This window comes from Aethina tumida, chromosome 1, assembly GCF_024364675.1.
Source record: "Aethina tumida isolate Nest 87 chromosome 1, icAetTumi1.1, whole genome shotgun sequence".
Classification (NCBI taxonomy): domain Eukaryota; kingdom Metazoa; phylum Arthropoda; class Insecta; order Coleoptera; family Nitidulidae; genus Aethina; species Aethina tumida.
Window position 1 is genome coordinate 13389217 of NC_065435.1, and position 273681 is coordinate 13662897.

At 28.1% G+C, this 273681-nt stretch overlaps 22 protein-coding genes and 1 long non-coding RNA gene across 36 annotated transcripts; 9 read left to right on the forward strand and 14 right to left on the reverse strand.

Annotated features, from left to right (window-relative positions):
• Positions 1 to 5096: 5096 nt before the first annotated feature.
• On the reverse strand, positions 5097 to 11666 carry LOC109599721 (arrestin domain-containing protein 1). 2 transcript variants are annotated; one of them, XR_007548634.1, is made up of 8 exons: positions 11394 to 11666; positions 11006 to 11331; positions 10355 to 10540; positions 10111 to 10302; positions 9818 to 10058; positions 8501 to 9766; positions 7616 to 7715; positions 6648 to 6733 (listed from the first exon to the last, which is right to left on the reverse strand). XR_007548634.1 is itself a non-coding variant. In XM_020015741.2 (7 exons), exons 2-7 carry the CDS (start codon positions 7713 to 7715, stop codon positions 5311 to 5313), a joined length of 1314 nt encoding a protein of 437 aa, XP_019871300.2. In that variant the 5' UTR covers positions 8501 to 9721; the 3' UTR covers positions 5097 to 5310. The 2 variants fall into 2 exon arrangements, 1 of the variants encoding a protein (XP_019871300.2); XM_020015741.2 differs by lacking the exons at positions 9818 to 10058; positions 10111 to 10302; positions 10355 to 10540; positions 11006 to 11331; positions 11394 to 11666 and adding exons at positions 5097 to 5354; positions 5410 to 5845; positions 5895 to 6086; positions 6139 to 6321 and having other exon boundaries at positions 6375 to 6733; positions 8501 to 9721.
• Positions 11667 to 11788: 122 nt separating this feature from the next.
• LOC109599706 (arrestin domain-containing protein 3) lies at positions 11789 to 13313 on the reverse strand. The gene is made up of 5 exons (XM_049969332.1): positions 13159 to 13313; positions 12747 to 13105; positions 12320 to 12694; positions 11960 to 12269; positions 11789 to 11907 (listed from the first exon to the last, which is right to left on the reverse strand). Exons 1-5 carry the CDS (start codon positions 13262 to 13264, stop codon positions 11873 to 11875), a joined length of 1185 nt encoding a protein of 394 aa, XP_049825289.1. The 5' UTR covers positions 13265 to 13313; the 3' UTR covers positions 11789 to 11872.
• A 284-nt stretch (positions 13314 to 13597) lies between these two features.
• On the reverse strand, positions 13598 to 15209 carry LOC109599707 (arrestin domain-containing protein 5). Its single transcript, XM_049969335.1, has 5 exons — positions 14916 to 15209; positions 14504 to 14862; positions 14079 to 14453; positions 13738 to 14019; positions 13598 to 13687 (listed from the first exon to the last, which is right to left on the reverse strand). The coding sequence occupies exons 1-5, from the start codon at positions 15019 to 15021 to the stop codon at positions 13664 to 13666; spliced, it is 1146 nt and encodes a 381-aa protein (XP_049825292.1). The 5' UTR covers positions 15022 to 15209; the 3' UTR covers positions 13598 to 13663.
• Positions 15210 to 16495: 1286 nt separating this feature from the next.
• Positions 16496 to 61647, reverse strand: LOC109599727 (guanine nucleotide exchange factor DBS-like). Of its 5 annotated transcripts, none has more exons than XM_020015748.2 (12): positions 61213 to 61647; positions 35512 to 35743; positions 35367 to 35457; positions 34376 to 35317; positions 32014 to 32223; positions 31770 to 31958; positions 20879 to 21031; positions 20624 to 20809; positions 19846 to 20570; positions 19591 to 19789; positions 18405 to 18531; positions 16496 to 17821 (listed from the first exon to the last, which is right to left on the reverse strand). In XM_020015748.2, the coding sequence occupies exons 1-12, from the start codon at positions 61343 to 61345 to the stop codon at positions 17721 to 17723; spliced, it is 3288 nt and encodes a 1095-aa protein (XP_019871307.1). In that variant the 5' UTR covers positions 61346 to 61647; the 3' UTR covers positions 16496 to 17720. The 5 variants fall into 5 exon arrangements, with proteins under 5 accessions (XP_019871307.1, XP_049825276.1, XP_049825275.1 ...); XM_049969319.1 differs by lacking the exon at positions 61213 to 61647 and adding an exon at positions 48612 to 48699; XM_049969318.1 differs by lacking the exon at positions 61213 to 61647 and adding an exon at positions 35951 to 36062.
• On the reverse strand, positions 36309 to 42428 carry LOC109599728 (uncharacterized). The gene is made up of 3 exons (XM_049969323.1): positions 42222 to 42428; positions 38381 to 38650; positions 36309 to 38276 (listed from the first exon to the last, which is right to left on the reverse strand). Exons 2-3 carry the CDS (start codon positions 38648 to 38650, stop codon positions 36966 to 36968), a joined length of 1581 nt encoding a protein of 526 aa, XP_049825280.1. The 5' UTR covers positions 42222 to 42428; the 3' UTR covers positions 36309 to 36965.
• A 15861-nt stretch (positions 61648 to 77508) lies between the features above and the next one.
• On the forward strand, positions 77509 to 92367 carry LOC109599730 (glycogenin-1). Of its 5 annotated transcripts, none has more exons than XM_049969321.1 (10): positions 77509 to 77897; positions 84746 to 84881; positions 87241 to 87415; positions 87547 to 87709; positions 88122 to 88248; positions 88303 to 88483; positions 88971 to 89627; positions 89821 to 90076; positions 90494 to 90550; positions 91872 to 92367. In XM_049969321.1, exons 1-10 carry the CDS (start codon positions 77891 to 77893, stop codon positions 92213 to 92215), a joined length of 2103 nt encoding a protein of 700 aa, XP_049825278.1. In that variant the 5' UTR covers positions 77509 to 77890; the 3' UTR covers positions 92216 to 92367. The 5 variants fall into 5 exon arrangements, with proteins under 5 accessions (XP_049825278.1, XP_049825279.1, XP_019871311.2 ...); XM_049969322.1 differs by having other exon boundaries at positions 91890 to 92367; XM_020015750.2 differs by having other exon boundaries at positions 77521 to 77897; positions 91194 to 92367.
• A 153-nt stretch (positions 92368 to 92520) lies between these two features.
• Positions 92521 to 97247, reverse strand: LOC109599731 (U2 snRNP-associated SURP motif-containing protein). The gene is made up of 12 exons (XM_020015755.2): positions 97096 to 97247; positions 96927 to 97043; positions 96773 to 96869; positions 96524 to 96719; positions 95285 to 96187; positions 94989 to 95231; positions 94748 to 94931; positions 94519 to 94687; positions 94256 to 94463; positions 93919 to 94197; positions 93584 to 93646; positions 92521 to 93454 (listed from the first exon to the last, which is right to left on the reverse strand). The coding sequence occupies exons 1-12, from the start codon at positions 97111 to 97113 to the stop codon at positions 93136 to 93138; spliced, it is 2796 nt and encodes a 931-aa protein (XP_019871314.2). The 5' UTR covers positions 97114 to 97247; the 3' UTR covers positions 92521 to 93135.
• A 610-nt stretch (positions 97248 to 97857) lies between these two features.
• On the reverse strand, positions 97858 to 102571 carry LOC109599715 (succinate--CoA ligase [ADP/GDP-forming] subunit alpha, mitochondrial). The gene is made up of 5 exons (XM_020015734.2): positions 102279 to 102571; positions 101832 to 102064; positions 98590 to 98851; positions 98295 to 98539; positions 97858 to 98239 (listed from the first exon to the last, which is right to left on the reverse strand). The coding sequence occupies exons 1-5, from the start codon at positions 102313 to 102315 to the stop codon at positions 98024 to 98026; spliced, it is 993 nt and encodes a 330-aa protein (XP_019871293.1). The 5' UTR covers positions 102316 to 102571; the 3' UTR covers positions 97858 to 98023.
• A 368-nt stretch (positions 102572 to 102939) lies between these two features.
• On the forward strand, positions 102940 to 104572 carry LOC109599719 (mannose-1-phosphate guanyltransferase beta). The gene is made up of 2 exons (XM_020015739.2): positions 102940 to 103978; positions 104191 to 104572. Exons 1-2 carry the CDS (start codon positions 103135 to 103137, stop codon positions 104424 to 104426), a joined length of 1080 nt encoding a protein of 359 aa, XP_019871298.1. The 5' UTR covers positions 102940 to 103134; the 3' UTR covers positions 104427 to 104572.
• A 44-nt stretch (positions 104573 to 104616) lies between these two features.
• On the reverse strand, positions 104617 to 105682 carry LOC109599724 (uncharacterized). The gene is made up of 3 exons (XM_020015745.2): positions 105338 to 105682; positions 104928 to 105282; positions 104617 to 104872 (listed from the first exon to the last, which is right to left on the reverse strand). The coding sequence occupies exons 1-3, from the start codon at positions 105433 to 105435 to the stop codon at positions 104741 to 104743; spliced, it is 585 nt and encodes a 194-aa protein (XP_019871304.1). The 5' UTR covers positions 105436 to 105682; the 3' UTR covers positions 104617 to 104740.
• Positions 105683 to 110134: 4452 nt separating this feature from the next.
• Positions 110135 to 128158, reverse strand: LOC109599716 (IDLSRF-like peptide). Its single transcript, XM_020015735.2, has 4 exons — positions 128050 to 128158; positions 127829 to 127979; positions 116926 to 117210; positions 110135 to 111458 (listed from the first exon to the last, which is right to left on the reverse strand). The coding sequence occupies exons 1-4, from the start codon at positions 128077 to 128079 to the stop codon at positions 111265 to 111267; spliced, it is 660 nt and encodes a 219-aa protein (XP_019871294.2). The 5' UTR covers positions 128080 to 128158; the 3' UTR covers positions 110135 to 111264.
• Positions 128159 to 131325: 3167 nt separating this feature from the next.
• LOC109599722 (putative SERF-like protein) lies at positions 131326 to 132181 on the forward strand. The gene is made up of 3 exons (XM_020015743.2): positions 131326 to 131484; positions 131537 to 131642; positions 131822 to 132181. The coding sequence occupies exons 1-3, from the start codon at positions 131478 to 131480 to the stop codon at positions 131886 to 131888; spliced, it is 180 nt and encodes a 59-aa protein (XP_019871302.1). The 5' UTR covers positions 131326 to 131477; the 3' UTR covers positions 131889 to 132181.
• An 867-nt stretch (positions 132182 to 133048) lies between these two features.
• Positions 133049 to 139144, reverse strand: LOC109599717 (polyadenylate-binding protein-interacting protein 2B). Of its 3 annotated transcripts, none has more exons than XM_020015736.2 (4): positions 139003 to 139144; positions 136454 to 136621; positions 136295 to 136398; positions 133049 to 134316 (listed from the first exon to the last, which is right to left on the reverse strand). In XM_020015736.2, the coding sequence occupies exons 1-4, from the start codon at positions 139069 to 139071 to the stop codon at positions 134157 to 134159; spliced, it is 501 nt and encodes a 166-aa protein (XP_019871295.2). In that variant the 5' UTR covers positions 139072 to 139144; the 3' UTR covers positions 133049 to 134156. The 3 variants fall into 3 exon arrangements, with proteins under 3 accessions (XP_019871295.2, XP_019871297.1, XP_019871296.1); XM_020015738.2 differs by lacking the exon at positions 139003 to 139144 and adding an exon at positions 136843 to 136949; XM_020015737.2 differs by lacking the exon at positions 139003 to 139144 and adding an exon at positions 136685 to 136835.
• Positions 139145 to 143308: 4164 nt separating this feature from the next.
• On the forward strand, positions 143309 to 152201 carry LOC109599720 (proclotting enzyme-like). Its single transcript, XM_020015740.2, has 7 exons — positions 143309 to 143432; positions 146541 to 146854; positions 147435 to 147952; positions 148011 to 148146; positions 148205 to 148343; positions 151515 to 151660; positions 151924 to 152201. Exons 1-7 carry the CDS (start codon positions 143327 to 143329, stop codon positions 152074 to 152076), a joined length of 1512 nt encoding a protein of 503 aa, XP_019871299.1. The 5' UTR covers positions 143309 to 143326; the 3' UTR covers positions 152077 to 152201.
• Positions 152202 to 156336: 4135 nt separating this feature from the next.
• Positions 156337 to 164658, reverse strand: LOC109599723 (heart- and neural crest derivatives-expressed protein 2-like). The gene is made up of 5 exons (XM_020015744.2): positions 164432 to 164658; positions 160714 to 160878; positions 160465 to 160649; positions 160222 to 160401; positions 156337 to 156960 (listed from the first exon to the last, which is right to left on the reverse strand). Exons 1-5 carry the CDS (start codon positions 164505 to 164507, stop codon positions 156868 to 156870), a joined length of 699 nt encoding a protein of 232 aa, XP_019871303.1. The 5' UTR covers positions 164508 to 164658; the 3' UTR covers positions 156337 to 156867.
• Positions 164659 to 172108: 7450 nt separating this feature from the next.
• On the forward strand, positions 172109 to 172715 carry LOC109599709 (PBAN-type neuropeptides-like). Its single transcript, XM_020015727.2, has 3 exons — positions 172109 to 172184; positions 172240 to 172435; positions 172491 to 172715. Exons 1-3 carry the CDS (start codon positions 172143 to 172145, stop codon positions 172661 to 172663), a joined length of 411 nt encoding a protein of 136 aa, XP_019871286.2. The 5' UTR covers positions 172109 to 172142; the 3' UTR covers positions 172664 to 172715.
• Positions 172716 to 173740: 1025 nt separating this feature from the next.
• Positions 173741 to 174338, forward strand: LOC109599725 (PBAN-type neuropeptides-like). Its single transcript, XM_020015746.2, has 3 exons — positions 173741 to 173821; positions 173874 to 174063; positions 174122 to 174338. Exons 1-3 carry the CDS (start codon positions 173741 to 173743, stop codon positions 174277 to 174279), a joined length of 429 nt encoding a protein of 142 aa, XP_019871305.2. The 3' UTR covers positions 174280 to 174338.
• A 1425-nt stretch (positions 174339 to 175763) lies between these two features.
• Positions 175764 to 177212, forward strand: LOC109599710 (PBAN-type neuropeptides). The gene is made up of 3 exons (XM_020015728.2): positions 175764 to 176602; positions 176716 to 176911; positions 176963 to 177212. The coding sequence occupies exons 1-3, from the start codon at positions 176519 to 176521 to the stop codon at positions 177148 to 177150; spliced, it is 468 nt and encodes a 155-aa protein (XP_019871287.1). The 5' UTR covers positions 175764 to 176518; the 3' UTR covers positions 177151 to 177212.
• An 857-nt stretch (positions 177213 to 178069) lies between these two features.
• Positions 178070 to 183727, reverse strand: LOC109599711 (inosine-5'-monophosphate dehydrogenase). Of its 2 annotated transcripts, none has more exons than XM_020015729.2 (7): positions 183509 to 183727; positions 182873 to 182971; positions 180030 to 180180; positions 179689 to 179973; positions 179026 to 179626; positions 178800 to 178968; positions 178070 to 178744 (listed from the first exon to the last, which is right to left on the reverse strand). In XM_020015729.2, the coding sequence occupies exons 2-7, from the start codon at positions 182965 to 182967 to the stop codon at positions 178495 to 178497; spliced, it is 1551 nt and encodes a 516-aa protein (XP_019871288.2). In that variant the 5' UTR covers positions 182968 to 182971; positions 183509 to 183727; the 3' UTR covers positions 178070 to 178494. The 2 variants fall into 2 exon arrangements, with proteins under 2 accessions (XP_019871288.2, XP_049817734.1); XM_049961777.1 differs by lacking the exon at positions 183509 to 183727 and adding an exon at positions 183234 to 183252.
• Positions 183728 to 187954: 4227 nt separating this feature from the next.
• On the reverse strand, positions 187955 to 194360 carry LOC109599713 (rho GTPase-activating protein 39). The gene is made up of 3 exons (XM_020015732.2): positions 193996 to 194360; positions 192719 to 193940; positions 187955 to 188849 (listed from the first exon to the last, which is right to left on the reverse strand). The coding sequence occupies exons 1-3, from the start codon at positions 194013 to 194015 to the stop codon at positions 188133 to 188135; spliced, it is 1959 nt and encodes a 652-aa protein (XP_019871291.1). The 5' UTR covers positions 194016 to 194360; the 3' UTR covers positions 187955 to 188132.
• A 1409-nt stretch (positions 194361 to 195769) lies between these two features.
• LOC109599714 (5'-nucleotidase domain-containing protein 3) lies at positions 195770 to 198657 on the reverse strand. 2 transcript variants are annotated; one of them, XM_020015733.2, is made up of 9 exons: positions 198462 to 198657; positions 198218 to 198393; positions 197936 to 198163; positions 197509 to 197646; positions 197297 to 197454; positions 197055 to 197241; positions 196550 to 196690; positions 196345 to 196496; positions 195770 to 196289 (listed from the first exon to the last, which is right to left on the reverse strand). In XM_020015733.2, the coding sequence occupies exons 1-9, from the start codon at positions 198616 to 198618 to the stop codon at positions 196085 to 196087; spliced, it is 1542 nt and encodes a 513-aa protein (XP_019871292.2). In that variant the 5' UTR covers positions 198619 to 198657; the 3' UTR covers positions 195770 to 196084. The 2 variants fall into 2 exon arrangements, with proteins under 2 accessions (XP_019871292.2, XP_049817733.1); XM_049961776.1 differs by having other exon boundaries at positions 197509 to 197658.
• Positions 198658 to 202463: 3806 nt separating this feature from the next.
• On the forward strand, positions 202464 to 203184 carry LOC109599726 (uncharacterized). The gene is made up of 3 exons (XR_002191572.2): positions 202464 to 202492; positions 202779 to 202821; positions 202883 to 203184. It is a non-coding gene; the product is annotated as an uncharacterized LOC109599726 (long non-coding RNA).
• A 46126-nt stretch (positions 203185 to 249310) lies between these two features.
• LOC109599712 (uncharacterized) lies at positions 249311 to 254860 on the forward strand. Its single transcript, XM_020015731.2, has 3 exons — positions 249311 to 249443; positions 251908 to 251996; positions 252295 to 254860. The coding sequence occupies exons 2-3, from the start codon at positions 251940 to 251942 to the stop codon at positions 254095 to 254097; spliced, it is 1860 nt and encodes a 619-aa protein (XP_019871290.1). The 5' UTR covers positions 249311 to 249443; positions 251908 to 251939; the 3' UTR covers positions 254098 to 254860.
• The last annotated feature ends 18821 nt before the right edge of the window (positions 254861 to 273681 follow it).

Here is a 273681-nt window from a genome sequence, read left to right on the forward strand (position 1 = left end):
ATAAAAATATTTTAGGTTAAGTTAGGTATAACTATATTTGAACAATTTAAAAGTATGTTAGGTTAGGTGGAACTATATTAGGACTAATTGAGTTTAATTATATAGGTTAAAGTTATATAAAGATTATACCAGAGATGCTTTCATTAGGATAAATTAATCTTAATTGTTTAATTAATTTATCCAAAACGTAAAGGTAGTTATGCAAACATACATCTTTATTTATAAAAATAGGAAACTTAAATAAAATTATACTATTCTAAAAACTTACTAAATAATTTACACATACAATAATAAAAACTAAAGAAACTGAGACAATTGTATGCTTAATGAAAAACGTGAAGCTATATAAAAATATTTTAGGTTGGGTTAGGTATAACCATATTTGGACAATATAAAAATATGTTAGATTAGGTTATGTGTAACTATATAGGAACAAATTGATTTTAATTAAAATAAGTTAGGTTAGGTTAGGTTATAAGATAAATATTATACCAGAGATGCTTTCAATAGGATAAATTAATCTTAATTGTTTAATTAATTTATCCAAAATATAACCTAACTTACTCTAACCTAACTTAAGTAAGTAATTAAATTACATTGAGGAAGAGAATTTGAGATAGGAGGTAGTTATTTCATAAATATTTATTTTTTTATTATATAGTATTATATAAAGTTAATTGTATTTTGTTGTATGCAAACATACATATATATTTATAAAAATAGAAAAATAAAATTATTCTAAAAATAATAATAAAAACTAAAGAAACTGAGACAATTGTGTGATTTATTGCATGAATTTGCTTGTAGAAAAAATTCAAGCAAATCATTTTTGTAAGTAAAAAATATTATAAAAACAAACTTAATTACATTAAGCACTACATTATCATCCATCTCAAATCTTATTTGTTTCTCTAAAGATAATAATGGTGAAGTTTTTAATAATGCCCCCTTTAAAAATATAAGCACTCTCGTGAATAAATTGAACAGGGCAGGTAACCAGTTGTAATACAGAAATGATGAAATATTTCCAGCAATAATATTCCTGAAGTGTTTTAGTTTCAACTCGATTTGAAATGTTTCAGTAAGGTAGGGTGGAACATGTTTAAAATTGAGCACTTGTAATGATGTATAGGGATTATTATTGAAGTTTCAATTCAAACATTTCTAGCTTATCAATTACCATGTGCATGTTACAATAATATACATGTTGAAATACATTTCACCTCCATTAGATTATTACTGTAGTGCACGTTAGTTTATCTGTTAATATTATTCGACATAGAGACACAGCAAAGTAACTAATTATGTTAAGAGGGTTAATTATTAAAATTGAAACCGTATCAATTTTAAAGATCTCAAAAGTATATATAAATCCGGGCTCTATTTTATCCTACAAATAAATTCCCTTAACCAAGTCCTTTCAGCGTGGTATACTTTAGTCCTTTCAGTTTGTGTTTAATCAAAGTTTCACTCCTATCACGCACTCCGAAACAGATTGATTCAGCGCGTCGAAGCGTCAAAAAAGGGGAAAATTGTCTCGTTGCACGACATACATTAACATATGGGAAACTATTGTACATCACTCTCGGCCTTTTCATTTAAAATGGGGTTGGCATGTAAATAAGCGTTCGAAACTAATTTACCAAATACACATGCCCCAAGGATATGTCTCAATTAGTTTGATATATAATCCTATCACGTTTCGAGGGTCGCATTATCTTCAAGTACAATTTTAATTTTCCTGGATTTTAATAAACTTCATGGCAGGTGATTTAATTCACTTATTTTTTAAAATATTCCTTGTCTTTAATAGTACACACAGAAATGTAATTATATTTTATTTTTTACACACCAGTAGGTTAAAATATTTTTTGGATTTACCTGATAATATCACAATTATATTTATGTAAAACAAAATTTATTTCACTATTTCATGATCAATTTTTGTGATCTTTTTGTAAATTTTTCTATTTATAAAATAATTAATAATAATAAAAACTTTTTCTTTTAATTAAAATGAAATAAACTTTGAATCTTAAATACAAAACAATATTAAGTAATTTTGAAAGTCCTATATAAGATTATTTGAAAGACTGCTATAATGCTTAATTAATTAATTAAACAAATTAATTTTAATTAATTTGTTTATCCAATTAAATGGAAAATAAATTTGTAAACTAATTTTTCTATTATTATCGATTTTAATTCTTTTTTTTAAATTTTTTAAAATACAGTGTCGTAACAACGGATTGATAATGTTACGCCACTGGAAAAAATAAATATAATTATTTTTTGTGTCCCGTTAATGAAAAAACATTAATATTTATTTAACAGTAATCACAAAAAATAAGAGAATTACTACATATATATATATGCTATTTTGAATCAAATTTGTTTTTTTTTTTTAATGGAAATAATATTAAATTTTAGATTATAAAACACAACAATATTAATCAAATTTGAAGAACGTCGTATATAAAATTTTCTAAGACTGCTAGAATGCTTTATTAGTTAAACAAAATTTTTTTTTAATTAAATGGGAGATAAATTTGTAAAATATTTCTTCTATTCATATTATTTAATTTTTAAAATACAGTGTCGTAACAATCGATTGGTATTTAATGAAAAATATATAAATTTTTGAACAAAAACACAATAATATTAAGCAAATCTGAAGAACGTTTTATATAAGATTTTTTTAAAACTGCTAGAATGCTTAATTAATTAAACTAATTATTTTTTTTTTGTTTTTCTAATTAAATGGGAGTTAAATTTATAAAATATTTTTCTAGTATTATTTTAATTCACTTTATTTAATTTTTTAAAAGACAGTGACGTAAAACATTAATATTTATTTACTAATTAGTCACAAATTAAAAATTAAGGGTGTTACTACATATTTTTTGTTATTTTGAATATAATTTGTTTTTTTTTAATGAAAAAATAAAAATAAATAAAAGAATTTTAGAACATAAAACATAATAATATTAAGCAAATTTGAAGAAAGTCGTATTTAAGACTTTTTTAAGTCTGTTAGAATGCTTAATTAATTAATTAAACAAATTATTTTTGATTATTTTTTTAATATTTTGTTTTTCTAATTAAATGGGAGATACATTTATAAAATATTTTTTCTAGTTTTATCGATTTTAATTAACATTATTTATTTTTTTAAACAATAGATTAGTAATGTTACACCATTGGAAAAATTAAAATAAATAAACTCTTTCTTTTAATTAAAATAAAATGAACTTTGAATCTTAAAAAGAAAACAATATTAAGTAATTTTGTCCTATATAAGATTTTTTGAAAGATGCTGCCACTGGAAAAACTGAATATAATTAATTTTTGTGTCCTGGCAATGAAAAAACATTAATATTTATTTACCAGTTAATCACAAATTAAAAATTAAGGGAATTACTACATATATATATATATATATATATATATATATATATATATATATATATATATATATATATATATATATATCTATTTTGAACCAATTTTTTTTAATAATATTAAATTTTAGATTATAACTCAACAATATTAAACAAATTTGAAGAACGTCGTATATAAAATTTTTTAAGACTGCTAGAATACTTAATTAGTTAAACAAATTATTTTTAATTATTCTTTTTTAAATATTTTTTCTAGTATTATCGATTTTAATTAATTTTATTCAATTTTTTTAAAAGACAGTGACGTAACAATGGATAGGTACTGTTACGCTACTGGAAAAACTAAATATAATTATTTTTTGTATCCCGGTGATACATCAATGACAAAACATTAATATTTATTTACCAGTGAGTCACAAATTGAAAATTAAGGTTAATACATATTTTTTTGTTATTTTCAATCAAATTTGATTTTTTTTAATGAAAAAAAAAAAATAATAATAAATTGTATAACATAAAATACAACAATATAAAACAAATTTGAAGAACGTCGTATATAAGATTTTTTTTAAAACACTAAAATTCTTAATTGATTAACTAAACAAATTATTTTTGATTATTTTGCTTTTCTAATTAAATGGGAGATAAATTTATAAAATATTTTTTTTTTTTTAGTATTACCGATTTTAATTCACTTTATTTATTTATTTTTTAAATACAGTGACGTAACAATGGATTGGCAATGTTGCGCCACTGAAAAAACTGAATATAATTAAATTAAATTAAAAATTAAGGGAGTTACTACATATTTTACAATTCAAGAAAAATCATTTGGCCTTTCCTATTTCAGACATGTTTAAACAATATCTTTGTATTTTTTCAAGTAGAACTTTGAATATTTTAAGTAAATAATTTAAAATAAAATAAAATTTAAAGAATACTGATATATAAAAATTTGTTAAATAATTAAAAATTCGATCTTTTTAAGTGTAAGGAATAAGTAATATTTTTAAGTATTTTCCTGTAGTATATACAATTATAATTAAAACTTTATTTCATAAAGACTTCACAAAAACTATAAATCAAATGCTCGAATGATATTCGTAAATCAGATTTCACAAAAATTGTGTAATTTTATAATGACCACCCTGTATATACGAATATTCTATATATGAATGAAAAGTACATAAATTATTTTAGAAAGACAAATTGATTAAATGAAGTAATATAATATGTACTTGAATGTTTAACGGTGCACAAAAAATACCAACCAATTTTCATCAAATCATTTTCATTCAATGATTAAAAACACAACGGCAACAAATAATGCGATGCAAAGGTTTCAATTGAATAAAAAAAAGCGTACAGTGAAGTAGGGCATGTTTTGATTTCACGGTCCGTGGATGAGTGTCGGGGCGGACGTTCCGATTCTACTTTTCAGCATTAAGATAACGACGCCGCGGCGTCTATCCACTGTGCAGGGCGTCAGCATCAAAAGTTCCGACTTCTAAGTGCTATCCACTTCATACGGCACACAAAGGTAAGACATTCAAAGTTTCCCCAGCGAAATCCAAAGCTTAATTCATATACCCCCTGCATAAATTCACCGGATTATTAAAGACCATGGTCTGCCGTCAACCAATCTTGTATAAACGACGGGAGTATTCTATTTTTTACTGTAGGAAGACGCAAATGTATTTTGTAAAATATTTATTATATGTAAGTTTATTATACATAAAAGCAATAAGCGTTTCAACACACGTACAAGAATATATTTTTAATCTCGAGTTGTGGCGTAATATCACATCAAAGGTGTCATTGTAGGTTTAAAAAGCTTACAGGAAACACAAGCAATTGACAAGCTTTTTTGCTTTTTGCTGCTACTGTAAGCGCCTAAAGCAGCCTTCAACTATTGAGACTTGTTTCCACTTATTTCTTCGTACGAAGGAGGAGCTGAAAACATGAATTACCATTTAGGGTGTACAAAAAGTTGTTACTAGTTACTTACGTAGTTCTGGAGCACTGGGCCTTGATGGATCATCAGGAGGTGCAGAAGGAGGCCCTCCTCCAAAGACACCTTTCTCCGGATTCAGTGGCTCAGGCTCGGACACAGGTGCAGACGGTCCGGGCATGGGCATGGCTACAAATCCAGCCGTGGGTAGTTGTGGAACCGTGTTCCCATTTGACGACGGATCTGGTGCGGAAGGAATGTTGAAACCTATGTGAGATTGGTAGGGTGGCGGTTGTTCGTCGCCTATCTCAGTGGTTTCACCGATGTCTTCCCATTCGTCGTTGTTTCCTCTTGGCACACCTAGTTGTTGGGTCATGGTTGTCGATTCATCTGGTGGCACCACCGTCGGGCTTCTTTCGTGTTGAATGTGACCCAGGACAAGGTGAAGATTCAGCTCTAAATCGGTATGGCAATCAGGTAGGTTGCAGCAGCCCTAAGGATAACTGTTAATTTTTATTCCCAATTACTATTTTAATTTTTACCTCAAGTCTAAAAGAGCTGCTGAATAAGCTGCTACCTTTAAAATTGTATATTTGGAGATACGTAGGAATGTCTAGGGTCATGTAAAAGTTGTGGCAACCATTTGCACCAACACCAGTGTGATCTACTGATACAACTACGTCTGTTTCGTACTTTTCTTTGGTACTTGGTGAATGTGTCGTTGATTCTGTGGTCTTAAAATGGCCGAATAATTAGAAATGAAGTCGCAGTCACATTAAATATTACCTGTATGATTCTCATGTTAACGTTATCAACGTTAACGTTGGACAAGTTGGTAATATCCACATGAACAAGTATGCTTTCCCCTATTACATACGCCCTTTTAGGTATTGTCATTTTAAAAGTTATTTCTCCTTGTGAGCAACAGAAGCAACAAACAGTTTTATCGTCTTCTGCATAAACTGCTTGCTGTAATAATGATGAATAATTCAAATTATCTATTTGATTAATGTAGACCTTACTTGTAAATCCCAAGACATGTTATTGAAATTAATTGGTGAGTTTATGTTTAAGTAAACTTTATCTACATAATCGAATTGATAGGCCAGATCCACCTTTCCTTTAATACTGTATTCTATATACCCATAAGTTCCTTTATAACTAGAGGGTATGTCCCTGTCCAAATGGAATTCGAAAGGGAAAGTATACTGACCAGGTTCCAATTTACCAGAACCACGTAGTTGTGTTTCATGCTCACATACAGTATGATCTCCGGTGTATCTTTGATAAACTACCTCTTCTTTCTCCGTCGTTGTGTTATAATGACTCTCTCGCTCTTCCCATTCCGTGTGTTCCTCACCTTTTAAACGGACTGTCACACCTACAGTAACATTCGGATATTTTATGGGTACTTCAACTAATTGTAAACCCATCTCATAGCAACCTTATTTACCTTTACAATTTTCAAGATATTTGGAATTACTGGGGTGGGGTTCAGTAATAAGATTGTATAAAAGAATTGTGACAGTGAGTGTTTTGCCAAAAGGGCTACAACAATGATATTCATAAATTATCAGACGTTAAAATTTAAAAGCCTGTTTTCTAATATATCACTTTAGGAGTAAGGTAACAGTCTTGTCCTCAAAGTATTTTCTTGCACTGTATACAATTATCGTTAGAAAATTTCATAATTAAAGCCATTTTCAAGAAATTTATGGATATTATAGACCAGGTTACCTAAAAATGTATATTTTCGGTTGAAATTTTATAATTTTTAAAACAGTATATAGTGCTCAAACTTAATGAAAATTTTGTCATTTTATAGTGACCACACTGTATACAAGAATTTACTGTATATGAAGGAAAATACATAAGTAGTTGTATAATAATAATGAAGGGTAGATGACGAAAGTGAAAAAAAAAGGTTACTAATCAACTTTCATTTTCCATTCATTGTTCAAGTATTTAAAGTATTAAAATGTTGCTGTGATACTCTTCAATGGCATTTACAATGGTGCTTTGGAATTTTATCATATTGATAAAATAATTTTGAGCTATCAATTAAAAACTAATTATTAGAATATTTTGGAACAATTCGTGCGTATTTTGTATAATATAATTAAATGGCTCTTGTGTAGTTCTGATTAAATTAACCGGTGGGAGAATTTATATACAATGTTCTAAATATGGTTTAAGCCTTTGTCGTCACAGATACAAAAGAAAATAGTAATAAATAAAGTCAATCAATAATTATAAAACTTACCTCTGATATTTTTTTCGTTGTTCATGTTTACTAATACTTTTCCAGTTATCAGAGATCCGGGTTGAAAGTTTGTGCTATCGATTATTACTTTGCAACTCATCTATAAATGTAAATATATAACTTATAGACTTAAATTAACATTCAAAGTGTGGCTTCATATCTTATATGTACTATATTAGAATTTGATATATATACAGTGTGGTCTATTTGAAAGCAGAACACCCTCATAAAATTTGAATTTTCTGTCCAAAATTTGTACTAAATTTCATAAAAATGCACATTCATAATCTTAGGAAAAATTAAAAATCATAGAAATAAAGAATGTATTTTTTAATTTTTTGAACCAAAAAAGTGACAATTTTGTCTATAAGTACGTATTTTCATTTTACAATTGAAAAAAAAGTTTGTCAAGATTGGTCAAAATTGTATAAGGGTGTCCCTTTTTTAAATGGGCCACACTGTATATATGTATATTTGTTGGCAGTTATTTTATTTTTTATATTTAGGCAGCGCTTACAAAATATATTTATTCACACACTACCAAATTCAAAAACAATTTAAAATTTTTTCTAATTTTAGACTTAAACTACTGCAATGAACATGTGTCTGACGACTACAATGTAGGCAACTCAGTTTACAACAACGCATCTAATTCCACTTTTTACATTTACTGTTTATATTTACTTTTTTTGTTTTAAAATTTAGCACACAATTTAGTTAAAATATTTTAAAATTGTTATTAATCAAAAAATAGTCACAGTTTATGTTGCGCGTAGTTTACGTAAACAACTCTTCGACATAAAACCTATAATAACCTTGAAATAGGCTTCTTTTTGCACAACAGATCATTATCATTAAAATCAATATATAAAAAGGTAAACTCACCTTAATGATGTAATATTGCCTTACTTATCTGTTTTGTTCTAATTTTGGCGAGCTAAGAGATACAGAGGATAGTCCGTTGAACCCGGTAAGTACTGAATGAACACGATGTAAATATAAATCAATCGCTATGGCCTTGTTATAACCAACTAATGAGTTGAGTTAAATAAGACATATTATATTACACAGAATTCGTACAATTATTATCTATATAATTTGTTGTATTGCTGTATGTGTTAACATGAGAGACGTTGTTTCCTTTGAAACAAGCAGGAAATTCAAGTTGTATGTTTAACCCATGTTTTAAAAAAATTATATTGATTTAGGTATAAAATGAAAATTTAGGAAAGAATATGGTGTTGTATGTGTATTGTTTTAAATAAAACACAAAATATTTTGATAACATTTAATAAGAGATGTATATTTCATAATTAACTATAAATAGTAATGTGTGTTCTTAGAAACAGACAGCAAATTCATGTTGTATGTTTAACAGTCAATAAAAGTATAACAACAGTAAAAGTTTATTGACAATTGTGATTTCATTGTTGATTATTTAGAATCTTGTGTGATTTTATTTACAATGTTAAGCTCATTTTAAATTAAACTATTAATACTACATGTTAAGTGATATTTAAGTAATGTTTATTTAAACTGTAAATAAGCAAATTGTTAATCAAGATTATTAAAGAATTACAGTTATGTTAAGAAATAGATCATAATTTAAATAATATTAAATATGTCTTTGTTTTACCACTGTTTTGTTACATATACACAGTTATTACTAAATAGGAGTAAGTCCATAGAGTCATTTGAAAGGGGGACACCCTCATAAAATGCCAAAAAAAATTATCCTTTTGGTTTTGGGCCAAGAAACGTGAGTTTTTGACTATAAGCACATGTTTTCCTGCTTTAAAATTGAAAAAAAAATTGGACAAAAAATGCAAATTTTAAGAGGGTGTCCTGCTTTCAAATGGGCCACACTGTAACATATATTATGGTTTATTAATGCTTGAGTACTTTCAAATGCATTGTTGAAATTCTTTCCACTATTTGAACAAAATCACTCCCAAAAATGACCTGTACAAAACCAAAATAAAAATACTCTGAGCCTATGAGGATAGAACTCAATTAACCTTAATTTTCCTAAATGCTTGATATCATTTTTTTAATAATCACAGACATTTTGTGCCCTATGAATTGTGTAACCTTAATTTTCTTGGCCCAAGGCACACAATCAATGAGACAATTCTGAAATTTGACTATTCTCTAAAATTAAAAAAATCGTAAAATTGTTATGAAATTAACCCATATTTTTACCTAGGTTAGATTCCAAAATAACGTCTTCATAAGTAGGCAACCTTTCATCTACAATATCCAGTGCTGGATTGTCGTAGCTGTGAAGTGGTGGCACAGGCAATCGATCTTCAACTAGAACATTATTGTCAACTGGGGAGTAAGGAGGAGGAATTTCCTCTTCAAGTTGCCTACTTATGTGTCCTATAATTGGTTTCATACTTATACACAAATTTGAATCGAGGCTTGCGAATACACAAGACACCTAAAACACCTATTATTAATATAAATTAAAACGAAAATGCCACACAAATTACGTGAAAAGTATGCCTGACTGTAAATAAATTGCACGATTCAAAATTTGGAAACGAGGCATCATCAGGCACCAAAAATTGTAAAATGCCATTGTGTGTGGTTTTGGCCGACACTCCTGGGTACTTTTGTGTTTTAATAAGGATGTTTGTTTCACGTGATTTTTCTTTTGGCTCCGTACACGTGTATGTTATTTCCTAAAGTCCCAAAATTACTAAAAATTAAAAACACGAGATAGGCAGCATCTACCTGTAATAGCTCCATTTTGATGTATAGAATATTGATAGTGGATAAATTCTCCACTATCACTCTTACGTTTATACTTTCCCCAACAATAAAGGCGTACTTTTCGAGACGTACTTCAAGCGAGACGTGGCCATAATTTTTGCACCAACATGAATTAAGGTTTAATTCTTTAAAAGCTTGTCGAGGTGCCTAAAACATAAACCAATATAACTTCAGATACATTCAAATACAACAATAGATCCAGTGGAGTAAAAGAGTAATAAATGATCAATTCAGATTAGAATTAAACTAACAATGACTTGGACAACACGATGATTCAGGCACTCATTGAGAGCCTTGGCAGTGATCTACTGAAGTGGCTAGCTTTGTCCTGTGGGAACTTATTTCATGCCACCTCTACTTGACGCTGTCTGTAGAGGAAGGGCTAAACTTTGAAGTCTTCTATGACTTCAACATGTTGGAATAATTGGGCTTGGGCATTATCCTCATGGAAAGGGTTTTAAGCTAAGGAAAGTCCGGCAAAGTGACAAACCCTTCACACTAATTTCAAGATCTAATAAATTTTTGTCTTCATATGGACAAATGTGAATCTATATGTTAAATGTTGTTTAAAATAAAAGTGACAAAATATGTTAAAAGTTTTAAAAAACTTACTTGATAGATGATGCTATAATTGTTCAAGTTTATTGGAGAAAATACGTTAATATCCAACTTATATGAACGCAGTGTAGATAAAATTTCAGCCTTTAGATAATACTTTATACCTCCATTTTTGATTTGAAATGTAGGAGGTAAGTAACTTGGCAGATAGAATCTAAATGGAAACTTCAACAATCCTGGTCCCATATGACCTTCTTCATGTAGCATTTCTTCTTTGATTATGTATGTTTCTTTACCAGTATATATAGTGGATTTACGGTTAGCGGTACTTGACTGGTAAAACCATACATGACCTCTTCCTTTTAATGTAATTTTAATACCTTTAATAATTTATTAGAAATGTTGTAAGATTTGCAATATAAATATACATTAATTAACTAACCTTTAATTCTTCTAACTTTGCGAAAGTTGGCCTCAACTTCACCAATAATGTATTGCCCTGTTGTACAACATCCATTGTTGTCATCTTGTAGTTTTATTTTCAAACTCATTTTTCATCACAATTTTTGTTTAATATTACACAAAGGTTTACATTTTTAGTTGTGTTTGTGATTATCATGATACTGATAATAGATTAAATGCATGTTACCTTGATCACTAAATACGAGATTAAATATTAAGATAATGCTTTATCTAGACCTTTTTTTCCATTTCACCAGATTGTTTAACATCCATGTGTGAAATTAATTGCCATAAACATTATTTTATGTTCATTAATTAATTCTGCCTAATAATATTAGTGACCTAGGTAAGGATTAGTAAATAAGGGAGAAATAATACAAAACCATTTATTAAAAAATACCTTCAGTGCGTTTATTTTTTTATGTTCACAACACCCTCATCCGACACCCCTTTTATAACTTACAAATCGATTAATTCCTTGTAGGAAGGCGGGTCTAAAACCATTAGTTACAATTAAAAAGGCTAACAAACTACCTAAATACCTACTCAAATTAGGGGTACTCGGACCAGCTAAACCAACAGAATCATCTTGCGGCGCCGTGGGCATTGCAGGTGGATGTTGAGGCAACACAGTCTTGGTTTCCCCAAAACCAATTGGCGGAGGTTGCTGTGGGTCACCTCCTACGTTCACAACCGAGGAGACCCAACCTTGGGTCGTGCTTCCTTGAGAGTAGTGACACGGTGGAATCTCGTATGGTTGAGGCATATCGGTTGGCTGCCTGTGTTTGATGTGACCAATCAAGGGGAACATTTCCAGATTTAAGTCCTGGTGGAAACCGTCAATTTCGCAGCTCCCCTACGTGTGTAATGTTTATTTATTTTAATGTACGCATGTATGATGGTTACCTTAAGGGAATATGACGCCTTAAACAAGTTGCACAACAGGAAATTTGGTATTATTACGTGAGTGGGTACGGGGAGTTGTACGTTGAATTCATTTTGTCCATGAGCTCCGACACCCGGACGTGTAACTTTAGCTAGAACCATTTTGTTGTGCCTGCATTTTGTTGATGGGTGAGTCACCTTTGACTCGATTATCTGGCTGAGTTTGAAATTCAGATTGGTTATGTTGGAGGAGGAAAGGTTCGTAACAAGGACCCTTAAATTGATGTGTTCACCAATCACGAAGCCGTATTTCTCCAAATACATTTCGAAACTGATGTGGCCACTTTTGCAGCAGAAGCAACAAAGCGTCTTTTCTGTACCTGTTTGCCGAGGTTCCTAATAAAGATAACAACGATTAATGTGTAGGTGGTACCATAAAACTACTTACTCTAAAACTTGGTGATAGAACATTGAAATCGATTGGAGAAAATACCATTATAGTGGCTTTGAATTCATAATCTGATTTATATGGTCTGTCTACTTTAGCCTTTAACGTGTACTCTACACCACCATATTCTCCTTTAAAAGATGAAGGTACGTTCATTGGTAAGTTGAAAGTGAAGGGCCACTTAAAGGTGCCAGGTCCAATGTGGCATTCACCATGTAACCATATTTCATTTCGTATGATTTCATTGTGTCCAGTGTACGTTACACTATGTCTTTCGGTTCTTCTTCTTCTATTATTGTGGTGAGTTCGATGTTCAACCCATCTTGTCGATTCCACACATTTAAAAATTATTTTAACACCTATAATTTAAGAACTTTTAATTGGCATCTATTTTTTACAAAATAATTCATACCTCTTATGTCTTTGACACCGTTGAAATGTGCTTGCACTACTCCAGTTATTGAGTCACCACCTTTATAACATCCATTGTAGTTGAATAAACTTATTTGGCAAGACATTATTTAGTACTACTACTACTTATTACTGTATGTGGTTACTGTCAATCTGAATGATTGAATAATAGTTTATTAGATCTATAATAACTGTTCTAAAATCTGTTACAATTGCTTGTTATCAATATGATGCTTTATCTTATCTCATATCTATTATGCAGAAACCGTTTAACTAACCAGAATTACTGTTTTTTATATGCTTATAAATTGAATTTGTTGAAAATTGTTTTTAAATAACAAATACGTCAGATTATAATCTACTTAGGTTACTTACATTCTTCAACAGGTTTTATCAAATTAGGAAGATTAAATAATACAATTGTTAATATTAAATCCTTATTAATTTATTTAAAAAATACTAAAATAACTAAATACAATTATGGCATATATAAAAAAAATCTTCATTTAATACTTGATAGAGAGATGAACCTGAAATGATTTAATTTATTTTAGGTCCACGTTGATCACAAAGTACATACCGATGGCATATCTGACTCGTAAGGGGCTGATGGTACTGTAACACCTTCATGAAAACCTATTTTATTCGAGCTTTGAGTAAAGGGGTCCGGTTCATAGGGCGGTGGTAGGTCTCCCACCGTTTCCGTCTTAGTAATCCAAGTTTGATTGGTGTTTGTTTGTTGTAAATGGCACGGAGGGATGTAGGACTGAGATGCATTCTCTTGTGGGTATTTTTGATGTCCTATAAAAGGAACTATTTCCAATTTTAGGTTCGTATGAAAACCGTCGAAGACACATGAGCCCTAAAAATGCATCAAATGACTGAGTTAGATTTAAATTAGCAACGTCAAATCTTTCCTACCTCAATAGTGTAAGACGATTCAAAGAGGCCGGCGTATAAAAAGTTTGGTATTATCTTGTCGGTGGGAACCAATAGTTGAACAATAAAATCGTGTTCTCCATGTGCTCCAATACCTTTATCCGTGTGTTTGGCCAGAGTCACCCTGTTGCATTTATATTCAGTCCTTGGATGGGTTGCCTTTGATTTATTAGTTTGGACGAGTTTGAATTTTAAATTTTTTATGTTAACTTTGGAGAGATTTGTGACCACAACTCTGATACAGATATTTTCACCGACCACAAATCCACGTTTTGGCAGGTGCATTTCGAACTTTACAATACCTTTTTTGCAACAGAAAAAGCCTAGAGTCTTCTCCGCAGCAGTCTGATGTGGTTCCTGCCAAAACCAGTTATTACAAATATAAATAAGAATTAACTTTGGCTTACATCAAAATATGGTGACAGGGCGTGTAAATACACTGGGGAAAACACCACTATATTTGCTTTAGACTCATACAGAAATCTATAGTTTCTGTCCACTGTTGCCTTCAACAAGTACTCTATTTTGCCATAAATTCCTTTATAACTGGACGGTAGGTTTTGTGGTAAGTTGAAGCTGAAAGGCCATTTAAACGAACCTGGTCCAATATGACTGTCTCTATACAGCCATATTTCATTTCGCAATAATTCATTATGGCCACTGTAGTTGGTAGTGGTAGTTTCATCAGTTTTTGTAGTAGAATTGTAAGTACTACTTGATTCCTCCCACGACGTTGACTCCACACACTTCAGACGAATTTTTACCCCTGAAGTAAATAAATCTTTTAGAATTTAATATTAATATGAACTGTATTTATACCTTTTATGGTCTTTTGTACGTTGAAATGTGCTTCTACTACACCTGTAATAGTTTCTCCAGTTCTGTAACAACCACTATAGTTAAACAAAGATATTTGGCAAGACATTGTATGTCAACTAGTTACATCAAATGAAATACGTTCTAATTTCATTATTACTTATAGGAAGTATGACGTTTGTTGTATTTTTTTTATTTATCTGGGAATTTTGTTGTTCGTGAAATAGATAAGTTTAATAATCAGAGAATCAATAGATTCGTTTACATAATAAACCAATTGTCATACACTTATCAGTTTTAATTACTTACTTTTTTAGTATGATTAGTTAGATAAATATTGCCTAAATTATTTGACAGGCCATAGTTTGAAATATCATAAACTGGTTATTGAGCACTTATTTGAAATTTATAACTATATGAAAAGGTTTATTAACAGTTTTTAAACGTCTGTACCAATGGAGCAATTGAGTAATATCTCGTGCAACATTTGTCATTAAATCATGATCAATCAACCATCAAAAAGTTGGATAAATGGATTTCATTTAAATTGTAAGGACAAAATTAGGTGTCATGAAAAATCTCATCAATCTGAACAGTGAGTTGCAGCTCGTAAACCTGGTGAAATTGCACTTAATAAAAGTCTTAACACAAGGAAGATTTTGATCACCATATGGAGATACTTTTACATGTTGACTGTACACTAAGAAATCAACGATCAATAAAATAGTCTACATCACACAAATTGATGAAGTTCATGAGACACTTACTGAAAAATGAACTGTTTGCTAAATATAAGAGGGATTTTGCTTCTTCCTGACAACTCAAGACCAAATAACACACTGGAAACTCAAGGGAGGCCTCAAAATGTTCTACATTATTCACCATGTAGTCCAGATATTTCTCCGTTTGATTATTATTAATTTTTGTCAGTGCTCAATTTTTTAATTACTGAAAAATGAACACCGTTTGGTAAATATAAGAGGGATCCTGCTTCTTCATGACAACTCAAGACCACAACACACTGGCGAGTCAAGGAAAGCCTCAAAATGTTCCACATTTTTCATCATGTAGTCCAGATATTTCTCCATATGATTATTATTAATTTTTGACATTGCCCAATTTTTTAATTATGAAGATGTCAAAACAATACGTATTATCAATTAATTTTTATCTGATTTAATGTCCATTACGTAGAAACTATCTACGTAACCATATTTACTACTTGTTTTGAAATAAAAAATACATCAGATTAAACTCTCCTTAGGTATCTCATGTATAAATAAAAATTATCTAATATCGACTCCTCTTCAATTACAACTTATTTTAAGCGTAATCTCTATAATATAATTATAAAGAAGAGGTCAAATCTGAAGTTGACTTCAATTCAAAGAGTTTAGAATTTCTTTCTGCTCTGTAGAACGTTGGAAAAAATTGTTAATTATTTTGTCGAATAAAATTGATTTGTGTCTTAAAGTTATATGTAAATGATGTTTCCAAGTATCTTACATAATTGTGTCATATTTTTTAATTTCCTGTATGTTGGTGTCATAAAAAAGGAAAATTTGGAAAATTAATAACACACATTTTATAATAAATAATATATTGACAATTCTATCTTATTATGATTAAATATAATTATTACAGTACCAGATATTTGAGCTTATAAAACGGTTAATATCTAAAAACATAAATTCCCATATTCAATACCGTATGATTAACAATATGATTGGAGTATGCAATAATGGTAAAGTAATAATTACTATGAAAAATGGATGTGACAAATACACCATAAATCTAATAATTTAATAAACTACTTGGCATATTGTCATTTAATAAACAATACAAGTCGGTACTTAATCACTATTTTATTTAAAAAACAAACAAAAATACCATCTGGAAGAGAGGTGGAGAACCATCGATATTTGTAGAAGCTAAGAAAGAGTAAAGGAACTTTGAGGTTCCCTTTTAAACTGTGTCTGCATTAAAAATAACGCAGTCTATATTATCAATAGTTCTCCACCTCTAATTTGGAATACAGTAAGCATCAAAAATAAAGTTTGTACTAAATTAACGCGCTTACAAAGGCACAAATAATTTTATTTGTTTATATTTTCAAAATATAATTTCAACTGAACAACCAACACGACGAACAAATCTTTGAAAAACAAGATCAGAAGCAGATTTTATAATGTCAGTTCTTGGTTTGTTGGGTCAAGTCGCATAAAATTATTTTTATGTTCTGAGTTCTGAGCAAACACACGATTAACTTAAAAACTATCTAAACTAATTTGCAGCTACGGATAAATAAAACAGTTATTTATAAATAAATAAATTAGTAGTTGAATGCGATGTTTCATCAGAACTCGAAGACACTGCTTAAATATTTATTGTATTGCTTTGAAACTGAATTGCACCACCCTGTTCACAAAACGAAATTACATAGAAAACAGTATGAATGAACGGAACTTAATTGTAACTTTGGTCAATGTATCTTTTAAATAAAGAATATAGGATATGTAATTTTTTTGTCCTAAAATTTAATACGAAATCACAAAAACAGAGTTATACATATAGCTAAAACAAAAACATTGATAAACTCTGCACGAAATAAATAAATAATTAAATAACGAGTCCCAAAATAAATAAGAAAATCACTTATTATTTTTTCCAATAAAACTGTCGATTTCTTATTAATTTTGCCTTAAATAGTATGTAGAGGAATAAATTACATAGCACTTTAGTCGCACCCTAAACTTCGAAACATCATAGGAAATAGCTAACAATAAGTCTGATTGGCCAGATAGTTATTTAATCGTTCAGACGATCTTGACTTCTACTACTACTACGAGAACTCTTACGATGCAAGTTGTCTAGGTATGCCGCGGGGGCCCATCCTTCGACCGAACTTCCTAAAATCACAAACAAATCAAATTAGTAACTGGACTCCTTCAAAGACATGATGAAGCACTTCCTGTCGATTTGTGCGAACTACCTGTAAATTATCAAGGTGATACTCCTAAAGGAAATGAAATGATGCCACAAAGCACACTTAGATAAACAAATAAAGGTGTGATTGTTGATTTTTTTATAGTTTGGACGTGAATTTAACTATTAAGGGTAGTTATACAGCGGTGTTCGTAAGTATGGATCATTTGTAAGTAAGTTATTAAACACAAAAACAAAGTAATTTGCCTTTTTTTGTTTATGATTTATTTGAATAATATTCATTAAGTCAATATAAACATAAAAGACGTTCTGCTGCTTCAAAGTGTTGAACGGTAGGTTTTATCTCATCCACCACCGGAGGTTAAAACCAAGGTTGACTTTTTCTTCACTACCAACCTAGAGCTTTTTCCTCGATGATGATGAAAATAAGATATTTTAAAGAAAGTTATATAAAAAAAATGACTTCCATCAACAAAAATAATCCGTACTTCTTATTTTCCATCGTGTATAACAATAATCATGCATATACCATTGAAAATTACTGACCTATAACTTTAACAAACCACCAACCAGCACAGCCAACTTTCAGCAGTTCAACAATTTCACCTTCACGCATATTCACCTCACTGTTTCCGACTGCACAATAATCAGCTAAAGCTACATAACGTCCACTCTGAAAACACATAAAAATCATGTTAAGATAGTGCTGGTGGTTCAAGCAGTTAAGACACAAGTGTTAGTAGTAGTTAAGCAATTCACTACGAGGATTGTTTTGTACAGTAACTACAATTTACAGATTCAACGTATAGGTGGCGGATGCGCCGGTTTACTGAAACTTAGCTGAGTCTGTAAATTGTTAAGATGTCCTAATATACAAGTTGACAGTTTCAACAACTAGAACTTGATTGTAAGTTGACTGAAAGTTCCCAAAACATGCTACTTTTAACTTTCAGAAAGTTTCAAGTCAAGCTACACATCAAAAATGCAAAGAGACAAGTAACGTGCGAGAAATGGAGATGTGCAAATTTAGTTCTTGTAAGTGAGAACATCTGTCACACTGTAGTGCTTTTGGATGGATAAATGTATACTGTAGAACAGAAGTAACACAACATGTTGTTAGTAGTCTTCTAGTAGATGATTTACAAGCATTAATCACTGTGTGGAGACGCTAGTATAAGTTTGTATTCTCAACAGACTGTAAATTAAAACACTGTTTTATTGACTAGTTAGTTAATGTGTTAAAAATAAAATAGTGCCTTCATTTACGTGTTATCAAATACAGACGTCTCACTGAAAAATATTTAGTTTAGTTACACTTAGTGAGACACCCTGTACAGAAACAAACACAAATGTAGCTCAGACTTTTTGTATGTATTATAGTATGCGCTAAACATGTCTATATGTAAAACAAAAACCTTTTTTAAAAAAATTCAACTTACTATAACTAAATAAATAATGGAACGGAGGTTTAGAAATTGTTAACATAAAATGTTGATGTATTATTATGACCTTGAGCACCAATGATTAATTGTACAACTCGTTGTACTTTACTCTGACCCTTCACCATACGAGGCAACTGTAAATAAATTTATGTACTAAAGAGGTAACCAACACCAGACCTTGTACAACTGAGCTTCAATCCTCCAATGAACTAAAACTTGCAAAAACAAAAGGGAACATCGTAGCTCAGTTATACGCCAAGCTAATAAATCCAGTCCCGAAGAACACTTACGGGTATTGCCGTATTAGTATGATCATCGTCATCGCTATTCGTGCAGTCGGATGACCAGTTGTTCTCCTCGATCTCCTCATCCTCCAACGTGTGATGGGACTCAGAATCACAACTCATTGCCCTTTGATTATTATCTATTATTGACGGGTTAGAGCCGATGCTCTTTTGCTTTTCCCAAGACGTCGTCTGTCTTAGTGGTCTAACGGATCACATGTTTATTATTTGATTTTGCTCAGTGTGGGATGAGGTACTTACGTGTGAGTTTGGGAATATTGTCTGGTCTTTTCGTCCTTGAGCTCCTCCAACTGATTGAAAAGCACGCCCTTAATCTCGTTAACCCAGGCCTGTTTTTGTTCAACTGTGGCCGCCGTTATTGTGTAAACCACCAACCTACCCTTCAACCAGATCTCGAACTTCTTGGTGTCGTTCTTGACCGACTCAGTGAGGCCAATTTCCGACATTCTCAAGTAAGACTTGTATTCGTAGGTGGTTTTGTTGTGAACAGTCTTGGCGACCGGTTTGCAGAACAGTAATACTTTTTCGTATAGGAACAAATGTCTGTTGAGGGTTTTGGAGAGGCGTATCTTGAGGTCTGTTTTATTGTCGACCATAACTTGAAAAGAACCTTGCAACAACAAATCACCCTGATCACCAAGACCTATTGGGAAGCCGGTTATCGAAATTTGGTGCATGCTGTCGTTGAGGCACTTGAGCACGATCAACATGCAGTCCAAGGCCTGTTGTAGCTGCTTACAGCACTTAGTTTCGTCCGAATATCGCAGCAAGTCTTTCAACAACAACTGATACTTGGTTATTCGCTGAACTGGTTTGAGCAAGTACGCTGCTAAAGGCAATTTGTGACCTAGTTTTTGTTGGCACGCCTGAAAATAAGCATGCAGCTCCAAGGCGTTCTCGCGCAGTTGTTCCGATCTTGAAATGTTTTGACAGTAGTAACTATATAATCTAAAAAACTTATCACGCTGCAAACAACGACCAGTTAGTGCTGTTACTTTAAGTTAAACGTTCACCTTACCTTCTGCACAAAACACAAAGCAACAAGATCTGTTGAGGTAATGCAATTTTCTAAATCTTTTAGGAACACTTCGGAGTGGAAACTGTAAATTTCTTCCAAATTTCCAAATATAATGTTGAATTTGTCTTGGGAGTTGGCTGGCAACAGTCGCTGCATGTCTTCAGTTTGTGACTCCAACTTATAACCCTGGAGGAGCACAAATTAAATATTTTACACCCTCAAAATTTTCTAAAATTATTTAGTACTGGTACTTACTGTAATAATAGATAATAACTCAGATACATATAATCTTTCAGTCTCTAATAACTCAGTCAGTACATGTCCAGTTTTGATTCTGTTAACCTCATCAGTTTCTGGAGATAAATTGGATATTTGTGAGCTGTGGTCATGGTTTATTGACGAATCCATCTGTAAAAAATAGTAAAAATAAGCCTTCCATGGTATAAATATTCCATTAACACGAAGCATTCATAACTGTGTTAGTACCCGAAGGTACCACGACAGAAATATTTACGTGCACGTTCCATTTTAACGCGATTAAGCGTGAATAATATCGAAGACCGTAACACGGTGTTACGTAATTTACGTAACAGGTATTTAAAGTACGTTTTGGGATATCGTTTACATAATTAAACCGAACAGTACTTTATTCAAATCAACCGGCAAACCGAATGTTTACTTGAAATGGCATTTTAAGTGTTGATTATTTGGTTTTTGGCCTAAATTTTGGTAATGCGAACGTCGTTAAGCGTCGATATCTGGAAACAGTTACACGAATGCCGGTTTCCCAGAAGTTCGGAACATAAGATGAGGCATAAAAAGTAATTAATCTTGCCCGCAACCGAAATATGTGGAATACGTATAATTAGATGGGTAAAACGTGAACGGTTTTAGAGATACAGCTATTTTCTGAAGTTAAGTAAACAAGACGTATAATTCTAATCAAAATTATAAATAATAAAAAATTAAACAGTTATTATTTATGTGCGTTGCTTTAAATCTTCGTTCTTAGCTAATTAGTTAATTAATTAATTATGTTGTTGCTCAAGATGTGCTCTAGTAGAACTAATATATTTGAAACTGGTTCCAAATTGCAGCAATTTATTAAAGTTATGTAAACAAGAGCAGTTTTAATTTGAATATTCATAATTAAAAATTAAACAGTTAATTAAAAATCATTCAATTATGTAAATAAATAGTTGCACATGTTAAAAAAACTAAATTAGTATAATATATTCACATATTTTTTATAAAAAATGTGTAAATTAAATAAAAAAAAATCTACCTTTTATTAAAAACATAAAAGTATACAATTTTTTATTCAACTGTCAGTTTAAATAAATAAAACACAAGAAGTAAAAATGTTAATTAGGTTGTTTTTTTTTCATTATAGTTGAAATTAATATATTTAGTAGTAGTTTATTTAATAAATAAAATGTTAGAACTACTATATTTAAAAACAGTTTTAATGCATTGTTTAAATATTTAATATTATTAATATTTTGGCATTTTCCAGAAGTGGATTAATAATTTAGATAATAAATAAATTATTTATTATATTTTACGGTAATATTATGCCATATTGTAATATTTTGTCAATTTTAATTATTATAAAAAATTTTTAATTATGGAACATATAACACTGTTTCGTCATAAAATACAAGTTTTATGTCAAAAATTGTTATAAGAAACTGATTAACATACAACGGTATACCTATAACGATGTTATGACCATATTTGTTTAAAATACATAAATTCCTATGGTAATTTTACAATGAATTATTTAAAAAAATATAAACTAACAACTACAGCACATATTTAGTATTGAGACAGCTGAAAGCTTTTGATAATAACTGATAATATTAATTATTATTTATTACAAATTAAAGTTCTTTGAAATTTATTGATACTTTCTTTTAACTATTAGCATTTATTTTATTATTATTAGTATTATGTATTCACTAAATTATTAAAATACCTGTTAAAATTATAAATTAGAAGCATATGTAAAATTTGTGAGTGAGAAAAGATCTATTAAAGTATAATTTAATTTTAATTGTGTTAAATTAATTAATTTCATATCAATATAAAATGAAAAATTTTAACTTTATAAAGAACTTTAAAAGTACTGTAAAAGTTTTCCTGTAATTCAGTATTATGACATATAATTACTTGTATATTTTGTCAATTTTAATTTCATCATATTTGCTAAGTTTAAGATTTTATCTAAGTTAAATATTAATTATCTATGAAATAAAACTTTTAACATTGTTGAGAACTTTAAAAACACTAAAAAAGTTAATTTTTAAACTGAGAAATCTTTGTTTTGATAATAACTGGCTACAATAATCGATACCATTATAAAAAATAATATTAGTTATTATTCATACTGATTAAATGTTTTGAACTGATTGCTAGTCTCTTTAAAGTCCTGATATTCAATTTAAATGTCTATTAAAGGATGATGAAAACTAATTAAATTAAATGGATATAAAATAAAAATGTTTTAATCATATTTGTTGATTTTATGAAGCAAAAGCTTCAACTTTGTATAGAAGCTAAAATAATTTATAATTAGCAGCATATATTAAATGTAAAGATTTATTCAAAATATTCGTATATTTAAAGCAAAACAGTAAATAACTGTAAAAGCACTGTAAAAGTTAAGTTTTTAAACTGAAAAATTTTTGTCCTGATAATAACAGGTTACAGTAATTGATACCAATTAAAATATAATTATAATTTCAATTATTATTCAGTGATGACTGCAGTTCTTTGTAATTTGTTGATGGCTACATTTTAGTACTGATATTTAATATAAATTTCAATTAAAAGATAATGTAAAATTTAATTGAGTTCAGAAAATTCGTTCAAAGTGGATTACTTCATGAGTAAAACTTTTAACATTATAAAAGTACTGTATAACTTTTTCTGCATATAAATTTTATAAGGTACAATAACTGTCATTTTGTATCTTTTAATTATATAAGCGTAATTAACAGAATATATAAATTTTGAATAAAAGGTTATTAAAATTTTAATGACGAAATATACCCATGCATAAGTTTTATGACAAAATATGTTATAAAGAAATTCTCATACAACGGTACATGTTTTATATTATTGTTGCTTTAGTGATACATGTTTAAAATACTAAAATCTTATGAAAATCCCATTATCAGTTATTTAAAAAATTATTACTGGTTGATGTGTCTTTTAAGTACTGAATTATAATTTAAATATCTATTAAGGGATAATTATAAAATTTAGTTAAGTTTAGTTTATAAAATAAAAAGTGTATTTGTAAATTTCTTACTGAGATTTTATCAGAATTAAATATGGTTTTCTTTAAAGCAAAAGCTTTAACATCGTAAAGAGCTTTAAAAGCACTGCAAAAGCTTTTTTATAAGTGGATATTATGGCATACAATAACTTTGTTAATTAAATTACTAGAATATTTAATTAAATTTATGAATTAATAAGTTTATCAATTTTTTATGATAAAAACAACAACAAATACAAAAATAAACAAGTTTTATAACAAAAGTTATACATACATATATACATTATCGTTGTTATGGCCATATTTGTTTAAAATGCTAAAAATTCCTATAAAAATCTTATTATGTTATACGTTATAAACTGAGAAATGGTTGTTTCAATAATAGTTGGCTACAATAATTTATAACAATTAAAAATATAACTTGATTATTTTTCAGTACTTATTGTATTTCTTTCTTTTCTTTTATTTTTAATTTCATCAAAACAAATAATTGAATTCACACAATTGGTTAAATTATATAAGTTTATTAAAATTAAACATTGGTATTTTTAAAGAGACTTTTGACACTGATAACAATTAAGTACTGTAAAAGCTCTCCTGTAAATAGTTATTATGGCATACAATAACTCATATTTTGTCAATATTAATTAGATAAAAAATTACTGGATATTTAATTTAATTTATGAATTAATAAATTTATTAAAATTTTGATGAGAAAAACATTGATTCACGAGTTTTATGACAAAAAAAAAAATTATATAAAGTTATCGTTATCGTTGTTAAGGCCATATTTGCTAATATGCTCAAGTTTCTATAAAAAGTTTACAAGTTATTTAAATATTTATAAATTAGCAGCTCATACTAAATTTTCAAACTGAGAAACGGTTGAGAACAATTAAAAATGTAATTTAATTATTTTCAGTAATTACTTCATTTCTTTGCAATTTATTGCTAATTTCTTTTAAGTATTGTTATGCAACAATTAATTGAAATCAGACAATTAGTTTAAAATGTTCTGCATTATAAATTAAACATTGGTATCTTAAAGTAAAACTTTTAACACTGATAAGCTCTTCTGTAAATAGTTATGACATAAATTATCTGTCGTATTTTGTCAACTTTAATTATAAAAAAATGATTACTAGAATATTTAATTTGATTTATGGATTAAAGTTTATTACAATTTTAATGAGAAATCATATTCACAAGTTTAATGACAAAAATTGTCATAAACAAGTCATTACCATACAACGGTATATATTATCGTTGTATGGCCATATTTCCTTAAAATACTAAAATTCCTGAGTTTAATGTGTTATATGTAATAAACATGCATAAAATTGTGGATTACTGTTACCAAAATTTACTTTAAAACAAAGCTTTTAGCACTATGAAGAACTTATAAAAGTTCCGTGAAAGTTTTGAAATTAATTCTCAAAAATTAGTGCCCTTATTCTTACGTGAAAACAACAAGTACAACCAAGAACCACACAAAAACTCATCCCACTAAAAAAAAAAACGGTACCACCAAAATGAAATACATACACAGAAAGAATAATACAGTCCCTTTCCGTAGCCATAAAGCTCGTCGTATGCGGATATGATGCTCGACAAATACTCCAGTCTGCACGGGCACAAGTCACACATCGCCGACGGAGACGCGTCCATATCTGAACGCGGAAACGATTGCACTGCGCCGCACCGCAAGATTCATCTCGCTCACGGAACAAGTTTTTTTTATTTTATCGTGTATATATAAATCGCGAAGAACCGTACGGGCCTGACCCGCGGCGTCCGACGGTGCGGCCGAAAAATTCAATTAACATGGCAATGCGCCGAAGGTGGATTGTTTTTAATTGACCGCTGTCCGCGTCCGTTTCGTTTAGCCGGGTTGATTTGTTGCATCGCTTCCGGTATTTGCATACGGGATTTTCTCGTTTAAGGTGCGCTGCATCCTTATTAAGGCGACAGCGAAAGTACTCTTGGTGCTGTTGTGAAAACTCTTCGTTCGGTTTTAGCAGATAAGTAATTGATAAAAACGAGGATGGTTAATTAGGTACCGGGAAAAGTAATTCACTTTAAAATGATTGGACTTTCTTTAAAATGGTTTTTTTGCCGACGTTCTACAAGCCAGGAAAAAAAAATTCGGTGTTCGTGGTACCGAAGGAAAGATTGATCCCAATTTTAACCTTCTCATGATATTAAAACATGTTTTAAAATTTTACGTGCTGGTAAAAGTTTTTGATTGATGATTTGTTTGAATGAAATTTTATATTTTATTCTAACTTTTTTGTATTAAAATTTATATATTGTTTGAAAGCCTTCTTTCTTAAGAAATAAATCAATATCTTTCGTAAAATCCATGTCCTTACTTTACCAATGAATGGAATTAGGCAAATTATACCAATTCACAAGTCCAACAACATTGACAAGTCTTCAGCTGTCGTCCAAATGGTCTCCCCTTCCATGGGTGGGAAAAAATATACTAGATAAAATAATGGGGAAACTTCTTCTATAATAAATGTCAATAACCCAAACCCATTATGGCTACATTCTTCAATTTGAAAGTGGCAATGGATACATTGATGATGAACAACGTCATGGTCATCTTGGAACCTGAAGAAATTAATCAATGTCTCTCTCAAAATCCCTGTGCAACACCTTTGGACATAGTTTAGTCATTTAAATGCACTAAATCAATCATTAGAAAAAGACTTCATACAACAAGTTTTCAGCTATCGTCCAAATGGCCTCCCCTTCCATGAGTGGAAAGCAATATTTCTAGATAAAATAATGGAGAAACTTCTATAATAAATTTCAATAACCCAAACCCAATATGGCCACATTCTTCAATTTGAAAGAGGCAATGGAAGCATTAAAGATGAACAACGTCAAGGTCGTCTTGAAACCTGAAGAAATTAATCAATATCTCTCTCAAAATTCTTGTGCAACACCTTTGGAGATAGTTTAGTCATTTAAATGCAGTAAATCATCTTCATACACGAATATACCATCAAAATTTCAAATCAATGACTATTACTTTCCCAATGAATGGAATAAGATAAATTATACCAATCCACAAGTCTTCAGCTATCATCCAAATAATCTTCTTTCGTATCTGGGAAGGAATATTATTAGAGAAAATAATAGGAAAGCCTCTTCTTCATAACCCAATCCAATTTGGTCTGAATTTACAATGTTGAAGATGAACAACCAAATAGGTCAGTTAAATCAATCTTTAGAAAGTGACTTCGTGCAATAGATTCTATCTCATCTTATAGAAATATATATAGAAATATATGGACCATGAGGTAGAACTTCCTATTTATCATTTTGAAGCTTCCTTTGAGTGTCTGATCTGACATATGGTCTTCCATTGGCATAAACAAACTGATTGTCTTTTTTATTGACTAATGAAGCTTGTTTTTTTAAATTTTTCATGAAATTGATTATTGTGTGAGCTGCAGACAGTGACATTGGTGATTCATAGAGTCATCCAAATCTTTCTTAACTCAAGACTTTTTTAACTTCAGTTCCACCAGGTTTACTAGCTTCATTTATGTGGAATACATTTGTCTAATATTTTGATTAAATCTATTGCACGAATCTCTTTCTAGTGATTGATTTATTACAGTTTAATAATTGGTCTATTTACACGAAGATTTTGCTTCATTTCTTCGTTGCTACAGCTTTCAGGATGACCTTGACGTTGTTCATCTTCAACATTAAATTGTTAATTCTGACCAAATTGGATTGGGTTATTGAAATTTAGTAGAGAAAAAGTTTTCTGTAGTAATAATCCTTCCCATACATAGAAGGGGACTTGTGAATTGTTATAATTTACCATATTCCATTAATTGAGAAAGTAACAGTCATTGAATTGAAAATTTAATAGTATATACGTGTATAAATCCTTTTTCTAATGTTGGATTTACTGCATTTAAATGACTAACTCCAAAGGTGTTGAACAAGGATTTTGAGAGAGATACTGATTTATTTCTTCAGGTTTCAAGATAATCTTAATGTTGTTCATCTTCAATGCATCTATTTCAAATTGAAGACCATATTATGAATTGTGAATTGATACAGTCCATTGGGAAATTAACAGTTATTAAAATGAATATTTTGATAGTTTCTTTCTAATAGTTCTTAATTTCTATTATGGTACAAGTTTCAGGACAACCTTAACTTTGTCCATTTTCAGCATTTGAATACACCATTCTTAATACAAAAAAGTTACCAGCATAGTACAGTTAGAAAAAGTTTAAAAAAGCTTTCGAGTTAAACATTAACCAAAAATATAAATTACTTTTTCTTGTACCTAATATTGCTGTTTTTCTTTTGTTCTCATAATATTTTTTAACCAAACTGAATTCCGTGATAAAGAAGTAATTTACAAAATACATTAATAAACAGTATTGCTTAATTTCTTCGTTGTTACAGATTTCAGGAATTACAGCACTTGGACACACCAGAAAGAAGGTTTTGAAACAATATAAAGAAGTTAAAATATAAAAATTCATTCAAACAAATCAATCAAATAAATAAATAACTTTTTCGTGTAGCCAATATTTTAAAAAATGTTTTAATGAGCCCGGCACATTCTTAACTGTTTTCGGATGGCACTCATCTTAGACCATCAACATTATTTTTATGCACAGAACGTGATGGAACCTTGTAAACTGAAAAACTGGAAGGAATTTGTAGAGGTAAAATACAAACTTTCATTGAATTATTCCTTAATTCCTTTTAGACTAAAGTATTACATAAAGATTAGCGATAGTGAATAGCGGGAAAGTGGTTTTTTGTAAACGTTCCGAACGAATCCCAGAAAAAAATGCCGTTAGTAGTAATTTGTAAAACGTTGTGTTACTAAAATGATACAGAACGAAATTGCTTAATGATCCCTCCTACTATTATTATAATTATAAAAATTAAAAACGCCCATCCAATTTATTATTAATATATAATTAACATTTTATATTCGTCACTTGATTTTGTAGCATCTATATTTATTATGTTCAACCATTTAAGTTTAAGTAAGTGAAGACATTTTTGGTGAATTAACGTTGGCAGTTTGTTTACACAGTTATATACTTAATAGAAATAATTGACCAAGTGATAAATTACCTAAAACCATTTTAATAATTAATAATTTTAATAGTTTGTGTAATTACAGGATGTCTGAAGATATAAAGTGGTACTACTTGTGAATATGGGATTCATTTTTATTTTTGAATATTTTTTTAAAAAGGAAGGAAAAACTCATCATCATTAGAAATGATAACATAAAATGTTCAATTATTTTTATACAGGGTGATTTGATTAATAGGTTTAATGAGAACTAAAAGATGTTGCCTATTTTTGACTTATACGTAGTATTTTAGGCCCATTTTGTTTTTGACCTATCTAAATAAAATATCAGTACTACCAAATATGGTAATGCTAAAAAGTTCATTCAACAACAATGTATCCCATCAGGACCCATTAACAGTATTCTAAAATATTACACATCCTGTCTGGTACTTCCGATAAAGATGACAGTGAAAGTACTCTTACTGTCTACATTTGTTGAAGTTCCTTAATTGGACTTTACCAAATTGATAAAAAACATGGGTAATTAATTGTTTTCAGGTGGTACCCGTTTTACTTCTTTATCTTACTTAACTTTCATTGAATTATGATGTTCTTTTGGACTGCAGTATTACATGAAGATTATCGATAGTGAATAGCGGAAAAATGTTTTTTTGTAAACGTTCGGAATGAATTTCTGAAAAAATGCCGTTAATAGTAATTTATAAAAAATTGAAGTACTAAAATGATACAGACTGAAATTGCTTAATGATCCCTCCTGCTATTATTATAATTATAAAAATTGAATACACCCATCAAATTTATTATTAATATATAATTAACATTTTAAATTCGTCACTTAATTTTGTGGCATCTACATTTATTATATTCAGCCATTTAATTTTGAGTAAATCAAGGAAATATTATACACAATTAACATTCATAATCTGTTACATATTTTAAATATAATTGACCAAGTGATAAATTATGCAGTTTAATATTCTTAACCTTGTTCATTTTTAACATTTACGAGCTTTTAATTTCAGGATGTATGAAAGATATGGTACTATTTGTAAATGGGAGATTTCTTATTTATTTTTGAATATTTTTAAAAAGGAAAGTAAAAACTATGTGATTAGAAATGATAATAGAAAAAATGGGCTATTTTTATACAGGGTCTCTAATGAATCAGTGTATCACTAGTAATTTAATTAAAAAAAAATAAAATAGATATCAATATCATACAATTCGGTGGTGATAGTGATAAATTAATGGTTTTTGTTAGGCTATAATGTAGATGAGGTAACTGAAATAAATGTAAAGTAAAAGAAAAATATGTTATCTCTGCCTTCAATGTCCTCTAACATCCGGTTCAACCGGAAATAATACTAATATTGGCTTTTCAAATCACTTTTTTTAATTCTACTAAATATTCTCAGGCTTCTATTTGTTCTATTTTACACTTGGAGTGCTTAACTAAAATGTCTGTATTACTAATAATTATAATGTTGAAACCTCCATTCTTGGTACACACGTCCACAAAAAATTACTCAGTAAGTATTAATAGTATTCCAAAATATTACACAGGGTGTTTAGTAACTTCTTATTACAATTAGGGTCATCAAATGAACATTGACAGTCATAAAGAATGTTATCGTTTCAAATAACTTTCTTATTTCAAATACCATAAAATTTTCATTTTCTATTCAAGTAACAAATTAAAAAATAATATGTGTTTTGTCCAGCTTAAATGGCGAAAAGGGTAAAACGACATTAACCAGCAAAAGGTTTGTGGGTGGTAAATAAATTACCTCTATTGGTTTTTAGTGCCTTATACACTGATACTTTCTTTGACTGTTTAAAACAATCATTTTGAATACAATTAATAGTAGAGCAAATTTACCAACAACATTCATAATTTATATATATAAAATTGAATGTTTTTAATTAAATTGTGTTTTCCTTTATCAATTCATATTGAAAAAAATATTTATTTATTTCACTTTGAATTGATAACACGTTCTATTATTCCATACAATAAATAATAAATTAATAGAATCATAAAAAAAGTGATTTATAGCACGCTGAAGAATTCAAAGCACCAGAAATGTATTAAACATCAGATAAAATGCCTAAGGTGAATTCCTTGCAACAAAAAGCCGATAATGTTTTAATTAATAGTGAGTAATTAATCATAAATTAATTTTCAATCGTGTCTAAGACCATAAAATGATGTTTAAAACCAATTGATACACACATACATAAATAACACAAGTTGTGTACTTACATTGTTTCTCCACGTGACATAATTTTACTGAACACCGACATTTTTGTTCCTTTAAGTTGTTAGTAACTAGCTGCTAGGACGCAGCTGTACAATGAAATAGTGAAACTTTGAATTAATAACAACAAACGGGGGAGGGAACTAATCTGAGCTGATTTTATGGTACTTACGTTGTTAATTATTTTACAATAGAATGCTTCCATAGAGACGTTAAATAATTTAGTTCTGGGCACATGGCTGTCTCTAAACATAAAATGTGGTATAAAATACCAATGATATAACGCCATATTAACACTAAAATTTTCATGCCGACCCAAATAATAACAACACAATTCGAAGTATTTAAAGACAATGGAAAAGATTGCATTCAACTCATTCGTATTTTTTAAATGATTAATTCCATTAAAGACGATAAAATTATAACAGCCATTCGGCGACTGCATCAAATTTAACACTAACGTGACAAAAATAGTTCTTCCTTGAATCACCACATTCACTGATCTTACCTTTGGTATGGTGTAGGCCCGCCGCAGTTCGGCCCTGTTTGGCTGCGGAGCACCACCCTGAGGTTGCCTGGGTACGCCCGGCTCCGAGCTCACCGAATGGATCGGTCGCAGCGGCTTCGTCAATATTTTGTTCAGACAAGCGATCCGGTTCTCGCACATCAAAGACACATCGTCGATCCTTTGAATCACCTGTAAAAATCACCGCTTAATACTTTGTCCGTTGAACAACGGTGGTGTTGCTCACCTGTGTCACCAGGGCCTTCGTCTCCGCCGTAATCGAGTCCTGGAATATGTGCTTCAGGTCTCTGGGATTATTGGTGGTGAATTCCTTGGCTGTCGCGATGAAGTCCTGGATCTCCTGCAAGTATGACTCGGCCAGTTCCGTGGACGTTGAACATTTCTCGATTTTCTGGGAGGCGAGCACATCAATGCCGACGCTGCACCACTTATTAGCCTGCAAATAAAACATAAACAAAACCGACATCCTAATTGGCCTGGCCGTCGAGATAGGTACGCTTTGTTTTGGATGCGTGTGACGGTGGACGTACGACATAAACAAAAGACTGATCCCCCAGTGTCCTAGGTTAATTTCGCATCGTTTATGCTGGATACATTAACACCGTTTAATTTTGTACATGCAGACGGCACGATATAGTGTGCGACGCAGTCATATTTCTCGATAAAGAACATCCTTTGCTAGCATCACTGAAAAGTTCGTACGGGGGACGGACAAAACGTTTTGCTGGGGAAATTTTTAAACTAAAATAATGCAGACAATTATTTATTAATTTAATTTTACTTTGTGCTCCGGTGAAAAGTGACGAATGAACAAAAGACTACATCATCCTATTATTAAGTATCTGAATCACTCACTCCATACATGAATATACTATCAAAATTTCAATTCAATGACTATTACTTTCCCAATGAATGGAATGAGGCAAATTATACAAATTCACAAGTCTTCAGCTATCGTCCAAATGATCTCCTTCCATGGGTGGGAAGGAATATTACTAGATAAAATAATGGGGAAACTTCTTCTATAATAAATGTCAATAATCCAAACCCAATATGGCTACATTCTTCAATTTGAAAGTGGCAATGGATGCATTGAAGATGAACAATGTCATGGTCAGCTTGAAACCTGATAAAATTAATGAATATCTCTCTCAAAATCCTTGTTGTACACCTTTGGAGATAGTTTAGTCATTTAAATGCACTAAATCAATCATTAGAAAAAGACTTCATACAACAAGTTTCAGCTATCGTCCAAATGGCCTCCCCTTCCATGAGTGGAAAGGAATATTACTAGATAAAATAATGGGGAAACTTCTTCTGTAGTAAATTTCAATAACCCAAACCCAATATGGGTACATTCTTCAATTTGAAAGAAGCAATGGAAGCATTAAAGATGAACAACGTCAAGGTCGTCTTGAAACCTGAAGAAATTAATCAATATCTCTCTCAAAATTCTTGTGCAACACTTTTGGAGATAGTTTAGTCATTTAAATACAGTAAATCAATCATTAGAAAAAGGCTTCACACACGAATATACTATCAAAATTTCAATTCAATGACTATTACTTTCCCAATGAATGGAAAGAGGCAAATTATACCAATTCACAAGTCCAATAACATTCACAAGTCTTCAGCTATCGTACAAATGGTCCCTTCCATGGGTAGGAAGGAATATTATTAGATAAAATAATGGGGAAACTTCTTCTGTAGTAAATTTCAATAACCCAAACCCAATATGGCTACATTCTTCAATTTGAAAGAGGCAATGGAAGCAATAAAGATGAACAACGTCAAGGTCGTCTTGAAACCTGAAGAAATTAATCAATATCTCTCTCAAACTTCTTGTGCAACACCTTTGGAGATAGTTTAGTAATTTAAATGCAGTAAATCAATCATTGTTACTTTCCCAATGAATAGAAAGAGGGGCATATTATTACCAATTGACAAATCTAACACCACAAGTCCTCAACTATCGTCCAAAAGGTCTTCTTCTATGGGAAAGAATTTTACTAGAAGAAATAATGGGATAACTTCTTGTCTAATACATTTCAATAACCCAATTCCAATTTGGTTTCATTCTTTAATTTAAAAGTGGTAATAGATGCATTGAGGATGAACAAGATTAGGGTCGTCCTGAAACCCTCACCACCGCAGAAATTAAACAATATATTCAGAATTTAGAAGAGATTTCTAGTAATGAAAATCAGTCAATCGGTGGGAGTAATGGTTTAATAGAAGAGGAAAAAACTTAATTTCATGGAATCCTAGATCTTAAGTTTCAACGATAAAATCTAATGTGACAGAGAGAAAATCAGCACTAGGACACCAATCATTATATACAAAAACTCATTCTAGAATAAAGACACATCCTATTGTCAGTGCATCATGACAATACTGAAACTGAGCACATAAACAATCCTTTGTTCAATCCACCAAACAGCATCCAATATATAATTCTAGTAAATAGGGTAACTTGGAATTCATGCAGATTTCTGATGTTTATATAATTTTTATAAATAATATTTCTCCTTAACCTATTTTATCATTGAAAGACGAAAAACAAGAAAATGATTATAGAAAACACTTACCTTTTCCATTCTCTCCATCAACTCCCTGCACTTATTCAGATCCTCCATCCTCTTGGTCAGTTTCTCGATTAAAATATCCTTCATCCTTTTCAGCTCGGCGCATTTCGGCTGTACACACTCCAACGGGCAGGAGTTCTTGATAGTAATCAGATGCTGGCCCGACGAAATGACCTCCTCCGCCCTTTCAATATCCACCAAGCACAACTTCTCGAAGGCCACAGTTTCTTTAATCAAAGTGTCGACACGACTCGCTGTTTCCCCTATTTCCGTCATTTCCGACACCGTTTTGAAATGTCCGTCGAAGTTGCTTTGCAACTCCCTGAAGTCCTGTTCGAACCTCCGAAGTTCCAGACAATGTCTCAAATTCGTCGAGTGCTGCTGCCAGAACTCGTCGAACGTCTTCTCCGTTTCCTCCAGCTGTACCAGAAGCCTTTCAACGGCGAACACGTTGCCGACCATATCGGTGTGGGGAATCTCATTGTCAGCGTATTCCGAATAAGTTTTTTGCTTGATGCTGCACAGCAAGTTCTCGCCGTGTTTGGCGGCCGCCAGTATCTCGTCCTTTAAATCGGAATAGCATTGGGTTTGTCGGTTGAGCAGTTGCTGCGTCGAATCGACGTTGTTGGGCAGTTCCGTTTCTTCTATGGTCTTAGTGAAATTGTCCAGAGCATTCGACACGTCGTGAGTAACGGTGGAGAACTTCTCCAGTTCGATCCTCTGCTGTATCCAGTCGTCGTGGTTGTAGGGTAACGTGCCCCCCAGATCGGAGGTGAGTTGAGTTATGTTCACGTACTCGTGAAGTTCTTCGGCGCTGCTCAGCACCACCATGCGAAATTTGAACTCGTCTTTGGACAACTTATTGCTGACTTCTGAGAGGGTTTTGTGAAAGAAGCTGGTCGGTCTGATCACGTAAACAACATGGATTAAACCAGGGAAATATACCTGCAACAAATTGTGAGCCTCAAAGTCAAAAGTTAGCTTGGTGACTTACAGATATCTTAAGTAATACGGTTTTGACCGAGTTCCACCTGTCCTTTCTCCGGTCTATGATTAAATGGAAGCCCAGGTCTGCCTCCTGCAACCTGTAACGGAAACCGATTAAACACCAACTCTGGCACATACACGCTGGTACTTACGAAGGAACAGACGTTAAATACAACATTAGTTTTTGATATTCTTGATCAGACAACATTTGGAAATTGTTGTTGTCGGGGAAAGTGATGATTGGACAGCCATCTTTTGATTTTCCTCCGGAAATGACTGCGTATTGGTGTTGTAACAGGTCGGTCACATCGTTCACCCCTAAAGGTTCCAAGGTGACAGTATTCTGCATTTCTATTTCTTCACATGTAGTCGAAATAGGTTCCTCTGGAAAAAATTATTCTTATCAGTACAAGGTTCATATTTAAAACAACTGATTATTTAAAAAATAACGGCATTAGAATGTAAAGATTTTTATTTGTCTCCTCAGATTGATTTGTAGTTTTATAAATAATGTTTTTGTTGGAATTGAAAGGTCATAGTATTGGTTCCAGCAATATAATGAGGAAACATATTTAAAAATTCTTTACTTACAAGTAAAAACAATGTTGAAAAACTCACCGACGTGACTTTATTAAAATATGATTTAACAAAACCTTCAATGACATGAAAATAAGTTGGAAAGACAAATTTAGAAGCTAAAAATAATCGTCACGACCAATTCTGACATAAACATATGATTTTCAATGATACTATTGGGTTAAGTACCGACTCATGTCACATTTTGCTGAATATGACAATTCCATTATTCTCATATCAACTGTTATTTTAATACATGCACATTAAACTATTGTAAATTGTTTATTATTAAGTACATTGGTGTAGTTCTAAGATTTCTAACAAGCCTAGTAAAAATTAATTATAAATAAGGGTAACACATACAAACACAAAGTATTTTAAAAGTAACTTTATTAAAAAAGTAGTACCTATAAATTCTTAGGGGCTAAGACATTTTTTTCTGTATGTATATAAAATGAAATTATATATAAATAAATATAAATAATATAATAAACTATGAGACTTATTTACAAATTCCATTTTCAAAAAAATTTATCCGCGTCATTTTATACAATTGAGATCAAAATAATAATGGGATTTGAGAAAAATACAATATCTTAGTTTCCAGTTAATCTCAGATACATCCTTACAATTTTGTGCGTCTGTTAGTTATTTAATTGTCTCAGGATATATTTTTGACGTACACTCCTGGATGTCAACACATAATTGAAAGGAGGTGAATTAAAGCTGCAAAACTGTTGTCAATTATCTGTGGAGGTTGGATGCAGGTTAGTACTTTAGTACGCTTTATGGCACAAATTTAAAGAAATTAACCTTTTAAGTTATTTCGTAATGTAAAAAATTAAAGCTTTTGGCAATCAATTAATCCTAAGTGTTCCATTTCGCGAACATAATCCTCAATTTGATTCGTATCAATCCACAAATAACGTTTTTACAATATAAATTAAAAATTAATACTATGATATATAAAATATGTACAATAAAAAATTAATAATAATCTTTTTCCATTTACAAAAATAACAGAAAACCCTTAAATTCGGCTGAATGTGTACGGGGCGTGATGTTGAGCATTGGCCATCGTCGTTACAATATTCCCCTGTTCGTTTATAACGTACCCTGTGTTCGCCAACTGGTATGAAAAATTGGTCGAGTTGTGATTATTCGTGTTCTGCGGCGTCACTATGTTTCCGTTTTGCAGTAGTTGAGTCACTGGAGTTACCAAGAAGGTTTGCTGGTGGTGTTGGTTGGTGTTGTCGCTTGGTGGCGCCACAACAAGGGGAATAACTTGCTGTACGTCATTGACGATACACTTTTGTACTTGCTGTTCCCTTCTGTCTTGCGTTTGAATTGGCTGGGCTTGGTGTTGGATTTGCTGGGGGGCTTGTTGGACCTGCTGAGTCTGTTGTTGCTGTTGTTGCTGCTGCTGCTGTTGGTTCTGTTGTTGTTGCTGCTGATTGTGGTTGTTGGACAACACGTTTTTGGGCTCAATCTTTGAGAATTTGACATGAGGAAATTGCTCCTTCATGAAATGCCTAAAGGTTGAGTAGCCCATGAGTTTTAAGCCCGGCTCTAGTATCTGCCCATACTCTTTGTAAGCATCATGTAGGTTTTTCCTCGTCACATCCCAAGGTAATTGTATGGGGGACTTGGTGTTAACGATGTCTCGTTCACCTGTGTGTTGCTCTAAGTATTGCTTCAAAAATTCCGTGGCGTGTCTATAGATATCCAAAGAAAAGGTGTTGTGGGGCTTCTTCCCATGGTTGCCGTGCACTCTAGGGGCCACACCATGAGTCATAACGTGCTTCCTGATCCTCTTCAGTTGATAGTGGGTGCAATTCTCCAGATACAAAAAGGCGTCAAGACACACCCGCCTCCCCTGGTACACGTATTGTGCCCTCAGTCTTCTACGTTCCTTGTGCCTAACGGTGGTGTCAGGGTTCGCCAGACAAGCCATAGTAACCCCCATCAAGTACATGTCGTGTTCCCCTTTAGTCAGCTCAGCTATGTTCAGTCTATGTTTATACACACTCTCCGGATTCAAGCCCTTGAAGCAGCTCTCGTCCTGACATTCACATCCACGCTTAAATCGCTCTTTGACCTGGCTGGCGCTTTCCTCAAGTTTGGAAGGCTCGTTACTCGTCGTTGCCTCCACGTCAGATTTCTTCTTTTTCTTCGTGGGCGTCTTCTTTTTGCCCGCCTTGGGTGTCGCTTTCGTTTTCCCGTTCACTTGCGGCTTCGGAGACTCCCGTTCCGTCTCCTCGACCTCCACGGAGTCCGTGTAAATCGACTCCATGTTGTGGTCTTCATCGTCCACTATCGGATGACCTTCCCAGATCACCTGCTGAAAATGTACTGCACAATTAGTCTGCTTTTTAACTCATCCACTGAGCAAACTCATTGATCAAACCAAAGCACTGGGTGTAAATAAACTGTAAAAAATACAACTACCTGCTGATCATCGATGGTCTGGGGGAAGTGTCCGTTCGCATCCATGCTGGAAAACAAGGAATGCGCAATCGACACTGGCCCGTGCCATGCTATTTGAGCTTCGCTCTCCTGAACCTCGGCGTTGGCCGGATTCGAATGGAACGAGTTGGTGGGCGACTGATTTTCGGTCGTGTCCACAATCGCCTCCTGTTTCTCTATTCGTTCCACCGAAAGGAGCGAGTGAAGCACTTCGCTGGCCTCCTTTTCGGCAGCATCAACCTGTGCCATCTAAAATACAACCAACGGATTAAGTGCGATGCGTTTGTGAAACAGGTTCAATGAGCTGCAAACTGATGTAAAAATATCAACAAACAAACGTAAAAAATTGTTTTATCGACGCGACTGTAGTTTATCAACGGATGTTCAATGCCTTAAAATGATACCCATTGTAAGTTCAAGTTACAATTTTAATATATAACTGCGAACTTGTTTCATAAATTTGATAAGTATTTTTTTCTAATAACAAAGATGAACCTTCATAATGATTAAAGGTTAAAAATGTGGTTTTTATTTAAGATTTAAGAACACATTCATTAGTTTTTTGCATTGTATGGTTACAAAACGAAAATCTTTGATTAGAATTTAGAAGAATTCCTTTGAGGATTTATCATGATATTTATTGAAGTTAGCTGAGCATTTTAATACAAAATTAAGAATAAATTTCATAAAATAAAAAAGTTAAAGCTATGAATCATTGTCTTTAAATTTAAGCTTAGCTTTGTGATGATATTTATGATTAAGAAATTACTCAAAATCAATAAATTTCCATAAGTAATAAATGACAGAAAAGTGGAATATAAAAACCTTTAACAGTTTTAAAGATTTACTATGATATTTATGAAAGTTAGCTGAACACTTTAATACAAAATTACGAAAAAATTTCATAAATTAACAGTTTTGAATCATTGTTTTCAAATCTAAGCTTTGTGATGATATTTATCATTAAGAAATCACTCAAAATTAATAAATTTCCATAAGTGATAAGTGACAGAAAAGTAATTAGAAATCATTTACAATTTGCAGCTATAAAAAGAAAAAGATATTTGACTGATTGCTTAGAATATTAAAACCTTTAAGTATTTTAAGTATTTTCCTTGATATTTATAGAAATTAGCTGAACATTTTAATACAAAATTATGAACCAATTTCATAAATTAAAAAAGTTTTTGATAACAATAAAGGTGTAGTTTAACAGTTTTGAATTATTGTCTTCAAATTTAAGCTTTGTGGTGATATTTATCATTAAGAAATCACTCAACATTAATAAATTTGCATAAGTGATAAGTGAGAGAAAAGTAAATAGAAATCATTTACATTTTACAGTTATAAAAAAAAAGATATTTGAGTGATTTCTTAGAATATTAAAACCTTTAAGTATTTTAAGGATTTACCATGATATTTATATAAGTAGCTGAACATTTTAATACAAAATTATGAACCAATTTCATAAATTAAAAAAGTTTTTGATAACAATAAAGGTGTAGTTTAACAGTTTTGAATTATTGTCTTCAAATTTAAGCTTTGTGGTGATATTTATCATTAAGAAATCACTCAACATTAATAAATTTGCATAAGTGATAAGTGAGAGAAAAGTAAATAGAAATCATTTACATTTTACAGTTATAAAAATAAAAGATATTTGACTGATTGCTTAGAATATTAAAACCTTTAAGTATTTTAAGGATTTACCATGATATTTATATAAGTAGCTGAACATTTTAATACAAAATTATGAACAAATTTCATAAATTAAAAAAGTTTTTGATAAGAATAAAGGTATAGCGTAACAGTTTCGAATCATTGTCTTCAAATTTAAGCTTTGTGATGATATTTATCATTAAGAAATCATTCAAAATTAATAAATTTGCATAACTGATAAGTGAGAGAAAAGTAAATAGAAATCATTTACATTTTACAGTTATAAAAATTAAAGATATTTGACGATTGCTTAGAATATTAAAACTTTAAAGTATTTTAAGGATTTTCCATGATATTTATACAAGTTAGCTGAACATTTTAATACAAAATTGCGAACAAATTTTATAAATTAAAAAGTAATTTTTGATAACAATAAAGTTGTAGTTTAACAATGTTTGTTTTGAATCATTTTTTTAAAATCTATGCTTTGTGATGATATTTGTCAATAAGAAATAACTCAAAATAAAAAAGTGACAAGTAACAGAACAGTAATTAGAAATCATTTACAAGTTACAATTATAAAAAGAAAAGATATTTGATTAACTGTTAACTGTTTTAAGGATTTACCAAGATATAGAAGGTAGCTGAACATTATAATAGAGAGATTCATAATTAATAAATTCTCATCAGTGAGTAAAAGAAAAGTAATTAGAATATATTTTATTGATTGTTTAGAATGTTAGAAACTTTCAGTCTTGATGGTTTACAGTGAAATTTGTGTATAACATTTTAATTTTAAAATTATTAACAAATAAAACTTTATTAGTGAAAAATAAAAGGAAAAAACACTTACAATTTACATTTAGAAAGTGAAAAGATCTTTGATGACCTGTTGTAGTAAAATGACTGATTAGGATCTGTGTGACCCACCTCTTTTAATAAGGCTGCATGTAGATTAAATAACATTTTTCCGGATTCCTTTGTACATATATAACACCTCTGGTATTTGATCTTTTTAAAATTAATTAAAACACATACTTTTGTGACGTTGATATCTGTAAGATTATACATTTATTGAATTACTGTGCTCAACATGAAATCAATTATATGCTGTTTTATTGTTAATCAGTCACAGGGAACAGTTATTTTATTTGCTGAAGAATTTGCTTGTAATCTGCAAGATCAGAATCGAGAATAACTGCTTCAAATAAAAGTGGAACTATGGCAATGACCCCCACGATCTATGTGTTAAGTTAAAAATATAAAATAAAAATGTGTATGTACATATGAAAATTTATCCTTGTGAATAGTAAACATGTACTTGCATCATATTTTATTTAAAAATATCAAGTAATAGTCTAAATAAAGAGTACAAAGTATAAAAAAAATGTTGTGATCTTGTATTAAAAAACTTCGTGTCGTGTTATTGTCAAATTAGAATTTTCGTTTGAATAATAAATACCTCCTTGGAGCCAGCATCTAATAAACAATAATCTTGCATCATTATTGTTAGGTCAGCTCCTTAAACTTAATTTGATGTCCACTTTTATAATCATAAAACTAAATTAAAGTCTTCTTTGATCACACATGAATAATGATGAAATAATCAACAAAAGGACACTTGCAATGATTTAGCGGTATCAGATTTGAACACGGCTTTAACTTTGTTTGTTGTTGTGTTTTACCCCAGTTTGCGGTAATTGTTGAAAGTCTATTGGACCAGACGTGCATAAAAATGATCCCCATTTCTTGTGGCACTGATGTAATAATTGCATCGTTTAGATAAGTGGTTCTGGTTAATAGAAGTGTGCAAAGACATTAGCAGCAGTTTTAAGATAAACGTAAATAAACGTTTTTCACGTGAAACGTACTTAATTGGAAAGTTTTGTTGTATATTAATGGTGCAAGAAGCCATTTCGAAGGTGTTTCGCCTTTCATCACGCAAAAGCGTCTCAATTTCGGGCAATAAAGGCAAAAATCCACATTCTAAAATCACCAAAACCATCGTCTTGCATGTGTCAACAATATTTTGAAAACAAAAATCCAAGAGGTTAGCGTACAAGCGAAAAGCGTCTTTATGTAGAACGCAGGAGATCATTTTCGCACGCGACCACACAAATCTAGACCATATTGGTATCCATTACAGCGCCACAATACGTACCTTTTTCCCAGTTATTTCGACATAAAACCGGCGAAACACGCCTCAACGCCAACGACAAATTAAATTTGTCATCGATTCACATAGCTTCGCGCACCACACGACCACTAACAGATGATATTTTCGTCGAAATTATCGTGCAAACTTGAATCGTATTCGGATATACGAACGCCATATCTTTTCCTAATAGCTTCATACAGCCACCGTTGGCGAAACGATGCGCGAGGCATGCGCGACGCGCGACTCGCGCACGACATCTCTGGCGGGAATCGTTCAAATAAGCTTTGGGAAGCAACGCGACGACTGAACGCCGGATGGAACGCTTCGTTCGGCTCAAATGCCTGTAATAATCTCAAAACAAATTATTGTAGTTGGCCAAAAAGGCTTTAGTTATCACACCAAACCATATATTTAATAAAACAAATTAAAATGAACATAAAAGATAAGGATTCATGTACTAGGACGACCACCTTAAAATCATTCATTTATAATCTAAAAATGTAGCACTACATAGTTTGAGCTAAATTAATTTAATTCAATTCAAAAAGTAATCATTTTTATTGAAAATTTTATGACAAATAAGTTATTAAATGGAGAGGTCAGTTTGTACCTATAAATTGAAAAGTGTTGCTACAACAATTTTTAAATATTAATCTATAAGTAGTTACCGAAATAAAACAAATTAAAATGATCAAAAGAGATAAAGATTAATATCCCACCAGCACCACCTTGTAGTCAAATTATTGAAAAACTTGTCAAAATCATCAATTTACAAAATGAATATGTAGCACTACGATAAAACAAATTAAAATAAACAAAAAAGATAAGGATTAATATTCCACGACGACCACCTTGTAGTCCAATTATTGAAAAACATATCCAAATCAGCAATTTACAAACTGAATATGTAGCACTACAATAAATATAAATTGTAGTTTGAGCAAACTTAATTTAAAATGTAGCTAATTCAATAGGTAACCATTTTTGTTGAAAATTTTATAATAAATAAGTTCAATACGTCAATTTGTCTCAATAAATTGTAAATCGAGTATTGCTACAACCATTTTTTAAATATTAATCCACAAATAGTTACTGAAATTTAAAAATTAAAAAACAGAAATAATTAATATCCCACCAGCACCACCTTGTAGTCAAATTATTGAAAAACATGTTAAAATCATTAATTTATAAAGTAAAAATGTAGTACTACAATAAATATAAATTGTAGCTTGAGCAAAATTAATTTAAAATGAAGCCAATTCAATGTGTAACCTTTTTTATTAAAAATTTTATAATAAATAAGTTAGGTTAATTGGAGACGTCAATTTGTATCTATAAATTGAAAATCTAGAGTTGCTACAACCAATTTTTAATTATTAATCTAGGAATAGTTACCGAAATAAAACAAATTAAACTGAACAAATGAGATAAGGATTAATATTCCACCAGCACTTAAACTTAAACTTAAAATGTAGTACTACAATAAATATAAATTGTAATTTGAGCAAAATTAATTTAAAATGTAGCCAATTCAATGAGTAACTATTTTTATTAAAAATTTTATAATAAATAAGTTATGTTAATTGGAGACGCCATTTTGTATCTATCAATTGAAAGTCTAGTGTTACTACAACCAATTTTTACTTATTAATCTAGTTACCGAAATAAAACAAATTAAACTGAACAAATGAGATAAGGATTAATATCCCACCAGCACCACCTTGTAGTCAAATTATTGAAAAACATGTTAAAATCATTAATTTATAAACTTAAAATGTAGTACTACAATAAATATAAATTGTAATTTGAGCAAAATTAATTTAAAATGTAGCCAATTCAATGAGTAACTATTTTTATTAAAAATTTTATAATAAATAAGTTAGATTAATTGGAGACGTCAATTTGTATCTATAAATTGAAAATCTAGAGTTGCTACAACCAATTTTTAATTATTAATCTAGGAAGAGTTATCGAAGTAAAACAAATTAAACTGAACAAAAGAGTTAAGGATTAATATCCCACCAGCACCACCTTGTAGTCAAATTATTGAAAAACATGTTAAAATCATTAATTTATAAAGTAAAAATGTAGTACTACAATAAATATAAATTGTAGCTTGAGCAAAATTAATTTAAAATGAAGCCAATTCAATGTGTAACCTTTTTTATTAAAAATTTTATAATAAATAAGTTAGGTTAATTGGAGACGTCAATTTGTATCTATAAATTGAAAATCTAGAGTTGCTGCAACCAATTTTTACTTATTAATCTAGGAATAGTTACCGAAATAAAACAAATTAAACTGAACAAATGAGATAAGGATTAATATCCCACCAGCACCATCTTGTAGTCAAATTATTGTAAAACATGTTAAAATCATTAATTTATAAAGTAAAAATGTAGCACTACAATAAATATAAATTGTAGTTTGAGCAAAATTAATTTAAAATGAAGCCAATTCAATGTATAATAAAATGAACAAAAGAGATGAGTATCAATATCCCACCAGCGCCACCATATAATCAAATAAAAGAAAAAGCAAACTAATTTCACAAACTAGTAATTTCATAGAAAAATAAATTATTTTCTGATATCGTAACGCTCTACATTTTTTTGAATTTACACAAGAAAGCAAGTTGAAAATGAGTGTAGTATAAGTTAACGCTGCAGAATCTGATAACCGTTATTATAAGTCTGAAACCGTTACTGCTAAAAGTTTGTTGCGCATCATTTTCGTATATTTATGGTCAATAAAACATCTACATTTCTTATAATATATATTATCTAATCGTTCTTAAACTATTACATTCAGCTGAAAGAGTTGCTAAATGATTTAAGTAAATTTCATTCCTTACTTCTTACACATATGGTTTGTGGTGATTATCATCAAGTATTTATTATATTAAATTGATTTTATTCAATGTTAAAAAACAATTAATTATTATTTTGATATTAAAAATATTGATATTAATATTACTTAAAAAATGTTGTTGGACTAGATGAAAGTAAAATGAATTTACTTTTAATTTCTGAAAACGTCAAAGAGGTCTTTATGGAGATACTGTTACAAGGCAAAGTTGTGCAAACTCTATTTATAACTCGTAATTCTACTTCCTTTTCGTGTCTCAATTTTCTAATTGTATACAGCTCAAACCTGATGCTGTCTATAATATTAAACAGTAAACAAATTATTGGAATATTGGAACGTCACTAATCATTATAATTACAAGTTTGCATCTCATTTCGCATCGGATTGTCGTGATCGCAATTTGACGGTTATAAAAGATTCATAATGTAACTATAAATAAGCATTTAATTATTCAAATATTTTTCCAGATCAAGGCGTGCTTAATCCACCATACAATTAACTGTTTTTAAAACTAGTATGGCCACATGTTAAGTGTACAAATTTATTTTTTTTTTTAATTTTAATGGTTGTTAAAATGTAGGTGAATGTTCAACGTTGATGAACAATTAACATAATTTTTGCGAATTAAAGTGTTATATATATTTTTTTGACCAACTTAATCAAACTTAATGTGTTGAACGCCAAAAAACGGTGATGGAGATGTTAAACAATAATGTTAATGTAAAATAGGTCTTCTCTAGAATAAATTTGATATACTTTAAAACATTTTTGACGTATATTACTCTTTTATCAATAAATTATTCAAAATGGAAGGAATAGTGATAGTTTTTATTAATCAGTGACCTATAAAAGAATATGCTTTTTTATGGAAATATTTGGAACAACCAGTTCAAAGCCACTGTCAAAAATTCATATGCAAATCACTTTTTTAATATTTGTATTAATTTAGAGTGATGTTTACACATTTATATGCTGTTCTTGGTAAATTATTTTTTTATCATGGAATTCAATCTGATTTAAATAATATGAGAACAAAAGGAAAACAGCAATACTAGTATTAGGTACAGAAAAAAGTAATTTACTAGTTAAAGTAGATTCTAGTTAGTTAGAAAGCTTTCTTAAGCTCTTTCTAACTATGCTATACTTGCAACTTTTTTGGATTAATAATGGGGTGTTCAAATGCTGAAAATGGACAAAGCCAAGGTCGTCCTGAAACTTGTACCGATGAAGAAATTAAGCAATATCTTGAACAAAATCTTCGTGCAACAAAACTGTGATGAGTCAACTATCCCAATGGTTTATATTAATTAACAAGTGTAACACCACATGTCTTCAACTATCGTCCAAATAGTCTTCAGTTATGGTTGGGAGGGAATATTAATAGAAAAAATACTGGAAAAACTTCTTCTCTAGTAAATTTAAGTAGCCCAATCCAATTTGTTCTCAATTTACAATTTAATGTTGAAGATGAACAACTTCAAGGTCATCCTGAAACCTGTACCAACGAAGAAATTAAGCAAAATTCTCATGGAGACTTCATCAAAAAGTTAGACGAATGGATTCCATATAAATGGAGTAAATCTGGTGGAAATGAAGTTAAAAAGTCTTAAGATGTTAATGTCTACATCTTACAAAATAATTATGATAAATGGGAAGTTCTACCTCATCCACCATGTAGTCCAGATATTTGTCCATATTACTATTATTTATTTTAGTCATTGTCCAATTTTTTACTTAATAAACTGTTTAATTTAGAACCGGAGGTCAAAATAGAGGTAGAAAAAATTTTAATTATAATGGTAAATATATTAAATAAAAGTTATTTTAAAGAATCTTATGTTATTTTAAAGTTAAACATTAAAAACTCAAATTACTAAGCCTGGAAAAAGTTGTACCTTACACATTATCTCAAAATTTTGATTTTTTTAAAGAAAGTTCACAAAAGTTAATAAAAAACTTATCAGACTCTTTTGAAATATTACCAAATTTAATTTAATCTAAATTTAGAACAAGTAATTAAATATAATTGTTATTATTGATTAAAAATTATTAATAGTTTAATAAATTTACAGTTCTATGAATAGTTAATCAATAAATAGTTAATAGCAGAGGGTAAATCTGGTGGAATTAAGTAAAATAAAAGTCTTAAGCCAAGAAGGATTTGGATGACTGTATGAATCATCGATGTTACTGTCTACATCTCATAAAATAATCAATTTCATGAAAAAGTTACTCAAAAACAAGCTTCATTAGTCAATAGAAAAGGCATTTAGCTTCTTCATGACAATACAAGAGTAGTTGTCACATTAAAGACTCGAAGGAAGCTTCAAAATGACAAATGGGAAGTTCTACCTCATCCACCATATAGTCCAGATGTCTAGATTATTTATTTTAGTCATTGTTCATTTTGTATACATAATAAACTGTTTAATTTTGAACAGGAGGTCGAAACAGAGGTTGCTTGTAGAATGTTGTGAAAAAAAAACATTAATTTTAATGGTAAATATGTTGAATAAAAGTTGTTTTAAAGAATGTTATGTTATTTTAAAGTTAAACATTAAAAATCTAAATTACTAAGCTTGAAAAAAGCTTAAAATTTTGATTTTTTTAAAGAAAGCTAACAAAAGCTTATTAGACTCTTTTGAAATATTACCAAATTTAAGAGTAAATGTAGGTTTTCTTACACCGAACATATTTTAAACGATTTTATTTCTAAATTTAGAACAAGTAATTAAATATAATTATTATTATTATTGATTGAAAATTATTAATAGTTTAATAAATTCACAGTTCTATAAATAGTTAATCAATAAAAAGTTAACGTCATTAGATTTGATTATTAATCTCTGTTTATATTTTAAGAACATCAATAATAAAGTACATTTTAATAATAACTTTCTAATGAAAAATGTATGAAAGTACATCTCCCTCAAATATTTAGGTTAAGAACTCCGCTCAGTTAAAAAGCACACGCACAAAACAAAACATTGTGCGCCAAGAACTCGGTTCCATAACGGAGGCAGTTTTAATTAAAATTTCTTTTCGGTGAAATAATTAAGGAAATAGCTGGGACGCATTTCCGAAACTTAAACAAAACCGTATACGGCCAACGTTAATGAATGGGCCAAGCCACCACACAAAAGTCGCATTGTGCAACATTCGCATTGTTTTAAAACCATAATAATGGGCTGGCAGATTAAAAAATAATAATAATAATAATAATAATAATGAATAAAATGGGCCAGCAACTTTAGAAATGTGTCGGCTGTGTAAGTCACATTGAGGCCTTTGATGTTCAAGGGGTCAGTATATACAAACGTTATGTAATGTTTGACCTTGGTGTAAGAATTATTTTATCAAACCACTTTGTTATCGGACGTTGAAATTGAAATAGTAAAATATACTACTTTTCGTAACCGACAGGGCTTCACCCAAAGAAAGGTGGTGCAAGACACAAACAAAAAAAGCTTTGCACACTAAAGGAGTCCCTTAGAAAAAATCGTTGTTAAAACTTTTACTACTCACATCGACAAAAGGCCCAAAAACTGTCGTCATAAAACCACTTTATGCACACACCACATACCAAACACTTCTTTTTTCTAAAACCGACTGTCGTGCCATTGTTAAAATTATTAGCACCATTGTGTCGATGGGGAATATTAAAATTATATATTGCACCAGCTTGATTGTTCCTTTCAACTGGTGATGTGAACCACCGATTTACATATAAATACACTTGACTCTTTTTTATTATTATTATTTCCCAGCCGGAATTTTTCCACGTTCACAAAATGGAAACACGACTCGTTTAATTATTGAACAAAAGCATTATGGCGAAAAAGACGGGGTACTTACATGTGCGAAAACGAAATGTTTTCCGTACTGTGCGCAAGAAGTCCGCAGATAACGTATCGGAGACTCCATGATAAATGTGTAAGTAATCAATTGTTTTTTGTTACGTTTATTTACAGAAAATATAATATTTCATGTGCATTACTATTTTATGCGAAATATTTGTTTACTTTTTTCCATAACGATAAGATTATTCATTAGTAATGGTTTTTATGGGCGTAGCTGGGTACCGTTCAGTTGCTGGTATCGATGGTGATCAATACTTAAACAATATTTTGTATAATAATAGTTAAAGTTATCACAATCTTTGTTTATTTAAAAGGACTTAAGTCACAAGTTAAGTGAATGCAACGAACAAACTTGTAAAATAGACTATATTAATTCTATTTAAGATAATCAAAGGGACAGGCAAGAAAATTGATGCACATTACTTGACATCATTATGCTTTAAGAGTAACGACGTAATGAAAGATGATCATGATTTGTTAAGAACATCCCCAGATCATATTGTTCGTTTTCAGTGTTCTTGTGAACTAATTATGGTGATGTATTTGATGAACGATGTAATTTTCTTAATTAATTCAACACAGAATTAAATCAATCGAATGTTCAATCAAATTGTCATCATAATTCAATTAATTTATGTGTTTAACGCTTAAATTAACTAAACATTCTTTTAAATCATCAAAATAATCATCAATATATTCAAGAATTTTTCAAATTTATGCCAAAAAAATGCTGACTTTTTGTAACTGAAGAATGTTGGAGATCAATTTCGACCTCTTCTAAAGATACTTGGAGAAATATCTGGACATGGTGGATGAGATATTTAACATTTTTTGAAGCTTTCTTTGTACTCATGAAGAAGCAGAACCTCTTTTCTATTGATTAAAAAAGCACATCCAAGTAATCTTTTTATGAATTTGGTCAATTTAGAAGTCAACATGTAAAATATTGAGTCATCAAAATCTGAAGAGCCAAAACCCATTGTCCAGATCGAAGAGAATTGTCTTAATTAACCCATTTTTCATGGCATGTAACAAATTGTTCAATAAGAGGCTGATTTGCGTTGCATGCAAAGAGAGAATTGTCAACTGTCAAATATATAACCTCACTTAATTTATGTGGAACCCATTTGTCCAACTTTCTCATGAATTTGTTTGAGTTTTCTTCCTAGTGGTTTATTCGTCACAGTTTAATGACTGACTTATTTCCAAATATGTGGCACGAGGATTTTAGATGGAATATTGCTTAATTTCTTCGTTTGGTACATGATTCAGGATGTCCTTGAGGATGTTAATATTTAAATCCAAAACTGTCAAATATTTAACCTCATTTAATTTATGTGGAACCCATTTGTCCAACTTTCTCATGAATTTGTTTGAGTTTTCTTCCTAGTGGTTTATTCGTCACAGTTTAATGACTGACTTATTTCCAAATATGTGGCACGAGGATTTTAGATGGAATATTGCTTAATTTCTTCGTTTGGTACATGATTCAGGATGTCCTTGAGGATGTTAATATTTAAATCCAAAATTGTCAAATATTTAACCTCACTTAATTTATGTGGAATCCATTTGTCCAACTTTTTGATGAATTTCTTTGAGTTTTCTTCCTAATGGTTTATTCGTCACAGTTTAATGACTGACTTATTTCCAAACATATGGACGAGAATTTTGGATGAAATATTGCTTAATTTCTTCGTTTGTTACATGATTCAGGATGTCCTTGAAGATGTTAATATTTAAATCCAAAACTGTCAAATATTTAACCTCACTTAATTTATGTGGAACCCATTTGTCCAACTTTCTCATGAATTTGTTTGAGTTTTCTTCCTAGTGGTTTATTCGTCACAGTTTAATGACTGACTTATTTCCAAATATGTGGCACGAGGATTTTAGATGGAATATTGCTTAATTTCTTCGTTTGGTACATGATTCAGGATGTCCTTGAGGATGTTAATATTTAAATCCAAAACTGTCAAATATTTAACCTCACTTAATTTATGTGGAATCCATTTGTCCAACTTTTTGATGAATTTCTTTGAGTTTTCTTCCTAATGGTTTATTCGTCACAGTTTAATGACTGACTTATTTCCAAACATATGGACGAGAATTTTGGATGAAATATTGCTTAATTTCTTCGTTTGTTACATGTTTCAGGATGTCCTTGAGGATTAAATCCAAAACTGTCAAATATCTAACCTCACTTAATTTATGTGGAATCCATTTGTCCAACTTTTTGATGAATTTCTTTGAATCTTCTTCCTAATGGTTTTTTATCACAGTTTAATGACTGACTTATTTCCAAACATGTTCCACGAGAATTTTGGACAAAATATGCCTTAATTTCTTCGTTTGTTAGAAGTTGCAGGAAGATCTTGAGGATGTTCATATTTAAACCAAAAAAAATTAAGTATTAAATCAATGTAAAAGAAAAATAACCAACACAGTTATAGAAAGAGTTAAAGTTAAAGTTGACTTTTGCTAATTTCACCATTTTCCTAATTATGCAAACTTTGGAAACCAATATCCAGAAGATATTTCCCAACATGTGGCGTTTGTTTCAGGAAGACCTTGAGGAAGTTCATATTTAAACCAAAAAAAGTGTTAAATCAATGTAAAAAAATGACCAACATAGTTATAGAAAAAGATCAAAAAGCTTTAAAAAATCAAATAGATTAGAAATAGAATTCTGCATACTGAAATAAATGTATTAAACCTGAAGACAAGGTTTTTTATTTTCCTACAATTACAGTATTAGTATATTATTTAACAATAGCATAATGGTGTTTATTATCCATTAAGTGGATTGCAGACATCGTGTGTTAGTTATTTTACGTTGGTGGTATACAAGAATATTTATATTTTTTTTTGTCACGGTTTTGAACTTGACACTCCGATTGAGTAATGAACGTCATTAACCATTAACAAATAACTTTTATTTAAACGTTTAATTTTATCGTTTTGTTTTAAAGTTTTATGTTAAAAACATTTTATTGTACAGAAATAAACGAATCAGGTCTCAAGATAATTTTGTGTAGTGGACATTTACGATACACAGATGTGCTATAAAATTCAAAAACTATTTCATGTTTTTACAATTGCACTATTAGTGTATTATTTAACAATCGCATAATGATGTTTATTACCCAAGAATATGACAGTTGTGTGGGTTGGAACTATCATGCTCGAGTTAAGTATTATTTTATGTTGGCAATTTACAGGAATATTTAAGAGGCAAAATAAACATTAAACATTCTTAGCCAATACATTATATTACTGTGCAAAATATTTTTTTACAATTTCATATTAATGTTTCACACAATGATGTGAAGTCTGTATTAAAAATTGACAGGTCGATTGAGTAATATTATTCAATCATTAATTTTGTTTTCTCTATCTATTATGACAGAAAACATTTGATACCAATTATAGGTACAGAAATAAATTAATCAAGCCCCAAGTTAATTTTCTGTCGTAGACATTTACGATACTTAGATATGCTATAATATTCAAAGTCTCTTTAATTTACTCACATTTGTACTATTGCTATCTTATTTAACAATCGCATAATGATGGTTATTACCCAAGAATATGACATCTGAGTAGGTTGGAGCTATCGTGCACCAGTTAAATATTATTTTATGTTGGTAGTATACAAGAATATCTAAGAGATAAAATTGCTATTACATATTCTTGCTTAACATATTTTATTAACGTCTAACGTTTGTAAACAAATTACGTTTTATACTGTATTTTATATATTGTTTTATTCATTCTCTAAAAGTCTCAAGTTAATTTTATGTTGGGAAGAAATTTGTACTACAAAAAATTAACAGTTTTTTATTTTCTTCCCTTTGTGCCATTATTTAACAATGATGGTTATGACATTTGAGTGGATTAGAACCATCGAAGGTTTGTTAATGTTATAAATCGCAAATCAGTATTATAAGATAACAATTAACAACATCATAATAAAATTCTTGAGTAATACATTATATTACTGTGTAATATTACTCCACTGTAACCAAATTACGTTTCATTTTGTTTCTACAACTGGTTTTTTAATGATTTAAACAAAACAATGTGACAGCTTTTGTAATTTACACAGTTGTTTTAACTCCCAAACAACATTATAATAGTGTGGTGTTTACATTTTGAAATGACAGACATGTTGAGTAATATTATTCAATAATTCAGTCAGAAACTGCATTCTCAATGTACCACTTTATTATAATATATTGTTTCAAGTTTACTAAATCTATGAATTACAACAGAAAATATACGATCCAAATGTATCTCCGAGTAATTTTATGTCGTGGACATTTATGACAATCAGATATGCCAGAATATAGAAAGACTTTATTGTATCCTTGCGTTTGTACCATATGTATGTCATAATAAATCCATATCTTGTTCGACTAACAGATCCTCCTCAAGATACGTATATCAATGTCTTTGATAACAATTTTGTAATGGTATCATTTTACTGAAGTAGCTCTATAATCGAATACAACGTTCGAACCAAATGAAATATTTAAAGCCCTAATGAACTCCTCCATTACCACTGCCAACAAAATCAATATTCATGTTAAATTTATAGAATAATAAAAGGACTTGTGCAGCTAAATTAATTGAGGGCGGAAAAGTATCGTAATTAAATTCCATAATTGGTTGGTTCTTAGCACTTTTGTTCGTTTTAATTTGGAATTATGCGATTTAAAAATTTCCTTTTTAGTTAAAGTGGCAATTTAAGCAAATTACTTAAGTATTAATGACTTTCTAAATCAATATCCAGAAGTGTATTAGACATAAATTTATCTTTAACTACCTTCTACATTCTATTTTTATGTAGAAAAGCTTTGGCTAATTTTACCATTTTCCTAATTATTCAAATATTAATGACTTTGGAAATCAATATCCAGAAGAGTATTAGACAAAAATTTTCCTTAAGTTCAATAACTATGTTTCTGTCTATTTTTATTTATAATAAGCACAATTAAATTCATTAAATATTGAAGTTAAAGTTAGGTTTAAGCTAAGTTTAATTGAGAATTATTATGTAATTTAAAATAAATGAATATTTAATTCATAAATACTGGAATTAAAATAATATTTTATTTAATAATAATATTCAATTTAAAAATCTTAAGAAACTGCAAATTAAAAATATCTAATGTATAACAAAAATGTCCTTAAAAGTATAAATTCATTTGCATAGCATTTCTCCAATCATTCAAATATTAATGACTTTGGAAATCAATATCCAGAAGAGTATCAGCCCCAATTTTTTTATTAAGTTTAACAACTATATTCTATATTTGTTTTGTGATTTTTATTTAATATAAACAGAATTAAATTCAATAATAATTGAAGTTAAATTTAACTTTTGCTAATTTTAATTGACATTTATTGTGTAGTTGAAGATAAATGAATATTTAACAAATAAATACTGGATTTAAATTAAAATTGTTTAAAAAAATTCCAATTTATAAACCTCACCTAAGAAACTGTCAATTAAAAATATCTAATTTACAATAAAAATATGTCAGAAAGTACAAATTAACTAGTACAATTTTTTTCTTGTAATATTCTAAAATTTTAGTTTATAAAAGGACCATTTTTTCCTTTTTAGATAAAGTAACAATGTTAACCATTCTCCCAATTATTCAAATATTAGTGACTGTGAAAATCAATATCTGGTCTATAAATGAACAACTATGTTCTGCATTTGTTTTGTGTCTATTTTCATTTATAATAAGGCCAATTAAAATTGTTAAAATTGTAGTTACAGTTAAGTTTTGCTAATTTTAATTGATAATTATTATGTAGTTTAAAATAAATGAACATTTAATAAATAAATACTAGATTTAAAATAAAATGTTTAAAAAAATTTCAATTTAAAAATCTGAGTTTAGAAACTGCCAATTAAAAATATATCTAATGTACAGTAAAAATGTCCCTACAAATTAACCAGTACAATTTTTTTTAATAAGAAGATTATTATTATAAAATTTTAGTTTTTATAAGGACAATTTTTTTCTTTTTACATAAAGTAGCAGTGTTAACCATTTACCCAATTATTCAAATATTAATGACTTTAATGCAAATCAATATCCAGAAAAGAATTATACCCAAATTTTTCATTATATTTGTTTTGTGACTATTTTTATTCAATAAAAAATGTTAAATTTAACTTTTGCTAATTTTATTTGACAATTATCGTGTAGATGAAAAATAAATAAATATTTAACAAATAAATACTGGATTTAAATTAAATTTGTTTAAAAAAATACAATTTATAAATCTCAGCTATGAAACTGTCAACTAAAAATATCTAATTTGCAATAAAAACATGTCAGAAAGAACAAATTAACTATTATAATTTTTTCTTGTAAAATCCCATATTTTTAGTTTATAAAAGGGCCATGTTTTCCATTTTAGATAAAGTAACATTGATAACCAATTTCCCAATTATTCAAATATTAGTGACTTTGAAAATCAATATCTAGAAATGTACTAGAAACAAATTATTCATTAAGTTTAACAAGTATGTTCTATATTTGTTTTGTGCCCATTTTTATTTAAAATAAGCACAATTATATTCATTAAAAATTGAAGTTAAAGTTAATTTTTGATAATTTTAATTGAGAATTATTATGTAGTTTAAAATAAATGAATATTTAATAAATAAATATTGGATTTAAATTAAAAATGTTTAAAAAAATTCAAATTAAAAATATCTAATGTGCAATAAAAATGCCCCAGAAAGTACAAATTAACTAGTACATTTTTTTTATAATAAAAAGATTATTTTTATAAAATTTTAGTTTTTAAAAGGACAATTTTTTCCTTTTTACATAAAGTAACAATGTTAACCATTTCCCATATTATTCAAATATTAATGACTTTCGAAATCAATATCCAGAAGAGTATTAGACCCAAATTTTTCATTAAGTTTAACAATTATGTCCTATATTTGTTTTGTGACTATTTTTATTTAAAATTAGCAGACTTAAATTCAATATAAATTGAAGTTAAATTTAACTTTTGCTAATTTTAATTGACAATTATTGATTAAAAAATTCAATTTTTTCTTATAATATTTTCGTTACTAAAAGGACCATTTTTTCCATTTTAGATAAAGTAGCAATGTTAACCATCCAATTATTCAAATATTAGTGACATTGAAAATAAATATCTAGAAGTGTACTAGACACAAAGTTCAACAACTATGTTCTGCATTTATTTTGTGTCGTCTTTTATTTAAAATAAGCACAATTAAATGCAATAAAAGTAAAGTTAACTTTAGTTAATTTTAATTGAGAATTATTGTGTAGTTTAAAATAAATGAATACTTAACAAAATAAATTTGTTGTGTGGCTAATTTTATGTGAAATAAAGCAGCAAAGTTTGTTTTTATAAAAACTTAAATCCAACGTCTCATTTTTACTTTCCATCGAATGTAGGTGACTTTTCACTTTCGTTGCAGTACATTCTCAGGCACATACATATGTTACTAACAAACAATGATTACAATATCAACAATGCTGTTTAAAATAAGGCACACAATACGCTTAAAACAACAATGAGTTACCTGTCAAAACCGATATGTATATTATTGTACAGTTAAATCCGTTGGGCATTCACAAGAACAACAGATACCCACTGAACTATTTCATCAAACAAACCAAACTGGGGCTTATTGATTTTAAGATAGTGTATGTGTTTTTGTTGCTTTGAATTGCTATCACTGTTTAGTAATTTATATCCTCATTATAATGCACAATAGTTTAGTAAAAACCCACTAATTAAAAGCCACGAACGAAAACTGCTCACAGCCTAAACTCACATTGTGGTTTTAATTAATTTACATCGAAAGCTTAATTAACTAATTTAGGTGCAAAAAAACCATGCCCAAAACATCCGTAATATCATGGTTGCCCTACTATTATTATAAATTGTTTACAGAAAGACGAAGTTATATAGTTTCTACCAAATTTTGCTTATTTTTAAATACCAAATTGTCAGTGTTTACTTTGGGTTCTTAAAATAGGGAAATTAGGCGCATATATATGAAAATAAACATTTCAAATTGGTTTCGATTATTTACGTATACGCACCGGAAAAAGTGATTTACTTTATTAGCGTCCAAGTTTAAAATAACTTTCATTCAATCGACAATTTTTTTGCTGGGAAAGCTTTCAAAAAAACAGCTTAATAAAAATGCTTCAAATCAAATAAATCGTGCACCGAAAACTTACATACTACATTTTCAGGTGGGTAATAAAAAGCTCACGTAGTTCTGACACGGCAGCTTTTACGGCATGAATTTTTTAAAAAGCTCGCCAAATGAAAGTTCGTCTAGACGGGCCACTTTCTGTGCGTGCGGGATGCGGCAGCGTCATTAAAATAATCACGATTATTTAGCCGTACAAGGAAAAAATTAAGTTCCGGATAAACTTTTTGCGGGCATCAGCTTCGGCTCCGTTTACAGTTAATCCGCGAGAACTGTTCGCTTACAATTTCATTGATATCCGCTTATTGCGACTGGAAAAAACGAAGAAAATGATTCACACACGCGAAAATTACATATTTTGGCTTATTTGCGGAAGTGTTCCGGGTATCATTGTTTCGTACGATTACGGTGAACGATGGTGGGACTTTTTAATTAACGTTTTGGAAAGTTTTTTTAGTTAGTTAGTATTATTATGACTAACTATTTAAATGGATACGTTTGGAAAGGTAAATGATGAAAAAATATCCGATAAATAAACAATCTTATTATAGTGATACAGCTATGAATTTTACCGTTTAAAAACATATTTCATTAAAACCTGTAATGCTTATTGACAACGGCATTTTAGAATTAGAGACAGATGTTTTAGTGAAAAAATCCGGTTTTGTGTAGCCAAATGATTTTCAATTAAAATGCTGCATCTGAATCACGATACGAAAGTTAATCAATTATTTGTGAAAGAGGTGACTGTTCCCCATTTTTCATCGATGTTATTTCGATGTTAATAAGACAGATTGAATTAATTTTAATTGGAGATGTTTAAAATTTTATTCATAAAATGACCACTGATGAATGGTTTGTTTTTATACAGATTTATGGACATATTTTCAACTCAACTACTTTTTAAATGTTGGTTTAGTGTATATTTTAATTTATTCAGTACAAATTTACGGCCATTTTTTCTAATGATTCAATTAAAAATTTCCAAATGGTTGAAGTTTTATGGATGGACTTATTAATCAGAATTAATAATCCAAGTAATGAAAGTTTGTATCCACTTATTCAACTCAACAACGATATATATAATATTAATATTCTATTAAATACGTATTTTAATTGACTTAATCAAATATTTTAATTTTAATCCAGATTTGTGAACACTTTTTCAACTCAGAAATGTACAGTATATATTAAATGATTCAATCAAAAATTTAAACATGGTTGAATTATGTATTATATACGTATTAAATACGTATTTTAATTGAATTAATTGATAATTTCAATACAATTTCAAGTTTTAATTTTAATACAGATTTGTGACCATTTTTTCAATTTCAAAATTTAGATTATGTATTAATTGATTCAATCAGAAATTTAAAAATGGTTGAATATTCAAACTTTTTAGATCAAAATGTCATTTGAAAACATAAATCATTCAACAGTTGAAGTGTACAAATTTATTAAATAAAATTGGGTAAATACAAAAATTAATTTCTAGTATATAATAATCAGAAATTTAAAAATGGTTGAATATTCAAACTTTTTAGATCTGAATGTGATCTGAAAACAGACTAATTTTAAAATCATTCAACAGTTGAAATGTTCTAATTTATTAAATAAAATTCTGTTAAATACGTATTTTAATTGAATTAATTGAAAATTTCAATATAATCAAATATTTTTAATTTTAATACAGATTTATAACCTTTTTTCAACTCAAAAATTTAAAGTATATATTAATTGATTCAACCAAAAATTTAAACATGATTGAATATTTAAAAATTTTAGCTCAAAATGTCATCTGAAAACAGGCTAAAGTTATTCAACAGTTGAAGTGTTCAAATTTATTAAATAAAATTTGACAAATACAAAAATTAATTTCTACAAAGCTTAAAGTTTTATGGATGAACTTATGATTCAGAATTAATAATCCAAGTAATGTTTCTGATGAAAGTTTGTATCCACTTATTAAACTCAACAAAGAATGGATAAATATTTTATTAAATACGTATTTTAATTGAATAATTGATAATTTCAATCCAAACATTTTTAATTTTAATCCAAATTTGTGATCATTTTTTCAACTCAAAAATTTATAGTATAATTATTAATTAATTCAATCAGAAATTTAAAAATGGTTGAATATTCAAACTTTTTATATCTAAATGTGATCTGAAAACAGGCTAATTGATAAATATTCTATTAAATACGTATTTTAATTGAATTAATTGATAATTTCAATATAATCAAGCATTTTTAATTTTAAAACAGATTTGTAACCATTTTTTCTACTCAAAAATTAGAGTATATATTCATTGATTCAATCAGAAATTTAAAAATGGTTGAATATTCAAACTTTTTAGATCAAAATAATTATTCAACTCAACAACAAATTGATAAACATTCTATTAAATATGTATTTTAATTTAATTAATTTATAATTTCAATATAATTTAAAATTTTTAATTTTAATACAAATTTCTGGCCATTTTTTCAACTCAACAGTTTATAGTCTATAATAAAATGATTCAATCAATAATTTAAACATGTTTGAATATTCAATTTTTTTAGATACAAATGTCATATGAAAGCAGGTTAGTTTTAAAATTATTCAACAACTGAAATATGGAATTATTTTTAAAAAAATTGATAAATACAAAAGATAATTTGTATTAATTATGTTGATGAAACTATTAAACGGAATTCATAATACAAATAATGTTTCTAGTTAAAATGTGTATTCTTTTATTCAACTCAATAAAAAATTGTTAAAAATTCTATTAAATACATATTTAAATGAATTAATTAATAATTTTAATATACTTAATTACTTTTATTTTAATACAGATTTGTGGCCATTTTTTTAACTCAAAAGTTTATAGTTCATATTAATTGATTCAATTAATTTAAACATAGCTGAATAGAATATTCATCAATTAAATCAAAATGTCAAAATTAATAGTAAAAAATAATTTCAAAATTATAATTTTTATACAGATTTATGATTCAACTTCAACTCAAAAAAATTTATATTTTAATTAATTCAATTAAATATTACAAAAATAATTCAGTAGTAGTTTTTATATGAAAAAATAGTCTCGAAAACAAATGAAACGTCTAAAACCATTCAGATGTTGACATAGTCAAATTAATAATTACTTATAAAATTAAATTATGGAAACAATTCAACAGTAACTGTTTTCAGATAAAAATCCCACTTGGAAAGAATGTCAAACTTCTAAAAGCATTCAGATGTTGAAATGTCCAAATTTATTAAATTATAGAAATATGAAAATAAAACATTTCCATCACCCAACTAACTCAGAAAGCTTTTTTAATAAACGATAACTAATTAATCATTATCGTATTCAGTTATAGAATTAAATCAATATGTAGATGTGTATAAAAAAATGAATAGTTTAGTTGTGATATGGAACAAATACGGAAACGACTAGATAACTTATATTAGAACTAGCCCCAATCAGAAACCCTTTGTTGTATGATATGTAAATAATGTTTTAAATTAATAAATTATTATGAAGATTGATAACAATATGTTTAAATTTATTGGTTAGTAAATTTAATCATGTATAATGTATACGTGGGCTGAAGATATGTAAAATAAAATTTGTTGTTGCTGCATTTAAGTATCTTACAAGTGATAGACATTACAAACAGATAAATCAAAGTCCTACACGTATTACTTACTGTATTTATCAACGTATTCGTAATACAATATTTAGTAATAATAATACAGTTGGTGTATCGTGATAAAACAGTAAATTTGATCAAAATACTTCGACGGATGAGCCAAGATTGATGATGGATTTAATGGTAGAGTGAGTATAGTAATGTAAACCCATGAGGAGCGATCAGTTGTTTGATAGGTGCATTGAACTATCTTGAACGTACCAGTCACTGTATTTAAGGCCTGAAAGAAATGCACGGGGTGCCCGAATAACAATAGGCCAGTCCACGTGAACGTGTACGTGAACGCACCGAACGGTCATTGTTAAACTTGAACCTGGCATACCTGGCGAATCATTTTCCAAATATGAGCTCCTCGATCGGCAAACGTTCTGCCTCTCCTCCATCGCCTTGGAGGCGCTACGCTTAAACTGTTCCAAAAAACAATCGATCTGGGTTTCCAAACTGGAATCGGCCATGGCGTTCTAATTAAGCGGCATGTACAAATCGACACTGTGCCACCGCCGACGATAACGGTCATCGCGTCCGTGGAACCACCCGGATCTGATCAGGTCGGCGCCCCTCGCATCCCGTTCCCTGAGGCCGGACCCGACGTCGGTTACGCACGACACAAAAGCTCCCCCGGCCGGAGACGCGACGCTTTATTTGTTTTTGTTTACAATTTGATTTTTTCTTGTCCGGTCTTGCCGTTCACGGGGTACGCACACGTTGCGATCGAGGTTCCCCCTTTTGGTCGTCGGTACGTCCGTGTGGCCGGTGCAGCCGGTCGCCCGATGCCGATTACTTCGATTCTTCTCGCGTGCACGGCTGCGATCCACCATGGGACACCGCACTGACTATGCGCCCGAAGACGCTCTTTTCCACGGTTTAGTCGATAACCAGCGCCATAGCCGATCCCCCAATAGGACGCCGATCGCTCAGCAACCGAACGAACGGCCGGACGGGCCCGCCACCACCGCTACCCCTGAATTTGGGGATAAATAACCGGAGTATCGCGTGCCCAAGACGGGGACAGGTTTTTGATAAGTGTACTGACGATTTAGGGCTTTGGTTTTGGATATGTACGTTTGTGCATGCGTTAATTACGTATGCGACCGTTTGTGAGTGCCGATTATTGATTGGACGCATCCGTCCCTCCGTAGATCTCGCAGTGACCTAGGTCGTATGGCACTGTCGGATTAACTGATACAATGGGGGACGTTACAGTTTCGTTGCAATGAGGGTCGGTTGTAATTAGGACATATCGTTATGGCAAACTTTAAAAATTGAGAAAAAAATATTTTTTTGAATTATTATTAATATTTATTTATTAACCAATTATCATTTATTTATTAAAAAGTTTAAAGTATTTTTAGAAAAAGTTTAGTCAAAGTACTGTTAGTTGAAGTGTTTTTACAAGATTGACTTGTTTCAGAAATTGTAAAAAACATTTTAGACTGTTACTAACGTAATAATTAACCAATTATCCTTTAATTATTTATATATAATGTAGTATATTGGAAGTTGGGATATATAAAAGTTATGCTAACTTATTTTGAGAATATAATTTAATGTGGAAATTTGAAATTCAAATTTTGATCAAAATACTGAAATTTGTAGTGTTTTTGCAATGCTGACTTGTTACAGAAATTAGAAACAAATATTTTAGAATGTTACTAACATAATAATTAACCAATTTTTCCTTAATTAATTATTTATATATAATGTAGTATACTGGAAGTTGGGATACATAAAAGTTATATCAACTTTTATTTTGAGAATATAATTCAATGTGGAAATTTGAAACTCAAATTTTGATCACAATACTGAAAGTTGAAGTGTTTTTACTATATTGATTTGTTTCAGAAATAGTAATATATATTTTAGAATATTATTAATACAATAATTAACCATTTATTACTTAATTATTTATATATAATATAATATATTGGAAGTTGGAATACATAGAAGTTATACCAACTTATATTTTGAGAACATAATTCAATGTGGAAATTTAAAATTCAAATTTTGGTCACAATATTGAAATTTGAAGACTGACTTATTTCAGAAATTGGAAACAAATATTTTAGAATGTTATTGATATAATAATAAACCAATTATCCACTTAATTATTTGTATATAATAAAGTATATTGGACGTTGAGATACATAGAAGTTATACCAACTTTTATTTTGACTGAAGACTGAAATTAGAAATGTTTTTGAAAGACTGACTTGTTTCATAAATTGGAAAGAAATATTTTAGAATGTTATTGATATAAAAATTAATTAATTATCCCTTAATTAATTATATATGATATAGTATATTGGAAGTTGGGATACATAGAAGTTATACCAACTTTTATTTTGACTGAAGACTGAAATTAGAAGTGTTTTTGAAAGATTGACTTGTTTCAGAAATTGAAAAGAAATATTTTAAAATGTTATTGACATAAAAATTAATCAATTATCCCTTAATTAATTATATATGATATAGTATATTGGAAGTTGGGATACATAGAAGTTATACCAACTTTTATTTTGACTGAAGAGTTAAATTTAAAGTGTTTTTGAAGGACTGACTTCTTTCAGGAATTGGAAACAAATATTTTAGAATGTTATTGATATAATAATTAACCAATTATCTCTTAATTATTTATATATAATATAGTATATTGGAAGTTGGGATACATAGAAGTTATACCAACTTTTATTTTGAGTGAAGACTGAAATTAGAAGTGTTTTTGAAAGACTGACTTGTTTCAGAAATTGGTAAACAAATATTTTGGAATATTATTAATATAAAAATTAATCAATTATCCCTTAATTAATTATATATGATATAGTATATTGGAAGTTGGGATACATAGAAGTTATACCAACTTTTATTTTGACTGAAGACTTTAATTTAAAGTGTTTTTGAAGGACTGACTTCTTTCAGAAATTGGAAACAAATATTTTAGAATGTTATTGATATAATAATTAACCAATTATCTCTTAATTAATTATATATGATATAGTATATTGGAAGTTGGGATACATAGAAGTTATACCAACTTTTATTTTGACTGAAGACTGAAATTAGAAATGTTTTTGAAAGACTGACTTGTTTCATAAATTGGAAAAAAATATTTTAGAATGTTATTGATATAAAAATTAATTAATTATCCCTTAATTAATTATATATGATATAGTATATTGGAAATTGGGATACATAGAAGTTATACCAACTTTTATTTTGACTGAAGACTGAAATTAGAAGTGTTTTTGAAAGACTGACTTGTTTCAGAAATTGGTAAACAAATATTTTGGAATGTTATTGACATAAAAATTAATCAATTATCCCTTAATTAATTATATATGATATAGTATATTGGAAGTTGGGATACATAGAAATTATACCAACTTTTATTTTGACTGAAGACTGAAATTAGAAGTGTTTTTGAAAGACTGACTTATTTCAGAAATTGGAAACAAATATTTTAAAATTTTATTGGTATAATATTAACCAATTATCTGTTAATTATTTATATATAATATAGTATATTGGATTTTGGGATACATAGAAGTTATACCAACTTTTATTTTGACTGAAGACTTAAATTTGAAGTGTTTTTGAAGGGCTGATTTGTTTCAGAAATTGGAAACAAATATTTTAGAATGTTATTGATATAAAAATTAATCAATTATCTCTTAATTAATTATATATGATATAGCATATTGGAAGTTGGGATACATAGAAGTTATACCAACTTTTATTTTGAATGAAGTCTGAAATTTGAATAAATATTTTAGAATGTCATTGATATAATAATTAACCAATTATGCCTTAATTATTTATATATAATATAGTATTTTAAAAGTTGGGATACATAGAAGTTAGAAACAAATACTTTAGAATGTTATTGATATAATAATTAACCAATTATCCCTTAATTGTTTATATATAATATGGTATATTGAAAGTTGGGATATATAGAAATTAAACCGACTTTTATTTTAGGAATACACTTTAATGTGAAATGTAAAAAATCCCTCTCTTATGAATGATTTTTTCTTCAATATTCAGAACCCAGAATTTTTTCTTGAGAAATAAATATACTTGTAGAACGTTCAATGTTATTTTGGAGAAAATAAATATCTTAATTAACAACAACTCTCCATTTTGACACCAAAAGTTAGCCCCACTTTCAGAGTTTTAAATATATTTGCATAATTGAATATTAATTAATTAATCTAATAATTAATTTAATAAAAGACCAACCAGATTGTTGTTTTCACATGGCTTCTATTTTAGTGAAAATCTTGAATAATAAGCAAACTTACAGAAAGGAAAATAAATAGTTCTGTTTTGAAACATTGTTCATAAATAGTATAAATGTTTAGACGATTGTTGAATTATCTCTGATTGTTTGAAAAATATGCTATAACAATAAGAAACTTATTCCAATGCAATAATTCATGTTTCAACATAATTCACATCTCCACATAATAGATACTAAAAATCTGAGTCACAATATTTCAAACATTTTTATTTTAATTAAATTAAACTTTAGATAATTAATAAATATTTAAATAATGATGGATTTGTAAAGGATAATTAATAATTTCTTATTTATAATATCCAACTGTTAACTAAAAAGTTGAGAATTAATTAACTTGAACCAAAAACTTTATTTATATTTTACACTTTAAAGATTTATCTGTGAATAACAGTTTTCAAATTTAAAAACATGATCTATCCCACACACACCTGTACAAATAAAATATGACGTGGCTTTTTTTATAAATACAGAGAAAATTAAATTTCGATTTCGATTAAAAAAGGCTTAGTGCATTTTACTGAAATTTAATTAAAAATTTATGGACAAAATTCAATTGGTGGTGGTGAGCTGATTGATTAATTTATATTATTTATCAAGCTCTTAAATCTACTTGTAAATATTTATTTCAATTGTCACGCTTATAGTATAATAAATTTAAAAACTGTTTATAAAATTTGAACTGCATTTAAATAAAATTAAGCTAGCATTAACAGTTAGGTAACAAACGAGGTAATTTTTAAGATTGAGGGTTTTATAATGAGATAACTTAACAGTTTTGAAATATATCATTCAAATAATTTAAACAATTTAATTTTTATTAACAAAAAAAGAAAAAGACTTAAACTAATTTATAGTTTACATACCATACATATTAAACAAGACAATTCAAACACATTGTTACATGTTTTTCTAGAATGACGTTGCAGCTAGGGTGTTACTTGTGGACATTTATTCATTCATTAAACAATTATTGTTCGCATCGGTAGTTATTGATTGAGGAAATCCGCCTTCCTGCGTATTTATATTTTACATTGATGAAATCATAACTCGAGTTCGTTGCTATAAAAATAATAACATTACCAATAATTTTAATGTCCTAAAATTATATAAACTTTCCGATTCTTAAATTACAGTAATCTATTTATTTTAAATTATATATTGACATTTTAAATTACATGCGGCAATCTTAAAAAAAAGGATTGAATAATTTAGTAAATATAAACTACTCAACTAAATGACACTAATGACAACGATAATTCAATATTATTTCCTTAAAATTCTATGTAGGTTTATTGTAAAAAAAATATTTCTTAGTAAAAAATAAAAAAAAACTGAATTTTAAATATATAATCAAAATTAGAAGAAGAGAAGAAGAATTTTTAACTTTTTTCATAAAAAATATTAATATAGATACTATTTTTTATGAAATTCATTTACATCAATTAAAAAAGTAGTGAGTCCAGAATTTATATAAAATTCAAAATTATTTTTGTGTTTTATTGGAAGAAAACATCAGGTTGACATCTCGTTCAGTTCTCTATAATTTTTTAATGAATCAATTGGGTGAATCACCCTGTATAATAAAATTATTTAATTCAATTCATACATTCAGTCACAAAAAAGGATGTACCATTTGTTTCGTACCAGTTTTATTCCCTTAAAGTGATTCCAACTGGACAAGACGCTCACACTACTTCCCTTTCTCATAATTATTGAGCAATCAGTGGCGTAGCCTCCGAAATGGTTTTCAGTTTTAAGGAACAGTGTTCCCAGATTGTCATGAAACGTCGATTTATTGCCTTGAGACTTTTTTTTGTACAATAGCGATGAATTGCATTGTACAAGTCAATTTTCTATCTTGTGAAAATATTAACAATCACTAATTTGTATGGGCATCTTCTAAAACAATTTGTGTTTCATAACTGTTTCGCTCGAAATACGCAACAGATGGAAAATCTCAGTTTTAAAATTATGCAAATTATACAAATAATTACTAAATGACCGTGTATTACATAAATATATTGTATTTTTTATTTCTTTCATATCCGATGGGAAAGTGTATGCAGGAATGAGAAATAGCATCTAATGTGTTGATCAAGATTCCATCCGCAAGATATGGCAGTGGTTTTATTACAATAAGTATTGTTGGGGATTTTTGAAGGAGTTTTATTTACCAACATGTTTGAACACATGCATGTGTTTCCTCAATATTGTTTACTTACTTATTGCATGACAATACTTATTTATAAACGTTCAGACAATCATTTTAAAATAATTATCCTGCTACTGCAAGAATGTAGAAATAGAGTTTTTAAAATTATTTTTAAACCTTTGTTTGATGACAATGTTGTAGTTTGGATTTGAAAACATTCAACATGCGAGAATGATATTTAAAAATATACATTTCTATTTCCTGAAACTATTTAATTTTGATGGTCCATATGAAAATGTCTTCCTGAATGCATAAACTTTAAAATATTTTAGTAAAATAAAAATACACATCATTTTAGTTAATTTGTAAAGTATTTATTAAAACAATATTTACCAAAAGAACTGTGTTATTAAAATTAAGTTATATTTTAAATTCAGATTTATTTATTTTAGGTTATGGGGATTCCATATGAAAATGTTTTGCTAAAAATGTTTTTAAAAAAGACTAGATTGCTCAAACTTTTATATATTTGAGTAATGGCTTAAAAGGTTTAAAATAATTAATATTTTGAAGGAAAGTGTTTTATGAAAGTATTTAATTATCAGAACATTTTAGGAACATTTCAAGTTTTGAATATTCTATACAAAAATAGATGATTTAAAAAAAGATTTAAAAAAAGATTTTAATACGACTAAAATGATTAAAATAATAAATATTTTACAGGTAACTTTTAAACACCACTTTAGTTATCTGTAAAATGTTTATTAAAATAATATTTAACAAAGAAACTGTGTTATTAAACTTACTTATATTTTAAACTGAGTTTTATTTATTTTAGGAAGTGCTTCAAGAAAATATTTAATTTTCAGAGCAATAATATTTTCCAGGAAAGTGTCTCATGAAAGTATCCAATTATCAAAACTTTTTAGAAACATTTCAAGTTTTGAATATTCTATACGAAAATGTTTTTCTAAAATGATTTAAAAAAATATATATAATATATGAATTTTAATATATTTTAGTAACGACTAAAGTGATTAAAATAATAAATAATTTTGCAGGTAAATTTTAAAAACACCACTTTAGTTAATTTGTAAAATGTTTATTAAAATAATATTTAACAAAGTAACTGTGTTATTAAACTTACTTATATTTTAAATTGAGTTTTATTTATTTTAGGACGTGCTTCAAGAAAATATTTAATTTTCACAGGAATAATATTTTGCAGGAAAGTGTTTCATGAAAGTATCTAATTATCAGAACTTTTTAGGAAAATTTCAAGTTTTGAATATTCTATACGAAAATGTCTTCCTAAAATGATTTTTAAAAAAATATATAATATATGAATTTTAATATATTTTAGTAACGACTAAAGTGATTAAAATAATAAATAATTTTGCAGGTAAATTTTAAAAACACCACTTTAGTTAATCTGTAAAATGTTTATTAAAATAATATTTAACAAAGTAACTGTGTTATTAAACTTACTTATATTTTAAATTGAGTTTTATTTATTTTAGGAAATGCTTCAAGAAAATGTTTAATTTTCACAGCAATAATATTTTGCAGGAAAGTGTTTCATGAAAGTATCTAATTATCAGAACTTTTTAGAAACATTTCAAGTTTTGAATATTCTATACGAAAACGTTTTCCTAAAATAATTTTAAAAAAATTAGAATATATGAATTTTAATATATTTTAGTAACGACTAAAATGATTAAAATAATAAATAATTTTGCAGGTAAATTTTAAAAACACCACTTTAGTGAATCTGTAAAATGTTTATTAAAATAATATTTAACAAAGAAACTGTGTTATTAAACTTATATTTTAAATTGAGTTTTATTTATTTTAGGAAGTGCTCCAAGAAAATATTTAATTTTCAGAGCAATAATATTTTGCAGGAAAGTGTTTCATGAAAGTATCTAATTATCAGAACTTTTTAGGAACATTTCAAGTTTTTAATATTCTATACTTACTTATATTTTAAATTGAGTTTTATTTATTTTAGGAAGTGCTTCAAGAAAATATTTAATTATTAGAGCAATTTAGAAATATCTTCAAGTTTTGATGATTCCATATGAAAATGTTTTGCTTTTATATATTTGAGTAATGGGTTAAAAAGTTTAAAATAAAAAAATAAAATATTTTGCAGGAAAGTGTTTCATAAACGTATCTAATTATCAGAACATATTACAAACATTTCAAGTTTTGATGATTCTATACGAAAATGTTTTTTAAAAGGTTTAGAATGCATTAACTTTAATATATTTTAGTAACTGTTCAAAAAGATTAAAATAATAAATATTTTACAGGTAAATTTTAAAAACTTTATTAAGATTCATTTATTTATTTTATTTATTTATATATGATTATATAGACAAGATAATTAATGAAATAAATAAGTTACAAAATATATTACGACTCTAAAATATTGTATTCTCTAGTTAAAACAAAATTAATAATATTCTAATGTTCCACAATTAATCCGCCCACCATAAAAATGAATAAACAAATGCATAATCATGAAGGAAACGTTTGATATATTTGGAAAACGCCTACAAAATATGCAACACCTTAGCCAAATCTAAATGCGCATCGCTCCGTAAATTTGGCAGAATTAATATTTGTGTATAGTACAATAATAATTATATTAAAATACACCCATTAGGTATTTAGTTCAGGCCACGAACGATTAAATTAAGAGACGTTATTTAAATGAAGCAATTATTTGGCAACAATCGATACTAGGACAGTATTGAACCCATTAACATTGTTGTATTTTGCAGATTGATTTTAATTTTCTCTGCAAACGGATCGCTTAAAAACCGTCGTGCGGAAATGGAATTCCAGACTAACTGTACCGTACGTTTATCTATTCGCAACAGCTAATAGAACTATTGATCAAAATCAAGATTGTAAATAATAAAGATATCATCGGAGGAACGATTTCAATAAATATTGCGCACTCTTATAATTCTTTAGGCTGCGGCCAGGCGTCGCAGTGCAAGTGTTGCAGTTTCAGAGGCGGTACCGGAGATGTACTGATCACCACAAAATTTAATCCAACTACATTTATCTGTTAATATTCATACTATATATAAGCAATGCTTATACCAATCGAGAGGTTTTTTAATATTCAACTTAATTATGCTAAAACATACAGGGTGTTCCATAGAAAATAACTAAGTTATTGAAGTTTCAAGATGCACAAAATTAAACGTAAATAATGAACACCCTGTATAATATTTGTAAGCATTAAAATGGTCCTTGGTAATAAATTTTCCAGCTTCAAAATTGATGACTTTACAGACATTTTAGTTAGACCATCATCAATATGACAAAATTTTTGGAAAAACGTTAATAACTCAAAAACTATTGGATTTAGATATAGGACATGGCATAGCCATTTTATTTACAATCACATGTAAAATTTAAAAATCAAAAAATATACAGGGTGTTCCGTTGAAAATAACAACCTTATTAGTGTTTTAAGATGAGTGTACTAATAATGACTTCTTATAGGATGGTACTTAGTTAACGTGTATGTCAAAAATTAACTTTCCAGCATCAAAACTGGTCCCTTTACAGACATTTTGGAAAATTTTTGGAAAGAGAATTAATAAACAAAAAACTATTGGGTTTAAATATAAAAATGGTATAGCCATTTTATTTGCAATTACATGTAGAATTTATAAATCCAAAAATATACAGGGTGTCTTATTGAAAATAACAAAGTTATTAATGTTTTAAGATGCACAAAATTAGACATAAATAATGAACTCCCTATATAACATTTGAGTGTACTAATAATGACTTCTTATAGGATGGTACTTAGTTAACGTGTATGTCACAAATTAACTTTCCAGCATCAAAATTGGTCCCTTTACAGACATTTTGGAAAATTTTTGGAAAGAGAATTAATAAACAAAAAACTATTGGGTTTAAATATAAAAATGGTATAGCCATTTTATTTGCAATTACATGTAGAATTTATAAATCCAAAAACATTCAGGGTGTTTCATTGAAAATAACAAAGTTATGAATGTTTTAAAATGCACAAAATTAGACATAAACAATGAACTCCCTATATAACATTTGAGTGTACTAATAATGACTTCTTATAGGATGGTACTTAGTTAACGTGTATGTCACAAATTAACTTTCCAGCATCAAAATTGGTCCCTTTACAGACATTTTGGAAAATTTTTGGAAAGAGAATTAATAAACAAAAAACTATTGGGTTTAAATATAAAAATGGTATAGCCATTTTATTTGCAATTACATGTAGAATTTATAAATCCAAAAACATTCAGGGTGTTTCATTGAAAATAACAAAGTTATGAATGTTTTAAAATGCACAAAATTAGACATAAACAATGAACTCCCTATATAACATTTGAGTGTACTAATAATGACTTCTTATAGGATGGTACTTAGTTAACGTGTATGTCACAAATTAACTTTCCAGCATCAAAATTGGTCCCTTTACAGACATTTTGGAAAATTTTTGGAAAGAGAATTAATAAACAAAAAACTATTGGGTTTAAATATAAAAATGGTATAGCCATTTTATTTGCAATTACATGTAGAATTTATAAATCCAAAAATATACAGGGTGTTTCATTGAAAATAACAAAGTTATTAATGTTTTAAGATGCACAAAATTAGACATAAATAATGAACTCCCTATATAACATTTGAGTGTACTAATAATGACTTCTTATAGGATGGTACTTAGTTAACGTGTATGTCACAAATTAACTTTCCAGCATCAAAATTGGTCCCTTTACAGACATTTTGGAAAATTTTTGGAAAGAGAATTAATAAACAAAAAACTATTGGGTTTAAATATAAAAATGGTATAGCCATTTTATTTGCAATTACATGTAGAATTTATAAATCCAAAAACATTCAGGGTGTTTCATTGAAAATAACAAAGTTATGAATGTTTTAAAATGCACAAAATTAGACATAAACAATGAACTCCCTATATAACATTTGAGTGTACTAATAATGACTTCTTATAGGATGGTACTTAGTTAACGTGTATGTCAAAAATTAACTTTCCAGCATCAAAACTGGTCCCTTTACAGACATTTTGGAAAATTTTTGGAAAGAGAATTAATAAACAAAAAACTATTGGGTTTAAATATAAAAATGGTATAGCCATTTTATTTGCAATTACATGTAGAATTTATAAATCCAAAAATATACAGGGTGTTTCATTGAAAATAACAAAGTTATTAATGTTTTAAGATGCACAAAATTAGACATAAATAATGAACTCCCTATATAACATTTGAGTGTACTAATAATGACTTCTTATAGGATGGTACTTAGTTAACGTGTATGTCAAAAATTAACTTTCCAACATCAAAATTGGTTCCTTTACAGACATTTTGAAAAATTTTTGGAAAAAGAATTAATAATAAAAAACTATTGGGTTTAAATATAAAAATGGTATAGCCATTTTATTTGCAATTACACGAAGAATTTATAAATCCAAAAATATACAGTGTGTTTCATTGAAAATAATAAAGTTATTGATGTTTTAAGATGCACAAAATTAAACATAAAGAATGAACTCCCTATATAACATTTGAGTGTACTAATAATGACTTCTTATAGGATGGTACTTAGTTAACGTGTATGTCAAAAATTAACTTACAGACATTTTGGAAAATTTTTGGAAAGAGAATTAATAAACAAAAAACTATTGGGTTTAAATATAAAAATGGTATGGCCATTTTATTTGCAATTACATGTAGAATTTATAAATCCAAAAATATACAGGGTGTTTCATTGAAAATAATAAAGTTATTGATGTTTTAAGATACACAAAATTAAACATAAAGAATGAACTCCCTGTATAAAATTCGGGAGCACAAATAATGGCTCCTTATAGAATGATCCACGGTTAACGTGTATGCCAAAAATGAACTTCCCAATGTCAAAATTGGTGACTTTAAAGACACTTTAGTTAGACCATCAATCTGTCAAATTTTTTGGAAAAAAATTAATAATTCAAAAACTATTGGGTTTAAGTATAGGACATAGAATAGCCATTTTATTTGCAATTACATGTAGAATTTAAAAATCTAAAAATATACAGGGTGTGCCATTGAAAATAACAAAGTTGAAATCACTTCTGGTAAAACCGGAAATGAAATTCTGTTCTAAATAAATCAGAAAAGGAGATCAAGTCATGTTATAATTGGTGTAAAAATTTCAAATAAATAACTTTTACCGTTCTCCTTAAACTAATGAGGAGTTAGGTGAATCTCCCTGTATATACAAACATATTAAAATATAACAAAAATATATTCAAATAAATCATGATCCAAAAACGTAAATGACTTGTTCCGGTGCCTAATTTATTTATATCACGCATTTGGAGCGTAAAAAGATGCACGTTACACCACTGGGTGCTAAGTTAAGACCGGTTGGTTCCCACTTATGTCCATATGCACAGCTGACTTTTGCACGTTATAGTTTACTCCGATTCAACACCAGATTAAAATAGACATTGTTATTTTAAAACCAGAACAATTTTTTTTTAGAATGACGCCGACGATTCGAAAATACATAAACAATAACGACGTGCGTAACAGAATTGTACCAATCGTATTAAAAATATGCATGTTTTCGAAGTAAACAGAACAAAGTACAGCGTTACGACGACACATAAAATGCATCCAGATAAAAATGTAACTGACGGCATCGCGCCGCCACCTCAAAGAGTCCTTATTCGAAACACTCCAGTCGATGGGGGCTAAAATTAACTTTAAACTCAGATAAATCTGGCCCCATTGTTTTAATTTACGGGAGCGCTCTTGAGCTGTTCTTTTTAATTATTCATCCAAAACACGGTGTGGCTTTCTTTAAATTGGATTTATTCGCTGTTAATGGCGGAATGGGGTCAATTAGGAGGAATGACCAATTCAGGATTTTTTATGTACCATAGATGTGGTCTTGATATGTGCATTGACATTTGGCTTGTTTTCTAATAAGGTGGACACTGCAAATTTTCTGCATTCTTGTTGATTTGATGGTTAATTATAATTAAATATTTCAAAATAATATGTAATTACATAAATTAATGTTTCCATTTAACAATAAGAAAAGGAAACAATGTTCAGAAGACCTCTAATTAAATGCAACCAAAATATTTTATATTTTGGCTGCTCACAGAAATAGCACACATTTAAAAAATATCTATTTATAAAACAAATACATAATTTTAATACAATTGTTAAGATTTTGTTGAGTACCCTTTGTTCGTTCCAACCACCTGTAAATGGTAAGGCATAGATTCAATGAGATATCGTCAATATTCAATGATGGTTTTTGATTTTTCAATTGAGGCTTCATGTCGTTCCATAAGTTTTCAATTAGATTTAGATCCGGACTTTGTGATGGCCAATCGAGAACCTCAACATGGTTGAGGTTATCGATTGAACACATGCTTTGGTCATTACCATGCATAACTGGTAAATTATCATTGGCAAATGGTTCCATTACATCTCTATACATGAAAACGTCTATTTTACCAATAATTTTGTGTAATAGTTCTCTACTATGTCAAGAAAATTAACAGCAACCATTATGTTTCCTCCTCAGTTTTTGTAGTACATCTAGAGTCCAAACTTTTATTTGGAGGACGAGGAAAGTATTATTAAGAGTATTGTATATAGTGACACATAATGAAAATACATTTGAGTGTGGAATTTCTTTGGCCGGCCAAACCAACATTTGCTTTTAAAGTAATATCTCCAATGTTTTTAATATGTATGTAGTAAAAAAAACGTAAGGAATATTGAAATAATTTTTTTATACTAACTGAACAAAATTTAAATTAAATCCTTTTATAAAATATTTAGCTCTAAATCATCTACATTATTCAGTATAAACAGATTCATGGTACATGATTCCATTTGATATAAGAAAATTAGGAAACAAGTAAGTGGAAATATCACACATCCTGTGTAATATTTTGGAATACTACTAAGAGGTCCTGATGGGTCACAGTTTTGTTCATGTTTAAACTAATAATGAACTTTTTAGCTCCTCAAGTATTAGAAATACAAACATTTTAGTTAATCACTTCAAGTGTAAAAAATTTAGCTCAAAAACTGTATAATTTTCTATACAGTTCCATGCAACAATATTTTCAGATTAGTTGTCCCCAATCTGTATATTAAATTAATTATATAAATCATTCTGTATATTAAAAAATGTAGGAAACTTTCGAAGTTCATAATATGCCATAAATTAGTTTAATCATTACATAATTTAAGTTTTTTTTAGGAAATAATATAGAAAATCCAAAAGAAAAACAATTTTTTTCTTCTTGATAAATGTAATTAAATCAAAATTGTAAATATCAATTTTCTATATTAGATAAATGTAATTAAAATTTAATATTGTAAGGTAAGGTTGGATTAGGTAAGAATTTTTATTGTAGGGTCACAATAAAAATTCTTATATACTGTAGAAATTATAAATTGAAATTTCAATAAAAAAGTTACAAGTATCTTAGACATTTTAGTATATATATCTTAAATTGTCAATTTTTTACATACACTTGTATATACACTACTTTCAACCAAAATATTTCTATAAATATTCGTGGAATTTGCATAAAACTTATTTATTATTATTTCACTATTTCTATTTAATAGAGATTAGATATTTAATGTTTATAAAATATGTTCTTTCATTTAATAATAAATAAAATATGAAATAGAAATCTGCTGCAGCAAAATTCTTTGATAAATATATATACAAATTTAAATCAACTTATATTATAACTTTAGACGAAATTATAAATTAAATTTTCAATAAAAATGTTACCTAATATCGTAGACATTCTAGAATGTATATCTTAAATTGTGAAATCTTTATATACACTTGTCTATACACTATATTCAACCAAAATACTTCTATAAATATTCTTGGAATTTGCATAAAACTTTGTTATTCACCACTATTTCTGTCTAACAAAGATTTTAATTAAATATTTAATGTTTTTAAAATATGTATTTTCATTTAATAATATGTAAAATATGAAGAATCTGCTGCAGCAAAATTCTTTGAAAAATACTTATACAAATTTGAATCAACTTATATAATAACTTTAGTTAAAATTATAAATTAAATTTTTAATAAAATTGTTACCAGTATCCTAGAAATTTTAGAATGTATATCTTAAATTGAAAATCTTTACATACACTTGTACATATACTATTTTCAACCTAAATACTTCTATAAATATTCGTGGAATTTTCATAAAACTTTGTTACTAACATTTCACCACTATTTCTGTCTAATAAAAATTGTAATTAAATACTTAACGTTTGTAAAATATGTACTTCCATTTAATAATAAGTAAAATATGAAAAATCTGTTGTTGCAAAATTCTTTGAAAAATACTTATACAAATTTGAATCAACTTATATAATAACTTTAAACGAAATTATAAATTAAATTTTCAATAAAAATGTTACTGGTATCTTAGACATTTTAGAATGTATATCTTAAACTGTAAAATCTTTACATATACTTGTATATATACTATTTTCAACCTAAATACTTCTATAAATATTCGTGGAATTTGCATAAAACTTTGTTGCTAACATTTCACCACTATTTCTATCTAATAAAGATTGTAATTAAATACTTAACTTTTGTAAAATATGTACTTCCATTTAATAATAAGTAAAATATGAAATAAAATCTGCTGCAGCAAAATTCTTTGAAAAATACTTTTAGAAAATAATACAGAAAATCCAAAAGATAAACAATTTTTTGCTTAATATGATAAATGATAAATTATAACTAAATTGAAAATAACAATTATCTATAATAGATAAACGTCATTAAAATTTAATATCGTAAGGTAAGATTAGGTTAGGTAAGAAGTTTTATTATGGGACCACTGCGTACGTATTTTTGCGAAAAGCAGCATAGCACAGATTTCAGTGTGAATAAATCGATGACGATATAAATAAACTTGAACTGTTATAACGCCATAACTGATAAAACATCTATTTATTGATCTCGTCGAACATTGTTTATCAAAATTTGCATACAAGGCAGAGACGAGTCGAGCCCCGTATCGCGTACCAGCGTTTTCAGAACCGGCGCTTGACCTGAAACGGGCCCACCATAACTTGCTATCGATTTTCACGTCTCATTTTCCCAAGTTTGCGTTCGCAACAACGGCAAAGATTACATGCCGCACAAGAGAAACAAATTCGTTGTCGTGCGGCGTATTGTGCGTCGGTGAGCGGGTGCAGCAGTCAATTTATTTTAATTTCCAATTAAACTGAACGGCCATCGCATCGGCGTGGAAGTTTCAGGACGAACCGGACAATCGTGCGCGTTCGTGCTTCTACGCGTTTGTCTTTTCAGTGTTTTGATTTTTTGGGACACAGTCAAGAAACTTGGGTTCTGTGTTCAATCCCGGCTTTAGTTGGTGATAAGTGTGGAATCTACGTGATTCGTTGTAGTTAAAATTTTTGTTGCACACAACAAACCGGCATCATGGGCGGTAAGTACGGTTGGATCGGCCGATTGCATTTGTCCTAACCCAGTAACCCAGCGACCTTGAGGCGATTTTAACTAAACGTCGGCAAAAAAATTGCTTGCATTTTTTCCAATTTCGTATTTGGGACATGCCGATGGTCGTCTTGGTTGAGTCAATTTGCCTATGTAATTAGAGCCTCCTAAATAACGTTAATTTAAGTGACTTAGACGCAAAAAAAAATATTCATTTTTTTAATTCCTCGTGTATTATTTTTAACCTTTTAAACTAGTAATTGTTTAAAATTAATGTAAATTACTTAATAACAGAATACTTCAACAATTACGAATATATTTATTGTTATCATTTATCATTAATGAATGAATAGTTTGCTTATTACAAATCTGAACACAATTTATATAATTTGATTAACTGACATTCTTCAATCAAATTTTAATACGTCTTTGATTAGATATACTGAATAATAATAATAGTGCAGCAAAATTCATCCTGAAATATATATTTGAACCAACTTCTAAATTTAGACGAAATTTTAAATAGAATTCTTAATAAAATTTTACCGGTGTCTTAGAAAATTTGATATGTATATCTAAAATTGTGAAATTTTTACATGCCCTTATATATACACTATTTTTAACCAAAATACTTCTATAAATATTCGTGGAATTTGCATAAAACTTTGTTATTAACACTACCATTTCTGCCTAATAAAGATTTTAATTGAATATTTAATGTTTGTAAAATATGTACTTTCATTTAATAACAAGTAAAATACGAAATAAAAATCAGCAAAATTCTTATACAAATTTGAATCAACTTGTATTTTAACTTTAGACGAAATTATAAATAAAATTTTCAATAAAAATGTTACTAGTATCCTAGACATTTTAGTATGTATATCTTAAATTGTCAAATATTCACATATACTTGTGTATATACTATTTTCAACCTAAATACTTCTATAAATATTCGTGAAATTTGCATAAAACTTTGTTATTAACACTTCACCACTATTTCTGTCTAATAAAGAATTTAATTAAATATTTAATGTTTGTAAAATATATACTTCCATTGAATAATAAGTAAAATATGAAATAAAAATCAGCAAAATTCTTTGAAAAATACTTATACAAATTTGAATCAATTCACGACGAAATTATAAATTAAATTTTCAATAAAAATGTTATTAATATCCTAGACATCTTAGTATGTATATCTTAAATTGTGAAATCTTTACATACACTTGTATATACACTATTTTCAACCAAACTACTTCTATAAATATTCTTGGAATTTGCATAAAACTTTGTTATTAACACTTCACCACCATTTCTGTCTAATAAAGGATTTAATTAAATATTAAATGTTTTTAAAATATGTACTTCCATTTAATAATAAATAAAATATGAAGTAAAAATCTACTGCAGCAAAATTCTTTGAAAAATACTTATACAAATTTGAATCAACTTATTTTATAACTTTAGACGAAATTATAAATTAAATTTTCAATAAAAATGTTACTAGTATCTTAGACATTTTATTATGTATATCTTAAATTGTGAAATCTTTACATACACTTGTATATATACTATTTTCAACCTAAATACTTCTATAATTATTCGTGGAATTTGCATAAAACTTTGTTATTAACACTTCACCACTATTTCTGTCTAATAAAGAATTTAATTAAATATTTAATGTTTGTAAAATATATACTTCCCTTGAATAATAAGTAAAATATGAAATAAAAATCAGCAAAATTCTTTGAAAAATACTTATACAAATTTGAATCAATTCACGACGAAATTATAAATTAAATTTTCAATAAAAATGTTACTAGTATCTTAGACATTTTAGTATGTATATCTTAAATTGTCAAATCCTTACTTACATTTGTATATACACATTTTCAACAAACATTCTTCTATAAATATTTGTGAAATTTGCATAAAACAGTTTTTTAATCTTCACTGCTATTTCTATACAATAAAAAAGCTTTTAATTACTAATAATATATAATAATAATAATTAAAATATGAAATCTAATGCAGCAAAATTTGTCAGGAAATACATATACAGAGTTGAATCAACTTGTATTATAAATTTAGACGATGTAAATAGAAATCTCAATAAAAATTTTATTAGTATCTTAAAATTTACTGTGCATATCTTAGAGATAGAATATAATATATAAAAAAAGTTTCAAAACATGAACTTTTAAAGTTTCCAGTTTTATTTGCGTCATCATTACATACAATGTCATTACTGATGATCTTGAAAAATTATTCCGATGAAATAAAATTTAAATAAATAGTGCCTGACACGTTGGAATTGATAAAAAACAACAGTTTACACATCCTTATCTGTAAGTTGTAGTGTACACTGTTTTTATTAAAAAGTAGTATAATAATAAATTCGAGTTAATGAATAAAGGGGGTGGGTATCTAAAACCATTTACTGCGCTCAAATACCATAATAATGTTATTTTTAGCAACTCCGTGTTTCCTTTTACCTATTTTTAGTAGCCGTTGGCGTTATATATCAAAACTATTTCGAATTTAAAATGTCTAAATGGATGCCTCCTACATTAGATCAGAAAAATCCTGGCTCGAAGATCTTACATTGTGGGCCTATAAAGATATATTTAGATATTGTGCGATATTTTAACATAACATTATTGGCGTTAATTTTGCGTTTATGCGTTTGAATCTATTAGATCAATAAAAACGGACGGCTATTTAATGAATGCTATTTTTGAATGAATTATGACCGAAGTCAATTCGTTAATCGGGGGAAATTTTCAAATTTATATGGTCGTCGAGTAATCGGAAAAAGTGTAACCTATTTAAAAGCAAATACTACATGTTCATGCTTTGATCTATGAGCCAGGGGATATATTTAAATAATTAACCTAAAATCTATTTGGGATATTTTTAGTTGGTAATTGATGTGGGTTACAATTGTGTCGACCTGAAAGTACCCGCATTATTTCTAATCGACACATATTCCAAATCTATTAAATGCTGTTAAAACATCCCTCATTTTATAATTATTTCATTGATATTGATTTAATGTAACATTAGTGAAGTGTTTGTTTAATTTTTTTCTGGATTATTTGTTTGTTTATAATGTCAAAATTATTTTTTAAATAAACTAGATGAAAGAATTAATGACTTCGTTTAATTTATTTTATTTAAGTTAATAATAATTTTAACTAAAATAGTGTGGTTCAATATTGACATCATCCAAAGAGAAGTAGACCAAAAAAATTAATTGACAAAAGACATTTTTCAAAGTTAAAGTATGGACCACTACCCCATTGTATCTCTCAATTAACAACCAAATTACAAATTTAAATATTAATATTAAATAATTTAAATTTGTTATTCTGATAAAATATTTACCTGATACACTGGATAAAATAATTAATTACTACTTTTTAGTGAAATTATTTATTGAATTTTATTAGATATGAAAATTAATTTTAAACATTAATAAACATTTACCCATTAAATAAAATTGATAAAATATGAATTATTAATGAAAAACTATATTTATAAATTAATAAAACCTTTTTGACTGATTTTAACTGAAATATTATGATTTAAAAATTGAGAGGCCAAAACAGGTGTGGACGAAGTCCAAAAATGTAACCTTGTGACTGTATAAGTTTGCTGCAATCATATGTTTTTCAGTACTTCAATTAGCCAACTTTCAGGCAAAATTAGCAATTTCTCAACCATAAAATGAACACACTTAAATTTATTATTTTGATTATATAACTCTATATATAGATAATTATAATTTAAATATAATTTAAAATTTTCTGGACGAAATAATTCCTAATTTTTTTAATAACTAATTTAGTTAATTTAATATCCATAAAAATTAGAATATAATCAAAATTTAAAAAACCGATTTAGTTATTTTCAGACAACTTTTAACTGAACTATTTTGGTTCAGAAATTGTCAATATGATCAAAATTTAATAAACCGATTTGGTTATTTTCAGGCAACTTTTAACTGAACTATTTTGGTTCAGAAATTGTCAAAAATTGGCAGAAATTGATCAAGTCCAAAAATGTTTTCCTGATTTTGCTTAACTCTGTTTTATTCACATATTTTACAGTATTGTAATTTAATAACAATTTAATTTTATTACTGTGTTTAAATAACTCTTCTCTAAACTCTTCAAATATGAGCTTAAGAACAAGATAATTTCAAAATTGTCTGGAGGAAAGAATTCCTAATTTTTAATATATTTTTTTCAGAGGACTAATTTAGTTAATTTAATATCCATAAAAATTAAAATATGATCAAAATTATATTTTATTAGTTATTTTCAGGCAACTTTTAACTGAACTATTTTGGTTCAGAAATTGTCAAAAATTGGCAGAAATTGATCAAGTCCAAAAATGTTTTCCTGATTTTGCTTAACTCTGTTTTATTCACATATTTTACAGTATTGTAATTTAATAACAATTTAATTTTATTACTGTGTTTAAATAACTCTTCTCTAAACTCTTCAAATATGAGCTTAAGAACAAGATAATTTCAAAATTGTCTGGAGGAAAGAATTCCTAATTTTTAATATATTTTTTTCAGAGGACTAATTTAGTTAATTTAATATCCATAAAAATTAAAATATGATCAAAATTATATTTTATTAGTTATTTTCAGGCAACTTTTAACTGAACTATTTTGGTTCAGAAATTGTCAAAAATTGGCAGAAATTGATCAAGTCCAAAAATGTTTTCCTGATTTTGCTTAACTCTGTTTTATTCACATATTTTACAGTATTGTAATTTAATAACAATTTAATTTTATTACTGTGTTTAAATAACTCTTCTCTAAACTCTTCAAATATGAGCTTAAGAACAAGATAATTTCAAAATTGTCTGGAGGAAAGAATTCCTAATTTTTAATATATTTTTTTCAGAGGACTAATTTAGTTAATTTAATATCCATAAAAATTAAAATATGATCAAAATTATATTTTATTAGTTATTTTCAGGCAACTTTTAACTGAACTATTTTGGTTCAGAAATTGTCAAAAATTGGCAGAAATTGATCAAGTCCAAAAATGTTTTCCTGATTTTGCTTAACTCTGTTTTATTCACATATTTTACAGTATTGTAATTTAATAACAATTTAATTTTATTACTGTGTTTAAATAACTCTTCTCTAAACTCTTCAAATATGAGCTTAAGAACAAGATAATTTCAAAATTGTCTGGAGGAAAGAATTCCTAATTTTTAATATATTTTTTTCAGAAGATTAATTTACTTAATTTAATATCCATAAAAATTAAAATATGATCAAAATTTAATAAACCGATTTAGTTATTTTAGGCAAATTTAACTGAACTATTTTGTTTCAAAAATTGGCAGAAATTGATCAAGTCCAAAAATGTTTTCCTGCTTTTGGTTAAGTCTGTTTTATTTACCTATTTTCCAGTACTATAATTAGACAATTTTAACAAAATTAACAATATTTCATCCATTAAAATAAATACAATTTAATTTTATTATTGTGTTTAAATAACTCTTCTCTAAACTCTTCAAATATGAGCTTAAGAACAAGATAATTTCAAAATTGTCTGGAGGAAAGAATTCCTAATTTTTAATATATTTTTTTCAGAAGATTAATTTACTTAATTTAATATCCATAAAAATTAAAATATGATCAAAATTTAATAAACCGATTTAGTTATTTTAGGCAAATTTAACTGAACTATTTTGTTTCAAAAATTGGCAAAAATTGATCAAGTCCAAAAATGTTTTCCTGCTTTTGGTTAAGTCTGTTTTATTTACCTATTTTCCAGTACTATAATTAGACAATTTTAACAAAATTAACAATATTTCATCCATTAAAATAAATACAATTTAATTTTATTATTGTGTTTAAATAACTCTTCTCTAAACTCTTCAAATATAAGTTTGAGAATAAGATAATTTCAAAATTGTCTGGAGGAAAGAATTCCTAATTTTTAATATTTTTTTTTAGAATTTACTTAATTTAATATCCATAAAAATTAAAATATGATTAAAATTTAATAAACCAATTTAGTTATTTTTAGGCAAATTTTAACTGAACTATTTTGTTTAAAAAATTGGCAGAAATTGACCAAGTCCAAAAATGTTTTCCTGGTTTTTGTTAAGTTTGTTTTATTTACATATTTTCAAATTCAATAATTAGCCAATTTTAAGACAAAATGAACAATATTTCATTCATTAAAATATTACTTGGATTATTAATTAATAAAGTCGTGTCACTAGAGCAAATCAAAATACATAAGAGGAAAAAGTTGATTGTCACGTTATAATAAAATGATGATAAACAGGATAAATAAATCGGCTGTTTTAAACCGGTCAGTCGTAAACTTAAAAATTTATTAATTAAATTAAATGATAAATAAGAGTAATTAAGAAATTAATTTTACCTTCAACAAAATGGTGCAGTGCCTTCTCAAACCATGACTTTTGAGAATTGCCCCACATCCCCTAAATAAAAAATACAAGAGATTAGTAATTATTTGAAAATATTCATTTTATAATTTGAATTAATTATTCTCGAATTTCTCTAATACAAATACGTGAATGAATATAATTATAAACATAATTATTATCACGAAAATCGTACGCAATCACTGGATCAATTTGAATATTTTAATGATGATACTAATACTGTTATCATTAAATAAATGAACAGTGTATCATTAATTAAGTTCACCAACTAAAGACCTTGATGAAAACATTTACAACGCTCTCAATGCTCCCATCGACAATACAAAATAGTGAACAAACCGTTTCATTTAAAACCGAAAATTATTCAATCCTCCATATTTGTTTCAGGTTTTGCCTGGGTGACTTTGGCCACAAATGACTCCTATTCACTGGGTGCCTTGATATTGGCGCACTCCCTCAAACAAGTAGGAACCAGCCAACAGTTGGCCGTTCTAGTAACACCCGGCGTTACAAACGCCATGAGGTAAGTGAACACGTTTCGCCCGTTTTTGGACATTTTCGGAAAACTTTCAAACTGGCCCGAAAACTTCGTCGAATGACTAACTAACTTTTTGGCGCAAACCGTAACCGATGTAAGCCCGCGTTAATTGCTGTTTATGTTTCCAATGCCAAAAACCTGAATGTGTGCGTGCAACCTTGCCGAATTATATGTGCAAAAAATTTTTACAAGAATAAATAAACCGTATTGAATAACAGGCAGATTTCACTTACCACTATGTATGGTCAACCTGTTGACCCCGTATGTTAACAAACAAACAAAATAGTGATTATGCGCGAATAACCAATTTTAAAACCTTGTAGGACGTCACGCAATTAACTTAGGTTAGCTGTTAAATTCGCGGACGAAACGTTCTGACATTTGATTTTTTGGTTGCACGCCAGTCAACGTGAAATCAACAAGCATTTAACTTTATCAATTGATTTTCGCACAGACACTGGGCACGCCTCATTTTTCATGGATTTTATCTAACTATCGTTGTTATTCATATGTGGGGGAATAGATTATATTATATAAGCGTTTCTGTTGTATATCAATTTTCCACGATAATAGATTCAAATTAAACATACCGGGAGCAATAAAAAATATCACTTTTGTTTTTAATGGAATTTTACATATATAATACTTCATTATTATAAATATTTATGCCGTTTCTCCCTTAAAAATTTTGAATTTACTATTTAAAAAATATAATTCTAATATTATTCCCCTAAATAAATATTTACAGGCTTATTAAAATATTATTTTTATAGGTTTACTTGCTTTAAAAACATAATTATGCTATTTTCACTTAAATAAAATCTATTATAATACTACTCTTCTTTTAAAAATATAATTATTTCACCTAAATTAATTATATGAATACATTTATAGGTTTACTTCAATAGTATTCCTCTTTTAAAAACATAATTATACTATTTTCCCCTAAACAAAATATACAATTACATTTATACGTCGATTACATTAATATTCTTCTTTTGAAAATATAATTATTTCACATAAATTAATTGTACAAATACATTTATAGGTTTACTTAAATAGTATTCCCCTTTTTAAAACATAATTGTACTATTTTCCCCTAAACAAAAAGTACAATTACATTTATAAGTCTATTACAATAATATTCTTCATTTGAAAATATAATTATTTCACATAAATAATTGTACGAATACATTTATAGGTTTACTTCAATAGTATTCCTCCTTTAAAAACATAATTGTACTATTTTTCCCTAAACAAAATGTACAATTACAATTATAACTCTATTACAATAATATTCTTCTTTTGAACATATAATTATTTCACATAAATTAATTGTACGAATATATTTATAGGTTTACTTCAATAGTATTCCTCCTTTAAAAACATAATTGTACTATTTTCCCCTAAACCAAATGTACAATTACATTTATAAGTCTATTACAATAATATTCTTCTTTTGAAAATATAATTATTTCACATAAATTAATTGTACGAATACAGTTATAGGTTTACTTCAATAGTATTCCTCCTTTAAAAACATAATTATACTATTTTCCACTAAACAAAATGTACAGTTACATTTATAAGTCTGTTACAATAATATTCCTCTTTTGAAAATATAATTGTTTCGCATAAATTAATTGTACGAATACATTTATAGGTTTACTTCAATAGTATTCATCCTTTAAAAACATAATTATACTATTTTCTCCTAAACAAAATGTACAATTACATTTATATGTCTATTACAATACTATTCTTCTTTTGAAAATATAATTATTTCACATAAATTAATTGTACGAATACATGTATAGGTTTACTTCAATAGTATTCCTCCTTTAAAAACATAATTATACTATTTTCCCCTAAATAAAATATACAATTACATTTATATGTCTATTACAATAATATTCTTCTTTTGAAAATATAATTATTTCACATAAATTAATTGTACGAATACATTTATAGGTTTATTTCATTTGTATTCCTCCTTTAAAAACATAATTGTACTATTTTCCCCTAAACAAAATGTACAATTACATTTATAAGTCTATTACAACAATATTTTTCATTTGAAAATATAATTATTTCTCATAAATTAATTGTACGAATACATTTATAGGTTTACGTCAATAGTATTCCTCCTTTAAAAACATAATTATACTATTTTCCCCTAAACCAAATGGACAATTACATTTATTAGAATATTACAATACCTTTTTCCTTTTAAAAATATAATTATACCTATATTTATAGGTTAGGATAGGTTGGGTTTTCAAATAATTGCAAAAACGATTAAAATAAGTCAAGAATATATTCTGATGTATATTTTTTGTTACAGAGATAAACTTAGGTCCGTATTCGACTTGGTACAAGAAGTGAACATTTTGGATTCGAAGGATGAGGCGAACTTAAGACTGTTGAAAAGGCCGGAATTAGGTGTAACCTTCACCAAACTACATTGCTGGCGTCTCACGCAGTTCGATAAATGTGTATTTTTGGATGCAGACACATTGGTATGTTGCTGAAACTGTTTTAAATTTAATTCACACGCGACTCTATTATGTGTTGTCTTGTCGTTTGATTTTTTTTTTACGTGTCGAATTCGCAATTTATAGGTTGCAATTTCACTTGTTTACTATTCAAGGTCCTGCAAAATTGCGATGAACTCTTCGAAAGGGAGGAGCTGTCTGCGGCTCCCGATGTCGGATGGCCGGATTGTTTCAACTCCGGCGTCTTTGTGTATCGTCCATCCAACGAAACGTACGAGAAACTCGTGCAGTTTGCGTTAGAAAAAGGAAGTTTCGATGGTAAGTTCAGAATGCAGGACTAAGTTGTTTATGGAGGGTTTACTGAGGCGTCCACGCCGTGAAATTAATATTTTCAATGTCAGTGTAACATAAATAGTACGGAGCTCACTACACTATTTATAACCTGCTGCATTACGTTATTTATAATCCAAAAGTAAGTTTATAATTAGATTTACTTCCATCAAGAGGTACAAAGAGATAAAGGTTTTTGAACCGAAATTATGCCAAAAATAATCTCAGTGTGACGTCGTCCATTCTAGACACATTGTTTTTTAAGTCTTATCTTTCACATAAACGTCATGTAAGAAATAATATCAACAGTGCAGCCAGTGTTGTCTCACACACATTAATTAGCATCAAAGCTGACTCTTAAAATAATAAAGTATGACATAAACTTTGATTAATATTTTAGGTGGCGACCAAGGTCTTTTAAATTTGTACTTCTCTGACTGGGCCCATAAAGATATTAGCAAACATTTACCCTTCATCTATAATATGTGCTCCACAGCATGTTATTCCTATTTACCTGCCTTTAAACAGTAAGTGTACGCACAACAATTTGGAAAAAGACATTAACTCAAGTAATATTATAGATTTGGAGGCAATGCAAAAATTATTCACTTCATTGGCCCTGCTAAACCTTGGTTGCAATACTTCGACTCCGAAACAAGAACTGTGTCGCCTTCTGGAGGTTTGCAACATTTACAACACGTATTACAAAGATGGTGGGACATTTTCTGCGAAAAGATCCATCCGACCTTATCACGAGAAATGGTAAGAAACACACTTGCTTCTTAGTCATTTTTTGAAATGATTTAGTGTGAATTTTGAAACAGTCAAGTTCTATTTAATGGAAAAATTGTTTAAAACATTTTGCAAGCCTAAAGAGGAAATAGTTTATGTTAGTAAGGTGAGTCGAGTTTGCAAATACCATGCACATGAATCGACTTAAATGCACCTTGATGATTTTAATACGTTTGCACAATTTGACTAATAATTTTGTAAATTGATGAAGTTTCCCAATCACCATTACAAAAAAGTACTCTTTGGGAATCTTCAGATTTTTACAAGTCTGGATGTACATAATTACACTGTTTGTGAAAGCATGATAAAACAATGTTCTGCCTTTGTATTTTGAGTTCTGATTTGCTTCTTCTATTTAAAATCTATAAACGAATAGATGATATATAATACTTGCACTCATGTTTGTTTATTTTTATTTTTTTCTATTTCTTTTGCATGCTTATATGTTTTTGCTCAGGCTCCAAGACAAAGAAAGCAAAGTAGTTCGATTATTCCGAATTCCCCCTCTCCCAAGAATCCCGAAATCCATGACTTCTCTTCACCAGACGATTACCAAAACGTCTGGGATCCATGGGATGAATACGATAATCGACAAGCCGGAAATGTTTCAGTTGATTTTCATAATCAACAATTAGTAATGGAACATATCAGTCAATCAATATTAGAAAGCAATTCTAAATCAAAAATTAATACGGAACAGTCTGTAAACATTAAAGAATCTGAGGAAACTAATTTTCCTAAACAGTACCATCAAGAGCATAATGCACATCAACCCGAAATCATTCCATCATATCAAAATCCGGAGCCTTCAGCACCATATCATCTAGAAACAGTATCAGAAAGTCATAATCAGTCTCGTCAAGAATCATTTTCAGAATCTCATAATACAAGCGCCGATCATTCTTTCCATGTAGACAATTCAAATGTAAAAGTCGATGTACAAATTGAGTCAATAGATATTCATCCCAGTCCTCCTGTAATCGAAAAAACAGATCCTGTATCACCAGATATTACCATTCCCCCTTCACCCCTTCCTTCCAATGAATTCGACACTACTACGCCAGTAGGCAATGAGACCAATTTGCACACTGAACTAACCGAGGAAAAGACTGACGTAAGTACAAATGTAAATTTTTAACTTGTTACATTAATTTAGTAGATTGTTGCTGTCCCAGATTTCCTTCCCACAATTGGAAGAAATTATGAGGAACGTAATTTGTGTTGATAAACTTTAGTGTTAGCTTGCTTCCATCCAATATAAATGTCATCAAATCCACCACGAAACTCATGTTCTTTCTTTAATTTAGGCTGGCTTAGCTGGTGCCTTTGCCCAACTGACCCTGGGCGTTCCGAGAACTGCAGAACAAATGGCACTTGAAGACCATTTAAGAAGACAGGGCTGGGAAGTGGGAAACATCGACTATTTGGGTCGCGACTCGTTTGACAATATCTGGAGCAAGATCTGCGAAACGTTGGGCAGCGCTCCGGAACCAAAGAGAGATGAGCCGAAAGAAGCTTCGGAATTACCAAAATCAAAGGCTGATGAAACGACTAAATCGAAAGGTGCGCTGAAAAAGAAATAATAGCAGCCGCTGCAGAGAATTACTTTTATTTAAGCTTCCATAACCCTCCCAATATGGATAGTCAACCCGAAGCCAAAAATAGCTTAGCATGCAAAGGTTTTATATTATTTTAGTAGTAGTTTGATTTATATTTTGTATGCAGCCACCTTCATGAACCGTCAGGTTTTACGCGCACTACCCCTTTTTAAAGACTTGTATAGATTTTATGATTTTTTTTGCATTACAGTTTTTGGTTGTATTGTGCATGAGCAAAAATGTCATAATTTCACATTTTTTTATTATATTATTACGTATGCCATCTAGAAAACTGTCATGCTTTTTATTCCCTTTATATTCTGTAGATCATTTTTTATTTATATATCTTAAATCCATATTACAACATATTTTTTGGATGTAGAGCCGACTTCACCTACATCAAGTGAAGTTCAGTCTCCACAGACTCCAAGTGAAGAAGGTCAGTTGTGAAAATGTCAGACGAATAGTAAATGAACGTTTTCCATCTAAACAATCATACAGTGGTAATAAATAAATAAAACTACTGAAGGCTTTTGGTTAGTTGTAGATGGGAAAAAGTCCATTGGCTTTTTGTGTGTTATTGTTGCATCGAAAACATGGACTCTCTACTAACTAAAATCCATCTTGTTAAATTATGTACATTGGCACTGTTTAATTGGAAACTTAATAAAATATTTTTCATTATGTCTTTTTATCCTTATAAAGAATAACATGACCCTTATAGGTATAATATTTATCCAAGATGAAAACTGTCTATTAATCAGTATTGATATTTTTTAGTAAGGTCTTGTAAAATCTAATTAATATACATAGTTTTTTTCTTGGACATCAATTCCTCCCTCATCGTAAGTATAACCGATACAAAATCCAAAATTATTGGTAAGAATTTACTGAAACAAAATTATATAGTTAATAGTATACAAAAGAAATAACTTTCCCTTAACCAGCCAAGTGTGTAACTAGTATAGCAGCTATATTAATATTTAATAAAAACAACAAAATATGCATGCTGAGCAAATCGCTTTCTAAATGGGATAAAATAAGTTAAAGATCTTTGAGTCTGATACAGTTTAATGTTACAGTTGTAACTGAAAAATCTGAACCAGCATCTGAAACAAAGCTAATCGAACAAACAGCAGTACTACCAACTACACAGGTTGTACCAGCTACTCCTACAACTCCAACAGAACCTGAAATTTGTCCTATAAAAGCTCCCGAAGTCGATACAGTTCCTGCACCTTTACCCGCGTCAGTAGAAACTCCTCCTCCACCTCAACCTGAAGTTTGTCCACTAATTCCTAAATCTGAAGTAATAACTACACCTTCTGAAGAACCACCTCTTCCCAAAGTTCCAGAAACCGAAGCTCCAGTGTGTCCCTTGGCTCCTAAGCCATCTGAAGAACAACCTGTTCCCAAATCTCCAGAAACAGAAACTCCAGCGTGCCCCTTGGCTCCCAAGCCATCTGAGCCGACAGATCAAGCATGCCCCTTAACTCCAAAACTCGAAGAACCCAGTAAAACCGAGCCCCCAAAAGCTGCTGATAGTGCTCCTCTTCCCGAGACTTTGCCTAGCCCAAAAATCCCAGAAAGTCCCGTACTTCCAAAAAGTGAAGCTTCAGAAGAGCCTAAGCTGCCACCAGCGGAATGTAGCTTGCCTGAAACAGCGACTGCTCCGGGTGAACCGTCTGAAACTTTAACCGAGTGTCCACTAACTCCAGATCCTTCTGGGCAAAAAGAGCTCATCCTACAGTCTCCTGTAGAAACTCCCGTTGTTCCAGAAACCCCAAAGACACCAACCGAAGCTCCCAAGGCGGCAGCCCCAGAACCAAAACCCGAACCGCCGAAGACCGCGGCCCCCGAACCACCAAAGGCGGCCGCACCAGAACCCAAACCAGAATCTCCCAAGGCGGCGGAACCTAAACCTGAACCACCCAAGGCGGCGGAACCTAAACCCGAACCACCCAAGGCGGCGGAACCAAAAGCCGAGCCACCCAAGGCGGCTCCGAAGGAAGAAGCGAGCTCGACCACTGAAACAACTCCCACCCCTACTCCACCTCCACGTAAGGGCAGTGGTCCAAAGAAAGTCACCAAGCCAAAGAAGTAAACTTTGGATGACTTCAACCTTTTTCATTTATATTGTATTATCCGAGTGATTTCTACACGACATTAAAACCCGTTTCTTTTTTAATAAATTGTTTAATTTATATTACTAATTTAAAGTGTCGAGTTTGTTTGTTTAATAAAATTATAATTTTATATGGTGGTTTTATTTACTAAAATAAAAATGTTAGGTAAGATTAGGAAGACAGAAAGATGAAAGTGGAAAAGGTAAGGAGAGGAGACATACAGATTTGATTTACCATCTGAGGCATAATTTTTGATCTTTCTATCTTCAAGAAAACCCCACTCTTAATTTAAATACTCTTTATTAACAAAATAAAATTAAAAGTGTAGTACATGGTAGTCTTAGAAAAAAAAAACAGGAATATTATGTACAAAATAAACTTTCAAATTACAATTATTAAGAAAGAGAAAGATACGTTCCCTCTTATCTGCAACAGACAGCCAGAACAAAGAAGTCTACGCTTCTAAAGGTGCGTATAGACCTGTCACAGAACATCATAACGTAACACTTTAGCATAGAAGTCTTAATGTGCCCATAAATATACCACAACTTGGTACAAAGTAAGTTATGCCATATATTTATAAGCACTTGATACGGGACGCTGACGTTGCTGACCTTCCCTGTAATAAAGCGCCTTCTACACTTCTTATGCTTGGATGTCACATTAAGACATTCTGTTGCAAGTCCATTTCGTATGAAAAAACACTAACAAAAAAAAATACAATCTTATTTACAAATTATTCAGCATTTATAAAATTTAGACACAGTATACCCCACATTGAAGTTGTACCCACAATTGAAATAAATTATATCTAGAAATACTAAAAAATAGTTTGAAGGGCACACCACAAGGTAGAAGTAAAATGAACGAAACGATGGAGAAAACGAGTCACATTAAATTAATACTTGTGCTTATGTCGATGTTTTCTGGAAGAGTCTGGGGAATGATACCTAGAACGTGAGGGAGAGGAACTGGGGTGTCTACCTCTTCCGGGTGAGGTCGATTTGTGATGCTTCGACCTCGTGGGAGAGGCTGGGGAATGACGGGAGTGCCTCGAATTTCTCGGCGAGGCATACTTTCCGTTGGAACTGGATGGGGATACGTCTTTCATTTTACGGGATCGGGAGGATGGGGGAGAGTGCCTCCTTATCCTAGGAGGACTTGGTGGACTCAATGCTCGATTACTCCTCTTTCTCGGTGGCGAACGACTTTTTGACCTAGAATTCAAGTTAACAAACAGTGTTAAATTTAATCTATCACAGACATGACAAATATTACCATGTTATTTAGATGATTAATTTGCTAAAAATAGTAATACTAATTATACTATAACTTAATTTTGTTACCTGTGTTTGGACGTTGAACCAATCGATGAGCTGCGTGCATGTTTTTTACTTTTTCTAGAGGTACTACAAAATCAGTAGACATGAGGTTATGTTAATTCAGAATCCAAACAAATGTTTACATTTTACTTCAACAGTCTTAACCTAACATTTGCTTGGAACAATGTTTTGAGTTTTTCAACTTCAACAGACCACACAACTTTTTCTCAACATAAATCATTAACTTTAACATGTAAAATAACAATAAAATAACCGCCAAGAAAAAGCGTTGAAGTTGTTCATATACAGAAGTACATTTAAGTGCTGTCATAATCGAAATAGTTACCAAATCTACTTACAGTTCCTTGTAATAATGATCGTCGTCGGAACTGTCATCTTGTGTCCTTCTTTCACTCTTTTCGTAGTCTCGCTTGTGTCTTTCACTCCTTGGCTCCTTGTCCTTGTCCTTTTTCTCTTTCTCAGATTTACGAAGGAGTTTTCGCCTGTAATGTTCGACCTGTTCAGGTACAGTCCAGCCGCTTTTGAGATTTCTTTGACCCGACTCGAGTTCGTCTTGGTATTGCATGGCTTTCACCTCGATTTCCCTCAGTTTAATTCGTCTCTCTTCAGTCATGTTCCTACAAAATAATAACCATCAAGTTTACCAGGTAGCTAATTACAAGTTTGTATTATTACCTAGTGTCTGTATAATCAAAAGTCTCTTGACTTTCATTCTGACTACTACTTTGGCTAACGTCTGCACTGCTCTCAAGAAGATCCCACTTGCTGGTTGTCATTGCTTGTGCCTCTATTTGATCCGGGTCTACCGTCTCCCACTTGGATGTGATGAATCCGCTTAAATTTGTGTCCTTCTTCTCCGTTGGATCATCCTTTATCTCCTCGCCTGAGGTTCCAATAAGATCAAATATTTAATCAAATTGTTAAGCTGGGTTACATACCATCAATGTCAGTATCTTCCTCCTCTCCAGGACTACCATACTCCTTAAAAGCATTTTTCAGCAAAGCAGCCCCATCAATCGACGCGTATCCCTCTTGAGCATCCTGATTGTCCAGTGGGTCACCATCAATGTCAAAGGACTCTTCTAGCTGTGGACTAGATTCTTCTGTCTGTAATTATAAAGTAGTACCTTGCTTAACTGGGGGATTAATGGGTTATTGAACACTCACCTCCTCCACTCCTAAAAAGGTATTATGTATTTTAATCATAAAATCCTTTGGGTAGATGGAGTCTTCCCATGCTTTAAGAGTTCTTAAGACCCTTACTTTAAATCCTTCAGCCTTTAATCTACCATCCAGGTTATCAAACGTCTTCTTAAGTTCCTTTATTATTTCTATTAACTTCGCCTCAAACCTACAACACAAATTGTTAAGAAAGCAGCAACAACAAGATTTTATTAATGGGTCTTACGCCTTTCTATAATGCGAGGCGTTATTGACCTTAACTCCGCAATTATGCAGAATATCGTTCACTAAATACAGTCTTGCTATCTTTTTGGTAATTGCAGTTCCTTCATTACACAATGCCTCTGTAATGCATTCAACCACTTCATCAGCCGCATCGCTGTGCTCAATACAGAACACCATCACCTCCCCTATTTTCTTTTTCTCCGGTGTTAAACCCCGTATTAAATCTTCTAACCTATCTCTTTGCCTGCAACATCAATTTATACAACAGGCACAACATAAAATTAATTAAATACGTACGTAACGGAAAGAGTTCCTTTGGTAGCGTCTTTGCCATCATCCTGGAGCACCAGCTCCTCAGGCATTCCAGCCGTGTACGAATTCATCAGGGGCGGCTTCCAAATGGAGCCGTTCTTGAACATCCTGAACTCCTTGGTGCTCCATTCCTTCTGAGAATCACCGTGGGTCAAAGAGTACAACTTCCATCTGTAGTAGATGTGGGCAGGACTTTGATTCTCAAACAGGAATCGATATTGGGGATTATTGATTTCCCTATTCATAATCATGGCCTCGAACATCGGTCCTTCACGAACGACGAACTCACACGTCCTGTGTATCAACATCAGAAGGTTTCGATCTGTGGGTATCACGACTTTAACTGTGGCCCTATACAGGATTTCGTTCAGTTCTTCAGTGGTTTTGGGTAGGACATCTCTGTCCCTCGGTGCGGGTTGAGCATTAAAAGGCAAGCCGGAAGGTGGCGGTGGCATTGAGATTTCTAAGAGGGCAGGAGGTATGTAGATGGGATGTGGCGGAAGAATTAGGGACTTCCCCCAACCAAGCTTCATTTCGTAGCCCAGAATATCTTTGCCGTTTAAATTTCTGAGCGCCCGTTCGCCGTCTTTCCTGCTCATGTAAGCCACAAAGCCACAGTTCCTTCCTCTGGCCTTTTCCTCGTCGGACCTGGGCCACATGATTTTGATGCTGGCCAAGGGACCGTACCGACCGAATATTTCCATCAGTTGCTGCTCCGTTATTTTCGGATTCAAGTTGCCCAGGTACAAGTTGGTGGTTGTGGGATCGCCGTTGTCGAACGAACCGACGTCGCCGCTTCTCATGAACAGGTCTAGTTCTGATTCTATAGGATTTGCATTTCGTAAAGCTCCTTTGTGTTTGTGTCGTTCCTCACGTTCTTCTTGTATCCTGAAATTAAATGGGAATATGTTAAGAACTTGCCAGCAGAACTTTGACTTCTATTTATGGTTTAAAGAATCAAAACAAATATTCTCAAGAAAATATTCCTAACCTAACAAATTGGTAACAGACAAAAGTAGTATTTCAAATAACATTATATAAAACCAATAAAATAATTATTTTTTATGCTTTTTAAATCTTATTTTGCAGGTTTGTTTATAACTCACTCATTTGTAACTGATTGGGGAATAAACATGTAAACAAATAAAATCTGATACATTAGAATTTCCACTGCTAATATGTAATTGCAATATTATTAATTAAATAAAAACTTGAAACACTCACTGTCTTAACTCCTCCATAAACGTTTCCAAGTTACTTTTAGGTTGGGATTTCTTTTTCCCCAGTCGTTCAGGTTTCTTATCAGAAGACAAAATACTGGCATAGGCTTGAGCTCTTTCAGCTGATGTGATGAGTTCCTGTGACATAGAAATCCTCGACTGTGGTTTGTACAATTTGCCCTTATCCCTTGTGTCTTCCTCTGAAAGACAGTTTATAGGTTATGAAAGTAAATGAAATTTTAATAACACTTACTCCTTGATCCTGCATCATAAGTTCCTGCCTTGACCCAAACTTTATTACTGCCATTTAACGGAGCTTGTTGGAACGTCTCCACAAATTCTTGAAACACCTAAAGACCAATCGGATGTGAGATTATTGACAATTGAATGGAGGTTTGTAAACTTACATGGGCCGCTGCCTTTTCCTCCTCTTTTTTACGGAGTTCTTCTAATTCTTTCTTAGACATATTCCTTTTCCCCATGGTTCCAATGGAAAAAGCTTTTAACTTTTGTTCAGGTATGTTCTGCCAAAGAAAACATTTATGACAAACATTATTTACTGGTTACGGTATTTACCTTTATTTTATCCGTCATTTTGTACTATTAGTTGTAAAAAGTCAAATCATAACTTAAATTCAACGGGATATGATGTTTATGTGGTAAAATTGTTGTACAAAACACTGTAACACATTCTCTGCCATCCGTATTTTCGGGTAAACGTCAAGGTGGCTAAACTGCAAGCAATGATATTCCCCTGCAAGTTAGTTCTAACCTAGTAATAATTTTAGGGATTTTTATTTTTAAGAGGTGGTTACACTGAACTGTTATCTTCTGGTCCAAACATTTTATAATAATTACTATTTAAACAATTATAATTATTTATTTAAATTTCTTGTAAGTAAAATTACTATTCAAAAACAGATAATTGCAGTTATTCAAAAAAGCTTTATTACTTTACGGTGTTCAGTTTGATAATTTGATAAATGTAAATATATATATTTTTAAATAATGTTCAACTTATATCTAAAGAAAGATTTCAATTAAGAAGGAAGGAATGCGATATACTACATAATTATTGATTACTGGACACTATATGAGAAATTGGCAGACTAATTTTTCTCAGTGCACATTGAAAACATAACTGTTACTATTTTGTACTACTAATATTTTATATTGAAAATAAAAACTACTAGAAACGTGAGTTTGTTTAATTTTTATTTAATTTAATTTTAGATATACCATAATATCTACAAAAAAAAATATTTTTTGAATATTTATTTTTTTTATTTTAAAAGAATATACACATCCAACGCAACACAGGATAAAAAAGAACAAAAATAAATAATAACATTTATTAACAATGGAATTAGAATATACATATAGGTAAAATTGTGTATAATAGCAATTACAATGGAGGTGAATGTATATTTGGCTATATTACAACTATATTACACGGTTAGTTTGAAATAGCCTGTATCATTAAAATTACGCATGTCTTTTATATTTATGCCAAGTTCAAACGACGCATTTCTTTAACTAATTCAGTGCCCATCTGAGCTGGCGACTTGGTGACAATGACACCAGCTTTTTCCAAAGCATTAATCTTGTCTTGGGCTCCGCCTTTGCCTCCAGAGATAATGGCTCCGGCGTGACCCATACGACGGCCAGGAGGAGCGGAGATGCCGGCGATGAATGATACCACAGGCTTGGCATTACTTCCCTATAATAAATCATCAATAAGTACAAGTACGTAACTATTCACTGGGATATCTTACAGAATTATGCTGGGTCAAATATTCGGCAGCTTGTTCTTCGGCCACACCACCGATTTCACCTATGAGTATAATTCCCTTGGTTTCAGGATCTTTCAAGAACACTTCCAAACAGTCGATGAAATCCGTTCCGTTAAATGGATCACCACCAATACCAACGCAGAGAGTCTGTCCTAAGCCTACTTGAGTTGTCTGGTGCACGGCTTCGTAAGTCAAAGTACCAGATCTGGATACTACTCCAATAACACCTAAAAGGAAACATTAATACCCATTCTGGAATAAACAGCGAGAAACTTACCCTTTTGATGGATGTGTCCAGGCATGATTCCAATTTTGCATTGATCGGGGGCGATGATTCCGGGGCAGTTGGGACCAATCAACCGGGATTTGGACTGCCTGAGGAGCCTGTGCTTAACTCTGACCATATCATGTTGGGGAATACCTTCGGTGATACAAACGATGAGTGGAACTTCGGCTTCGATGGCTTCTAGGATGGCGGCCGCTGCGCCTGGCGGGGGTACGTAGATGACGGTGGCATCGGCTCCGGTCGCTTGGCGAGCCTAAAATATACTTGGTTGTAGCGGGATTTGTGTGTTTGCACAATTTATTAGAACTGGAATGTATTTGTTTGACCTGAACTTGTACAATAACGAAAACATCTTTATTCAAGAATACTGCGACCTTCTTTAATAAACTCACAGATTACTTATGGGGGATAATTAATTAATATTTTTTTCCTAATATAAATAACTTATCTGCCTCGTCAGTAATCTACGTTACTTAACATTTCAGAAAACAATTTATTTTTCCTAACTTACTAAGTTAGATGTAATTAATATAAAGTAATGGTCATAATTATAACACATTTATTAAAATATATTAAAAAAATTAACAGCATTTCTTGAATTGTTGGAGATATTAGATATTCAATGACAAAAAACTGATGTTTTTATTCATGGTTCATAGGTGAGAGCAAAACATAGTGTTATTAAACTAGGCTTAATTTGTATCGTAAACGATGTAATATAGTATTCATTAAATATAGTTAGTGGATTTGGTTACACCAATTTATATAACGTCTCTTATAAGTAACACAAATAAATTTTACTATTTATAAATTCCAGTTATTCAATATTTACCATATAATATATAACTCATGATTTATCTCCGATTATATAATCAAAATTAAAAAATACCTGTAAAGTAAATTTAACAAATTTTATCTAGGATATTAAAGGAGTATAATAAATACATGTAAATCGTATCTATCAAATTCTTTATTTATATGTCACATTCAACTGCCAATACGTGTTATTTAAAATTGCGTACAATTAGTTCTATTATTGTGTATTGTATTGGGTAAACAAATAGCGAAAATTAGTAATATCGCAGTCGTTGAAAAAAATAAGCTTTTTTAATCGTTTAAAATATGTATTATGTTTTGTAATGCGTAATTACTTCAAAAAATAATTTAGTTTTGTGCTTTAAAATGTAGCTAAACATAACTGCATTATTTGCAATATTTTCTATAATCATTTTCTTAATTATAATAAAGAATACAGCTAAATTTACATAAAATGAATAATTTATCAGGTTTATTAGAAAATTCTTTGCTAATATTCATTGTATGTATAGGGAATGCTTATACCAATTGAAAGATTTTATAATATTTGATTTAATTATGCTAAAACATACATGGTGATATCTTGATAATAGCAAAGTTATTGATGTTTTAAGATGAACAAAATTAGTCAAATAATGAAGACCCTGAGTGTACTAACAGTGGTTCCTTATAAGATGGGCCTTGATAAAGGTGTACGTCAAAAATGAACATTCCAATATCAAAATTAGTGACTTTAAAGACATTTTAGTTAAACTATCAATGTAAAAATTTTTGATAAAAAATTAATAACTTAAAAACTATTGAGTTTAGATATAGTACATACATATACATTTGCATTCACATCCAGAATTTAAAAATCCAAAAGTATACAGCGTCTTCCATTGTAAATATAAAAAAGTTAAACAGGAAATGAAATTTTACTCAAAATGAATTAGAAAAGTAGTCCAATTTATACGACTTCCCTTACTAATTTAAAAAAATTTTAATATTTTCTATAATTATATTATATTATTTTCTTAATATACAGATATTAGAATACAGATTTTCATAATATCAAGAATAAATAAATTGATATTATTATAATATATTTACATGATACACTGATTTCTATAGTATATAGAGATTATGATACTGAGTTTTAGTGGTTTATTAATTTAAATGTCTTAAATTTACTTTTCTTCGCCTTTTAGAACTTCATATTGTCCAGTTGTCTTAATTTACTTCCTGAACGTTAATACGCAGTCATATTTCTAAAATATATTTATGTATTTAAATGTGTTTATGTGATCTGAATCTGGGCACAAGCCAAAATGTACAACAGCAAAAAATTTTAACGAAATATTTTGACAATATTATTTAACATGTAGTATAATAACGAATAATTTTAATTTATTCTGGTATATTGTAAAAACTAAAAATTAGATCAAGATATTTTTCTAAATATAAAAATAATTAAAATAAATATTTAACTTGTCCATAAGTGAAAAAGTGTATATTTATTATTCTATAATTCTCATTAATAAGTAGTTATCGCATCTGTTTCTAAATTGTTTTAAAATAGATATAATAATTATTACTGTTTATTATTATGAATTACTCTTTGATATGTACGTAAAACAATTTTGTTATTAATTATACAGACATTTTATTTATAAAAACTAAATTTATTATTATCACAATTTCGTAATAATATTTTGTATTCTTTGTACAAAACAATTAAAACCGTATCATTAACAAATATAAATATATAAGTCACTAAAGTCAACGTTATTATTTTTCATTTATGTTACATTGACCAGTGCTATCAAATATTATCATATTCAAATATACATCATTTAGTCTAAGTATTCAAATTTTGCTAATTACTTCTCTGTTTTAGAAATGCTAGATTAATATTACATTTTTTATGTATTGATTCAGTACTCATATTTATCTATTTCTAATAAAATAAAGATATAACTCTTATCAATGTACCATGCACATGTGTACTCAAGTCACACATTAACATTTCCTGAAGTCACTTCATAATAATATGTAACATATCAGTTATCAGTTAATTTGATAGTATATTGGAATCTTATTGGAAAAATTTTTACTATGTCCTTGTCAATTTAGCAAGGGCATTTATGAATGATAAAAAAAGGTGTCATTATAAACTTTTAGATTCTTAAATAATTGGCACAAGCCAAATAGTAAAATTAAAGCAAGACATATTAAATATCCTTTGATTTAACACGACGTTTTCCTTCATTTTATTAGATATTTAAGAAGCAAAATATGTACTAAATGTATGAAACTGACCTTAAAAAATTTTGTAAATATGTAGAGACCAAAGGTTAACCAAAGCACTGATCAATAATGTAAGAAAGTGATAAGTAAACATTTGAAAAATAAGGCCTATTGGAAAACTGACTTACCTCAGCTACAGTATTGAATACAGGCAAGTCAAGATGTGTTTTTCCTCCCTTTCCTGGTGATACACCACCAACTACTTTGGTACCATATTCAATAGCCTGTTTACTGTGAAATGTTCCCTGTTTGCCAGTAAATCCTTGGCAGATGACTTTAGAGTTTGCATTTAATTTAAGATTCCATCTAGTCGCCTCATAACTGTTAAATCTAACTTGGTGACCAACTTTTATTCCATCAGCTGTAACAGTGTTTATACATTAAATCATATTCAATAGACAATTTGAACTTTGTTCTTGGATTGCATAGGTTAGATAATTTTTATGAACATTGTTAATTTACACAATTCGGCTTTTCCACAATAAAAACAATAATAGAATTTACTGAATTTTCCTCAAGGATACAATATTCTATTTTTGAACACTTTTTTTTTAATTATATAAGTTCATACTCACCAACTAACCTGCTGAGTATTCTTGTAGGGGCAGCCATAACTAGAATATTTTTGTTTTATTTAATTTAGTTCGATGAAACTATCTAATTCTTATTTAATACATTAATCGGATTCGAACTTTTATTTCGGCAAACACTCTCTCACTTGACCCCGTCTACTTGAAAATAGAGCACATACGGTTGGGCAGGGACAATTGGATTGATATGTTGTACAGAAGTCTGTAATTTTTATCGATTCACTAATCACCGCGAAGATTTACTACAACATCCGCAAATTCAAAGCGGATTGTTTTTACACCCTAACGGTTCACTGCAAAGTACATTAAATATTTTTTGGACTTTGTTAATTAGAGTAAGATAATTTCAATTGATATATTAGAGCGCCATCTATCATCCGAGATGTTATATAATGTGAAATATTCCATGGCATACAGAACACCTGTGGCCTCTACCGGCTCTACTTTTATAGTACCATCTAGTGACCGTTGGCAGAACTACACAAGTTGAATTTCAAAGTTTAAAATTAAATATTTTGTTTATTTGGTTTAAATTTTAATGGACAATTCTTTAATTTATAACATATTTTATATATAACCATCGCAAAAGGTACTATTAATAAAAATAAAATGCATCTAACATTTTTCGTAGGCTCAGGTATTTGTTTGCTGAGCTGTCAATAATTTAACCTCTACATGATTTTGACGTTTGTTATCTACATAGACAAATCTACAAAAACATTACTGATGTGTTAATGTGTAGTTATGACGTGTAATGCCAACAAGATAATTTTCACATTTCACTGAGTTAAATTTTTCCGGCCGGCGGTGCTTTTAGATTTGTTTTCAGTTGAACAGAAAGATGAGGGCCTTAATTTTAGTTGGGGGCTACGGCACGAGACTGAGGCCTTTAACGTTGAGCAGACCGAAGCCTCTGGTCGAATTCGCAAACAAACCAATTCTGCTACACCAAATAGAAGCCTTAGTGGAAGCCGGAGTGACTGAAGTTATTCTGGCTGTGTCCTATCGTGCTGAGCAAATGGAGAAAGAACTGACTGTTGAAGCCACCAAATTAGGTATAACTTTAGTATTTTCACATGAGACTGAGCCATTGGGTACTGCTGGACCAATTGCCTTAGCTAGGGACATTCTAGAGAAGAGTTCCAAGCCATTCTTTGTGCTCAATTCGGATATTATTTGTGACTTTCCGTTCAAAGAGTTGGCCAAATTTCACGCCAACCATGGCAAGGAAGGCACCATTGTGGTAACCAAAGTAGAAGAACCCTCCAAATATGGTGTAGTTGTTTATGATGAAAATAACTGCATAGAGAGCTTCGTTGAAAAGCCTCAAGAATTCATATCAAACAAAATCAATGCTGGTTTGTATATACTGAATCCAAGCATTTTAAGTAGAATTAAACTTCAACCTACATCAATTGAAAAGGAAGTGTTTCCTGGAATGGCTGCTGACAGTGAACTGTATGCATTTGAATTGCAAGGTTTCTGGATGGATGTGGGACAACCAAAAGACTTCCTCACTGGCATGTGCCTATATTTAAAGCATTTGCGTTCAAAAGATTCCCAAGAATTGTACAAAGGACCTGGTGTTGTTGGAAATGTGCTGGTGGATCCCACAGCTAAAATCGGGAATAATTGCCAGATAGGCCCCAATGTCACCATTGGACCTGGGGTTGTCATAGAAGATGGTAAGATATTGATAAGAAAATAATCAATATTATTTGATGTAATAACATATTAAATGATTCATATTATTATGAATAATATATTCACTTTTAATTACAAAAGGAAGTAATTAAATTCAAATTACAATCATTTGTTAAGTTTAATCATAAATGTTAAATGTCCCTACAGAAATGTATTTATATAAACAATAACAAAATAATTTTTTGGTTTACAGGTGTTTGTATTAAACGGTGTACCATATTGAGGGACGCAACTATCCGTTCAAATTCCTGGTTGGAAAGTTGTATTGTTGGCTGGAGGTGTTCTGTCGGTCGATGGGTGAGGATGGAAGGAATCACCGTTTTGGGAGAAGATGTCATTGTGAAAGATGAGACTTACATAAATGGAGGACAAGTCTTGCCACACAAGAACATTGCCACTTCAGTTCCAGAACCCCAAATTATTATGTAAAATTATTTTTCAGAGTTCTATGTTTTTTAACTGTACTGTTGTTTTAAATTTTTTATGTATTTAATACATATGAACTAACCATTCCTCTAATATTATTTAAAAATTAGATTGTAATGAATTTTCTAAATATATTTTGTTTTAGTACATGGGTCATTTTGATTTTTCCCTGTCCGTAAATTGTTACATAGTTAAATACAACGATATTTTTTAAAAAACCTTTAATGTTTCATTTATACATATGATGAAATGAAAATAAGTTAGAATTATCACAGATAAAATGGTTTATAAATTAATTAAACAATCAAAATCAAACGTTATGGTTTGTCGTCATCTGGAGTACTGTCACTATCAGATTCATTGGAACTATTGGATGCACTTTCATCATCTTTTCCTAACTCCTCTAATTGCTCCATCTCTTTTGCAGTTTTATTTCGAATTTGTTCCTCCTACAAATACACAATTATTTAAATGGACAAAAAATAGTTTGATTCAACTATTTACCTTAGTCCTTTCATCTTGTTTTTTCAAAATACCAACTGATTCTGGAAGTGACAAACGTTGTGTCTGCTTGTTAAAATACTTGGCATCTTCTATGAACTTTGACGAATCATGTCCAGCTTTCGGATGATATTCCTTTTGAAGCGTCAACCCGGGTATAAACCTTTTCTTTTCGGGTTTTTCCATCACAAATATTTTCTCAGTGTGCTTATCAACAGGTAGGTCAACATTAACTGACAGTGTGGCAAATGAAGCTTCAAGTGCCTCAACACTCTCCCTATGTTTAATTTCCGCTTCAACCTTGTCACGAAACTTTATTATGGACTCGCCTTTGTCTGGCAGTTTCCTCAACAAAGACCTACAAGTAGATATATTATGAAACATGACTTAATCTATGGTTTTTAAATTATTACTTGTTTTTTGCGAGTCCATTCTCTCTCTCCAATATTTCCTTCAGTTCTATAAGCGTTAATTTTTGTAAATTCACCTTACGTTCATTACTTTTATCCATTTTAATGGTTCACGAAGAAAAAACGAAACTTAATACAAACACATAACCTAAAAAAATGCTAACCTATACACATAGCCTAAAAGTGTTTATTTGATTCTGTGATTGGTTTGTTTATAAGTTAATGATGTGCGAATCCCATAGGTTTTAGTTGATTGATTGATTATTCTCGATGATTTTTAGTCGTAGATGAATCAGCTGTCCTGGTTGAGTGAGTCTGATTGACCGTGCCGGTTAGACACTGTCGAGGTACCGTTGGTGTCTGACTGGTGAATCACCAGTGGAGTACTTTGACACGAAATGATCTAGAAAACATCTCGATTTTTATCAATACTCTAATTTGTACTTAAATTATTGAAAACATTATTTAGAATAATGAAAATTATTAGGGAGAAGTTTTAAAATATTAGACAATATATTTTCTGGTTTATTTTTTTAGTTTATATCTTTTTGTAACTCATTGATAGCAAAGAGAACACACAGATCATAGTCACAGTCATTATTTTTTTTTGTGTACATTTTGGATTAACTGAATGAATGAATGGATTCAGACAAAAGTATTGAATATTCTGCTCAATATCAATTTGATTCTAAAGTACCAAATCAGAAAACACCCAATGTGGCACAGATGTCAAAATTTTGGACACGGCTCAGGCAACTGCAATAACCCGCCAAGATGCGTAAAATGCCCGAAAAACCATCTAACAAAGGACTGCAACAAGCCATATGGAATAAAACCAATATGCTGCAATTGCAACGGGGTCCACGCAGCATCTTACATGGAATGCCCGACCTAGAAAGAATACTGAACCAAACAGGAAAGGAAATTCCAAAAAACCTCATCAACAATGAACTACGCCCAAGCAGCAAAAAAAAACACACAAGTGACCAAGAAATCTCAGGAAACACCAAAGCAAGCAGAGAAACCGGCAACGGCAGCAACAGCCTTCCAAGAACTTAAAAAGGTATGTAATGACCTAAACATAAGCCAAATTATTCACGACTTAAAAGCCTTAAAGGCAAAAAACGCCACTAAATTAGAAATAATCGAACACTTCCTAAATGACAATGAATAATACAAGAAACAACATTTTCACAAAAAAATCATCATGGAACTCAAACGGCATTAAAGAAAAATCTTAAGAACTTCGATACTTTCTCAAAGAACATAGAATTGATATTAGAGCCATTCAAGAACCCGGACTAAACGATAAAAACTCCCCTAAAATTCCAAATTATAAACCATTAAACAATAAAGACCTGCTATTCTACATAAAAAATCAAATAGACTACGTAACACAACAATCAAAACGCAAACCATAAAAGTAGCAAACTACATAATCATTAACATATATAATAACCCAAACAACAAAATCAAGGAACAAGACCTACAGGATATAACAAAACATCTAAACTCTATCCTAATGAGCGATTTCAACGCAAAACATACAAACTGGAACAATTATAAAAACAACGCCAACGGCAACACATTAAACAAATTCCTAAACAGGACACCACACAAAATTCACTATCCATAAAACTCACACACCAGATATCTAACAGCAGGTCAGCGACTCTCCACAATAGACTTCATCATAACCAAGCAAAGCACAGATCTAGAACAGCCCAAAGCAATAAACGACCTTTGTTCAGACCATCTACCCATCATAACAAAACTAGCAACCTTTAAAATTCACAAAAACGGACAAACAATAAAAAACACCAACTGGGCAATATTTAAAGAAGATATAAGAAAAAACTGGAAGCTACACGAAACAAACTCTATGGAAGAAGCAAACAAAACTCACAAAGGTAATACAATATACAATAAACAAAAACAACCTACAGTACAAAAAAAGAGAACAATCAAGAAGTTCCACCCGAAATAACAAATATGATAAAACAAAGGAACCAAATAAGAAACCCAGGACAAATAGCTTACAAAATCCTGAGGGATATGAATAAAGAAATCAGAAACAACATCAAAAATTACAACAACAACAGATGGAACGAATTCCTAAACAACACGCGGAACGACATCAACACACACTGGAAAATCAGAAGAAAGCTAACAAGCACAACCACACAATAAACGGAATTAAATACAGTAACGAGGAAAAAGCAGAGGAATACGCCAGACACTTCGCAGCCCAAAACAACATTACAAATCACCTAAGTGACAACATCACCAAAAGAGAAGTACACAATGCAATAAACAATATACAAAACGCAGAAACCCCTCTAACCGAGCTGACAGACCTATCAGAGGTGAAGTCCATCATAAAAACACTGAAAAGAAAGCTGCAGGTCACGACAAAATCAATAATGAAACTATAAAAAACCTACCCCTCAATATCATCAAACAACTTGTCGACATCTTCAACACTGCCCTAATCCATCAAAAATTTCCAGATCCATGGAAAACCGCCATAATCATCCCAATCCCTAAACCAAACAAAAATCAACTATTCCCCAAAAACACCGACCAATTAGCCTCCTCCCATTCTTAAGCAAAATCATCGAATAAATTATCCAGAGCCGTATAAACATATACACTTCCAAGAACAAAATCATCCCCCTCACCAATTCGGTTTCAGGAGAAAACACTCAACAATTATGCAACTGGCCAGAATATACAATACAACGAAATAACAATAAATTTAAAACTAAATAAACAAGTATCCCTAACTTCCTTAGACATTGAAAAAGCTTTCGACACAATATGGCACGAAGGACTACTCCACAAGATGACGATTTTAAAATACCTCCCATACATCATACAGACAATAAACTCCTACCTAAAAAACAGAAATAAAATGAAACCTCAGACTCAAACAAGATAAATGCAGGCCTTCCCCAAGGGAGCGTACTAAGCCCAACACTTTTTAACATGTATACCTCAGACCTCCCAAACCACGAAAAAACGGTTACAGCGCAATTCGCGGACGATACGGCAATCATAACAGCTGTGCGAAACTCAAAAATAACGAACAAAATAGCACAAGAGCACCCTACGCGCAAATCTCAAATTATTTCCACAAGTAAAAACTAAAACTAAACCCAGAAATAACAATCATCACATTCTTCGGCAAGGCCGGGAAAAGAAGAAACCATAACGGGACACCAAAACTGCAAGGCGAGAACATCCAAGAAAAATACAGTAACACATCACCCAAAATTGAAAAACATACTGGAAACCCACCCTTTGGAAAGCTACTTCAAGCCTTCCTACAAACTTCTGAAGGAAAGGTACAAATAGATGCCAGTTCTATTAGGTTAAGATAGTATGTAAGAAACCGCAGGAATTAATGTGTTTTATTCAAATACCCTATAAATAGAACCACTGCGATAAACTAAGGAAAAACGAAAATATTAAACATTGTAACCAAAATAACTCGCCCCCAACACATAAATCCTATTAGGTTGAAAGTAACATTGTTACAAAACACAGACATATGTCCAAATTGTTGACATTGGAGTAGAATAGAAATTAGGCCAATAAATGTATTAAAAAAAAAATGTGTTTTATTCAAATACCCCCTCACACTCTCAGTCAGTCGGTCAGTCTCAATCACTGCCCAATCATCTTATTCTCTCACTCACCAGTCGTTCACACTCTCATCCGTACTCCTGGATCTGAATCAGCTTCCCTTTCATCAAATCACAGTGATCAACAGACCTAAACAAAACTCAAGTGCATTTGTGTTGTGTATCGTCCTAATTCGTACACCTATTATTTACTCCAGCAGATATTATAACTAGATATTCAATCCACTATAGAACCCCAAAATATAATAACTCTTATAATATGACGTCCAGTTCTATCTTAGGCCCCGAAAATTCCTCTAATGTTTATAAAAATTGTGATGTCGACTTTTCTAAATATCTTAATTGATAAAAGTAAAACACCTCTCGTTTCAGGAAAATCAAAAATATCCTAAATTCTATATAAATATATATATTCTAAAATAAACAAATATCTATCCCCATCAAAGAACGTGTCTTCAGCTCAATAATCAACTCAACTAGACAATTCACATTGCCCTTTCCTATCAAATCAAACTGCTGCAGGGAACGTAACGCCAACTGAAATGCTTTGTCAGTTTTAGAAGGGCTCCACTTGCAATGTCACCCTTTATATCAAGTGCTCGTTAGGACTTCGTATATCCCAAATACAGCACTTTTATTTACGACAGATCTGACTCCAGAACGCCGGAATCTGATACTCATAAAACTTGATTCAAATATTCTCTAGTTTATCTTACCTCATCTTAATTCGGAACTTGCTAGATTGTCTGAGTTTGTTCCATGGAATTCAAAACCACTCTTCAATCTTAAACCCTTATTAAACTTTTGGAAATCCCAGATTTGTTTAGAGAGATTTTTAGGTGGTAATATACTGCTTAATTTCATAGGAATCTTTTTGAAGACTTTCGACGATCCAAATAGCTTCGGAGGCTTTCTGGCCATACACCATTGTTTGGTGGTTCTCTCTATCAGCTTCCAATTTTCAGAGCAAATGGCGGGGGAACTTATTGTTTTATTAGTTCAAAAACAAATTTAAAACAAGAGATGTTACAAATTTGTATTAAATTTCTCACTTAAATGTTTCATTGAATTATGGCTAAGTAATGTAATTTTTGTTTATTTCAAAGGATGGGGAGTTGGGAAAGTGAGTAAAAAAATATTCAAATCTATAAAATATTCTTTGATAATATATTTATTTAATTAGAAATTCCACTTGACAAATAAATTATGCAAAGACCTTATAATAAAAAACATTTGATATGTATACATAAGAAACCAGCCTTTTATTAAAATATTTAATTGATTGAGGTAACATTGATAAATAATTTTTATCGCACACCAAACACAAACATTTCCACTACAAGTCGAAAAAATATATTATATTTGTATAATCTATATATAATATGTATATATATCTTATTGACTATATTCGCATGCGGATATGATTGTGTCTATGTCTAAGATGGCGAAATTCATGTCGAACTGCTGTTTCCGATAGTGTCAGGTCGTTATCATCGCAGTTGACTTGAGTTTCTGCATCATCATGATATGTACAAAAATCACAAGAGCGTTTACAACGCCGGTCAACAGTCGAAACCTCTTAAAATGCCCGCAAGGCCCTCAAGCGCGCAGCTTTACAAGAAATTTCAGCTATCACGTCAGTTGTGCTGTCTTCATTTTGTTTTGCTTTGTCCAGCCGATTGGGACCGTGCTTTGGACTGTCCACTTGATTGGTTGCACCTTTTGCCAAAAAAGTGTTGAGACCACCGCAAACTCCTGACGGACATGGACAGGGTCCGGACCTGCCGGTAATCTAAATCTACGATTAGTGCCACAATAAATATTTGGGAGTCATATCTGAACAGTGATCACAAATATGACGGTTTGTATGTTGTTTCGTTAAAAACATCGAGAGAATAGAAATACTAAAAATATTCAAGTGTTTACTTAAATGTGATCACATTGTCTTACTTACTAATGATATGTGATTTTTAATCCAAAGTATATCTTGGTGCTCGATATATATCATAAGTCTGGTTGCTTGGCCGTTTTATAATTACTTTAAGATACCACCCATTGAGACAGGTTTGAGTGAATCTTGAATTTTTACACATTATTTTTGGGATTTGATGAAAAGGAATTAAAAGGGGGGACGGATTATAACGGACTCTGCTGCTGAATAAAGGGTACACAGACAGACAGACACACAGATTAATGTGGAAGGTAAGAATTATAATAGTACTTGCTTAAAGGCAAGTCAGGATCAGGTTGATCAAAATAATCTGCAGCAGGGTCAAATATAATTCAGTCTAAAAATCCTGTATTCACTAATTTCTCCAGGAAGAATTTTACATCTCCTAGTTCCGAATCTTTAATACCTAAAGATTTCAACATTCCTAAATCACCATTCTCCACTGCCATGAAAACGGCACGTAAATGTTCTAAGTCTGCCCGCATTAAATGCAATGCCGCTCCAAAGTCTTCAATCGTTTGAGACTCTGCAACAAAAAAATTACATCAATATATAACACACTCAAACTAGTTATAGTTATTTAATGAGCTTTCAAGCTCAAACCAACATTGTCTGCTCATTTAAATCGATACTCATTTCAGCTAATTCATTTTTATATCCATGTTTTCAAACAAGGTTGTTATGTTATCAAGACATCAGATCTAGTGTGACATTTTCAAGTATTTATATGCGTCGTCTAAACAAACAAAGCAACCACAACATAAAAATATAATTCTATGCTGATATATCCTCATTATTTATTAAAAATAAATTATAATTATTGATTTATTTAAATGTCAGCCTACTCCGCAGGAAAATAAACGTCGTAGGTTTTTTTAATCTTTAAATATCAATCAATTGAATCATTAGTGAAACAAATTCAGGCAGCTTAATTTCTTAATGAATTTAATAAGGTCGTTACTGGATCACCAATAACAGTGAAGTTATTTAGCAACAGGTTATTTGAGTCTTGAGTAATTAGACGATGTCGTTATCCTAATTGGATTAAAAGGATTCGGAATTTGACAAGCCTTCGATCTGAGATAGCCAGCTTTGTATAAGTCATTATGTAAATTTTAACTGACTATTTATGACATCAAAATCAACATACTTCTGCGAACTTCATTGTTAACCAAACAAATTTAATGGTGAATAATTTCGACTGCATGTTCAAATATTGGTTGGTGGAAGAGAAAATGTTTGTTTTAGGTAACATTAAATCGAACTGTTGTTTGGAAAGGGCCATTCAGAAATGTTGATTTAAAATCAACGATTTTATGGGAGAACAAATTGGAACCAAGCCCGTATGTTATTTCTTTTGCCCTTGTGGTCGTGTCAAACAACCGAGTCAAATATTAATGAATTCAGTAAATTTCATAATTTAAAATAAATAAATGTGGCACATCAAAAGCTTCGTCTATCGATTTGCTGCTCTTGCAATGAGGGAACTCAATAAAGCAGCTATTTTTAGTTTGACGAGCTGTGCCATAATACGAAATGGATTCGAGCTTGAAATTTAAATGGTATAATATGCAAATTTATGCCGATTAAATAATCTGTATAAGCTGATTTTCAGTACGGATTCTTGTGCTGAAACGTTGAAAGCAAAATTAGGAACTCAGTCACAATTTGTTAAAGCAAAGTTTTAATCTGTTCAAATAATGTACGTGCTACATGATAATATTATTTTAACACCCTCCACCTTCTAATGCTGTTATAGAACAAATTGACCTATAAAATCTGGTACATATTGTAAAGAGAACACGTTTAAGGACTTAAAATAGTTTGCCTAGATAAATGCTGGCGGAAATAACTGTCAGGACTAATTTGAAGTTACTACAAAAATTACTTCGCCTAAACAATTTAAGGTGCAGTAGATTGGTAATGGCTTTTAATATTAAAACTTTAGTGTGGTACAAATTTCCAACATAAATAAAGAGTTACACGTTTAACCAATATATTAAAGTTTGTTGCCAGTAAGTTTGGCACATATTTTTGAGGAAAGAACCAATTAATATAGAAGGAAAACGTACATTGTCTAAAAGAATAAAAGAAAATTAGATCTGCCACAAGATAACATACAATGTAATGTGTAATTATTTCGAATTGACGATGTCTTGGATATGTGAGATGAACGGAAGGAGGATAGAAATTGGAGAATGTAATTAATTAAAACAGCATTAACAAAGGAAAACCAATTAGATGGAGCAGGCATCACGTGAACGTCACGTACGTGATGATCCTTTTAATCCCCCGGGAAGATTAAGGGGCACATTGTTGAAATTGTGCAATGTATGACTCAAAGTGTCAGAATCAGCATGAACACATAAGCAGAATACAGAACATGAAAGGATGTAACTAATTAAAACACATTAAAAAAATCAATTAGCTGGACCAGACATTATGTATACATCACGTACGTGATGTGCCTTTTAATTTCTCTGGAATAGTCTAATGTAGACTGTTATATTTTATGGAACTATCAGAATCAGGAAGATTATAAAAACATCACAAAATGTGGAAATATAAGTTATATCCAACATTCAAAGACATGACAAGACAAGGAATTCCATCAGGAGGATCATCCATCAGAAGTGGAAGTGATTAAAATAACATTAACAAAGATGGGTGAATTAGATGGGCCAGGCATTAAGTGTACATCATTTACTTAATAAGCCCTTTAATTCCTCAGGATAATTAATGAAGTGAATTGTATAAATTGTACAATGTCTGAATATAATATTTTATTAAAGTATCAAGATTAAGAAGATTATGAACACAACATAAAATATTAAAGTAGAGAACAAATTGACATGTATAATGAACTAAATGTAATTCAACTGTTTCTGAAGTTTAGTCGAAATGTTGAATATAAAATAAAACGTAGCATATCAAAAAATATAAAATGAAATTGGATTCTGTCATAAGAATCAATGTGTGTCACTTTCTCATGAAATTTTGGATGCATGAGAGGGATGTAAGGAAAGGGAGATACAAATTAATGGATATGACTAATTAAAATAGCATTAACAAAGGAAACTCAATTAGTTGATCCAGGCATTACTATACATCATGTATGTGATGAGCCTTTTAATTCCCCTGGAAGATTAATGGAGCATATTGACTTAATTACAATTACAATGTAAGAACATGATTATTTATGAAAGTGTCACAATAAGGAAGATTATTTTAGTATCAACACAGCACAAAATATTGGAATGGGGAATAAACTGACATTAATAAAGAAAGCATAGGAATAAAAAAGATTGTATCCTGCCATAAGAATCAATATGAATCAATTGAAACTCATATGGATACAAAAAATGGGCGGAAGCAAAGGAAGGTAGAAATGAAGGGATATAACTAATTAAATCAGTATCAACAAAGGAAAATGGAGTAAGTCTTTGACTTCTCCTGGAAGATTAATGGAGTACATCATATGAACAATCAATGTAAGAATGAGAGTATTACAATCAGGATGATTAGTTTAGCATCAATACAACACAAAATATCGGAATAGAGAATGAACTAACATTAATCAGGAATATTAAAGAAAACGTAGAACTTCCAAAGATATAAAGGGAAATTGGATCCTGCCATGGGAATCAATATGAGTCAGGTCCTTATGAAAATTATTTCGAATTGCCTATATATTGAAGCCCATTTCGATACAGGAGATGGACGGAAGGAAAGGAAAAGAGAAATGAAGGGATATAACTAATTAAATCAGCATTAACAAAGGAAAATCAATTAGTTGGACCGGGAATTACGGGTACATCACGTATGGGATGAACCTTCTGATTCCCCTGGAAGATTAATTGTACAATGTATAAATGAATGGATTACAATCAGGAGATTTATTTTAGCATCAATACAAAAAATTGAAATAGGATCTTTAATATCAAATAAACACATAGGATGTCCAAGGGCATAAAAGGACATATTATTTTGTCGAAGAATCAATGTGTCAGTTTCTCATGAAAATTATATCGAATTGTCTGTCTATCTCTGGAAATAACACATGAAATCAAATTCAGCACCAACACAACATAAAATATTAAAGTAGAGAACAAATTGACATGTATAATGAACTAAATGTAATTCAACTGTTTCTGAAGTTTAGTCGAAATGTTGAAAATAAAATAAAACGTAGCATATCAAAAAATATAAAATGAAATTACATTCTGTCATAAGAATCAATGTGTGTCAGTTTCTCATGAAATTTTGGATGCATGAGAGGGATGTAAGGAAAGGGAGATACAAATTAATGGATATGACTAATTAAAATAGCATCAACAAAGGAAACTCAATTAGTTGGTCCAGGCATTACTATACATCATGTATGTGATGAGCCTTTTAATTCCCCTGGAAGATTAATGGAGCATATTGACTTAATTACAATTACAATGTGAGAACATGATTATTTATGAAAGTGTCACAATAAGGCAAATATTGGAGTGGGGAATGAACTGACATTAATAAGGAATATCAAAAAAAGCACAGGAATAAAAAAGATTGGATCCTCCCATAAGAATCAGTATGAATCAATTGAAACCCATTTGGATACAAAAAATGAACGTAAGCAAAGGAAGGTAGAAATGAAGGGATATAACTAATTACATCAGTATCAACAAAGGAAAATGGATTCTTTGAGTTCCCCTGGAAGATTAATGGAGTACATTCTATGAACAATACAATGTAAGAATGAAAGTATCAGAATCAGGATGATCAGTTTAGCATCAATACAACACAAAATATCGGAATAGAGAATGAACTAACATTAATCAGGAATATTAAAGAAAACGTAGAACTTCCAAAGCTATAAAAGGAAATTGGATCCTGCCATGGGAATCAATATGAGTCAGGTCCTGATGAAAATTATTTCGAATTGCCTATCTATTGAAACCCATTTGGATACACGAGATGGACGGAAAGAAAGGAAGAGAGAAATGAAGGGATATAACTAATTAAATCAGCATTAACAAAGGAAAATCAATTAGTTGGACCGGGAATTACGGGTACATCACGTATGGGATGAACCTTCTTATTCCCCTGGAAGATTAATTGTACAATGTATAAATGAATGGATTACAATCAGGAGATTTATTTTAGCATCAATACAAAAAATTGAAATAGGATCTTTAATATCAAATAAACACGTAGGATGTCCAAGGGCATAAAAGGAAATATGATTTTGTCAGAAGAATCATTATGTGTCAGTTTCTCATGAAGATTATATAGAATTGTCTGTCTATCTCTACAAATATCACTTGAAATGGAAGGATAAAACAGGATTAACAAAGGAATATTAATTAACTGGGTCAGGCATTAAATTTAGTGACACACTTGATAAGCCTTTTAATTCTCCTGAAAGATTAATGAAGCATATTGTCTAAATTGTACAAAGTCTGACTATTATAATTTATGAAACCATCAGAATCAGGAAGATTATTTTTAGCATCAACATCAATTAATTAAACATTAATAAACAATATTAAACAAGCAAAAAACGAGATTATATTGTACCAGAAGAATCAATGTGTCTCAGTTTTTTATGAAGAAACCACAGACAGAACTTAAAGGTGATAACTAATTAAAACACCATCAACAAAGGAAAATCAATTAAATAGAACATTATGTGTTGTACATCACGTACTTGATAAGCCTTTAATTCCCCCACAAAATTAATGGAGCACCTTCTATAAATTGTACAATGTGGGAGTATCACAATTTATGGAAGATTATTTTAAGCATCAACGCAAGTGAAATATTGAAATAGACAACATTTTGATATTAGTGGTGACTTATTACACACTCTACTTAAATGTACTTGTACTCTTTCTGAAATTCTGTCAAAATGCTCCACATAAATTCACCAAGACAAGGTTTTATGTGAAGCGCACACAACTTAAAAGCATCTCTCGTAAGAGCGCAATAAAAAAGGAGGCACTCACCTGAAAGCGCTATGGCTACTTTATCCACCCCGCCGAGAGGTTTGAGCGCGTCCCTTGCCTTGCTGCCGAATAGTTTCTCCAAATAATTGGGACCGTGGCTGGCGAGCAGCGATTTCAAGAAGCTGCCCGTCTCCTCGACCGGCGGTCTCTTGGCCGCCGTGCATAGCCTCGAGTCTTCGTCGTAACCGTCTGGACAATCGGGGGCACCGTCGCACAAATATTGTATCGATATGCAGTTACCATCCCCTGGACATTTGAACGGTTCGTACGGGTGACAAGCATCGCCTGCAACAATAACATTATGGCGTAAGGATACGTGGGAAGATCCCCGGAAAGGTTGGACGCGTAATTGGGTAAGGTAACGGTTTTGCTCCTCCATTCCGCGTTTTACGGACCGGGATATAATGAGGACATAACGATTCACCTTCGCACGCAAAGGCGATTTAATAAACTTTGTTGACCGTTATGTTTTTAAGTGCTTTTGATGATAGCAAAAGTTCATGCACGTGGCAACTTGGGTAGGTGCTTCAAGATTAAGTATTTTTGTGTTTCATGTCCCGTGCAAAGCTGTGCCAGTTTCTGTATTGTTTTTACACAACCAAAAGGAACAGATAAATATCCCCCAAATCCCATTTTTATGCTAAATCAATGGTTAATAAAAGATGAAATAGGTAATTTGATATTCACTCATAACTCAATGTTGGGGGAATGTGGTGTGATCTGAATTGGGAAATGGATTTCCTTTTCGTTTTATGGATGCAATGTGATTTTCTCGTTTTTCCTTTGATAAGAATAACACGCTCAGTGAATTTTGATGAAATGATATCCTATTTCCACTTTCTTTATGCTTTCCTGTTTAAATTTATGATGCACATTTTTCTCATGAATTAATTCATGAATGAAAGTTATTCACCTAACTTATTCATTAAAAGTTTATGGAACAGAAGAAGTTACTGATTTGAAATTTCTATAGCAATTATTACTTGACTTGAAGTACTTTTCTAATTTATTTCGAACCAAATTTCATTTCCGGTTTCTCCGGAAGTGACATCAACTATGTTATTTTCAATAGAACACACTATATATTATTAGATTTTTAGAATCTATATATAATTGCAAATAAAATGGCTGTGCCATGTTATATACATAACCTTAATAGTTTTTGAGTTATTAATTTTTTTTCACAAAAATTTTGACAAATTGTTAGTTTATTTAAAAAGTCTGTAACTCCCCCAATTTTAATACTGGAAAGTTCATTTTTGGCATACACGTTATCCTATAAGGTGTCATTATTAGTACTCTCAAATATTATATAGGATCTCCTTTCTGTTTAATTTTGTGGATCTTAAAACATCTTTGTTATTTTCAATGGGCCACGTAAATAAGGAACACCCTCTCTAAAATATGGAAGTACTAATAATGAGACCTTATAGGATGGTTCCTGCTTAACGTGTATGTCAAAAAATGAACTTTGCAGCGTTAAAATTGAGGGCGTTACAGGCTTATAAATAAAGCACTAATCTGTCAAAATTTTTGGAAAAAAATTAACTCAAAAACTATTGGGTTTAGGTATAAGATATGATGTAGACATTTTATTTGCAAATACATGTAGAATTTAAAAATCCAAAAATATACAGGGTGTTAAAAATAACAAAGTTAATGTCACTTCCGGCGAAACCGGAAATGGAATTTAGTTCAAAATAAATTAGAAAAGTAGTTCAAGACAAGTTACAATTGCTATACAAATTTTAAAAGTAGTACCTATTTCTGTTCTTCATAAACTTCTAATGAATAAGTTAAATGAATCACCCTGTATATATTTTTATATGCCATTTTATCATAATTATAAAATAATAAGTAAAAATAATGATGTAGGTAAATATTGTTATTTCTGGGATTTACTTGATCTCCAATTACGAAAGAAAATCCTTGTTAAGGAAACGTAGAGAACCTAAAAGTCAAATAAGCAAATTTAAACTAACAAGCTGTCTGTATTTGAAAGGTTTGAAATTAAATGTAAAGTACAGTACTTAACCATTAAAACATTTATTAAATAATTTGTATATATTTCTAATAAACTATGAGAGTTTATCAAGAATATCTTTTGACAGTGATACATGGTTTCCACATTTAAAGATACAATCTGGATATTTATGAGAATGTCAGGCAAAAAACTGTGACAGTCTAAATTCGTGGATCTGTTTGAAAGTAAATTTATGGTCAAAATAAATGAACTCCATTTAGATTTAAATTACATACTCCCAGTTAAGACAAAATGGTACTTGAAACTTTTATCAGCTAAAACGAATCAGAGAAAAGAGCTCCAAGAAGAATAATGAATAAAAAAGTGATCAGCATTAGTTGAACTTAAGTAGAATTGTTTTGTTAATTATGAATATTCAAAATCTTACATTACATTTCTAATAACTGAGTTTTTAATATTTTCATCTTATTCTATTATATTTTGTGTGTAAAGAAATATTTAGCAAATAAATTTCTCACTAAAAGTCTTAATGTGTCAAGATGAATTCATTTCAGCAATATTTAAGCAGTCGAATGTCACCTCACCAATACATAATCTAGATTAGACTTTGATCATAAAACTCCAGTACCGAAAATGTGTAGGTGTGTATTTCTACAATCTAACTAAGACATTGAGGAAAAACTCTTCCTAAGAGAACAATGAAAACTGGAGCCAATAAACGAAATTGTTTCCCAAGTTTTCGTTCCTATAAATGTGTTTAATCCTGAAGTTAAATGGACACTTGGGGATAAAAAATTACGAAATAACAGACACCTTCCAATATAAATTTGGCAATAAAAAGCAAATTGAGGGTGAAGTTACCTGTGTAGTATACAAAACAGTAAATTTTTATTGGTTGATATATTTGTATATTTCAACTTCCAAAGAAGAAGAGAATTTTCTGAACATCGTTAACCCCAATATTAATTTCAAGTGGCCGTTTGTGGTGTGCCCAATTTCGAATATTGTGCAAATGAATAATCTCATCTGAATATCTAATTACAATGTTTTTAATTGGATCAACTTTCCAAAAACAGACACATTTCATTTACATTTTAATTTCCGGGTTAACATGTAATGCACGTTTAAAAAATTCATAAGCCGAAGCTCAGACAAATTTCATTAGAGCCAAACCAGCCACCACCCCTTGTAAATTGGGATCCATTGTTTAAAGTTGCTTATGAATAATTAATAGCTTCCATGAAAACCTTCCATTAAAACATTAAATCTGTTCAGTTTCATCAACTTTTTTTCTGTATGGAGAGTAGCAAATTAATGTTTGCAAACGGATTGCGAAACTTGAGCCATTAATAATTTATTTAAAGCCCAAAATCGGGCTTAAGTTTGTATGTTTTAGCGTAATTAAACGGCAGGAGTCAGACCTTGCAACTTTTAAGATCGATAAACCCACTTGGAGGTGTAGTTTGAGTTATGACAGCACACTGCCATCAAATAACTTGAGGATTCAATTACAAGGCAATTTTTTAAAAGCTATTACCTACGTCAACTTGATCGATTTCCCTCAGGGAAATAAAACTCCACTATGCTTTGGCCTTCGCCAAAACTGTAATCGATGTGCACACGGTTGATCTGACGTGTTAACAACCAGATGTCATTTCACAAACCCCTTATCTTGTTTAAGTTAGTGTAAAAATTTATACTGACAAAAGTTTGCGTGCCCGACACGTATTATTATACGAAGTGTTTGGGGGCAAAGCGACCGTTTAATTAAATCCACCGAACAACTCAATGTCTGGGACGTCGAATTTCATTAAGGTAGACGACCCAAAACGGTTAGACAAACATTCGCACTAAAAATAGAGACATGGACGAATTAGCCAACAAGAAAATCGCCTTCAAGGGAATTCCCGTCCCAAGTAATATGTTTCAACTAAGTTGGTAGCTTGAGAAAACACTCCTGCACATCTAGGACATTTTCCCTCCAAGATGGCTCTCTCCCTCGTAATAAATTTGTCTATAAAGCTCACCCCACATTTTAAAACAAGATTGCACCGAGTCGTGGAGGAAAATGTATGGTGCTCAGTGGGGGTGCGAACAACATAACTTTCATCAGGTTCACAATTTTTCAGACATCTACTTTACATGTTGAAATGTCAGACGGTGTACTCCTGAAACACCCAGTGAATTTAAAGCAATTTATGATTTATTCTGCCGCATTGAAGGTTTTTCATGTGGGTGGGGTGGGGTTTACACTGCTGATGCTGTGTTTATTTCCTGCTGTAAAGGTGCAAATCTGTTTTCTAGAAATTTATGGCGTTTTGAGTACAGAACTTGGAAATACAGGGTGGTCCAACTCACATAAAAATGTAATTATGTTATGTAGAGAGTTAAAAACTTTTCTAGTTATGTCTCCCCCATTCCACAGACAATTTTTATTTATTGGGAATTTACTGCAAGAGGGTTGAAGAAAGATGATAAAATTAGCCACAGAATATTATTTTTTGAAAATAAAAATTGACGTTTTTAGGATTTTATTCAGAATTCCTAAATAACTAAATAATAATATTTTAGATAAAATTTGGTAAAATCATTAAACTTTTTAATTATTTTTTTTCTGTTACTTAATTTGTTGATACTTTTTTAAATTTTATAAATTCAAGGGAGAGTTTAATTTTAAAATTTAAATATAAAATTGAAACAATTTGTTTTGCTGAAATGTCATATGTCCAGAATCATGAAATATAGAGTGACCTAACCTCACTTTAAGTAATTTAAAAAGTAATTATGGTGTATAGAGAATTAAAGATATTTCAGGTTCCAGAATCATGAAATATAGAGTGACCTAACCTCACTTTAAGTAATTTTAAAAGTAATTATGGTGTATAAAGAATTAAAAACATTTCATGTGACGTAATTTTTAAAATTTTCAATTTTAAGCTATTGAATTTTTAACTATTTTTTATTGTTCCTTAATTTGTCCAAATTTTTAAGGCACCATATCCAAAGTATTCTAATACAGTAAACTATACCACTGTTAGTTTATTCTTAGTCAGATTTTTTAAATAAATACTGAAAAAATGGTATATTTTTTTAAATTTTATGATGATGATGATGATTATGAAAATAAACTAACTAATTAAACATGAAAAATTAATAATGCACATTTTAGACACAAAATATAAAAACACCCAAGGGGACTCTATTTTTAAATTTTAAATATAAAAACAATTCAAATCTGTTATCCTGAAATGTCATATGTACTGAATCATGAAATACAAAGAGATCTAACCTCACTTTAACTAAAACAATTTTAAATAAAGTTTGTTAAAACTTTTAATTGATTTTTTGTTGTTCCTTAATTTGTCAAAATATTTGTGGCACTGTATCCAAAGTATTCTACCAGGTTATTTTATTTTTAGCCAGATTCTTTAAATAAATACCGGAAAATTATATTTTTTTAAATGTCAGTAAGAATTTCTTTTTAAATAGCATTTTTACTGTGACCTAGCGACCTTTTTGAATCTAATTAAACATGAAAAATTACTTAACATTACACACTTTAGATAAAAATAAATTTTATAACGACACCAAAAGGGGACACAATTTAATAATTTAAATTTAAAGTGGTATGGATGTCTGGACGGCGTCCAAATTTTATTTTACAAGGATGAGTCAAACATATAAATTTAGAATAATTAAAAATCAATCTGTCGTCTGTCCTGCATCCAACACAATTTGTCAATTATCACTAATTCAATTTAGAATTATTATTCTAAATATAAAATATATATGTCATGTTCATAAATCTGACATTGTAACAATTTTTCATGATGTTAATCTCTAACTTTTATTTTAAGTTCAACAGGTTTTTGCATGCACACGTTATGGCTTTTTTTATTTATATTATGTTAGAAAGATTTTATAACTGTACGTGTGTGTAGATATTAATTTAATTATATGTTGTTGTTGGTTGTTTATTGAAAAATTTACATTTTGAACAAAGAAAGCACAAAGTTACACATAAAAAAATATATACATAACTTGGTTGTTTAGTGAAAAATATACATTTTGCACAAAGAGATATTTTTAATTAGGAAGTTGTAATTCAGAAATTATTTTTTTTTTTAGCCAAAACTACAATAATGAATAATATAATTTTATAATTAATCATATGTATATAATTTTTAAAAAATTACTGGTCCTAGTTTATATGAATAAATAATTTACATGGTCATAAATACAAACAAATTCAACCAGTAAATGTAAAGTAAATTGTGATAACATTGTGATTTGAAAGATAATTTTTTATATTTATTCATTTTAAAAATGAATCCATTAATTTTGTATGACTCAGGTGTCTAAAATATTCTAAAAAGTTCTCTTTATTCACCTAATGTTAATGTTATAGTCATAAAAGTGCATGAAAAATAATTGAATTAAAATATTATATAAAAGTTTTGCCATTATATTTTTATGAATAAATCATAAACTAATAATTTATGCTCAACAGGTATTAGCATGCAAGTGAGACTGTAAAAAAAGTTTTCAGCATTCTACTTTAAGCCTTTTGTGGTTTAGTATTCATATTGGAAGAAAACTTTTGTATTATTCATCAGGCCATAAGAAGTTTAACTTTAAATTCACTGAAATAATTAAAACCCAAGAAATTCCAACGGTATTGATCTGAAACTCTTAGTGGCTCAACTTTTTCCATCTTCCAGCATAAATAACAGAGTTTTCAAATTGGTAACTGGAACAGAAATTCCAATGAAAGTGTTTCGTAGAGTGCATCCAAAAACTCGAAAGAGGCCACCCACGTGTCACGAAAGCCTACGAAAAGGGCCGTCCAAACTGAAAGATTCGTGTTAGTTGTGTGAATTCAATTTTGAACTAATCTGGCACGTTCTCGGAACGAACGGCACGTAGACAGCTTGCATCATCTTCCCAAAAGAAAAAGTTACCGATTAAACGAGAGGCAACCGTAAAACTTGGGAGTTTAATACACAAAGGGTAAACTCCGTCCGTCGCTTCGTGCCGTAAATTTTGAGCGGATAAAATCGCTGCTCCAATTAAATGTGAAAGTGTACCCCGTTAGATGTAACGATTGTTCCCTTGAAAAGGTTATGGGCGTTTTGCATATTTTACGAGCTCGAAGGCACGACACGTCGCTCAATCAAAATGGACTCCGCATATTGTTTCGGGTTGACATGAAACAGGGAAAAAAATCAACAAGTTGAATAAATACAATCGTTTCGAGTTGCGTTTCTGACAGTGTTCATCAAGATGCAAATCTTGAACGCGATTACCAATGCAGTCGCCCTACTTTTCAATATTTCAACACATGCCATAACTTCCTATTTTTTATACTTTGTGTATGGCAGAAAAGGCTTTACATATTTAGGGATGTCGTGATGTACAAAGCAAAATGGTGAAAGTACGTGACTAGACGTTGAATAAAAATTTACAGGGCTTGATATGACAAAACGAAGGAAATAAAACGTATCGATTCCAATGTTATGCATGTACAAGTGTGATGCATCAACAAGTTGTTGAAAGAATAATGGACGCTATAGTTTGTAGGATCAGCATTATGCAAATAAATATTTGAAACATACAAGAGGCAGGTAATAACAAAAGGAAAATGATCACAGTGTGTTCTAAAAAAAGGTATAAAAACTCATTTGGGATAAAGAAATTTAACACTTATTCACCATAGGTGAACTGTTCTGAAGGCCCCGACAGTAAAAGATTGACATTAATTGTAGTTTTTGAGGTAAGCAGCCAATGCAACTTTGTTCCTGTGTATTTTAAATAACCCTTTATCTACTACAGCTCTGCAGGAACCTTTTAAGAACACCCCTTGGGTTAGAGTTGAGTATACAATGAATTTAGCTTGAAAAATGTTAAAAATAAATTATGAGTAATAACAGTGTGACATTAAACCTATTATTTTGTTGTCTGAGCTATATAAATTTTTATAAATTGCTCTTGGAGCAAAAAAGAAATAAGAACGTCAGTCAGGAAAGAGGAATAATAAATCTTACTGAAAGAAACTTAATCACATAAAAATAAGGAGGTAAATTTGAAAAAAACCTAATTACAGGTTTGTGGACATCGTAATAAATGAAGTAAATGAGTAATTTGGGGAAATTGCCTGTTTTAATTTATGTTTTTTGTGGAAAAAAAAGTGGTTTTATTTATTTCCACGTTCCCTTAGGTTTGTTCCAATCTTTCTGTTGATTTACACAGAAATATAAATGAGTGATTGATTGCCTTCATTTTGCATCCAACACATTAAATTCCAATTAAATTTGTTTTTTCAAGTTTTATCGGAGTTTAAAAACTTTTTTGACAGTTTTTAAATTTTACATAATTTTTTTATAACGTTTTTAAAAAAGTCACTGAAAAAATGTTGTACTGAATAAGTTTTTACACATTTTTCAGATGTTTTTACACATTTTTCAGATGTTTTTAACTTTTTTCAATGTCATAGTAATTATTGTAACTAAAATAAAATAATTGAAGTTTTATAAAATTGGTGATGATTGTAACCTATCGAATAATTACTGAATACACCCAATCATTAATTGAATTAATTCTAATATTTCTTCTAAAAGTTTATGAAAATTATTGAAAAAAAATAAAGGGCTGAAGAATTTTGTAAGTTTTTGAACGTTTTTTAAATGTTTATAAATTCTTTATGTCAAAGTAATTATTATAATAAAAATAAAAAAAAATAAACTTTTCGTTGTTCTCTCATGATTTTTTCAGTTTCTATCTTTGGGGAAGTTTCTTAGAATTGGTGACGATTACCTATTGAATAATTACATTCCATTATGGAATGAAATAATTCAAATATTTCGTTCAATATTTTTCAATATCAAGAGAATAACATATAAAAAAAACTGAAAAAAATGGTGAACTGAAGAATTTTCTCAGTTTTCGAACATTTTTTAAGTGTTTATAACTTCTTTATGTCAAAGTAATTATTGTAATAAAAATAAAATAATAGGAAATAAATTTTTGGTTGTTTTTTCATGATTTTTTCAGTTTCAATCTTTGGGGAAGTTTATTAAAATTGGTGACGATTTTAAACTATTGAATAATTGCAAAAGACATCCAATTATGGAATGAAATAATTCAAATATTTTCTTCAATATTTTTTGAAATCAAGAAAATAATATATAAAAATTACTGAAAAAAATGGTGAACTGAAGAATTTTCTCAATTTTCGAACATTTTTTAAGTGTTTATAATTTCTTTATGTCAAAGTAATTATTGTAATAAAAATAAAATAATTAGAAATAAATTTTTCGCTGTTTTTTATGATTTTTTCAGTTCCTATCTTTGGGGAAGTTTATTAAAATTGGTGACGATTTTAACCTATTGAATAATTACAAAAGACATCCAATGATGGAATGAAATAATTCAAATATTTCCTTCAATATTTTTTGAAATCAAGAGAATAATATATATAAAAATTAATGAAAAAAATGGTGAATTGAAGAATTTTCTCAGTTTTAAAACATTTTTTAAGTGTTTATAACTTTTTTATATCAAAGTAATTATTGTCATAAAAATAAAATAATAGGAAATAAATTTTTTGTTGTTTTCTCATTTTTTCAGTTTCTATTTTTGGATAAATTTCTTAAAATTGGTGACGATTTTATCCTATTGAATAATTACAAAAGACATGGAATGAATAAAAAATCATTTTTTCATTCTGTTCTTATTTAATAATTACTAAATACATCCAATATCGAATGAATTCATACTAATAGTCCCTCTAATTGTTTGTCGATATAACTTATATAATGGGGATGTTACTGAAATAATCATATAATCAATCACTAATCGATTAAATACTTGTTTATTTAACTGAATTATTTATCTTTCAAAAAAAATATACGTAAATGAATTTTTTTTATATACATATTTAAAGGAAAAAGAAATTCAGAAAACGCATTAATAAACAATTTACGTTAATACAAAAAATTATATAAAAAATTTCTAAAAATTCCAGTCTTTTAATTTTTCTCATTTCATTTTAATATCATCGGGTTCCTGTGAATTCACCATATTATTTTATTTATTTTAACAAGTGATAATATATAAATTATTTGTAATTTTTTAAAATGTTTAATTACTAGTTGTAATATATTTATGTACAGTTCAAATTAAGTGTCAAGAATTTTCTTTGTAACCCTGACAAAGGAAGGAAACGTAATTTTTTTTGTATAATTTTTCAATTTAAACTTTTGTTATCAAATTGGGGGAAGTACATTCGAGCAAATAACTTCCAGCAACAAAAAATACTGTTTGAATTGAAGTAAATTTTAATGAAGTACTCGAGTGAAAATTAAACTAATAAAGAAAAGCTTAATTCTTGAGCTTTAATTTAATATTTCAATAAAGTTGGTGAACTTTCTTTGTGGAAGGGCGACAAAGAAAAGTTTCGTGAGACACCAGTGCGAATAAAATAAATCCCTTTTGTAATACAAAGAAGCGTTGCCTCCAATAAATTATGAACACGTCAGTAAACATAAATAATTTTCAACGTTGAACACGTTATGGCGTCGCAATTAATTAATTAATTTTAGGTAAACACAGTTAAAAGCTGAAAAGTGTGATAACATAATCAACTGAAACGGACGTTTTCATTCATGTCGTGCTGGGAAGTCATGTGGGTAAATTGGGCTTTGTTGTCATGTAAATGGAACATGTGAGGAAGGTGTTGCATGCATCGCAAGGTGTTGGGACAAAGTGGCCGAAGGCGTGACTGTTGACAAAAGGAAAAACAAATAAATTTAACCAAAAAGCCAGTGCATTTAATGGAAATATCGATCCGAGTACTGCGACAACAACTGTTGCGGTCACCAACAAGTTGATGGGCGGGGAAAAATATCGAATTGGACTTACCCCGTTTCGAGCTAATGTGTCCATACAATTTGGCAAGGTCAATTGCCATGACAGCATGTGGAAGAGCCGCCGCAATAGTAACCACCACCATTACGAGCAGCAACGGGTGAGGCGATACCGCCACCCGAATCATGGTGGTGCTTGTCACTGACTGGTAGAAGACAGGCCACAATAGAACAATTTCCTTTACCTAGTATTACTTTATACCAGGAATACTGTACCTGCGTAACAGCAACCTCCAATCCGGTCATTCCTGTTGCGCACACACCCACAGCTGTTCTCACAATCAATATGACATATTCACCCCCACGTCCATGCAGGACCGTACGTTTCGCCTTATCACACTGCCTCATCACATACACCCCCGACAATCTACATCATTTATCTACGCATCCACGCATATCCCCGTCATTTTTTTGCGGGTCAACATGGTATTAATTTAGTCCTGCAAACACTGCTGCATGTTACTGCAGATGTTATCAATTTTGTCTGTGTTTGCACCGCACACACTGAACAGCCACTTGATGTTGAATATAACTTTCCATTTTTATGTAGTACACACATTACTTTTCTTAATGGAGACCCCTCGCAGTCGTAAGGAGTTACAATCAAACTTTATAACACACTTTTTACAGATAGTAATCTCAATCCATTAATATAATGTCACCCTGGAGGAATTGAAGGGTTGTAAAATTTTGTGTTACTACTTTTTTGTGTTTTCTGTTTCCATTGTGATATCCCAAAATATGTTTCTGCTTTGTTTACGAAATTTAAATATGAGACTACACGTTTTAATAAATTTATTTATGTTAAAATATATGTAACATGTTTATTTGATGATTTTTGAAAGGTAAATTTTGGGCTACCTTAATAATTAACCAGAGTTAATTCAAACAAGGTCGAAAAATAAATAATTTTTAGTAAATTTAAGAGTTCAACAAATATTAAATTTATATACAGTGTGATCCATTATAATGACTATTATAAGGACAATCAACAACTCAGAACTAAACCAGATACTATAACTGTCTTCTGTAGTTTAAATATTGACCTGTAATACTTGTTTTTTGTAGGAATATAGAATTTTTACTGAATTACTGAAAAAGAAAATGATAGTCTGAAGAAATTTGTAAGTTTTCGAACGTTTTTAAGTGTTTATAATTTCTTTAAGTCAAAGTAATTAATGTATGATTTTTTCACTTTCCATCTTTGGTGAAGTTTCTTAAAATTGGTGATTTTAAACTAACTGAATAATTACAAAATATAATATAATATAATAGATACTATAAAAGTTTTCTGTTGTTTAAATATTGACCTATAATACTTTACTAGACAGCAAAATAGCATTGAATAAATAATAAAAATACCATTTAAATGAGGCTAAGTTATCAAGAGGGAGATTTTTTATGATCTCACTATATAATTAATAGTATTAGTTTAGTACTCTAATATTACGAATACATATAATTACAGTTTTCTGTTTAGTTTATGTAATATTTTATGATTAGTAAATGTTAATTAACGAAGATATTTTAGATTAAGTTTATTCTCCAGTTAACATCTTAATTATAATTGTATTATTTGTATGAGAAATAAATAAATATACCAATAAAATTTACATTATTTACATACATATATTATTTTATAATTTATTCCATGAAATCAATTGCTGTATAAATATTTATTATGTTAATTCTAAACCAGACCATAAATCGAAGTACCTGTTCTATGGATATTTTATAAAACTATTATTTATGTATTACAATCAAAATACTCCTAAAACATTTTAATATAATATGATTATTTTGTACAATTTTATAAACAAATACAACCGAATATTTAATTAATATGAGAATATTATATTTTTAAATTAGCTCTAACTTAATTTTTTAAGTAAAATACATTAGTAATAAAACAAAATGTAATAACTGTCGCTTGACATACGTAGACAAATAAAAGAAACCGATTTTTTATTTGTTTCCCGAAGTCGTTCACTGTAAATTAATGAACAGTCTGAAGGATCAATACGTAATTATCAAGGAGCGCAAATTGTAAATATGATGAAGGCCAGTACAACTCTGCGTCCTTATTTGTTAACATGATTCCTGCATGTATCGCTGCCTCTGGTTAACCCTTCCACCCTTTTAACCCACACCTCAATTTTAACTTTTGACTTTTTGATTAAGGGATTAAATTAAATATAAACCCGTGTCCCTTTAGCCGCATAATGCTGTTGTGTTGTTTTTTGCTGACAATGTGATACTTATTCTTCCTTTGACGTTGTCGTGTTCTAAATAAAAAATCCATTACTCAACATGTCCTCAGGGATTTGGGACTTGTCATTTTGATTGATACGTTGCTAAGCATTTTCTAATTCAATTTGCTTTGTGATTTAAATTAACTTCAAATATTACATTTAAAATTACGTATTAAAATTGTAGAAAAATTTAATTATGGCAAATACAAGATGAGTTTTAAAGTGTTCATTTTCTAATTTATAAGTAAATAAGCTTTTATCACAATTTCCAATGAAATGGTCGTAAAGGACGTCCTGGTAATGAATTACTAATACCGTTTCATCAACTCTGATGAATGTTTATTGTTTTTTTTCTGTTATTGTTATGCTTACTATGAAACTGGTTAATCTAATTTTATTCTTTAAAGAATTACCTATTTTTTAGGTTTCAATGAACATTTTTTTAAACAAACAAATATATTATTTGCACCAGCGTAGCTTCATAAAATTTAAGTCGAGTCAATTTATGCGTTTATGTCTTTTATTCAATGTTTTTCTTTCTTTTCCATATAAAAATAGCTTTCTTAAACCTCTGAATTGACATTACCAATTCATTTGCTCCATTTCTCAACTGATGTGATTTAAAACTGAATTATATATTTCACTGTAAGTGACAGCCACATGGGTTGAATTTTTAAAATCACTTCAGTGGTAGTGTAAATTTTAAAACTTGATACGCCGAAATTTTCGTTGGATAAAATAATTTCAGTTGACTCGTAAACTTGTGTAATGTTTTTTATTATAAATATTAATAAATAAAACAGTGATATTTCTTATCACAACCAAATTTATTTTCAATTATGGTTTGATATGCAGCGTCCGTGAGTATTTCAAACTCAGTTCCGAGTGATGGGATTTTAAAATCAATTAATTTTGGGAAACTAAATTGGAAACAACCAAAATCGATGAACAACTTTAAATTTACATTCCCGCCGTTCGACTGGGAATTTTGGAATAATCAGCGTTGCCAACAAGACACAAAAAACAACATTTAAAATTTAACAAAAAATACGTACGTGCGTTTTCACCAGTTAGTTACAAAAACAAATACTAATGCTGTTTCATTACGTTAAATAATAATAAAAAACAATTTGTTTATAGGTTATTTAAATTTATCCCGCACATGTTTGTGTTCGCTTGTTGCAAACGTCAAATTTAGCTATCTCTCTCGGATCTACTTAGAGTCTATAAGGCTCTTTCGAGAGGGCGTTAATGTTGTTGAAATCGAAGTGATAAGAGGCAAAACATTTTATTTCCTTCTATTGGCACATTGCTCGTCGTTTCTAGAAGATCCAATCTTGTGGCCATCGGAAGCCTACATTTTCCACTATTTGTTCCCCAATCTATACAAAAATGACTCGTAAGTAGCTCAATTAACTTAAGTAATAATATTTTAATAATATAATATTTAGGTGGCAATCAGCGTGAACTCGCACGCCTAAAAAACCAAAAGAAACAAACCGAATCAAATAAAGGTAAAAAGAACGATGGCCTCACACTGGAGCAACGAAAACAAAGGTAACTAATTTTTGTGTAATTAATATTTAACAGAAAATACGTATTTTTTCACTCACTCCGTGTGTTTTTATTGCCAGTTTATCTTAGAATTTGTACAATATAGCAGGCTAATTAAGTTACTTTTTATTTATACGCTTAATTACTTTTAATACGTATTTACCTTAAACGTTTTATTATAGGGATGCCGAACTAATGAGGGAAAAACAGAAAAAGAAAGAGGAAGCGAAACAACAAACAGCAAAGTAACTAAAACTAGTTTCCTTGAAAGTTAATCTAAAAATTTTGTATATTGTGTAATTTAATTTTGACATAAACGTGGAAGGTGAGTGCAAGATTAAAACAATTAATTCAATCTAACTTTTCACATGCACCGTAAAAGTTAGAATACAATAATTTATCATGGGGACCTCAAACTTCCACCAGGATAATTCTAATTTACAGAATTATTGTGTAAATGATTATGTTCAATTTTATTGTAACATTACATTTAATGTTCTGTATTTGTAATAACTAATTTTTAATAAAATACATTAAAAATATTAATGGCCTATTATTTACATATTACAATATGTGATGACAATTTCAGACAGTAAATTTGAATTACAAAACACTCTTTTAATGTCAAGTCTCAATGTGGAAATGCTATAATGGTGTTAGTGTGATGTCAGCATTAATAAATTGTTTTCAAAACTGTTTTAATCTGAACCAAAATTTGATTCAACATGGTAATTAATTTTCCTTTCCATACTTGGGTAGGGTATAATGTTAAAACTACCAAAATACAAAGTTTTTTTAGTTTATAAATATACGTTTTTACTGGTTTTTACAATCATATTAAAAAAATAAGGAACTCGACTGTATTTTGATGTAAATGGAAGCATCAGTACAAAGAATTTTAATTTACAAACACTTTCCTAAATTATAACAAATATTATGTTAAAATATGTTATGTTTATGCACCATTGTTTGTTTATAAACATTCAATGATAAAGACAAATAGTTTAAAGTCAATGGTATTAATCTTATATATACAGTGTCGTCCATTTAAACGGAACACCCTTATAAAATTTGTATTTTTTGTCTGATTTTAACAACTTTATTTCACTTGTAAAATATGAAAATATGTACTTATAGACAAAATGTCATATTTTTGGCCTTAAATGAAAAACTACAGAGTAATTTTTTTGTCATAAAAATTAATCGTACTAGCAATATTTTTCTACAAAATCTAACTACACCACTGGATTAACCACCCCCTAAAATGGGTAAATACCAAATTTCATAAAAAAATAATGCATATTTATAATTTTATAGAAATATTAAAAATGAATTCTTGAATTTATTTTTTTTAATGAAGTAGTCTATGGAATAAACAAATTATCTTATTTGAAATAAAATCTCTACAGTGTACTTCAAATAATTTATTTATCCTTTAAGAATCATACAAACTTATACAATCTTTCGCACCATCGTTTTTTTAAGAGAGCAAACAAAAAAATTGAGGCTAAAAGTACAAAAGTAACTATTTTCTTTTGTTCTCGCACAGCCTTGTATTATCACCCACAAAACCGAAAAATTGAGGTTCAGTGTAGTTAAAGAGATTGTGACGAGGACAGAATACATCAATACAAAAAATTGAATGCAGTATTTTTTTTAATAATCAAACACAGGTGACGTAGGACAAACTTTAAGAGTCAAATCTAAAATGTATGGAGTCATTACTTAATTAAACAAAAAGTAAATATGTAGTGGTGGAACGGTACTTAATGATAAAAATGTGATAGAGTGCCAGGTTTTCTTATAATTTGCCCCATCCATTAAAAGCACAGGGTTCAGACGAAAAGTATTAAGATTAAGTTCTACTAAAAATACTTATTTCTTACATTATGTATCACAAAGATCAATAATTAATCCTATAAACCAGTAGGCAGAAATAAGTAATTAAAATTAAAGGTGCTGCCACAAAGTTAAAAAAAAAATAATACAAAAAAACATATAACACTAAGTTATATTATTTAAGACGCTGTTCCTCTGAACCCCAAAAGTACACCTATGAAAATCTATGTATTTTTCGAGATTCATTTATACATTAAAAATATACAACTAATCTTCAAACCAAGATATACATAGCATCAAAAACTCACATTACTAAAGTTGATTAAAGCTGCTTGAATAATCACACTAATAAGAGTATGGGTTATTCTTTAATAACTTTAAAAAAATATGAGATCTTTATGCAACTGCCATTTAGACATCAAGAACAAATATGTAATCTCACTTACTACATTATATTTTTGTAAGCATCAGTACTAAGCTTACAACATCAATTTAAAGAGTTTAAAAAATTGCTTTTGTGTGGAGAAGGGAATAGATTTAAGGGAACGGAAATTACAACAATTTAAATAGAGATTTGAACAAGTCTAAACATGAAACAACAATGACTATTTTTTTTTTGTTTGTGTGTGTTATATACACGTGAGATTCCAAATTCATCTTTTTACCCAGTGGAACTGTTTACGAGGAAACTTTTGGTGCAGTTTCCGTGGATGTGGTCTTGTTCGGGGTGGTTCCACCCGGTACAAACTCAGCTGCCAGCGGATTCAAATTGCTTCCCTTCACGTCGACGTTGTCCAGTTTTAAGTTGTTGATGAGGTTAGCCACTTCATTGGTCGACCTAAAACAATTTTATACATGTTAAATATAATTTTTTTGAATTGACTTACATGGTTTTTGCACAAAAACTTTCAAAGCCATTTAATAATAAAGGAAGTGTGCTAAATGATTTGTGTTTATTAAATTTCTAATAGTTTCTTCAAAAGTATTTTTTATTTCATATTAGTTTCATTTTATTTGTACATCAAATTTTATCTTTTGTATATTTAAAATGAATTTAAACAGTAGTGGCCATAATTGTATAACAAATTGTTAATGTTAAATTAAATAGCACATGTTTAATAATTAAAGATTGCTTTAAAATTTAAAGTTATATTTATGACCAGTTCAATTCAGAAAAATATATGTAACTTTTTATAGAATAACAATATTGTAGTTTATACAATACTGTATTAAACAACAAATTAATACCAATACACATATGAACTCTTATTTTATTGGTATTGTTTGTATCATTTTAAAATGTACATATTATGTTATGTTAAGACATTTTGTATATCTATATTACTATTATCATTTATTTTGTATTTTAAATTTGTATTGTTGTTTATGAAAAATAAAAAATATTTTTATGAATTCAATTTTTGTCTTTCCTATAAAGATTAATATTATTGTTACTATATAAAATTTACAGGTCAGAAGGTTGATAATGTAGTTTTAGATATTTAAATATAGAATGTGCTTGGACTATTTGTTTTTATAACCGGTTTCTTCACAAATAGGAACAAATTTTGATAAAACTAATCTTGTAATTAGGTGGTATAATTTATCTTAAGTATTATTTTAAAATAGACTTGTTTGTTTTTAATCAGAAACATTTTCTAATACAAACTTTGTATACATGTATTATAATTTAGGTTATTTGTTTTGAATTTCTATTACTGTGTTAACTATAAATACAAATTTACGTGTATTATTTCGTTTCTTTATGATCTAATATCATTTTAGTTACCGATATTTAAGTAAAAAAACTTTTATTTATTTTTCTACTAAAATCTGAAAACAAGTGTATAAATTCTTTTATTATTATATAAAAGTATTAATAGTCAATATAAACAATGAAAATTTAAATATTATTGAGTACAACATGTACTTAAATTACAAACTTACGCACGTTTTGTTTATGAAAGTATCGGTCAATAATCGCTTGATCAAGAGTATCAAATAAAATGCTGATTTGTTCATAAACACGAAATAAATTTTGTTCATATACAGGGTGTCTCCGAAACTTCTATACAGAATTCTCGAGCACGATTTACCATAGTACAAAAGTTCACAATTATGGAGATGTAGTGTTAATAATAATTTATTTGACCTCGAGAATATTGTACAGAAGACACCCTGTATACTTGAAAAGTTATATTTACTTCCATATTTTTTTACTAAAAAATAAACTGTTATTTTCTTACATTAACAATCAATTTCAATTTAATATTATTTTATACATTTCATTTATATTTAAATGATATATTAAGAGAGTATTTTAATTCTAGCATAGTTGGAATATATATTTCACAACTAGATACATAATAATTAAAATTAATGACAACAAACTTCTGTTTAAAAATACCCATATTTAACATTGTCCTGAAATATGTGACCTGAGTGAGTAAACACATGCATTATTTGTAGTAAACACATTCAATTTTTAAATCAAAACAAATATGAATTGACAAAAACAATGTACAAAATGAAAATTAAAGCTGAGGAAATCAGTGCATATTAAACCATTATACTAATTTCAATGCCACTGTACTAAACCAGAGAAAGTATACAGATTTGTATGCAAGAGACATCAAGGATCTTTTTCAAGTTTAAGCTATTTGGAAATACATTACTCATTTGTAATTGGCCTTTTTTTTTAAAGGATTATTATTACTCAAACACTAAGTGTGACCTTATTGGATGTTCGACAGAAAGTGGTGGAAAAAAAAAGCCAAAGCCAAAAGTGTGTAATAATAAATAAATAAAATACTCACTCCTGTGTTGCAGAACTAGGAGTCGTACGCTCTGAATTTTCATCATCAAGCATGGCTTCGATACACTGTTCCATCAGTGCCTCTTCCTCCAATCTTTGCATGACCTAACAAATTGTAGAGTTATGTTTTATGCTGTTTGGATGTGTCTTAAGCACCTACCTCTTTATCAAACTCCTCTTCATTCTCCATCCAGAGGTACTCAGAGAAGTCCTCTTGAGCATTGAATTCCTCCACCCCTGTGTTCTCAATGGTCTCAGAGAAGTAGGAATTCTCTTCATAGTCATATATACCATTGTCGTTGGCGTGACTTCCTGGCATTTTCATACTCTGCAATCACAAAAACTCATATAAATATGTTTGTTGAAATGAAGAGATTCACTCTATATCCACCATTTTAGGCACTGGAACAATTTGACAAAAAAACAAGTCTTACGACCGTTCGACTGGTCACTAACGTGGTAATTCTTTAACGATATTACAAATTCTGTGTGAAATGATTAAACAAACGTTTAGTTTATTGAAAACTAGGGACCAATATGCGAATTCACCTTTTCTGTTGTCACTTTGAGCCAAACAAACAACTTTGAACCGTAGAACGTAAATGTCGTCTCGGAATCGTCTAGTTTTGTGTTCCAACGCCAGGCGGTGAGAAGAAGTGCGTAATTGGAACACGCGCAACGTTGGTTGCCTACCGTGCGGCGTAATTTTGCCGCTAAAGTAAATTATGAAAGTTCAATTAATTCGAGTTAAGGTGAAACTCTAATATTAAAAATCATTCGATTGTTGCTCACTTTCGAATAAAATGTCTAATTGTTTATTACTATATTAAAAAACTTATATTGTTTTGTTGATTAATCATTTAATTTTATAAAACGTAGGTAGTTTATTTTGTTTTATTACAAATTCATTTCTTTATGTAATTTGCTTGATTTGCTAAAATAAATGGCATTGAATAAGAAACCAATATAATTTGAAACATGTAAACCATTCATTAGAATTATACTCAACTATAAGCAGTAGCGGCTCGTTAAGGTTTGAGTCTGGTGAGGCACATCATATATAAAACAAAAAAGCTTTGGCAATAAAAAACATGTTCAACAAAATAATTTATTTATTACTGTACTTCAAATTTGTCGTACCTAGATATATTAAATCTACGGTTTTTTGTCCCGTATTTGTTAAAGTATTTAAATTAGGAATTGGACGGTTTAACTTTTTAACAATAAACATTTTGTCGTAATAATTTAAACAGGAAATACAAATTTATTTAATAAAAAATCCCCAACAGCATTTCTTATGTTAATAAATTCATTCGTGCTATGACTCCATATCTTAATAAAAAAGATATGCAGTTTTAAAAATCTCTTTATAGCTGAATCCATTACACACAGATACGAAGTCTTTGAAACTGAAAACTCGGTAACGTTCTGGAACTTCGTTTGTTTAGGTATCTCATTGGGTAAAGGCACACCTCAGCTCTATTACCATTAAAAGAACTGCCCGACCTTAAAGCGCATGCGTGAATGTTGGTACCAATTTGAAATTTTCAAGACTTCCTTATGAAACGAATTGGCGCGAAGAGCCAATTTAAAAGTGCCTCTGGAGCTTTCACATAAAATATTCATTGCAATTTAATGTAAAACTGTTATTGTTTGTTTAATTGTCTGTTTTAAAACAACATTCTGTGTTTGTTAAAGAAGAAAAATATAAAAAAAATATTTCTTTAATATTAACGTTATGACTAAATAACTTTCATAGATGTGGGACTACCCATAAATAGAGCGGAGATAGATACTGTTCAAAATATGAAGTAATTTGAGAAGTATTAAGCTAATAAAGTGAACTGACAATCATTATAAATATTAAATTAAAGAACTATAAGAACTACATAATGCCACATCTATCACCATCCTATTGTTAAAATTAACAATATATAAAATAACATAAAATCTCTTAAATTCACATAAAATTATATTAATATAATACGTAGGGTACCAGATAAGTGTTTCCTTATAATAAGTCAATTTAAATTGGGAGCAACTTTGTATGGGTCATTATAACTTGAGCAATTATATTAAATGTCCGGTTCGAAAACCGCTTGGACCAGGTTATGGTCTAAGGCCAGGTTGTCTGTGTATTAGATTGCGCACCATAATAAATTAATAAAATAAAATCGAAATATATTATTTAATTTTTCTTTAAATTTCATTTAATTCACATTAAATTCCTATTGTTTTAATTCTGAGTAAAAAACTAAGTAAAATATTTACTATATTTTTCAAGACTATGTACTCGTTAAGCTACACACAAAGGTGGTCAACTAACTGATGATATAAAATTAAATCATTTCTAAAATAAGCAAAGTAACGGTTAACAGTCATTTATTAATACCGTCAATTGATTGAGGCTTGCTTTGTATTTAATTAATTACTTTGATTTTGTTGTTGTGTATAAAACAATGTTTTAGTATGCATAACAGCATATGATTGGACTCCATATACATATTTAAAATATTACGAATTTATGTTAGTGACATAATAAGATTTTACTTTCTATTAAAATATAAATTGATTTGTTGTTATATTTACCGTGTTTTATATGTAGATAGAAGAGATAATTTAAGTGATCAGTAGACAAGGTTTGGTAACAATCAGTTTTAAGTAAAAAAATAAGCAAAAAAATTAATTAATAATATTAAAATTACATACCATGTCTAAACGTTGGGCTACAGTTGCACAAAAAGAAACAGACATCTTGAAAAAAAAATTACAAGTCATTCATAAATATACAGTGTGTGTATAATTGGTTAAATTATATTTCAATTTGGTGTCTTTCTTTTGTTGATATTCTGTAGAAATATTAGACACAAAGTAGTGGAATGAATAATACATAAGAATATTTATGTATGTTGTATACCACCACAAGTTGATTCGAAGTTATAAGCAAACATTGTATACAGTGTGGAGACATCTAATATATTAAACTGAGCTACGTAAACAAGAAAGAAAAGTGATCTAGGCTTACCACAAGTTGTCAAAAATTAATTATGAAAATAATCCACAAAAAGTTATGATTAATAAATCTACGTAGTATAAAAATACATTTAATATCTAATTATGTTGTTATCATTTCTTTTTGTATAATGTAAATATAATTAGAACGTAATATTTTAGCAATAATCTATGGATGAAGATTACGACCCCCAATATAATATCTATATTTACATTGAATATATTAAAAGCTTAAAAAATACCAAAAGTCTCCATTATAAATTTGAACAAAATGTTAAAAGTCACGTTTAAAAAAAACTTCGCTGAAATTCGTAGATAATTTTAAAATAAAAATCTATATTTAAAGCTATTAAATTTACATTAAGTTTAATCAACTTGAAAAAATAAACATTTAAATTTAATGGTAGTTTAATAAATTTATCTTTCTTTGTCTTTTATGCATCTTCATTAAATTTTATCTCTGTACAAAGAAATATTGAGGGACGACACCCACAATTCAAGTCCTTTAATGTTTTTTTCCAAATAATATAATTTAAAACGTCTTTGATTGGATGTGACAAAACTGAGATCACATTTTTTCTTGTAACCGTAAATTATTATATCCTTTGTGTCACTTACGACTTGTACAATATACAATGACAAATTTGATGTCAAGAAGAGTAATAAAAAAACTGATCTTAATTTAATTATGTACATGCTGATGGTAAATAATTTAAATTTACATATAAATAACACGAATTACTCTTATGTGTATACATATATATACAAAGAGACAAATTAATATAGATTTAATTTAATGGGTCATATGATCAAAAATTCTTTGCATAATTAAAAATTATAATTACAAAAATGATGCCTTACTTGGTTGTAACCTGAAATAACCGGAATCGTGGATTTTTAATGGTCTATTAACAAGAAAAAAATGTCATTGATGCAAATTAAGTAATAATCATCATTTATCAAACTGGGATGTGTTCATAAAATTTCCGTAAATAATCTCAAGATGGGTTAAGATTAATTCTGGTATTTACTTGTCATACAAGCTGACGTTTACTAATAAACTTGTGGCCCGATATGATCGGTAACACTTATTTTAACATTGGATTTTTAATCAGTCAGTTAATTGGCTTATTTTTTTGTTCGGAATAACCTACGCCGAATGTGTGATTGAATATTTATTCTGGGTAGGTAAATGATCTGTATAATTTATAGAGATTAAATAAATGTAAATTAGATGCTACGTAAATATTCTGATGAACTACAGAGCTTTTAAGAAATTTTAATATTAAATGGATCTTTGTTGTTCTATGGCTTAAACAACAGATAATCCGTGGTTTTAATATGAAAAAATACAAGGAACTGTAAATATAACTGTCGAATAAGAGTTAATGATATCATTGAGGACTGATCTAGTAAGTTTTATTTCGTTTAACGAAAACCCAAGTTTAATTGGTTCTGAAGAAGTGTCAGCAGTAGCCTCCCGCAACAGTTTAATGAGTTGCGTCATACTGACTGATCATTTTCGTACGTTTCTTTGTATTTTATTGTTTTCGAAAGTGACAGAAAATTTCGGTATTAATGTTATCCGTCACATAGTTAGGTTAAGAACTTAATGTCACTTTTTATGTTAATTCTAACACATTCGTTTTTTTTTGTCGTATGTTTAACTTTCTTAAGAGCTTTGATAAAGTAGTTGGCTACTCTAAATCAATTTAATCTAAAACAAGCAGTTAAGAAGTGTTAAGTGAATAAAATTTATACTCCTAATAGCTTTCTTTTGTAACAATACCTCTTATCCAATTAGATTTATCGTTATTGATGTTGAATTATCTTGTAATATGTTAAATTACCAGTTTTAATGTATGTGAAATAGAAATAAAAATTGTGTTTAGATACCAAATAATTTTATCTGTGTTGATCTTAATTTAGATATTTGAAACATCGAGAAACAAGGGAACTTTTGGGATGTTTTAGTGTACTGATTAGTCGGTCTTTGATGACAAAAAGGCCGGACAATAAAATTGATATGAGTGTATTTATGTATTGTTTTCTATAACTTGAATGAATTATTAAACAAATGTTTTTTATTAGTATACTTTTGTTATAATTATTATTTTAATGTTTCTCTAATATTTATTTTTGACAAAAAATTTAATCATTTTTATCTCGAAATTGTAAGAAAATATATTTTTTTGAAATAAGCATCTTTTATTATTTAAAAAAATAGCCAATACAGGGTGATTCACCCAACATTTTCTTTAGAAGTTTATGGAGAACGAAAAAAAGTATTGATTTGAAATTTTTATAGATTATAGATATTTTTATAAATTGATTTGAACCATTTTCTAATTTATTTTGAATAAAATTTTATTTCCGGTTTTGCCAGAAGCGTTATTTTCATCGGAGCACCCTGTATATTTTTAGATTTTTAAATTCTATAAGTAATTACAAATAAAATTGTTGTACCCTGTACCATATCTAAATTCAATAGTTTTTGAGTTATTAATTTTTTTCCAAAAATTATGACAGATTCATAGTCTAACTGAAATGTCTATAAGGCCACTAAGACTAGAAAGTTGATGGCTTCACAGACATTTTAGTTAGACCAACAATCTGTCAAAATTTTTGGAAAAACATGAATATCTCAAAAACTAATGGGTTTAACTATAAGACATGGTATATCTATTTTATTTGCAATTGCTTGTAGAATTTAAAAATCGAAAAATATACAGGGTGTTCCATTGAAAATAATAAAGTTGATGTCACTTCCGGCGAAACCGGAAATTAAATTTTGTTCAAATTGAATTAGAAAAGTAGTTCAAATCAAGCTATAGTTGCTATACAAATTTCAAATCAATACATTTTTCCGTTCTCCATAAACTCCATAAATGAATATTTTAGGTGAGTCACCCCGTATATTACTTTAAAATATCACTAATATTTAAAAATATATATATTAATTTTAATAAAAAATATTTTTTTTTTCAAATAATTCGAAGACAAACTAAGTATTTTTAAGTGTTGAACTAATTTAATTCAATCATAATTAACCAGAATTAAGATAATTATTTTAAATTATGAATTCACTAAGAAAATATTTAAAATCTCATGAAACCGTATAATTTAGCAATAAACAACTTAACTATGTGCTACTTTAAACTAAATACAGTTTAGTATAATAATAATTTATTTATTATAAGCGTGTCTGGAAAACTGTAAAGGACATTATAAAATTATCTGAAATTTGCATTTTATAATTTATTGCAATAAATTTCGATTTGTTTATGGGAGTACAACAGTATTTTTGTGTTGTGTTGTTTTATTATTTGAATATTAATTCAGTTATGAATACATACATCAAAAATATCAACAACAAAATGAGAATATTTCATATTTACCTGTTAATTAAGAAAATAAAAAAAGTATAAGAAACATGTATTTTAAGCTAAAAATACCTTCTTTATTAATTTAATTTATTATTTTTAATTAATTGTAAAAAATACATACTAATATATATATATATACTAATAATATATAATTTAAATTGTTTAGTACTCATTAAGTTAATTGGGAGGTTTTCCAACAAAGTTAATCAATTTGTTGTAATGGGTGTGTTTATTGTTACACATGTAATATCAAATAACAACAAAAATAAATGCATCATAAGTAAATGGTAAAACAACTAATGAACGTCTGTTAATTAATGTAAATTGCTCTTAATTGTATGAAACAAGTGAAGAAAAAGTTGAAGGGTGGTTTCTTGTCCTGCTGGCTAATCGAAGAAGTTTTTTATTTTCCGTTGCATTACTAATTACTAATTATTATAGTTTGTTGAAGTGTGATCATGTAATTGGTCCTTTAGTATAAACAAGATCCTTTGGTCTCTTGCAAATTGAATCCTATCTTCAGATCCGTGGTGGGGGAAGATGCATGTCTCACGTTTTATAAGAGGGACTTTTAACCAAAGAAACATTGTACGGTCATCAGCTAGACTCAACTGTTTTGTGGGCCCATCAATAAAATGGGGAGGAGTAATATTGGTTTTTTGTGTTTACTATTTGTGGTTTACTTGTCTTCGGTGGTGAACAGCATCCACGACGACGACGACGACACCGTTGTTATTGAAGGTATTGTGATAATTAATTTTTCAGTGAATTTTCCGATGTCATTAAACTAAGATTAACAATGGTTAATTTAATTTGTTTTTGGTTTTACGACACGCCGCGGTTTTTAATCAGTGACGCAGTAACGGTAGTGCCCACACAATGTTAAAAATTCTTGTGCAAATATTTGGGCTTTGCAAAAACATGTTTAACATATTAACAAAATAAAAAGAAGGATGGAAACAGTTACACAAATTGGTTCAGTACAGATACAAATCGACTGGGATTATCATATTATTAACATATTTTAATTGATCTTCTCTTTTAGATTTCGCACTTAAAATTCACGGTGTGTCCAAACTAATCTCTATTGGCTCATGAATTATTCTAATCCGATATACGAGGCGTTCACAAAATGGTTTATGGTTCATCCTGCAAAATTTTCGTACCACCTGCAACATAAGTGGCAAGTACCTACCTTGCTGATTGCCACTGTCAAGGTCGATAAGCTCATTCACCTCGAAAGACCCGGGTTTTGATATGCTACATTTCTTTCCTCTTAATACTTCGCCATTTAATTAGGGTTGACTCATTAACATATCTGATCGACTATAAACGGTCAGCCCATATCTCAATTCTTTTATTTGACCAACCAATTATATGTCTTCAAGTACACCATTAAAAGTAAATAAATATTTCTGTATAAATTATAAAAAATCAATATTATTTTTCCAATATCATTTACATAAAAAATAGTTCCAATTAATTAATTTTTCTTCTTGAAGAAAACGAATATATTTTTATTCTATTCCAAAATTCTCTAAAAATCTATTAATTTTAATAAAATTTAATTTATTTAACAAATATGTATTTTTATCGTCCTTCAAAAATAATATTAGTTGGAAATACAAAAAAAATTATGATTTTAAGATTTAAATAAAAAATATTAAATATACTTTTAAATAATACATTTTTTAATTAGTTAAATTTTAAATATTCCTTATACTTATTTTATTAAAAATATATTATATTTAAAACTTTTCTCTTTTTATAACAAAAATGTTGTTTTAAATTACTAAAACTATCTGTGGTGCTTCATGAAAAATATATTTAACATATTAAAATTTTATATAAATTATTATTTGGTAAACAAAAATGTAGAAAATGTTTATGTTTTTAGATTGTTTTAATTTTACCGTTTAATTACAAAATATATATTTTAAAAAAATTAATTATTTTAAGATAAAATTAATTAAAATAAGTAAATTAATATTATTTTTTGTCAAAAATTTGTTTTGCTTTATAAAAAAAAATATATAAATATTAAAATTTTGTTTAAATTATTATTTGTTGAACAAAATTATAGAAAATGTTTTTCTTCCAGACTGTGAACAAAAATGTAGAAAATGTTTGTTTTTAGATTGTTTTAATATATTTGAAAATTTTACTGTTTAATTACAAAATATATATTTTAAGAGAATTATTTAATTATTTTAAAGCAAAATTAATTAAAATAAGTGAATTAATATTATTTTGTGTCAAACATTTGTTTTGCTTTACATATTTAATAATATATTTAAAATATTAAAATTTTGTTTAAATTATTATTTGTTGAACAAAAATATAAAAAATGTATTTTTCTTTCAGATTGTTCTAATAAATTTGAAAATTTTACTATTTAACATATATTTATTCTATTTTTTTAAAAATTAAAACATTTTAAAAATATAATTAGAATATTTGAATAAAAAACATATAAAAAATGTTAAATTTAAACTTAATCACATATTTTTAAATAAAAAAAAGTTAAATGATTATTTCTCATATTAAAAATTTCTTATAATTAGAAAAAATAATATTTAAATTAAAAAATGTTTGTGTTTTTATAAAATAAACATTGTTTTAAATTTCTAAAACTATCATTAAAAAAATTTTCTACAATAATATTTGTATTGTTATGTCTTTGTCAAACATTTCTTATGTTTTATAAAAAATATATTTAAAATATTAAACTTTTATTTAAATTATTATTTGCTATTTAAAAATGTTTATATTTTTTTAGATTGTTGTACTAAATTTGAAAATTTTTACTTTTTTTTTTGACACGTAATTTTTCAATTTTTTAATAATTTAATTAATATTTTAAAAATATAATAATAAAATATAAATAATTTAAATGTACTAAAATAATTTTTATTTATATTGACATTTTACTTACAAAATTTTGATATTCATCAAAAATATTATTATTTTAAAATACAAAAAAAAATATTATCATAATGCTTAATTAGATTTAAATAAAAAATATATAAAAAATATTAAATGCATTTTTAAATGACAAATTTTTCAATAGTTAAATAATTATTTGTCATCTTAAATATTTTTATACTTAATTTTATTTAAAAAATTAAACTAAAATGTTTCCATTTTTTTTTATAATAGAAATATTATTTCAAATTACTAAAACTACTATTAAAAAATTTTTCTACAACAATATTAGTATTCATTTTGTTTTGTTAAATACTTGATTTGCTTTTTGAAAAATATGTTTAAAATATTTATATTTTTATTTAAATTATTATTTGTTGAAGAAAAATGTAGAAAATGTTATTTTTTTATGTTTTAATATATTTGAAAATTTTTATGGTTTAACTGCAAAATATATCTTTTAAAAGGATTACATAATGTAATTAATGTTAAAATTATTAAATTAAGTATATTAATATTTTATTTTTTTTTTTTTTTCAAAATTTCTTTTATTTGTTTTATATTAACAAATTATTACTTTAAAACTAAAATAATATTAGAAATTATTATTTAAATAAAAGGAACAGATTTAATATTTTTTTATTCATATTATTTTAATTAAAAATATATTTAAAAAATATTAATTATGATATTAAATCTAACTAATATTTAGAGATAGGGTATATTTTTAATCACAAAGTTTAATTTAGGAAAATTTATTAATTATTCAGTTGTTAAGTTTTTAAATAATCTTTAACATGGAGCAAAATTATAGAATCATTAAATAACAATTAAGGAAAATTTACCAAAAATCATTTTTATTCCACAATTAAATTACTAATTTACTACTTTTTTCATAAACAATAAAATTAATTCCGTTTACAGCTGAACCAGAAGGAACAACCGAGCTGAAACGTAGCACCAGACAACTCTTCCTCCAAGGACCAGCACTACCTCTTCAAGCGTACTCCCCGTATTTGGTGGCTGAACAGCAGCAGCAACAGCAACAGCAGCAGCAGGATTGGACCACAAATCCGTTGTCGACGGGTCCGTGCATCACCAGCAAAGGGCTACTTGGAAAATGCACGTCTTTCAGGCAATGCTACCCTTATTTCAAAATCCCAGATCTGACCAGCTGGGACAGTTGGGTGCTTGGAATGTACGATGCTTGCAGCTATTACACTGCCCAAGGAAGACAAGTAAGTGATTTAGCTTCAGTTATTCAACTTATTTAAGAAATATAAAGATATATATATCATTTTATTTTGTGTCCAATCGAACAAATATTTCGTTTATTTGTGAATCCCATTTATTTAATTAGTGTATAAAAAAACCTGTCGATGTAAATATTTTATCAGGTAGTCGGTTTACTGTTGGTAAACATTTCTGAGAAGCGACCATCGAAAGAATGTCCAGTGTCCAGATGAAATAAAATCAAAAAACGTTTATAGCTGTCGAGGAACTATCTGTATAAAATTAATGATAAATTAAATTTATTGCCTCGTTTTACATCAATAAAATATATTACCGACATTAATTTTGTGAAGAATGAAGATTAGATCTGATAAACTAGAATAAGAAAGCGGTACATTATTTTTAGTTTTAACGCAAATTATGTTAAAATGAGTCAACCTTACCTACCTCACTCTGATGACTGTTTTAATTTGAATACATAACTAGTTTTTTATTTCAGTGACCTAATAAACCGAATATAGAGACATTATGAATTCCAGCAATTAAATTAAAAACATAAATGAAGCATTCGCCAAATTCTTTCAGATGTTTGGAGTGTGTTGCACCAATCCCGGCACACCTAGCGATGACCCAAAACCGGAGGGCTCCACCGAAGAGCCGATCATCGAGAACGTCGAATTTCCCGAGGAAAACGAACCAGGAAGTGAGTCGGCCAAGAGACCCAACTACCAAGTGGTATCCAACTGGCCGCCACCACTCCCAACCCATCCACCACACCACACAATCCCACCACTACCAACCCATCCACCAAGCGGCATAGTTACCGAAATTGCCTCATCCTGGTACCCCAGCCTACCCACCAAAAAGCCCACCAAACCATCCACCAAACCTCCGGCACAAGCCACCGAAGCCCCCGTAATCGGAGGCGGCTCCTGCGGCGCCAAGAACGGCTTCCAGGACCAGGAGAGGATCGTCGGCGGTCACAACGCGGACGTGAACGAATGGCCCTGGATCGCCGCCCTTTTCAACGGCGGCAGGCAATTCTGCGGCGGATCGTTGATCGACGACATCCACATTCTTTCGGCCGCCCATTGCGTCGCCCAGTAAGTACAAGCTCCTGCCAACTAGCCCGAAACGCTCCCATAAAATATGATATTACAGCATGAGCTCCTGGGATGTGGCCCGTCTGACGGTGCGTTTGGGCGACCACAACATAAAGACCCACACAGAAACGAGACACATCGAAAAACGAGTGAAACGAGTGGTCAGACATAGGGGCTTCGATTCGCGGACATTGGTAAGCTGAAAACTGGCCGATAATCTTGTTTCGCTGATCCTAAATTTTATTGCTTCAGTATAATGACATCGCCATATTGACGCTGGATAGTCCGGTGGAATTCACGAAGAACATCAGACCAGTCTGTCTACCTTCTTCGGGTAGGGACTTTGCCGGACAAACTGGTACGGTCATCGGATGGGGAAGCTTAAGAGAAAGTGAGTTTTTTTCATTTATTTTGTACAGACAATCTTTAATCTGAATGAATTATAGTTTTAAAAAATACATATATTAAAACAAAATTTATTTAGTTAAACTGTTATGAATATTTTTATGTAATTAATATGAAATTATGAAAAAAATTGCAGTTAAATCAAGAATTACCACGGTTGCGACTATTTATTTTTACTTAATTGGATTATTTAATTAACTTTCGGGTTTATTTTTTTTCTTCAAGTGACTTAAATAAAATATTTATTTATTTAATTCTGAGATGATAAAAAATAAAGATATTTTAAAATAATTATAAAAAATATTTATTTTTTATTTTTATTTTTTTTCTTAATTTGATGCAAATAATTTAAAATTAAGAAAATAATTAAATTGGATATTTCACACACATTTTTCTTTCAGGAACTACTGAAAATAATTTAATTGATACAAATATTTTTTAAATTGCCATAGTTGCAACTATTTATTTTTACTTCATTGGATTTTTTAATAACTAATCAATTGACTAATTTTCGTGTTTATTTTTTTTCTTCAAGTGACTTAGAGCATTATATTTAAATAAAATATTTATTTATTTAATTCTCAGATATTAAATATAAAAAAATAAAGATATTTTAAAATAATTATAAAAATATTAGTTTTTTTATATATTTTTTTGTTAATTGATGCAAATAATTTAAAATTAAAAAAATAATTAAATTGAATATTTCACACATTTTTCTTTCAGGAATTACTGAAAATAATTTAATTGATACAAATATTTTTTAAATTACCACAGTTGCAACTATTTATTTTTACTTAATTGGATTTTTTAATAACTAATCAGTTGATTAATTTTCGTGTTTATTTTTTATTTCTTCAAGTGTCTTAGAGCATTATATTTGAATAAAATATTTATTTATTTAATTCTCAGATGATACATATAAAAAAATAAAGATATTTTAAAATAATTATAAAAAACATTAGTTTTTTTTATTTTTTTGTTAATTTGATGCAAATAATTTAAAATTAAAAAAATAATAATAATCAATTAATAATATTTAATAAAAAATAATATATTTCATAATAATAATTTAATATTTTTTTTACTGTATTTTTTAATTATATTATATTATTAATTATATTAATAAAAAACATTAAAAATCATCAATATTCTGTTAAATAATTGTATAAATTTTCAATTTAAATTCAATAATTTTTTTTCTGCTGAAATTTCTTCTGAAAAATCTCCTTAAATTTCAAAAATGGTTTTTTACTCATAATTCAGTAACCTTTGGTCCAATTCTATTCAAATTTGGTATGTATTATCCTAAAATACATACCTACAATTTAATGGAATAAACTTTTTCATATTTTTTTATTTTTCGCCCTATTTTATACGCCACTGAATATTTTTAAAAAATTATTAAGCCTTCCATATTCCTTGCATAATTTAGAAGGGAAAAGATGCTCTTGATTAATTTTGATTATCACAGCAGCATATTTCAAATTTAATGTACACTTTAATATTTTTCAAATATTAAAATTCAAATATATTCAAAAACGACTGTAATAATCAATATTAATCAAGAGTACCTTTTTTCTTCTATATTATGCAAAGAATGTGAAAAGTTTATTTGTTATAAAAAATATTCAGTGGCGTATAAAATTTGGCGAAAAAGGAGAAAAAACCTTCAAAATTTACGCCACTGTAATAATATGGATAAAGTTTATTATATTGAATTATAAGTACATATTCTAGGATAATACTTACCAAATTTAAATACAATTGCACCAAAGATAACGGAAATATGAGTTAAAAAAAAAATTTGAAATTTAATTTTGAGGGACAGTATTTTCTTCAGGAAATCCAAAATCTTGACTAACTCTTTTAAAATACCTTGTATAAGAGTTCAATAAATATTTTTTAATATGGAATAAATTTAAATTTATTATTATATTGTTATAAACATTTTCAAATTGTATTAAAAATATTGTTTATATTGTTTAAAAAAAATATTTTAAAGTTTTAATATTTATTAATTAAATTTAATGATTACATTTTTCTATAATTATTATTTTCTTTAAAATATTGTCATAATGAATTTAAAGTTCTAGATATTTAATTTAGAAAATTATTTAAAAAATATATTCAAAAATATGTTATAATGTGTTATGTTAATATTTTTTAGTATTTAGTGTCAATTACAAACAAAATTTTATAATTTTTGTTTAATAAAAACAACAATTTTTATCAAATTTATTTATATATTTCTTATATAAGTAAACATTAGTAAAACATCTAATATAATAAATAAAATTCTTAAAAATATTGAATATTGGCACATGATAGTTTTTCAGTATCTGTTATATTTAATAAAAAATAATATTTTTACAATAAATACGATTGGACCAAAGATAACAGAAATAAGGGTTAAAAAACTAATTGCCCCCAAGTCTGGACTACCAATTTTAGAAATACCTTCTATAAGAGTTCAATAAATATTTTTATATTATGGAATAAATTCAAATTTATTATTATATTATTATAAACATTTTCAGTATATAATTTAAAATATTTTAGTTACATTGTTTATTATTATTATTATATATTATATTATCTTTTATTTAATTAATGAATAATTATTACAATTAATTATACCGAGTTAAATTTTTGTACAATTGTTATATAATTAAATATTATTTACTTAATTTAATGTAAAAGTTAATTTAGTTAGTAAAAAATATTACAAATTTTTCAGTAAAACTTAAAAACTGAAGAAATATTACTTAATTAAACTTTTTTCTTTAATTGTTATTTACTTTAAAATATTGTCATAATATTAAAATAATTGAATTTAAAAAAGTTATATCTATATATTTAATTTTGTAAATTATTTAAAAAATATATTCAAAAATATGTTATGTTAATATTTTTTAGTATTTTTAATGTAAGATAAAAAATATTAAATTATATAAAAAATTTGATTATAAATATTTATAAACTAATTTAATTAAAATTGTATTTTTTAATTATTGTGGTGAAATTCTATAATTCTGTAAATTTTGTCATATATATTAGACTTGAGGAAAAATATTTTTGTTTAGTTAAAAAAATATAAAGCAGAGCAAAAAATTATAAATTATATTATTACAAAAATACGTATGTTGTATTTAAGGTGGTCCACAACCTGCGATCCTCCAAGAAGTGAACATCCCGATCTGGTCCAACAGAGACTGCAGACAAAAGTACGGTCACGCAGCCCCCGGCGGTATCGTCGATCATATGCTGTGCGCCGGCCAGGCGAGCAAAGATTCCTGCAGTGTAAGTCACATATTATTATGTATGCTCAGCTTTAACCTAACGCGGTAATAAACGTCTTCCGATCGGTATTCAGAACAGTTATTTTAACTGCTATTTGCAATAAAAGCACAGTAATTCGTATTTAAATTTCAGCAAAGATTCAAGTGCCTGTAAATTTATGTAATAGGACAGGTTCACGGCTACAATGACTGCAAATAACGTTCGTTTCGTTGGTGCACCTACTATGTAGTTAAATGTGAAACAAACTCCCTTTTTTATTGTAGGGTGACAGCGGTGGTCCGTTGATGGTGAACTCAGGGAAGTGGACTCAGGTCGGCGTCGTATCGTGGGGCATTGGCTGCGGCAAGGGACAGTATCCGGGTGTGTACACCAGGGTAGAGAAGTTCTTACCTTGGATCACTAAAAATATCAAATGATTCGTTCCAGTTTAAATAATAAATGTTCGTATAGGCTGATATTTTTAGATTAAAATAACTTTAGGTAATAAATATAACTGTTTGCCATATAAATTATAATTAATTGTATCAGTACTATTTATTATTTAATACCTTTTAAATAAATTATTTTTCTACATACAAATCACTGCTAGTTTTATTTCAAAAATACCAATGTGAATGGTATGAATTGGGCTGGACATAAATATAATAACTTTAATTTTAATGATCAAATTTGTGTTATTAATGCTTTGTATAATATTATTTTTGTTTTATAATTTTGGCCCACCTAGGTGGCATAGACTCGACCATTCCCAATATTTCTTCTTGAATTGATGTGATGAGTTCATTTAAATTTTTATGTCAAATTTTCTCAAGGGTTGATGTCTGGAGGCTGGGGATGGGCAAGACGAAACATCAATGATCGATTTCATGTTGAAACACATTTATTAAGAGCATCATTTCTTCAATATATGGAAGAAAATTGTTGTTTAATATATCCCTGTGCATAAATCAGTCTAAGAGGGCCTAGGTCAGAAGAATTGAAGTATTCCCATAGCATTATTGAAACTCCACCATGTTTGACTGATGCAAATAATTTAAAATTAAGAAAATAATTAAACTGAATATTTCACAGACATTTTTCTTTCAGAAACTATAATATTTTTTAATTAATACTAATGTACAAAAAATGGTCAATTTACAAACAATATTTTATAAATTTTGTTTAATAAAACGACCAAATTTTATCAAATTTATTTTATATATTTTTTATATAAGTATTACTCTTAAAAATATTGAATATTGGCACATGATAATTTTCCAGATTCAGTTATATTTAATAAAAAATAATATTTTTACATAATAATAATTTAATATAATTTTCTTATACTGTATTCTTTAATTATATTAGTAATAATCATTAAAATTATTAATATTCTGTTAAACAAAAAGTTTATATAAATTTTGACTCATATACAAGTTTCTAAAAGTCAAAATCAAAATTTGAGACCAGTTGGAACACGTGCAATAACGTTCAATAATTTTTTTCTACTGAAGTTTCTCCTGAAAAAAACTGCAGGACCTTAAATTTCAAAAATGGAAATAATTCAATAACCTTTGATCCAACCATATTCAAATTTGTATGCATTATCTTAAAATACATACCTATAATTTAATGACATAAACTTTTTCCTTGTTCTTACAGTGACATAGATTTTGGGGTTCCTTTTTTTTTCTCGCCCTATTTTCTACGCCACTGAATATTTTTTAAAACTATTAAGCCTTTCATATTATTTGCATAATTTAGAAGAAAAAAGTTACATTAAAGTTGAAATATTTTAAAAAGGACTGTAATAATCAATATTTATCAAGAGTACCTTTTTTCTTATAAATTATGCAAAGAATATGAAAAGTTTATTTGTTTTAAAAAATATTCAGTAGCGTAAAAATTATGACAAAAAAAGAGGAAAAATCCTCAGAATCCTTAAAATATTTTTATATGATTAATTAATTAATTAAATTTAATGATTACATTTTTCTATAACTGTTATTTACTTTAAAATATTGTCATAATGTTAAAATACTTGAATTTAATGTTCTAGATATTTAATTTTGAAAATTATTTAAAAAATATATTCAAAAATATGTTATAATGTAACACATGTTAATATTTTTAGTATTTAGTATCAATTGCAAACAAGATTTTATAATTTTTGTTTAATAAAAAGAACATTTTTTAGCAAATTTATTGATATATCTCTTATATAAGTGAACAGTATTAATAATAAATAATATTCTTAAAAATATTGAATATTGACACAAATAATATTTTTACATAATAATAATTTAATATAATTTTTATACTGTATTTTTTAATTATATTAATAAAAATCATTAATAATCATCAATATTCTGTTAAATAAAAAAAATTGTATAAATTTTGACTCATATACAAGTCACTTCTAAAAATAAAATTTTGGGACCAGTTAGAACACGTACAATAACGTTCAATAATTTTTTTTTTGCTGAAGTTTCTCCTGAAAAAAGTACAGCACCTTAAATTTCAAAAATGTTTTTTACTCATAATTCAGTAAACCTTTGGTCCAATCCTATTCAAATTTGGTATGTATTATCCTAAAATACATACCTACAATTTAATGTGATAAACTTTTTCCTTATTATTAGAATGGCGTAGATTCTGGGGTTTGCCTTTTTTTGTCATATTTTCTACGCCACTGAATCTTTTTTAAAAGTATTAAGCCTTTCATATTCTTTGCATAATTTAGAAAAAAAAAAGACGTTCTTGATTAATTTTGATTATCACTGTCGTTTTTAAGGTATTTCAAATTTAATATTCTCTTTAATATAAACATCAAAATTGAAATATTTTAAAAACGGCTGTAATAATCAATATTTATCAAAAGTACATTTTTTTTCTCCATTGTGCAAAGAATATGAAAAGCTTATTTGTTTTAAAAAATATTCAGTGGCATAGAAAATATGGCGAAAAAAGAGGAAAACCCTCAGAATCTACGCCATTGTTATATTATGGAAAAAGTAAGTATATATTATAGAATAAATATTTTTAAATACAATTGGAACGAAGATAATGGAAATATGACTAAAAAATTTTTTTGAAATTTAATTTTGAAGAGTATTTTTTTCATGACAAAATTTAAGAAAAAAATTTATTTAGATTTTCTTCATTATTGGACACGTCCTAACTGCCCCCAAATCTATCTATTTTAGAAATATCTTGATAAGAGTTCAATAAATATTTTTTTAAAATGGAGTAAATTCAAATTTATTATTATATTACTATAAACATTTTCAGTATATAATTTAAAATATTTTAATTATATTATTTATTATTATTTTTATTATTATTATAGATTATATTAATTATATTTTATTTAATTAATCAATAATACTTACATTTAATTATACTGAGATACTGATAAATTTTTTTATAATTGTTACTTATATATTATACAACTTGTATTGTATATTTAATTTTTGAATTAAGTAAATTATGGATATTTAAATCTATAAATTAATACAAATATTTTAAATAAATATATTCAAAAATGTATGTTATGTCATGGTTTATTGATATTATTATATTTTAATATTAATAAAATAACATATCAAATATATAAAAAAGATATTCAAAAATATTTATATATTAATTTAATATAAAAGTTAATTTAATTATTTTAGTAGAAAATATTAAAATTTATCTATTATTCTGTAAAATTCAAAAATTGAAGAAATAATATTTTTCTAATATAGAAACATTAAATTTGAAATATATCAAAAACGGCTATGATAATCAAAATAAATCAAGGGCATCTTTTTTATTCTAAATCAAGCAAAGAATATGAAAGGCTTAATAGTTTTAGTATGGGTATATCAAACCTTTATGTGTCTGTAATAAATAGAAGCAGTAAACTCTCAGCCATCTCTTCTTATTTCTCTTGATCTTGGTAACGGTGAGTTATAATTTTTCTTACAGTTTAATTTCGACAAATGATTAAATAATTATAATAAACAGAAGATTCCTACAATATTTTAGATATCCAATTCAAGCCAACTACAGCCTCTATTTCTAATATATTTTAATAAGTTGCTATAACTATGGCCTCCACTGTACATGTTAAAAAATACTACAAAAATCAAAATAAATTTTTCTAAGTAAACAAGTTAAAAATAGTTTATTTATTCATCTCTAAAATTAATTTTGTGATATTATTTCACTTCTACAACAAAAAAACAACAAATTCCAATAATAATTTAGTTGTTTTGAAGTGCACTTTACTCAGCATCATTCGATATCAGTGAACTAATTCAAATACAAATAAATTGGATTGATGCCGTTAATTTGATACATGATATTTGAATCTCTTAGAGATCACGCCCACTGCCACTCGTTTGCTACATTAAACAAAGATATTGATTGAAAGACGTATCGTTTTACAGCATCCTCCAAGTCAAACATAAACAAATCACATAACTCACACCAATTAACGCGTAGTTTTTTAGCCATTGGCTTTTCCACACGTTTGTGTGCCTTTTTAGTGAAGATTTATTATTATACCACAGTTTAGCATTTCAACATGAGTTATCACTTACCTATTATTGATGTTCCAATCGTGAAAACATGAAATAAAACTGCTGAGATTATATACAAAACGATTTATTGCTATAGAATAAGTTAAATATAAGTAATTCATAATTTTATACAATATAATTTTCTTTGGTTATAAATAAAAAGTAAAAAACATAAACAAATCCGATAAAGTAAATACAGTACTATAATTATAATATATAAAAGTCTTAAAGGTGTAGGTAAATGTATACATAAGAGGGGCCATCTGGTATAATCAAGACTAAAATAGATATATTATACACAATTTCAGGAAACCTCTACATAATAAAGATACAAAACCGGATAAAAAGAAATCTACATCCAATGTACACGCATCAAACTTTAATTTTAATAGACAGTAGTATTTATTGGGACATAAAATATTATTTATGGCATGGATGTATACACAATAAACCGATACAAGAAACTCTACGTTCACCAATTTGGAATTTACTTTGAATTTATCTGTATGGGATGAAACAAACCTCTACAATAGATGTTACAGTACTTGTACATTTTGAGGAGTTGCAGTTTCCTTTTACTTGGCGCCATTGCAAACAATAGAGATAAGAGGAGCTCTAAAACCTACATTTATCTTCAGCTTGGCAAATTCCACTTCATTTTCACAGACTTTGTTCTTGTTTCAGTTCCAGCGCCCACACGTGTTGCGGCCAACCTGTGCGTCCCTTAGCCTTCCTCGAGTTCGTAAGGTCTTCCTGTTTATCAAAAAAAAATGGATATATAAACAACAAAAACACATGAGCCGTTTTGCGGATACGTTGACAGAATGTTTCGTTTACAAAGGGTTCCGATTCTAACCAGCACATGTACAGAGTTCTTGCGAAAAGATATTCTTAGTTTGGTTTTATGTCCGACCGTGCTCACCAGTGACAAACCTTTGACTTGTGATTTACGACTGAAAATCGATTTGTTGGTAACAGGGCACGTGTTTTACAAACTGATTGTTTTCCCGCAAAACAAACGGTTTATAGGTTTTCCTTCTGAAAGGCGTTTACGGTATTTTCAATGCTACTGACGATTTTAAATGAGGAAGAGGAATATTATCGGCTGCTCCTGTTTGGACTAATGGTGTGACCATAACTAAACTATTTTATGTTTCAGGGCCAATTTCGAAACGATAAAATTAGATGGGTGATGTCTTAAGTTATGAATATATTTCTTCGTCTCATCAGAAAGTAATAATATCTAATCAATACTATATTCATGTTTCAGAGCCAATTTTGAAACGACAAAATTGCTTAAGTTTCAAATATATTTTACATATATAATAGTTACAAAACTGAATTATATTTTGGAAATTGAAATTTATAATAAAAAACATATATTTACAGTTTATTAAAAAATGTTTCACCAATCGGTTTCTCTGAAGAAAATTAATTTCCTTTACATTATATTAAAACAGATGATATTCCATATCTACTTCACCTCAGCAAAAAGCTCCATACAATTAAAAAAGAGGACACAAATTTTTGGTGAATTTTACTTCATACTGCATATTATATTTTGAACACCGAGTTTCATAATCAAGAACATAATTTAATCTTCACAGTTTATTTGATGATGCTACAGAAATTGGTGGAATTTCATAATTAAAAACAATTTAATCTTCACAGTTTATTTGACTATACTTCACCAATTGGTATGGGGTAATCAGAAGATAAATAATTTCTTCACGTTTGTATAGATTTATTATTAAAAGTAGATTATACTAAAACGTTAATATTCACAGTTTATTCCATCATAAAAGACAAGATTTCATATCTACTTCTTCACCTCAGCATAAAGGTTCAGATAAATAAAAAAAGGAAACAATTTTTTGGTGAAATTTACTTCAAACATATTATATTTTGAAGATCGAATTTGATAATTAAAAACATAGTTTAATCTTCACAGTTTATTTGAGGATGCTTCACAAATTGGTGTTGGATAATCAGAAGATAAATAATTTCTTCACCTTTGTATAGATTTATTATTAAAAGTAGATTATACTAAAACGTTAATATTCACAGTTTATTCCATCATAAAAGACAAGATTTCATATCTACTTCTTCATCTCAGCAAAAAACTTCAGACAAATAAAAAAAGAGGAAACAATTTTTTGGTAAAATTTACTTCAAACTGCATATTATATTTTGAACATGAAATTTCATAATTAAAAACATAATTTAATCTTCACAGTTTATTTGATGATGCTACACAAATTGGTGTTGGATAATCAGAAGATAAGTAATTTCTTCACGTTTGTATAGATTTATTATTAAAAGTAGATTATATTAAAACGTAGATATTCATAGTTTACTCCATCATAAAAGACAAGATAGATATTCCATACCCATTTCTTCACCTCAACATAAAGGTTCAGATAAATAAAAGAGGAAACAATTTTTTGGTGAAATTTACTTTAAACTGCATATTATATTTTGAAGATCGAATTTCGTAATAAAAAACATAGTTTAATCTTCACAGTTTATTTGAGGATGCTTCACAAATTGGTGTTGGGTAATCAGAAGATAAATAATTTCTTCACCTTTGTATAGATTTATTATTAAAAGTAGATTATACTAAAACGTTAATATTCACAGTTTATTCCATCATAAAAGACAAGATTTCATATCTACTTCTTCACCTCAGCATAAAACTTCAGACAAATAAAAAAAGAGGAAACAATTTTTTGGTAAAATTTACTTCAAACTGCATATTATATTTTGAACATGGAATTTCATAATTAAAAACATAATTTAATCTTCACAGTTTACTTGATGATGCTTCACAAATTGGTGTTGGATAATCAGAAGATAAGTAATTTCTTCACGTTTGTATAGATTTATTATTAAAAGTAGATTATATTAAAACGTAGATATTCATAGTTTACTCCATCATAAAAGACAAGATAGATATTCCATACCCACTTCTTCACCTCAACATAAAACTACAGACAAATAAAAAAAGAGGAAACAATTTTTTGGTAAAATTTACTTCAAACTGCATATTATATTTTGAACATGGAATTTCATAATTAAAAACATAATTTAATCTTCACAGTTTATTGATGATGCTACACAAATTGGTGTTGGATAATCAGAAGATAAGTAATTTCTTCACGTTTGTATAGATTTATTATTAAAAGTAGATTATATTAAAACGTAGATATTCATAGTTTACTCCATCATAAATAGATTATACTAAAACGTTAATATTCACAGTTTATTCCATCATAAAAGACAAGATAGATATTCCATACCCATTTCTTCACCTCAACATAAAGGTTCAGATAAATAAAAAAGATGAAACAATTTTTTGGTGAAATTTACTTCAAACTGCATATTATATTTTGAAGATCGAATTTCATAATTAAAAACATAGTTTAATCTTCACAGTTTATTTGATTGATGTTGGGTAATCAGAAGATAAATAATTTCTTCACTTTTGTATAGATTTATTATTAAAAATAGATTATACAAAAATGTTGATATTCACAGTCTAGTCCATCATAAAAGACAAGATTTGATATTTACTTTTTTACCTCAGCATAAAACTTCAGATAAATAAAAAAGAGGAAACAATTTTAGGTGAATTTTACTTCAAAGTGCATAATATTATATTTTGAACATCGAATTTCATAAGTAGAAATATAATTTAATCATCACAATTGGTGTTGGGTATTCAGAAGATAGACAGTTTCTTCACCTGTTGTATTAATTTAATATTAAAAGTTTCAGTTTAATAGCTCTGAAAAAAGTAAATTTCCTGTACGACGCATTGAAACATAGACATCCACAGTAGCCAAAGATATCACATTACATTGGGACACGCACCGAGGTCGTAAATCAGTGTGGCACCACGCTGTACCGCCCCGTCGATATATTTAAGTAAATTATTATGTCACGGTCCCTTATTAACCCGCAATTGGGGTTAGAAGTCGTACCCCGACCATAAAATGAACTGAATCCACTTACCGAACTGTCGCTTCGGGGTGACGCTTGACCGGGGGTGCAATCGTTCACTTGTACCGGATTTGAGTTCGATTTTCGGGAAATCGAGCCCAATTCCGCCTTGAAACCGCCCGCTGGGTCGTCTGTTTCCAGTGCCCTTGTTAAGTATGATATGTACGAAGTGGCCAGCCTTAAAGTCTTTATCTGTGACAAAACAATTGTACGCAATGAGTAAGCTATCAATTATAGAAGCTTCAGGAGCAGTACCTTTGATAATTTGGTGTCGGCAGGTACGTTCGGAATACAGTCCCTTAAGTCCGCGTACGCGTTGTTGATGCTCTGCGTCCTTCGTCGTTCTTTCTTGTTCGCGGTCGTTCGCCTCTTAACAACCCTTACAAATGAACCGGGTATGTGAGTAGGTATATCGGAATCTGGTGACATTGTAGCATATCCTAAATAAAAAATTAAAAGCATTCAACACTCACCGATCACACTGTAATCGATTTGAATTCAGACCTGATCTGTAAGGGGTGTATCTGTGTGTCGGTGTGGAACATCCGACTGGTGTAAATATTTGGTACGTGTTTCCGATGTTTTGCATGTTGTTTGGTGATGGTGAATCTGATCTTGACGGGCTGTTTGGCCAGAAGTTCGATTCATCACCCCCAATTGTGCCTCCATCTGTAACAGAAAGACCGCCAAATTAATTGGAGTTGAATAAATTGTGGTTAAAGAAAAAATATTTCCTGTATCATTACAGTAACCGCCTTAATACAAACGAAAATAGCTCAACTAAATATACGTCGGCACATAAAATTTGATAAATAAACATGATGTCTATACAAGATCATAAAATAGTTAAAACTTACTCTTTAATGATACACGGGCAGTTACTAAAATCGTTTGATGAGCCGCCCAAACGTATATATTCCTTTGAATTGAGGCACTTTTGCAAAATCTTTTGAGGTACAATTAATAGTGACAAATTAAAATCTTATCCAGCTGTATTTAAGAAACATCAACTGTAATAATAGTCGTCTTGTTTACAAAAATGATATAATTAATAGTGTTCCCTTGGAATATCACTTTAAATTTATACATACATATGCACATTTGTTAAGCAAATGTAGTAGATATACTTCTTCAAAAACTTAAGAATAATAAACATTGTGTATATTTTAAAATGTCAACATTTGTGAACAATTTTCTAACCTTTACAAAGAAAAAGTTCGTGAACTGATTTTAATAAACATGTTGTTTGATGATGTTTAGCTTTTGCTTTACCAGAATCATTAATTGTTGTGACGACAGGTACAAATTGACTGATTTGTCAGATGATGATTGATTGTCAGACGGAAGTCCTCTTGGGTGTAACCCACAAAAATAATTAATATTTATTTTAATCTTGTTGTAATTTAAATATTATATTCACAATTGTTTAAATGAGATATACACAATTAAAACATAATAATTACTATTCATGAATTACCAGTTATATATTTTTATTAAAGATATTGATCAAAAATTATTAAAATTGTAATAAATGAAAAATTTTTAAATCATATATATTAATATTATTGTCAAAATTAAAAAAGTATTTAATTTTATATTTTTATTTAAACAATTTTTAAAATAAAATATTTATTAATTTATAATTAAATTTCAATTTAATTTAGATAAAAATATATTTTGTTACAAATATTATTTACTCAAATCCTATTTAAATAATTAACAATTTAGTTAATTTATTACAATTAAAACATATTTTTATTAAAGCTATTGATTAAAATATATTACGAATTAAATACTTCACTATTATTTTCAAAACTAAAAAATATATATTTTAATATTCTTGTTTTCATAAATATTTTTTATATTTACGATTGAAATAGATTCTGATGATATCTTGATTAAATGTTTTTTAGAATAAAAGTAAATTTTCATTTAAAATGAAATATTTAGCAATTTATAAATAGATTATAATTTAATTTAGATAAAAATATTATAATAGTTTATTTAAAAAATTACGAATATTACATATTCAATTCTTATTTAAATAATTAATAATCTTACATGTGTAAAATAAAATAATTAATTACAATTAAAACAGATAATTAATTATTTGTGATTTACCATTTACCACAATTGTCAAAATATAAAAATATATTTATTTTACACCCTTGTTTTTAAAAATATTTTTAATATTTATATTTAAAATAGTTTTTGATGTCTTAATGGCATTAAAAAATTACAAATATTATTTATTCAATTATTATTTAAGTAATTAAATATGTTCCTAATCTTCAATTATTGTATGTGTAAAATAAAATAATTAATTTATTATAATTAAAAAAGATAATAATTAATTATTTGTGATTTTCTATTTACATTATACATATTTTTAAAGTTATTGATTAAAAAGTATTAAATTTATAAAAAAATAAAATTTCTAAATTAAATACTTTAATATAATTGTCAAAATTTAAAAGGAAATATTTAATTTTACATTGTTGTTTTTAAAAATATTTTCAATATTTAATAGTTAAAATAGTTTTTGATGTCTAAATGGTATTTTTATAATAAAAATAAAATTTCACAATTTTCAAAAATATTTTGTAATTTATAAATATATTTTAATTTATTTTAGATGTTATATTTTATTTAAAAAAATACTAATATTATTTATTAAATATCATTATAATGTTCAATTATTGTATATGTAAAATAAAATAATTAATTTATTACAATTAAAATAGATAATAATTAATTATTTGTGATTATTCTGTTATTTAAAAATATATTTTAATTTAATTTAGATAAAAATATTATATTTCGTTTCAAAAATTACAAATATTATTTATTAAATATCATTATAATGTTCAATTATTGAATGTGTAAAATAAAATAATTAATTTATTACAATTAAAAGATATAATAATTAATTATTTGTGATTATTTTGTAATTTATAAATTTTAATTTATTTTAGAGAAAAATATATTTTACTTAAAAAATTACAAATATTATTTGTTCAATTCTTATTTAAGTAATTAAATAAATATCTTTCTAATCTTCAATTATTGTATATGTATATATATTTTTATTAATTAAAAAGTATTAAATTTATAAAAAATATTTAATTTTATATTCCTTTTCAAAAAATATTTTCAACATTTATGGCTAAAATAGTTTTGAATATTTTGCTTAATATTTTATTTTTTAGTACAAACATTTTATTTTAATTTAATTTAGGTAAAAATAATATATTTTATTCAAAAATTACAAATATTATTTGTCTTATGTTGAGGTTTTTTAGGATGAAAATAAACTTTAATTTATAAATATATTTTAATTTAATTTAGAGAAAAAAATATTATTTAATAATTAAAAAATAAATATAATTATTAAATTAAATCTATTAATTTATTATAATTTAAATAGAAAATAATTATTTATTGTGATTTACCATTTATATTTTAATAATTTTTACAAAATTAATATTTTAGAATTAATTACTTTTATATTATTATTAAATCAAAAAATAATATGTATTTTTACAAAATTTTATATTTAATTTTTAATAATTAATATTTTTAAGTTAAAATTGTCTTTGTTGTCTTGATTAAAAGTTTTTTAGAATGAAAACAAATTTTTAGGGAAAAGATTAAGAAAATTGTATTTATTATGTTTTAAATTTTAAACATATCCAAATTTTTTCTTTTTAATAAAAAATAGGAAATTAATAAATTAATTATTTTAATTTAATTTAATCAATTATATATTTAAAGAAAATTAAAAACTGAATATTAAAATTAATTTCAATAACATTGTTTTAAGCTTATTGATTGTTTCAATATGGAAATAATTGTATTATTATTTTTCAATATAGTACATTTTAATAATTTTCAAAATAAATTATAAATATATAAATTTTTTGTAATTTATTTAAATATAATATTATATATTATTAAGTTTTTGTATTATATTTATTTTATTTTGTATTTTATATTTAAAATAAAAATTGGTTCAATTTCAGATTTTAAAAAATATTGTTATACAAAGGAAATTTATAACAAATTTTCCCTTTTTCGAAATGGGGTTTCATTTTTATTACTATGTTAGTTTAGTAATTATTCAAATAGCATCCACCACACAAATTATAATCGAATTTTGCATAAATAAATAAGTGCCAAACATCTTAGCATGTACTTATTTATTTATTTTAATAAGACTCACCGGATATATAATGGTAAGAATGATGGTACTGATACTGAAAGTTATCCATAGGATCACCCGAGGAGTTATACGCCATCCTCCTTCTGTATCTTAAATAAATTGACAAACAACGAATTAATTAACACAAATCACAAGCAGGACTTCACGTTGGAAAATCGGGATGCACAAACACACTGCACAGCTCCAGTACGGAGGCACCGGGGTTTCTCGCCTCGGGATAATCACGATGTTGCGGACTCTCCAGTTCTCAATCTCATTTTGAAATGTGGGTGGAGTTATACGTTATCAGAATGTACCGTATTGCTCGACTCTGGATGCTGGGAGTTTCCCCGGATTCCTGGATCCTCCTACGGGCTCACTCGAAATACGCAAAATCAATATTTAAATGTTGGTCTGTTGTTTGGCTCGAGTTGTTTGTAATTTGGGAATTTATTGGGTTAACGGCCCTAATAAGAGGAACGTTATTTTCGAAAATAAATTGTTTGGGTTTCATGTTTTATCTACGTGAGCAATGATTATTTAAATCGTATTATTAAATGTTTTATTAGGTTTAACACATGTATTAAACACAAAAACTAAAATGATAATAATTATTCTGAAATATTTTTGATAATTTTGTTACTTCAGCTATATTAATTTATTTGAAAATTTTATTAATTTTTAAGATTTACTTCACTTACTAAATAAACATTTATAATTCAAACAATTATAAATAAATATCAATACATTTAAACATATTTTTTATTGATTCTACAACCTCGTGTTGGAAACACACCAACCTTTATCAAAGATTCCACTCATTTGGTTGAGATATTGAAAGGATTGCATCTTGATATAGATGATAGACTGGTTAGTTTCGACGTAGTGTCACTTTTCACTAAAGTTCCTGTCAATGAATTCTTAAATATGATATCAGAAATATTGCCTCCAGATATAGTGGATCTTTTCAGTACGTATCTTACTAAAAGCTATATAGTTTGGAACAGACTGAAGGATTAGCAATGGGCAGTCTTCTAAACACAAACCTTCTGTTTTGGTATCGTTACGTGGATGATCCTTTTGTGGTATGAAGACATGAACAAGAGAAACTAGATTAGTTTCTAAAACACCTAAATTCTTGACATAACAATATTAAATTCACAATGGAATTGGAGAAGGAGAACCAAATATCTATTTTGAATGTCCCAGTAAAAAGGGTGGGTGAACATTTAGACCAAACAGTCTATAGAAATGGTCACGAAAGGCTTAATCTTTAGAATTGAAAATTTATATTTTATTTTTATATAATTTTATAATTTTATTTAATTTTATCAACGTCAATTTTTAAATTAGAAAATGTTATTTTTAAAATTATTTTAATTTTTTACAATTCTAACTTAAAATGTAATAAAAATTTTTATAAATATGAAATACTAACATATCATATTTTAGTACAAGGTCTTCAGGAATAGAAGTTAATTTTCGTTTAAGATAGCAGTTTAAAAAATAAAAAACTCAAGTAAAAAGTATTATTTTATATTTATATCTCATGTTTTTAAAGATAAAGGAACAAATATCTTACTCACATAAACTAAATTGTTACTTTATTAAATAATAAATTCAAATATTTCAAAAAATTAAAAAAAGGAAATAAAAAAATACAATTTTAATTTTTTAAATAACACAGTTTTATTTTTTCAGCATTTATTCAATTTTTTTTTCTTAAAATTATATTATTATATTATATTACAAGCAAACAATTATATTAAATTTTTATTTAATAAACATTTAAATTCTGTATTTATTTAAAATAATTAATTATAAAAATAAAACAAATATTTTAGTACAAAATCTTCAGGAATAGAAGTTAATTTTCGTTTAAGATAGCAGTTTAATAAATAAAAAAAATCAAGTAAAAAGTATTATTTTATATTTATATCTCATGTTTTTAAAGATAAAGGAACAAATATCTTACATCAACTAAATTATTACTTTATTAAATAATAAATTCAAATATTTCAAAAAATTAAAAAAAAAGGAAATAAAAAATACAATTTTAATTTTTTATACAACACAATTTTATTTTTTCAGTATTTATTAAATTTTTTTTCTTAAAATTATATTAATTTTTTATTTAATAAACATTTAAATTCTGTATTTATTTAAAATAATTAATAATAAAAATAAAACAAATATAAAAAATACATAAAATTTTAAAATTATGTTATTAGAATGTATCACTTTTTATCCTACATCTAAATAACATAAAAAATTAAAGAATAAAATAGAAAAAAAAATTATTTTATTTTAAAAATAAAATAAATATGTATAATAAAAATAAATAATTATTAAAATTTTTGTGTATTTATCCTAAATAATTTATTCTAAAAATGAAATAAATATAATAAAAAAATTAGAATTTTAAAAACTTTTTATTATTATTATTTATATTTACTTAATTAATATTTAATTAATACTAAAATAAAAAAGTTCAATTTTAATGTTTGATATTATATTATATTATATAATATATATTTTAATTTATATATTATATTCTGGAATATTTGTTATTTTATTAATATTTACAGTAAACATTTTAAAATTATAAAATGTGTTTGTTTAATAAATATAAAAGATTAAAAGTTGGTGTATTCTATTAAAATAAATCAAATATTCATATGCAGAAATATAAAGTTTCTTTAAATTAGTATTTCAGGTAATTATAATATTATATTAATATAAATATATTAAAAGTAATATTTTATAATTGGACATATTTGTCATTTATTTTTTTAATTTATTTATAATTTTAATAATATAATTATTTAATTATAAATTGTATATTTTTTATTAAAATAAACACAGCCAAAATGTCTAGGGAACACCTAAATTATTTTTAAATTATTGCAATAAACCCAAAAATGTGTTTTTTACTAATTAAATAAAAAATATATTGTAAAATGTTACAACCCCTTCAACAATAAAAATAATAACACCTACCAAATATTTATTATTATGTTATTTATAATAATTATGCCATATTTATTTTTTTATTAAAACCTAATATCCTAATAACAACCGCCCTACATCGATTTGGCATACTCAATATCAGCCTATCGAATAGGTTTTGGTCCAGACACCTATAAATCAAAAATTAGCTGCTGGTGGTCTCCTTAATGGTTTTGGAGATTCAAAAGTCTCCTGTTCACAGCATCCCATACTTTTTTTATTTATCGTATTTCTGGATACCCAATATACAATAAATAATAAAAAAAAAATATTATTTTTTGCATTAAAAAATGTATTATGCAGTGTCTTCTTTTATATTAATTTATGTTAAATTATTTTTGAGTAATTACAATAAATAATAATTCACTAAATGTGAAAAAGTATATTAATTTAATTATATTAATATAAAACATAATTTAATTTACATATTAACAAATTAATTTTGACTGTTATAACAATAATTTTAACTAAACTACACCAATAAAGAATTTTTAGTTATTCCGTTCATTCAAATTTAAAAAATTTTAAGCAAAACATCTCCAAAGGCTAAAATGATAAGTCATTATGACAATATAAATAAAATTTCGTAATTGTGTTAGTGACAGATTAAGCCGAATTAAAATTCTTCCCCCTCGGGACAGTTTAGTGTCTATTAGGGGTCCATTAGGGTTTTCCATGCCACTGAGGTTACGGTATAGATAGTAGTGAGGTGGTAGTTACTGAAAATAAGCCGAACTTCACTTAGTTGATTACAACTTCTGGTTTATATCTTGATATGAGCCGTGACGTGCGGTTTGAAAAAGGGAAGCTGTAGAGATACCGGCTTCCGATTCTATTCACTCCACACTTCGATTATTATTATTACATTAAGTTCCCCTTTATTTTTTGTTTACCGACAAACGTCGGCCAAATTGTATTATGGGCGTTTAATTGCGATTTATGTCCTCAGGCGACGATGATTATTTTTCGCACAATCACATTAATTGTTTATTGGGTTAGTGTTTTAGGTAAATAGATCCATTTCATTGACAAAATATGGATAGTAAAATCGTACGTCCTAAACTGTTACATGATATTTTTATAAATTGGGCAGCTCTTCCATTCAATCTGTCAAGAGTTTAATGCGTTTGTGATGTTTACAGCTTGTGTGCGAAATGACAAAAAGCCATTGTTTATAGGTGTCGTGGAGATATTTGTGTGTCTAGTTGTAAATGTGTTCAGACTGACGCCAGTATCACTGTACGCCACTTGTGCCCTATTGCCTACGACATGACATGAGTGACAGCTTGAAATGTTATATAGGCGGGCCACTTTATTATGTTACACACTCACAAAAAATTGACAAATGAACCTATAAAATTTGAATTAGCCTAATAAACGTCGTCATAGTCTCTCAATTACTTTTAAATTGAGTAGGAAACTTATGAAAAGTTAATATGTAAATTTAATTGTTTAAATTGTGAAGGTAATAATTATTATTTTTATTAAGTATAAATGTAGTTTAAAAAATATATAATAATATTGAATATTCAGTAAATTGAATTTTAATGTATTCTTATAAAACTAAACATAGAGTTTTATTATTGTTTGTATTTTTTATATTTATTATATTTATATATAGTAGAAATTTATAAATATGTTTGGTAAATGGTTTCTATAAATAAATATATTTAAATTAAGAATTAATTTTACATAATACTAAGAATAAAATATAAACAGTTATGGAGAATTTTATTATATTTCTAATTTATCCATTTTGATTAAAAATATATTTTTATTTAGATAATACAGAAATTTAATAAAAAAATAATTACTTATAATAAAATCGCTAATATTATATTCATAAATGTAAGAAAAATTACCTAACCTTAAAAAAAAATAAAAATTAATTTTGAATTATATTTTTTTATAAAATTAAATACTTTTAATTTTTCTATATTTTTATTGTTAAATTATAATAATTAATTTTATAGTTTTGTTTATTAATATGTTTGGTAAATGGTTTCCATAAATATTTAAATTAAGAATTAATTTTATTTAATACTAAGAACAAAATATAAAGATTTATGGAGAATTTTGTTGTATTTCTAATTTTAACCATTTTGATTAATAATAAATTTTTATTTAGATAATACAGAAACTAAAGAAAAAAAAATTGCTTATAAGAAAACATATTATATTTACATTTATATTTATAGATATAAGAAAAATTACAAATAATTATTTTTCAATAAAAAATAAGAAAAATATAACAAAGAAATTAATTTTCAATTATATTTTTTTATAAAACACCCTTACTTTTAATTTTACTTTATGTATTATATTAAATTATAATAATAAAACGAAATACTTTTATTGTCCACCTAAATAATTTATAGAAAATAAATTATTATTTGTGGAAAATTTTATGGTATTTCTAATTTTAACCTTTTTGACTAATAAATTTTTATTTAGAATACACAAAAACTAAAGAAAAAAAATATTACTTTTAAGAAAACCATTAATATTATATTTATAAATGTAAGAAACCTTACACACCCTTACTTTTAATGTTTCTATATTTATACTATTAAATTATAATAATTTTATAGTTCTGTTTATAGATATGTTTGGTAAATGATTTCTGTAAATAAACATTTAAATTAAGAATTAATTTTATTTAATACTAATAGTAAAATATAAACATTTTATTTAGATAATACAGAAAATAAAGAAAAAAAATAATTACTTATCAGAAAACCACTAATATTATATTTATAAATGTAAGAAAAATTACAAATAATTATTTAAAAAAAAAATTAAAAAAAAACAGAATATAACAAAAAAATAATTTTCAATTATTTTTTTATATAAAACACCTTTACATTTAATTTTTCTATATTTATATTATCAAATTATAATAATTAATTAGAACTACTGTTTATAGATATGTTTGGTAAATGTTTTTTTTTTTTTTGTATTTCTAATTTTAACCTTTTTGATTAATAATAAATTTTTATTTAGATAATACAGAAACTAAATAAAAAATAGTTACTTATAAGAAAATCACTAATATTATATTTATAAATGTAAAAAAAAATTACAAATAATTATTTTTCAGTAAAAAATTAAAAAAAAAAGAAAAAAATATAAAAAGAAATTAATTTTCAATTATATTTTTTTTATAAAATACCCTTACTTTAAATTTTTCTATATTCATGTTATTAAATTATAATATTTAATTTGGTAGTTCTGTTTATAAATATGTTTAGTAAATGGTTTTCATAAATAACCATATTTAAATTAAGAATTTATTTTATTTAATATTAGGAATAATATATAAATATTTGTGGAGAATTTTATTATATTTCTAATTTTAACCATTTTGATTAGTAATAAATTTTTTATGTAGATAATACAGAAACTAAAGAAAAAAAATTGCTTATAAGAAAACCACTAAAATAATATTCATGTAAGAGAAATTACAAATAGTTATTTTTCAATTATATTTTTTATAAAACAACTTTATTTTAATTTTTTTTATATTTATATTATTAAATTATAATAATTAATTTTAAATATAAAACGTAGTACTTTTATTGTCCATCTAAATAAATTATAAAAATAAATTATTAATATATGTAATTAACTTCAATTTATTTCAAAATAGGTACAAGTACTTGGATCAATAATATAAACACTATAAATTAAATTTAAATAAATTATAATAATAACAATAATAATAATTATATTTTTAAGTACTGTGGCAGATTTTAAAATATATCTTAAAAATTAATTAATAATGTACTTTTTATGAAATATATTTTATGTAAATATAAATTTATTATTATTAAATTGTAATTAGATTTTTCAATTATAAATAAATATTAATAATTTAATAAAACAGAATAAAAATCGTATAAATAACTTTTTAGTGCCATTATATTTTAAATTTATAAATTTAATTTGGTAAGAACGTTATTTCTGTATTTAAACCGTATAATATATATTAAAAAGTAAAAATAAATGTTAAATACATAATAAACATGTTAAATGTAAATAAATGTTTGTATACATTTTCTAAATAACACATTTTTATTTTTCTCTTAATATAAACATCCAAAATGATGATTTCCTTTATCGTGGAAAGCGGAACGAACGAGGACAGACAAAAAAAGTTGTAAATCAATTGAAAAAGGTTGCTCTAGTAAGTGACAAGTTCAATAATAGGAATTTTAGGATGGGCAATATATTCTTTACATGTCCGATGGTCCAGACGTTTGTGGCGCCGTGTATTCATATGGTACGGCGTTCCCACAGTATTAAAAACACCACTTGAAAATTTTAGATAAATGTTCCTTTAATATAACACATTACTCTCGTTTTCTTATCTTTTTTTTCTTAAAAGCCTTTTACTTTGCAGATACGCTCTATTAAATTATTACTGATAAATTTGCGTGTATCAATTTACTAGAATTGGTCCGAAGCACTTGGGGGGAATATGTGTCAAATTGCTTGCAGATGTGGATATTTTCACATAATCGGTTTACACATGTAAAATAATTAACAATGGATTGATATAAATTAATTTACAATGCCGAGGATTAATCTAAAGACCCGACGGACGATGGCACGTCCCGCTGGTTTGGCGCACTGGAAGTTTCTATAAAAACTAAGGGATGCCAGCAAATCACCACAGTTAACCATGAAGCAGTTAACAAGGATAAACGTTGCTTTAATTTTTATGAGCCTCGTTGTCCTAGAAGTTTGTTGTACCGAATCTCAAGTAACACATAACATTCATAACACAAAATGTCAAACTATGACTGTTCTTGTTTTAGCATGGTAATTTATCAGCAGATAAATCAGAGAAGAAAACCTACCATGATAAGCATGCATCACAATCATTGCCAAAATTGGGAAGAAAGAAACGAAACCCAAGTGATGATGTCTTCAGGGAAGAAATGGAGCAAAAGGAACAGGCTAATTTGTTTGATATGCTTCAAGACACTCCTTGGGCTGTAGTAGCAGTTAGTGGTAAGTAAACAATGTGTTCATCTTCAATTAACATTGACATTTAACTTGATTCAAGATGGGAAACGTCATGTATCCAGTTTTACACCAAGATTAGGTAGAGAATTAGAAGAGGACTTTGGGTCTAATGTGGAGTTTGAGCTGTCAGAGAGGTCTCCTTTTTCTCCACGATTAGGCAAACGAATGACTCCATTTTCGCCAAGATTAGGAAGATATGCTGAACGATTTTAATTCAGATATGTGTTGTATTTAATAAACAAGTAATAAATTGATATAAGATGAAGTTTATTCGAGATATTATTTTGTCCATCTATATTTTTTTTAATACAAAAAAAAAAAAATAAATTAATTATGTATTAATAATATTTAATGGTTGAATATAATTCGATAACACCTTAATGTTATCTAATATCAAAAAATAGAAAATAAATTTTGTAAGAAAGAATCTTTGTAGTTTTAATTTATCTATTTAACAGAAAGAACTGATAGATTTCTTTCTTTATGAGGATAGATGAACTCTACATCTTTAATTCTCTCAAAACTGACACATTAAGGCAAAGATAATATTTGTATGGTGAAAATACCATCAGAAGTACCAAAAGGAAACATGAGGCTATTTTTCTTAATGATATTTTAGTTAATTTTTGCTACAATTAATTCACTTACGGAGGGATAATATAGAGGACATAAAGCTAACCAAGTATCCAATTCAAACATATAGATAATAAATTTACCCTTCATCATTGTCAATCTGTCACGTCATGTCTGATTTATTCCAAATTTTTTTTAGAAAAAAATTGTTTTAGAAACACTACAGAATAATAATTAATTAAAAAATTAAACAAAAATCTTAAAGCATAAATTGTTACGGACAAGAATTAATATGGATATCATAACAAAATTGAACTGATGATTCATAAGTTCAATTTAAGGAGGTGTTAAATAATTTGCTATTACAAAAGCTATCTATTTTATGTTATAAATAAATGTAATAGTATCTACCTACTAAAAATTATTACTGATAAATTTCTAGTATTGGTTCAAAGTACTTGAAAATCTGTGCTCAATTGCTTACAGATGTAGATATTTTCATGAAGTGTTTTCACCTAATTTGTTCCCTCATTTTAGTCACGTAAAACAATTAACAAAGAATATTAGAGTAAAAGTCTTCATTGATACTAATTGTGAGAAATTAATTTGTGATGCAGACTAATTTAAATGCCGACGGGGTTGTCACGTCCCGCTGCTTTGACGCATTGAAAATTTGTATAAAATCTAAGGGATGCTAGCAAATAATCACATTCAGCCATGAAGCAGTCAACAAAGATAAACTTTGCCTTGATTTTTATGAGCCTTATTATCCTAGAAATTTGTTGTGCAGAATCTCATGTAAGTAATTACGTTTAATTGTTTGACAAAATATGAATTGTGCATATTTTAGCATGGCAATTTGTCAGCGGATAAACCTGAGCATGAAAAACACGCTTCAGAGCTGTGGCACGGACCAAAATTGGGAAGGAAGAAGCGGAACCCAAGTGACGATCTGTTCAGGGAAGAACTGGAGCAAAAGGAACAGGCTAATCTATTTGATATGCTTCAGGACACTCCTTGGACTGTAGTCGCAGTTGGTGGTAAGGAAGCAATATATTGTTTATTTTAAATTAACTTTGATATTTAACTTGATTTTAGATGGAAAACGTCACGTATCAAGTTTTACTCCAAGACTAGGTAGAGAATTACAAGACGACTTTGGGTCAAATATGGAATTTGAACTATCTGGGAGGTCTCCTTTTTCTCCACGATTGGGCAAACGAATGACTCCATTTTCACCAAGATTAGGAAGATAGACCAAAAAATGTATTTAATATATTTGTTGTACTTAACAAACTAGTAGTAATAAATTAAGATGAACTTAAATGTACTATTCTTATACCTCAAAATTTTGTCAGAAATATAATATTTTGATTAGGTATTAATAATATTTAATGGCTGAAAACGGTTTAATGATATCTTAATTCAATCTGTTGGAAAAAACTAGAAAATTAATTTTAAAACAATGTCTACTTATTTATAATGTCCGAGTCATGAAACTAAAAAAATGGAGGCACCATAAGAAATGGTTATATGATGAAGTACAAGAAAATATTTGTTGGATTAATAAAATGAATTAAATTTTGTGGTGTTAAGACAAATGCTATAAGATCAAATTCAATTATATAGATAATATATATATTACTTCATTAAAGATACTCTAATAAAAAGTGGTCGCTGTTCATATTTTGACCAATTCACCTCTTAGGTGATTTCTACGACTGATACAACTTAGATGTATAAAGAAGATACATCTTCTGTATATACTATATAAATAATAATATATTAAAATAAAATTTATTTAAATAGTTTCTTACATTTTGTTACATTTAAAAACAAAAATGTTCTATTATCATATTATCAGAAATATTTATTATGTTCTGATTTATATTGAAGTAAAATTATCTTGTTTAAAATTAAAATTCAAAAAATGCAAAATTTGCATGGTCATAAATGAATTATTTTTATTGGCATTATTTAATGGTTATTTTAAATACTGCTGACTATCGTAAAGATTGTTAACGTTGATTAAACTACAGTATTCCATGTGCCATCGTTTTGAAAACGCATAAAATGATCCATACTACACATTTTAACATTGAAATATTTGTGACAAATTACAATCAGAAAGTGATTACAAAAATAGAGAAATTTGGTTAGTTCTTAAAAACTGGTAAGTTAAATTTTATAAATTATTTTGTGTGTGTGAAGTGTTTCTAAAATGAGCAAATTTTACTACATTAGTTATATTATAATATAATTATATAATTGAATAAATAATTAAAGGGGTAGAATTTTTTCAATTTATTGGATAAGTTAACTTTATTATAGTTTTTGCTATAAATGGTTCTTATATAGATAGGTTTACTTAAATTTTAAGTAAGAATATAAATATTGACTATTAATCCAGATTAAATAAATAAATATCATAGTAAACGTTTATAATAAAAAAATAATTAATGTTGCTGTAAATTAAAAGGTTCCTTCCTTTAGAATGCCAAGATCAATTAATACTTTGGAAGGCTTTGTTGATGTTTAAAACTCCATAAAAATTTTGATAAATCTTCTCTCTTATTTTACCAATGATTTATTTTATACAGAAAGTAAACATTTTCCAATATAGTACCCATTAATTCTTACTGGCCAAATTTAAATTATGTTTATGTATTATGTGGGCAGTATTTTTGTACTACCCCATGTTATCACCTTCATAGAACAAACGGCATTTTTAATAATTATAGTAGAATAATCTTTAGACAAATATAATTACATAATTATAATAAATAATTAAAGAGGGTAGAATTTTTTCAATTTGTTGGAAAAGTTAGCATTATTATAGTTTTTGCTATAAATGCCTCTTATATAGACAGGTTCACTTAAATTTTAGAATATAAATACAATATAAATATTGACTATTAATCCAAATTAATTAAATAAATATCATAGTAAACGTATATAATAAAAAAATAATTAACTAATGTTGCTGTAAATTAAAAGGTTCCTTCCTTTAGAATGCCAAGATCAATTAATACTTTGGAAGCCTTTGTTGATATATAAAACTCCATAAAAATTTTTATATATATTCACCCTTATTTTAACAATGATTTATTTTATACAGAAAGTAAAGATTTTCCAATATAGTGCCCATTAATTCTTACTGACCAAATTTAAATCAAGTTTATGTATTATGTGGGGAGTATTTTTGTACTAACCCATGTTATCACCTTTATAGAACAAACGGTATTTTTAATAATTATAGTAGAATAATCTTTAGACAAATAGAACTTTATGATTTATTTTAAAGTTCATTAAAGCTATTTTGAAACACTGGTGGTAAAATGTCGTTGCCATTGCACAAAGCTGCGGATTAATTTAAAAGATTTACACTCATTAACACGACATCCCCACGTTATTTAATTGGGGCCCTGCTGATTTCGTCTCAGTAGAAAAACTGTATAAAAATGCAAGGGATGGTAGTAAATTGTACAGTCAAACATGAGGCAATCAACAAGAATCAACTGTGCTTTAGTGTTTATCAGTCTCATTGTGTTGGAAGTTTACTGTACAGGTTCCCATAATGTAAGTATAACAATATGTTATTGTAAAATTGTTTTTACTTTAGGTGTCGATAAAAATAATTTACGTCGTCTCATACCTCACACATTAATAGGCTAAATTTTTGTTGATTTTAGTATGAAAACTTGCCTGATAAATCAGGCAAGAAAACTGGATACGAAAAGTATATATCGCACTTGTGGTCGGGGGCACGGTTGGGTAGGAAGAAAAGAAATCTTGATGACGAAGTTTTCAGGGAGGAACAAAAAGAACAGTTGGATAACCTACTCCAAATTCTACAGGATAACCCATGGGCAATAGTAGCAATGACTGGTTAGTCATCAATATTAACTGTTTTATCAATTAATTACTCCGTAATTTTAGATGGGAAACGCCACGTCTCCAGTTTCACGCCCAGATTAGGCAGAGAGGTGGATGATGATTTTGGAAGCAACGATAGCATGTTGCAGTTTGATGTGGCTGAAAGATCTCCATTATTCTCTCCACGATTGGGCAGAAGTAGAAGCAGTGCGTTCTCGCCAAGATTGGGAAGATTTGCCGGAAATTTCTAATAATCTTTATATTAAATTTGTAACTGCATTTATACGTATTAATAAATATTAGTGATACACAATTTTATTTAATTTTTAACCTAATAAATAAATATATATACTTAAAATGTTTCATGTAACCCATTTTAGATAAAAACTCCGTGAATTTTATATCAATAATTTCATTTTAATGAATAATTGAAATTCTTAATATGTATTGTGAGATTATTGGGTACTGACTCAAGGCATTAGTCATCGTAATTAGATGGTGCTGGAAAAGTAATTTAGGTTTTAATGGAAAACATTTCATAATTTTTTTAACTTTTATTCAACATAATAATCACCATTATAATCAATAATTTTTTGCCAACGTTCTACAAGCGCTAGAAATAAATTCTAGGTTCTTGGAGATGAGGAAATGATGAATTTTGACTTCCTTTATCTTATTTACTGTTTATTACCTAGAAAATTTGACACATAAACAAAACTAAATAAAATTGACATAGACAAATTTTTGTACTATACGGTGGATGAGGTAGAACTCTCCCATTTAACTTCTGAATCTCCGTTGTGTCATGTGATCTTAAGAAGCAAACTGTCTTCAACCTATTAAAAAAGCTCGTCTTTGAGTAAGTTTTTTATGAATTTGATCAACTTGAGACAGCCTAGCATAGTTAAAAAGAGTATAAAAGATTTTAACTCTGAACATTCTTTTAGAAATAAATGTTATATCACACTTACTTCTCACCTGACATAAAGAAATTTTTTTGAGATATCATTCATTAAAATTATTAAATGGACTGGTTATATATATTTTTTTCTAAAAGTTTCAACTAAATTGTGTTAAAAATTATGGAAAAACTATTTAATAATGAGACTTTATATTTAATACTCAAGTATCTTTTAAAGTATTCAGTGGGAAGGTTAAAAAAACACTCTGTTCTAACTATGCATATATTGAAATTGATATGCTGTTGCTCAATCAAAATCATGTACATAATATTCATGTATATAAAAATAACTTGTGGCACACACATCAACTATATCTTTTATCTAATATATATTAAAATATATTTTTAAATAACAAATTTAATACCATACATACTTTTATAAATTTTAGGTAATCTGGATTTTATATAAAAAATTATTTTGGTCACTTGGAAGTTTGAACAAATAACACAATAGGATGTCTACAATATTGGACTTAAGTCTCCAATAATCACAATCTGATAAGTATGCATTTCCAGCATAATTCGGTTAATAAAAAAAAAACAAACAAAAATATAAAAACTTATCATCACAACAAATGCTCAAAATATTTAAGTAAATGTTGATAGTCAACAAGTTAAAATAAAAGGAATGATCTTAAAACAATCGTTTTTCGTAACTGAACAAACTGTGAACATTGCCTTCTAATTGAGCCGAGTTTGATCTCAATTCAAATCTAAGTTTTCCATCATACATCATGTCTCTAAGTTCCTTGAGGGACTTGGTACCAATGTCTTGGCAGCTGTGTCTTATACCACATTGTAAATACGGCACAAATCGCAATACTGAGCCTTTGTCTACTATACTACCACTAACACCTTGAGCCACCTTCAATTTGTCAACCTCACTGTAAATAAAAAACAAAGTTAGTTAAAGATTTATGGAAGTGGTGAATGTCTTACTTATGGAAGTATCTATTCATGGCTGAGCCCATAGCATCTTTCCTATCCATAGCCTCAATACTACCCATACCCCTGTATTTCTTCAATCTGACACCATCAGAGAAGAAGTATTCACCTGGGGCTTCAGAGGTACCGGCCAAGAGAGAGCCCATCATTACCGTAGAAGCACCTGCGAAAATTATACATTAATTTAATAATACATACATTAAACTTGTTAAGTATTTACCCAAAGACAGAGCTTTAATGATGTGTCCAATAGATTGTATTCCTCCATCAGCAATTACAGGTACGCCAAATTTCCTAGCATATTGTGAGACTCTGTACACAGCAGTGGCTTGAGCTCTGCCCACCGCCATAACTTCCTGGGTGATGCAGATGCTACCGCTTCCCATACCCACTCTCAAAGCGTCCGCTCCGGCTTCAATGAGGTTTTTGGCTTGTTTCACCGTTACTACGTTTCCGGCAATAACTTGCAAATTGGGGTAGGAGTTTTTGATGTATTTGATCATCTCGATTTGATAGATGGAGTTGCCTTGGGATGAATCCAAGACGACAACGTCGACTCCCGATTGAGCCAACAAGGCGAGTCTCTCCTTGTCTTCCTCCCTTGTACCGATGGCGGCGCCCACCAGAAGTTGCTTGTTGTCGTCCTTCGACGCAATGGGGTAGCTTTTGGCCTTCTTAATGTCGGTCCTGGCCATCAGTGCCAGTAAGTTGCCTTGGGCGTTCACGATGGGAAGTTTACCCTTTTTACTTTTTTCTAAGATTGCGTTCGCCTCCGGGAGCGTCACTCCTGATTGTGCGGTGACAAGGTCTTTTGTCATGATCTGAAGTGAACAAATGTTGTCGGTCATGTAACGTACGCTGGGAAAATTTATTTGAAACTTACCGTTTCCAGTTTGGTTTCGCTGGCATCTTTCTCGTCAACGAAGTCAATGTCACGCGACGTTACGATGCCGAGAAGTCGTCCACCCAGCTTACCGTTATCGGTGATGGGTATTCCGCAAAATCCTTGAGCTTTTTTAACGGCTATTACGTCCGAGATTGAGTTAGTAGGCGACAAAACGACGGGGTCATGAATGAAACCATGTTTGTACTTTTTCACTTTCAAAACTTCGTTGGCTTGGTACGTTGGCAAACAGTTATGATGGATTATACCAATACCACCGCAGAGCTACAATATTAAACATTGCTATTAAGAGGTTTTGATGCGGTTTAAATATGACTTACAGCCATGGCTATAGCCATATCTGCTTCTGTGACAGTGTCCATGGGGGACGACACCAGAGGGGCTTTTATGTTAATTTTTTTGGTCAGGGGGCTCGTTAAACTGACTTGGTCGGGGGAGAAGTCAATGTAACCTGGTAGTATGATGAAGTCACTGAAATATAACAACTTTTTTACAGTTTTTTGAATAATTAATCAATAAAATTATGTCTCAAAATCATTCTAATATTTTATAAAAAATAAACAGTGATGGGCAGAGTTTTTATTTTAGCTTTTTTTCTTATGCGTCCAAAAAGGAGGGATATTTTAAACGCTCATAATAGTCTAATTTGATCAAAGAAAGAACACATTCAAATATAGTGTGATTCACCTAACTTATTCATTAAATAAAACCTAAATAGTGAACATCCAATATAATATTACTAATACTAGTACTAATAGTAGGATCCTTATAGGATGGGTCTGTGTATGCCAAAAGTGAACTTTCCGGCAACAAAATTGACGACATTTTAATAGACTACCAAAATTTGTCAAAAACTATTTAAAAATCCAAAAATATACAGTGTTCCATATCCATTTCCTTCCAGCGAAACCGGAAATGAAATTTTGTTTAAAATATTTAGAAAAGTAGTTATAATTGCTATAAAAAATTCAAATCAATACCTTCTTAAACTTCTAATGAATAAGTTACCTAACTTATCCAGTATTTGAAACTTTTATTTTTTTTTCTTCATTGTATGAAACATTTTTCGAATGAAACATTACGCAGAACAGATAAAATCTCAACTATTTTGTTGAATAAAATTAAAATATTAGAGATATTGTTTCTTATGAATAATTTGGAAGATTTTCAAAATTAGAATTAAGAAAATCATTTAGTAAAAATTATGCTACGTTTCCAATGAGTCTAACGACATAATTGCATATGCAAACGGAGGGTATAAACCTCGATAACAAAAAGCAATTATCAAATAAATTCATATATGCTGCACAACAATTTGTTTGTTGATCTTTGCCACGTGCACTGCATAATACTTTTATTCCGCAACTCTTCCGGTTGATAATCTAATTATGAAATCATTTATTAAGGAAAATATTTGTTCATTTTTTAATATGAAACTGAGTTTTAAAATTTGTATAAAAACAGATATTTGAAATGGAGAGTAAATACATTATTACATCATAAATACATTATTACATCAATGTTTTAAATTTTAAATCATTTATTAAGGAAAATATTTGTTTATTTTTTTAATATGAAACTGAGCTTTAAAATTTGTATAAAACAGATATTTGGATAAATGGAGAATAATCTACAAGTTAATTCTTTAACAACGTACGTCATAAATACATTATTACATCAATGATTTAAATTTTAAATCATTTATTAAGGAAAATATTTGTTTATTTTTTTAATATGAAACTGAGCTTTAAAATTTGTATAAAACAGATATTTGGATAAATGGAGAATAATCTACAAGTTAATTCTTTAACAACGTACGTCATAAATACATTATTACATCAATGTTTTAAATTTTAAATCGTGTTTTAGCGATTGTCAGATACAGTGTTATTAGTTTCTTATCTCAGAATAAATATAAAATATACACACGATTTATTTATTTTTGATTCAAATAAATACGTTAAATTTTTATTGGATGAAACACCTTTTAACTACGTAATGTATAACTATTTTTTTTGTCCATGTCATTGTTTTCAATCACATGCTTTAATATCAATAAGTTTGTTTACGATGTTTTATGTCATTTACATCTTACATTATCTGCAAGAAGTATGTCAATATCACAGTTCTGCTAATTTACCAATATCTCTTCTTATCATTCAATTTTCTGTCATATTTATTTGTGATTTTATTATATACTACTTATATTATCGTAAGAGTTATTGTTTTTTTTTAATCTTGGTTCATACCCTACATTATCTTAATTTTGTGCAATAGCACATTGTTCATTAAAATTCCTGTAATGGATGTTAATTCAATGGGCAAATAAAAACTGTATAAACACTCAAACGTGACATAGCACATGATTTACAAAAAAATACAGAATTCATAATCCAGTTGTTTGAGAACCGATTTTTATGAACCAAAAATTAGATTAAATTTATTCATCATACACTAAATTTTTTATAACAGAAATAATAGGCAAAATGTCACGTTTTTGGCTCAAAACTAAAACCTACAGGATAATTTTGTGAGCATAAAAATTGAAGAAATCATACTAGCAAACTTTTTATAGTAAATGTAATTAGACCACTGCCCTTCCCGAAATGGCTATATACCAAATTACGTAAAAAATTATGAGCATTTATAATTTTGTGGAAAAAATAAGATAATTTGTGCTATTTTTATTCCATAGATTATTTGTTTAAAAAAATTATTCCTAAACAGAATATGATTTTTAATTTTTCCACATAATTTTTTACAAAATTTAGTGTATACTCATTTCAAAATGATATATTATGCAAAATTACAACTTACATTTGGGCAATTTAATCAGTCAAAATTTTGAAAAATAAAATTATTTCAAAATAATACACGTATTGAAGTCCACTATAATAATTTCAGTATTTTTTAAATTATTTTAAAAAGCAAGCACATAATTAAATAAATTTGATAACATAGAAAACGTAAACAAATGTTCTTCCTCACTATCTTGATTCACAAAAACATAAAATTTATCTCAAATTTAAAACCAGTTTAGATAATTAAAAGTTTTATGGAGGACTATAAATATTCAACTTGAATATATTTGTTGCTAAAAAACTATTAATAACCTTGAGGATGTTTTATAAAAATAGTTTTAAATGAATAAAAAGGTACTTACTTGTAAGTTAGGCCATTCCCCTTTTGGATCATGTCTTCAGCAGTCATGCCATCTTCGAGTTCATCATAAACTTTAGAGTTACCAGTAGCAGCCATTTCTCTATAGTAAACCCAATAAATTTCAGTCAGTATAATGAAACTAATTAAACAGGCTTATCTAAGATATTAACAAAGATGAGGTCAATCAGTTAATATTGAAATTAAAGTTAATTAATACATGATGCAGTGGGACAATAAAATTTCTATTAATTAGCCATGTGTACGAAACAAAAGCAAAGGTAAAATAATTATTAAAATTAATTGTGTAAATTTTGGAAAATTTTATTCACTGCTACATTTAATTAATGATGTATGAAACGAACCTTGGTGTTGTTAACAAAAGGTGACTTTCGCTCACAGTTAACCGAATAAAACTGGAACAATGCTTGGAAACGCGAGAAAGCCCTTAAAGTGCCAATCAAACCCTACATCATCTATTAAAAGCCCGGTCAATTTATCGATTTCTGACGATAATATTAAACAAGAACGCAATGACATCCCGTGTAAACGACACGTGGTAATTAGCTCGAAATTCCCCATTAAATTTGCACACCGGCCGCCCCATTTAATTGTGAAATAAACAAAAAAAAATACTTACATGTTGAACTATTTTGTGTAACACGTGGTGAAACAATGAGGTTAATGCACAAAAATCAATAGTCACTTGTTTATTTTAATAATGGTTTGGCAAAAGCTTATTGTACTTTTGCGTGTTTTATTTGAATTTTTTACAATCGGAGGCGGCGGTCAATGGTAAATGTGGCGTGTATCACCAACGCAAATTGTATCTACCGCTTTCGTGTGACACAAAACATCAAAAGAAAGAGTTGACGGTAGTTGTCAAAGTGATACCTCGGCAACAGGGTTGCCAACTTCACCGTCCCGGCGTCAATAATAGATCGCGTTAAAAAAAAAAGATAATAAACCTCATTCATATTTTTCTTAATCCATAACGATCACTTTAGTAAAAAACAGTGGGCGCACATGAAATCCACGGTAAGTTTCTTTAAAAAAAACTGTTGTACTTTATTTGGCAATAGGGCATTGAATACAAGCGGGAAAATTAGCATATTTAAAATAATAGGAAATAGCTTAAGTTGTACTTACTCTTATTGTTTGTGTGTTTTCATCAACTGTATCGTTGCAACTGATTTTAGTTTCATGTGTAAATGGTAAATATATTATTTAACCTTGGATATTGTATGCATAGGATTTATTTCAGAATTGTTTCGTCAGTAAAAATAATATAAGAGAATGGCATTTCTAAACGATACGTGAACAATAGCTTGGCTTATATATTGTTCTCGTATTATTTATCAAAGTTGAGCTTTTCGAAGATAAAAAACGTATTAATTTATTAGTGATTTTATCAAAATTTTTATATCTCTACCAATTACCCAGAACTAAGTAAGCTATTGATCTTATCGTAATTAGTACCTCAAATAATATTTATTATTTATGTTGGTCCACAATCATAAAAATCAAGATTAATTCAAAGATACAAATTAAAAAAAATTATATTCGTTTTACTGAAATGTAAATTACCCAGAGAAAATATTCGTTGACAATTTAAACCAATAAGGTTTGTCACGAACAGTTACAACAATTTTAATTGAAACCGAAGATGTTATCGTTTTTCAGCAAATTCACGTGTTTTACTCCATTCTTCATATAATTAGATATTGATTAACTTGTTTGTCCGTTTTAATTTTAAGACATTCTTATATTTCCATTATTCTGCGTAAGTGTATCTTTTTGTTTATTACTTAGTAACTCGCACGTTAAAAATAAAATTTGTTTGTGTAATTATTATTCCCAGGAATATTTTAATATACTAATACATTCTAAACAAGATTAAATATATTACGAAATTTTAGAACAATGCGTTCCCTTAGTGGTAACAATATTTACTTTTCTTGATCTGTTGGAAAATTATAAACATGGGGTGTCATAAATGTGATAACCCCCCGTTATTTTTCCATTTGTACGTCATGGTAGATGCATCAAACATTCAAATGCATGTTGTGGTAGTAAACATTGCTTAGAAATGCGATAATATGACAAATTATTTATTTTAAGACTTATTAATTTTTGTTCATATTGCAGAATTAAGATAAATAAATCAATTTAAGTAGAGGTTTTTTAAAGCTTTGTAAATATTTAGTTATTACTCATTATCTATGAAAATTTTACTAATTTCGTTAAGAATTAGGTCTATATATAGACTTTAATGTTAGAAACTTATAATCTTTAACATTAAAATACGTACGTAATGGTAAATAAAATAAAATTCCAGATCTGGGTTAACTCAAACATTGAATTGAAAATGCTTCTGTAAGACAAATATAGCATATACAAAAAAGGTAATTAAAGTTGAAACGTTTTTAAAAAAAATGTCTGTATAAAAAATTTAAAAAATAATATTAACCACCATCACCACCACCTTTAATAAGAACTAATTAAAAATTCTATGAAAAACATCTAATCACTTTTCAATAAATGAATGATAAATCATTTTAATAACCTTACCCCATAATTAAATGCTAAGTCACATTTCAAGATCCTCTAGATTTTTTATATTGGGCAATTTTTTGTATTAAAAGTCCGCTTGGACTAGATCCTTGATTAAGGCCAGTTTGTTTGTCTATTTGATTGCACACCATAATAATTCGATTCAAATTTGAAATATATATATATATATATATATCTTATTTATCTTTTTAATTCATTCTCATCAATTTGTTTTGTAATAGGATTACCACCAACCATGATGTGTTCAAAGTTCCAAAAGATATTTGTGAATTCTCTAAAACTAATGGGTAATAAATCTTTTATCATTTTTTTTTTTCAGTTTTATATTTATTATTATTTGGGGATTAATGTTAATCTTGTCGCAAAATTAAGCTGAACTTTAAGGTAAAGGCTTAGTTACAGATTTCATCTATTATTGATACCATGATTATTGATTTACTAGTAAAAAAGATCATATTTGTTCCTGGAAGTGACATAAATAATAATCTGTTGGACGTCTGTATATGTGTTTAGTTCACTTCATTATGTTACTCCATATTCTCCTCTGATACGAACCATAATCTGCAATGAAGAAAGTTCACTTTATCAACACAGAATTATCAAATAAAAAGATGAATATGAATAATATTTGAATAGTGAAGATCCCCCAAAAATTGAACATAATGTGTTCAAAGTTCCTAAACATATTTGGTGAATTGTCTAAAACTAATGGGTAATAAATTTTTTATCATGTTTTTTTCTTCAGTTTTATATTTATTATTATTTGGGGATTAATGTTAAACAAGATTCAAATCAGTTACTCTTCTTGGTAATCAATAAAATAATCCTTATCTTGTCGCAAAATTAAGCTAAACTTTGAGGTAAAGGCTTACTTACAGATTTTATCTATTATTGATACAATGATTATTGATTTACTAGTAAAAAAGATCATATTTGTTCCTGGAAGTGACATAAATAATAATCTGTTGGACGTCTGTATATGTGTTTAGTTCACTTCATTATGTTACTCCATATTCTCCTCTGATACGAACCATAATCTGCAATGAAGAAAGTTCACTTTATCAACACAGAATTATCAAATAAAAAGATGAATATGAATAATATTTGAATAGTGAAGATCCCCCAAAAATTGAACAGAGCTGTTTATTGAGAATTTGCCACATTATTATGTTGTTTGTTATATCTCTTAAAATAAGCTCATGGTGAGGTGTTAAACACCGAAAAAGATAAAAAATTCTGTAACTCAATTTGGCTTAACAGAAATCGATAAACTTAAATTGAAGAAAAAGAATTTTCTTTGGTCTATAATCTATATTTTATAACTTTTTTCTTCAGCCGTTAGAAAATCTAATATGATCACCGTAAAAAATGACAAATTTTGTAATGTTAATTTTTAGGAATTAGGGATTTCCCCCAGAAACAGGACAGTATATGGATAGAGCACGAATTTTTTTTAAATTTATAAAATTTGTGTTGGTACATTATTTACAATAATGGTAAATTAGTAATAAAATTGAAGTTGCTCAGTTATTGAAATCATTCGAACAGCTAACAATGGAATTAGGGATTCCCCCAAAAATTGGACAGAACTATTTTTTGAGCATTTGCCATATTAAGTTGTTTGTTATATCTCTTAAAATAAGGTCATGGTGACGTGTTAAATACTGAAAAAGATAAAAAAACTTTATAACTTCAATTTGGCTGAACAGAGATCAGTAAACTTAGAATCAAAAGAAAGAGTTTTCTTTGATCTACAATCTATATTTTATAACTTTTTTTCTTCACCCGTTAGAAAATCTAAATCTAATCACAGAAACAGGACAGTATATAGATAGTGCACGATTTTTTTTAAATTTATAAAATTTGTGTTGATACATTATTTGCAATAACAGTAAATTGGTAATAAAATTGAAGCTGTTCAGTTATTGAAATCCTTCGGACACTTAACAGTGGAATTAGGGATTCCCCCAAAAACTGAACAGAACTGTTTTTTGTGCATTAAACACTGAAAAAGATAAAAAAACTCTGCAACTTCAATTTGCCTGAACAGAGATCAGTAAACTTAGGATCAAAACAAAGAATTTTCTTTGATCTACAATCTATATTTTATAATTTTTTCTCTTCAGCCTTTAGAAGATCTAATATGATCACCGTAAAAAATGACAAATTTTGTGATGTTAATTTTTAGGAATTTGGGATTTCCCTCAGAAATGGACAATTCATGGATAGAGTACGATTTTTTTGAAACTTATAAAATTTGTGTTGGTACATTATTTACAATAATGGTAAATTGGTAATAAAACTGAAGCTGTTTTATATATTTGTTTAATCACTAATTTTATTTGCAAAATAATAATATCATATTATTACTTAATCAATAACCAAACATTTTCGGGCGCATAATGTTTCACGTGTCAATGTTATTTTTTATAACAATATCAAAACAGGACCTGCAAAAGCCTGGATGTGCCACGTGGACTATAGTGTGAACAAGGGAACAAAACGGTACATATTCATACGAAAACAATATTTATTTCTATATAATTTAAATCACAATTTGTAAAGTAGATAATAATAAAAAAAATTAACTGCCGATGAATATCTAACGATTCGTAATAAAAAATGGTACAATAATGAAATATTGTATAAATATGTAAGTATGTATTTACAAATGAAAGTGGTAGTTGAGGTCAGATCATATCGCGAACACATTCAGTATCTAGTTCTTGAATGAGACAACGCATGAACGTCATCTCCTTGCGTGCATTGTCGAACATCGTGCGGGGATCACTTGCCATGCATCTCAAGCAGTTGGGCGCGAACACCATCGCCAAGTTGGATGCGTCCATCTTGGTGTACTGGATGACGTCCGGCTTGTTGAACGTCTGCAAGAACCGTATCAGATAGCATAGGACCAGTCTGTGGAGGGTGGGCAGGCGGAGTACTAAATCGCATGCACGTCGCGGTGTCATGGGCTCGGCAATGCATTCGGGGTATAGAGAGTCGGGTATGAGGGGCTCGTACAGCTCGCGGAGCCACAGTTTAAGTAGATTGGCTGGCACGTGCGCGTCGCTCGGTTCGCTGATCTCCCACCGGTCCATCTGGGCCTTCAGCCTGTTGACTTCGTCGACGTCCGCCGACACTCTGAAGATGCCCTCGGTGGTCAGGCCTTGCAGCTTCAGCACTTGCTGCGACAGCTCGACCTGGGGCCAGGGGAGTCGGTTCTTCGGCCAGCGGCTCGCCTGCAGTTGCATCACTTCGCGGAGCGTGTTGCCGAATAGACTAGCTTGGAATATTTGTTTTCTGGCCGACTCGATCTCGTCCATCTGGGGACGACGGGCGCTCCGCTTTCCGCCGGCGCCGATCCGTTCTAACCTTTGACATGCGACTGTCGCGTAATGGTTTACCTAAAATTATGAAATTTAGGTTAATTACCTACAAGATCTAGTGCGATGACTGTTTTAATCTGAGACTTTCAAATATCTCGCCACATAAGCACTCTATGAAAAAATATCAAAAATCACAATTTAATCATTCTCCAGGGGAAATATCCTAGTACTAAACTTAGCTAATCTAACCACCCACCCTAAAGATGGGGCATAAATAAATTAATAAATAAATTTTCGAAGAATACTTAATATTTGAATATTTCACATAAAAAAATATTGGTCTACAGACTTTAATAAAAATGTTCTTAGTATTTTAGTAGACTTTACTAAAGCAGTTTTGAAAACAAAAATTCAACATCCACATGTTTCCTGCTATTCATCCATCAACTTATTACTTGATGTTTGTATACTGCTGTAATTATGTGTGTATATAAACAAATAATCAATAATAATTGCAACACAAGGCACATCCTGAATGTGTTGTTTAAGAACTGACAATGCATATGTAATTTAAGATAATGAAGAAATTACTTGATTTTTATAAATTTTATAGTACAATATATATTATTTATTAACTTTAAGTCAATATTAATAAAAAGTAATGTAGAAAAATTTCAATATCCACATGTTTCCTGTTATTCATCCATCAACTTATTACTTGATGTTTGTTTATGTATATATATATATTGTATACTGCAGTAATTATGTGTGTATATAAACAAATAATCGATAAGAATTGCAACACAAGGCACATCCTGAATGTGTTGTTTAAGAACTGACAATGCATATGTAATTTAAGATAATGAAGAAATTACTTGATTTTTATAAATTTTATTGCACAATAAATATTATTTATTAACTTTAATTCAATATTAATAAAAAGTAATGTAAAAAAATGTCTTTAGTACAAACAAATTATTTACTGGAGGTTTAATTGTCAAACATAACTTAATCATTAAAAGTTTATGGAAAACGGAAGATATTCATTTGAAATTTTTGTAGCAATTATAACTTAACTTGAACTACTTTTCTAATTTATCTTCAATAAAATTTCCGGTTTCGCCGGAAGTGACATTAACTTCGTTATTTTTAGTGGAACACCTTGTATATTTTAGATTTTTAAATTCTACGTGTAATTGCAAATAAAATGGCTATACCATGTCCTATACTTAAACCCAATGGTTTTTGAGTTATTAATTTTTTTCTAAAAATTTTGACAGATTGATGATATAACTAAAGTGTGTGTAAAGCTACCAAATTTGATGCTGGAACATTCATTTTTAATATATACTTTAACCAAGTACTATTCTATAGGAGTCGATATTAATAATTCTAAATTTTATACAGGGTCTTCGTTATTTAAGTTCAATTTTGTATCACTTAAAACATCAATAAATTTGTCATTTTATATTATTTATAAGGAAGATATTAAAATATTCAAAAATATGTTAGTATTTACTGTAATTAACAACATTATTATTTTATATTTCATCAAATTTATTTTAAACATAATTTAAACTTGAAATCCCTTTATCTGAGAAATGACGTAATATTTTAAAAATTTTATTAAATAAAATTAAATATTGGAAATTTGTATTATAAAATAAAAATATATATTTTATTAACACACACATGGTGTTGAAAATAACTAAGTTATATTTTAAGATAAGTCATAAATGATTGAATTTCAAATCAATCTTTTTTCTGTTCTCTATAATATTCCAAAAAATGTATTATTATTAATTTTTTGCAATTGTGTCCAATAAAGTAGCAAATAATTAAAAGAAAATGTATATAAATTAATAAATGTTAATTATTTACCGGATGTTTGTATATCAGTTGTCGGGTTTTCCTTTTCTTATTTATTGTATGAATCAATTGTTTAATAATTAATTTAATATTATTAATATAATAAAGTAAATATTAATTTTAAATTGTGTACCTACATATTGCAATTAGTAATTATGTTCCAGTAAAGTATTACAGATTATTTTTATAGTTAATGATTAATTTTATGTTTTATGATGCTTAAATTATGTCTGACTCAAATTTAAATCAAACCAATTTTGACGCTGTAAAGTTAACCAAGGACCATTCTGTAAGGAGCCATTATTAGTGCTCCCATTAGTGCTGTTCATTCTTCATGTTTAATTGTGCATCTCAAAACATCAATAACTTTGTTATTTTCAATGGAACGCACTGTATATTTTTGAAATTTTAAAATCTACATGTAATTTGAAATAAAATGGCTATACCATATTTTATATTTAAACTCAATAGTTTTTTAATTAATAATAAGAGCCAATATTAAGACTTCCAAATTTTATACAGGATCTTCGTTATTTACGTTGAATTTTATATCAATTAAAACAACAATAAAATTGTTACTTTATATTATTTATAAGGAATGTATTAAATATTCAAAAAAACTGTTAGTATTTACTGTAATTATCAAAATGCTTCACTATTTTTAGTTTTAATTATTTATTTTATATTTCATCAAATTTATTTTGAACATAATTTAAAATTTAATTCCTTTATCTGAGAAATGACGTAATATTTTAAAAATTTTATTAAATAAAATACAATATTAGAAATTTGTATTATATAATAAATATATATTTTATTAACACATTTATGGTGTTGAAAATAAGTTATTGATATTTTAAGATACCTAAAATTAAAAGTAAATAACGAACACCCTGTATAAAACTTGAGTGTACTAATGACTCTTTATAAGATGGTCCTTGGTGAACGTGTATGTCAAAAATAAACTTTCCAGCATCAAAATTGGTGGCTTTACAGACATTTTAGTAAGAACATGGTATAGCCATTTTATTTGCAATTATATGTAGAATTTGAAAATATACAGGGTTTGTTCAAAATAAATTATAAAGTCAAGTTATAATTGATACAAAAATTTCAAATTAATATTTTTTTCCGTTCTCTATAATATTCCAAAAATATATTATTATTTATTTTTTGCAATTGTGTCCAGTAAGATAGATAGATAGATATCAGTTGTCGGGTTTTCCTTTCCTTATTTATTATATGAATCAATTGTTTAGTAATTAATTTACTATTACTAACATAATAAAGTAAATATTAATTTTAAATTGTGTATATACATATTGCAATTATCAATTATGTTCCAGTATCACATATTATTTTTATAGTTAATGATTAATTTTATGTTTTATCAAGCTTAAATTACGTCTTTGCTCAAATTTTAATCAACCTTAAATGAATTCTTATAAATTGAATTCAATGTAATCTAATATTAATGTATTAATAATAGAGATGATATAAAACCTAGATTTTCGTGGAATTACGTCAACAAAAATTACATCACTGCGTAAGGTTTTTTTTTTTAATTAGTGGTTTCCAGATTTCAATCTACCAGCTTGTTATCAGTTAGTATTTTATTCTACTCACATGAGATAACAAAATTCATAAGAATTCTTTAAACATATTAATTACATAGATAAAATGTATATTTTTTGCAGAAAAGGAAGACTATTATATTTAGTCACTTCCTGCCCTTTTCTATAACATAAATTTTATATATATTAACAAATCTATGTATGTAGTTTTATTATCTAAACAAAGTGTCATTTTTGTTGCAAAACTTTTGTTTTAATTAAGTCGACTTCAATATAATTACAGACAGATTAATCATCAAATGAGTAATTTAATCTTTCTTAGAACACCCTGTGTTTTTATATACTATCGTGATCCACAATTCGTGGATTTGTACACTAATGTGACAACAATATTCATCTGAATTTAAAATAAAAGTCCCGTTTTATTTACTTTATATATTAGTAAACAATTCCACAAATTAATTAATTATTATTAAGAATTTAAACATTAAACAACACACTTACTTGTACATGAATTGGCCATCTGTTGACATCAGGGAACACCCTCGAGAAAGTGGGATCCCTGTGTCGGTTAAGGTACCCCAGAAGAGCTGGTTGAAAAACTGGACTAGGAGGTACGAAAGCAAGGGCAATGGTTAGCAATTCCCAGCCTCTCAATAGAGAATCTTTTCTGGGATTTTCTGTGGTCTGCCTACATAACTGTACAAAAAGCTCATCTCGCAGCAAGGCTTGTGCATGGGCTGTGCCTAATATTTCCATTAATAGGGAGTTCAAGGACACACCTGGACGTGCCTTTCTATCACCCATATACATTTGTACTTGTCTAAACATATCTAGGGCCTGTCGGGCAACAGGCTTACTAGAGGCAAGTAAAGGTCGTTGCAAGCTCCTCGCCGACCAACTAAGCAAATCGCGGACGCTAGCTTTTCGTCTAAATAGCCCCCTGCCTCCCAGATTCAAGTTGTCGGCTGCGAACTTTTCCATGTCTGCCTCTCTTTCAGGTTGCAAGGGTGGTTCAGCTAATGGCTTCATTAAAATAGGATGCGGCGGTCTATCTTTGGTTGTTTCCTTATCTCTAGGTTCAGTAGAAGCAGCAGTAGGCAGATTAAGATATTCCACAGGCCTGTGTGACAGCCTGTGGGGCAGATAACTACCCTCCGATTGATCAGAATCTTCGTTATCAGGTTCATGTCCAGTCAAAGATTCACTTCCACTATCTGAATGATCACTGTCAGAGTCCCTACTGTTATTAAGCAGAAAATGTTCTAAAGGAAGTAGCTGAGATTCATGCCAATTGGAATATAACGGTGCTTCGGCACCCCTTTGACTAAAGCTGCTGCTTCTTATTAAATCTGAGGACTTACGTCTCAACTGGGGAGTGCTGGCCGACAAACTAAGGACCTGGCCCCGTCCCACGAGCTCTCCGGTTTGCGTAGATTGATTGCTAGTTTGGGCTGGACTGCAGTCGGTGTTGTGCTTCAACGTTTGCAACTTGGCCAAAGGGATAATGTCACTGTTAACTGGTTTATACCACACTGTTTTCTGTGATGTCGCATTGTAATAGTAGAACCGGGCCGAGTTCGGATCAAACAATTCCCACCATTGGTTTTTGTCGGTACGTTTGACTGGAACCCCTTCAGGTGGTTCCCACACACACTCACCGGTGGCCAAATTCGCGTAGAAGTGCTCCTTAGTTTTGGGCTCTATTATCTCCACCCATTCCACCCTAAAATCAAGCCTTTATTAATATGGGGTGTGTCAATTAAATATTGATTGAATACCTGTCTGTATTAGAAGCCATTTTTAAGACATTATTTAAAGACTTTACTAGTCTATTGTGATGATATGTGGTAGGTCATTTTAGATGTATTGTATTGTCAACATACTTCTTTATTACAGTTGTCATGACCACAGTCAAGTAAACAAAACAAAAATAAATGGGACCCGAAGTTCCACTGAAAGGCCACCATTACAATCTCTGTAACGCCATTGCATTGTTTATTACACTAGGGCACGTTGCCAAATTTACACTGAAACTTCACGCACTTCAGCAAATTATTTTACAAACGTACGACATTCACAATTTGTAAACGGACACAGATTTTTGTACGTGACATGACTGTATACTTGTGTGAGAAATGTTAAACTAGGTTTATCTGTTCGTTGACGTATTGCAGAATTTCAGCACTGCAAGCGCTGTTGCCAATTTGCGTTTACTACAGGATAATCATTTATTCAAAATTGTAATCGTAAATTTAATTCATTGTAATGTTATCAACCTTAAATTGTACCTTTTATGGCTCATTATGTAGTAAATGAAACGATTTGCTTATATGAGTCACACAATATCTTAACTGCGCATAACGAAAATAAAATTAAACAAGGTCTAATTAGTTTTTAGCAAATATGTTGAAGCTTTACTTTGCGTATTTTCAGGGTAATATGAGTGTGCTGAATCCGATCCGAACAATTTAATTTTGTCTTATATCCTTCATTTAGGGAATGATAAACTCGTGTTTTTCAGTCTTTCACTTTACTTAAGGTGACCTACATAATGACCGGTCAGGACAATTAAAATATTAATATAGAAAAGAAAGGTGATTAAATTTCTTTTCTAACGGTAACAAATTCGTTCCAATTTGGAAAAAAGTAACTGAATAACAGCTGATTACTTAAAATTTCATGTAATTTTTCAACCACTGTCGCCATTTAAGTAATTTTTCAGCAACAAATAACTCCAATTATCAATATTTGCATGTTTAATCAATAGTTTATTCAATTAGAAACATATAAAGTTTTGAAAAATGAAAATGTTATGGTGAAAAGAAGATGTTAGTGGTAAATTGGGCTTGCCCTTCATTCGGTGCGCCCCTGTAAGTAAAATGACAAACTGAAAAACACAAATTTGTCGCTACCTAGATAAATGGCAAAGAAGTTAATGTTATTTTTGTATCCAGTGTATAGAAATGATTTCAGAAATGTAAAAAAAAGTTTTTATAAATTTGCTGAAAACTAATCAAATTGGAACACGTGTGAATATTTCAGGGAATTTGTGCGGCTGCTTTACTGAAATTTGTCAACACCGACGTTGCCAACTTTCCTGAAATCTGTACAAAGATTCCTAAATTTGTAAACATCCTGCCTTTGATTGAACTAATTTATTACCCAGCTACAGTGACTGAAAATGATTCATTTACTCGCATAAACACATCGTTAATACAAACATTGTTTTGCAGAATTATTTGGCTGAAACCACGTAAAAGCTTCCGAAGATTTTGTATATACAGTGTGACACATTTGTACTTCTTTACGCACACAACCATGTAATCTTTGAAACTGAAGAATCGGTAATGTTTGGGAACTTTTGTGTCAGTATTTGGAATTATCTGATTGGCTAGAGGCACGCCTCAGCTGCCCTACCTTTGATATAATAGCGCATGCGCAAATGAAACTAAGTAGGATATTGTTAGGATCATAAACTCAAAGCGCATGCGCAGATGAAACCAAACAGGATATTGTTAAGACAATAAACTCATGTTTTTTAAATAAAACACGTTTTCCTCTTGGCATACATTTATTATCACATTCTTATGTATATTATTTACAATATCAACAATCATATTCAGATATTCCGCAAATTAAAAAGAAAAAACCGCGATCGAATCAACAATTTAGCACAGCCAAAATAGGCACTTTTTTTGAGTATAAAGCGGAAACAATAAAGAGAGCTTTTTGAGAAAAATATTTTCCAATAATTTGGTATATTACTTGTTTCAATTGGACTATTACATTTAGTAAACAATGAATTTACGCACCCGAAATTCATTGTTCACTATTTTAATTCAAGTATTTACTAGTAAGAGATTCCGATTATACAAAGTATGAGATGTACTCGTGGGGCATTACGCCCCTTCGTGGATAAAACGTGTGATTCACCGAGTAATTCAATAAATTAGTTATGTTCGACGTATAAATGTCCGCAAATCTGAACAACCTCCTTGAAAAGTACGTGGGGTTGTGGTAAGTGCGGAAGACACTTCCGAATTGTTGATTGAACACATATTTGATGTCATTCCTGAAACAAACGCATTTAAGTAACTAAGTAAAACAACTAACAGATACAATTGTACCTCAGTTTGTCCCTTTCATTCATCCACTTCATTAAAATCTTCTGTTCCTCTGGGTCCTCACAGTCTTGGTGGTCCTCTATCAGCTGCGTTAACATTTGCAGCCAGTTCGCGTTCTTCTTGAAATTTACGTTATTCAGCGTTGCTATTTCGTGCTAAAATAAACATTATTTAAAAGTTGATTCGTCATAAAATGTCCAAAAGTTACTGTTAATTCAGTTATGATGGCACCAGTTCTCCAACCATGCTCCAGTGTTACGTCAGCCAGATCACTGTAAGGGTGATCACCGAAATACAGCACCTGGTGGCCTCGCCAGCCTGTCAGCTCTTGCAATTGTTTGACAGTTCCCTCAAAAATTAAATACAAAATACTAAAAAATAAAATAAGTGATACAATAATGGTTTATATACGAACAGGGGGATCCCTAAGTGTGCGTTCTGTTAAAATCAATGTTTTCCAATGAAGTGAACGGAAATTTTAGGGGAAATTGCGGAGGGATTCTGAAAGGGGAGTCGCCATAGATAACATTGTAAGGGTGTTTACTCAATACCTTCACAAATGATTCTATTTAAGGGCACTGTGTGAAACTTTTTTGATTACTAGAATTATGAAGGCAGAAATTGATTTCATTATTCAGCTAAAATTTCCTATTTGCGTAAATATTTTTAATTAATTATTGATGATTTAAGGATAGAATGTGTTTGTTACTTACTTCATAATATATTACACCTTTTTCAAGCTTGGTAACTTTGTCCCAAATATGGGTGCCACTTTGTTCATCAAAGACCCTAATAGGTCTAGAGACATCAGTGAAAAATCTGGGCTTTCGGGCCTGTACAATGAGCACATCAAAGTAGTTCTTCCAGTCGTGCCCCACCAACATTTCCATTCCCTTATTGCTAAAAAACAACAATTATTCCTGTTATTATTTCACTAACTTTCACGTTTACTTACACAAACTTATACGGACTGTTTGTAACAAGAAACAATTTTTTTCCAGCATTAAGCAGCCTATCAAAAAACGGCCTTAGTTGATCGTTATTCTCAATATACTCAGAAACGTTTTGTGAGACTTCTTTGTGCATTACGGGGTGCGACAATTTGACCGAATTCTAAAAACGCACTTTTGAAACACCATTCAAGGGTTGGATACTGGTCCGCATTACCTTGACATCTCTGAACAATATTTCCGGATGGTAATCAATGTGATTACGTTCGAAATAATCAGTCACATTGCATAACAAACACATTTCTGGGACAGAAAACAAGTCTGCCAATTGCACCATTTTCGAGTGACTCGTGTTCTGCAATGTTAACTATAAAAAGTAGGAACCAAAAATGAAATTAACAAAGTGGAAAATAAAAATCAGAGAAAAGATTTGCACACAAGTTCACACTGTTAGTAAGAATTGAGAATAACATAATAAAGTAAGCCAAGATAAAATGGGGTGTAGTTCCTTCTCATGCAGGTGCACAGATATAAAAACAAATCAAAACATGCTTCTGACATAATCGTTTTAAATACACAAATTATGTTACTTTTGTCCCTCCCATGTTAGTCATTTGCTCTTAAGTTAATCAAAATTCCTTTACCGATGCATTCTTTGTGTGCCCTTCAACATATGCAATAGGTATGATTCTGTTTTTGTAAAGTTTTAAAACTTCGTCATTTGATAAGGGCGTTAGCCCCCTGTAAACGGAACCAAACTGTATTTGTAGGAATGAATCTAGTTTCAGTAGGACTCCTTTTTCAATGTCATAGTGCAAACCTCTGACAGCAAAGCCTGGCTTGTATTCCAGCTTGCCTATTTCCTCCGGATACTGGATAAAAACAACAAGGTAAGTTACGTTTAGTTACAGTACATTAACTCTTACTTTAAACTGTTCGATTAGGGTTTGTCTACCTAAGTTATAAAGTAGATGTTCCATGGACGGTTTGTAGCAGGCCAAGGTGTAATCATAATCAAATCCGTAGACATTCACTTCCTTTAAATCTAACTCGTTACAGGCGAAAACCGCCTGTGGATTCACATCCTGTGGTAACTTTTTAGCTGTAAATCAAACCACGTGAATATACATTTTTGGGTTAGATTAAATTACCTTTTATATAAATACTCACAGTGGCATTTGTGTTTTACAGCTTTGTATGCTTCGTCCAGTCGTTTTTGTGAATGAAACCTTAGTTGACATTTCGTTAGCGAGCATTTTTGTTTATCGAATAAGCTTTTCAATTTAAAAATTGATTTGTAGTTAGTGAATTTCTTGCTTAGCAACATAGCGGTTATTCGAGCGACTATTGGTCATTTAGCGGCAGCATGTGCAACGTTGTTGTCAAACTTCACATAATGTCCCGTCGTCAAGGAATTTTTTTATATGGAAAAATTCAGAATTTGTTTTTTAATGGAAAAGTTTAAATGGCATAGTGAAGTCTTAGTTTTATCATTAATTATTAGATTATAAAAAAGTGTTTACAGAAATATACTAAGAAAATAGTATAGACAGTATAAAATTTTGTCCATGGGAATATTTTATAATATAACATATTTTCAAAACTTGTTTTAAGGAATGTGACAATTTATTTACTGGCAACATTTACAAGATATTACATAAACTTTTAATTTAATAATAAAAAATTATCTGTGTCTTAAATTAGTGATGATAATTCTTGTATCAATCTAATTTGTTTAATTCTAGAAATTAATAAATATTTTTTAATTTATTCCGCAGTTTATTAAACACACTTGTATAATCAAAATATAACAATAATAATTGTATGGCAACAGCTTATATATTTAAAAAAAAGTGTCTTGTACTGTTGTTAATATTTTTCAATATATACGTGTTAAAAAGTATATCTATATACTCTTTAACATACTTTTTATAACGTAGGCAGTAACTACGCAACAAACGACATGTTAATTTCCAAAAACGACAAATAAGTGATCGTTATAATTGTAATTACTAATAAACCGTTTAATCCGCGTTTAGACCTAATTTTAGTATTGTGGGACATTCACAAGTTTAGATAATACTGCATTAAACTTTCTATTTAATTTACATTAACAATTTTTGTAACGTAATACTGAAATTGTAAATAATAAAAGATTTTTCGTACGTGTATCATGACAACAATGTTTTTTAAATAGGAAATGCAAGCTTATTATAAATTATCAGCGGTATTAAGTAGTGAACCCCTGTTAAATATTTATATTTATTTAGCCTTACATAACATTTTACGTTGAATACAATATTTAACAAAATAGTAATACATTTATAGAATTATGACTTACATTTTTTAATTTTAAATACAATAGTGGCCATAATTATAGCAACTTACTAAAATATATTATATATTATAAATATATAATATATAAATGTTAAAAATATGAGCTGTATGGTATTATTGAATTGGATGCCAGTATTTCTATTGTTTAATGTTTTTTCTGTTACTGTTGTGTCTGCTATACAACTGATCATTCTAATTTTAGTCTTTAAAAAATTGCTCACTTTTTTATTTTTCAGTGGACAAAATTATCATTATCTTTCATTGCTCTCAGTGAATTTAAATCCATTATTTACTTGCTTATTATAATTATTTAATCATTGGCCGAAGTGAATCTGTAAGAAAAATTACAAAAAAATAATAGTATATTAATATTATTTTAATAGTTTATATTAAATAAAAGAGTTATAGCTTAAATATTAACAGTCTAAAAAGTTCCTATAATAATGTCCACCATTGTATAAATTGATATTTATTATTTTAATAAAATTATATATTATATAATTATTAATTATATTATTACTACAATATTTTCTTTTACAGCAATATTTGAATGTTTTCAGGAAATTAATTTAGGAAATTTTTAATATTTCCACTCAGTTGCTTTCGAAAAATACTGGAACATTGAATACTTTAAACGCAATACTTAATTAAATTAAGAGGAAAATGGGCAGGTTGTTTATGAAATTTTATCCATTAATTAAAATAAACCTGGAGGAAATGGGACTTTTTTGGATCACATTCACTGGACCACAGAACAGTGGGGACGAATGGTTTTTAGTGACAACTCTAAATTTAAGTTATAAAAAAATAATAGTAAATTAATATTATTTTGATAGTTTATATTAAATAAAAGAGTTATAGCTTAAATAACAGTTTAAAAAGTTCCTGTAATAATGACCACCATTGTATAAGTTGATATTTATTATTTTAATTAAATTGCTCACAATTTAATAGCACTGTACAAGCTTCAAGTAATTTTGATTTCACATTATTACTACAATATGTTCTTTTACAGCAATATTTGAATGTTTTCAAGAAAATAATCTACGAAATCATTTTTAATCTTTTCACTAGTTGCTTTGGAAAAAGACTGGGACATTGATTATTTTAAATGCAATAATTAATTAAATTAACAGGAAAATAGGCAGGTTGTTTATGAAATTTTGACTATGAATATATTTTAGGAAACAATTCAATCTTATCGACAACTGAAATTAAAATAAACTTGGAGGAAATGGGACATTTTTGAATCACATACACTGGACTATAGAACAGTGGGGACGAATGGTTTTTAGTGACAAGTCTAGATTTAAGTTACAGAAAAATAATAGTAAATTAATTTTATTTTAATAGTCTATATTAAATAAAAGAGTTACAGCTTAAATATTAACAGTCGAAAAAGTTCTTATAATGACCACCATTATATAAATTAATATTTATTATTTTAATAAAATTACTCAAAATTTAATAGCACTGAACAGGTTTCAAGTAATTTTGATTTCACATTATTATTACAATATGTTCTTTTACAGCAATATTTGAATGTTTTCAGGAAATTAATATAGGAAATCATTTTTAATATTTCCACTCAGTTGCTTTCGAAAAATATTAGAACATTGATTATTTTAAATGCAATAATTAATTAAATTAACAGGAAAATAGGCAGGTTGTTTATGAAATTTTGACTATGAATATATTTTAGGAAACAATTCAATCTTATCGACAACTGAAATTAAAATAAACTTGGAGGAAATGGGACATTTTTGAATCACATACACTGGACTATAGAACAGTGGGGACGAATGGTTTTTAGTGACAAGTCTAGATTTAAGTTACAGAAAAATAATAGTAAATTAATATTATTTTAATAGTCTATATTAAATAAAAGAGTTACAGCTTAAATATTAACAGTCTAAAAAGTTCCTATAATAATGACCACCACTGTATAAATTAATATTTATTATTTTAATAAAATTACTCACAATTAAATAGTACTGTACAGGCTTAAGGTAATTTTTGATTTCACATTATTACTACAATTTGTTCTTGTACAGCAATATTTGAATGTTTTCAGGATATTAATATAGGAAATCATTTTTAATATTTCTACTCAGTTGCTTTCGAAAAATATTGGAACATTGATTATTTTAAATGCAATAATTAATTAAATTAACAGGAAAATAGGCAGGTTGTTTATAAAATTTTGACTATGAGTATATTTTATGAAAACAATTCAATTTTATCGTCAACTGAAATTAAAATAAAAATGGGAAATGGGACATTTTTGGATCACATTTATTGGACCACAGAACAGTGGGGACGAATGGTTTTTAGTGACGAATAGTGATGTCTAAATTTAAGTTACAGAAAAATAATAGTAAATTAATATTATTTTAATAGTCTATATTAAATAAAATAGTTACAACTTAAATATTAACAGTTTAAAAGTAAGGACTACCATTGTATAAATTGATATTTATTATTTTAATAAAATTACTCACAATTTAATAATACTGTACAGGCTTCAAGTAATTTTGATTTCACGTTATTACTAATTAATACAGAAAATCATTTTTAATCTTTTCACTAGTTGCTTTCGAAAAAGACTGGGACATCAAATATTTTAAACGCAATTAATAGAAAAATAGGCAGATTGTTTATGAAATTTTGACCATGAGTATATTTTATGATTTATTTTTAAAACTTTGTTTTAAGGAATCTGACAATTTGATTACGAATGTCCATGGCTTATAAATAAATTTATTTATTTTAAAACTGTTATCTGCCAGCAACAATTAAAAGATAAGTAGATTAAATGTTAACAGTTAAAATGACAAACAATTAAAACATTAAATTTTAAACAGGTAAGTAACACTTTCAATTTTGTCAGCAAATGATTCCCAATAATATACTAATATAATTAGTAATATATATATATTTTTACTGATTAAAGTTTATTAATTTTATTTGTTGTAACAGTGCTACTCACAGTTTAATTGTATCGAACAGGCTTCAAGTAATTTTGATTTCACATGATTGTTACAATACGTTCTCGTACAACAATGTTTGAATGTTTTCAGTAAATTAAAGCATGAAATCATTTTCAGAGGTTGGTTACGAAAAAGACTGAGACGTTCCCGATTGTTTCAGACCCAAGGCTATAAATCACTTTGTCTGAGCGGCGAAGAATTAAGTAATTTTAATTTCGTTGTGGGTATACAAAAAGACATCTTGTCACAACAATTTATTTTTAGATTGATATAACTACATTACAGCTGTTATATAGCAGACAATAAAGGGTATTCTCTTTAAATACGTGTATTGAAAATGTTAAAACACAATCTTAAAAACGGTGTACACATGTCACTGTTTAGAGAAGAAAATTAATAAGTAAACTAAGCTATAATTTAGTTTTCAGAAAGTTAAAAGTGGTGTAGACACATGACTGGGTGAGTCATAAATTGGCACATTGTTGGAGAATCCGCAGTTCAAAAAATTTTGTAGACAGGTTTTATTGTTTTTATAAATATCTTGACACATTGTTATACCACACCAGTAATAAATATAAGGAGACATGTTAAATGAGCCAACGTGATGAGTTTTAAGCTCGGTTAAAAATTTTAATTTAAATACATATTTTTTATTTTATTGGTGTCTTATTACTTTCCTTCTTCCTTGTTCCACATTGAAGTACTTTAAGAAGTGCTCAAAAATAAAAAGCTGATTGTTTTTAAGTAATCTTTTTAATTTTTATTACCAATAATTAAAAAAAAACAATTTGAGTACTAGAAAATATATTATTGGTGTCTTATTACTTTCCTTATTCCTTGTTCCACGTTGAAGTACATTAAGAAGTACTCAAAAATAAAAATCTGATTGGTCAATGAATCTTTTTAATTTTTATTACCATTAATTAAAAAAAAACTCAAATTGTTTTTTAGTAGAAAAATATTTAATTTTAGTATACAGTAGTAGACATAATCATAGTAATTTTTTATATAATACTCTTTTATAGCTCTTTGAATTGAAATTGATTATTTACAAACTGTCCTTAACTTTTTATAAATATTTAATCATTAGTCGAAGTTTAATTTAAATGTAAGAAAAATTATAATTTAGCTTTACCAAGACAGAGAGAAACAAGAAGAGATGGTTAAGAATTTAAGGCTAAATTAAGTAATTGCTTCCCATATTATTAAAAAAATTAGAGAAATTGGCCAAGTGATGTCAAAAACAATCCAATCTTATCGTCAACTGAAAGCCAACCTGGAAGAAATGGGCTGAAATTATTTCAGCAGGACTCTAAGAAGATGGTTAGTGGATAAATTTATAAAAAGATGATGGTTCTGTCACACTCACAGAGAAATGACAAATAAACAAGAAATAATTTAAAAAGAATAATTCTATTCAGTAATTTGTTTGAGATTTTATCAAAATATAAAATTTAAAACATCTTAGTTCAGTATATAAGTTAAATTTCCTGAAGTTTATAGAAGTTAGATAAAAAATATCTATATAAAAATGACAATAGGACATACAGTGAGGTCGTAAAATGTCTCCCCTCCCATCTGATAACTATTATAAGCACAACCAACAACTCAGGAGTAAACAAGATACTAAAACTGTCTTCTGTTGTGTAAATATTGCCTTGTAACACCGATTTTCTGTAAGAATATCGAATTTCTTAGTAATAAACACTGAACAGTTTTTTTTTGGAAGTTTAACCCATTAAATTAATTGCCCATAATTCAGGAACTACACATCCGATTTTAGCATTTCATATCAAGTATCATAAACAGTATCCTCTCTATTAAAATATAGTTGATAATCTCATATGGTATAGATAATAAAATTTATACACAATTCCTTAGTTTGCTTTATTTAAATAAAGAAAATTAAAACTACTTATAATTTATAATATGTATAGTTTATCTAACCTGCATCATTTATTACTCCCTATATAGATTTATTTTCAGTAATGAGGACTTTGAATTTGAAAACTATATTATTAATCTCCAACTTAGTCTTGCAGTTTCAGTAAGCCTCCCATAGATGTCTCTAATGTATTTAACAGCAGCAAATTCAAGCTTTAAATGACTCTCTAGTAAGACCTTACAACAATTAAAGCCAAAATTACTTAATAATTTATACAAGATGCTTCTCAAGGAAGGTGGAAAATATTAATAAGGCAACAACGAGAATGGATTTGAATTTAAATTGCTATTTTATGTAATAAGATGAAGTTGATGCATCATACCAAACAAATATACATATTTTATTATTGTCATTGTTTATTTTTTAATAATAGATAATTCTATAAATAATAATTTGTAACAGAAAACTTTTTTCCGTTATAAATTATGGTAACAGAAGAAATTATTATTGTCAATTGTCTTTTATATTAATTTTGTAGTGCTTTTGATATATTAGAAGTGTTATCTTTGAATTAGAGTAAATTTGTATCAATTTAATTAAGAAAGTATACCAAATAAAACACTCAGTGGATGATTTTCTAATTTAAAACATCACGTATATCAAATTTATTAAGACTTTTAGAAAATACATAAAATTTGTTTCAAGAAAATATAAATTAAAAAAAATATATATATATATGTAATAATAATAATAATAATATATAACTTTTATGCTTAAAATAATCAATAATTGTATAACATATTAAAATATTGTCACTTTCTTAAATATTATAAAAACATAAAATCAAGACTTAATTTTGTTCACATACAGTTAAAATTAAGAAAAATATATTATTAATTACATTTTATAATAGATTTTAAATTGATTTTTTTGTCAAAAATTCGAAGGGTTTATTGAATATTACATTATTGATTTCCAACCTGCTATTACAGTTTCAGTAAGTCTCCCATAGATGTCACTAACGTATTTAACAGCAGGATTGTAAGCTAAGCAAGTTCTTAATAAGATTTTACAACAGTTGCAGCAAAAGATATTTAATTATTTAACAGGATGTTTTTGAAGTAAATTAGAAAATATTAATAAGAGAAAAACGAGGTTGAATTTAAAATGCTATTTAATTAAATGACCAAAATGTGCATATAATTATTATTTTAAAAAGTTTTTTATTTCTGCATTATTATTATGAAGTCACAGTTTTTTCTGGAGAAAGTAATTTAATTTAATTCTCAAATTGTGTCATCTATAACATATCAGTTGTTATTATTTTTCTGTGGTATTTCCAGCTTTGATAATTATTGTGATACACAGTAGTTGAGAATATTTGGGTGGTAATGCATCACCAATTTATAACATTAGGACAGCCAATTTTGTATGTTAAACTACTAAATTTGAAGTATTTTTATATCAGCTTTGAAAGGATATTAAATTAAACCGATATTTTCCTGATGCAAGGGATTTTTAGCCACTAGAAAATATTAAATTCCATTTTAGGAAAAACATTCTATTATCTATTTTGAAGCGCATTTTTGATTGTAATTTCATACTTGCATGATATAAAGCTGAATAACTAAAAAAATAAATAAGTTTTTGACATTTCATGTCTGTCAGTAAAAAAAAGTAACAGAGTCGTGGCCTGTTACATAACGACCACTGAAAGGTTTTTTCAATAACGTCATGCCTCCAAATTTTGACGTTGTGAAAGTGTTTAAAAATCAGAAAAGGGATGAAGTATTACTCACCTATGTTAACCTAGGTAGAAAATTTGCACGACCTGAATATTAAGCATTGGGTCAGATTGTCATTCATATTGTGCACCGTAAAAGTGAAATTTGATATTAATAAAATATGGTGTACAAAATGTTTTGAAGCCGTGATTAGAATTATTAATCGGCTATAAATTATCGACAATAATTTCACTCATTTTTGCGATGCACTTTAAACGATAGATTTTGCCACTTTCCCCTTTATCATTTTTGACACTGTGACACATAATTTGCGCCACAGTATGCAAATGAACCTCCATACGGAATATATTATGCACTTGATTGCATGTAATACATTACGCTATTTGTGGGTTAATCAAAGGAAACGAGTGGTTTTTCGTTGACGTTTCCCCATTAAAACGGATAATTCTCGCGTAGCAAAAATATTGAGCCGCAAAACGACGACGCCGTAAGTCATTTATATAAAAGCGTTCTCAAGAATTCTGTTCGGGAACGTGTTTACAAATTTTATAAAGACAAAACTCCTGCCGAAGAATTTTATACGTTTCGCCATTTTATCGAGGAGAAATATTTCGAAGTCAACAATCTAGAGTATTTTACAACGATTTGGGAGCCATTTGTCTGCAAATTCAATTCTCCGCTTCAATCGCGGGGCCCAGAAAAAATCGCATTACGACAACTTCATGAAGTTACGTATATACGTATACGTAAAAATGTCGTTGGACAATTTGAGTTAATAAGTGTTCGAGTGTAATTGCATTTTTGCCTCCTGAAGGTTTCTAAAGCTTCATTTTTGACGATAAAGTAAATACAAATTTGCAATTACTTTTTTATTTTAACACTGATTAGGACCAATTCCTTTTATTTTTTTTTATTTACTCTTATTCAAAAAATAATCACCATTATAAACAACAATTTTGTGTTCTACAAGCAAATTCATGCTTTAAGAAATGTGGGTTATACAGTAGTGGTCATTATTATAGCAACTTTTTAAAATAAATAATAAATTTTTTATCCATAACTCATTTATTTAATGTGAACTGTTAATATAATATTAATTTACTATTGTTGTTTTATACTGTGTTATAAAAACTACTATATTCTGTTTCTACAGAATGTTACATATATTTTTCTGAATTGAGCTGGACATAAATATAGGAACTATGATTTTTAAAGGGATTTTTAGTGATTAAATCTGTGTTATTTAATTTAACATTATCACTTTGTATATTATCCTTTTTGTTTTATAATTTTGTCCTATCTCTGTGGCTTAGACTCGACCATTTTCCCAATATACTACAAGTTTATATTCCTTCAAGCTTCTTGAATTGTTGTGATGAGTTCTTTTAAATTTTGATGTCGAATTTGGTTATTTTTAAACTGATTAGGACCAATTCCTTTTATTTTTTTTATTTACTCTTATTCAAAAAATAATCACCATTATAAACAACAATTTTGTGTTCTACAAGCAAATTCTTGCTTTAAGAAATGTGGGTTATACAGTAGTGGTCATTATTATAGCAACTTTTTAAAATAAATAATAAATTTTTTATCCATAACTCATTTATTTAATGTGAACTGTTAATATAATATTAATTTACTATTGTTGTTTTATACTGTGTTATAAAAACTACTATATTCTGTTTCTACAGAATGTTACATATATTTTTCTGAATTGAGCTGGACATAAATATAGGAACTATGATTTTTAAAGAGATTTTTAGTGATTAAATCTGTGTTATTTAATTTAACATTATCATTTATATATATTATTCTTTTTGTTTTATAATTTTGTCCAATATCTGTGGAATAGACTCGACGATTTTCCCAATATACTCCAAGTTTATATTCCTTCAAGCTTTTTGAATTGTTGTGATGAGTTCATTTAAATTTTAATGTCTAATTTACGTCATGACTCAAGTTTTCTATAGGGTTAATGTCTGGTGATTGAGACAGGCAAGACAAAACATCGATGCTTTGGTTTTTAAACCAATCAATCTGTCACAATTTTGGATTTGTGTTTGGGACAGTTTTTATGTTGAAACACATTTATTGAAAGCATCATTTCTTCAATATATGAAAGCAAATTGTTGTTTAATATATCCCTGTACAAAAATCAGTCTAAGAGAACCTACGTCAGAAGAATTGAAACATTCCCATAGCATAATTGAACAACTACTATGTTTCACTGAACCATAATTTTTTTTATAAATTAAATTCCTAACCAAGTCAAAATTGGACCTCCACATTTTTAGTAAAAATCAGAGTTTTTCTTGTAGGTCTGAACTCCTATCCAGTAACCACCTTCTTACAGTCCTTGAACTAATTTCAGCAAGTCCCATTCCTCCAAGTTGCCTTTAATTTCAGTTGACGATAAGACTGGATTGTTTTTAGACATCGAATTACCCAGTTACCCATTTTCTTTCAAGTTTTTCGAACACAGACCAATTTTTTCGTAGCTACCATTTGTCCAGTTTTTCTAAATTTTTAAATAATACAGGAAACCATCTCTTCTTGTTTCTCTCAGTTTTGGTAAAGCTGAATTATAATTTTTCTTACAGTTTCACTTAGACCAATGATTAAATAAATATAATAAGCAAATTACTGTTAATAAATAAATTCACAGAGAGCAATGAAAGATCATAAAGTAAAAAGTTAATATAATTTTGTTTATTGAAATATAAGAAAGGCTACTTTTCAAAGAATAAAATTAGGTTGACCAGTAGCCACAACAATAATTCAAGTAATGTTGCTCATATTGTTAACCATGTTAAAATATAAAATAAAAATTTATTCTAACAAATTATGAGAATTATACCACCAATAGCTTAAGTAAAAATAGATTTAAATATAATAATATATAAATTAATGTTTGAAGCTGTTCTATTAAAATTTAGATAAATGATGGCTTCATAAATATAGTATCTAACTAAAATGTAAATAATATTCATAATAAAATAAAAAATAAATTTTTAATAAATATTAGATAAATTATATCCAAAATATAAGTAAATGGTTTAAATTATTATACTATTATTATTGTTTGCGTGTAAGACTCTTTTCTACACCAGATTAACTATAATTTGATCAAAAATTAACATCCAGTTTTTTATTATGTATACAGTTTTCCCTCTATTATCGGTTAAACGTTCCCAAGAGGCCCTTACTGCTAAAATATTACGTTTTATCATGGACTTCATTAAAAAATTTCTTAATGTAACATAAAATTGTCGTTAAATTTGGTATGCAACCCCTGATGGTGCACAGCTTAAATATTTAATCACATTTAATAAAACAGTATAAGTATTCTTTGTTTTCCCTCTATCCTTTGGTTATAATATTTTTGTATTGTAATTTTTAGTCTTTCAAATAATATAACATTAATCTAATCTTGCTCTAGTGTGCTATAATGTTTGTTTAACCACATCCAATGAAACATACAAAAAAATAATGTTAATATATTTAGTTTTTAAGCTATATAAATTCTGAGACAGCTAAGAAGAAATTCAGTAGACACACAACCATAAATCTTATTTGATCACTTTGAACTATTTGTATCTAAGTTATCTGATGACGATAAGCAATTGGAACAAGCTGCAATCTTGCCCAAGTATATAATGAGGAGTTTAATGAAAATTTACCTGTGCACCTGTTTTCTCTCAAAGAAGCATTAACTAATGCCATCAGACAGTGTTGTGTCAATGAACTTTTGAAAATGTCCATTTGTGATAATTATCTAGTATCAGCTTACTGCTCTAAGTTGATACAAAAATTATAGAAGGGACTACCTTCACCATTAACCTCTTCCTCCTCTCTGCTTTTACCCATGCAAGATGTAGGAAAGTATACTTTGGAAGCCAATAAAGTTTAGGTGTAATCATAAATTTTCTTCATAGTTTGTACAGTTTAATAAATTTTATTTATCTGCAGTACTGCCTCAGGGTATTTACTCATTAGGCTGCGTTGGTAGTATCCAAACCCATTTGTTTTTACTAAGTAGTGGCCAAGACAAATACGTATACATAGTAGTGTAATAGAATTTTATAAGCACACACAATGTTGTTTGCATAGAATTGCATAATTAAATCATCAAGTTTTAGTACATGAAACACAATAGAAGAAGCAATGTTTTTACTCGTCACTAGTATTTATGCTCTGCTTAACGCTTATAAACGCTTCAAATAACCACATAAATTCACGAGACGTGATCTAAATGTTTCATTGAAAAATCTCTTAATTACAACCATCACGTACCATTCGTATTTTGCCCGGTGTGGTTGATGAAATGTCACAACCGATAGACAAAATGGGTACGATGGAACGTTGGAGATAAAACGGTAGTACAATTATTTTCTTAAATTTTATCCCGACTAAAATTGTAGACGGTAGAAAGTTGATGAAATCTATCTATCAAAAATCGATCTAGTAAGTAATGTCAAGGTCGCGATGGTATGTGGTCGGATGGCTAGTGCATACTATCCGGATACGGACATGTCCCAGATTTCTCCGAGCTCTCAAGTGCTGGTTGTATTAGTTGCTCTCCTGCCGTGACAGTAATACTAGAGAGACCTCTCTTGACTGGTCAACAATTCTCTCCGTCCATTCGCAACATTATACATACAATGCCGGGGCATTTCATACGTTTTAAAACGATCAGATTACATTTTAACGTCACTTTTTTCTGCTTAGGATATAATTACAATCGAAATACCGAGTTTTCCTTTCCTTTTGTTCTTTTCATTGGCTGTTAACTCAAGTCAGACGTTGACGGTCAATAAAAATCTGAATGGGACGTCCGCATTCAAGTATTGGAAACTTTATTATTTACATCATTGTTGCTGTTGAACGGTTACCCAAATTTCTTGAAAAAGTTGGGGCCACCTTCAATGGGGAAATCCTGCTGATTGTGTTTACATTGTTCGAGGACTTTGTTCTAAATCCTACCCAAACATATGTTTTTTTTTTTAGAAAACACTAATTAGCTCATATTGTATTCCGACAGATGGCCAATGCGGTACGACTTTTGAGGCAAACTTACCTAGTTTAATATTAATACTGCAAAGTCTCCAATTCGCCTTGTAAATACATAAATTTAATCAATTAGTGGACAAATAAAAGCTAGATTTTTCGACTTGAAACGCACTTAAACAACCATAAAGATTTAATTATTTTTACTCGGTTTATTGCAAGCATTATCAACGTTCATAACCGTTGTGTTTGAAGTGAACGCTCTATTTATATTGGTAATTAATAATTTATTGATCATAACCGCATCAAATTAAAAATGACACAGTAGCCGACACATTTTTCAAACGGCATCGGCGATTTGTGACATTTTCATCAGTGTTTTGTTAACAACTAGACGATCAGGTACCACAATCGCAGTCACAAAATAAACCAGTACTACGTGCACACGAGTACTTGAAAAAAGTATGCTTTCTTAATTTTCCAGAACCATTAATATTAATTGAATTTTTACTATAACACATAAAAAAAAGTTGCTGTGAACGTTTTGATAGTGCGTGATATGAATATGAATCGGCCGGTACTTCATAATAATAGCGTCTCTCTTAATTAATGCCTAATTATTAATTGGAGCAGCAAATAGTAGTGGTAACATAATTGTATCTGAAACAAAACACAGATATTTCTTAAAAATGCATAAAAAGTAGGTAACCAAGATCTGAAGTACTTTCGGCCAGCCAAACTGTGGTATTGTTTCATTTGAAAAAAAAAAGGCAAATTAGAAACTGCTATTAATTACTGTTTGGGAACTTTTATTCCATTGTTTTAATTAATACCAAATAAACAATTTTCTGAATTATATGTTACCTGTGAAAGTACGGTACTGTGCTTTTTAACTGGCACATTGCCCAAATTCGTCTAAGATTTGCCGTTGATTGTGGTGCGTTTAATAGATTTACAACTCGTTCAACAAAATAATAGATTATGCGGTAAGGTGTTAACTACTTATTAGAAAATAACCACAGTCATCTGCAACGTCCATTAATCTATTTTCTTACTGCGGTTTGCGCCATTCTTCATATTTACTCACCTGATTATGGGGAATTGTGACCATTCTAATATTCCATGCAAATTATTTATTATACATTTCAATTTGCTTCACTCACTTATTTGGAATAAAAATTAAAAGCTAGTCAAAAACTATTATTTACACCTGATTACGTACGTCTTTTCTTTTCTTTTTTAAGGCGTTCACAAATCCATTTAGTCATTAACACGAGTCAGTAAGTGCCTGCCTAACATATAATTATTGTTGTTATTAAATAATACTGTAACAGAATACTTTAACGATTAATTTAGACGAAATCAACTTTCAAATTTGAAAAACGTTTTAGTTTTAGTGACACATATTTGAAGCAGGCAGACACTAAATTCTTATTAAAATTATAGACGCCTTTTTTTTAAAGTGGCAATTAACTATATAAAGCGGATATCACTTAACGAAATGTATGTTCGCTGACTGACCAATTTAGTATTAAGAAGATATCTACTGTTCTCCTAACCTACAATAACATAACAGATGTGTACATAACTAAATATGATTATTATTATTCGCTTTAAGTTTTTAATTGATATTGTTTATTGAACTTTTGTTTTTAATTAATTCTAAAAATATTTTTTATAATTAAATTTATGCATACCAATTTTTAAAATTATTATTTACCATTATTAGATATAAAGTTTATTTTTCATGTACAAGTTAGGGACAATAATATAATATATTAATTTTTTAATTATTTTGAATTAATTTCATTTTTTATAGTACTGAATTTAAATATAAGAATAATCAATAGTAGTCGATTTAACTCATCAATATCAATAGTTGCACATACACAAATAAAAAAACTAAATATAAAAATGTTATTAGCATCCTCTACCTCAAATGTGAAATTTTATACATCTATATATAAGTGAAGATAAAGAAGAAATACAAAGAAAAAAATTAATTGACAATAATAATAAACAATAAATAATAAAATAATAAAATAAATAAATAATAAATAATAAATAATAAATAATAAATAATAAATAATAAATAATAAATAATAAATAATAAATAATAAATAATAAATAATAAATAATAAATAATAAATAATAAATAATAAATAATAAATAATAAATAATAAATAATAAATAATAAATAATAAATAATAAATAATAAATAATAAATAATAAATAATAAATAATAAATAATAAATAATAAATAATAAATAATAAATAATAAATAATAAATAATAAATAATAAATAATAAATAATAAATAATAAATAATAAATAATAAATAATAAATAATAAATAATAAATAATAAATAATAAATAATAAATAATAAATAATAAATAATAAATAATAAATAATAAATAATAAATAATAAATAATAAATAATAAATAATAAATAATAAATAATAAATAATAAATAATAAATAATAAATAATAAATAATAAATAATAAATAATAAATAATAAATAATAAATAATAAATAATAAATAATAAATAATAAATAATAAATAATAAATAATAAATAATAAATAATAAATAATAAATAATAAATAATAAATAATAAATAATAAATAATAAATAATAAATAATAAATAATAAATAATAAATAATAAATAATAAATAATAAATAATAAATAATAAATAATAAATAATAAATAATAAATAATAAATAATAAATAATAAATAATAAATAATAAATAATAAATAATAAATAATAAATAATAAATAATAAATAATAAATAATAAATAATAAATAATAAATAATAAATAATAAATAATAAATAATAAATAATAAATAATAAATAATAAATAATAAATAATAAATAATAAATAATAAATAATAAATAATAAATAATAAATAATAAATAATAAATAATAAATAATAAATAATAAATAATAAATAATAAATAATAAATAATAAATAATAAATAATAAATAATAAATAATAAATAATAAATAATAAATAATAAATAATAAATAATAAATAATAAATAATAAATAATAAATAATAAATAATAAATAATAAATAATAAATAATAAATAATAAAATAATAAAAAGTTACATAAAATTAAATTAAATTAAATACTGTAAAATTTTATAAGTTTATATAAATAATTCTTAAATAATAAGCCATTGAAGTAATTAAAAACAAGAATGACAATTAAAATAAATAAATAATTTTCTTCCTTATGAGTAAAACAGTAAAAAAATTATTAGTCGGTATTCAATCTTTTAAAATCTGTATCCAATTTCAAACACATATTGATAGATGTGACAGAGGTAAAATAAACATTCTATTTTTAAAATCTAATTGTATATTTAAATTTTGCACTATTAAATAACGTATGACCAAATTTTAAGAACATTGTGTCACACTTAAGGATGCAATAAATTAATTTAATGAATAAATGAAATGACTCACAACAAATTTAATTACATGTAAAACTGTAAAAAATAAAAAAATCTTTTTACAAAATTATAATTAATAATTTTTAAAATAATAAGCAATTAAAGTCATGAACAACAAAAAGAACAATTAATTAATTTAACTGTACTATTATACTCTTTATAATCAAGACAATAAAAAATGGTAATGGAAAAATAAACACTTGGTATTTTGTGTTTTGAAATCTACTTGTATATTTAAATTCAGCCCCATCAACAACTGTATACTAAGTTTCCAAAACAGTCAAATTTAGGGGTGTAACATAATAAAAAATTAAGAAATAAATGAATGACAAAATAAGTTTAATTATAAAAAAAATGTTTTTCTTAAAATCTAAAAAAATTATTTAAGAACAAAAATTTGTTCATTTTCTTATCAAATTCATTAGGTCCTTATTAATTAATTAATTAATAGTTTTACAAAATATTAATAAGTTCAATAAAATAATTTTACTTTTATCACTTACTTTACAGATATACATCAAAAGAATAATTTACAATAAGGGTAAATGATGAAGACTTGAAATAACTTGAATTTTAACAAATTATTCCTTTGTAAAATTTTAATTAAACAAAAACTTTCTTTCGGCTGAGAAAGTACTAAAGAGCATGCAAATAAATGACTGTTGTTACTTCCAACAACAATAACTTTCTTATGTTTAGGAAGTCGAACCAATTCAAAATTACGCTAAAAAGAAATTAGTGAATCGAATAAATTAAAATGGCGTTAGAAAATGTGTTTAATTACGTATCGCCGCAATTTTTACAAACAGTTTCTAACAATCCGAAGTCTTTCCTTATCGGAATGCATATCCGTTTGGTCTGAACCAATTTTACATTAGAATAGAAATTACGACACGGCCGCACGACGGATCCGTATTGGAGTGTTGGATAATTTGTGGTGGTAAAAAAAAAAACATAGCCCAAACCACCGCCCATGAACCCAAGTGTAAGAAAAAGATAATCGAATTTAGTTGAATAAAAGGGAAAAATAATGATCCATTATTCTTGTATGACTGATGAAACTTTCTCCGAAGAGGAAACAACATAAGTGGGTCATGCCTTGACACTGTGTGCTCAGCCAAGAGCGAACGAACCAGAAAACCAATACGAATACCGAACTCACTCAATATAGAATCGTTCACTGTCTGTGTGTCTTTTAGAGTATTCTAATTCGATGAGCCAGTTTCGGTTAAAAGGAAGGTGCCAGTGCTAACCAGGGGGGTTATAATTTGTTTCTTCTTATTATTCTGTCATCTGTGGCAGTGGGTAACGTTTTTATTATTGTGGCTTTGTTGTCGTAAATTGGACGTCACCGACAGGTGACAACTACGTTTGGAAATAACGAAATTTTAGAGGCACATGTTGTGCCCAAAAAGGAACCATTCATCGTTAAATATGTTCGTTGATAATTAACTCATCAATAAACACAAAAATGGACTTTCCTCTTAAAGTTCAACAATATTGTGACTGGTTCAGGTACAAGATCTCGGTTCCGCAGCCGTAAAAATGCGGTGAATGGACCTTGACGCACCATCGCTTAATTTATTGGCCGTGTATTGGCCTTCAGTAACACCAAAATCTCTCCACGAAGGACAGATGCATCACACCGATTTGATTTACGTAGGTTAAAAACCTGCCCACTAATTAGACGTTTGAAAGTGTTAAATTTCGTATTTGTTATGGTTCGTTTAATTAAGAAAGTGGGCCTAAGATTATGTGATTCACCCTTGTATCGCCGTTATTATACAGACAATCGAGAGTTCCTGGTCTAATGACTTCTTGATTATTAACGGTACTTCAACCCTAACAGGATGTTGTTTTGTCGAAGCTAAAGACCCTGACATCGCCACCTGCCGTTAATATTTGACTATAAAGGAATTTCGTTTATATTTAGTTCCTGCAGACTGCAACTGACATTTCGATCTACAAAGCCATAATAACATTGTATATTTATTACATTATACCTGTGCCTGTGTCCCTTGTGTTGCTCCGCATTGCCAGCCCCAAAAGTAAGATCTGCAAATAATAAAATCCTTCAATTAACATCGCTCTAAAATCTTCACTCATTAAATTAAAAACAGTAAATTACACACAAATAAAAACTATTCCAAAAGGAAAGAATACCAACTAATTACGATCCACCGGCCATTAAATGTGTTATTTATTTAGACCACAGTTAATTATTGCAGTAAAAAGCATTTTTTTTTTTCGTTTAATTCGGGTACTTTCATTTCATGCCACTATTAAAAAAGATAGCATCTTAATACATTTAACTGGAGTACGCCAAACGTGTTGCCGGCAATTTCACTTTTACTTTACGAAATTTGTTCAAGCGGATCAAATATGTGGGCTAGAGAAATAACTAAATCCGCATTAACGTCGAATTGTACGTAATAAATCATTACGGGTGAAATTAAACGTTTTGAATGATGAAAGGCCTTTGTCCGGCAAACCAGATTATTTTATTGCAGGTGGTTTCCTGCTAGGGCCGTAATTAATTTAAAAAACTAGACATGGGTGATCCGATTGTGGACTCAAGGTAAATAGGACAAGGCCAGATGTAACTAGAGAAAGTTATGGTTTGTTGGGTACTAATAAAGGGATTAAAAATGTTTTAAATTTTTAGTTGGCATTTCAATTAATTTTTTTATATTTGGAATTTTATCTACCAATAGGATTGAAGACATTCCTGGTTAAAGCATTTTAAAATTTTATCAGCCAAAATAAATAATAAAATAATCAAATAAATTAAAATTTAATTTAAAAAAGATGAAAAAAGTAAAATATAAAATAAAATATATTAATAAATAAAATAAATAAATTTGTTAAAAGTTAAAATATATATTTAAAATTTTTTATATAACTTAATTACATTAATTTATTTAAAAAAAGATTCTAATATAAAAACTATTACAATAGCTAAAATAAAAAAAATCATATAAATAATAAAATTAAGTAAACTAACATATTCAAATTAACTCTTTAAATTAAATAAATTAACTAAATTAAATAGATTTAAATAAATGTTAAATTAAACAAACAATAAACAAATTAAATAAAGAAATAAAATAAATTAACAAATTAAATAAATTAAACTAAATTAAATAAAATAATTTATAATGTTAATACTTTTTTAAGAATTAAAATTATATTAAAATGTAACTGACATTCCAATTATTTTTTAGAATATAATTTAATACAAAAATAGTTAAAATATCCTTATAAATTTAAAATAAATAATATAAATAAATAAAATAAATTAATAAATAGAAATAGAAGGAATTCCTAGTTAAAGAATTTTAAAATTATCAGCCAAAATAAATAAAACAAGTAAAATAATAAAATAAATTAAAATAGATGAAAAAAGTAAAACATAAAATAAATTAATTAATAATTAAATAAAAAAAATATGTTTGGAGTTATATATATAAAGTCTATATTAATTACCTAAAATAAAAATTTTATTTATTAGCTAAAATAAAAAAGATCAAACAAATAAGAAAATAAAATAAGTAAACTAAATAAATTAAGAATTTAAATTAAATAGATTAACTAAATTAAATAGATTTAAGTAAATTTTAAATTAAATAAATTAGATAAATTAGACAAAGCAATTAAATTAATTAAATTACATAAATTAAATAAAAAATTAAATAATAAAATAATTTAAAAATTTAAATAAATGAAATAAATAAATTAATTAAACTAAATTAAATAAAATAATTTATAAAGCTAAGAGTTAAAAATAAATATTTTACAGTTTTCTTACATAATTAGTTTTTTGACTAAATAAATTAAAATATATAATATAAATAAATAAAATAAATTAATAAATATAAATAGAAGGAATTCCTGGTTAAATCCTTTTAAAATTTTATCAGTCAAAATAATAAATAATGAAATAAATTGAAATAGATGAAAAATGTAAAATATAAAATAAAATAAATTTAATAAAAAAATGAATAAATTTGAGTTAAAATATACATTTTAATTTTTTATGTAATTTAATTACATTAGATTATTAAAAAAAATAGTGACATAAAAAACAATATTTATTAGCTAAAATAAAATAATATAAATTAAGTAAACCAAAAAAAAATAAAAATAAATTATTTAAATTAAATAAATTAACTAACTAAATTAACTAAATTTACTAAATTAACTAAATTACGTAAATTAACTAAATTAGTTAACTAACTAAATTGAATAAATTAAATAATTAACATAGTAAATAAAACATATTTTAAATAAATTTAATAAAATAAACAAATTAAATAAATTAAATTAAATATATTAATTAAATAAATAAATTAAATTAAATTAAATAAATTAATTAATTAAATAAAATTATCAATTAAATTAAACGAAATAATTTATAAAATTATTAATTTTTAATAAATTTAAAATAATGTTTTCTCAAAATTTAAAAATTTAGGGAGAGAGAGATAAATAAATTTATATAATTAATTTTATATTAATGAATTAATTAGTATATATAAATTAATTAATTAATTGATATGAATTATATAAATATGATTAATATTAATTAATATAAGATAAATAAGTAATAAATATAAATAATGCAAATTTGAAAAATTTATTATTATTAGGGTATTTTATTTATTTTATATTATATATCAATTAATTAATATAAAATAATTAATTAATTATTATTTAAATTTTAAAAATTTATTATTTATAGTTTTTGGATGTTATTTTAAAAATTTATCATTTGAGTGTCCTTATTTTAAAATTGTTGATAGATATTTTTACTATAGCATTAAAAATTAAAAACTAGTTAAATATTTGTTAACAATTAAAATATTTAGCCTGTAATTAAAGCATGTCACACAATTGAATATTTAATTGGATTGGATGATATAACAGTATAATATATAATAAGGTAAATAATAATTAAAGTTATGTACGTCAATAAAATATTTAAATTATATTTTAAATAGGGAATTAAGCAATAAATGTTTTAATTATATATTTGTGTGAAGAAGGTTATTTTATCAGTTTATTTAGAGAAAATTTCATATAAATAATTTTTAAATTATTTTAAATTAGTAAGTGGCACAGATCTCAATAATAATTATTGTTCATTTTTATAATTAAGTGCTGCAGAGATTTTTTAATGTCAAATACATTAAATACACATTTTAAAATAGAAAATATTTAATCTTATTCATAAAATCAAGTACACAAACCATAAACATAATTTTTAATTTTAAAATAATATAATATTTTTAGAGAAAATTATATTTTATACCAACATATGTGAATATTATTGTAAATTTCATGTCATAAAAATCAATGATAAATATAAAATTTAAAATTCATAAAGTGAAGTCATAAAAATCATTTGTATCCATTTTTAACGATACTTAAAGCTTTAAAAATAAAAACCATTAAAACAACATTTAAATCAGGAAAATTTGTGAAACTTTGTTTACCATCCAAACAAAATAAGTAATTATTTAACTATGTAATTTACTCACCAATATATAAAATAACAGTTTATTTAAATTTCCACAGTTAAGCACATTTCACAGCTCAATAACAAATAAATAAATGGAAAACGTGGTTCACAAATATTAAATTCTCACTTTATTTATAAATCATTTACAAAACAAACACGAAGTAATGAAATGAACAATAATAGGAATTAAATTTATTTTTACTGAAGCTGTATAATGTTATTATCATTTGCAAATTTACCAACATAAACTGCAATAGGAAATTTTCGTCAACATTCATTTTATTATTGGACGTGATTTATTCCCCGCACCGAAATCCATATAATATAATCGGGCGGCAGAATATGTACCCCAATAAGTTACCGTGTGTTTAGAATAATTTCGCCTGAGCCCATTCATCACACCAAATCCCCGAAATAGTGGTAGGTGAAAGTTGGAACCCTCGCTTTGTCATTGATGTAATTAGAAGCATTATCTCCATTTGTCATTCACCCCGAATTTACGGATATTTTAATTCGCCGTGCACGGAGTCCCGTTCCTGATTGCCGTGTTGGGGAAATCTTAGAAATCAACATTAATTTCTATAAAACGTGGGTGAACTCCGATTTGATTTATGCCGCGGCGTTTCGGTGAAAGTTATTAACATTAAAAATCCGTATAAACCAACCAAAAAACCCAAATATCGATTTCTAAGCGGGCTTTTTAATATGCACAACTAATTGATGGTAATGGAAGTGGAGTAATGGGAGATAATTTCATTACGAATGCACATAAACTGGTTTTTTAATTCGCATTCTGTAGCGAAAAATCTGTATACCTAAATAGTGATGTGATATTATGTTTTATTAAAAGTTATGGTTACCCAGTTTTAAAATATTTAAATCACCATACGTAATCATTACAAATACATCACGATGTTTCTAGCCTAGATACTTCCATGTCGTGTAATGCAGCATTACACGACATGGATTACTAATTATATCGCTAAAATATCTAATAATAACGCATTTAAATTTGCGATGTGATTAAGATTGGCCTTTATTTTAATAAATTAGCCGTGCTGTAATGCCTTACACGTCAGCCAAATGATACTTGATACTCCAGTTGAACCAATTTTCAAGTATTGTTCGATGTAAAATCAGACGACATTGTTTATATTGGTAATGAAGATTTATATGTGCCATAAGTACCAAGCGTTAACATCGTACCAGATATTTTTTCTACTGGCTTTCTTTTACTTTTATAGCAAACTAGACTTATATAGAGAACATTTTTAATCAAATGATGATTAACCCCTTTGGATCAGCTAGTTTCTAATTTCTACTGTACTTTATTGCATCCATATAACTCTAGTTAAGCCACTTCAGATTATAGTGTGGCTTATTAAGAATTCATTAATTTCCTGCTGGTAATACAAGGTGTTTCTAAAATTTAGGGGCGGTTAGAGCACGTTCAGTATGGAAGAAAATCTTAATAAAAATATTTCATAATGTTTCTTCTTAAGGAAATGCAGTCGATCATATTTAAATTTCAAAAATTATTTCTTAATCATATTTACGCAATCTTTGGTCCAAAATTTGCTATGCGTTTTTCTAAAATACATGCCTACAATTTAATATTATAAACTTCTTCCATATTGTTACATGTTACAGTGGCGTACGTTCTTAGGGAATTTTCTCTTCTTTTTCGCTCTATTTACTAGACTATTGAATGTTTTTTAAAACTACTACTAAGTTTTTTATATTCTTTGCACAATTTAGAAAAAAAGTGCTCTTAATTAATTTTGATTAATACAGCCGTTATTGAGATATATTAGTTTTAATGTTAAGAAAATTAAAGTGAACATAAAAACTGAAATATTTCAAGATTGGCTGTGTTAATCAAAATTAATTAAGGGCACCTGTTTCCTTCTAAATTATGGACGAATATAAAAAACTTAATAGTTATTCAGTTGTTTAGAAAATAGAGCGGAAAAAAGGAGGAAATTCCCCAAGAATCTACGCCAATGTATCACTATGTAAAAAATTATTACATTAAATTATAGGTATATATTTTAGGATATCACGTACCAAATTTAAACAAGATTGGACCATAGGTTACGAAAATATGAGTAAAAAACAATTTTTAAATTTGAGGGTCTAACAAATTGTTTACAGCTTCTTTCAATGATCAAAATCATCTGATATAGAAGTAAAGCATTTGATTTTCAAATTATGTTGATTTTTCTATATTTTTGATAATTTGATCGTTTGATGTGTGGTTAAGAATTTAATAAATTAATTGTCACATTTCGTATTGATTTAAAGAGTTCTTCTTTCTTCTTTCAATGATAAAAATCATCTCATATAGAAGTAAAGCATTTAATTTTCAAATTATGTCGATTTTTCTATATTTTTGATAATTTGATCATTTGATATGTGGTTAAGAATTTAATAAATTGATTGTCACATTTCTTATTGATTTAAAGAGTTCTTCTTTGTTCTTTCAATGAGTAAAATCATCTGATATAGAAGTAAAGCATTTAATTTTCAAATTATGTTGATTTTTCTATATTTTTGATAATTTAATCATTTGATATGTGGTTAAGAATTGGATAAATTGATTATTACATTTCTTATTGATTTAAAGAGTTCTTCCTTCTTCTTTCAGTGATCAAAATCTTCTGATATAGAAGTAAAGCATTTAATTTTCAAATTATGTTGATTTTTCTATATTTTTGATAATTTGATCATTTGATATGTAGTTAAGAATTTAATAAATTTATTGTCATATTTCTTATTGATTTACAGAGTTCTTCCTTCTTCTTTCAATGATCAAAATCTTCTGATATAGAAGTAAAGCATTTAATTTTCAAATTATGTTGATTTTTCTATATTTTTGATAATTTGATCATTGATATGTAGTTAAGAATTTAATAAATTTATTGTCACATTTCTTATTGATTTAAAGAGTTCTTCCTTCTTCTTTCAATGATAAAAATCATCTCATATAGAAGTAAAGCATTTAATTTTCAAATTATGTCGATTTTTCTATATTTTTGATAATTTGATCATTTGATATGTGGTTAAGAATTTAATAAATTGATTGTCACATTTCTTATTGATTTAAAGAGTTCTTCTTTGTTCTTTCAATGAGTAAAATCATCTGATATAGAAGTAAAGCATTTAATTTTCAAATTATGTTGATTTTTCTATATTTTTGATAATTTAATCATTTGATATGTGATTAAGAATTGGATAAATTGATTATTACATTTCTTATTGATTTAAAGAGTTCTTCCTTCTTCTTTCAGTGATCAAAATCTTCTGATATAGAAGTAAAGCATTAATTTTCAAATTATGTTGATTTTTCTATATTTTTGATAATTTGATCATTTGATATGTAGTTAAGAATTTAATAAATTTATTGTCACATTTCTTATTGATTTACAGAGTTCTTCCTTCTTCTTTCAATGATCAAAATCTTCTGATATAGAAGTAAAGCATTTAATTTTCAAATTATGTTGATTTTTCTATATTTTTGATAATTTGATCATTTGATATGTAGTTAAGAATTTAATAAATTTATTGTCACATTTCTTATTGATTTAAAGAGTTCTTCTTTGTTCTTTCAATGAGTAAAATCATCTGATATAGAAGTAAAGCATTTAATTTTCAAATTATGTTGATTTTTCTATATTTTTGATAATTTGATCATTTGATATGTGGTTAAGAATTTAATAAATTGATTGTCACATTTCTTATTGATTTAAAGAGTTCTTCTTTGTTCTTTCAATGAGTAAAATCATCTGATATAGAAGTAAAGCATTTAATTTTCAAATTATGTTGATTTTTCTATATTTTTGATAATTTAATCATTTGATATGCAGTTAAGAATTTAATAAATTTATTGTCACATTTCTTAATGATTTAAAGAGTTCTTCCTTCTTCTTTCAATGATCAAAATCATCTCATATAGATCATTTAATTTTCAAATTATGTCGATTTTTCTATATTTTTGAAAATTTGATCATTTGATATGTGGTTAAGAATTTAATAAATTGATTGTCACATTTCTTATTGATTTAAAGAGTTCTTCTTTTTTCTTTCAATGATCAAAATTATCTGATATAGAAGTGAAGCATTTAATTTTCAAATTATGTTGATTTTTCTATATTTTTGATAATTTGATCATTTGATATGTGATTAAGAATTGGATAAATTGATTATTACATTTCTTATTGATTTAAAGAGTCCGTAAACGGCTGTATTAAACAAAATTAATTAAAAGTATTTTTTTATTCTAAATTATGCAAAGAATATAAAAAACGTAATAGTTTTTGAAAATATTCAATATTCTATAAAATAGAGCAGGAAAGAAGAAATAATTCCCTAAAAATCTACGCCACTGTATCACTATGGAAAAAATTATTAAATTAAATTATAGGCATATATTTTAGGATAACACATACCAAATTTAAACACGATTGGACCAAAGGTTACGGAAATATGAATAAACATTTTTTTTTTTAATTTAAATTTGAAGGGCTGTAAAAAATTAATTAGATTTCTTTCATTATTGGGCATTTTCTAACTGATCCCAAATTTTAGAAACACCTTGTATATATTATCAAAAGCGTTGCAAGGTCTCCTCTCCAGGCATTATTTATGCCGCACGTAATAAAACTGCGGATACTAATTAAATGTGAAACTGGAAACAGCTTCTAAACCCCTTTGAATTTCCTGCGAGAAACACGACACACACACACATTCACAGAGAGATTAGATTTTATGTTCGAACGTTCATTTGCACATGTTTGAGGTGTTTGATGGCATTTGGAAACGTTTCGCCAGCCACCGTGTACTTTCTTATTTCAGTCGATTACCATATTAATTATAATCAACACCTCCGAGACGACGAGAAGAAAAACAGCAGTTCGAGGAACAACTTCCTCTTAATGTAAATAAACTGCTTATTCCACAAAACGGTATTTGAGAAACAGACGACGGTACGACCTTGGCTTTACTAACCAACTTAATTTAAAAAGCTAAACATATTTGACCCTGAAGAAGTTATTTCCATTTAAAATTTCGTTCCTTTGTCAGCGCACTTTCTTTTCGTCCGAACTGTGTTACACAATTTTTTAAACGATGACTGTTTTTTCGTCTCGATTTGAATACGTTCTTTGTCGTTTGTAATTATTATGTAATTTTTGGACGAATTTGCGTGTTTATTGATAGTTTTAAAATTTGTTTCAGATCAAAAAATTGATGACCCATTAATGATGGATTTATGGAAACGTGATGAAGTAGTTGTGGGAAAATGAACGGTGTGAGAAATACTGGTTAATGATAACGTATCAAACAATTAGCACAAGAATGCAATTACAGCATTTAAATGACATACAACATGCACAAATTTCCTTTCCTCCATACATAAGAAACTGGCATAATTCTAATGATAGATAAGAGCGATGGACTCGGCAAAAACAAAACGTACAAGCAAACTGGCCAGACATCGCGACACTTGACAATAAGACTTAAAAACAACGTAGCATGTTATGAGAATATATCCATAATAGTACGCAGTTATAAAACACCAACTTTCCAATTGTTTATAGTTATTTAAGATTATCAATGTCGTGTCGATCATTATTTTAGGGTACTTGTGCTTTAGTTTTATTATATAATAAATTATTATGTGCTTATATATTACTTATTTCTTAATTGAAATGATGCTACATTATAATGGTGGTGGTACTGGAGCATCATACTGTCATGCTGTGGTCATTTTAATGCATGACCAATTAGTAATTACATGAAAAAACTTTGGAAAATGAGCCTTAAAATGGATGGTCATCCTATAAAAAATTGATAAGTAAATTACCCAGCAGCAAGAAATAGAATCATTTTCAAAAATAGTAGATGACAAAAGAATCACTTAATTGAATCAGAGTTCATTGGTATCATCACTGATAATTAAACCAAGATCTATCAGACCATTATATTGTCCTCTAAACATTTATGAACCTTTAAGAAGAAGCTGTTAAAAATACAAATTGGATAATTAAAATTATCTGATAGAGAAGTAAAAGCATTTAATTTTTAATTTATACTGATTTTTCTATATCTTTGATAATTTAATAATTTGAAATGTGGTTAGGAATTGGTTGAACTGATAATCACATTTTCTATTGATTTAAAGAGTTCTATTTTTTTCTTTCAATAACTGAAATCATCTAATAAAGAAGTAAAAGCATTTAATTTTTAATTTATACTGGTTTTTCTTTATTTTTGATAATATGAAATGTGGCTAGGAATTGAATGAATTGATGGTCACATTTCTTATTGATTTAATGATTATTGATTGATGGTAATATTAATTGATTACCACATTTCTTATTGATTTAAAGAGTGCTTCTTTCTTCTTCCAATAATTGAAATCATCTAATAGGGAAGTAAAAACATTTAATTTTCAAAATATACTGATTTTTTAATATTTTTGATAATTTTGCAATATAAAGAGTGGTTAATAATTTGATGAATTGATCATCACATTTCTTATTTATTTAAAGAGTGCTTCTTTCTTCTTCCAATAATTAAAATTATCTAAAAGAGAAGTAAAAGTATTTAATTTTCAAATAATATTAATTTTTCTATATTTTTTATAATTTGATAATTTGAAATGTGGTTAATAATTGGATGAATCAATTATCACATTTCTTATTGAATTAAGGAGTGGTTCTTTCTTCTTCCAATAATTAAAATCATCTTACAGAGAAGTAAAAGCATTTAAATTTTTAAATTATACTATTTTTTTAATATTTTTAGTAATTTCGTAATATGAAGAGTGGTTAATAATTGGATGAATTGATCATCACATTGCTTACTGATTTAAAGAATGCTTCTTTCTTTTTCCTATAATTAAAATCATGTAATAGAGAAGTAAAAGCATTTAATTTCCAAATTATACTGATTTTTTAATATTGTTGGCAATTTCGTAATATGAAGAGAGGTTAATAATTGGATGATTTGATCATCACATTGCTTATTGATGTAAAGAATGCTTCTTTCTTTTTCCTATCACTAAAATCATTTAATAGAGAAGTAAAAGTATTTAATTTTCAAATTATACAGATTTTTTAATATTTTTGATAATTTCGTAACTTGAAAATTGGTTAATAATTGCATGAATTGATTACCACATTTCTTATTGATTTAAAGAGTGCTTATTTCTTCTTCCAATAATTAAAATCATCTAATAGGGAAGTAAAAGTATATAATTTTCAAATTATACTGATTTTTTAATATATTTGATAATTTCGTAACTTGAAGATTGGTTAATAATTGGATGAATTGATTACCACATTTCTTAATGATTTAAAGAGTGCTTCTTTCTTCTTCCATCAATTAAAATCATCTAATAGGGAAGTAAAAGCATTTAATTTTCAAATTATACTGATTTTTTAATATTTTTGATAATTTCGTAACTTGAAGACTGGTTAATAATTGTATGAATTGATTACCACATTTCTTATTGATTTAAAGAGTGCTCCTTTATTCTTCCAATAATTAAAATTATCTAAAAGAGAAGTAAAAGCATTTAATTTTCAAATTATACTGATATTTTAATATTTTTGATAATTTCCTAACTTGAAGATTGGTTAATAATTGGATGAATTGATTACCACATTTCTTATTGATTTAAAGAGTGCTTCTTTCTTCTTCCAATAATTAATATCATCTAATAGGGAAGTAAAAACATTTAATTTTCAAATTATACTGATTTTTTAATATATTTGATAATTTCGTAATTTGAAGATTGGTTAATAATTGGATGAATTGATTTCCATATTTCTTATTGATTTAAAGAGTGCTTCTTTAAATAATTAAAATCATCTAATAGGGAAGTAAAAGATTTAATTTTCAAATTATACTGATTTTTTAATATATTTGATAATTTCGTAACTTGAAGATTGGTTAATGTTTGGATGAATTAATTGCCACATTTCTTATTGATTTAAAGAGTGCTTCCTTCTTCCAATAATTAAAATCATCCAATAGAGGAGTAAAAACCATTTAATTTGAAATTATACTGATTGTTTTATATATTTGATAATTTGAAGTGTGGTTAAGAATTGGATGAACCAATTATCACATTCCTTATTGATTTAAAGAAGGCATCTTTATTCTTTCAATAATTAAAATCGTCTGATGGAGAAGTGTATGAAATCTCTTCTTTAACCAAGCAAGACAAAATGAAAGAAGAGGCATTAACATAAGCCTATTAGACTAGACAGTCAGCTAGACATCGTTTCACCAAAAAAAAAAAAAAGAAATTAAAAAGCACATCGCATGTCCCAACAACACGAAACAATTTTAATGTAACTTTTGTGAAATCATTGTAACACAAGCAATAATACGGTGGCTTAACCAACTTCATTTCCAGTACAACGGATCTAAGCCCTTAGCTGTGCATGTAAACGTAAGCAGACAACAAACTATATGGTCGAACTAGAGCAATCAAATAACGATTGTTTGTACGGCTCAAACATCGGTTTGGTACGGAGACAAACAAAAATATGTTGCATCCATTAATAAACCAATCAATTCGCCAGTGTAGGTGACAAAAGGATGGGACGATGCAGAATCACTGGGCCGAGCATTCAATTAAAATGGGCCTTTTAGAATTATTCTAATTAGGACTCACGGAAAATCGAAACAATTCAAACAGTCAAATAATTATTGATGTTGATTATTAGAGTGGATGTGTTCCAATTTAATGAACGCATAGCAATTTTGGTGTCTACTAGCATATAAATAGATGTTTGTGTGATATTGTAAAAATCTGGTTAGATGTGAACGACAAACATGACACATGAATTCTATGAATTAATATTAAAAAGCATATCGCATGTTATAGTCATATGAAATCATTTTAATGGGAGGTTACTACACTATGTGAAATTAATGGGACAACATTGTGTTGGTTACACAAATGATAATACGGAAGGAAATCCAACTTCTGATAATGTAATAGAAATTCGACAAGCCCAGATTATCTTAGATCTAAATAATAATCAAGAATTTTTTTTACAATTTAAATTTAAAACAAATATCTATTTATTTTATTCGTTTTCTAAACCACATTCCAAATGATCAAATTATCAAAAATATAAAAAAATCAATATAATTTTATAATTAAATGCTTTTGCTTTTCTATCAGATTATTTTAATTATTGAAAAAAGAAAGAAATGTGATAATCAATTTATTCATTTCTTAACCTCATTTCCAATTATCAAATTTTCAAAAATATGGAAAAATCAATATAATTTGAAAATCAGCTGATTTTAATTATTGGAAGAAGAAAGAAGAATTAAATAAATAAGAAATATGATAATCTATTTATCCAATTCTTCACCACATTTCAAATGATCAAATTATCAAAAATATAGAAAAATCAACATAATTTGAAAATTAAATGCTTTACTTCTATATCAGATGATTTTGATCATTGAAAGAAGAAGGAAAAACTTTATATCAATAAGACATGCAACAACCTATTTATTAAATTCTTAATCACATATCAAATCAACATAATTTGAAAATTAAATGCTTTACTTCTATATTAGATGATTTTGATCATTGGAAGAAGAAAGAAAACCTCTTTAAATCAGTACGAAATATGATAATTAATTTATCCAATTCTTAAGCATATTTCAAATGATCAAATTATCAAACATATAGAAAAATCAATATAATTTGAAAACTAAATGCTTTACTTCTCCATTAGATGATTTTGATCATTGGAAGAAGAAAGAAAAACTCTTTAAATCAATAAGAAATATGATAATCAATTTATCCAATTCTTAAGAACATTTGAAATGATCAAATGATCAAAAATATAGAAAAATCAATATAATTTGAATATTAAATGCTTTACTTCTCTATCAGATGGTTTTAATTGTAGAAAGAAGAAAGAAGAACTCTATAAATCAATAAAAAATGTGATAATCAATTTATCCAATTCTTAAGCACATTTCATATGATCAAATTATCAAAAATATAGAAAAATCAATATAATTTGAAAATTAAATGCTTTCTTTACTTCTATAACAGATGATTTCTATCATGGGAAAAAAAAAGAAGAACTCTTTAAATCAATAAGAAATGTGATACTCAATTTATCCAATTTTTCACCACATTTCAAATGATCACATTATCAAAACTAGATAAATATAATATAATTTGAGAATTAAACGCTTTACTTCTCCATCAGATGATTTCAATTATTGGAAGACGAAAGAAGAACTCTTTAAATCAATAAGAAATGTGAGAATCAATTTATCCAATTCTTCACCACATTTCAAATGATCAAATTTTCAAACATATAGAAAAATCAATATAATTTGAAAACTAAATGCTTTACTTCTCCATCAGATGATTTTGATCATCGGAAGAAGAAATTAGAACTCTTTAAATTAATAAGAAATATGATAATCAATTTATCCAATTCTTAAGCACATTTCAAATGATCAAATTTTAAAACAAATAGAAAAATCAATATAATTTGAAAACTAAATGATCCATCAGATGATTGTGATCATTGGAAGAAGAAAGAAGAACTCTTTAAATCAATAAGAAATATGATAATCAATTTATCCAATTCTTAAGCACGTTTGAAATGATCAAATTATCAAAAATATAGAAAAATCAATATGATTTGAAAATTATATGCTTTTACTTTTTTATTAATTTAATAATTTTAAGCAACAAGAAATGTGATCATAACATTTCAAATTATCGAAAATCCTTTTTGATTCTGTAGCAGATCATTTTAATTATTGGAAGAAGCAAGCAGTACCTTTTAATAAAGTTCATTTAAAGGTGAGATTTGTCTGTTAACAACTAAATACGTATACGTATATCACTTCTTTACATCTACATTTATTTTTGATCTAAAATAAAATAAGATGGTTGTCTAACTGATCCAATTACTGTCGACCTTTCTTTTAGACTTTGGATAATTGTAATTTTTTTTTTTTGGTTAAGTGGAGTGAAGAAACATTGAGTCCACATGTACAAGTACCATATCAATTAACAAATCACCAAGTAAATGTTCGTTGCTTCTTAGAATGTAACGGTTTACTTCGCAATTAAGTATTTTTGGAAACATATTCAAATGGTTAGCTTAACCAATTACTAATTACACTTCTTTTTGCTTGACCAACAAAAATTTACTCAGTGATCTAAATACTGTTTCTATTAATTCGGAGATTTAGAAAGCATAAATTCTTAATTTAACATTTATAAATTGGTGTTTTAACATATTTATTAATTAGGAAACAAAAACTAAACCTAAATAGGTTTAATTAAGAAGTAGATGTAGATGAATGTGTTTGCTAAGTTGGTCAAATATTTTGTAAAACATGTCAAAATTCATCGGTCTCGGTTTATGGTGTTTTAAATTTAATGGGCTGGACTGTTTCCCGACTTAAATCACCAATAATTTATATCGAATCCACGCAGCAAATTGTGCGGTAGACCACGAAATCATCCCGTTTCAGCACGGCAATAAAGACATCGCACGAAATTAGTAACAGAGAGAATCAGAAAGTTTTCAAAAACAATGTAAACAATGCTTATTTGAGTCGTACCAGAGCCCTACATAAGACAATGAATGGAGATTTACAGATATGGAAATTAGGCGTAATTATTATGCCTTGAGATAGTACGTACCGAAACCTTTTGTTAACACGCTGGAAACATGCCATAAGCTGTACGAAAAAAAATGGAGCACACGACACTTTTCCGTGCGTTCATCGGCGATAAATCAGTTTTCTGGTTCAAGCGTTCCCCGTGTAATTTACATAATATCCTGACCTTGGCCATGGTACTACAGAAATACCAGTCTAAGCGTCTTCATTACGTAGCATTAACGGGTCATTGTATTTTGACAGGGAAAAAGGTACTTTAGTTGAGCGGTGTCATTTATATACATATATATGTATATTTAAAAAAACAGGTCCAAAAGACAATACCGAAAAATGTAGTTAGTAGACGTTTTGAGCATGATTATGACCTGACCCAATTTCGGTTATTAATTTTGAACAAGATTCCTCGAATGTTCCATTAATGCTAAAACGGGCATTACAATATATCATGTAGCTTGTACAAAGTTGTAACGTTTGACGTTTATTAAATAATTTAGAAATTGCCGATGAATAGATCGTAACCAGCTTGTGTGTGTGTGTGTCTGTGTCAATTGAAGATTGTGTTAATTAATGTGCAGAGAAACAGCATAAGATAACCGAAGACGATGATTTAATTTTTTTTAAACCGACCGAATTGGTGATTCCAGGTTACTTTCTATTTGAGTATCTTGCAAATGTTATCGAATCAACAAATGATTAATATTAGGATGTCTATTCCACAACTTGTTCAAAGTTTAATGTTCAACTTAAGTAAATTTTACTGTTTTTTACTATTAGTATTTTTGAGGTCGCCATTTGCATTAATCTTTTGTCTTACTTATGTAGTTTAATGAGATTTTATTTTTAGTATATTCTCAGGTATTAAGATAAGTATTTTGGTGTCTTTAATATATATGCATTTACATAAATTAAAACTTATTACATTCATTTAAAATATTATAATTCTTTGTGTTAATGTAAATTAGAATTCATTAAATTTCTATGTATTTATTATGTGTATTTTCACAAAAATTTATAAAAAGTGTGAATAAAATGAAATTTTTTATGGTACTGAATATCAACATAAATAAAAAAGTGTGCTATAGTTTAATATGCAATTTAATAAATTTTTATTCACCATTAAATATACATAAAAATAAGATTTAAATTTTATTTAAATAAATAGTATGAAAATATCACATTTTTTTCCAATACTATTGATCATTTCTCTTTACCGGTCCTTAGTAGTTCTGAGGTACTGCACATACCTAAAATGTTAATAATAATTTATAAAAATAATTTAGTGATAATTTTTCTGTACTCATCCTTACTAGTTGTGGGGTACTACCGTATATAGGTGTCAATCTTAGAAATTATAATAATAATAATAATGTACAATTAAGAAAATGTCAATAATTTGATGTGTTATACTATTGCTCATTTCTCCTCCCACTTCCTTATTAGTTCTGAGGTACTGCTGGATATAGTGTCAATTTTATAATTTATAATATCAATTTATATTAAAAATGTGTTAACATTTCTACTTTTTATACTAGTGATTATTTCTCGGTACTCATCCTTACTAGTTGTGAGGTACTACTGTATCTGGGGTGTCAATTTTACAAATTAATAATAATAATGTACAATTAAGAAAATGTCGTTAATTTGATGTATTTTACTATTGCTCATTTCTGCTTTCCCTCTTTCTTAGTAGTTCTGAGGTACTGTAGAGCGTCAATTTTACAAGTTGTAATAATAAAATACATTTAATAAAATATCGATAATTTGATGTGTTATACTAGTGCTCATTTCTCTTTTCTCTTTCTTAGTGGTTCTGAGGTACTACTGTATCTAAAGGTCAATTTTATAATTATAATATTAATTTGTATTAAACAAAAGTATCAACATTTCGATTTTTTATATTGGTGATCATTTCTCTTACTCCTTGCTAGTCCTGAGGTACTACTGTACCTAGAACGGCAACTTTTTAAGTTATAATAATAAAGTACATTTAATAAAATGTGGATAATTTGATGTGTTATACTAGTACTTATTTTTCCTTATCTTTCTTATCAGTTCTGAGGTACTGCCGTACCTAAAAGTCCATTTTACAATGTATAATAATAATTTATATTAATAAAGTGTCAACGTTTCGATGTTGTCAATTTTATAAGTTATAATAATAAAGTACATTTATGAAAAATTGATAATTTAATGTGTTATACTAGTGCTCATTTCTTCTTACCCTTCCTTAGTAGTTCTAAAGTACTGCCATATCTAAAGGTCAATTTTATAATTTATAATAATAATTTATATTAAAAAGTGTCAACATTTCGATTTTTTGTATACTGGTGATTATTTTTCTTTACTCCTCCTTACTTGTTCTGTGGTACTACTGTACTTAGAGCGTCAATTTTATAAGTTATAATAATAAAGTACACTAAGAAAATGTTAAAAATTTAATATGTTATACTAGTACTCATTTTCTCTTCCCCTTCCTTAGTGATTTTGAGGTACTTCTATATATAAAGGTCAATTTTATAATTTATATTTAAAAAAGTGTCAACATTTCGATTTTTGATACAGATCATTTCTCTTTACTCCTCCTTACTAGTTTTAAGGTATTACAGTATTTATATATTGTCTTGAAATATTCTCTACGCAAACAATTATATATAGTAATAATGTACAATTAAGAAAATGTCGATAATTTAATGTATTATACTATTGCTCATTTCTCGTCCCCTTTCCTTATTAGTTCTGAGGTACTGCTGTATATAAGTCAATTTTATAATTTATAATATAGATTTATATTTAAAAAAGAGTCAACATTTCTATTTTTTATAATAGTGATTATATCCATGTACTCGTCCTTACTACTTGTGAGGTACTACCGTATCTAGGTTATCAATCAATCAATAAATTATAATAATAATGTACATTTAAGAAATTGTCGTTATGCTATTGCTCATTTTTCCTCTTCCTTCTTTATTAGTTCTGAAGTACTGCTGTATCTAAAGGTAAATTATAATTTATAATAATAATTTATATTAAAAAAAGTGTTAACATTTCGATTTTTTCTACTGATGGTCATTTCTATTTTCTCCTCCTTGCTAGTTCTGAGGTACTACTGTACCTAGAACGTCAATTTTATAAGTTATAATAATAAAATACATTTAATAAAATGTCGATAACTTAATGTGTTATACTAGTTCTCATTTCTCCTTGCCCTTTCTTAGTAGTTCTGAGGTACTGCCGTATCTAAAGGTCAATTTTATAATTTATAATAATAATTTATATTAAAAAAGTGTCAACATCACATAAGTTTACTCAGTCATATTATTCATATTGTGTGTTAATTTATAAATAATAATTTATATTTTCTTCAAATATTCTGTACGTAAACAATAATATATATGTTATTTTGTGACAATATTAATAAATTGAGATTTTTAGATTTGAAACTAACCCACTGGATGTTTTTCGTACCATAAATCTAAATCTAAATAAACCGATGGCACATTCGAAGAGATCAATTCAAATTAGTGGGAACATAATTTTCGAGAAAAAGTCACTATAATACCATTGATGGTGGTGATTTATTGTTGATGGATGCCTTCAAATGTGAAAAGTTTAATTATTACGAAAGATATGATGCCACAGATTTTCACTCATCAAATTATTTGCTTAACAATGGAATGACACTGATGTTAAAGTATATGTTATATTTTAATAATTAATTCATTATATACCTAATTTTATATATTATTATTTTTATTATTTTTCAATTTTTGAAATTTATCTGAAATTCTATTAATAAATAAAAACAGTAATAATAATAATAATAATAATAATAATAATAACTTTTATGGTATACATTTTAATTGTCTAATTTCTGAACTACTATTTATTAAAACCATGTAACAAATAAAAAGTTACTGAAGTGTTTCCAATTTTAAACGGGTCACACTGCACTTATGTACTAAAGTTCTTAAAATATTCATCATATAAAATAGTAATAATTACGAGCAACAAATAAGTAGACTGTACATAATTGTAACGTCACTAAAACAAACATATGAAAGTCCAAGCCAACAATGGAATATACCGTGAATCAAAAACCCATCGTTGATACCATTGTCTTTCTTTCATTTGAAACAACATACGCTAAAAAAAAAAGAACGCTATGACACAAATTAAAGAGATTTCAGGACAAAAAAATGCCCACGCTAGAAGCACCACTAGCAAAACAAACAATGCGGAAGGTGTGTTCGTCATAATGCCCAAATTAAATTTCATCTGACTCAGTTCACCCATCGTGGAATATTAATTGGTTTAAATTCCACGTGAGATGGTGCGTGTGGATTTTGAATGTTCGATTGATTTTCGGCTTCGGTTTTTTATTCGTGTCGGTCTAGAAAATGCGTAGAAAGGAATGCGGCATTTAAATTCAGCAATTAGTGAAATTGAACGTTTAGAAAACAATGAGTGTATTCATCAAAATGATACATACATTCATATATGTCACATTTATATTCGGATACTAGTTCACACCCACATTGTTTGTATTCGGGTTAACGGAGAGAAAAAGTTTTTTTTTTCACAAAGATTCCTCAATTGATTCCAACCTCTAACGTTCCGGCATCAGTTTTATGCAACAACTGGAAACAATCAAAGGACACGGCGATAAAAAAAAATACGTCGACACTCAATTGCAAAATGTCGTCTAACCATGGAGGTGTTATGTAAAAAAAGCGGATTTATCGGTGGAAAAAAAAAATAACGCAAAATCCAGTGATGCAAGCCGATTCCAGCTTTCACTGGCTGACGGATAATCGGGTACCCATATCATTGTACCCGGATGTTAGAAAGTTTTCATGCGGCGAAACAATGCAATTCATTTACTTAAAAAGCTGCAACAATTAGTTCCGTATGGTGACATTCTTATGTCACATGGCTTAAAAATTAATTAGAAACTTGGCGATTGATACAATAAGGGAAAATCATGTGATATGCCGTGAAGATTTTGTGAGCGCACAATAAAACATTATTTTGTTGTTATTAAACCGTAAACTTTTATTGTTTGTGCGAGGGATAATCCAGTTTTGTTTTAGGCATTTAATAAATATTGGGTTTGTTTATTTCAATTTAAATATTGAATTTATTTGCATAGTTAATATGCGTTTAATCGATGTGTTTTGTTAATTGGAGCGTTAATTAGATTTCTTTAAATATTATATTAAAATTTAAATAAATGTGGAATTATGTATGTATATTGAACAATAATTTAATTACAATTGTTAAACATTTATTTTATAAATTTGGTTTGGATTGATAAAATAAAGTTAATCAACCAATAACAAAAATTATTTTGAATTTATATTTCAATATAATTCAATAATTTTTAAAACAAATACATAAATTTGTTATTAAAAATATTTAATAAAATAAATTAATTTAATAAGAATTACTTAAATATCAAATTGTAAAAACCACACAATAAATTTTATTTGGTTTTGAAAACTTTAACAATGAGGCTATTTTTGTAATATATTTTGTTTATTTTTATTTACACACACAAAACAATATTATTAATTAGTGCGGAATATTTTAAAAAATATAGTTTAGTAATCTACTTTAGAGGAAAAAAATATGATTAAAATTTAATTGTCATTAAAAAATTATTTGGTTTTAAATTATAGATAAATATAAAAGTCGATTAATTTTTTTTAAAAGGTTTTTGAAACTGGTCCTTTTTTTAAAAAAAAAAATACATAAAAATTTGTTTTTTGATGGAACCTAATTATGAAATTATATAAAATTATCTGAATAAACTGACTGCATTTTCAAACATTTATGAAAGAGAAGAAATAAGAAGAAATTAGATTGATACAAAATTATATTTAAATGAAATATTTTTTCAGTTAAACATAAAAATTAATGTTTTAATATTTTAGATCTGAATTGAACTCTTTTTTATGGGTAAATTTATTGCAACAATAACCAAAATTATATTAATTTAGATTAATTAACATAGAAATAAAAAAATAATTAATATTACATATTATTTATTTTTTTCAAAAACTTAAAACATAAAATTGTTATTCTTAATTATTTTTGTTTTATTGAAATTAAAACTTAAATAATTAATAAACATTAGTTAAATTAGTATTCTATGTGTTTAAAAAAATATATAGTAAATTAATAATATTAAAAGAGATTTTTAAAACAAATTCATGAAATTGTTATTAAAAATATTTAATAAAAAAAAATAATTTAATAAGAATGATTTACGAACTCTATTTTTTTAATAAATTTTTTATATATACATACAAAATAATATTATTAATTACTGCTGTTTATTGAATATTTTAAAAAATATAGTTTAGTAATTTACTTTAGAGGAAAAAAAAATGATTAAATGGTTAAAAATCTCAAAATTTAATTGTAATTAAAATATTATTTGGATTTAAATTATAAAGTCGATTAATTTTTTCTCAAAATATTTTTAAGACTGGTCTTTTTTTTAAAAAAAAACATAAATTTGTCTTTTGGTGGAGAAAATAAGCCTAAATAATGAAATTATATAAAATTATAATAAATTGACTGCATATTCAAAAATTTATGGAAGAGAAGAAATTAGAAGAATTTAGATTGATACAAAATTAAATTTAAGTGAAAAAAAGTCTATATTTTTTCAGTTAAACATAAAAATTAATGTTTTAATGTAGATTTGAATTATACTCTTTTTTTATGGGAAAAAAAATAATAGCAATAACCAAAATTATATTAATTTAGATTAATTAACATTCAAATAAAAAAATAATTGACATTAAATATTATTAATTTTTTGAAAAACTTAAAACATAAACTTTGTCATAAAATTATTTTCAATATTTTTTTTGTTTTATTGAAATTAGAACTATAAATTATTAATAATCATAAAAAATAAATTTATTTCCAGAATTTACAAATAATTTTTTTAAGTGAATAATATTTTTTAAAAAGTACAACAAATATAATACCATGAACAATCAAAATTAATTAAATAATTCATTCTGCATTTTGGATATTTTCAAAATTTTATCATTAATTAAATTAGTTTTCTATATATTTAAAATATATAGTAAATTAATAATACTAAAAAAAAACTTTTGACGTAAAATTTATAAAAAGATATAACGAAAAAAAAAGAGGAAAGATAAAATATAAATATAAATTATTATAGTTTAAGAATTTAAAAAAAAAATCTTTTTTTATTTTTGATTTGTAGAAATCTGACAATTGTTAGGAATTAGAACTTAATATTAATTAATAATAAAAAAAGAATTCATTTATTTCCAAAATTAAAATTTATAAATAACTTTTTTTTTTAAGTGGATAATATTTTTTAAATTTAAAAGGTACAAAAAAAAAAATAACAATATGAACGGTCAAAATTTTATTAATAATTAATTTTGCATTTTGTCAAAATTTTCATATACCAAAATTTTATTATTAATTAAATTAGTATTCTATGTTTTAAAAAATATAGTACATTAATAATAAGAATGAAAGAAAAAATGTTTATAAGAAAGATAAATGTAAATTATTATTAATTTTTATTTTTGATTTATAGAAATCTAAAAATTTTTAGTTATATAATAGTTTTAGTTATAAAAAAATAAATAAAGACAAAAAGTACTTTTTTAAGTATTGAAAATATAAAAAAGTATGAAATTACAGGAAAATATTAAAATATTTTAGGGTATTCATAAATAAAAGAAATAAGAGAAGAAATGTGATTAATAAATAAAATATAAAATTAAATCAATGAATGAAATCTTAATTTTTTATAGTACATATAGATTTTTTTTAGAAATTATCTAAATTTTCAGTTTTATTTTTAAATATATTTTTTTATCTTTGTTCCCCTTTATAGTAAAAAAAATATTAACACAGCCATCAGCTAATGAAAAAGGCACAATTATAGACTGTCGCCCAAAAAGGCTACTAATGCAAATTTCCATCGGAACATTCGGAAGTGTTAATTAATAAGAACGTGCTTCGATTTCTTTTGAAACTGTATGTTCCGCTCAAAATTTAATTAACGCTCTGTAATTGATTAAAATCGAACGCAAAAATGCTTGTTTCCATAAACTGCGTGTCGATTGCATTTTAAATTAAAGCGGCGGATCAAAGCGGGGTGGGTCGATCAAACACCCTTAAGGCTGGTGTCTCCGTCGCCCTCCCGTTCGGCGTACATTTTTCACGAGTAAAACGAGAATTTGCTACGTTCAACTTAAAAAAATAAAAAATAAAACAAAATGAAATAAAATAAAATGCAAATAAAATCAGTTATCAATATCGGAACGGCCGGAAAATTGCAGGAGTTCAATCAAGTGAATTGTCCCTTAAAAAAAAAGGAATCCAACAAAGCAGTCGTAATGTGCAGTTCACGTCGGTGAACTGTGAATCGATAATATATTAAAAATATTGCTTTTTGTCAGTCGAGGTAACTTGGTTGGGCGTGAATATTTAATTTGTCATTTGTTCGAATCATACACGGGGTAACTGATTTTGGAAGTTATGAGTATTAATGAACCGGTTACAGGAAAATTGATTTGATTTTTTTTTAATGTTGATTGTCTTAAATAAATAAAGACACAGTGGTGGTCACTGTGTATTATACAAAATTTAATATTAAATATTTTGTTAAAGGATTTAGGAATTTTGTCCAGTCAGTATAAACAATATATTATATTATTGTTTTTTGTTATATACCTTAAAAACGACTTTAAACTAGTAGGATTTGTATAATTTTATTGAATAACTCACTTCGGAAGTGGGAAGAAAGAAACATCAAGGCATAAATATTGCTGACATCGTTATAAACTTAAGATGCTCCAGAAAAATGGTTTATAATGTTGCTAGTCATGAGGTGAAGAGGGCAGAAGTGGTTCCGAAAGAACCAGAGCTACCTTAGAGCCACCAGACCGTTGTCTTAGATTATTGGCCCTAAGGGACAGAATGAGTTCAACACTGATGATTGCTGATGGATTTTTTGCCGATGAAGGTAGGCCAATTGGTATTCGATCTATTTACCTCCGTATAAGGTCCTTTGGCCTACGGATTTATCGGCCTTTTTTGGACCAGCAAACCATAGGTGCTAACGTAGTGATTGTTGCATGGAACGTCAACAGTGGGATGAAGAATAGAATGACATTAAGTTTAGTGATGAATTACGCTTTTGTTTGGGCATACACGATGGTCATGTGTTAGTAAGAAGGCGATGTGGAGAAAGACGTGATCCTCACTTTGCTGTAGAGAGTCATATTCATAACACTATGGCTTTAATGGTATGGGGTGCTCTTGCTTATGGTGGCAGGTCTCTTTCAGTTTTCATTAGTGGCAATATGACGCCCCAGCGATATGTGGATGACGTTTTGGAGCCTTATTTTCATCCCTACATAAAAAGAGATCTTGAACTAATTTTTGAGCAAGATAATGTCCACATATTGCCAGGAATATGAAGAATGTGAATTTACTGCCTCTGCCACCCAGATCTTCAGATCTTTCCCCAATTGAGCATGTGTGGGATATGATGGGGCGACGCTTAAGGAATTTACAGCATCCTCCACCGACTTTTAATGAACTAAAACGTCGGATTCAGTCGTGTGGGATGAGATAATCTCATTAGATCGATGCCACGACACGTCAATGAGAGTCTTATTCAAAGAAGAGGTCCGAATCATTATTAGTTTCTGACAATTTATGCTCCAAGATTTTTGTTTACCCAATTGAAAACTTATGGAACGACATGAGGCCTCGATTGGAAGACAAAAACCATCAATTTTAAATGAATTGTGGTCTTCTATCATTTGTTAAAAAGTAAAATCGACTATTTTGGGACAGATGGAACCGTACGAACTGTAGAAAGTAAACCACGCACCACGTTCCATTGGAAGTCATTCCTATTGTGATAACACTCGATAACAAACAAATGTAAAACAAACCAAAACATTTACATCGTTTGCATTTACATTCAACGCATAAATTACACCAACATTTGTTTTTATTAAGTTCACGTCTACTGTACGTATATCATTATTGGTAATAACAAGTTTACCAACGAGTACCAGGTTGTTAAGTAGTAAATCTTTGATTGAATGGTTATTAAAATTTTTTACTTTCTCCGGATTGTCGATATTATACATACCGCAGTTAGGCATTGTTGTGTGTATATGTCACGAAGTGTAACAAGAATATAGGGCAAACTTGTGCGTGCGCCTCGTGCATTTCAATCTCAAACTGAGCCGGTAAACATCCTGTTTTTCGTATTTTTAAAGGTATCAATTATCGCCATTAAGATTCTTAATGTGTGCGCATTTGTAAATTATGTTTTAAAGTAGTTTAAAATGTTTTTGAATTGATATGACTCGTCGATTAGCGTTTTTTATAATGTAATAAGGAACCTACGTAATTTTTAGCTAGAAAAAATTAGCTGATTTAGTGTACTATAGAATAGTAGCAGTAGTTAGCAATTATTTAAACTTGGTACAGAGAATATTTTTATATTTTGTTTGTTTTATTTTGGGACTTAAGGTATAATTAAAAATTATAAGAAAAATTAAAAGTAAACGATAACATAAAAAAGGTATAAAATATAGAAGATAGAGAAAAATTCTTTTTTTGAACTAAATTAGAAAGAAAATTTGATCTTTTGATGTCAGTGGACTTAGAAACTTCGAAGGCCACTTTTATGAATAATTTTTTCATAGTTACTTTTTCGAGTTAACGAAGTTTGACCATATTTGATCAAGTAGTCAAAATTTTAAATTTATTGGAAACAAATTCTACCCCAAAAACTAGAAAAAATATTTTAATTTTTTTTAAGTAATTTCTATCCTACTTTATGTATACTATAACTAAATTCTATTAGACATTCTAAAAAATCAATTTGCAGCAAATAATAAATATAATTGTTATTTTTCAGAAGAAATTAATAAAATTGTTCAATAGTTAATTCAATAATTCAACAAGTAAATTTGAAAAAAGGTCTATTTTATGATAAAGCTAAATTTTAAAACAAGCTAAAATCAATTTAAATATTATTTATTGTAGATATATAAACACATTAGGTCGTAAAGACACTGTAATAAGTTTTAAATGAGAATATGTGTTTAATGTTTATTATTTAATCATATACAACTAAATAAAGAAAGTAACTTAACTTGTTTTCTATAATAATAAATTCAGGAAGCAATATAACTCATTGATACTTACATATTTATTATAAATAACATTACACAGATGTAAAATTCTAATAATATTTGAGAATTATTTTTTAATATGTTTAATTAAATTTTCCAGGATTAAAATATGTGAATTAATATTAAAATTATATTACACAGATGTAAAATTGTAATAAAAAATATATTTATAATTTTAATAATCATATATTTAAAAATTAATAAAAAGACTATTTTTAAATACATTTAACTAACTTTCTCAAGGTTAAAATAATAAATTGACACTAAAAATTAATAAATATTTAAAAATTGAGTATTAGAAAAATTATAATATTTTTTTATTTTAATAAAAACTATTTTTAAATATATTTAACTAATTTTCTCAATGTTAAAATATTAAAATTAATACTAAAATTTATTAAATCTTTAAAATTTGAATATTAGAAAAACTAGAAACAATAAAAATTGTTAATACTTAAATATTTATTATAAATAACATTACACAGACGTAAAATTCGAATTCAATATTTTTTATTTTAAATTTTAATAATTTTATATTTAATAATAATTTCTTAGTAAATTTAATTAATTTTCTCAAGAATAAAATAATATAATCAATATTAAAATTATATTACACAGATGTAAAATTCTAATAAAAAATATATTTATAATTTTAATAATCGTATATTTAAAAATTAATAAAAAGACTATTTTAAATATATTTAACTAACTTTCTCAAGATTAAAATAATAAATTAATACTAAAATTTAATTAATCTTTAAAAATTGATTATTAGAAAAATTATAATATTTTTTTATTTTAATAAAATGTATTTTTAAATATATTTAACTAATTTTCTCATGTTTAAAATATTAAAATTAATACTAAAATTTAATAAACCTTTAAAAAAAACTAGAATATTTTTTTATTTTAATAATCCTCTAGTTAAAAAGTAATTAAAACTATTTTTTAAATATATTTAACAGAAAAACTAGAATAATTTTATTATTTCAATAATCCTACATTTAAAAAGTAATAAAAACTATTCTTAAATACATTTAACTAATTTTCTCAAGGTTAAAATAATAATATAACACTAAAAATTAATAAATCTTTAAAAATTGATTATCAGAAAAATTAAAATATTTTTTAATAAAAATGCCAATTTATTCATTTTTACAACATAATATTTTGACAGTTCACAAATAAAACCATCCTTCTCTCTTGGTACAAAAATTTAATTATGAGTTTTTCGAAGGTTTTTATAATTTGATTTTAATGAAAATTTTTATGAGAAATGAAAGAAGATAAAAAGGAAAATAATTTTTGTGCTTGCAATTTTAAAATGATGACTTATTACTTTATGGAGACATAAATATTAAATTTTTTAATGTGTCACAATTAATTTTAATAAACATAGTTTCATTAAAGGTTTCGTTTTATTTATTTTAGTTTTTTAAGATTTAATAACTTAAGGATTTTAATATTAAATGATGACATATTTTTTATTTAAATAAATGTATTTTATTAATGTTATGAATTAAATTAAAAATAAAATTTAGCTAACCAAAAATACTTTCAATAAAACCATATTATATTATGTTAATATGTTAATATTTTTGATTGGAACAAGTGTTGTAATTTTTTACAAGTGAAAACAATCCTCAAGAAAGTTGTAAAATATTAAAATCTTGATCCATATTCCAAGCACTTAAACCAACCAACTCCAATTGTTTCATATGATGTAAAAACTGTAAACTATGGATAAAGGATGTGAGTTCAGTCATTTCATAAATGCGATTAAAGTGAAAACGCAATAATAACATTTGCGTCAATTGAAATGAAAGTTATTTAATTCAGTGAGTCATATAGGATTTTAGTTTTGCAAACAATATAGTGTACGTAGGTGACACATTCCTCATACATTACAATAAAGAAAGTGATCTACTAATAAACAAAAAATTCGCACAGGTCAAACCCACAAAAAAATAATAAAGGAATCCCACTTAATAAATTAATTGTGTCGTTGCATACGATAATTATCCGATTGATTATTTTGCCCCTGTATAACGTGTGCATTAAACACATTGTAACTATTAACACAGTGGCCTGGAATACGGCCAGAAATCCAATTTTAATCTAAATTACATCATATATTTTGCCACCACAAATGATATTAAGGCCAGCTACATTAGCACTGATGAACCTTATTTGCATGGAATTGTTTAAAAGCTTTATAATTTAATTGATTCACCTAATTAGATCGTTTATTATTCAAAGGGGGACGACCAACAACTATACATTAAAGTAACATGGTCTTGTAATTAATTGTAAATACTATCAGTAAATTTTGAATAAAAATCTATAATCCACACAATTTGAACCTGCTGCAAAGGACATAGTTAAGATGAAGTAATAATTTATCGTTATAAATACTAATAATTTCACTGCACTATTAATAAACTGTTTTATTATCTCAAAGCACTGCCATTGGTAATTAAGGATTTTATTAGCATACTTAAATCATAGCTTAATATGCTTAATATGTCAGTTCAACAAAAGCTTTGTAACTAAATGTTTGGATTGTGAATTTTGAATCACGATTGATCAATATAATTTTATTGGCAACATTATTATTTGCTGGTTTATATCAATGGATTTATTAGAAAGCTAATCAATATGTGCATGTGGTTATTGCAAAGTTTTCAGACTATTAGATTAAACTGGATAATAGATATTATATCATTTGCATTTGTATAAATAACAAGGAATTACTCAATTTCCAACTATAATAAAAATTATTTTATTATGCAAATACAGAGATAGTACAGTATATTACATTATTTTTTGTTAAAACTAGAATAGAAGCAACTCATTCTTTCATCCATAAAATTGCTTAAATTTAGGGTCAAATTAACAAAGGAAGAAAACTGTACTTGTTGGTAAAAGCCCCATAAAACCTAGAAGAAGAAAATTTTAATTTATTGGATGGTAAATTTACCTAAAATTAGACATCAACTCGTCTTACTTTTTAGAAACACTCAAATCATTTTTTTCCACAAAAGATTTTTCAAATATACTTCTTAGATGGTACTTAATCCATTTTGACACATTTACAATGAAAAGTGGCTTTTTCTAATCTGTTTCACCTTACCTATTGTATTGAGGTTTTTCTTACAGCTAGACTAGAAGAAACCCCTTCTTTCGTCAATAAAATTGCTTAAATTTAGGATCACATTAACAAAGGAGGAAAACTGTACTGTTTACTACTCTTGTTGGTAAGGGGAGGCCGAATAATATGAAATAGAATAAAATTTCCACTTCAAAGCCCCATATCACCTAGAAGAAGAAAATTTTATTTTATTGCATGGTAAATTTACCTAAAACTGGACATCAACTCGTCTTACTTTTAGGAACATTCAAATCCTTTTTTCTACAAAATATTTTGCAAATATACTTCTTAAATGGTACTTAATTTATTTTGACACATTTACAAAAAATATATCTCAACGAAAAGTGTTTTTTTCTAATCTGTTTTACCTTACCTATTGTATTGAGGTTTTTCTTACAGCTAGACTAGAAGAAACCCCTTCTTTCGTCAATAAAATTGCTTAAATTTAGGATCTCATTAACAAAGGAGGAAAACTGTAGTGTTTATTACTCTTGTTGGTAAAGGGAGTCAGAATAATATGAAATAGAATAAAATTTCCATTTCAAAGCCCCATAAAACCTAGAAGAAGAAAATTTTAATTTATTGGATGGTAAATTTACCTAAAACTGGACATCAACTCGTCTTACTTTTAGAAACATTCAAATCCTTTTTTCTACAAAATATTTTGCAAATATACTTCTTAAATGATACTTAATCTATTTTGACACATTTACAAAAAATATATCTCAACGAAAAGTGTTTTTTTCTAATCTGTTTTACCTTACCTATTGTATTGAGGTTTTTCTTACAGCTGGACTAGAAGAAACCCCTTCTTTCGTCAATAAAATTGCTTAAATTTAGGATCTCATTAACAAAGGAGGAAAACTGTAGTGTTTATTACTCTTGTTGGTAAAGGGAGTCAGAATAATATGAAATAGAATAAAATTTCCATTTCAAAGCCCCATAAAACCTAGAAGAAGAAAATTTTAATTTATTGGATGGTAAATTTACCTAAAACTGGACATCAACTCGTCTTACTTTTAGAAACATTCAAATCCTTTTTTCTACAAAATATTTTGCAAATATACTTCTTAAATGATACTTAATCTATTTTGACACATTTACAAAAAATATATCTCAACGAAAAGTGTTTTTTTCTAATCTGTTTTACCTTACCTATTGTATTGAGGTTTTTCTTACAGCTAGACTAGAAGAAACCCCTTCTTTCGTCAATAAAATTGCTTAAATTTAGGATCTCATTAACAAAGGAGGAAAACTGTAGTGTTTATTACTCTTGTTGGTAAAGGGAGTCAGAATAATATGAAATAGAATAAAATTTCCATTTCAAAGCCCCATAAAACCTAGAAGAAGAAAATTTTAATTTATTGGATGGTAAATTTACCTAAAACTGGACATCAACTCGTCTTACTTTTAGAAACATTCAAATCCTTTTTTCTACAAAATATTTTGCAAATATACTTCTTAAATGATACTTAATCTATTTTGACACATTTACAAAAAATATATCTCAACGAAAAGTGTTTTTTTCTAATCTGTTTTACCTTACCTATTGTATTGAGGTTTTTCTTACAGCTAGACTAGAAGAAACTCCTTCTTTCGTCAATAAAATTGCTTAAATTTAGGATCACATTAACAAAGGAGGAAAACTGTAGTGTTTACTACTCTTGTTGGTAAAGGGAGTCCGAATAATATGAAATAGAATAAAATTTTCACTTCAAAGCCCCATATCACCTAGAAGAAGAAAATTTTATTTTATTGCATGGTAAATTTACCTAAAACTGGACATCAACTCGTCTTACTTTTAGGAACATTCATTTCCTTTTTTCTACAAAATATTTTGCAAATATACTTCTTAAATGGTACTTAATTTATTTTGACACATTTACAAAAAATATATTTCAACGAAAAGTGTTTTTTTCTAATCTGTTTTACCTTACCTATTGTATTGAGGTTTTTCTTACAGCTAGACTAGAAGAAACCCCTTCTTTCGTCAATAAAATTGCTTAAATTTAGGACCTCATTAACAAAGGAAGAAAACTGTAGTGTTTACTATTCTTGTTGGTAAAGGGAGTCAGAATAATATGAAATAGAATAAAATTTCCACTTCAAAGACCCATAAAACCTAGAAGAAGAAAATTTTAATTTATTGGATGGTAAATTTAAACTGGACATCAACTCGTCTTACTTTTAGAAACATTCAAATCCTTTTTTTCCACAAAATATTTTTCAAATATACTTCTTAATTGTTACTTAATCCATTTTGACACACAAAAAATATGTCCCAATAATCTAATCATTACACCTTAATTTCAGTATTAGGGCCTTTCTTAAAACTGTACTAGAAGCAACTTCTCTTTTTACCAATAAATTACTTAAAATTAAGATTAATTTGATAAGAGACAGAAACTGCACTGTAATGCTTCTTAATAGTTATTTAGTTCAAGTGGTACATCATTTTATCTAATTTCAGTACCACAGAACAAGTACCTTTATTCTAGTAACATCCAAGTGTAATTTTATAGTAGTACCTTAGCATTAATTAAGATACGAACGTCCAAGAAAAGAAAACCGGTGACGCAAAAAATACATAACAATACATGTCATTGATAAGAATCCTGGATGATTGACCCGGCGGCCCAGCAAAAAGATCCATTGACGCACAACCAATTGCGTAAACGACAAAAACTGAAAGTGTCGCTATTCGGGGTGAGTATTCGCCCACAAGTGCGGATCTAGATTGTGCAACGCGAGAAAGTGACATGGTGCGTCATGTAGGCAATAAACAGAAAAAATAAAATTAAATCCGTGTTGGTGGTACGCAACGGTCGGGGAATAGGATCCGGAGCCGTCTTTGTCCGCCGAAAACTTTGAAGCACCAAACCGCCGAAGAACGAAGAGAGTGGGGCGTAAACTTTCACATCCGTATAAAACCGTCGGTGTATTTGAAACTGTATTACTTTTAGCTGAAGCACGACTACGTGTATGTGTCAATAAATTCTCGCAGTGGATCAACTTGTTTATTTTGGTTATGTGTTAGTGCATTCGGTTGTGGACTCAGTGCGATAAGGATTAACTTTTTTTTTTTTGACACCAAGTGCTGTGAACTTTTAACAAATATTGGATTATTTACAGTAAGTACTGGTACCGGAGACGACACACCCCCCCAAGCACAGTGTCGGTGGATTAAGGCCCGAAAGAAAAACACGCACAAGCAGAAGACTCAGGCATGGTGTTACTGTTTTTTTTCCTGTGGCGCAATTAAACAGTACCACAATACCGTGCGTACGGCACAGACCGGTTACCCGCGAAAAACACGGACTGGTTAAAATTAAGACAAAATAATCCGTTAATTAAAGTTATAATTATCGAGTCAACGCACACACACACACACACACATACGGGTTCTCAATAGAATTTTGCCTATGGGCATCACTGTGTAAAGTATCCATTTTAGCACACGGTGAGAATTATTGAGATCAAGGCAGTGTGTCAGTCAGACTTCCGTACTAAGCGTACGCTTTCTTCCATTCTATAAACAGGTGTATGCTGCCTACTGCTCACTACCATTCATCAATAACGCCCTGTTTATGCTCTTTCTCCTTGTTTTTTGTGCCGCGACTTCTTAGCTCCTCTCTCTCAGTCTTCGACGTCTCGCGTGTGCAGCCACAGTTCCACAAACCACCCTCGTTAAAATATGCAATTGTTTCCAGCTATCGTTTCCGTTCAATTTTATTTTAATGGCTCCGTTTAAATTATTTTACTAAATATTGACTTACCATTTTAATCCAGCGATTTTTATTTAAAAAATTCAATATCTCATTTATTCGAAGCTTTTATTTCCGGTAATTTTTGCCTCAATTAAAATTGAAATAAGCTAACAAAACTGTGGATTTTAAAGAATCAGTTTCCAATTAAATCATCTTTTGTCGTACGATTCCTTAAGACTAAAATGTGTGTCAGGTCTCGTTAATTGCATGATTTTTGACTCACATTTATTAATTTTTTGTTGTCAGCACAGCTAAGTCCATTTGTAACTCAAATAATAATCTTGAACACATGTTTCGATTAACTGTTACTAATCTCTAGATTATTCATTGATTATTTCATATAATGGTCCAGAATTAATTATGTTGAATGTGTTCAAAATATCTGCCAGTAGGTGAATCGGTTAACGTTACACTCAACAATTTTAATTTAACATCAATTAAGATTTGTTTAATTAATTAATAATTCGTGGATGACCAAAGAAATTATCTAAAATTATTCTTTTATTGGATCATTTAACAAATATGGAAAGGCATAGAAGGCAATTATATAGTGTGTTTCTGCATTAAATTGGTATTTATGATAAATAATTGGAAGCAGTATATAGAACATACCACTTGACCATAACGTGAACTACTTTTTCTCTGCTATTAGAGAATGCATTTTTTAATAGTTTAACAGTTCGTAATTTCATTATTTCAGAACACACGTGATTTTTTTGAAACGCGATGTTTTGAAAATACACTTTTCGTCCACCTAATTACTGGCCATTGTTCAATATGAATTACATAAACAATAGAAAACGTCGTTCAGGTTGTTTAACAAAAAATGACAAAAGGAGAAAATTTTGAAACAATAGTAGCTCAATTTGTCAAGTTCTATTGTTTAAAAAAAAATGTGTAACTTTCTATAAAACACGTAAGGATCCCGAATTACGGCTGGACCTGAGCTGACCTCAACAAGAAATTCTTACAAGGTCAAACGGTTTGGGTTATTAATTAGTTTACACCTCGGTCGTCTTGCATTTTAGGCGTCGAGATCTCGTCGTGCTGCAGACGAGCAACGATGTTGTTAGATCACGGTGTTCTACTTTCTACGAGATCGAGAATTTCACCTAATATTGGAACAGATTGCGATGAGACAAGGTCATGGTTTGGGTCCTCTATCGAAATACTACGCCGAAAAAATCAAATTTCACTTTCTCGCTCCTTAGTTTTACTGTTATGATTAAATTTGTCGACTGGTTAAATTATATTGGTTAGTGGTACCATAAAAAGAAAGTGGTCCAAAACAAACGTTCAAGGCGACCAAAATCATCCAGCGTTAAACTCGGGGTTCATCTATCTAATGGTTAATTGTGGCTTTCTGGGTTAAATTTATGAATTATGGCATGTGATTGTTGCTAATTGGTCCGGGACTTTCTCTTAAATTGAATTAAGAATACATTCTAAATATTTGGGTGTTAAATTCGGCGTTTAATTGATAATTGACTTTCTCCAGTCTCCTTGAGGTCATCCCAAATTTATTAAATATATTGTATGACACAATAATTATCGATTTATGTCATTGATTTTTCCGACAAATCAAAGGGGTTGGTAAAGGGGTTGACGATTAACCAGAGATAATTCATCACCCTGTGGTATTTTTTAAAATAAATTTCAACGACGGATGCATTTACTATAAGAGGGACACTAAACTGTGCTTGGAGAGTGTGTCAGTAGGTCATTGGCTGTCAGGTGTTGGGAAGGAGTGGAATAAAATGGTCTTCTTTACTCCGTACACATCTGTCATGTCTCTCAATGGCGTGTGCTTTCATTATTTTCATTTCAGAGCCGATATCTGAGGTACGCTGGCACTGCACCATGACAAGGTCATTTAAATTTTACGTCCTCGGTATATACGCTGTATTACTGCTAGGGGTAAGCTAAATTCAATCACCACTTTTCGGGCAAAGTCTAATGATCAGTTTACTCTCGCCTTACTTAAACATAAACAATGTATGTAGTAATATTATACCAATAATTATAATAATGTCTTAATTATCTGACGTCACTTATTATTACTGTTTATTTTTATGGTTATAGTAATTATAAATGCAACAAAGTAACTTCTTCCATTATTGGACTAAAGATGCAATTACTCAGGTCATTAGACTTTGCATAAACACCATTGATTAGACACATATAAATCAACAGATTAATCAAATATTAATTTCAGGAAATCCGCTGCGATGCTCCCCTGTCAGACTCAGCCTCCCTCCCCTTGGAACACCGGGCGGTTTACGGCCCTCCGTTGTCAGGACCGGGGTACGCACCCCCCGCACTTTTACAAGGTGCCGGAGGCGGCGGCGGCGGCGACGACCCATGGCCATTAGCAACCCCCGACATGCCCCAGATCAAGCACCTGCAAGTCCAGTGCGAGAAGACGCATATGCGAGTCAACATCGAATTCGACCGACCATTTTACGGAATGATATTCTCGAAGGGTTTCTACAGTGATCCACATTGTGTGCATTTGAAGCCGGGAACCGGGCATTTAAGTGCTACCTTCGAAATCTTCTTGAACAGTTGCGGTATGTCCTCGTCAGCTAACCACAATGCGGCTAGCTACGGTGGACCGACACCCAGTGGAAGCTACGTCGAGAACACGATCATCATCCAATACGATCCGTACGTGCAGGAAGTTTGGGATCAAGCCAGAAAGTTGAGGTGCACCTGGTACGATTTTTACGAGAAGGCGGTCACCTTTCGGCCCTTTCAAGTCGACATGCTCCACGCTGTTACCGCCAACTTCCTCGGAGACAACCTGCAATGCTGGATGCAAATTCAAGTAGGAAAGGGACCTTGGGCCTCCGAAGTATCGGGCATTGTCAAGATTGGACAGACCATGACCATGGTGTTGGCTATCAAGGATGACGAAAACAAATTCGACATGTTGGTTCGTAACTGTGTGGCTCACGACGGCAAACGTGCCCCTATCCAACTTGTCGACCAGTACGGCTGCGTGGTACGACCTAAGATCATGAGCAAGTTCCAGAAGATCAAGAACTTCGGACCATCAGCTTCAGTGGTGTCGTTCGCCTACTTCCAAGCCTTCAAATTCCCCGACTCCATGAACGTACACTTCCAATGTGTCATCCAAGTATGCAGATATAACTGTCCGGAACCGAAATGCGGCGGCCATGGCCTAGGATTGACAAGCGAATACGGCCCACCACCTCTAGGAAACGCTCTGGGAAGCGGCGACTTTGGAGGACACGGCGACTTGAATTCCGAGTACGGTTTACCTCCAGCCGCCGAGTATGGACTTCCTCAAGCATTCCCTGACCCAAGGAACCCACCAGGACCCACCGGATCTTACTCCGAACCACACCCCGACGTAGTACCCGCCCCACAGGCACAGACATCTTCGTCCTCCACATCCAACCCACCAAACCTCTCATCACCCGCACCTCAGGTATCCGCCCAGACCAGCAACGAAATCCACTTGCCTCCTCCACCACCACCAGGCCACCACGGATCTTACAACACGGTGAAGAGGAAGAGCAACATCGCCGACGAATTCGAAGGTAACCTGGCCACGTTGGGAGGCAGGCCCAGATCCGTCGAGAACCTACCGGCCGAATTGCAAGGAGCCAGACGAAGACGCAGCCCCGAAGTTTACAACATTGTGGTCAGTCACGTTTACAAGCGCGAAGCACAAGAAATGACCGACGTCAACACTAGTCGTACCATCCAAGTGGTAGCCCCAGGAGACGTAAACTTCGCCCTGAACTCGGCCCAAAGCAACGAGACTGTAGTGATCCAATCGGCATCGTCCGCTGATCCGGAAACGATCTGCATGTCCGTCCCGAGTTTCGTGGCCGGTCTGGTGATGCTGTTGCTGGTACTCATCGTGGCCAGTTTGGTGGCCGCCTTCCTGTTCGTTCGTGTACGTGCGATAGATCGTAAAGGAGTCGCATCTGCCTACGTTGGAGCTAGAGGTTACGACAACGCCGAGTTTGTGAAAGTGGCAAATTGACAATTTGGAATTACCCTGACTGAGTAGTGTATTCCAAAGGTTCCAAAGATGTTCAGGTTAAACGAGTGATGCGCGATCCGATCAAAACTTCCTTCATCGTACTGGCATGGCGGGAAAAACTGCGTGCAACAATTTTTTTCACTATGTCATAATCATTAGTTAAACTATTAACTCATCCATCAACTTCTCGTGCTAGTGGACAGCCTGTGTAGTTCCGCTGTTGCCAGCATGATTCTAACCTTTATTTATTCTAAGTTATTTTTTTATATTTTTAGATTTTTGTTATTCAGTGTAGAGTACGCTACTTGAATGTGGTTGTAAGTCATGCTCGGCAAGTTCTGTGAACAATTCAAAAGATCGCGACTGATTAATGTTGAAAGCGCTAAAGGTGACCACGCACTGGAAAGTGTGTGGTCAACTTTAGGCGTGTTCTCTATGTGATTTTTTGAATTGGTCTGATTCTACTGCCCATATTCTTCATCGGTGCAGATACTAGTCTTGTAGTTAGGGTATAGATCACATGTAAATAATATTGAATGTTTCTAAATTTATTATTGCAAAATTCAGAGTATTTGTTACTGAACAAGTCCCTCGGACTGTCAAGATCTGCAGTATTACATTTTAGAATTATTATTGTATTATACCGCGAACTATTTTTATTTATTTATTACTATATTTAGGAAAACTTTATAATTTATTGGATGTCTACAGTGATTTTCATATATGAAAATTAACATTTTTTAAATAAACTAATTTATAAATGTCAACGAGTTTTATTGTGCACAACCACAAAGATGAAGATAGTGAAGATCCAAAACCACAACATTCCAATCGGAGATCAATAAAGCAGTTAACTCACAATTAGGTTGTTGAGTTACACTTTCTTTTTAAAAAAGAGGAATTAACATACTTAACAGTTGTAATACAGAGAAGGTAAAAATAACCGCTTTTAAAATAAAAGCATAAATCTATATATAATAAAGTGGCAAATAATTGGTTGTTGATATTGCCTACATAATCGAGTGAAATGCAAATACCGTGTCCCACATTTTTGAGCTGCCACGCAGGTCCGATTGGATTTTATTGTTTGACATAAATAAATTGGAATTCAACTGCGATTGTTTTTCGAAAAATGAAAGTACCGAATTTTCGAATAAATTAATTTTCGTTGCTCCGAATAAACGTGGACTTTCTCTATTCGGTACTACTTTCTTGGTCGTAGCCCTTTTTAAACGTTTCCTGCATTTTAATTTCGTTTCGAAACTGGAGTGCAGCCAGTTCCTGATGTTGTTTTTGTTTTAAAAATGTGTTGCGTAATATTTAACAGTTGTAAGGCCAGTAGACTAATTTAGAAATCAATATTTACCTAGAACTTGTAACAGTACTACTTACACATATTTGCAGGAACATTAGCAGGCCATTTAAATGTTGACTAATAATTTAAATATTTATATGATTAAAATAAAAAATTGCTAGCTTTTTTAACATTCAAACTAAGATTTTTTGCCTCTTAATGATATTTCTGTATACTACTGTTTATAAAACCATTTTGTTCTACTTAGATATATATGCACTAACAGGCATTTAAACTGTTGACTAATATTTAAATATTTATATGATTAAAATATAAAATTGCTAGATTTTTCTTAGCACTCAAAGGAAGGTTCTTTTGTATTTGTTGCCTCCGAATGATATTTCTATAAACTACTGCATTTAAAACCATTTTGCAGGAACATTAGTAGGTCATTTAAAGTGTTGAAAAATAATTAATATATTTATATAATTAAAATAAATAATTGTTAGGATTTCCATAACACTTAAAGAAAGGTCTTTTTTGTATTTTTTGTCTCTGAATAATATTTCTATAAAGTACCGTTTTTAAAATCATTTTGCTACTACTTAAACGTATTTGCAGGGACACCAGCAGACATTTAAACTGTTGCCTAATATTTAAATATTTATATAATTAAAATATAACATTGCTAGGTTTTCCTTAGCATTCAAAAGAAGGTTCTTTTGTATTTGTTGCCTTTGAATGATATTTCTATAAACTACTGCATTTAAAACCATTTTGCAGGAACATTAGTAGGTCATTTAAAGTGTTGAAAAATAATTAATATATTTATATAATTAAAATAAATAATTGTTACGTTTTCCTTAACACTTAAAGAAAGGTTTTTTTGTATTTTTTGCCTCTGAATAATATTTCTATAAAGTGCCGTTTTTAAAACCATTCTGCTACTACTTAAACGTATTTGCAGGGGCACCAGCAGACATTTAAACTGTTGCCTAATATTTAAATATTTATATGATTAAAATATAACATTGTTAGGTTTTTCTTAGCACTCAAAGGAAGGTTCTTTTGTATTAGTTGCCTCTGAATGATATTTCTATAAACTACTGCATTTAAAACCATTTTGCAGGTACATTAGTAGGTCATTTAAAATGTCGAAAAATAATTAATATATTTATATAATTAAAATAAAAAATTGTTAGGTTTTTCGAAACATTTAAAAAAAGGTTCTTTGTATTTTTTGCCTCTGAATAATATTTCTATAAAGTACCGTTTTTAAAATCATTTTGTTACTACTTAAACGTATTTGCAGGGACACCAGCAGACATTTAAACTGTTGCCTAATATTTAAATATTTATATGATTAAAATATAACATTGCTAGGTTTTTCTTAGCACTCAAAGGAAGGTTCTTTTGTATTTGTTGCCTCTGAATGATATTTCTATAAATTACTGCATTTAAAACCATTTTGCAGGAACATTAGTAGGTCATTTAAAGTGTTGAAAAATAATTAATATATTTATATAATTAAAATAAAAAATTGTTAGTTGTTTCTTAGCACTTAAAGAAAGGTTTTTTTGTATTTTTTGCCTCTGAATAAAATTTCTATAAAGTGCCGTTTTTAAAACCATTTTGCTACTACTTAAACGTATTTGCAGGGACACCAGCAGACATTTAAACTGTTGCCTAAAATTTAAATATTTACATGACTAAAATATAACATTGCTAGGTTTTTCTTAGTACCCAAAGGAAGGTTCTTTTGGATTCGTTGCCTCCGAATGATATTTCTATAAACTACTGCATTTAAAACCATTTTGCAGGAACATTAGTAGGTCATTTAAAGTGTTGAAAAATAATTAAAATATTTATATAATTAAAATAAAAAATTGTTAGGTTTTTCTTAGCTCTTAAAGAAAAGTTTTTTGTATTTTTTGCCTCTGAATAATGTTTCTATAAAGTACTGTTTTTAAAACCATTTTGCTACTACTTAAACGTATTTGCAGGGACACCAGCAGACATTTAAACTGTTGCCTAATATTTAAATATTTATATGATTAAAATATAACATTGCTAGGTTTTTCTTAGCATTCAAAAGAAGATTCTTTTGTATTTGTTGCCTTTGAATGATATTTCTATAAACTACTGCATTTAAAACCATTTTGCAGGAACATTAGTAGGTCGTTTAAAGTGTTGAAAAATAATTAATATATTTATATAATTAAAATAAATAATTGTTACGTTTTCCTTAACACTTAAAGAAAGGTTTTTTTGTATTTTTTGCCTCTGAATAATATTTCTATAAAGTGCCGTTTTTAAAACCATTCTGCTACTACTTAAACGTATTTGCAGGGGCACCAGCAGACATTTAAACTGTTGCCTAATATTTAAATATTTATATGATTAAAATATAACATTGTTAGGTTTTTCTTAGCACTCAAAGGAAGGTTCTTTTGTATTAGTTGCCTCTGAATGATATTTCTATAAACTATTGCATTTAAAACCATTTTGCAGGTACATTAGTAGGTCATTTAAAATGTCGAAAAATAATTAATATATTTATATAATTAAAATAAAAAATTGTTAGGTTTTTCGAAACATTTAAAAAAAGGTTCTTTGTATTTTTTGCCTCTGAATAATATTTCTATAAAGTACCGTTTTTAAAATCATTTTGTTACTACTTAAACGTATTTGCAGGGACACCAGCAGACATTTAAACTGTTGCCTAATATTTAAATATTTATGTGATTAAAATATAACATTGCTAGGTTTTTCTTAGCATTCAAAAGAAGGTTCTTTTGTATTTGTTGCCTTTGAATGATATTTCTATAAACTACTGCATTTAAAACCATTTTGCAGGAACATTAGTAGGTCGTTTAAAGTGTTGAAAAATAATTAATATATTTATATAATTAAAATAAATAATTATTAGGTTTTCCTTAACACTTAAAGAAAGGTTTTTTTGTATTTTTTGCCTCTGAATAAAATTTCTATAAAGTGCCGTTTTTAAAACCATTTTGCTACTACTTAAACGTATTTGCAGGGACACCAGCAGACATTTAAACTGTTGCCTAAAATTTAAATATTTACATGACTAAAATATAACATTGCTAGGTTTTTCTTAGTACCCAAAGGAAGGTTCTTTTGGATTCGTTGCCTCCGAATGATATTTCTATAAACTACTGCATTTAAAACCATTTTGCAGGAACATTAGTAGGTCATTTAAAGTGTTGCAAAATAATTAATATATTTATATAATTAAAATAAATAATTGTTAGGATTTCCATAACACTTAAAGAAAGGTCTTTTTTGTATTTTTTGTCTCTGAATAATATTTCTATAAAGTACCGTTTTTAAAATCATTTTGCTACTACTTAAACGTATTTGCAGGGACACCAGCAGACATTTAAACTGTTGCCTAATATTTAAATATTTATATGATTAAAATATAACATTGCTAGGTTTTCCTTAGCATTCAAAAGAGGGTTCTTTTGTATTTGTTGCCTTTGAATAATATTTCTATAAACTACTGCATTTAAAACCATTTTGCAGGAACATTAGTAGGTCATTTAAAGTGTTGAAAAATAATTAAAATATTTATATAATTAAAATAAAAAATTGTTAGGTTTTTCTTAGCTCTTAAAGAAAAGTTTTTTGTATTTTTTGCCTCTGAATAATGTTTCTATAAAGTACTGTTTTTAAAACCATTTTGCTACTACTTAAACGTATTTGCAGGGACACCAGCAGACATTTAAACTGTTGCCTAATATTTAAATATTTATATGATTAAAATATAACATTGCTAGGTTTTTCTTAGCATTCAAAAGAAGATTCTTTTGTATTTGTTGCCTTTGAATGATATTTCTATAAACTACTGCATTTAAAACCATTTTGCAGGAACATTAGTAGGTCGTTTAAAGTGTTGAAAAATAATTAATATATTTATATAATTAAAATAAATAATTGTTACGTTTTCCTTAACACTTAAAGAAAGGTTTTTTTGTATTTTTTGCCTCTGAATAATATTTCTATAAAGTGCCGTTTTTAAAACCATTCTGCTACTACTTAAACGTATTTGCAGGGGCACCAGCAGACATTTAAACTGTTGCCTAATATTTAAATATTTATATGATTAAAATATAACATTGTTAGGTTTTTCTTAGCACTCAAAGGAAGGTTCTTTTGTATTAGTTGCCTCTGAATGATATTTCTATAAACTATTGCATTTAAAACCATTTTGCAGGTACATTAGTAGGTCATTTAAAATGTCGAAAAATAATTAATATATTTATATAATTAAAATAAAAAATTGTTAGGTTTTTCGAAACATTTAAAAAAAGGTTCTTTGTATTTTTTGCCTCTGAATAATATTTCTATAAAGTACCGTTTTTAAAATCATTTTGTTACTACTTAAACGTATTTGCAGGGACACCAGCAGACATTTAAACTGTTGCCTAATATTTAAATATTTATGTGATTAAAATATAACATTGCTAGGTTTTTCTTAGCATTCAAAAGAAGGTTCTTTTGTATTTGTTGCCTTTGAATGATATTTCTATAAACTACTGCATTTAAAACCATTTTGCAGGAACATTAGTAGGTCGTTTAAAGTGTTGAAAAATAATTAATATATTTATATAATTAAAATAAATAATTATTAGGTTTTCCTTAACACTTAAAGAAAGGTTTTTTTGTATTTTTTGCCTCTGAATAATATTTCTATAAAGTACCGTTTTTAAAACCATTCTGCTACTACTTAAACGTATTTGCAGGGAAACCAGCAGACATTTAAACTGTTGCCTAAAATTTAAATATTTACATGACTAAAATATAACATTGCTAGGTTTTTCTCAGTACCCAAAGGAAGGTTCTTTTGGATTCGTTGCCTCTGAATGATATTTCTATAACCTACTGCATTTAAAACCATTTTGCAGGAACATTAGTAGGTCATTTAAAGTGTCGAAAAATAATTAATATATTTATATAATTAAAATAAAAAATTGTTAGGTTTTTCGAAACATTTAAAAAAAGGTTCTTTGTATTTTTTGCCTCTGAATAATATTTCTATAAAGTACCGTTTTTAAAATCATTTTGTTACTACTTAAACGTATTTGCAGGGACACCAGCAGACATTTAAACTGTTGCCTAATATTTAAATATTTATATGATTAAAATATAACATTGCTAGGTTTTTCTTAGCACTCAAAGGAAGGTTCTTTTGTATTTGTTGCCTCTGAATGATATTTCTATAAATTACTGCATTTAAAACCATTTTGCAGGAACATTAGTAGGTCATTTAAAGTGTTGAAAAATAATTAATATATTTATATAATTAAAATAAAAAATTGTTAGTTGTTTCTTAGCACTTAAAGAAAGGTTTTTTTGTATTTTTTGCCTCTGAATAAAATTTCTATAAAGTGCCGTTTTTAAAACCATTTTGCTACTACTTAAACGTATTTGCAGGGACACCAGCAGACATTTAAACTGTTGCCTAAAATTTAAATATTTACATGACTAAAATATAACATTGCTAGGTTTTTCTTAGTACCCAAAGGAAGGTTCTTTTGGATTCGTTGCCTCCGAATGATATTTCTATAAACTACTGCATTTAAAACCATTTTGCAGGAACATTAGTAGGTCATTTAAAGTGTTGAAAAATAATTAATATATTTATATAATTAAAATAAATAATTGTTAGGATTTCCATAACACTTAAAGAAAGGTCTTTTTTGTATTTTTTGTCTCTGAATAATATTTCTATAAAGTACCGTTTTTAAAATCATTTTGCTACTACTTAAACGTATTTGCAGGGACACCAGCAGACATTTAAACTGTTGCCTAAAATTTAAATATTTACATGACTAAAATATAACATTGCTAGGTTTTCCTTAGCATTCAAAAGAGGGTTCTTTTGTATTTGTTGCCTTTGAATAATATTTCTATAAACTACTGCATTTAAAACCATTTTGCAGGAACATTAGTAGGTCATTTAAAGTGTTGAAAAATAATTAAAATATTTATATAATTAAAATAAAAAATTGTTAGGTTTTTCTTAGCTCTTAAAGAAAAGTTTTTTGTATTTTTTGCCTCTGAATAATGTTTCTATAAAGTACTGTTTTTAAAACCATTTTGCTACTACTTAAACGTATTTGCAGGGACACCAGCAGACATTTAAACTGTTGCCTAATATTTAAATATTTATATGATTAAAATATAACATTGCTAGGTTTTTCTTAGCATTCAAAAGAAGATTCTTTTGTATTTGTTGCCTTTGAATGATATTTCTATAAACTACTGCATTTAAAACCATTTTGCAGGAACATTAGTAGGTCGTTTAAAGTGTTGAAAAATAATTAATATATTTATATAATTAAAATAAATAATTGTTACGTTTTCCTTAACACTTAAAGAAAGGTTTTTTTGTATTTTTTGCCTCTGAATAATATTTCTATAAAGTGCCGTTTTTAAAACCATTCTGCTACTACTTAAACGTATTTGCAGGGGCACCAGCAGACATTTAAACTGTTGCCTAATATTTAAATATTTATATGATTAAAATATAACATTGTTAGGTTTTTCTTAGCACTCAAAGGAAGGTTCTTTTGTATTAGTTGCCTCTGAATGATATTTCTATAAACTATTGCATTTAAAACCATTTTGCAGGTACATTAGTAGGTCATTTAAAATGTCGAAAAATAATTAATATATTTATATAATTAAAATAAAAAATTGTTAGGTTTTTCGAAACATTTAAAAAAAGGTTCTTTGTATTTTTTGCCTCTGAATAATATTTCTATAAAGTACCGTTTTTAAAATCATTTTGTTACTACTTAAACGTATTTGCAGGGACACCAGCAGACATTTAAACTGTTGCCTAATATTTAAATATTTATGTGATTAAAATATAACATTGCTAGGTTTTTCTTAGCATTCAAAAGAAGGTTCTTTTGTATTTGTTGCCTTTGAATGATATTTCTATAAACTACTGCATTTAAAACCATTTTGCAGGAACATTAGTAGGTCGTTTAAAGTGTTGAAAAATAATTAATATATTTATATAATTAAAATAAATAATTATTAGGTTTTCCTTAACACTTAAAGAAAGGTTTTTTTGTATTTTTTGCCTCTGAATAATATTTCTATAAAGTACCGTTTTTAAAACCATTCTGCTACTACTTAAACGTATTTGCAGGGAAACCAGCAGACATTTAAACTGTTGCCTAAAATTTAAATATTTACATGACTAAAATATAACATTGCTAGGTTTTTCTCAGTACCCAAAGGAAGGTTCTTTTGGATTCGTTGCCTCTGAATGATATTTCTATAACCTACTGCATTTAAAACCATTTTGCAGGAACATTAGTAGGTCATTTAAAGTGTTGAAAAATAATTAATATATTTATATAATTAAAATAAAAAATTGTTAGTTGTTTCTTAGCACTTAAAGAAAGGTTTTTTTGTATTTTTTGCCTCTGAATAAAATTTCTATAAAGTGCCGTTTTTAAAACCATTTTGCTACTACTTAAACGTATTTGCAGGGACACCAGCAGACATTTAAACTGTTGCCTAAAATTTAAATATTTACATGACTAAAATATAACATTGCTAGGTTTTTCTTAGTACCCAAAGGAAGGTTCTTTTGGATTCGTTGCCTCCGAATGATATTTCTATAAACTACTGCATTTAAAACCATTTTGCAGGAACATTAGTAGGTCATTTAAAGTGTTGAAAAATAATTAATATATTTATATAATTAAAATAAATAATTGTTAGGATTTCCATAACACTTAAAGAAAGGTCTTTTTTGTATTTTTTGTCTCTGAATAATATTTCTATAAAGTACCGTTTTTAAAATCATTTTGCTACTACTTAAACGTATTTGCAGGGACACCAGCAGACATTTAAACTGTTGCCTAATATTTAAATATTTATATGATTAAAATATAACATTGCTAGGTTTTCCTTAGCATTCAAAAGAAGGTTCTTTTGTATTTGTTGCCTTTGAATAATATTTCTATAAACTACTGCATTTAAAACCATTTTGCAGGAACATTAGTAGGTCATTTAAAGTGTTGAAAAATAATTAAAATATTTATATAATTAAAATAAAAAATTGTTAGGTTTTTCTTAGCTCTTAAAGAAAAGTTTTTTGTATTTTTTGCCTCTGAATAATGTTTCTATAAAGTACTGTTTTTAAAACCATTTTGCTACTACTTAAACGTATTTGCAGGGACACCAGCAGACATTTAAACTGTTGCCTAATATTTAAATATTTATATGATTAAAATATAACATTGCTAGGTTTTTCTTAGCATTCAAAAGAAGATTCTTTTGTATTTGTTGCCTTTGAATGATATTTCTATAAACTACTGCATTTAAAACCATTTTGCAGGAACATTAGTAGGTCGTTTAAAGTGTTGAAAAATAATTAATATATTTATATAATTAAAATAAATAATTGTTACGTTTTCCTTAACACTTAAAGAAAGGTTTTTTTGTATTTTTTGCCTCTGAATAATATTTCTATAAAGTGCCGTTTTTAAAACCATTCTGCTACTACTTAAACGTATTTGCAGGGGCACCAGCAGACATTTAAACTGTTGCCTAATATTTAAATATTTATATGATTAAAATATAACATTGTTAGGTTTTTCTTAGCACTCAAAGGAAGGTTCTTTTGTATTAGTTGCCTCTGAATGATATTTCTATAAACTATTGCATTTAAAACCATTTTGCAGGTACATTAGTAGGTCATTTAAAATGTCGAAAAATAATTAATATATTTATATAATTAAAATAAAAAATTGTTAGGTTTTTCGAAACATTTAAAAAAAGGTTCTTTGTATTTTTTGCCTCTGAATAATATTTCTATAAAGTACCGTTTTTAAAATCATTTTGTTACTACTTAAACGTATTTGCAGGGACACCAGCAGACATTTAAACTGTTGCCTAATATTTAAATATTTATATGATTAAAATATAACATTGCTAGGTTTTCCTTAGCATTCAAAAGAAGGTTCTTTTGTATTTGTTGCCTTTGAATAATATTTCTATAAACTACTGCATTTAAAACCATTTTGCAGGAACATTAGTAGGTCATTTAAAGTGTTTAAAAATAATTAATATATTTATATAATTAAAATAAAAAAATGTTAGGTCTTCCTTAGCTCTTAAAGAAAGATTTTTTGTATTTTTTGCCTCCGAATAATGTTTCTATAAAGTACTGTTTTTAAAACCATTTTGCTACTACTTAAACGTATTTGCAGGGACACCAGCAGACATTTAAACTGTTGCCTAATATTTAAATATTTATATGATTAAAATATAACATTGCTAGGTTTTTCTTAGCATTCAAAAGAAGATTCTTTTGTATTTGTTGCCTTTGAATGATATTTCTATAAACTACTGCGTTTAAAACCATTTTGCAGAAACATTAGTAGGTCATTTAAAGTGTTGAAAAATAATTAAAATATTTATATAAATAAAATAAAAAATTGTTAGGTTTTTCTTAGCACCTAAAGAAAGATTTTCTTGTATTTTTTGCCGCCGAATGATATTTCTATAAAGTACTGCTTTCAAACCCATTTTAAGTACTATCATTACGCATTATTGTTCATTTTACTAGTGTGCAAGCTCTTATTATAACAGAATATGGAGTTAACCGTAAATAACTTCATAAATTGGTGCTCTATTAAACAAGAAGACAAAATATATTAACACAATTAAAACGCAAACGGGAAAGTAAACTAAGTCGTGTAAAAAACCAGTTATACAGAACGTCTGCGGATTGCCGCCACTGGTTTGTAACAGTCCGTAGAGATGACGCTGATGGTTTACAATCAATGAATTTCGGCTATTTTTCGAACCCATTATTTAAAGGTAATCAATATATTTATTAGAGCGTAGACTTCAATATCTTCATTAATAATTCCCTCTTTGATCCCGCATTCATAATTATGAATAATGGATATCGTTTTTCAATTGTTTAAACACAAAATTTAATTGACAAACTTTATTCCTGTTTGGAGCAGGGGTGCTCTATTGATAAAAACCTTTTTATTAGAAGCACATTTTTATATTTTTAAATACATAAATATTTTTAAGTAAATGAGGGAGAACATTTTAACCCCATCAATGAATTTTTAGTGGAGACGTTTTAAAAGAATTAATTATATTGGTTTTTGATGTCGGTGGTAGCCTGAAGATTTTATAAGGAAATATTGTAATTGGCAAAAAATACTATAAAGCTTAAGACTTTATTGGCTGCATTTATTTCTCTTTGTAGAAAGAACGGGATTATAAAATTTGTGACTAAGCCGGGCTTTATCCCAGAAAAGGCGTCTGGACAGGAAAAGTAACAAACGAATTTCTAAAAAAATAATAAAAATATAACATTGTATCCGTTTTATAAATACTGAAACTTTTCGAATAAAATTCCACATTTAAATTCAACCTTTACTATATCATAAAATTAAAATCGACTCTATATTCATGTAACTTCTGGTTTTTATTATTATAAATATCCATATTTTAATACTGAAGCTTCACATAAACTAAGTCAGACGTATTCATATAAAATTTGATGGTTGAAACACCATCGTAGGTATTGAGATCTGAAATGATTTTTTCATTTACTCCTTTTTAATGAGAGGAATTCTTTGACATTTTAGAAGTTACTTTGATATGCATGGTGCATAAATTTTATGAAACTCCTTTTATATCTTGAATTCATGTTTGTATATTAAAAGGATTATGTACATACAGTGCGATCAAAAATGATTGACGGAAGGACTTCTAGTCGTTACAGTTTGTTTGTTTCCATCCCCCTTTCACTCATAACTAGACGTTTTATTTAGTCCTTATTTTAGCTACGCAGTGTTTCATTTAAATAATGGAAAGCTCTATACTTGAAATTTAAGCTAGTTAAGTTATATATTAATTGATAAACAATAATCATCATTTTAATTGAGTTTTTTAGTATTAAATAAAAATAAAAAGTAATAAGTTCTACGAAAACTAATATTTGGCACATTTCGATCAAGTCTAAACTTTTCTATATAATATTTTTTGACATTGGTGAAAATTTTCTTTTTGAGTATATATGATACTTATCTCAAAAAATATATATTTTCATAATATTTTGAGTTAATATAATAACTTCTTCATATCATTATTGAATATGCCTTTGTCAGAAAAGAATTAAACTTTCAAAAAATATATAATTTGTTATATAATAAATAATTTTTAGTTAAAATTTTTCATAAATTTCCAGATAATTAATATTGTCTATGAAAAGTGAACTTATTTATTTAATTTAATAATTTATAAACATAATATAATTAATAGTGTAATAATTTGAAATTTTGTTTATTTTTTATTTATTTAATCTATTTATTTATTTATTTAAATTTATTTAATATTTAATTTAAAAATCTTTTTTGAGATAATATGCAATTGTTGATTACAAATTAAAACCATGAATGAATTTGTCTTTAAAATATCAGAAGAAAATTAAATTATTTAACAATGTATAATTTGTGGTATAATAAATTATCTTTAATTGAGATATCTCTCATAAATTTAGAGATAATTAATTTAGTTTATGAAACATATGTCTAATATAATAAATTTATTTATTAATTAACAAACATAAACATTTTCTAGAGGTACTTTTTTTCTTTTTATAAGATACTTATCTCAAAATATATCTCCTTATTTTTTGAGATGATATACAATTTTTGATTACAAATTGAAACCATGAATGAATTTGTCTTTAAAATGTCAGAAAAGTAGTAGTTAAAAAATTCCTCTAATATAACAACTTTATTTATTTATTAAAAAACTATAAAACATTTCTACAGGTACTTTTTTCTTACTATAAAAATACTCATATATCTCATTTTTTTTGAGATTTTATGCAATTTTTTATTACAAATTAAAATTATAAATTTTAAATGTCAGAAAAAAAAATAAAAATTTTCAAAAATGTGGTATTTGTGGTATAATTTTATTTGAGATATTCCTCATAAATTTCTATTTAATTAATATTGTCTGTGAAAGCTGCCTGGAATGTAATAAATTTATTTGTTTATTTATTGACAAACTTAATTTAAAAAATATTACATATATTAATATTTTTTAGATACTTATTACAAAAATATATAACCTTTTGAGATAATATGAGCAACTCTTTGTTTTGTTGATTTTTATTCATTTGTTATTCATTATTTCTTGGTTTGAGGAATTTTGAAATTTTATATCTCAACTTTTTCTTTCTAACTCGCCAAATGAGCCTTTCTATGAAAATTTTCATGAATTATTTTAAATTAAATTATTAATTAAGAATAATAAAAAAATATATTTTATTTTTTATCTTCTACATAAAATAAAATTACGGAAAAACTTAAATTTATTATTATTTTTTTAATTTATAATAAGAAATGTAAAAAAAATATTTCTATTTCTACTAATAATATAAATAATTTAACAGATGAGTAGAAATTAAATTCAGGAATTTTGAAATATTTTGTTTGTTTTTTTTTAGTTACTTTGTCATTAAATCAGTTTTTTATACAGATTTTAAAGAAAGGTTGTTTTATTGTCAATAATAGTTAATAATTGTTTAATCAATAAGCTTTAGTAAACTTTTAAAATTGTCAACCATTTTGAGAAATTTTGAAATAAATTAAATAATAAAAAAAATATTAATCCTTACTAATAATATAATTAACTTAGTTTTGCATAGTTGCACCAATTTTAAACTTAGTGATTGATTAGAAATTATATCTAAAAAAGAATTTTCAGGAATTTCGAAATATTTTGTTATATATATTTTTTAAATTCTAATTTTCCTTTAAATCAGTATTTTTATGCAGATTATAAAGAAACATTGTTTTATATTTAATAATAGCTTAATTAGGAACTAGAAAAGCTTTAATAAACTTTTAAAGCTGTCAACAATTTTGGGAGATTTTGAAATAAATTAAATAATAAAAACCTTTACTAATAAGATAATTAATTTAATATTATTATATATATTTGAACTAATTTTTTTATTATATTCCAATCACAATAATCTATAGTATTGTACAATTCTGGTCATATTAGCACAGGATATTTGGACGTAAGCAAACCAATTATTCAAAGGTATTACCGTAGTATCCCTGTATATAGAATAACATAATCTCCCTATGTTAATCATGCGTCAAATGTAAACAAGAGTTGCAGGGTTTAGGCAATAAATTTAGCATCTCACTTCGGCTATGCACATCGGCAAAATTAAAACGTGTCCTGTCATCCATAAAAGGGTATTTAAATATATTAGAAAATAAGATTGTTTGTAGTTTGGAACCTTTGACGCGCTATAATGACTTGCTGCCCCGTAGGGTGAAACTGACAATACAATGCAAATTTCTAAAATTGATTAGCTTAAACAAACGAAAACCTACAAAACACCAGAGCGTCTCGAATTAGCATTGCTAAAATAACGAATTATTATATTTTGTAAATATTCATATTCCGGGGCAAAAGGACCAAGTAAACTCGACAATTTTATGCAAAAACTAGAATAAGATTCGTATTTATGGTTTTATTTTACTAGAGGATCGGTCATTTCCTCTGGTCTTTGTTTTATGGAGACGAACTTTTAACTAATTGGCAACAAAATGGGCAAAATTCCCGTTTCCAAATCCGTTTAGTTATTTTGGTGACTTCACGTTACGTATGGAACTCTTATATAAATTAAATTAAATATTCATTTCAAAGTCAAGTAGAAAATTAATTAGTTGAAATAACATTGCACTTATCTGACTTGAACCTAATTTAAACTTGTACGAAATCAACAAGAAACGACAGAAAAAGCTTAAATAAAGATCTATAATTGTGCGAGTTTAAATTATAATTATGATACAAAAGGGAAACACAACTCACAAAAATTATTAGGAATTGAAAAGAAATCAATCAAGTTTCATGGAAAAAAACTGAATAAAACGAGTAAACATGTTTTTATTTGTTCCATACAATTATCATCACTTCTCTATGTTTTGTTTTCGCCTCTATTATTAAAAAATATTATGATCTGGAATTGTACGATTTCTTTTCGTTAATAATTTATTTACCATCAGACAAAAACTCATCAATTTTAGTTTGATAACTTACTAGATATTCTCATTTAAAAACCAATCCAGTAAATAAATCATAAGCTGACTTTGAGTGACAATGAGATTGTTCCATTTCTAAGAGTTGAAATAAGTTTTATTACATTTCAATCACATTTTAATAATTACACCTTACCACAAAATATTAATTATTAAGCTTAATACTGATTTTTCTTATATTTTACTAAAGTTTATAGTTTTGTTACCTATGTATAGTACAGACCAACAAAATATATTTTTTTGTGCCTGAAAACAGAGGATTTAGTATGTTTTTAAGGTGCTGATTCTAGAAATGTCTCACCTGCCTTATCTGGTTCAATTTGTTATTGAGCTTTTGAGTGTAAAATTGAGCTTTATGTGGATTTTTATTATTTAGTTTTAAAGGACTGACATCCACATGTAGACGTCGCTGTGTAAATGATTTAAATTTTTGTCATGAATGTGAAGAATACTCTTTGAAATAAAGAAGAAAGTAGCAGAAAATTGCTTCTGACTTTGTGGAAAGGGTTTATCTAGCATACTTTGATCTTCATTCAGGAGACCAGTTCAATTTTAAGACAATGGATGATAGAAAAGAAATAGTACCTAAAGTTTGTCTTACCAATGATTTAGAAGAAGCACGAACCATCACATTGACTGCTATTTGTGTCTATTGAGTATAAAGTAGAAACAATAGACACACATTCCAGATTCAGCAATAATACCTGTACCTCATTTTGAAGAATACACATTTCATCCTTCAGCAGTTTTTCTGTACTGATGAACCGTTCAACTAACTTTGAAGCAGTATTGACATTTCCTCAATCAGCAAGAACTGAAAGATCACTTAAGATTTGAACCTTTCAAAAGACTTTGCCAAATTTTATTCCTATGAAATAAAAAAACTATTTGAATGAATGAATGAATAGTTAATATGTCATCAGAAGTATTTGATTGTTAACAGCAGGATGTTTTTTCCACCTATTTTAACCCTTTGGAACCACTAAAAGTTTCTCAGGACATGATTAATTTATGTCAAACCTTTTAAAAATGTGTTAAATTATACTTCATTTACCATTAAAAGTATGATTTGGAGAGTTTATAATATCTGCGATATATAAAAATGTTTAAAATACAAATTATAAACCTTTTTGTTTTCGTTCCCCATTCTTTAGGAATATATAATTATGGAATATAAATGTTACAACAAACAAAAACAGAATAGATTTGTTTGAAACGAATAACAAAGGTAAAAACATCAAAGAACTCCAGATAAACTTCTATTTTTTAGAAATTTCTTAACGGCACAAAATAATTTCCGGTCTGCTATTTCTATAAATAAATCCGACGTAATACCATTATAAATAAAAGAATATGTTCTATCTGTGTTTCTTAAAGATTAAGGAAAATATGTCTTAATCTCTTTCGAATCAACAAGCAATGCGTTGTTAACTAATTGATTTTAAAAAGGCTCCTCGTCTGTGACAACGTATATCTAGTGAAAACTTAATACGACTGATCCTTGTAAGGCAATTTTTACACGAAAACAAGTTATAAAGCCGGCAGTAAAGTTAAAACAACGATTTGTTTGGTGTAACGGCGTCTGCGAAATGCCTAGACTAAATCTGTGATGTCCCGCCTAAGCGCAATATCGTTAAGTCCAGGGGAATACAGTAAACAGCCACCTTAAGCTCATTACGTAGCTGCCATCAACAATATCATATTCTAATGACACAGATAGCCAATTTCAGTGTTACAGAACACTGACTGGATGTCACCATGGTGACCAATCATACACCCAACTCGGTTTTGTCTCTACGGGGGTGACTATTTTACACGATTAATGATTAATGCATGCTTGGATATTGTGACGATGGGATGGGTGCAAAAATTCAAAATGATGCGTGACGTGGGGTTTCATCACGTGCACTAAATTTAATTTTTACGTTTAGTTTTTAATTTTAGATAAAAAATTTTTAATAAATCAATCCTCTAGAAATAAAATATTTTATATAGGGATTGTACCAAATTTATACAATCAATAAAAACATATAACAGGCACTTTTTTATGAAAAAATATGACTCCTAAAAAAGATTGAAAGGAGATTCAACTCAAAGGTTGAATATTTAGAAATGTCAAAGGAAAAATGTGATTATTGTTTATTTATAAATATAATCACTTCATTTATAGACCTATTTAGTGAGAAAAATTTGACAATTTAAACATTCCTGAAAGCAAGAAATAATTTTTAAATAATAACTAGATAAAAAAAATCTTTTTCCCCCTTTTCACTGTTTTTTTTATAAAAAACCAGAGGGAATTCAAGGAGACTAGAAAATCTACTGCCAATTTTTATTTTGAAAATATATTTTCAAATTTACAATTGTTAAGGATAATTAAGGTTTCAATATTTAGAAATGTTCACGTGAAAAATGTGATTATTGTTTAGTAATAAAATTAATCTCTTTATTTATAGACCTATTTAGAGAGAAAAAGTTGACAATTTCAACATTTCTGAAAGCAGGGAATAATTTCTAAATAATAACTAGATAAATAAATCATTTTCCTCCTTTTGAGTATTTTTTTTATAAAAAAACAGAGGGTATTCAAGGAGATTCAACTCGAAAATCTACTACCAATTTTGATTTTGAAAATATATTTTGAAATTTACAATTGTCAAGGATAATTAAGGTTTCAATATTTAGAAATGTTCACGTGAAAAATGTGATTATTGTTTAGTTATAAAATTAATCACTTCATTTATAGACCCATTTAGTGAGAAAAAGTTGATAATTTCAACATTTCTTAAAGCAAGAAATAATTTCTGAATAATAACTAGATAAATAAATCTTTTTCCCCCTTTTCACTGTTTTTTATAAAAAAATCAGAGGGAATTAGAGGAGATTCAACTCGAAAACCTACTGCCAATTTTGATTTTGAAAATATATTTTGAAATTTACAATTGTCAAGTATAATTAAGGTTTCAATATTTAGAAATGTTTACGTGAAAAATGTGATTATTGTTTAGTTATAAAATTAATCACTTCATTTATAGACCTATTTAGTGAGAAAAAGTTAATAATGTCAACATTCCTGGAAGCAGGAAATAATTTCTAAATAATAACTAGATAAATAAATCTGTTTCCTCCTTTTCACTGTTTTTTATAAAAAACAGAAGAAACTCAAGGGGATTCATCTCGAAAATCTACTGCCAATTTTGGTTTTGAAAATATATTTTGAAATTTACAATTGTCAAGGATAATTAAGGTTTCAATATTTAGAAATGTTCACGTGAAAAATGTGATTATTGTTTAGTAATAAAATTAATCTCTTTATTTATAGACCTATTTAGAGAGAAAAAGTTGACAATTTCAACATTTCTGAAAGCAGGGAATAATTTCTAAATAATAACTAGATAAATAAATCATTTTCCTCCTTTTGAGTATTTTTTTTATAAAAAAACAGAGGGTATTCAAGGAGATTCAACTCGAAAATCTACTACCAATTTTGATTTTGAAAATATATTTTGAAATTTACAATTGTCAAGGATAATTAAGGTTTCAATATTTAGAAATGTTCACGTGAAAAATGTGATTATTGTTTAGTTATAAAATTAATCACTTCATTTATAGACCCATTTAGTGAGAAAAAGTTGATAATTTCAACATTTCTTAAAGCAAGAAATAATTTCTGAATAATAACTAGATAAATAAATCTTTTTCCCCCTTTTCACTGTTTTTTATAAAAAAATCAGAGGGAATTAGAGGAGATTCAACTCGAAAACCTACTGCCAATTTTGATTTTGAAAATATATTTTGAAATTTACAATTGTCAAGTATAATTAAGGTTTCAATATTTAGAAATGTTTACGTGAAAAATGTGATTATTGTTTAGTTATAAAATTAATCACTTCATTTATAGACCTATTTAGTGAGAAAAAGTTAATAATGTCAACATTCCTGGAAGCAGGAAATAATTTCTAAATAATAACTAGATAAATAAATCTGTTTCCTCCTTTTCACTGTTTTTTATAAAAAACAGAAGAAACTCAAGGGGATTCATCTCGAAAATCTACTGCCAATTTTGGTTTTGAAAATATATTTTGAAATTTACAATTGTCAAGGATAATTAAGGTTTCAATATTTAGAAATGTTCAC

Excerpts from the sequence above, each read along its gene's own strand:
- LOC109599719 (XM_020015739.2), top strand. The coding sequence starts at position 103,135 with ATGAGGGCCTTAATTTTAGTTGGGGGCTACGGCACGAGACTGAGGCCT. Across the intron at positions 103,979-104,190 it reads TGGGGTTGTCATAGAAGATG|GTGTTTGTATTAAACGGTGT; the intron begins GTAAGATATTGA and ends TTTGGTTTACAG.
- LOC109599711 (XM_020015729.2), bottom strand. The coding sequence starts at position 182,967 with ATGGCTGCTACTGGTAACTCTAAAGTTTATGATGAACTCGAAGATGGC. Across the intron at positions 180,181-182,872 it reads GGGAATGGCCTAACTTACAA|TGACTTCATCATACTACCAG; the intron begins GTAAGTACCTTT and ends GTTATATTTCAG. Across the intron at positions 179,627-179,688 it reads GCGAAACCAAACTGGAAACG|ATCATGACAAAAGACCTTGT; the intron begins GTAAGTTTCAAA and ends TGTTCACTTCAG.
- LOC109599717 (XM_020015736.2), bottom strand. The coding sequence starts at position 139,071 with ATGACTTGTAATTTTTTTTTCAAGATGTCTGTTTCTTTTTGTGCAACT. Across the intron at positions 136,622-139,002 it reads TAGCCCAACGTTTAGACATG|AGTATGAAAATGCCAGGAAG; the intron begins GTATGTAATTTT and ends TTGTGATTGCAG. Across the intron at positions 136,399-136,453 it reads AAGAGGAGTTTGATAAAGAG|GTCATGCAAAGATTGGAGGA; the intron begins GTAGGTGCTTAA and ends ACAATTTGTTAG.
- LOC109599715 (XM_020015734.2), bottom strand. The coding sequence starts at position 102,315 with ATGGCTGCCCCTACAAGAATACTCAGCAGGTTAGTTG. Across the intron at positions 102,065-102,278 it reads AATACTCAGCAGGTTAGTTG|CTGATGGAATAAAAGTTGGT; the intron begins GTGAGTATGAAC and ends ACACTGTTACAG. Across the intron at positions 98,540-98,589 it reads TGGACACATCCATCAAAAGG|GTGTTATTGGAGTAGTATCC; the intron begins GTAAGTTTCTCG and ends GTTTCCTTTTAG.
- LOC109599730 (XM_020015750.2), top strand. Across the intron at positions 87,416-87,546 it reads TTTTGGATGCAGACACATTG|GTCCTGCAAAATTGCGATGA; the intron begins GTATGTTGCTGA and ends TTACTATTCAAG. Across the intron at positions 87,710-88,121 it reads AGAAAAAGGAAGTTTCGATG|GTGGCGACCAAGGTCTTTTA; the intron begins GTAAGTTCAGAA and ends TTAATATTTTAG.
- LOC109599731 (XM_020015755.2), bottom strand. Across the intron at positions 96,720-96,772 it reads TTATGATGCAGGATCAAGGA|AGGAAGACACAAGGGATAAG; the intron begins GTAAGTGTTATT and ends ACTGTCTTTCAG. Across the intron at positions 93,647-93,918 it reads GATCATTATTACAAGGAACT|TACCTCTAGAAAAAGTAAAA; the intron begins GTAAGTAGATTT and ends CTGATTTTGTAG.
- LOC109599713 (XM_020015732.2), bottom strand. The coding sequence starts at position 194,015 with ATGGCTTCTAATACAGACAG. Across the intron at positions 193,941-193,995 it reads ATGGCTTCTAATACAGACAG|GGTGGAATGGGTGGAGATAA; the intron begins GTATTCAATCAA and ends GCTTGATTTTAG. Across the intron at positions 188,850-192,718 it reads GATGGCCAATTCATGTACAA|GTAAACCATTACGCGACAGT; the intron begins GTAAGTGTGTTG and ends TCATAATTTTAG.
- LOC109599712 (XM_020015731.2), top strand. The coding sequence starts at position 251,940 with ATGACAAGGTCATTTAAATTTTACGTCCTCGGTATATACGCTGTATTA. Across the intron at positions 251,997-252,294 it reads ACGCTGTATTACTGCTAGGG|GAAATCCGCTGCGATGCTCC; the intron begins GTAAGCTAAATT and ends TATTAATTTCAG.
- LOC109599724 (XM_020015745.2), bottom strand. The coding sequence starts at position 105,435 with ATGGATAAAAGTAATGAACGTAAGGTGAATTTACAAAAATTAACGCTT. Across the intron at positions 105,283-105,337 it reads AATGGACTCGCAAAAAACAA|GTCTTTGTTGAGGAAACTGC; the intron begins GTAATAATTTAA and ends ATCTACTTGTAG. Across the intron at positions 104,873-104,927 it reads AACAAGATGAAAGGACTAAG|GAGGAACAAATTCGAAATAA; the intron begins GTAAATAGTTGA and ends GTGTATTTGTAG.
- LOC109599725 (XM_020015746.2), top strand. The coding sequence starts at position 173,741 with ATGAAGCAGTCAACAAAGATAAACTTTGCCTTGATTTTTATGAGCCTT. Across the intron at positions 173,822-173,873 it reads TTTGTTGTGCAGAATCTCAT|CATGGCAATTTGTCAGCGGA; the intron begins GTAAGTAATTAC and ends TGCATATTTTAG. Across the intron at positions 174,064-174,121 it reads GACTGTAGTCGCAGTTGGTG|ATGGAAAACGTCACGTATCA; the intron begins GTAAGGAAGCAA and ends ACTTGATTTTAG.
- LOC109599727 (XM_020015748.2), bottom strand. The coding sequence starts at position 61,345 with ATGGCCGATTCCAGTTTGGAAACCCAGATCGATTGTTTTTTGGAACAG. Across the intron at positions 35,458-35,511 it reads TATTTAACGTCTGTTCCTTC|GTTGCAGGAGGCAGACCTGG; the intron begins GTAAGTACCAGC and ends TTTCCGTTACAG. Across the intron at positions 20,571-20,623 it reads CTTTGTGTTTTGTGCAGAAG|CGTGATAAGTTTTTTAGATT; the intron begins GTAAGGTGAACG and ends CGTTGTTTGCAG.
- LOC109599728 (XM_049969323.1), bottom strand. The coding sequence starts at position 38,650 with ATGGCACAGGTTGATGCTGCCGAAAAGGAGGCCAGCGAAGTGCTTCAC. Across the intron at positions 38,277-38,380 it reads CCATCGATGATCAGCAGGTA|CAGGTGATCTGGGAAGGTCA; the intron begins GTTGTATTTTTT and ends GTACATTTTCAG.
- LOC109599714 (XM_049961776.1), bottom strand. The coding sequence starts at position 198,618 with ATGTTGCTAAGCAAGAAATTCACTAACTACAAATCAATTTTTAAATTG. Across the intron at positions 196,691-197,054 it reads AAGGTGTAATATATTATGAA|GGAACTGTCAAACAATTGCA; the intron begins GTAAGTAACAAA and ends TTAATTTTTGAG. Across the intron at positions 196,290-196,344 it reads AATGAAAGGGACAAACTGAG|GAATGACATCAAATATGTGT; the intron begins GTACAATTGTAT and ends CGTTTGTTTCAG.
- LOC109599723 (XM_020015744.2), bottom strand. The coding sequence starts at position 164,507 with ATGGCGTATAACTCCTCGGGTGATCCTATGGATAACTTTCAGTATCAG. Across the intron at positions 160,402-160,464 it reads CCGACACCAAATTATCAAAG|ATAAAGACTTTAAGGCTGGC; the intron begins GTACTGCTCCTG and ends GTTTTGTCACAG. Across the intron at positions 156,961-160,221 it reads CACCCCGAAGCGACAGTTCG|GAAGACCTTACGAACTCGAG; the intron begins GTAAGTGGATTC and ends TTTGATAAACAG.
- LOC109599722 (XM_020015743.2), top strand. Across the intron at positions 131,643-131,821 it reads CTGGAGCAACGAAAACAAAG|GGATGCCGAACTAATGAGGG; the intron begins GTAACTAATTTT and ends GTTTTATTATAG.
- LOC109599716 (XM_020015735.2), bottom strand. The coding sequence starts at position 128,079 with ATGACCGGATTGGAGGTTGCTGTTACGCAG. Across the intron at positions 117,211-127,828 it reads ACACATTAGCTCGAAACGGG|GCGATGCTTGTCACCCGTAC; the intron begins GTAAGTCCAATT and ends TTATTGTTGCAG. Across the intron at positions 111,459-116,925 it reads AGTAGCCATAGCGCTTTCAG|AGTCTCAAACGATTGAAGAC; the intron begins GTGAGTGCCTCC and ends TTTTTGTTGCAG.
- LOC109599706 (XM_049969332.1), bottom strand. The coding sequence starts at position 13,264 with ATGTCTTGCCAAATAAGTTTATTCAACTACAATGGATGTTATAAAGGT. Across the intron at positions 13,106-13,158 it reads CGGTGTCAAAGACATAAGAG|GTGTTAAAATAATTTTTAAA; the intron begins GTATGAATTATT and ends CTTAAATTATAG. Across the intron at positions 11,908-11,959 it reads TCCGAGTACCCCTAATTTGA|ACCCGCCTTCCTACAAGGAA; the intron begins GTAGGTATTTAG and ends TAATGGTTTTAG.
- LOC109599710 (XM_020015728.2), top strand. The coding sequence starts at position 176,519 with ATGAGGCAATCAACAAGAATCAACTGTGCTTTAGTGTTTATCAGTCTC. Across the intron at positions 176,603-176,715 it reads ACTGTACAGGTTCCCATAAT|TATGAAAACTTGCCTGATAA; the intron begins GTAAGTATAACA and ends TGTTGATTTTAG. Across the intron at positions 176,912-176,962 it reads GGCAATAGTAGCAATGACTG|ATGGGAAACGCCACGTCTCC; the intron begins GTTAGTCATCAA and ends CCGTAATTTTAG.
- LOC109599721 (XM_020015741.2), bottom strand. The coding sequence starts at position 7,715 with ATGAGTTGCAAAGTAATAATCGATAGCACAAACTTTCAACCCGGATCT. Across the intron at positions 6,734-7,615 it reads CAACGAAAAAAATATCAGAG|GTGTGACAGTCCGTTTAAAA; the intron begins GTAAGTTTTATA and ends ATGTTACTGTAG. Across the intron at positions 5,355-5,409 it reads GCCCAGTGCTCCAGAACTAC|CTCCTCCTTCGTACGAAGAA; the intron begins GTAAGTAACTAG and ends TCATGTTTTCAG.
- LOC109599709 (XM_020015727.2), top strand. The coding sequence starts at position 172,143 with ATGAGCCTCGTTGTCCTAGAAGTTTGTTGTACCGAATCTCAA. Across the intron at positions 172,185-172,239 it reads TTTGTTGTACCGAATCTCAA|CATGGTAATTTATCAGCAGA; the intron begins GTAACACATAAC and ends TTCTTGTTTTAG. Across the intron at positions 172,436-172,490 it reads GGCTGTAGTAGCAGTTAGTG|ATGGGAAACGTCATGTATCC; the intron begins GTAAGTAAACAA and ends ACTTGATTCAAG.
- LOC109599707 (XM_049969335.1), bottom strand. The coding sequence starts at position 15,021 with ATGTCTTGCCAAATATCTTTGTTTAACTATAGTGGTTGTTACAGAACT. Across the intron at positions 14,863-14,915 it reads CGTACAAAAGACCATAAAAG|GGGTAAAAATTCGTCTGAAG; the intron begins GTATAAATACAG and ends TATTTACTTCAG. Across the intron at positions 13,688-13,737 it reads ACGAGTCAGATATGCCATCG|GTTCATCTCTCTATCAAGTA; the intron begins GTATGTACTTTG and ends AAATCATTTCAG.
- LOC109599720 (XM_020015740.2), top strand. The coding sequence starts at position 143,327 with ATGGGGAGGAGTAATATTGGTTTTTTGTGTTTACTATTTGTGGTTTAC. Across the intron at positions 147,953-148,010 it reads GCCGCCCATTGCGTCGCCCA|CATGAGCTCCTGGGATGTGG; the intron begins GTAAGTACAAGC and ends ATGATATTACAG. Across the intron at positions 148,147-148,204 it reads GCTTCGATTCGCGGACATTG|TATAATGACATCGCCATATT; the intron begins GTAAGCTGAAAA and ends TTATTGCTTCAG.